This window comes from Chamaea fasciata, unplaced genomic scaffold (assembly GCF_029207755.1).
Source record: "Chamaea fasciata isolate MVZ Bird 193981 ecotype frontalis unplaced genomic scaffold, bChaFas1.0.hap1 SCAF_21, whole genome shotgun sequence".
Lineage (NCBI taxonomy): Eukaryota > Metazoa > Chordata > Aves > Passeriformes > Sylviidae > Chamaea > Chamaea fasciata.
In genome coordinates, this window is record NW_027094106.1 from 8,402,118 (window position 1) to 8,635,203 (window position 233,086).

Genomic DNA, 233,086 nt, shown 5'->3' on the forward strand with positions numbered 1-233,086 from the left:
TCACCAATCCATGAATTTCTGTCTCCAAGTGCCTTCCCAGATTAGCTGTTAGTCACCCTGCAACACATCTCCTTCATTTAATGTGGAGTTATGAATCCCAGCCTTCAATTGAAGGAGCTGGGCCAGCAGTCATCATTTGCTAGTAATGGACTCAAGCTGCAAAATTTGGCTTCAAAGCTCAGAGCTGCGTGGATTTAGGGTTTTAGCTTGCCTGTTATAGAAATGAGAAACAGATGGGATTTGCAGGCCTGGTTCGGACTCCTCGCTTCTCATCAGGTCAGTGTTGTTTAAGTCAAATCAGATTTTCAGCCCAATTCATTCCTGCCTCTGCCTGGTGCACTGATGGCACACAAACTGCCCCCAGGGCTGCAATCCTTAGAACACTGGGTGTGTTCTGGGTATCTTGGAAAAGAAATATTACCCCTGGTTCTGCAAGTGGTGTGGAATTAAAGGCAATTGGGAACATTTGTAGTCGGCGCCAGCCAGGTCCTCAACATGCATTTATATACCAAAGTTCTCATATTTTTAGAAGTTTCGAGCTGAGAACTATGCAATATTTCTTTTTCATCTAATGAGGGTTCAGTGAGACACATGGAGGGGCTGGGTTTGAGATATTCTTAGCCATTTAACACAAACAGAGCGTCTTGCTTCAATTTGTTGTAGACTCCGCTCCTCAGGGCAGAGCTGGCACGATGATTCCTCAGGGATGGTTTCCAAGGGAAATGGTGGCTTCCTCCTCCATCCAAACTGAGTCTGGGTATCTCCCCTTTGGAAGCATCACTTCAGCTGAACAAAGTATTAAATTTCGTCGTGAAAGGACAGGCTCAAAGTGCATTCTGCAGAATGTGATACGAGTATCTCACGGTCCTGTCTGGTTTTTAACCTAAGTACCATTGAAAACAGGCCTGTTCAGCTTCTCGGAGCTTGCGGCGGTGCGGAGCCGTCTGTGGTTTGCTCTTGTGTGCCACTCATCAGGAATTCCTTGGAAAAGAGGATTTCCTGAAAGGCTTTCGCTCCTTCCTGATGACTTGTGGAGATGGTTCTAGCTGGAAGAATGGATTTACAAAAGCGTGGTGCTAAAGACTTGCAGACAGGCCTTGCCTCAAATCACGCCGCGCACCCCAGAGATCGCCAGACTGCGGGCAAAATAAAGAGCTGCTGTTCCCCGGCTGCCTGCTGTTTTTGCCAGGGGTGCGCAGAAGCGGAGGATCTGATAAGAAAACACTTTCATGTTGGTTGGAGTTCAGCGCCAGCCCAGGGGAGGCAAGGGCAGCGCCGGGGGACAGGCAGCCGCGGTGCTGCGAGGGAGGGCGAACAGCTCGGTCTGTAAAGGCTTCCAGCCTAATGTAGGATTAGTGGAAGGAAAATGGACCGCACATTAAAATTCATGAAGGAGTATGATTTAAGATCCATGAATAACAGAGCCACAATTAGGCAGGGCCGGGGATTTGGGTTTGTTTTTGTTGTTTTTCCAGGGCTGGTGGAAGGGGTGAAGTCATTACCAGGACGTGTGTGGCTGCCGCGTGCTCTGCCCTCCTTGCTGGATGCTGTGGGCACGCTGAGCTGATGATACCGAAAGGACAAACACGGGGACAGGAGGAAATGGGAGAGGCTGTAGATTCCCAGATAAAATAGGAGGGGGATTTTGCGGTCTGACAGGCTGTGTCCTTGTCCCTGGGTCTCGAAGCTGTCTCTGGTAAGAAGTTTTAGTACTTTTTTAGATCCCTCAAGTCTGGGGGATGTGGCACTTGGGTATCTGTCACTCCGGACACCCTCTGTGACTCCTGAAGCCTTGGTCAACTCATTCGATCTCCTGGAGCTCAGCCCTCCCCTCCAAAACGAGCTGACCCAGAGGGGTGTAAGGGATGAGTTCATTCCTGGGAGGTGTGACAGCATGTGTGGTAAAGAGAGTTCAAACCTGCTTTTTTATCCTTAATTGAGCTGCATGAACTTCAGGTCCTTCCAAACAAGGCTGTGCAAGGAAATCCCAGGTGAGCCTGGGCCTACAGGACGTGGTGAGGACCATGGGAAGGGGAGGAAGGCAACCCCTCGCCTCATCAACCTCCAGTTTTTTGTTACCCAGTGCAGGAGAGATCAAGGAGATCTGGCGTTTCCTAATGACTTACCACGAGAAAAGCTCATGCCAGGGGTTAATTCTTCATCCTTCGTTCCCCTCCACGAGGACAGAGGCTGGAAGTCAGCTGCTGTTATTCCGTGGTCTTAATATAGAACAAAAGAGTAGTATTTTGTCCTAGATTTAACAGCTGGAGAAATAAAACTACTTTGGGTGGCAGGAGATGCTGTCATGTGCGAGAGGGCATTTCCAGGGTAGTTTAGGATATCTGCTCATTCTACTGTCACAGAAACATATTTAAATCACAGCCAGGGTGCACTCTAATGGGAACGTAGGGCCTAAGTGAATTATTGATTGTTTTGCACATTTTATAAGGAAGACAGAAGAGGAAGGATGTCTAATATCCAGAAATAGATTAGAAGCCTCCCATGGGTTGTAACAGAAGTGCAAGGGTGAGAAGGTCTTAAAATAGCCAACAGCTGTCACTGCTGCAGGTACAAAAGGCCTCGAATCAGTGGAGTACTTCAGGTGGGGATCCAGGGAGATGCATCTGCTCCATGCCTCCTGGATTTTTTTCCCTGCTTGCTCTCAGTGTATGTGCTAAGTGCCCATAAGCTGCCTTCCTCCATCTCTTTAGGTAAGCGTGGGAAGAAAATGTTCCAATTTAACACGAAAATCTCAGCCACCATTTAGAGATTTAGGTATTCTCCAATCTGCCCTACCCCAGTCTCCAGGGAGACTGTTCCCATGCCATTCTGCATTTATATTTCTGCACAGATAATTTCACTGATCCAAGGGCTGCTTGGAGGATTGCTGGGGGAGCTTTTTTTAAACCACAGACACGGTGTAGTGGCTTTGTACGCGCGTCACTGAATTGTTTCCAACATTCAGCTCCTCACCTGTCTGGATGGCGTGTGAGGGCTGACAGACAGATGGAGGGACAGCCCGTGCTCTGTGTGAGAATGCAAACAGCTGAGCCAAAGCTTAATCCTCCCCCCAGCCCCTGACCTTTTTATTCAGGCTTGCACCTGGCAGCAGCAGCAATCATTCATGGATGTGGCCTCGGAAACAGCTGCAGATCTGACACTGGAGTTAAATTTAAAAAGGGTGGTGCAGGCGTACGTGTGAGGGGGGTAAATCAACAAAATCACTTCCTAGAGCAACTTTAAAGAGAAAACGGGGCTTTAAGAATATCAGTCGAAGCCTGCAGTGAGTATGCCAGGTCTCTTCTGCTGAGTACAATGATGTTTGTGCAGAAACGCTTGCAGAACTGGGGCACGGAGACCTGAGTGTGTGGCTGTGACTCACTGCAGGTCCAGACCATGAGCAGACACGGCTCCAGAGCAGCTGGGAAGGGGAATGGGATCAGCTGGGAAGGGAATGGGATCAGCCTCAGGGTGAGCTGGGCAGGGTTGTGTGCCCAGCAAGGGGATGAGCAGCTGTTTGAGGCAGTTCTGTCACCCTTTGTCCCGTAGCTCGGTCAGACCTGGCCGAGGAGCTTCTCAGTTGAGATGGGCTCTCAGCAGAGAGCTGCAAATCCCTTTCCAGCACAAAAATATTTTATTCCACCAGAGCAATTCCCAGCTTGGATCTGGCTGGGCACTGCCCACCTGCAGAACAAACCAAGCTAAACCAGTGCAGATTGCTGCCAGTGCTGTATTTCCTGCAGCCTTTTTTTAGCAGAAACATGGGAGCGCCGTTAGGAACAACCTGGCTGTCCTGGCAGAAGGCTGCACCGTAGGAATTGTTGTTTTCCATGGAGCTAAACACAAGGCAAATATATTCATTGTAGGGGAGAAAGGCTAAATGTCTGATTCTGTCTTCAAAAAGAAGGCATTTTTAACAAGCGGAGCGAGATTTGCAATAAAGCTCGTCAATTTGTAAATGTTTGGTAGCAAGGCACTGTAAGACAGCAGATGGAGGTGTGAAAGGGGTTTGGGTTCTTTCCTGTCTAACACCTCCTTTCTCCAGCACTCTTCCTCTGTTTTAAGAATAACACTTCTTCAATAATGACTCACAGCCAGTCCCACAAAAATCCTGCCTGTCAGAAAAACTGCTGGGTGTCTGACAGGAGTGCAGCTTGCAGGGAACATTGGTTTCTTCTGTCTCTGCTGAAAACACAGCTCTCGGGGATTGTTCTTCTAGAAAGAGGCCCTACTTAGAGATTCCAGGCACAAGGCAATTACCTGGCTTTCCTTGCTGGATGTAATTAATTGATGTGGTTTTCTTCACAGGCACGTGGAATGGACCACACTGTCCAGAGCTAGGAGATGAAAATTCCCCAGGAAATCGGGCCTCTCTTCTGGGAAAGGTGGATAAACCCCACGGTGCAGCAGTAGGGAGTGGAATATTCCCCACATCCTGCTAGATCTCTGCTAATCAGAAAAGAGATCCTCAGCTCAGAAGGGAATAAAGACATCCTGAGGGATAATCCTGCAGAGGAAGCTGGCAGAGCCACAGCCCCCTAGCACCTCAGAGAATTTGCAGCTCTGTGGGGAGCTAAACCTCAGGAAAGGAGCAATTTCAGTCTTCCTGGATGGCCTGGAGGAAACAATGCTGCCCTGTGCAACACAGTTACTGCCAGAGCAGCTGCAGGGATAGGAACACGTTTCTCAGTTATTGGAGCAGGGAACTGTGCTAGGATTCCTGGGTTCTTCCCCCAGCTCTGCCTTTGATTTGTGGTGTGTGCAGACCCCTTAATTTGTTTCTGTTTTCCCCATCTGTGAAACTGAGATAAGATCACAGGGGAATTGTAAAGTGTGGTTCATTAATGTTTATTAGACTGAGGGAAATCCTTAAATGAATGGCACTGTATTCCAGGAGGACAAAGTTCAAGACTGCAAAGGGGTTGATTAAAACCGAGACTGCTATTCCCAGGCTGGGAGGAGAAAAAAAAAAGAAAAAAAAGAGAATTGAAAAACCTTACCTAGCCCTATGTCTGCCTAAAGAAGGATGTGATTTAAATCTGCAAGTGTGTGTGCATAAATGTGTGTCTATTGAAACCATGAAAAACTTCTTGGTAAATACACACCAAAAAGTGAAATGAGGGTGTGTTTGAGGTTTCAAATGTGTATATGATCACCATTAATTGTTATTTACCAGTGGTAACATGACTTAAGTAAATGGTGAGGCAATAAACATGATATTTTCCATAAAGGAGTGTACCAACATAGAATGTATTGGTACATTCCCCTATTTTTTTTTTTTGTCAGATTGTCTCAAACCAATTTATTGTGGGATTTTACAATGCCAGGTTGTTGACAGACTAAACAATTATTTGTAGGTTAGATGTAGCTGAAGGTGGCATCATTGGCCACTGATGGAATATCTTGCAAGCCTCAGAGTGCACATTCCTAGTCGGGAAATATTTCTCCCATTGTGCCAGAGGCAAAACCGGAGAGAATTTGGGATAACCAGACTCAGCGAGTGGCCTGAATTTGCCCCTGGTGTGACACCAAATTTACCGTGACACCAAATTTACTATTTATTTCACTGACAGAGCCTTACGGAGGGTGAAAGAACGGTGTGTGAGGAGAGCAAACACAGAGCTGCGGGCAAAATACACCCAAAAATCGCGTTTTGGGGCAAACGGGGGAGCTGGAGTGCGGCTGGGTTGCGTTCGGTGTTCAGAGCTTGCCACCTTCAGGCCTGCAGAGAATTCACAGACGGCAGAGCCGCGGCCAGCGCCTTCATTTGTTCATCCCGGGGAGTTTTGGGGTTATTCCAGCCCTGTGAAAATCAGATTTGTTACCCGGAGTGCGACAAGGCGATAACTGCACGTCCCGGAGAGAAATCGATTATTTCTTTCAGCCTTGCCAAGCCTGGGTGAATCTCACGGATCAGGCACCCCAGCTACCAAAACTTTTTACTATTTACACATTTTAGCAAACAAAGGAATCAGCGTTCATTTGCCACGAGTCACGTAGTCCACTTGTTAATTAGTATTCTGTATTCTACGGGTTAATGATTGGCTTCTGATGCTAATTAGTGCCACGCTGAGCCTTTCTCTTCTTTGGGGTCAGTGGGTTTCTTGGGTCGGTGGTGACAGAATTACCAGAATTACCTTTTACCCACTTGGAGCGGAGTTGGGTTTATCAGTTTCTTCTGTACCTTGGGATTTTTGCCCGGTGGCCCATAAATTCTGCATTTTTTGTGTCCACTACCAGAGGGTATCTTTGTTTTTCCCCACAGCTTTGTTAACCTGCCCCTGGGTCTGAGGTCACCGAAGCATGTCCAGCCCTAAAATTCTAAAATTCTAACGAGTAATTTGTTTTTTCTAAGAGATTGAACCTCGTCTCTTGTTGATTAGGCTTGAAAGTACAGAAAGATCCAACATCCAAGAACTTTTTCTCACTTAAGGAAGAGGTTTTGGTGAAGTGGGTTTGTGTATCAATATTTTATTATTTTCTAAACGGCTACAATTGTGTTTTGTTCAGTTTTGTGTAACAGCCTAATGTAACATCATATGACAGCTGACCTATGGAAAGGGAATATTACTCTGATTTATGACGGAATTCGAGATAGTTTCTTGTCCCTTAGATTTTAAAACGTGGCGAAATGTTTTCTTTCTAATCAGGGTTGGTCCACCAAGATATTAACGTGTGGACTCAAGGGTCAAGTTTTGTCACGAAATACATCTGAGCAGCCTGGTCTGGTGGGAGTTGCCCCCGCCCATTGATTCCGAGGTCTTTCCAACCCTTCGCACTTTGTAATTTCGTGATCTTTGTGATTTGTTTGGGGTCATCCGCGACTCTGAGGCGACGCCAGGGCCTGAGGGGAGAGAGGGGGCGTGGCCTGAGGGAGAGGCGGGAAGCGATTCGAGGGCGTGGCTTAATGAGGAGGCGGGGACTTTGTGAGGGGGCGTGACGCGCACGCGCCAGGCGCGCGCCGGCGGCGGGCCCGGGGCGCGCGCGCGGGGTTCCCGCGGGGCGCGCGCGGGTTTCTCCCGCCAGGTGTGCGCGGGTGGGCGGGGCCGCGGGTGGGCGGGGCCGCGGGGGAGGCAGGTGAGCCCCGGGAGGCGCCATGGACGGCCCCGACCTGCCCATCCGCCGCTCCCGCCGCCAGCTGGTGGAGGCCGTGCGGGAGCGGCCCTTCCTCATCGTCACCGGCGAGACGGGCAGCGGCAAAAGCACGCAGCTGCCCAAGTACCTCTACGAGGCAGGTAACGAAACTCCCCTCACTCCGCGGGCTGCGGATGTGGGACACAAGCACCGATAAACTCATATTGTAGTCCTCCTGTCCCTTTGCGGGTGACGCAGCTTCGGGCTGGGCTGTGCTGAGAGGAGGTGGCTTGATTAAAGCTTTTAAATAAAAGGAAATGAACTGGTCATGTGTACATTACATAGGTACGTGTTATAAAGTGACCTGGAGCGGCACAGCGCAGTGTCCCTGTTCGTCCCACAGTCACTGGGGGTGTTCAGCCTGCAGAAGGCTCCAGGGGTGATCTTGGAGCCCCTCCCAGTACCTGAAGGAGTCTGGAGTGACAGGACACAGGGAATGGCTTCCCGCTGCCAGGGAGCAGGGTTGGATGGGATTTTGGGAAGGAATTGTTCCCTATGAGGATGGGGGGGCCTGGTACAGGTTTCCCAGAGGATAACCCCATCCCTGGGCATGTCCAGGGTTGGACAAGACTTGGAGCAACCTGGGCTAGTGCAAGGTGTCCCAAGAGGGGGGTGGAACGAGATGATCATTAATGTCCCTCCCAACCCGACCCCTTGTGTGTCCCCCACAGGGCTGGCCAAGCACGGCGCCATCGGAGTGACCCAGCCCCGGCGTGTGGCCACCGTGTCGGTGGCGCAGAGGGTGGCCGAGGAGATGGGCTCTGAGCTGGGGGCTCTCGTGGGCTACCAGGTCCGCTTCGACGACTGCACCTCCGAGGTGGGGCCCTGGGCACTGCCCTGGGGGGGTGGCAGGGTCACTGGGGCTGTCTCAGAGCTTTGGCAAGTGTCTGTCCCAGCTGTTCGTGCCCTGTAACTCATTTTGAGGAAGTTTTTTTGGGCACCTTTCCGGGTGTGACGTCGCCGAGCGCCTGTGCTGCGGTGAGCGAGCTGCTGGGATGTCCTGGGCAAATGCGTGGTGTGTGTGGATGTGTTTGCTTTGAAACAAAAGGCCAGGCTGGCAGCTGAATGTCTGCTGGGACCTTGCAGGACACTGCCATCAGGTACATGACTGACGGGTGCCTCCTGAGGCAAATCCTGACCGACCCCCTCCTCAGCAAGTACAGCGTCATCGTTCTGGACGAAGCCCACGAGCGGAGCCTCAGCACCGTGAGTGTCACCTTAGATCTGGGTTCTGGGTCACTGTTTCTCCTTCTGTGTGCTCTGTTCCTACCTTCCTTTCACTTCAGCTCCATCCCCAGGGGTTTTGACTGACTTTCCACGGATGTGCTTTATCCTTCTGCTGTCCTAAGAGCGCAGAGCCGCTGCTTTGTTCGGTCCGTGCTGAAGAAGTTGACAATGAGATGTGGCCTCTTGTAGTGTTGGGCTTTTTGCAGTTGTTGCATTTAAATGCAGTTAAAACTTCACTCTCCCGAAATTTCCAGGAGTTTGAAGCCAGAACACAAACTTTCTAGAATGCTAATTAAAAAAACAAACCAACACAAAACACACAAATAAAAGCCAAAACACCTCTCTTGCCCTAAGGCCCAGTGTTTCTTAGGGTGTGTATGTGACTGTGCAAAGAGATTACGGCTTTTGGGTCCATGGAATCATCTAGACCTGAGTCCCAAAAGCTTTCAAAGGTCACCCTGACCCTTGTGCGGCCAGCAAAGGGGACATTGAAGTCACTGAGACCTCAGGAGATTGTGTGTTGTGCCAGACAACCTCCTGCTTCAGCAAACAGTCTCCCAGTCCAGCTGGGAAAAGGGAAAATGCTTTCCTGAATCCCCAGTTTGCCCTCAGGCATCTGAGGGTATTGCAAATAACTGAGCTGAAGTGGTGGAAGGAGCAGCTTTGTAATTCAGAGCACCACAGAGTGAAATAAACTTGCCGAGGTCATAGCAATAAATAAAAACAAGGAAAGGTGCACACACAGTCGGGGGAGCACAGGCTGGAAACTGGAATGAAAAATGGGTCTGAGGTAACTTCTCACAAATGACTCGAGCAAGAGAGTATAAAAATGAAGAACAAAGGAGTTTAAGTTACACTGGGGTTGTCTGTAGACACCAGCTCTGTGAGAAGAGCTGGTAAAAAAAAATCAATTAAACTCTAGAAACCGAAATGTCCGGGGTAAAAACACGTTTTCTTCAGCGTGCTTAGGCCTGGAATATGTGATTTTTCACTGTGTCAACGGGCTAAAATCATCAAACTTCCAAGTTTGTCAAGCTCTTCTAACAAAACCAGGGTATTAACATCAGCTGCTTCTGGTTTTCTGCTAGGATATTTTATTTGGTTTGCTGAAGAAGCTGTTCCTGCAGCAGAAGCCTGAAGGCAGGAGGACAGACATGAAGGTGGTGGTGATGTCAGCCACCCTGGAGGTGGAGAAGCTCTCGGAGTTCTTTGGGCACTGCTCAGTGCTGCACATTCCAGGGAGGAGTTACCCAGTCAAGGAGATATTCTGCAACCTGCTGAGCCCCAGGGATGTGGGCAGCTCTGCCTATGTCACAGAGGTCTGGCCTGCTTTGTTTTCTCTGTGGTTTGGGGGTCATTTTCATCTGGGAGAGGCCACAACAACGAGCTGCTGTGTGGTGTTCTCACCATCTCTGCAGGAAATAGGGGAGGATCAGTTGGTGTGATGAGTCCTGGAAAGAATTAAATGGGATTTCGGCTGATTTTGGCTTGTTTGTTGCTTGTTCCAGGCTGTGAAGGTCGCCCTGGATGTTCACTTAAATGAACCAGAAGGTGACATCCTGGTTTTCCTGACAGGTGAGAATTTCCCTGGGTACTCCAGGTGAATCATGGCACTGCCAGCAAAGCAGAAAAGCTTCCAAAGCCTGTCTGGTTTCTCCCAGAGCAGTGAGAAGGGAAAGGTGCGGGTTGATGCACGAAGTCCTGTGGAATGGTAGTTTTCAGAGCCTTTCAGGAGTAGCCGGGTTGACTCTGTGCTGTCTGCATGGTTTAGTTTGTTGTTAATTCAGGGAGGAAGAATTATTTGAGCTGTAAAATCCTACATCAATGCATGGGCCAGGCCCTTAGGTATCTTTTAAGGAAAATCCTTGGTGAGAGGCCCTGGGGAATGGCTGGATGTCGCCTTCTAAACCCCCTCCCATTAATTCCTTATTTTTCTCTCATTAATTCCTTATTTTTCTCTCATTAATTCCTTATTTTTATGATGTCAGCAGCTCTACTGACAGAACAACCTTATTTAAAGATGTTGCAAACCAGGAATGCAGAGCTGTGGCTAATTAGGTCACTTGAGTGCTGTTTTGTGTCCTTTTAGGCCAAAACGAGATAGAAAGAGCTTGTGATTTGCTTTTCAAGAAAGCAGAATCCATCGATTACCGGTACGAGGTGCACGACCGGGCTGTGGAGGGTCTGCTCATCCTGCCCCTGTATGGCTCCATGTCCACAGGTCAGAGCACAAAGTGTCACTTACTCACATCAGTCTTAACTGGAAGAGTTGTTGTAAGCATCATCCTCATCAGATTTTCTGTTTGGGTTGGGAAGAGGGTGTTAATTAACCTCTTTGTGGCACTTTGGGGTGGGTTTTTTTTTTTTTTTGTGGTCATCATAAATTCAATCAAACTTCAGCCTTCTCTGCTTGCACAGGAGCCTCAGATTTTTTCCTTTTCCCTTTCCATTTTAGATCAACAGAAAAGGATATTTCTGCCAGCTCCCAGAGGCATCAGGAAATGTGTGGTCTCCACGAACATTGCTGCAACATCTCTGACCATTGAAGGAGTCAGGTATTGATTCCTGTCCCTCATAAAAAGCTGTAGCAGAGGGAATAATGCAGAAAGGTCTGGGTTTGGAAAAACACATTTATTCTGCTGCTATTGCTTTTTTTTTTTTGGGGGGGGGGGGATGTAGTAAGAAAACCCTTGGTATTATTATACTCTTAGAGGTGACCAATATTTTTGAACCTAATTTGAAATCAAATCTACTAAATAACCAGGGTCTAGGTAGATCAAATGTGTTGTTTTTGATGAAATCCACGTTGCCTGCTGAGCCCTCTATTTTTTACCCCTCTGGATTGTGTTTGTTTGGTTTTTTTTCCAGGTATGTGGTGGACAGTGGCTTTGTGAAGCAGCTGAATCATAACCCCCGAGTTGGTCTGGACATCCTGGAGGTGGTTCCCATCTCAAAGTAAGTGAAAAATGTCACTCATTTGCTGTTTCTGGGAGCTGCTCTGGCAATAATGCTCTGTATTGATTGCTCTTTAAATGAAAGAAATAAGAAGATAGGCAGCGACCTCGAGGCCCCATGATTTAAAACCACTTCATTTAAAATAAAATAATGTTTATTTTAAATCAAAGATAAATTGAAGAGCCAAATAAAGAGTGGTTCAGGATATACAGCCTCCTAAAAGTTGCAGGTATTAAGGAGGAATTGGCATTGTCTGAGCTGAAAAAAAAAAAATCTTCCATGCGCAGAAATTCTCCTTTATTTCTCGCGCAGCTGGATTTCCTCACTTGCTGTGCAGGGATACCTCTTCCACCTACAAACAGAGAAATTCCTGTGCATCTTTGGGTGTGACCAGAAGGGATGAAGGGTTTGGATTTTGGGTATTTATTTTATTTTTTTGGGGGAGCAGGAGTGAAGCCAAGCAGCGAGCTGGCCGGGCCGGCCGGACGTCGGCGGGGAAAAGCTTTGGATTGTTCAGCAGGGAGTTCTGGGAGCAGTGCATGCCTGAGCACACCGTGCCAGAGATCAGGAGGACCAGCCTGACGTCCGTCATCCTCACCTTGAAGTGCCTTTCCGTGCATGATGTCATCAGGTGACCTCCCTGCACGGGGATTATCCCAATCCCGGAGCGTCGGAGGGGCAGGAGGCAGGATTACGTCCCCGGCCAACTGGGACACTTCAATCAGCTTTTCCTGCTGTTGCCCAGTGTAATTCCAGCTTGGATCCCAAACTGTAATCCAGATTGAAGCTCAGTCAAAACTCCCATTCCTCCCAAATTAAATGTGTTCGTTCATAGTGTTCCATGGAATCCTTAAAACACTGGGGTTTATACCTGGAAGTGCTTGGAATCCTTGAAATACTGGTTCTTCAGTGTAATTCCAACTTGGATCCCAAACTGGAGTCCAGATTGAAGCTCTGCCAAAACTCCCATCCCTCCCAAATTAAATGTGTTTGTTGTAGCATTCCTTGAAATCCTTAGAATCCTTAAAACACTGGTTTTTATACCTTGAAATGCTTAAAATCCTTAAAATACTGGGTTTTATACCTTGAAATACTTAAAATACTGGGTTTTATACCCGAAAAAGCTTCATCTCTCTGGAATTTTTTTAGTTCTAAGACCATCCATGTGTAGAAAATGCAGTTTAGTGTGGGATTTGTCATCAGGAATTCCTCAGCTGGGGGTTGTACGTTAACACACCCAGATGCTGGAGATGATTGTTACGATTATCTTAAATTTGGTCAGCAAACCTGCATTGAGAGGTTTAAAAATAATTTTTGTAGATATGAAAACTAACACATCTGCTTCACTTTTAACCACAGATTTCCCTATTTGGACCCCCCTGAAGAAAGACACATTTTGGAAGCTCTGAAGGAACTTTACCAGTGCAGTGCTATTGACAGGTAAAAACCAAAAGGGGGGTGGTCACTGCAAGAATTTCAAATTTAAAGTTTAAACTGGTGTTCTGTGTGGACTAAAGGACTTTTCCCCACCCTCCCCAGCAGCTGAGAGGGTTTCCTTGTTTAACTTCCAGGAAGTTTGCTGGGAGTTTAATAAACTGTCTACAAAAACAGGGGTAGAGCTGAGTTTGGGGCTTGGGAGATAGAGATCAGGTTCTCCACATTGTCCTGGAGTTCCTAAGTGACCTCAGCTCTGGAGTTCCTGAGGGCACATCCCAGACTGTTGTGGCTCAGGAGCTCAGGCTCTGGCTGGGAGGTCCATCCAAGAGCTCAGGACAGGAAATGAGATCTTATCCCAAGCTTCCAGGAATTCTTCTTGTAAATAATTAAGAAAAAAAAAAAAAAAAGCTGGCTGTGCCTGCCATGGAGCAGACACGAGCAAGCTGGAGAAATGTGGATTATTTTGTGGCTAATGACACTTCTCCATGTCCCCAGCACCAGTGGGGGCACTCACGGTCCAGAGGGAAGGGCTTCTTACCCAATTCACATTTAAACATAATTTCATTGAATCTGCTATTTATATATATTTTTTTTTTCCTGGTTTAAGGAGAGGCCACGTGACAAGACTGGGAGAATTCCTGGTGCAGTTTCCCCTCCCTCCCAACCTGTCCTGTGCTCTGATCAAAGCTGCTTCCCTGGACTGTGAGGATCTCCTGCTCCCCATTGCAGCCATGCTGTCCGTGGAGAACGTCTTCATCCGTCCAGGTGGGAAGCAGGAAAAAAAAAAAAGAAAATGAATGAAAAAAAAAAAAAGAAATTAAATTTCCCAGCTTTCCATGCTCTTGGAGTCAGGGCTCTGTGCGTGCCAGGAGCTGGACAGCAGCTGTTCCAGAGGCCTCAGAGCAGCAGGGATTGGGTTGTGTTTGTCCCAAGGCTGTTGAGCTGGAAAGCAGCATCTGCCTAAGCTGAGAGGTCACGAGGGGAAATCTCTGTGACAGAAGGGAAGAGGCGAAAATAAAGAGGAAAAAAAGGAAAAAAAAACCCCAAAACCCGCCAGAAAACCGAAATGTCCAGATGTGTTGCTGTTGGTCTGAGTGCAGACATGGGGCATCACCTCGGGATTGTCTTTTCTGTTCAATAACTGTTTAACCAAACATTATTAGGGTTCTGTGAGAGGCTTGGCTTGGCACTGCCTCTTTGCCAGTGGTTTTCTCAGTGGAAAATGTAATTCTGCTGTGCTCCCAGGGTAGTTTCAGGGGAGCACAGTTCCTCTAGAGCTGAGCTCAGACTCCCGCTAGTGCTGAACTTGAGTCTGTCCCATCCTCCTGTCCCCTCCTGCTGCCCACCCCCAGCTGTGGCACACATCTGCAGCCTTTTGGGGGTGACCTCTGTCCTGCCCAGTCCCTCCCTGGCCCTGCTCCAGGTCTCCCTGTCCTCCCTGAGCTGTTGGAGCAGCAGCCACAGGTCCTGCTGCCAGCCCTGATAAGCTGGATCCTGCCCTGGGCTCTTTCCCCACCCCACAACTGTCCCTTTGCCTTCCCATCCTCTGTGCCCTTGTTTTTCGCCTGTCACCCTGCGGCAGCCCCCGTGCATGGGGAAGCAGACACAGATCCCCATCCTCCAGGTGCTTTTACCGGATGCCACTCACTTTTTCCAGGTGCTTTTCGAACTTCTGCCACCCCCTACAACAGCAGCAGCAGTGCCAATGGCCTTTGCAGCCCTGCCTGCCTCTCCCAGGGGAGAAGGAGAAACCCTTTGGGTGTTTAAAACCTGAAATAACACTTTGCAAACGTTGCTTTGGCCCGGTGCATTTTGATGAAGGTGAATTCCCACTCAACTCACTGATCCACTGGTTTTTATCTTAATTTATTTATTTCAAGGTCTCTATTACTGTGGCAGCAGCACAGAGCTGAGTTCAGTAGATTAGAGGGGCTGTGGTGGGGTGGGTTCAACAGTCTTGTTTTTCCTCTCTCTTGATCCCTGTGAGCTCTTTGTTTATTCCTTTATCTTTCCATGTCAGCCTCTGGATGGGTTGTGAGTGAGAAATCCTTTCTAAAGGACTGGAATTCTTCATCCCTGGTGCTGGCTGATGAGATTAATCATAGATTTAATAGCATCTACTTGCTCTGGTTCAGCAGTGGTGGAAGGGGGAAGAACTGTAAATGCAGCTGGAGAAGGAGAGGGAAAACAATAAGTAACAGGAATGGGGAGCCAAGGCTGCCAAACACACACAAACAGAAAATCAGGCAGTGATAAAGAAAAATGACTTCAATATAACCCATTCCTCAGGTGATCCTCAGAAGCAAAAGGAGGCTGAGCTTCAGCACCAGGAACTTGCCTCACAAGTGGGAGGATGCAATGACTTTGCAACGCTCTTAAATATTTTTGAACAGTGCAAAGCAAGGTATGACATTCTCCCTCACAGTAAGTGGTTTTGCATTGCTCCCAACTCCCAGTTTTTAGATGTGCTGCAGATACACACCTGGGTGCTCATTCCCAATTTCGGGTTTATTCCTTTTTGTGAGCTGCAATTTCCATCCAGACACTTTTTATTTAACCCAGCAAAGTATCCGCCTGTGTAGGTTGTTGCCTTTGTGCGACCATAACAATAAAATAGAGGCAAATTTCTTTGCAAGCAGCTTACAAAGGGCTTCTTTATAATTCAAATATTCCTGTTCTCAGCAAGTCTCCTTCAGCCTGGTGCCAGAAATACTGGATCCATTGGAGAGCTGTGAAATCTGCTTTTAGTGTGGAAAGACAGCTGCGGGAAATAACCACTAAACTGAAACAGGTAAAAAAAAAATACAATTTCTGGATATGTTTGAGCTGTATAAACTTATATTTAAGAGGTGTAGTGGATGCTGAGCCTTTGCCAGGTGGCTGCTGCCTGTCTCCAGGAGAAACTAAAGCACTTGAATATTTTTGTAGAGCCCCCTTGCTGGTGTAACTCAGGTGCAGTGGTGGAAATGGGCAAGAAGGAGAGTTGTTCTCCTTTCCTCAGGGTTTCTGTACAGAGAGAAACCCAGAGTTTAAAACCCATGGGATGGAGGGGGTTTAACTGCTTTTTCTTGAAGAAAGATCCTGATTAATGTTGCTTTTTCTTTCCCCAGCTGCCAGACTTCCCTAAAGAGACTTTTGAAGGCTCCAGAACTGAAATACTGAGAAGATGCCTGTGTGCAGGGTACTTCATCAACGTTGCTAGGAGGTAAGGAGTGAAGTTTGGAGAGCTGAATGGAAAAGAAATGACACAAGTGACTTTAAAGTGTGTTTGTACGTTGGTAAAAGCAGCAAAGTAGTAACTGCAGGTGAAGGAGATGTTTCTGCAATGGGCTGGAACCTCTGCTTCGCTATTCCACGGATGTCAGCAGCTTCCCAGCAATGTCATTTTTCTGTCTGTGAAATCACCAGCTGGTGAGTGGTTCCAGATATTCAGCTGAAGGGCTTGGGAATCTCCAGTTGTCACAGCTTTCAAAGGCTGCCCTCCCAAACCCTGTTGTTGCTGTGGTCTTACACCTGCAGTGCTGCTGTGGCAAATGAGATTTATTGCATTTCACTTTTTAAATGGTTTTTTTTACAGTTTAACTCTGGAAGCACCTTCCTCTAGGTAGATATTTGAGAACTTTTTTTCTGTGCTGCTGCTGATTTGTTTAGTTCAGTGTTGCTGTCTGATTTGCTGTCTAATCACAGCAATGTGTGTTTTGTTGTTCTTTTTTTTTTTTTTAAATTTATTTTATTTCTTTTTTTTCAGATCTGCAGCCAGGACGTTCTGCACCATGGATGGACATGGCAGCATAGTCTACATCCACCCTTCATCCACAGTGAGTTCCCAAAGCCTGCTGATAGAGCAGAAAGGCATCTCTAAAAGGAGTAAGGGGCAGGTCCCTAAACTCTCCCTGGTGTTTGCTTTGTGCTCTGCTGCAGTGTTCATTTTGAGAGTGGGGAAGAGCCTCACTGTGGGCTTTTATATCTTCCTTTCTGTTAGAGCTGGGATTAAATGCTCCAGAGATGGATTTCGTGTTCATACTCAGATGTTTATTAATTCTTGTCTCTGTTACAGTCTCACAAGCTGTGAGTTCTAGCTAGCAAAATGGCTCTCTATCTTTTTCTAAGGTCTTTTAAGATCAAACTGTCTAATTATGAAATGACACCTAAATTTTTTTTTTACTTTTAACTTAATAACCAACCACCCATGGCCCGCAATGCAGATTTTTCTACCTAATTATAAGAAACCACCTAAACCCATGAAGAAGAAGGTGAAAAAGAAGGACTTAGGCTACACCCTAAATCTTCCATCTTGCTTTATATATGTTATTATATTCTAAAGCTTTAAACTTTTAAGTTTTCCACCATGTGATGTTACACACTTCTGTTTTAACTACACACCCATCATCTTAGTGCCATCAGTCGATTTTGGAAGCCTTTTCTAAGGCTTTAGGTCAAATACAGTGTTTTCTTAAGAGTCAGTACCTAAAATTCTCAGTACCCAAAGTTCCAACACCTCACTTCTTCAGACTTGGTGAAGGTTTGGTTTATGAAGTGAGGGTGACACAGGCTGGACTTTCCCTCAGGCTCTTTGGACCTCGTGGGCGATTTTCAATCTGAAAACTCAGCCTAACAGCCCCCTCACCTCTGAATCAGACACCCTGCTGGAGGTGGGGCTCTGAAAACCAGCCCAGCTGTGAGGAAACCTCTGGGTTTTTCAGCTCTACAACCAGGAGACCCTGCTGGAGTGGATCATCTTCCACGACGTGGCCGTGACCTCCAAGATCTACGTGCGCACTGTGTGCCCCGTGCGCTACGAGTGGGTCAGGGACCTGCTGCCCAGGCTGCACCAGGTGGATGCCTATGAGCTCAGCAGTGTGGCCAGGGAAGAGGTGACTGAGGAGGAAATAACCAAGTGGGAGCAGAGGGAGGAGCTGAAAAGGCAGTGTGGTAAGCACAGTGCTCATCCCCTCTCCCTGCGTGCTGTTTTCGTCGTCGTTTCGGACCCCCTCTGTGATTATTGTGTCACATTCTGGGCCAGAAAGCGTTAATTTGTTTGGTGTGTCAGGGGGGTTCTGGTTGTTTTGTTCTCCTCACAGCTCTGCAATCCTTATTTTCTGTCTCAGCAGTGTGAATTTGCTTGCTGCTTCTTGCCTGCTCCCCCCTTTTTGGTTTCTTAGAGCAGAGCTTGAACAGAGTTAAAGAAAAGCATTTTGAGGCTGGTTATTTAGGTTTGTAAAAGATATTTAGCCACTGATGCCCAAATAATGCTGCCCTGACTTCTCAGGGAGAAGTCCTGAGAGCTGTGGGGCGGAGGGAAGGGAAAAAAAAAAATCAAAAAACCTCACCCAGTAATAAACACAGGGGAAAAAAAATCTCACATTTTGGTGGATGTCTCATTCTGACAATGAATTTAATGCCATATGCTTAAATATTAAAAATTTGTCAGTTTCAATTAGGATTGGTGCCTGCTAACTGATTTGGCTGCTTGACATTCTTGGGATTCTCCTGTCAGCAGGTTCCTAAAGCAGCCAAGTATTCGGAGGGCCTCTTTACTCCTGACCCTTCCAAAACATCCATTTATTGTGCAGGAAATACAGATTCTCTTCCATCTCCTTTACAGAGGGAGAAATGCAGACTTGTGCTCACACCAGCCTCTCTTTCTGCCCTGCATCATTGTGGAAACCCACCATTTAAAACACAAATTTCATTTGCTCATAAATAATGCAGAGGAGCCTCATCAATTGCCAATTAATTGGAGTTTAATGCTGACCTTACAGATGTTGTGTTTCTGAGACCTTCATGAAAATAGGTGGCTGAATAGCTGACAAGACATAATAATTATAAATATTTTAACAATGGATGTTGATTAAAGCTCCTTCTTCCTATCCCAGAACCTGGTGCCCAGCCCCCAGGACCAGGCTGCAGGAGCTGCTTCACTCACACAGATTTTAGGCTCTCAGAGACTTTGATTATATATTTTTTTATTGTTATTTTAGGCTGAAAATATTTTCTGCTTCTCTTGCCTTCTGTGAGAAGCAGTCCCAAGGTCCCAGTGCTGTGGGGGATTGTGCATTTCTGATGGTGGCTGCTCTGCAATATTGACTTTTCCCACTCCCTTATCTGCAGGTTTTCCTCTCCCTTCCTCCTTCCTCCGGAAAGTTTTTAAAGATAGCTTGTCCTAATGTTTTTTCCTGTCCTGTCCTGCCTAAACCTGAGTTTGGGATGTGCAGTTCCAGAGGAGAAATGGGTGTGTAGAACACAGGCTGCATATTCTCTGCTACGATAAAAAGCAGGATTTGGGGATGAGATGAGCCCAGCTGCAAATATTGACATGGGAGCTAAGGCATGATTTTATTTTGAATTTTTTTTTTTCCCCTTTCCTGCTGTGGTGCAGTCTGTCCTCTCTGGAACTCATTCAAATGGCTGCCTGGGACTTGGAAGTGAAAAAAATAGAGATTTTGTCGGGGGGTTTTTTTTTGGTTGTTTTTTTTTTTTTTTTTGGTATTTAACAAATAGGAGGACTTGTAATGCTGGGGAGGGTTTTGGACACAGAGAGTTTATTTCTTTCTCTCCTCTCCCCCCAGAAGGAGGCACAGACAACTCTGCCAGGAAGATGGAGAGGAGGAATGATGAGCAATCCATCCAGGATGCCCGAGCTCGGTACCTGGAGAGGAAGCAGCAAAGAGCTCAGGGTGTGAGTGGCCCAGAGAAGGAAATGGGGTAACTCTGCTGCCAGCTCTGCTCCCACTGCCCAGGGGAGGGAATCGGTGCAGCTCTGGGGGAGTTTGCAAAATGCCAAACGACTGACAGGAGGGAAATTCTGCTTTGTGGTCAGTCTGAATGCCAAAGAGGACAAACACGACCTTCCCTCTGCTGCATCCAGCAGGAAGAACTCCCCAGGCTGAGTTGTGTTGCTGCAGGTCAGTGGCAACAATTAATTTCGTGGCCTCAGCTGTGGCTGAAGCCCTGATGCCAAGTGTGGTGCCAATTCTCTGGCATTTATTTGGCTTAAAGAGGTCTCAGTGCTGTCATAAATGAAGTTTTTCCTAAAGGTGGGTTGGGGTTTATTTTTGTAAGGAGGGGAACTGTAAGATTTTTACCCATTTTATTCTGTCTGATGGTGGTCACAGAGCTCCTCATGCCCAGGAAAATGTGCAGGAAGGGCTCTTTTAATGGAAGCAGCAGGATTCAATCCAAAGGGATATTTCCCAGCTGTACTGTCCTGCCCTGTGCTGTACCAAGTACACACCAGGAAATAAAAGTTTTTTTTTTTTCCTTGAGCATCTGAAAGAGCAAGGAGCTGTGCTGCTTTGTCATCATAAAGTTTGCTTCCCTCTCACCAAAGAAATCCTGTTTTATCACCACAATAATCCCAAAACGCTCCAGGGCTCGAGTGAGGAGTTTATGTAAGAATTTCCAAATAATTGGAAGAACTTGCTGTGATTTTTCCTGCCTCAGCTGTGTGCTCCGTGTCACCCTGGGCACTGGTTCAAGTGCTGTTGTAGCCTAAATAAAACATTCACCATTCCACCTCTGCCTCACCTCAAGCATTCCAGCACTGCCCGGGATCCCAAAGCCTCTAAAAACTTAGGATTTTTTTGGAATATTACAATATTATCGTTCATCAAGAAAGCGCTGGGTTTGGTAATTATTATTCTTCCTGTGATTGATGGCAAAGGCTTTTGTTCTTTCAGGCTCTGCTTTTGGAGGAGCAGCAGCACTTGGGTTTGACTCATCCCCTGCTCTGAATTTTGCTGTTTAATTGGATTTAGATCTGCAGTGTCACGGCCCCTCGTGAGTCAAATGCCATCTGCAGCACCCAGTGGGCCTGAAATGAGTACACAGACTGCCCGCTGTTCCTTGGGGCTATAAATCACTTGGCACATCCTAATGCTTTCTGATTTTCTAAAATTTTATATTTATTTTTTTTCACTTTTTTCATAGCAAGAAGTGAGGGATTCCCCCCCCCACACACACACATACTGTGTTCCAGGGCTTTGGAGATGGGGAATTTAAGGCAAAGTAAAAATTATCTGGGGGAAGTAAAGTAGGATTTTTCAGCCATGCCAAGTGTGACAGCACACACACAGCTCTGGGCAAAGTACCTGGAGTGCTGCAGAAAAAAAAAAAAAGTGAAGTTTTTACCTGTTTTACGTGCTGGAGTTAAAAGTGTGAGTTAATAAAACACAGGAGGAAACGTGGAGCTTCATTATTTCACTGTACTCATTAACAGAGGGCCTGGGAAGAGGCCGGGGGAGCATCCCCGGGGGGCGAGGGACAGGGACAGCGGTGACAGCGACAGCGGGGGGACAGGGATCCACCGGATCCCGGTGACAGGGACAGCTCCGGCTGGGGAATCCACCGGATCCCGGTGACAGGGACACCCTTGTCCCCTCGGTGTCACCTCCGAGGGCGTGACTCCATCGCATCCCCACGACACCACCCCGGGAGACAGGGTGGCATCCCGGTGACAGGGACATGTCCCCTCAGAGTCCCCAAGGCGGGGGGAGATCCCTCACAGGCCGGTGACAGGGACACCCGGCGGCGGTGGCGGCGTCCATCGCATCCCGGTGACGGGGAGACGACCGGGGCGGGGTTGTCCGGGGGCTCCCGCGGTGTGTCCCCTCAGTGTCCCCTCAGTGTCCCCCCTCAGTGTCACCTTGCCCGGCCGCCCCGCGCCGCCCCACGTGACCTCCCGCGCGCGCGCGGGGCGGAAGTGACGCCGCGGCCCCCCGGTCGCATGATGTGGCAAAAAAAAAAAAGGCCGGGGGAAAGGGAGGGAGGGAGTGATGCGTCCTCAAATAGTCCCTTCCGGCGGCGCATCACAGCCGCCGCTCCCATTGGCGCCGCTCGCCGGGATCCCTCCGCGCGGCCCGGCCCGACCGGCGGGCAGGTGCGGGTATCCTTCCGCGGCGGTATCCTTCCGCCGGCGGGGGCAGCTTCCGCACGGCCCCGCTCCGCCATCGCGGCTCCGCTCCGCCCGCACCGCTGAGCCCGGCCCGGCCCGGAGCGCCCCGCCGCCGCCATGGCCCAGATCCTGCCCATCCGCTTCCAGGAGCATCTCCAGGTGGGCGCGGGGGCGGGCGGGCTCCGCCGGCGGGAGCCGCCCGGGGACGGTGCCGGGGGGAGACGCGGCGGGCCTGCCCGCGGTGTGTCCGTGAGGGCCGGGGCTGTTCGCCGTGCCGGTGCGCGGCTCGGGGAGCGCCGGCCGAAGGGAAGGGCCGGGCCGGGCATGCCGCCCTTGGCCGTGGCCCGGCGGGGTGGGCGAGGCTGGCGCCGTGCCCGGGCGGTGCGGGCCGGGCCGGGCCGCCGGTTCCTCTGCGCTTTACCGGGGCAGCGCCGGGGGGAAAGCCCGGCCCGGCACTGGCCAGCCGGCCGAGCCGCGTCCGTGTGCGCCGCTTAATTTTTATTTATTTGAATGGTGTTCAAGGCTCTGTAGTTCTAAGGACAGACCTAAAGCGTTTTGCCGGTGTTCCCGCTCGGAATGTCATCTCGTGGAGGAACAAGCCCGTATTGCAGCGGGCTGTGGGAGCTGCTGCGGTCCCCGCAGTGCAGCTGTGGCAGTGCAGGTGCCCAGGTGCCGGCTCTGCCTGTCCGCCGGCCTCTCCCCGAGCCCAGCTCTCACTGCACCGCAACCCCGCGCTAATAGTTGATTTCCGAGCCGTTTAATTTCTCTGAGGTGACTTCCTGGAGGCGCTGGTGGCCCATCCCCGGTGGGCTGTGGTGCTGGAATGCGGGGTTACCTTCCCCGGGCGGTGTGTGCCTCCCTGGCCGTGGGTGAAGCTCTGGAGCACAGGGAGGGGTCCGGGATCCAGTTGTGCAATGGGCATTTCCTATCTGACAGGTCTGAAGGGCGAAGTGCCGCCAGCCACGCTCGGTTTCACTGCCGAGGAGCGTTTTTTGTTTTTGAGGAGAATTTGTCTAATAAAAGCTAAATTGGCACACCTGGCCGAGGTCTCCTGGCAGTCTGTGTTTAGTTTGTGTTCAGCTAACCGGGGCTGTGGTGGGCATTCATGTAGTGATGGATTTGCACGATTTACAGTGACTTTTTTTCCCCCCTAACTCAGATGGAAAGCAGTTCATTTCTAGGCACCTTGTTCAAAGAATCACTGCAGAATACTTGCTTGAAGGTTACAGCTGTTCACAGTGTCCAAATAAATGCTGCTTTGGTGGTGGTTTAGGTGGGCAGCTGGGCACTGAGTGATTTTACTCCAGTAGCAGTTTAAAGGCAGGCCAGAATCCAGGGCTCAGGTGTCCCTGCAGTGAGCAGCACTGACAGGAGGATGTCAGGAGTTGGCCACAGCTTCACCTCCAAGCCAGCTCCTTGTCCTGGTGGTGGCAAAGCCCAGCACCAGGTCCTGTGCACTCAGGTGAAACTCACCTCTGGGCAGCCCAGCTTTCACTGAAGCCTTGTGGCACCTCTGATACATTATTCAAACCCCAAACCTCGCCGGTGACCCACTGCCAGGTCTCTAATGACATGAGTCCTGTTACATAATGAAACTCATCTGCTTCACACCACAAGTGCTGGGAACTTTCAGGCCAGCACTAGGGTGGAACAGGACTGCTCTGCCTCCTGCCTGATTTATCTGTTTATTTGGGGTTGGATTTGCATTTTCTCTGCCTGTACCTATTGAGTGTGGAGCACTGGCTGAACCAGAATGTTTTCCAGCTGCACACAGGAGCTGCTGGCTGTGCTCCCCTCTGAGCCTTGGGTGCACGTGGCTCTTGCCCTTAATGCTGCTGAACTTCCTCCTTTCATTTCATTGAAAAAAAAAACTTCACAGGAATTTGGATTCTAGGAGTTCATTGCTTTTCTGCTGAAGTTCCTGACGTAGATGTTGAGAGCACAAGCGCTGGTATTGCCATGTTTTTGCCATCCAGGCTGCTCCTAGGAAATCCTCAGGGAGACTCAATAATACGATTTCTTGAACTGTACCTGACCCACATTGTCTAGGAAACTCGTTGTGCAGGTGTTGTGCAAGTTTGTAGTGATGCTTAATGAAAGGTGAGGTACCCAAGTGGAGCCTTAGCCATGAAAAGCAGGTGATGGGTTTGAATGAGAAAGTTCTTGCAGGCTATTACTGAAATCAATCCATGCACCCAGTGTGATCCTGGTTCTCCACAGATTCGCTATTAGAGGTTTTAAAAATAAAAACCTTGTCCTGGCATTCAGCTTCAAGCCAATCCGTGACCTGTTGCTGTTGGCAGCTTGGCTGTGTGATTTGGGGATGAAAAGGTAAAAGCTCCTGAATGCCTCATCTCTGGAGTGCTTTGTACCCCAAACTGGAGCTAAAGGTGTACTTTGGACCAGTGGTTAACTTGTTAGGGAGGGAGGGAGCTGTCTGGGGGGTGTGAAACCAAGAAGTGTTGTCAGGTTTCAGGGTTTGTTTGCCCTGGTCCCATCACGTGCCCTGCAGTCTGGGCAGCCCCAGGTGTGCAGGGTTATCTGTGTGGCGTCTGCTGTCCATCCCACCAAAGAACATCAACAACAGGCTCTGCAGAAACTTTCCTTGGGAATTTTCAGGGAGGAACCAGATTCCTGTGCTATCAGAACTCTTGTTATAAAACTTTATATAGCTACTTTTTTTTTTTTTTTTTCTTCCCCCAGAGCGATTAAGAGGAAACAATCCACTGTGAATGTAGTGGGAGATCAGAGTTCAGTGTGTGGGACGATTGCAAATCTGGTTGCTCCTATCCAGGCTTCAGGGATTCCTAAAATGTGCCTGCTTGTGTTTGGGGGTGAAAGTAAAACAGCTGCTTGCCGTGGTGGGTCAGTGGAGCTTTTCTAAGATGACAGGCTCTTGATGAATGAGGAGGAACCTGACTAATTAGAAGGTGATGAACTGTGATCGCCAGTTAATTTAACCACACTACCCTGAAATAAACACTGAACTTGGACCAGCCCCACTGCTGTACTGAGTTAAGGCATTAATAAATTCTCTCCTGAATCTAAATATTTCTGTAAGACAATGCAGAGGAAACTTCCAGCTGAGGCTGTGCACTTGATAGCAAGACAGAACTGCTTCTTTAACACTGGGAAAAGTGGGGTTTGTATCTATTGTTCATTGATGGAGCAAACCTGAATGGCAGCTGCGCTGTTCTGCTGTGGTGGTGCTTGCATGGCTCTTGGAATCACAGCTGTGCCAGAGAATAAAACAGGACAGCCAAGGCATCGTAGAATCAAACACAGAAATTCAATGCTTTGCTCTAAAAACGACAAACAGCAAAATTCTTCCCTGTATTGTGCTGACAGTGAGTTTAATACAGCCTAAAACGTGAAATCTCTGCTGTAACAGCATTAGTTTGGAGCAGTTACATCCTCTGTTGATAATACAGTCAGGAATTAGAGGGCTGCTGTGCCTAATGCTGTTTTGGTGGGATTCTAGCTCTCTGCTTCTTAGTGCATCCAAATTCCTAAAGCCGGTGAGTTTAGAGTATTCCTGCAGAGGGAAAATATGTAACAGAGAATTGAAATGTCTTGTGGAGAGAGAGAGAGCGAGAGAGATTGTGTGTGTGTGAACTAATTGGATAGGAGCAATTAGTTAAGCAGTTTATGAGCTGTTCTGGGCATGTCCCTGGCAGCAGGCACTGAGGTGCAGGGCCCTGCCTGCTTTGGTGGCCCTGCTGATTTATTTAGTGCTTCCTGCTGGGATTGGAGCCTCAGGCAAGGATAGGGAATGGGATCCAGTGGTTCTGAGCTCCACTTTCAGCAGGTCCAGCCTCAGTGGTGGGGCTGAAGCAGCCCCACAGCTCCTCTGTGCCTGCTGAGAGCGGGTGGTGCCTCGCCTGCTGAGGGTGAGGCAGAAAATAGGAAGCATATAGAAATAGGAGAGCTCTTGAAGGTTAGAGAGGTCCCTTATCTGTTGAGAACACGACTTCCTAGGCTGTCACAAGCTGTGACTCTTACCTTGCGCTGGTAAATGTGAAGTACTCTGCCATGGGCTGGCTGTGGGACTCTCAGAAGTGCAGGCGGTAACTAAGAGAGCATCACAAACACAAATGGTTTTGTGTGGCTTAAGTTTGCTTCCCTGGATTTTCATGTATGGAATTAAAAGAGCTGCTGAAGTGTAGCCTGGAGTCTGCCTTGGTCAGTCAGAGCCTAGGAAAGCCTGGCCTGGGATGGAGCTAAAATGACTCACTGCACACTGAAGTGCTTCTCAGAAAAGAAAAAAGGGAATTTTCCAGTTTAGTGGCGTTTTCCAGCTCTGTGATTTCTAGCAGCACGTAGATAAGGAGTCTCTGGGCAGGGGCTGAGCAGCTGCTCGTGGCCACAAGAGCAGTGGTTATATCCTGTTGAGTGTGAGAGTCGAGGTGAAATGTGTGCTCAGCACTTCTGTGCCCTTCCTGGTAGGCAAGGAGAAATGATGTGACAGCTAAGCAGACTGTCACAAGAAAGGGAACATTACAGGAAGGGGTCAACAAAGAGACTCCTGTCAGCACTTTTACCATTCAGCTTGATGTCCCACACATGTGACAACTTCTCTGGCTAAGTTACCAAGAATGCACTTGAATTATCTTCCAGTGAAAGAAATAATTCTGGTAATCAGCCATTGCCGTGCTCTGTTACAGTGACTCAGATAAATGCCATCCCAGGGCTCCATGGCTCAGCAGAGCGTGCAAGTGGCTCAATATCTGATCTTGGGCGAGATGAGTCCTTGGAGGCCACATCTCTGCTGAACACCAGAGTTGCTGCTGTCCCTGACAATCTGTTTCACGGTTCCACTCTGCTGGAGCAGCTCTTGCACAGAACACTTTATCCCTAGCAGGAGTCGGGTGTAACTGATCTTCCCAGCAAATGGTGGTGTAAAATAACTCCAACTGTAAATCAGTTGCCCAAGCCCAGTTAGCAAGTTCTGCTTTCAGATCTTCTTGAGAGCCAAGGAAGTGGGGTTTGTAGTAAAATGGAGCAATGTCTTAAATTCCTTGTTTTGTTTTGGTTTGGTTTGTTTTGGTTTTGTGTTTGGTTTGGGGTTTTTTTTTGTTTATGAATCAGTGAAATGTAGTGGACCTAGTGCAATATTAAATATTTGGAGGCTTTCCCCTTTGTAGTAAAGAGAAGAAGAGGTAGAAAATCTGCCCAAACCCCCTGTACTCCTTTAGTTGTAGTTCAACTCCTGAGTCTGTACATGGAATAGTATTGAAATGTTCAGAATAAAAACCTTCAAAGAAATATTTGCTGTCGTGTTTCCTAACGGTAATCTTCATCCCTGTTTGCTTTGCTCAGCTTTACAAACATGCCTGCCTCACTCACCTGAACTTCAGCCTGGCTGGTTGGGAAAACAACCTGTATTCCAGGGAATGATCTCTGCTCAGGAGCTCTGTGCAGCCAAGAAACTCACTGTTGGCTTTCCCAGCTGGGCAAGGAAGTGCCACTCCTGGCTGGTGCCAGTCTTGTGTAACCAAACACAGAGATTGTCACCCTCAGAGACAACTTCCTGAGCCTTGAGGCAGATGTGCTTCATACACTTGGGTTGCTGAAATGAAAGATGAAATGTTGGCAGAAGGAGATGGTGTACTTTGAGACCTTGCTGATGGTTGCACCTCCATCAGAATACTTCTCCAGAGCTCCCGTGCCAATCTTTTAAATCTCTGCAAAGAAATACCTTGCCTTTGGTAACAGAAATGTGAGAAGCCTCCCATCTCCCACCTGGGGTTAGTGCCTCAGAGCTGGCATTGGCAGATGGCAGTTTGCTGGTGATTAAGGTAAATCTGTCCTGCAATATCCAAGCACCTTTGATGTGGTTTTGTCTAGACCTCCCTGAGAGGTCCTGCCATCTGCTTGGACTTTCTGCTCTGATTTGTTCTGTGACAACCTTTGAGTGCAGTGCTGTGAGTTATTGCCAGGCAGAGTGCTCAGCTCTCTGCAGCTGCCCCCTCTACCAAATTAACGAGGAAATTCAGTGCTTGATAAATGATTTGGCACTTGCTAAGCCTGCAGCCCTAGCAAAAGGAAATGCCACGTCCCAGTAAGTCACTCCAGCTCTACCAGATCCAACTCCCACATCCTCAAACCTTCCCTCCCTGCAGGGGTGTGATTGGGTTGTGTCTAACCCTGCGTAGCTCCTGTGCAGTGCCGGAGTGCCAGGTCTAGAGGACACTGCCCAAAGTGTGAAAGGAGCTTTGGAGTTTGGATCTAAAATCTTCCAAGTGGCTGGAGAATGTGCGCTCAGGTTCTGGGATTCTGGACCTCAAATACTCACTTAAATCTGCGTAAAAGAGTTCTGACTTATCAAGGGGTTAGGATTGGATTTTTTTAAAATAGCTGTCAAATAGTGTCACCTGAAAGTTTCCTGCCTTTATGGTCAAAATAGTCTCCCTGTAATCTGGATCATCCATCCAAGTGACTTTGGTGAAGCCTGTTCTGTTAACTTGCTGTGCCATGGCTCAGATATTGTTCCTCACATGTGCTGTTGGAGAGCCTGGGCAAAGGGGACGTGGAGTAAAACCCTCTTTTATCAGGAACTGCAAACAGGCAGGAGCAGAGCAGCTGGGGCATGGCCTCCTTGGAGCTCTGCAGAGCACAGCTGATAAGAGCTGAGTGCACCAAACCAGCACAATCACCCTAAAATGTCTTTGAAGGTCTCGCCCTTCTTGGGACATCTTGGGCTTGAAGGTCCTCCAGAAAGAAAAATATCAGAATATTAGAGCTGACAGTTCTTCTAATAGTAGAAAACTGGAGTTCCTGAGGTGTGGACGAGCTGGATATCTGTGTGATATGACCATGAACTGCCCACGGCTGCATTTTCACTGTTAAAAATGCAACAAACCCAGTTCCCCTACTGACATCCTCCTCATACAGTAGCTTTGCAAAAGTGCTGTTAACTAAACTGTTCTGTTGCAAGCTGTACAAGAAATGCAATTTAAAGGTGGGTATTGAAAGGCTCGGGGTGAGCAGGCTGCAGGAAGGAAGCGGTTTATTGATAACTTCTGTGTTAAGCAGGGCCATGGCTGAGCCATTGCTGGTTTCAGTCCTGCCCAGCTCTGCCTCCTGCTGCGAGACAGGCCTGGGCTAATTGCTAGACAGGCAGCTTTTTTTAGCTCCACAAGGATAAAGATAAAGCTCAGACACCTCACGTGTGATGTTAAGCTTGAAATAGTGATCGCTGTCAAAACCCAGTGGATGAGTTCAGGGAGGAAAACTGAAGCTGCAAGGCCGGCATGGCGAGTTCAGTGTGCTTTAAACCGTGTGAGGGGGCTCAAAAATTGAGTTCTTAGTGGTTAAGTTGTAAATGGGCCTTGAAGACAAGATACCAAGTGCTTGAATGCTTCGCCAGGAAGCCTGCTGGGCTTAGTTGAAATTGTGCAACCCTGTTTGTGGGGCAGGTTTGGGGTAGCATGGCTGTTTTGTCACAAAAGAAAAGGCAAAGTGATATTTCCTGTGACATTCACAAAAGCTGTTTGTGCCTATACCAAGGTAATCACTTAATTTAAAACCTTTTTTTTTTTTTTATATCTCTTCCAGCTCCAAAATCTGGGCATCAACCCAGCAAACATTGGGTTCAGCACTCTGACAATGGAGTCTGACAAATTCATCTGCATCAGAGAGAAAGTGGGAGAACAGGCTCAAGTGGTGATCATTGACATGAATGACCCCAGCAACCCAATCCGGAGGCCAATTTCAGCTGACAGTGCTATCATGAACCCTGCCAGTAAAGTCATTGCATTAAAAGGTATGAAGGCCTGATAAAGGGCTGTTGGAAGTGGATGGAGAGCTTTCTGTAGAACTAGTTTATGACTGTCTGAGGTCTCCCAGGTGCTTTCATGTGGGAGGATCCTGTAGCAGTTTTCCACAGCTTAATGGGAGCTTAAGCTGAATGCATTTTTCAGTTCTTGTGGAGGCAGCTGGGCAGGGAGATTGAGCTGAGCCTTCCTGCCATTTTGCTGATCATTAGGATGAGGTTTTTTCCTTCAGTCCAAATGCTTGCAGGGAGAGCTGGAAGCCAAGTGTGGGCTTTAAGGAATCATGTTAGAGGGAAGTGAGACCTGATCTAAGAGTATAAAGTCTAAAACTCAACCTTTCCTTAGAGACAGGAAAACTAGGGCTGGGAAGGGGAGTCAAATATTCCTGAAGGCCTTAGTTTGGCCTTGCTGAGAGAGACCAGTGCATATTTATTGTATCAGTCAGTGATAAGAGGAGTAAAACTATGCAGGGAAGACTTGTGTGGTGAAGGAAGTACAAGGTCAGCCAGCTTGGTATCTCTGATGCTACAGAGAGCAAGCATTCCTCTGGAGTCTCCAGAAACGTCCATCTCTTCCCCCCAGAGGCCCAAAAAGCCTGGAGTGCAGTCATTCTAGAAATGCATGTATTGCTAATGGAAAGATTTGTATGTATCCAATGTTACCTGACTTTGACTTTAATACTGTGCTACTGTTTTGTCACAACTTTAATGCTTTCTTGTGTGTGCAGATGGTGAGTTACTTCAATTGACTGTACCTAGTACCTGTTGTGTCTTATGACAAGAAAAAGCAGAATAAAATGGCTCAGACTGATGGTGCACATGGCTGAACAGTGGTGTTTAAGCAACTGAAGGCCTAAAACTCAGAGGTTTTTCATGCTCTCCTAAACAAGGGGGTCTTTAAGATTCCAAAAATTAATCCACTCAAGAACCCAAAGTGTACTTAAATCATTGGGATCTTGATACTGAGCTTTTTATGGACAGGACTGGCCCTTTTGACTCGAGTCTAGATTTTGCCTTGTGATATACCCTGCCTAGCATGTAGGAATGTGTTACCTGAATGTCCTCTCCCTTGACCCTAAAGCTCCAGCTGCACTAGATGTGGAAACAAACTGCTGCCTGTAGCCTGAGTAACTCTGTAGTAGAGAGATTTCTCCAAGTTCTGGAGAAACTCCTGACTCAGCATCTTGCATCAATTGCTGAACTAATGGCTTTGAGCTAAACCAGTCCTTGGTGAGAGCAGGCACTTGCCCCTGTGGCACTGTGACTTCCTCAAGCTGGGCCACAGTTGGTAGCTGTGGCAGATATTGTGGCCTGCATTCAGTTTCATGGGATCTTTTCTATTCCTCCTGGGCTACACCTGTGTGTGCTTAAATCGTTCTCTCCTATGAGTAGTAGAACTGGGCAGAACCTTTCTTACCTTCTCAACAGCAAGAAATAATTTCTTAGGCCACTGTGTTATAAAAACTGGTGGAAGTGACTGCAGGTGGCTGTTCAGGATGTTTGTATGCACCATTCTGTGTGATTTGGAGAACTTTTCCTCTTGCCTTCTAGAGCTTGTGTTGGTCACTAGATTCCTTCCCTTGCACAGTTCCTGTCAGTCTGGTCTGCGGTCAGTAGCTGTGTATCCCATTAGTGCAACCCCAAGGTTTTGGTTAATTAGCCTGGATTACAAAAGCCCTCTGCCAACCTGACTGTTCCATGTTGTGCCCTTTTAATACTTGAAACAGATGTGGACGTTTTAAATGCCAGTGGGCATAGCTTCCCTCACAAGTCCAAAGAGCCTCAGCATGATTGTAACCTGGTTTTGATGTACGTGAAGTATCCTCCAACCCGTTTGTGTGGCTGAAGCTTTTGTCTCCTACCAACCCGCTCTCCACATCTGTTTGATTGCTCAGTAGTGGCAAATGGGTAAAATCAGCCCCAGGAGGGTGCTCTGGTTCTAAGGGAAAGCTGATCCCTGCAGGTCTGCCAGTGTAGAACAGCTTTTTCTTGAAGGAAGTCCCCAGGGTTTCGTGTCTCTCCTGCTCTGTCTCGTGGCTAACGACTCTGTGTCTTCTAGCTGGGAAAACGCTGCAAATCTTTAACATTGAAATGAAGAGCAAGATGAAGGCTCACACCATGACAGATGATGTCACCTTCTGGAAGTGGATCTCTCTGAACACTGTTGCCCTCGTGACGGATAACGCAGTTTACCACTGGAGCATGGAGGGGGAGTCCCAGCCCGTGAAGATGTTTGATCGCCACTCCAGCCTCGCTGGCTGCCAGATCATCAACTACAGGACTGATGCCAAGCAGAAATGGCTCTTGCTGACTGGAATATCTGCACAGGTACTTTACCTCCAGGGAGATGTGGGAAACCCCAGAGCTTTGTCTTTTTGTCCCCTTCTACAGGAGCAGCACTGATCTGCTTGTTTTATTAAATGTAATTGCTTGTCTCCATCTTCAAATAACAAACTTAAGTGTAACTGAAAATCTCACATTAATATAATTGGATTTGTAATGATACAGACACTAGTGCAAAGAGTCTGAAGTGATGCTGTTGTAAGAGGGAGCTTGAAGTGGCAGCATGTTGACCAATATGAAATGAAATTACTGTCACAGTGCCTGTTTTTCCTGACGCTTGTTCTTCTTTGTGTAGCAAAACCGTGTAGTGGGAGCAATGCAGCTGTACTCTGTGGACAGAAAAGTGTCCCAGCCCATCGAGGGACATGCAGCCAGCTTTGCACAGTTCAAGATGGAAGGGAATGCTGAAGAATCCACTCTCTTCTGTTTTGCAGTAAGAGGGCAAGCTGGGGGTAAGGTAAGGCTTGGTTCTAAAGATACTGTAGTCTTTAGTGACTCACCCTGGCTCTCTTTCCAGGAGAACAAGTGGTTTAATGCAAAAAGTTGCATTTCAGGAAGAAAGTGAAGGACTGTGTCAGTCTGGATATGACATATGGTGCATGCAGAGCTTGGACTACCTGGTGTAGCAAGAATCTGTGAGTGGAGAAGTTAAGTGGCATGTCATGACCAGCCTAATTAGCTGCTTGAAACATGTGACTCTCAGCTTCACAGGCTAAGCTTGAGGGAAAAGCTGTTGTAATCTTTCTTTGATGCTGATCCCTGGTATCAGACTCAACTAATTTCCAAATTCTTAGATTAATTTTTTTTTTTTAAATGAAGCAATAGTGTTGCAAAGCTAAATAGTGGTCCAATGCCAATGCTGGAATTATGTGAGTTGCAGCAAAACCAGAGTAAAACCAGAGCTAGATTCAGAGAAACATCTGCAGAAACTGTCTGTAGACTGTGAACCAAGTTAAAAGAGTGTATTTAAAGTAAATTAACTAAATCCTGAAACTTCCAAGTAATTAGGGGTAGATAAAGATCTTATTTAACTGTTTCCCTCACCTATGGTACATGAACACCAGGTGCCACACCTTTAGCCAGTGAAAATATTTAGGAAGATTAACTTAGTTTGTCTTTGCATAAACTTGGGATTAAGGCTGAGCAGCAAATTGCTGTAATTTCATTGTTGAATAAATCAGATGCAAGAATTAATCTTATCTCTTGCACAGCTCCATATCATTGAGGTTGGCACACCACCCACTGGGAATCAGCCCTTTCCAAAGAAAGCTGTGGATGTCTTCTTTCCTCCTGAAGCACAAAGTGACTTCCCTGTTGCTATGCAGGTATGGCAGCTGCAAACAGCTCTGCAGCTTCTCTTGGTGGATGTGACAGGAGCAGGGCGCTGGGAGAGCCAGCTGGTTAATGTGAACCTGGGGGTTGGCCTTAAACTGGTGTGACTGGTGTGGCTGCTGCTCCTGGCTCAGTAGTGTAAAGTAAAGTAAAGGTGGAGGCAGGCAGCATTCAAAAGCAGCATCTTCTTATTTATGGAAGAAATGTCCATTTATTTTAACTGCTTTTCAAGCTCTTCGAACACCATTCTGCTGTGATAGTACTCAAGTAAAAATAAAACAGCACTTCTGGCTGTCCTGAAATGGCCCAGCTGTTTGCTGAGTCTCAAAAGCACCAGCTCATTTCTCCAGTGCCAAATTTGAGTAATCTATTTCTGTTTTGCAGATCAGTGACAAGCACGATGTGGTGTTCCTCATAACGAAGTATGGCTACATCCACTTGTATGACCTGGAAACTGGCACCTGTATCTACATGAACAGGATCAGTGGAGAGACCATTTTTGTTACTGCACAGCACGAAGCAACAGCTGGAATTATTGGAGTCAACAGAAAGGGACAAGTAAGGAAACTTGGCCTGGAAGCCACTTCTTTAGCTAATCCCGCTGGCTCTTCATGATACACTGCAGGGTTCATATCTGTGTCTAAAAGTTCCCAGGAATGTTAACTTTGCTCAGAACATGTGAGGTCTGAGAGCGTTGTGAGCCCCAGTATTAATCTGCTGTTCTGTCTCCATACACAGCTAACTGAACTGCTTTAAACAAGTTACTAACATGGTACAGCCATGCCTTTAGCCCAGATTGGTTTTGTTTCCTTGGGGAATACAGAGCAGAAGACTTGTCCCTGGTATCCTCTAGGATTGATTGCTTAAGACACTGAGTAGGGGTTTGAGAAAGATCCCTGTATCCCTGAAAAATTCCTTGTACCCTGTGTTTCTACCTCTGCAAATACCTCAATGAAACTATTAATTGCCTGCTTGGATGCAGACAATGGATGACATTGGTGCTTTCTAACCAGAGGTCTCCTGAATAAAATGACAAGTAGGAGTTATCAAGGGATGAAAAAACTTCTCATGAACACCATACCTTCCCTCTTAGAGTTATCTTAGCCTTTGGCTCACTTTTGATGTTTGGACTAACTGTAGGTTTCCCCTGGTGGTTTATTCAGGTGCTGTCAGTGTGTGTGGAGGAGGAGAACATCATTCCCTACATCACAAACGTGCTGCAGAATCCAGACCTGGCTTTACGGATGGCTGTCCGCAACAACCTGGCGGGGGCCGAGGAGCTCTTTGCCAGGAAATTCAACGCACTCTTTGCACAAGGGAACTATTCAGAGGCAGCAAAAGTGGCAGCTAATGCCCCAAAGGTGAAGTGTTCAGAACAGCACTGAACTCTACTGGCTTCAGCTTCTTGCTTCAAGAAAGCTCAGTGAATTTTTTAAGTGGCAAGGGCACAAACTTATTGCTGCTCTTGTCCCAAGGTAGCACTTTGGTGCTTCACACGTATCCCGGGTGCTGGCACTGATTGCAAGCTGGATGATCTTAGAGTTTGTAGAGCCCACAGAGGAGGGGAGGAATGAATGATGAAGTAATGGCTATGATTTGTAATGTTTCTGGTACTTACCTTTACTTCTCCAATGATGCAAAAAAGTACCTGTGAGAAGACAACCTCTAGCTGAGGTTGCACCTGGAAACAGGATAAAAAACCCCAGGCTAAGACTAAATTCAGATGAGATGAACTTGCTTGCAAGCCCAAGGGTGTCCTAATTCTGAACTTAAATCCGCATTGCTACTGAAATAAATTTAATGGGCTATTGCAGCACATTTTCTGTCATAGCATCTCGGTGCCTGAGCTGATGATCAGCCATATTGCTCCTGACATTCTGGCCTGGCAAAACATAGAAATGCTTGTGACAGCTACAGTGACATTACCTCCAGCTTCCTGGAGAAACTCTTGCCAAGCCACAGCAGCAGAAAAGAAAACTGAAGTGGATTTTTCTCTCTCTCTGTCTGGCAGGGAATCCTGCGTACTCCAGACACCATACGCCGGTTCCAGAGTGTTCCAGCTCAGCCAGGGCAGACTTCCCCTCTCCTGCAGTATTTTGGCATTCTGCTGGACCAAGGGCAGCTGAACAAGTATGAGTCACTGGAGCTCTGCAGACCAGTGCTCCAGCAGGGCCGCAAGCAGCTCTTGGAAAAATGGTTAAAAGAGGATAAGGTGAGTTTGGGGTTGATGCCTTCAGAGCTGTGAGGGGGAAGGAGCAGCAATGCCTGACAACATCCCCCCTTCCCAGGAGAGCTCAGCAGTGACAGCAAATAGCTGCTCACTCTACCTGTCACTGTGACTCAAGTTACTGCGAGAGAATTGATCAAATTCTCACTCTCTGTACATTTAAAATCACAGCAGGATGTGCAGAGCGTGGAAAGCTCTGAGCTGCTGCTGGGCTTTGCCAAACCGCTCCTTTGGATACTGACTGCCAGGGCTTTGGGCTGTGGTTACATCTGTGTAATTAGTTGAAGAAACACGCTGATACCATGTGTCACCCACTTCTTTCTGGCTCTGAAATTTCCTTTGGCTGGGGTAGAACCGCATGAGGAGCTGAGCCCGCTAGGTCACTGCTGTGAGAATCAGCTCAGGCTATCAAGCTGGGCCTTAATTTTTTAAAGAGAAGTCCAGAAGGAAGATAAATGAGGAAGAGGGTGGCAGAGCATGGCACTGTCAGGGTGGGCTGACTGCATTTCTGTTTCTGAGCAGCTGGAGTGCTCGGAGGAGCTGGGAGACCTTGTGAAATCTGTGGATCCCACGCTAGCACTTAGTGTCTATCTGAGAGCCAACGTCCCAAACAAGGTCATCCAGTGTTTTGCTGAAACAGGACAAGTCCAGAAGATTGTTTTGTATGCTAAGAAGGTGAGAGAAAATGAAGTTGCTGTATCTGTCCTGTATTTAATAATAACTGGGGCTTGTTCCAAAGTAGCTAGAAGTAACTGTGGGGGAATTTGAGTGCCTGTATAGTATTTATTTTTATGAGTAGTTACTGCTAGACTTCATACATGGGTCTTTTCCTACTTCCCCATTTCCAAAAGAGGAAGTCCTGGCTGGGTTATGTAATCTCCTGACAGTAGCTTTTACTGAGCTCTGTATTTAACTAGGTGTGTGCTCTTGCTGAGTTCTCACTTTTCATCATCTTTTCAGGTTGGATATACTCCAGACTGGATTTTTTTGCTGAGGAATGTAATGAGAATCAGCCCTGATCAAGGCCAGCAGTTTGCACAAATGCTCGTTCAAGATGAAGAGCCTCTTGCAGATATAACACAGGTAAATAACTTAATTGCTATGAAGTGTTGACTGCAAAGCATTAAATTGGTAAGAGGAGCCCTACCTGAGCCATCAGAGCTATGAATTTGGATTAGGTTTGGAAGCTGTATTGATGCTTAAATATACTTGCAGTTCCTAATCAAAGACCTAAATGTCCTTCCTTCTTTTTTTTTTTTTTTTTTGCAGATTGTGGATGTCTTTATGGAATATAATTTAATCCAGCAATGTACAGCCTTTCTGCTGGATGCACTGAAGAATAATCGTCCCTCAGAAGGTCCCCTGCAAACACGTTTACTTGAGATGAACCTCATGCACGCGCCTCAGGTACGTGCTCAGAGTTCCTGGAGCTGGACGTGCCAAACACTGCTGGCAGTGCTCAGGAGCTGAGTGAAAACCTTCCGTGTTCCTTCTAGGTTGCAGATGCCATCCTGGGAAACCAAATGTTTACTCACTATGACCGGGCTCACATAGCTCAGCTGTGTGAGAAGGCTGGTTTGCTGCAGAGAGCACTCGAGCACTTCACAGACCTCTACGACATCAAGCGTGCGGTAGTTCACACTCACCTCCTCAATCCTGAGGTAAGCCATCAAACACCCTGCACCTACAAATCCAGCCTTTAATAACCGCTCTTCTGCTCAGCTCTAAAATGCCCTGTGTGTCTTTGCAGTGGTTAGTGAATTATTTTGGGTCCTTATCAGTAGAAGACTCTCTGGAGTGTCTGCGTGCGATGTTGTCCGCGAACATCCGTCAGAACCTGCAGATCTGTGTCCAGGTAGCTTCCAAATACCACGAACAGCTGTCAACGCAGTCACTCATTGAGCTCTTTGAGTCCTTCAAGAGCTTTGAAGGTAAGTCTGTACCTTCTGCAAGAGGAGCTGGTGCTCACCTCCTTACAGATGTGTGTATGAAGGACTGTCTGTCTGCTGAAATCTAGAGAGCCATGATGAACTTAAGTAGTTAGGCCTCAAACTGTCTTGAAACAGATCTAAACCTTAAACGTTTTCCCTGTTTAGGATGGATACCACTATTCAGTTGCATAATTTGTTTTTCTGAAATCCTGAAAGATGTTTGGAGCTGTAGAAAAACCTAGAATGCTGGCCTTTTGCCTTTGTCCAAAATGGGTGTCTTAAATTTCTGTAGCCTTTGGCATGTGTACTTTGAAATGAGACCAGCAAATAATGTGCTGACTGTTTCTCTCCAGGTCTGTTTTATTTCCTGGGCTCCATTGTAAACTTCAGCCAGGATCCAGATGTGCACTTCAAGTACATTCAAGCCGCATGCAAGACAGGACAAATTAAAGAAGTGGAAAGAATCTGCAGGGAAAGTAACTGCTATGATCCAGAACGTGTTAAAAACTTCCTCAAGGTAATGTTTGGGTAACACTGGACTGTCTGGGGCTGTTTGGGGTTCTGATAAAACATGATGTGTCGCTAGTGAAAAGAGGCAGCTCTGTGAAAATAGATGAGTTTCAACCTTTGCACTTAAGGATCCAAGTGTTCTCAAACCAGAGGTATCTGCCATGTTGGCACTGCCTCCTAATGAAGTCTGAGCCTGGAATATTGTCTGAAAAATGAGAATGTCAGGTCAGTTCCTCACTGCTCTTAGGTTAATCTGGCTTGAACTCTTAACCTGTAGTAAATGCACCAGCTTACCTAGACCTTGTTTAAAATGTCTGCTGTAAAATAGGAAACAGTTTACTTAATCTGAAAACACCCCTAGTGCCGAATGAGTTGATACCTTAATGCTTATTTACAGTGTGATCAACTCCAACTGAGCAACTACAGAAACAACAGATGAATAGAGTCAATTAATTCCATAAATGCTTTCAGGTTTAGGGCTGATCTGTCTTACTCCTACACACTGAAATTTCAACCAGGTGAGCCATGGTTTGGCTCTGCTGGAAATCCCAGTCAGTGGGAATATATCCAGAGCATTGCTGGAGAGTAGGAAAAGATGGTGTGCTCAAAGTTCAGATTCTGTAGTCTTAGTACTGAGTTTACTGACAAACACAACACTCTGAGGAACCGTGTGGGAGGGGAAAACTTTATCTGGGAACATTTCCTGCCTTCATGTTTGTTGGTTACATAGCATAGTCTTAGATTTTGCTGATCATATCTGAAGATGGCAAAACTCTTCCCCAAGAGAATTCTCTAAAACTAACCTGGTGTCACCGAGGTGTAAGGTATGTAATTTGATCAAGCCACCTAAGATATGTTATCAAGCTGTCAAATTCCTGATGAAAGTTATTGTTTTTTGTGCTGTTCCATGTCTGGAATGTGCAGGACATGTACCAGGTAAATCTCCCAGTACAGGCCTCCCTGTGTAAAGTCCTTAAGTGTAATTTATATGTAGGATTATATTCTGGGATGTGCATGTTGGAATAAGTGAAATATGCATCCGGAATACTGTCTGCCACATAGACTAAGCTTCTGTACTGTAACCATTGTAACCTTATGCTGAAAGTTGGAATGCTTTTAGATAATGAATCTGGTAAGCAATTGAAGTAGTATTGCTATGGAGCTTAATTCTTACTGTTCTCTAAATCCATAGTTAGGAGGTATCACAAGACACATGGCACTCAAAGTCAATTCTGTATATAAGTTTTCCATTATGAACCACAACTTAATCTAGTCTTGGTTAAATTTCTTTTGAAATCCCAGAGTGCTAATCCTGCACACCAAACACCAGTGGCAACTAAAAAAATTTTTTTTATAGCCTAGGCTTGTAATAGTGGTATTGTGTTGTAAAACTCTGTAGAGTCTGCCATGCAAAGGAGCAGGGTTAAACTCCAAAAAGCTTCTTGCTGCTCACGCCCTGCAGTGGGTGTGAGTGCTCCCACTTGCTACATATTGCAAACAATTAGCTGAACAAACCAGCTGTCATTATTTGGTTGACTGTTGAGTTTTGGCTTTCCAAATTCAGCTGCTTTGACAGTTTAAGTGACTGTATTATTTGTCTGCTTAAGTCCAAGAGCAAGACCAAATCACTAAAGCTCTTCTCTTTCTAGGAAGCTAAACTCACTGACCAGCTGCCTCTCATCATTGTGTGCGACCGCTTTGACTTTGTCCACGACTTGGTGCTGTATTTGTATAGAAATAATCTCCAAAAATATATTGAGATTTATGTACAGAAGGTAGGTGACAACTTGTCCCTTGGCTTCAGCGAGTCAAACTGATCGATCTTTACAGTATCACATACAGCTACAGGCTTCGTGTTTAAGTATTCTGCAAACAGCTCTGTACCTGAGACCGACGTTTAAGTGATTATTAGTGGCCTCCAGTAGATTAGCCCTGATGTGAGTCAGGTCTCATTCTTCAGTCAGGTCAAGCAGTAACTCCCACTCATGTGCCACTTGAAGGAGGAAGTCTTGGTAGAATAACTTTGGAGTTGTTGGGGTGATTTGAAGTCTCAACATTTTGGAGGGGGGAGGAGGGGAAGTTTTCCTTTTAACTTCCTGCGGGGACAAAGTGGATTGCTCAGGAGCTCTTCCTGTGGGAGCTAAGTGAGCCGCTGGGCTGGGATGGGAACACTTGTTGACTGAAGAATTGACTTTAAGCTTGTTCAGAACCTCAGGAGGCTGGGAATGAAGGCAGGAAGATGGGGTCAGTCTTGGCAAGTGGCCTTCATGTGGATTTCTGGGGATAAGTATTGCCTGCCCTTGCTCCCTGACAACAGCCTGACCTCTTTAACTGCTCCCGTGCAGGTGAATCCAAGCCGTCTGCCAGTTGTTATTGGGGGACTGCTTGATGTGGATTGCTCTGAAGATGTTATAAAGAACCTCATCCTTGTAGTGAGAGGTCAATTTTCAACTGATGAACTTGTTGCAGAGGTTGAGAAAAGAAACAGGTATTAAACTTCTATACGTCTCTTACCAATTCCCAGTCTGGCAGTGTTTGCTGCTCCTCCATCCGTGCATGTCCCACAGCTAGAGCTGGTACTGACACAAGCAGAAGCTGCCACTGGGTGAGAATGAGCTCTAATTCTTGGCTGATGTGGGGATCTATCCAGATAACTTTGGTGTGTTTTCTTCATAGTGTCAGGAAGTTACATCATTATAATAATGAATCAGAATGTAGGTTAAAACAGAGCACTGTAATTCTGGTTTAGTTCCTGACTCTATCCTGCACCAATACTGGCTTGCCAAGTGTAAAAATTATGCAACTGGATATCGACTTACTCAACCTCTAATGTGGAAATCACTTCCTTCTAGGCTGAAGCTGCTTCTGCCCTGGCTGGAAGCGAGAATTCACGAGGGCTGTGAGGAGCCTGCCACTCACAATGCACTGGCCAAGATATACATTGACAGCAACAACAACCCGGAGAGATTCCTGCGTGAGAATCCCTACTATGACAGTCGTGTTGTTGGCAAGTACTGTGAGAAGAGGGACCCTCACCTGGCCTGTGTGGCCTACGAGCGTGGACAGTGTGATCTGGAGCTGATCAATGTATGTATGCCCGGGTTGAGTTGTGATTGAGTTCTAACATCAGGGTCAGGGGGCACACAGAAAGCTTTATGACTAAAGCGTGTATTTCCTAAAATGTATTAAGCTGGGAAGTGCATGCTTCTAACACAGAGGAGGAGGTGGCTGTTTAACCTCCCTCATGAGAAGTGGGAAACTCTCCTGCCCATCCTAAAATGGGAGGTTAATGAAGTATCAAAGGCTGAGATTTCTAGTCTGCCCCTCAGTTCAGAGTTACAGGACAGTTGTCTGTAGGCCCCATAGCTGTGCCTTCCCTCTGAGCAAGTTCTGCCTTTCTCCAGGTGTGCAATGAGAACTCCCTCTTCAAGAGCCTCTCCCGCTACTTAGTTCGTCGTAAGGACCCCGAGCTCTGGGCCAGCGTGCTGCTGGAAAGCAACCCCTACAGGAGACCCCTGATTGACCAGGTACAGCTGGCGGGACATTCACAGCCTGGCCTGGCCTCTCTGGGTTTGCAGAACCTGACATCACTCATTTGTCCACGCCTTGGCTCTGCCTGCAGGTTGTCCAGACTGCGCTGTCAGAGACCCAGGACCCCGAGGAAGTGTCTGTCACTGTGAAGGCCTTCATGACTGCAGATCTTCCCAATGAGCTCATTGAACTGCTGGAGAAAATAGTTCTGGATAATTCAGTGTTCAGTGAGCACAGGTGCGTGAAATGAAAACTGAGCCACGGGAAACTTGGAGTTATTGCTGTAATGTGAAACAGCAAATAAACTAACACCCTCTCCAGAGGGGAGGGTGAATTTCTTGATCATTATTTGATAAGTGCTATTTCTTTCCCTCTTCAGGAATCTGCAGAACCTTCTCATCCTTACAGCTATCAAGGCTGACCGCACCCGTGTCATGGAGTACATCAATCGCCTGGATAACTACGATGCCCCTGACATAGCCAATATTGCTATCAGCAACGAGCTTTTTGAGGAGGCATTTGCTATCTTCAGGAAATTTGATGTCAACACATCAGCTGTACAGGTATCTTCAGTTCTCAGGCTGGAAAACTCCCTCTGCATCCCCACACGAGGACTTTGCTGGTGACTTCAGTGCTTAACACCAATTAGCAAGGTGCCCAAAGCTGCCCAGTGTCTTGTCTCACGAAGCAGAACAAATGTCGTTTATTGAAACTTTGTAAGCCTAAAATCACTCACCCTGTGTGGGTTGTACAGAGTTAGTCCTTTCTTTTAAAAGCTGTGGATCCATTGAGGAACTTACATAAACCACAGCTTAGTGTGGTGTACAAGTGACCTTTATGAGAGTGGCTGATGATGGTTGTCCTTTTCCCAGGTGTTGATAGAGCACATTGGGAACCTGGACCGCGCGTACGAATTCGCCGAGCGCTGCAATGAACCCGCAGTGTGGAGCCAGCTGGCCAAAGCACAGCTCCAGAAGGGGATGGTAAAGGAAGCAATTGACTCCTACATTAAAGCAGATGATCCTTCCTCATACATGGAAGTTGTTCAAGCTGCTAATGCCAGTGGTATGATTAAGTTTTATTTACATCTTGGCTGTTGATGTTGCTCAGCTCTTTTGCCTGGTCTGCTCAAACTGCAGTTCTGCCAGACCTGTATCTTGATGCAAGTAGAGGAATCTGGCCCTTCAAGGACTGCCCTAAATAAGAATGGGAAAAGGTAGCGTATTCCATCTGCAGATATTCAGTGGCCTGTAATTTCCTTCTTTAGCTAGCTGGAGACCTCTGTCGGAGTCTTTGTATGAAGTTAAATAAGATTCTAGTTAGGCCCATTCTAAGATGATTTGATTAATGCATAATGAGCAGTGTGAAGGTTATTGATTGTTGGGGAATAGCCTTAGAAATATGTCAAAATTAGGTTCAGCTGATTGTCTAAGTTAAGCCCAGTTGTCCCCAGTGGTGGGAAATAAACTTTCTGAACTCCTTCCCGTAGGAAACTGGGAAGAACTGGTGAAGTACCTGCAGATGGCACGCAAGAAGGCCCGGGAGTCGTACGTGGAAACAGAATTAATCTTTGCTCTTGCTAAAACAAACCGCCTGGCAGAGCTGGAGGAGTTCATCAATGGCCCCAACAATGCACACATCCAGCAGGTGAGTGAGGCTGACTTTGTTTGGCTGACTCACAGAGGGGTGTGGGAATTCTCTCTTTGGACACGCACGTGGATCTTGACCTTTAAATCCATTGTGACAAGGGCTTGAATGCCACGCATTCAGAGTAAGGCACAGGCTGAAAAGGCGCAGGAATAAGCTGTCTGTGCTGTGCCCCAGGTTGGTGACCGCTGTTACGATGAGAAGATGTACGAAGCAGCCAAGCTGTTGTACAACAATGTGTCCAACTTCGGCCGCTTGGCCTCCACCTTGGTGCACCTCGGCGAGTACCAGGCAGCCGTGGACGGTGCTCGGAAAGCCAACAGCACTCGCACGTGGAAAGAGGTGAATTTACTGGCTCTGAGGTCAAGGGCTTCAAAGCTGGGGCCTGCTCGGAAGCCTTGGTTATAAGCAGTAACACAACTCTCAATTCCCAGGTCTGCTTTGCTTGTGTGGATGGGAAAGAATTCCGCCTGGCTCAGATGTGTGGGCTCCATATTGTAGTGCATGCAGATGAGCTGGAAGAGCTGATCAACTATTACCAGGTAATTTAGCTGACTCCTGTTGTACAGTCAGTTCTGTCATGGCAACCCTGTCAAAATCGGGGATTCTGGATGGTTCCTGATGTGGAATGTCTCTGTCTGCGTCTCTAAGGATCGTGGTTACTTTGAAGAGCTGATCACTATGTTGGAAGCAGCGCTTGGGCTGGAGCGAGCACACATGGGGATGTTCACAGAGCTGGCAATTCTCTACTCCAAGTTCAAGCCACAGAAGATGAGGGAGCACTTGGAGCTGTTTTGGTCCAGAGTCAACATTCCCAAGGTGAATTTCTGAGGCTTTAAATCTAGCTGAAAACACACTTTTTTGGGCTGTCTGCACCCTGGCTTTTTGCACGAGCAGCTCCTGAGGTTATTAATGGCACTAAAGCCTGAGCACTGATGGAAATTGCAGTTAACAAATACTGCTAATTCTGCCTTTTGCTTAGGTTCTGAGAGCTGCAGAACAAGCCCATCTCTGGGCTGAACTGGTGTTCCTGTATGATAAGTATGAAGAGTATGATAACGCCATAATCACAATGATGAATCACCCAACAGATGCTTGGAAAGAAGGCCAGTTCAAAGATATCATCACTAAGGTATTGCTTTCTTAGTGAAGGGTATGTCTGGTTTTCATCTGGATTTCCCCAGAATCAAACATGCATCTGAACATGCATCTTTACTCCTCTCTAGGTGGCCAATGTGGAGCTCTACTACAAGGCAGTTCAGTTCTATTTGGAATTTAAGCCTCTGTTGCTCAATGATCTGCTGATGGTGTTGTCCCCTCGGCTTGACCACACTCGTGCTGTCACCTTCTTCACAAAGGTAATTTTCCTGCTACCCAGCTCAAAGCAAAAGCTGGGAGAGCACTGAGCTGCGGTAGCATTTTAAAATGCTTAGTTAGCTACTCCCCTGCCTGCCAGGGAAGATGCTAAGAGACTTCACAAAAACTGACCTAAACGTATCTCTGTGATTCCTTGAAGGTTAAACAGCTGCCCCTGGTTAAGCCTTACCTGCGCTCTGTTCAAAATCACAACAACAAATCAGTCAATGAGTCCCTCAACAACCTCTTCATTATTGAAGAAGATTATCAGGTATGTCTTGTCTTGAAGCACTTATTTCTGGATTTACCTCATATTCTCAGCCTTTCTTTAATGTGTAGAAACCCAGTTTTCTTTCTCATTCTCAGTAGGTTTTACCTGCTTGCTGTTAACTTTAATTCCTTAAGTGTATGTTCTCCAACACTTCAAACTGAATTAGTGGTGAGGAGCCAAGGATTCAGTGGAAAAGTGTTAGTGGCTTTCCGAGAGTATTTTGTGTCATTCCTATTGGGGGTAGAGTGGCTACTTTGCTATGAGTGTGACAGCCTTCATTTAAGGCAAACAAACAGTGGGTGCTGCGAAAAGGACTCACTGAAGAGGCAAACAGTTGTGATGTTTTCAGAGAACTGAAACACTCTAAACTCCATGTGTGTCAAACAGCAGCTTCTCGAATAGATCTCCACTGGAATACTCTCTCTCCTACAAGCAGGAATACAGAACTAACGGAAAACGTTTACATTTTGTGGGTGGAGTTGTACATCTGAGGTGTGCCTTTCTTTTTTTTTCCCCTGCTTCACTCAGGCTCTTAGGACTTCTATAGATGCTTATGACAACTTTGACAACATTTCTCTTGCCCAACGTTTGGAGAAGCACGAGCTAATAGAGTTCCGAAGAATCGCCGCTTATCTCTTCAAAGGCAACAACCGCTGGAAGCAGAGCGTGGAGCTCTGTAAGAAGGACAGGCTGTACAAGGTGAGGCAGCACCAGGCCAGCTTGAGCAGCTTTGCCTTGTTGGCTCTGAGGGGAGCTCAGTTAACAGTTAACAAACCACCCAGTGGGTTGTTGTGTCGCCCGAGGCTGAGGCTCTGTTCCGTTGCAGGATGCCATGCAGTACGCTTCTGAATCCAAAGATACCGAGCTGGCAGAAGAGCTGCTGCAGTGGTTCTTGCAGGAGAACAAGAGGGAATGCTTTGGTGCTTGTCTCTTCACCTGCTACGATCTCCTAAGGCCGGATGTCGTCTTGGAAACAGCGTGGAGGCACAACATTATGGACTTTGCCATGCCATATTTTATTCAGGTCATGAAGGAATACTTGACCAAGGTAAGAGCAGGTGCCTCTCCAACACCCAGAGCTTGTTAGTCACTGTGGTGAATGCCTTGAGATTGTCTGCTTGCTACTAACATTGATTTGGGCTTTGTCCGATGTCTGTCTGTCCATGTCCACACTTACTTTTCAGTCCATCTGGGGAGAGACTTCGCCCTCTAAGAGGCTGAAACACTTGCAGGCTCCACTCTCCACCAATGACAGAACCTACATCAGTAGTATTTGCCTGACCCTGGGCAGTGTCTAAAGCAGTTCCAGGCTCCGGGTGTTTCCTGTGCTGTGTCAGTCAGGAATCCCAGCTGGGATCAAGTTTTAACTGAATCCTAGGCTGTGTACTAAAGCAGCTTTATAGCTAGACCTGGAGATAACTTACTCTGCTATGCATTTAACTCTAAAATGTGGCTCTGACACTTAATGGCACTAATTATGATTCAACTCTTATTTGAAGTGACTCAGGATTGGGGAACTACTTGGTAATGCTCTGACAGACTTGAACAGACTTGAGTTAAATCCAACTGTCACTAGCAAGATTTTCCCAGTTGAAGCTTTTGGAGTATCTTCCAGTGAAATGGTGTAAACTCCTTAATGATTAAGACTTTTCCAAGCTTGAGTTCAGCTTTACTTTCGTGCAGTCAGTGAAGAGTAAGGTGCCTGTTTGTCCAGAAATGTGCTGGACCTTCTAAAGGCAGCACCGCCCTGTAGTCCTGTAGGCAGCCTGAAATGCTGTTTTGGGGGAGGTGGGGAGCTGGCTGAGCAATACAACTGTTTGTCAGAGATGCCTGCACCAAGCTAACACCGTGCCTTTGGTGGGAGTAGTAGATTCTTAAAGATAAAAATTTCCTGATCTGATAAAGGATTAGGATGTAGCTTTAGTGGAGCTAATGAAGTAAGAGCCAGCAAGAAGCAGAGCTGCCTTTCTAAAGCAGATACTTCTGGTGTACCTTTGTTTTTACTCGCCTGTACCTTAATTATTTCTTCCCTGACGCTTTTGTTTCTACCTTTTTATATGCTAAATATGGAATTTGATTTTTCTAAGCTGCACCTTCTGAATTCCTTTGCAGGTTGATGCAATAAAGGAAAAGGTGAAAGTTGATTCTTGTTTTCCATCTTTAAGTCTGGAGGACTAAGTCTAAGGATTCTGCATGAGTTTTTTTCTTTCCTATGTTTACTACACTGCTGCTACTGCTTTTTCCCCAAACAAAATACCACTAAAGCATTTGCAAATTGTTTAACTCTCACTAGCTAGTGCTGTAGGAGAAAAGTAGATTCATTTGCTACTAATAAGCTATTAGATCCTCAGGAAGGGCATACAGGTGATCAGTTGGATCACAGTCAGCCTGCTATTGAAACAACACACAAATACTTACACAAGTGCTATCATTTGACAGCCAAATCTGACTGGAAGAACCTCTTACAATAAGAAAATCAGTCTGTGAATCCCTAAATCAGTCTGGCATTTGCGAGTTGAAGGGCTGTGATCCAGTTCCTGATCTCTGGACCATGACTAATGCGTGCTGACCGTAGGCAGAGTAGATACTGGCTGCTTCCAGAGGGACTCTTCCTCACTCAGGTGTCAGTTCTCATGGTGCTGATCTAATCCACACAGTGCTCTAGTTCATGTAGCAACTTAAAACTTCAGCTGTTACACCAAGTCTGTGGTTCTCCTCCCTGTAGTAAATTTCTAGTAGTTGTCCAAAAAAAGACTGCCTTCCAAGCTCTTCAGCTTCACTAAACTTCTCTTGCTACCTCATTAAAAAAAAAAACTTTAAAAATGATAATGCTTATTGCTCTTCTGAGGCTACTCCAGGGCTTGCCTTTTGCTATGTAACTTTGACCTTCAGAAGGGCAATCCAAGGTTTTTCTGTCCATCTGCTTCCCTACAAATGCCACCGTGATCCTCCTTAGCCCAGGGGTCAGCCCTAGCAGGAGTTTTCCATTAATGTGGTTCAGCAAAGGGCAAACCAAAGCGACAGACAGCTTTGAAGATGGACTAAATGCAAAAAAAACCCCTGCTGGTTGTAAAGACACCACTGGAACTCAAGGCTAACCTAAGACACGTAGTGTAAGGTCCTTCAGCAGCTAGTAAGGAAAGTAGGAGAGCGTGTGTGTGAAAAAAGGTAATTGAACTGCAGTGTTTGCATAAACTACGCATGTGTAGCAGTCATTGCAATTACATCCCACTACTCCTGAAGCTCCAAGGCATTGCTGTGGGCTGCTGTGGTTTTCTGGGGGGAGCCTGTATGGCAGTCATCTTCAGACCTCACTCGTGCTTCAGTACTTTTGCCTCTTTTTCATGCACACATAACACGGTAACATTGAATGCATGTTACTTTTCCTCTGCAGCTTCTTGCAGTCCCTGTGGAAAAGCCTTTCAGTCAATCTTGCTCCAAGTGTGTAGGGCCCTGAAGCTGGTGATGCTCGAGCAAGTGGTGTAAGAGCCATCCTTGTGGGCTGGTTTCAAACTCGCGCTTGTTCTTGTCAGTATTTGTTCAGCTCTGAGGGGAGGCATCAAAACTGGGTCCAAAATGCATTGAATGTCCTGGGCTGGAGGCTTTCCAAGTGTGAGTAAGCCAAATGCCTCTGCTTAGTAGCAAACTCTGCACATTCTCCTTGGATTTGCATCTCTAAACTTGTGCTTCTGTGTTCAGTGTGTTGCTGTTTTGAGTTATAAAACGGTGCAGTTCCCAGCACGGTGTCTGGAAATGAGGCTTGGAGCACTGGATATGATCCCAAGCACTTTGGCAGCAGCAAGCCAGATACTGTGGGAGGCAAGCACCAGGCTGGCCATGGAAGCCCAGTCACTGAGGGAGCTCAAGCTCAGGACTTCCACCACTCCCTGGAGTTGTGCCTCAGCTTGAGGTTACAGAGGAGCAGGTTTATGGAGCACATGTTGTCACTCACAGCTGGAAGGAGGAGCTCACAGCTCTTGGAGCTGCCAGCAGATGTTTGCTCGTGTAGCACAGTTAAGCTCAAAACTCACTTGTGGATAGCACTGAGCCTGTGTAAGTGCAGGAAACCTTCAAACTCCTTTGTTAAGGATGTGAATGGAATGAAACGTTAATCTTGTGAGTTGTGTTATTGTCTTTCAAAGTAATTGGCATGATTATGTCTGACTTTGTTCTAAATCTTATCTCCCAGGTAAAATACCAATACCTCATTTTGTGGTTTGAGTTTCAGGGCCTGCCTTAGACTGTAGAAATGCTGAGTTCCCCTGGATCTGTCTTAGAAATGAGCAATATTTCACTACAGAAGAAGTTTCTTCTCTTCCCTTTCTGTAGGGGTGGGCAAACAGCACCACTGCAGTGAAGCTGGCCAGGCTTGTCTGTTACTGTGTGTAAAGCTGGAAGGATTGGAGTATCTGTGGGTTTAGGCTGACTGCCACACAGTTCTGGAGTGGAAAAAGCAAGTCTTATACACATGCATTCTCTGCATTTGAACTTAAATTGCATGAGTGAATGGGTTTGGAAAGTGAAATCTTGAGGCTCAAGTGACATGTCGGATGCTATTGCAGTCTGCTCTATCCAAATACAAACCAGATTACTTTGCCCCAATGTCACCTCCAGGGAAACTTCTCCAGGTCTGGGCATTATCTTGGCAATTGCTCCAATGCCAGAGGTCTCCAATTGAGACTGAACTCTAATCTGAGTGTGTCCAAAGACTGTCCAGCTCCAATCCGATACAGAACCTTTTGTACAAGGCTTCAGCCTGGAGTGAGCTTTCAAAGCAGTTGAAAATCCCTCAATGAGGGCTTTGTTCAGGAAACAGACAATCTTGACTGCACCAGTACCAACATTGCTACTTGAATTGATCTTAACTTGTAAATGGTCTCCTTTTCTTGATGGGTGTTGACATACCACTAAGGCTTTTCCACTTCTCTGCCACGAGTAAGTACCTGTTTTAGAGGAGATTTCTTTAATTGTTGGTCTCAATTCCAGGTGGATAAACTGGATGCATCAGAGTCTTTGAGAAAGGAAGAGGAGCAAGCTACAGAAACGCAACCTATTGTTTATGGTAATGCTTTGGTTTCTGTGTTATCAATAACATATTTCACTTTTAAAACAAGTCTTCCCTAATCTTGTTTCGTTCTTGAGGAAGTCCTGGGAAATGGGAACGTTCTCCATGCGAAATCAAGTCTTAAGGAATGTATTCCAAAATACTAGATAAGTGCCAGTCTGTTGCTGTGGCTGCTGAGGTGGGCTGTGGACTGCAGGATTTAAGGTTGTCCTGGCTCCTTAAGGAAAGCTCATTGTACGGGAGCTGTGCTATTCCAGACTTCCAGCAAGTGGTTATTTGGATCTTGTGCAATATGCTTTGTATCTGAAGCGTATTTATACCTACTTTAAATTGGGTATTTTCTTTATGCCTAGGTTGTTCTAGTAAGGTTATTTACGCTGTAGTGTTTTTAGCCACGCGTTGTATCCTGAGGTTTACTGGGAAAATACCCGTTCTGGCCCTGAAGAAGGCCAGCCCAGGTCAGCAGGGTGAAACACAGAAATACCTCCTGAAAATTCTGAGGCGTTTTGCTGAGCGCTTTCTGAGCTCAGGAGGAGTAAGGTGCCCGTTGTGTGTTGCAGGCCAGCCCCAGCTGATGCTGACAGCAGGACCCAGCGTGGCGGTTCCTCCACAGGCACCTTTCGGCTACGGCTACACGGCCCCTCCGTACGGGCAGCCACAGCCCGGCTTCGGCTACAGCATGTGAGATGCAGCACAAAGTCAGTCTGGAGCAGCGACTTTTCTTACTGAAACTCCACCGTCCCTCCCCGCTTTAACTCATAACAGGGAAAAGCAAAGAGTTCTGCCTCGTGTTCTTGTAACCTTTACTTCATGAAGGACTGGTTTTTCTAGCGCAAACGATTTGAATCACTTCTGTTAAATCTTTTTTCACATTCCATGTCATTTAGACTTTTACTTTCAGAAGGGGAATAGTTTAAACGACTTTGTTCAAGTGGGCTTTTGCAGGACTGCTTATTACCATTAAGTCTATTGTGAAGATTCTGATTTGCACTCTATAGTGTTACACTCTAATATTGAATCTTAAGTTCATTGTATGTGAGCAGCTTACGGTATGTACTGTCTATTCTAAATGCATTTAAATCTCACTGTATATTTGGAGAAAGCTAAAGCCAAGATACCTGTATTTGACCTTGCAAGACTGCTGACAAGAGACAACACTAATCAGCATATCCTCCCTGGGCTGGATTGCATAGCTCTAAAAGAATTTAAAATGCGTACAGACAACCTTGCCTGACTTAAAATGAGTAAAAGTTCTGGGTTTTGTTTTGGTTTTTTGGGTTTTTTTGTTTTTTTTTTTTTTTTCCCTTAACCTATGCAGGTTTTTCCAGTTATGCATATAGAAAATGCTAGTGTCTTTTTGCTCACTCCATATGTAACAAATGACCTTATGTTGTGCTGTATCCTGTGCTTTTGTGGGACATTCCATTCAGGAACAGAGCACCATGATTCCAATCTGTGTATTTACTAACCCTGCCCTGAGGTTTGTGTATGTTGGATATTGTGGTGTTTTAGATCACTGTTTTGAGTGTACAGAAGAGAGAATTCAAGCATATTGCTGTTCAGTTTTGTTTGTGCAATTTGAAATTACGCGATTTAAAAATAAATTACTGGACTGTGGACATGCTGCATAGTGGTAGCTTCACTTTACTGTCTTCAAAAAAAAAAAAAAAGGACCTGTGGACTCAAACCAAGTATTGCAGTGCTGGTAGTGGGGGGCAATGCAGGTGTGCACAGCCAGGGGTCTGAGGGGCCAGCAGCAGAGCAGCAATGGGGACCAGTAGTGGGGTCTTGCACTGAGGGGGCAATACAGGAAAATATGTAATGCTTTTTCTAGAGAAAGGTTATGCCAGAGAGAAGAAAATAGCACTTTGCACCAGCTGGCTGCACTGTGGTCAACTCCAGCATATTCGACCAGATGATACGTTAGGATTGTAGTAGGGTGTGCCAGTTCAACTGAGATCATGTTCTAGGTATGTAAATTGCCTTAAACATATTTAGCTTCAAATAAAATTGACTTAAATGTTTCTCAATGAATACTGTCATATTTGAGTGTAACGAGTCTGACAGCACTGGCCAGATCTCCCACAGCTCTAGAAGCTCCTGGCTCTTAACCAGGACCCACATCAGGATCCAGATCCCACAGCCTGGTCCGCCCGTGAGCTCCACAGCTGCGTGCTGTGATCCTGAGAGGTTGGCAAAGCTGCTCTCACAAACTGTACAAGCAGAATTCACTGGAAGCCCCAGGGTGCTCTGAACCGTGCAGTAATATCTGTAACAGGGTCCTTCCTTAAACCCAGGAGTGCCTGATAATCCCAAGAAAACCAGGACTTGTCTGTCCCTGACTGCCCAGTCGTTTATTTGGAGGGTAACTCCCCTCACCTTGGCTTAGCTGCACGTTTTTGCACGTGTAGGAGCTACACAGACCCCTCCAGAGAGAAGCTCAGCTCACAGCTGCTCCCCACAACTCTTCGCTGGTCTGGGCTGCAAATCCAGTTGAACTGGTCAGCCTGGCACCAGTTACCAGCAGTTGTTTGGGCAGGAAGTTGGCTACGGTTACCCCCAGCTCCAGTTCTTCACTGCTTCAGCAGCTGAGCCTTTCTGAATTAAAGAAGGTATTCTCTACAAAAAACAGGCACAAAGAGCAAACTCTTAAACTCTATCAACCAACGTGCAAAATCCTCAAGTTGTAAATTTACTGGGTTCCTTCTTGTGCCAGTTCTGCTTTCCTCATCTGCCCTGAGCCTAGAATTTTCTTTCCTCCTTTAGAACAGAAGCAAGAGAAACTCATGATTTACAAACTCAAATCTTACAAAACTTGCTTGTTTTATTAACGCTGAGGGAAGACATGGGAAAAAAAAAAAAAAAAAAACAAAACCCAACTTGGATTTTTATCCCTTCAGCACTGACGTACATGAACCCATCCAGGTCTTTTTGGTACCGGTTTAGAAGAGTTTAAGGTGACCGGAAACTTTATCTATGACATCAGCAGGTCCTGGTCCTATGCCAAGGACTGTCCTGGAGCCTGGAGCTATCTGAGTACGCCCAGCATCCTGGATCAAGCTCACAGTCAGCCCCAGGCGCTTGGCCTCAGCCAGCAGCTGCACCAGAGTCTCTTCATCGGGAGCTTTGAGGACCACTTTAGGTTGCCCACAATATTCCCACTGCTGCAGAAGCTCGGGGTTCCTTTTGTGAACCTGCTTGTAGGCAGAGACAGCAGCATGGGAGCACTGCGCCGCCACTTTGCCCTTGCCCATTTTCAGGTCGTTGCGGACGATCAGCACCAGTTTGAGCTCCCCGGACTCTCCCATGATGTCGGCCTCGCCCCCCAGGCTGTGGGAAGGCTCTGGCGTTGTTCCAGCTCCAGGTTTCCTGCGGAGCCTCCCCCGGATGCTCCAGCCCAGGCACACACCACACACCACTCCCATGATGACCTTCAGGAACTCGGGCTCCAAGACAGAAATCATGGTGGATTTTGGGGGCTGCCTCTGAAAGGGGAGAAAGACTGATTTTACTTGAGCGTTTCTCAGCTTCTGAGAGCGTTTCGTGTGCTCTCACCTAGTTTCCACTTAGTTGTTTGAAGACATTTGTTAGAAACATAAAAGATCAGTTCCCCAGACACAGCTTTCTGACTGCAAACACCTCACTGCCGATGGGCTTCGACTCAGCAAGCAGAGCTAAGGTAAAATGGCAAATTATCATAGAACGGGTTGTGTTGGAAAGGGCCTTAAAGTTCACCTGTTCCACCCTCTACCATGGGCAGGGACACTTTCCACTATCCCAGGTTGCTCCAGGCCTCATCCAGCCCGGCCTTGGACACTTCAGGGATCCAGGGGCAGCCACAGCTTCTCTGGACACCCTGTGCCAGGGCCTGCCCACCCTCACGGGGAAAGCTTTTTTTCCTAATATCCAATCTAACCCTGCTCTCTGCCAATCCGAACCCGTTCCCCCTTGTCCGGTCACCGCAGGCCTCTGTTAATAGTCTTGCCCCACCTCTCCTGTAAATTCCCTTCACGTACTGGAAGGCCACAATTAGGTCACCTCGCAGCTTCTCTTCTCCGGGTCGAACACTCCCAATTCTCTCAGCCTTTCCTCATGTCAAAATTACACCTAAAAACGGGGAGAGAAGCGGTGAAATGCTGGAGGTTTTAAGCCAGTACCCCAAATTCGGCTGAGGAGCGGGGCCGCCTCCAGCCGCACCGCGGGCTGCGGCACCAGCCACACCAGGCCCGGCCGGGCCGGAGCCCGAGCGGACACGGAGGGCGACCACCGAGCGGGGAGAGAACCGTGCGGGACCCCGCGGCCCTCGGGAGGGGACACGAGGGGGCCATAGAGGAGCATCCATCCCCCCCGCCGCTCACCTGCCGCTCCCGCCCGCCCGGAGGTGACGGGGCCGCGGCGCTCGGGAAGTGACGGAGCCCGGGGCGGGACGGGGCGTGCTGTGCCGGGCCCAGTTCCGCGTCGTGCCGGGCCCAGCGGAGCTGCTGGAGCGTGGTGAGTGCGGGGCCGGGCCCGGGGCTCGTCCCGGCGGGAGGGGATTCTCGTTACCGGCCCCTCAGCGGGACCCCTCAGCGCTGCCCATGGCTCCCCTCAGCGCTGCCCATGGCTCCCCTCAGCGCTGCCCATCCCTCAGCGCTGCCCATGGCTCCCCTCAGCGCTGCCCATGGCTCCCCTCAGCGCTGCCCATGGCTCCCCTCAGCGCTGCCCATGGCTCCCCTCAGCGCTGCCCATGGCTCCCCTCAGCGCTGCCCATGGCTCCCCTCAGCGCTGCCCATGGCTCCCCTCAGCGCTGCCCATGGCTCCCCTCAGCGCTGCCCATGGCTCCCCTCAGCGCTGCCCATGGCTCCCCTCAGCGCTGCCCATGGCTCCCCTCAGCGCTGCCCTCACGGCTCCTCCGGCTCTGAGGTGACGGCGGCAAGAGGGGACCCCCGGCCCGGGCGCTCCCCGGTGCTGGGCGGCCCGAGGGAGCCGTGAGGGAGCCGTGAGGGAGCCGGGGCATGGCCGGGAACGCCGTGGAGGGGCAAGGCGGGAGGGGAGGCTGCTGCTCGCCGGCGTTCAGGGCGAGAAATGAGCCGCTGCCATCTCACCCCGCTGGAGAGCGGCTCTGCGCTTCCAAAGAGTCAGATAGCGATGGCTTTTTTTCTTGGTTTTATTTTTTTCCACTGGAAATGTGCTGTGCTTTCCCGGCTGGGTGCTCCGTGCATCCCCATGGACTGCCCGGGGCTTGTGGGTGTGAGGCCCGAATCCACGGGAACATCTCTGCTGACTGGGGCTAAGCACCTCGTCTGGCTTTTATTTCTCTCGGCAGTGTCATCGGGTGCTTACAGGACATAACAAAGCAGCAAGATCCCCCTTTCATTCCAGTTTTGCCTCTCAGATGCTTGGCAGGTCATGTAGGTGGCCTGAGGGAAGGGGTGATAAGTGCGTTTGATAGCCGCTGTTTATCTATAAAGTGCCGTGAATCCAGGTTATCCCCTTTCAACTGCACCTATGGCATTTCTTGAGGGTTTTCTCGTGCCCTTGTTTTCTCTGCTCTGTGCTTACCAACAAGTGGGTATCCTGGTTTGGTTAATGGCGACAATGTGGCTCGAGGTGGAGAGAGTGTGGTGTTAGTCTTTGACGTGTTGTGTTTGGGCAGTGCATTTAGCTGCTCTTTTTGAGATTGTTTCACCTCAGTTCGGCGGGGTTTTTATGCTTCCTAACACCTTGTGATAACATACATCAGCTCTTCTTAATACATTAATTTTCCCACTGAAGCAGTCTTCGTTATGTCAGTCGTCCTTCTTCCAATCCATTATTTCTGCAGCATGGACTAGACTTTCCTTTATTCCTTAGGGGATAAGTGACAGTTGTAAGGATGGCTTCATCCCCGGTTTTCAGATGAGGGTTTCAAAAGCCGGTTTCCAGTTGTGCAATGGGAGGTGAGCTCTCTCTATTAGTCTGAGCTTTGTTTCGTGTCCTGCTGAGCTGCTGAAACCAAGGGTGTTTGTAATTGCTGTGGGGAAGGGTAGGAGGAGACTCAGGAGCTTTCAAGTGGGTGGTAGAAATGAGGAAGGTGAGTAGGCTGGAATAACTCTTTCCACCTTAAAGCTTTATTTCTAAGTTGTTTTGGAATTCCTTCTGAATGTCATGACTGCCTCTGACTGCGTCTCGTGAACAACTCTCCTTCGGGTGCTCTCTGCCATTTCTTAAAAACCTGGGTTTAAAATAAACAAAAAACCCCCTATAATTCCTGATGTGTTGTGGTGGGAGCCAGAGTTATCTGCAGGTTGGAACTTTAACTTCTCTTCCTTGTGGACAAGTGCGAGCTGGGTGGACTTTGCCGTTCCCTGAGGACAAAGGGCACAACCCTGAAGGTGTTGCAACACTCAGCTTTTTGTACCAGCTTCAAACACAGCCATGGGACAGCACCAGAAGCACCAAACCTCGCTGGTCTTGGTGCTGCTTGGACCAGAGGGAGCCAGGAGATGTTATTAGTGAGGGAGACAGTTGTTCAGGGTATTTCAGGCTTATTAAAAGAATATTTTTCTTTCTCGCAGGGCTCAGAATTGGCCTCTGTGAGCCTTGTCTGGGCAGTGTGTCCTCACTGCATGGCCAAGTGTGAAATCTGAATTGGCTCCATTCAGAGGCTGTTCCTGTGAAAAGCAGAATTTGTTATCTCAGGAGCTGCTTTCAGCCTCTCTGGGCTTTGTCAGGTCCTTGTGTTCATCCCTTTTCATCTGTGCTGTGCCTCCTCTGCATATCCTCTTTTCCCTGGATCTCACCTTTTCATCTATTTATTGCACAGCATCTCTACTGCTTTATTATAGCACCTGATTCTACTGCTGCATGTAATCAAATCTCATGTTTCACCAGGAAAAAAAAAAGTACACCAGAAAGATCAGTCTAATATATAGGTGGCTTTATTGGCAGGGAGAGAACTTTCAGGTAGCTCAAAAGAAATTGCATGGCATCCCTGAAGCTCCTGTTACAACAGCCTTTCCTAAAAGGCATCCCAAAGTCTTTAAAAAAAAAAAAAAAAGGAATTTTAACTCTGAATTCTAAGATGATTTATTTGGGTAGGAATTGGAAAATGGGTCTGGTGTACAGAGGCATAACCCACAAAATGGAAACCTGTGGTCTTTAACTGAATTACTTCTCCTTTGAGGAATTAAACTATTTTAGTAAGGAAAACATTTTTAGTGTGGGGAATAAACGCACTCATATCAAAATAACCCATTACCGCTAAATCTGTGGAGATTTGGAACATCTTTCAGACTTGGCCTCATTTATTTTAATTGAATGCTTCCCAGGAGTGCTGAAGGACTGGAAAAATAAATCGAGCAGTCGCTTTTTCTATTTAGTGTCATCTTCAGGAAAGTCATTAACCTCCGAGTGAGGGGCTGTGTCACTCCAGTGTCACATGGACCGTGTTCTCTTGCTCTGCAGGGGCAGCAGCTCTGCAGGAGGAGTCGCTTTGGGCTCGAGTGCTGCACAGCTGAGGACGTGGTTGGGCTCTTGCGCTGCCTTCAGACCCTGGAGAAGTGGTGGACAGGGAGTAACTGTGAGGAGCTGGAAGGGGTAGGTAATGTTTCACTTCCCAACTGATCCCATCCTTCACCTGAATGTGTTCCTGTGCCAGGCAGTCTTTGGCTTTCGAGGGAAAAGTGCTCTCCAGGCTGTTTCTTTGCCAGGGAATTGTTAACTTATTCTCTCAGGAGAGCATTTGAAGACTGAACATCAAACCCCCCTCTCAAAAATGTGCAGCACTGTCTACATTGCTGTAATTCTTCACCCACCTGGAAAGGCTGGGTTTTAATCCTTTTTTCCTCCTTGTTGCAACTGAAGAACAGGGACGTAGAAAAAGAAGGAATATCAGAAAAGTTGAGGAGAAAGAAGCAGCAGGATTGGAACATCTGGCTTTAAATGCGAGAAATGACTGGAAATGATGTGCTGCTGAGGTGGCTGGGGGAAACAACAGAGTGCTCTGACTCTGGTTCTGGGAGCTGTGTGAGCAGGAGCTGATGGAGATGAGAGTCAGGGCTCTTTCAGTAAGAAGTGCTAAGAATTAGTGATTCAAACAATGTCTGGGAGAGCAGTGAGATTATGAAAACAGCTTCCTTGTTGTTCCAGCACACTGGAAGGGAATCCTCCAGAAATCCTTAGTACAGAACACGAGTCCACATTCTGCTCCTCCAAATGAGAGTGCAGACACCCAACTGCCTTGTCCACGACTGGCTCCTTTTGCTCAAGTTCACCCAACGCTTGGGTGCTTCCACAGCCTCCCCAGAGCTTCAGAGAAGAGACTTTTGTCCTTTTCTCTGTCTGCAGGGAGCACATCCTGCTGTGCCCGATTTTGTTGTGTTCTCATGCCCTGATAGCTTGTTTTGCTGTGTCTCACTTATGCTGTGGAGTGCCAGTCACAGTCACCATAAACCCTTTTTGTTGACCAATTTGCATTTTTCACTAGCAATAATTGTCTTCTTATACTTCACGTTTTGGGTTGCACTAAAGCTCAATGGTGTATTGTGAGCTCTTTGTTCAGCCCTACAAAGCAGTTCTTGTGGGAGCTCAGCTCTAACAAGTGATCTAAGCCACCCTGATACAAAAACTGGCCACAGTTGTTTTCCTCGCTCTTTTAAATAGTTTATTTTTATGTTTGCTGCTAAGTACTCCGTGTAGCAGGCAAATTTATTTTTAGAGATGGGCTCTGTGTCTTTCCCAGCATCTGTCAGAAGTGAAGTTCTGTTCAGCAGATGGAATTTAATTTCCTGTGGTGAGCTCTCATGGATTGGGTGTAGACTGGAGAATATGGAGTGAGTTAATGAAGGATAACTCCATTTTGGGTCAGACTCCCACTCCAGCTAATCCCTGTGGGGAGGCATTAGTGCAGGACTAGTGGTTCCAGTGGGCATCCAGCAGCACAGCAGATCAGGGGTGCTGAGCTGAGGGGATGTGCATCCTCCAGTCCCTTTGTAAGATGCTTTAAGTATAATTAGACTTGGGTAAACCAGGGAGGTTCTTTTCTGGAGCCAGGAAGGGTTTGCAGCCCATTCAGCCCTGCCATGTGGTAGGTATCCCTTCTCCAAGTCACCTGTGTTTTTAAATAAGAATTTTCAGAGCTTTCCTGCAGAGTGGTTGAACTTTAAGACCTTCTTGACGAATATTTGTCCTCCAGAAGTGTGGAAGGGGATTATTTATCTGCTTCAGTGCAAACGTTGACTTGTGTACTTGAGGCGGTGTTATGCAAAGCTAATCCTGGATTAGTGCCTTTCCAAGCAGCCAGGGTAAAAGTGGCTCTGGGCAGTTGAGCTCCTGAAAAAAAAGAAAAAAAGCTGTCATGCCTTGGGAACAGCACACCTGAGACCCCCAGGGATGCAGGAGTTTTATGGACTGCACTGGAATTCAGCCCTGTGACAGCCTGGGATTTAGCATCAAACATGGAGAGCAGTTGGCATTGCACTAAATGAACCTCCTTGGGGTGTGATTAACCCGAGAGCAGAGACCAAACCAGGCGAGACTTTAATTTTGAAGGCCAGCTTTGCACACGTGAAAAAAAGATGGATTTCAGAATGAGGAACGTGTGGCTTCCACTGAAATTTGTGGCTTTTTTTTTTTTTTTTCCCTAATCTTTCCTATATTTAAGTCAACAAAATGTGACTGAAGTTCCCTAAGCCAGAACCCTTTTTTAGTGTTGCTGTGTGTGCTCAACAGCTCTGGATGGCTTTTGCTTCCTAAGCAGCTTTCTGTGAACATCAGCCTTGCTGTGTGTGTGGGTGTAATTTGAATATTGCCCTCTGCAATTTGAGCTCTGCGTGTGTGTGTGTGTCAATTCGTGTGGTGCATACATGGGTGTGTGTGTATATAAACTTACCTCCTAGATGTCCATAAATACTTAGTTAAATATATATAAAAATAAGCACAACTGAGTGCAGTCAGAAACAAACCACTCCACCGTCCCGGTGTGCTGATGGAATTAAGGGGTGGCTGAACATTTGATCCTGGTATTGCCACAGCAACTGGTCTGTTATCCTCAGCTGAGGGCTGGGGTAGCTCCAGAGTGTCAGGCTGCTCTAAACTCACCTGGGCAGAGGGAGAGGTTCACATTTCCCTGGGGTTTGAGCAATCCCTGGGCTGCAGGTGACTGCAGTGATGCTGTAGAGCTCCCACTGCAGCAGCTCAGGCCTCTTGTCCTTGGCTGACTCCAGAGTCCTTTCAGCGTTTTTCAGCTTTTTGCAAAGGTGTTTTGTTCTTTTTTTAGGTGCTTTGGGTGTTCTGGGTTTGGTGTTGCATTGAATAAAAGCTGTAACATGCATGAGATGAGTTTCTGCTGCCTTGTTCAACCAGATTTCTGTTTCTGCACTTTTTGTGTCAGGGGGAGATGTTGGAGAAAGGATTCCTTCCTGAGACCTCAGTGCTTTTGACTACTGGATTTTAACTAAACCCCTTAATAATTAGATTCTAGCTAATAATTTTATCTGTATTGCAAGTAATGCACAAGGCTTGTACCTGTTTAGAAAAACTCCTGTCTAAAACTGACTTGTGAGACGCTGGAAATGTCAATTACAGCATCTGAAATCTTTGAACATTTTCTTTTAAAAATTGACAAAATCAGTGCAGTCTGAATCCAAGGGGTGACCTCACTCCTGTTTACCAAACCTGAGTTGCTGCTTGGCTCTTAAGCTGAACATAAATCAATGGGGAAGTATTTTTTTTCTGTAGAACTTTAATTTCTTCCACTGGACAGTTTTATGTAACCTGTCATTTTAATATTGCATCACTTTTCTTTACAACAAAAGCAACATATCAAAAAGTGTAAATCAAGTGTGCTTACAGGGAGAAATACAATGCAAATAAAACTTTGTGGGACTCTCTTTTCCAAATAAAACTCCAGAAACTGTTTTAAGGTTCAGAAGAGGGTTTTTAAAATAAGAAGTCTGACTGATTATTCTCTTTGTGTTTGATTGCATAAGAATTGTCAGCTGTTCAGGTTGGGGTTTTTTTTAAAGAAAAAAAAAGACAGCTCTTGCAACACTCTGGTTTGTGCTGGCTCCCACTTCTTGCATTATTTACTCTCCTGGATAAGGAAAACCACATCTGCTCTTTTGGGGTTTTGTTTTAGGGCTGATCTCTCTAGAGAGAGGCCAAACCAGCAGAGAGTATGGACAGTGTCAGCGCAGTTTCCATCAGAAAGCTCTTGTCCTCTGAAGAGTTTGCCTCTTGTGCTTCAGAGATGCCAAAGCAGGAGGTGCAGCTCTGTCTCTTGGTTACCACACTGAGGGCTGATCTTTCAGTCAGGGAGGTTTTGGACACAGTAACAACCTGCAGAGCTTTAGTGCCAGGATGAGGAGCACACCTGAACCACCAGCCTCAGGATGGAAGTGAGGTTTGTATGAAGCTCTGCTGCACCTGGAGCCCAAACAGTGGGTTGGGTCGTGGAAGGGGTTTGTTTAATGAGCTTTTGTTCAGCTGTTAGAAGTGAGGGAGTTTTGTCATTTGAGTGAAAAATTTAGAATTATGTAGGTGGAAATGTTTTAATCTTTGTCACTGTGGGGATTGAATCACTCTCTCCTGTTTGATGGTGTAATGCGGGATGAGTGTGAGTTGGGTTTGAAGAGCTGCTGGGTGTTTGTCTCTATCCTCTGACTGTGGAATCCTCCTAACCAGAAACACACCTTGTCCTTTTTGGGTTTTTTTCTGCTCTTAGATCCCCACACGTGAGTGATCTATGAAATGGCAGAGAATGGCACAGACTGTGACCAGAGACGCATAAGAATGAGCAAAGAGCAGCACAATGGCAACTTCACAGGTAGGTGGAAAACCACTTTGTGTTCTCAGCTGGCCTCTTTTGGGGTGTAAAGCAGCTCAAGATTGAAAAGGGATTGATTTTGGTTTTCTGGTGAGGCCAAGCTGGATTGTGACCTGTGGCAGGGGGTGGAATGAGTTGAGCTTTAAGGCTCCTTCCAACCCAAACCATTCTGGGATTCTGTGACTTTGTGCCCACTTAATGCAAAGGGCCCCAATGCCTGAATCAGTCTTAGACACCTCAGTCAGCTCTAAACCTGGAAGGATTTAGGATTTCAAAGCCATGGAATAGATTCATGCTGTGTATTTCCATTCACATCTCTCTTACGTTCTTTTCCCCTCCCAAAGTTCTTGATCTTTGGTTCACATACATTTAAGGCCCACGAAGCTGACCTGGCTACCAACAGGGGCTACAACAACAACAACAACAACAACAACAAGCCCTAAAAAAATGAAACTCTGTTGACAAGTGTGTGGCTATGGAAATCAGGCTGTCCAACCCCACCCTTTGGCACTGAAGAGTTCTTGGTAATAAAAATCTGTTTTACTCTGGGGTAGATCCAGTTATTAGTCTCCCAATTTCTAGCTGTTCTGTTGAAATTCAGTGTCACTATAATTTATTGGTTTCAGTGATAAATTACCACCAAAACAGTTTTAACTACTTCACCTCCTGCCTCTCCTCTGTTTTTCCTCCTGATATGTCTGAAGTAGCCTGAGGTCAGTGCTTAGAACTCATGAAAAATAACCTGAGAACAGTTAATGACAATTGTTGTGTCACTGAATTATCCGTGCTGTGTAGTAAAGCATGGAAATTATAATCATCTTCGTCTGTTTCCTGTCAGCTTTGAATGTGCCAGTTCCATATTTAATTAAGTTTTGTAATCAAGTGATTTCTCAAGTTGTGTGCAGTCTTACACCATTGTCTTTTACGACCTTTTACTAAAAACAAGGTCATAAAAACAAGGTTGAAACTTTTTTATTACACATATTAAACGAAAAAGATTAACTGCATGCTTGTATGTATGGAACAAATTAAAGCCTTTTCCTTAAAGATTTAAATCATTCTGTAACTCTGGGGGAATGTGGCTGCTCTTCAGTATTTGCCAGGATTTCTCTTAGTTCATCCTAAGCAACTGATTTTACAGCTAAGGAATACAAAATTCAGTGGGCTGTGTGACTAATGAGATCTGCAATTTCTATGTAAATATCAGCATCTGATAAGGCAAAATGTTTCAGTTACTGGAGTAAGACTGAAATGATACATCTTGGGTTACAATATGCTGGAGATCAGATTAGATTAATATTTTAAATGCAACAGCTTTGTAAAAATCTAAAATTTATGAATATTATTACAGTGCAAAATAGAATGCATGTGTTGTGACATTTAAAGTGATGTTTAAACAAGTTTGTTGTCTGTTTGGATACAAGTGTATTTTTTCATTGTTTACTGCTGTTATTTTTTAAAATCTTATTCCAGAATTCCTTTTCTTTAAAAGTTTAAAAATTACAACTGCTCATTAACCTTTGAACAAGCCATTCTCCTCCAAAAAACCAGCTCGGGTTCGGGGTTTTATTCATCTTATTGTGAGCACAGAATGACACCTTGATTAGAAAAGCCCTTTTGTGAGCAGGGCCTGGGCTGGGTGTGAGCTCCATCCCAGGCAGGGCTGTGCTCCAAAAGCAGCTCCTTTCACAGGAGGGGTTTGGGAGAAGCTGCACAGGGAGGGCAGGTGCTCTTATCCAGTTACACCGTGCCTGAGGGGGATAAAGAGCACGTGTAATTCCATCTGCTGGAAGTGGGAGGCTGGGAATAGCTCTGCTGGGAAAGAAGCAGCTCAAAAGTTCAGAGGGAGATGTCCCTGCAGCAGTTGCTGAGGTCACATTTGACCTGGGGTGGTGGCTGCTTTCAGGCACTGCCCTGCAGAAAGGAGGTGCCAGGGGGAGCAAACCACTGCGTTCCCTGCATGTTACCTCATTCCTGAGGCAGCAAATGCTTTGGGATCAGGAGGAAAGAGAGCTCACATTAACTTCCTAACAAATTAAAAAAAAAAATACCAAACAATATATTTTTGGGTGGGATAGCACGTGACCTGCCAGCCTGTGCTTTTACATATTTTTTTTTTCCTGCTTTTCATTTGCAGATTCCTCAATGCTGAGCGAGAGGAAGCGAAGGGAGCGAGAGGAGAGGTTGAATATTGTACTGTGGAGAAAACCGCTTGTTACCTTGCAGTATTTTTGCCTGGAAACTCTAATAAACTTGAAGGAATGGACCATAAAGTAAAGATCATTTCTTTAACTTCTACTAAGAGTTCTGGGCAAACCCATGCTCTGATTCAGTAGGTCATTCTGACATCTCCCTTTCCCTGATGATTCACAACTTGAAAACTGGGGATTTTTTTCACAGAACATGTGTATTTTTGTCCCTTAGAGGTGGCTGCTGAACATCCCACACTTGTAGCCATGCTCTCAGACCTTCTGCCTAAATTACATGAGTGCAGCAAGGTGCTTGGGGGAGAAAATGGCAAGCTGCCTTTCTGAGGAGTTGAATATTCCAGTTTGAAAGAGTGGGACAGTGTTCAGGGATCCTTGAGGCAAAGGGATATTGTGCTTCTGGCTGCAGTGTTAAGCACTGACCTACTAGTGCAGGTGTTGGTGTCACTGAATAATCTTCAAACAGCTCAGCCAGGGCAGAGATCAGGGTTCTGTGGAGCTTGCAGTGATGTTTATGATGCTGTGAAGAGGACTTTGCTTTTCTGGGGGCCCCTTTACAGCAGGAAATGATTTATTAAAGCACTTTCCCTGAGTGTTATTTTCACACTGGATAAAACCAGCTTTTATTCCAGTGAGAGAATTCGTGAGGAGCAGTCCTGCCATTCCCTGCTAGTGCTGAAATGCAGAGTCAGTTCCTGAGGCACAAGGCCCAATGGTTTAGGCTGCCAAAACGCGAGTACAATTTGCAATGAAAATGCCAAGAGCAGCAGCCATCCAGTGCTTGTGTTGGTAACTCTGTTGTGCTCGAGACTGAGTTTTACAAAGCTTTTCCCAGTCAGGAGACAGGCTGTAATGTCACCTTGGGTGACTGCAGCTGCTGGGCTGCCCCTCTGCCGGCTGGGCTGAGCCTGGTGCTCAGGGTTGTGCTCACTGCTCCTCTGGGCTAGGCTGGAGGTGCTGGCAGTTCAGATTTACTGACAGAAACTTCTGCTTTCCGTGTTCTTTTGAAATGATTTGTGTGAGAAATACCAGGTTTCTGTAGTGTAGTCTTTATTCCTTTTTATACCCTACACCCCCCCACAAAAATCAACCCCCCGAAGCCTATTTATTTTTTTATGTGTGTTCTTTCAACTACCGTTAGGAATTGTCTCTGAGAACTGTTTTACTGGGTCTGACATCTGTAATTTCTGACAATCTCCAAGCATTTATTTAAACTAAGCAGAAATAACATTTGAGGATTTATTTTAAGACCTCAAATCTTGTTTGGCTTCCTAGACATCCAGTTCTGTTACAGATAGCACTTGTTTCCTCTGCTGAGCAGCATTCAGTTGTCTGGCACTCCCCTGACAGAATCTTTACAGAAAATAACCCTGACTATTACAACCTATTAAGTTGAGACCTCAGGTTGACTCTTAATGATCTCCTGTGTTCTGTTGCATAAATTGTGTTTTGAATGACAATCATTTGAAAATTCAATTGTCATACTAATGTAAGCAGCACTGACTTTCATTTTAAAATGTTGTGAGTGCTCTTTTCAGTTTGTCTAATATGAAAGATTGGTGACTGTTTTCCTGTATCATGCCTCACATTTCTCTCTTTCTGTCTAAATAGCTAAGTTATGTTTATAGTTTGTTATTATAATCTGGGAATTTTAAGTGATGTTACCACTTGCTTTTTTATATGTCATTAGGTGGCAATATAATAGTGTTTTCTGGGAAACAATGAATGTATTTGCTAATCTACTGTGTGTGGCCACATACACATCAAGCAGAAAAAAAAAACCCAGTAAAACTGAACATGCTCAAAAATTATTTGGTGACAGATTACTTTGGAAAACACTTTCCTCCCTTACTCACCTAATGTTACCTAAAATACATTTGTTAAATTTGGAGCTGTTACAAGATATTAATTTTAATAGATAAGGGAAAACAGAGTAATGTAAAGATTTGTTGCAGTGACTGTCACTGTGGTTCTGGCCAGCAGCACAGCTGGAAATCAGCACTTCTGAATTGCACCCAGCTCGTCCTTGCCCAGGGCCAGTGCAGGGCCTGCTTTGCTCTCTGCTTGGCCACAGCTGCTGCTCAGGGCCTGGGTCTGACTCTTGGCTCCAGAAGCTGAATTGTTTTCAGCTTGTGTTTGTTTTCAGACAGTTACTTTGTTTTTCTTTTGTTAAAAAACAAATAAAACATGCGTGGCCGAACTTTGATCTCGCTTGACAGCCACGCAGAGATTTTTCCCTAAGGAGTAAAGGCTCCCCTCATATTTTCTTGGGAGGTTTACACTGAACCATTGTCCCTGCTGGGCACAACCCGTCCCCAGGGGTAAGTGTGTTATTTGAAATGCATGCTTAATGCACTAATTAACCCTAATTTGCCGTTTGTCTTTAAGATTGTGGCGGCGGCGAGGGGTCCTGATGTGTGTGTTGCTGGCACTGGCAGTGCTCACAGCCCTCTACTACATCGAAGGAGCGCATCAACAGGTACCACCTCTGCCTCCCTGACTCACACTCCCTTCCCTGTGCTGGGAATTGAATGAGTTGTGCTGGGATCTCCATGAATTTATAATGCACCTTTCAAACTCCTTGCTAAGGTTTTTGTTTCTCGAGTCGTGACTGCTCTGCCGGGCGTGCATGAGCTGTGTGCCAGAGGTGGGGAGGGATGAGCTGTGCTGGTGGATCTCTTCTGGTGGATCTGGAGGTGTCTCATCTGTTCCCTGAGTAAAGCACACCTCGGGTGCTGCAGCACTCCTTCACCAAGCTTTTAATAGTGCTGGGAGCTCTTGAGGGGAAATGTTTCCCTCAGTCGTGGCAGAGCTTCGTGGTTTCCAAGAAATGATTCTTGTGTTTCTGTGGAAGGGTCTCCTGCCCAGCTGGGACAGGCACATACAGAGATAGAAGATGGTTTCATGGTTCACATTCTGGTTCTGGTTCTGTGATGCTGCTTTTTGTTTCCAAATGGTCGTTTAAAGGATTTGTGGAGCTTTGGTGGACACAAAGCCTGGTGCTTTTGCAGCACTGGAAGTGTAGGACATGGCTTAAGCTTAGTGATGGTGCTGTCTGCACCTTCCCCCTCCCCATTTCTCTTGGACTTTCAGATTTTCCTGGAGGACAGAAAGCCCTTTTAAAAACCAATTCCAGCTGATACCACAGCTCTGAAATGAGCAGGTTCCCAATTCCAGAGAACTTGCTTCCATCCCTCCTGCTGTGGTGTGGCACTGCCTGCCTGAGGGATCTGCAGTTCTGGAGCCCAAGTCCTGACTTCCCGGGTTTCCTTGAGCCTGCTGGGAAGAAACCTGATCCTCTGGGACTGCTGAGGGCAGTGTCACCCTCAGCTGGCAGCCAGTGCAGGAGCTCCCTGTTAAGGAGGGGTCAGCTGTGTACACTTGGCGTTTTCAGGATGTTTTTTGTGCCCTGGCGTGTTGTAGCCTGGATAAGAATGGTGTGAATTCACCTTGGTGCTCTTGGTCCATGGATGGTGTTAAAGAGTGTCCAGAACTTGCTGTGACTTTCCCATATCCCCTCATGGCTGGGTGCAGCACACAGCCAGCATTTAATGTTTTCTTAAAAGTAACAAACCTGCTACTCACTGCTCCAAGGTGCAACATCCATCAGACTCACTGGGAGTGCAGCTGATTTCATTCCTTTATTTAAACTGTTCTGACAGTTCCCTGAGCTGCCTGGGCTCTGCTTGACACTTTCTGGGGCTTGCTCCTCGTGGGCCTGTTCTGGATTTCAACCTCCTGCTATTGAACCTGAATTTCCATCTATCTTCTTGGAAATGTGCTGATTCCCAGATGTGGTGGTTTTTTTTCTTTTGAAAGTGCAATGTTGCCTCTACATGTCTGTGTTATTACTGTAATAAATTGGAAATAGAAATATTTAGGAGTCTATTTCAGCCATTACAATCCAGATAAATGTCTGTGTTAGCTTGTAGCTTAATTTTCTCCCTTGGAGATTTCATCATTTATATTTTTTTTTCTTTGTTTGTGACTTTTCCTTGCTCAGTATGTGCGGTACATGGAGAAGAAGTTCTTCTGGTGTGCCTACTGGGTAGGATTGGGCATCCTCTCCTCTGTTGGGCTTGGAACAGGTCTCCACACGTTTCTGCTCTACTTGGTAAGGATATTTCCACACCGTGTCCTTTCTGAATTGAGTACTTTCATTGTTGCATATTTTAAAAGAGGTAAGTAAATAATTTCCTGCAAATTCTAAACATTAAATGCATCCAAAGTTGGTGCTCTGGTGAATTCTGTCCATGTTCTACACTGCATCATCATGTTCTGTGTTTGCAAGCTCTGGGTATTTTGAACTGTGGGTATTGGCCTGCTGTTGGTTAATCCTCACTTTGAAACAATGAGCCAAATCTGCAAGCTGTAGCCTCTAATCTCCTCATTTAACTGAAGCCTGATCTACTGCGTGTAGCTCAAGTGTTTCCATTTAAATTTTTTCAGAGTATTTTTTTTAGTAGCTCTAAAATGCTCATCTTTCTAACTGAAGCCACCGAAACAGGCAGCTGGTTTAAAGTTCAGTCTGTATTAATTTTGCTTGAAAAATAATAGCAAGAACAATGTTTTTCTATGAAGATAAAATATGAAAATTTGCATGATGTTGTTTATCTCAACTTAGCTATGGAAGTCAGGGAAATGTTTGGGTGTGTTTTGCTTTTGGCCATTGGATTAGTTCCTGGGTTATGAAACCACCGTCCTGGATTCAAGAAAAGGATTCATGGCCACAAAATAATTAAAACCAGTTCATGCAACAAATGTCATCTTGTATTTTGGAACAATTACAGATGTTTACTTTCAGAGCTGCTTCAATCATTAACAATAACACAGAAGACACTACAAGAAACTCCTGCCTTTCCCCCCAGCAGGGCAGTGCCTGGGAGATGGAATGGCATGGGATGAGCAGCCTCACATTTACTCTGCCTGTGGCTTCTGTCCTAAAGGCTGTGGAAGGAATTCCTGCTGAACACAAAACCAAGTCAGTGCATTGAGCACTGTCAGACCCCAGGCCACTCCAAGATGATTTTGGCACATGAAATCTTCCTAAGACAGCACCACTTCTTTTCGTAAAGGAGGTGGAGCCTTTCTTTTACTCTGCATTTAAAAATCAAAGGTCTAAATTACTTCGGTGTAGAAAAATTAAATTCCATAATACATCACTTTGATTATCCTGTGGGATAAATGAACCTCGTGCAGGTACTTAGGCCGTGACCTGAGCTGACACTGAAATAATTTATAGAAAATACAACTCCTCAGTTGGTTTATCAGTATCTCTTATGGTGAGGGTTTGGGAAGTTAACAGCCTCCCAAAGATTACAGGGATGTGTCACCCAGGAAAAGAAATGGAGTTTAATATTGTTAGGGAAGGTATTTGTTTGGAACATAAAAGGGAAGGCTTCACAAAACTCTGTTAGGAGGAGGAAACAGACTGAATAGATTACACTGAGGAATTAGAAGGTGGTTATAGAGTAAAATGTAATAAAAATGCACCATCACCATCTAAAGTGTAATTCTACAGAAGTACTGATTTCCTTTAAACATACGAGGCAGATAAGCATATTCCTGTTTCACTGAGGGAATTCCGTGAAGGCAGTGAGTAGGAAGAATGATTTATTTTCTTTTTTTTTTTTTTTTTTTTTCCTGAGCAAGATTTAGTGAGTAGCATGGTCTGCTCAGGTCAGCTAACACTTCTGGGCACTGTCTGAGCACCTCGTGGTTTACACCTCGGTGGAAACCACGCGGTTGTTGCCACTAGATGGCAGAGGGAGTGTAAAAACAGCAGCTCCCGGCCCTCACAAGCCATGTTTGCGTTTTGAGTACCTGAGCTGCTCACGTTCTTATCACGGCAGCTGGAGCAGCAAGGTGTACATGGAATATGTTTTCACTGTAGTGAAACAGTGCTTGGTGTCTGCTCCCTGGGAGAGGGAGCAAGGAGTACTAACGTGAGGCTGCTGCTGCAGCATTTAGGGGTGAACTCTTTCAGAGTGGTGTTCCGGATTTAACCCGTCTGGAAATAATGCAATTAGAAGCTCCAGCTCTCAAAGGGAGGAGCTGTAACTACTTTGCTTTGTTATTTGTACAGCAGTTCCCTCTAAAAGTAGAAATATGAGACATGAAGTGAGGCTCTCAATATTAACTTCTGCATTACCATTGATCTGCTTTTCATGTTCCCTATACTTTAATTATATTTCTTCATAATGCTAAAACTTATTCTTCTGCTGACTCAAAGAAAGGAGAAGTTACAAAGCAAACCCTCCCCTGCTTTAGTGCCTGGATTTGCTGGCAATAGAGAATAGACCCAGTAAGTGCTTTCAAATTGCTTTTAATTAATTGCTCATTTTAAAGCTGTATGTACAGGGAGGTTGTTGGGAATGCAATTACATGCTGGGAGAACAATGCCCTTGGGCCCACCCATGTGGTGCTGAGCTCTGCTGGGACTTGCAGCATTGTCTGTGCCACTGAGGGCACGTGGAGGAATTGATGGCATGTAGGCACCTGCTCGGGCTCCTTCAGCTGTCACACAGGTGCATCTGAATTAAATACACTGCATAATCCATTTTCTGCATGTGGCCAAGCGCTGGGCAGGCCCTGGAAGGTGGTTATGCAATGGCTGCAGGGTATGAATGACTCTGATGTTTGCTCTCCCTGGCCTGCTTTTAGCTGTTTTTGCAGTGTTGAAAACTGTCATTTGTCTGGATCCTTCAGAGCATCTCTCACCAGCTGCCTTTTGGAGCTGCATTCCAGTGCCAGGAGAGATCCTGGGGTGAGCTGAGAAGAGAGCACTTGGAAACAGTTTGCTAAAAGTAGAATTCAAAGCAGCCTCAGTGTGGGAGGGGTGTTGCTGCCTCAGGATCATTTTGGTTCACGTCTGATTTGGGACTTTTTTGCTCACCAATCCTTGATGCAAGAGGTCGAGCGTGTCAGTTTGATTCCAGGCTTGTATTGGTGTTCCTGTGATTCGAGAGCTTTCTGTATGTTAGAAAGGGCCTGAACATTGTCTGATGTGTCAGTTCCTAGTTTAATGCTGCTTCCTTAGTTGCTGCCAGCACTGGATGTAAAATCTGACATGGCTTTTTGGGAAACAATTCTCCTGCTGCACTTGGCACCGAGCTGAGGGCTGGCACAGAGCAGATCTTCAACGCGGGAACAGGGAAGCAAGCCACTCTTCCAAGAATGCTTTCCATTCTGACACTTTCAAAACAAGTCCACTGGCTTATTTTCCTGAAGCCCATTAAAGGATTTTCACAATTCTTTAAAAACAGCCCTTAAAAATAGTAATCATGATGTGGTTCTGTAGGAAATAAAACTACTATGATTTATGACTCCAAATACTGGTTTTAGCAGTGCGTGGCTTTTTCCTCGGTCCTGAGATGTTTTCTCTTGGTGGTAAATTAAAATATGACCAGCATGAATCACCTCATTGCCAGCAGAGGATGGCCGAGGGTAACTCGTGAGGAATTTTTTGGTGTTTGTACATCTCTGAAAGATCTTTGCTGCCGAAAATGAAAATGAATGAATGAGGTGGCGGTGCCGGAGGGCTCCGGAGCAGGGGACAGTAGGTGGAGTGCTGGGTTGGGATCGCAGCCTGTGGCCATCCCCACCCAACTCTCTGCCTCGTGCTTTGGTTTCACTTCTAGCTCTGAAAAACGGATTGTCAAAGATGTGGCCCAAAAAAAAAAAAGAGCTTAAAACGAGTGGTTGAGGGCACGGTAACGTCCCCTCTCCCTGGGGATGTGAAATCCCTGAAAGGATGAATGGCACCGAATTCCTCACCGCTCAAAAGCTCAGGCCGAGCTCTGGCTGTTTGCTTTGTTGGTGTTTTTCGTTGCTTAAATGTGGATTTTATTTGCTGCTGCTGGAGCCGAGGGGGCGACTGCTGAGGGGGTTTGTGCTGGTGGCCGGGCGAGCACAAACAGGAAATGTGAGCTACAATAGCAATGGTTGTGCCGAGGTCCAGCCCGGATATTTCAGCCCTGGAATATCTGAGTTTGTCAGGAATTCTTATGGTGGAAGAGGGCACAGCAAAAAAAAAAAAAAATAACGAGCAGAAATGTGCCTTTGAAGAGAAAAAAAGTGAGTGAGAAAGGCAATGTCCTTATTTCTAGTGCTGCCCTGAGAGAGCAGGGCAGGGTTTGTCTGGCTTTGAGGGCTCGGCATCTCACTTTCATTCTGAATTGGTTCCCCTCACCCGGCGGTGACGTTCTGTCCTCCCCAAACAGTCCCAGTCTGCAGCTGAAATGAGCCCCTGTGTTGGCCCTACCCAAACTGGTTTAGGTTAGAACATGAAGATTTAAAAGCCAGACACTTGTGCAATAATGAGTCCATTATCTTGGGGGAAAAAAAAATAAATAAAAAAAAAAGAAAAAAAAAAAGAAAAAGATGTTGGTGTAAATAACTTAAAAAACCCACACAAATAAACCGTTTCCTGTCAGGACTACTGAAAGCTTTTTTTAAGTCAAACCTAATTCCTTTTAGTTCTCTTGTTCCAGGAGCTGAGCTTGTAAGAGGACTTGTGATAAAAATTACTTAAGTCCCTCTTAAAAGAGAAGCTCACAAAACAGGACTTACTCCGCTTTTATGAAGTAGACAGAACAATTTAGAAACCCACACGACTTATTCTGATTTTTTTTTCCCTCCACTTACTTCCTCGTGACTAACACAGGAGTATTTTCATAGTAATTATCAGCTTCCAGGAGAGGTTTTGCTCTTTCCACGCAGATCATTCAAAACTATTGTGAGTAACCCAGAGAATGATGGTCCTGTGTGTAAAGGAAAAAGTGAGAAACAAAGGCTGAGCTGCCTCAGCCAGGTGGGAGGTGCAGCAGTGCTCCCCTTCCCAGCGCTGAATTCTTTTTGTGAAGTGAGGTGTTCATTTCCAGCCCTCGCTGTTCTCCGATTCACATGTCAACTTTTGCAAGCCTAAAACAAAGGAAATAAGAAAAAAAGCGCTTTTGTCTAATACCTGTGCTCACATTACTGCCATTGAATTGCTGAGGTGGTTGAAAGAAAAATACGTGGAGGGTGCAGAAGGCAGAAATTAATTCTAAAATAAGTTGAAATGGAGCCTGTTTGTGTGAGGGTCGTTTTGGTCTCTTACTCTGTCATTTGTTTTTTTCCTGTCTCTAAACTACTTCCTCCAGCTGTCCTAAGCTTTCTACAATGAACTGAAATATCCTGGAATCCGTGAATCAACACGAAACTTTTTAAAACATCACTTTTGCAATGATCTCACCAGAAATTCCTGCTTACAGCACACCTGGGCTCTGTCCTGCTTGAAACGGCAGTACTGATACTAATAATGCACGGATGAACTGGGAGGGTGTGCTGAATTAACTGGACACTGCTGCTAAATCAGTTGTGCAATCTGGGTGTTCCTTAAAGCTTCTGGTGGCTCGCTTGCGTTTTAAAAATCGGAGCTGAAAAGTGATGTTTTCAAGGAGAAAAAACGGTCGATTTGAACTCTTGGTGCCTCTAAGTGCTCCTATTGTTGTGTCGGGTGCCTGTAGATACCTACAGAGAGTAAACCCAGCACTGCTGGCTTAGCTCAGACTGTGCAACAACAGTCCCGGGGTGATGGAGGAGTTAATGGGACCACGGCTGCACCCTTTTCTTCCTCCTGAAGGTTGATGGACTTTACCTTTTAGAAGCTGACGCCCCGTTTTCATTATCTGCTCTCCACTTCCTCAAGGTTTGTTCTGTCAGATCTCTGCCGGGAGGACACGTTGTGCTTTCTCCTCGTTTGTTCCCTTGGAGGTTTTACAGTTTTTTGGTTTTGTTGGTTATGGTTTTTGTTGTTTTTTTGTGTTTTTTTTTTTTTTTAATGCACAGCCTGAACTTTATACCTTTCACGTCCTGCTTCCTGGAGCAGGTTGAAAATAACGATGATTGTGCAGAACGATCTCTAATTGGAGATTTGAAAGCCAATCACCACTGCTGGTAGCAGTTTGAATAAACGCTGAGGTTTATTCTTCAGCAATGACTGGATGGCTAGGGAAGGGCAAGGAGAGAACACTTGACAGAGTATTTTATTGTTTTATTAATGATTTTTCTGTCAGCAGCAGGAGATAAACTTGAATTCTTGCAATTGTGCCTCCCCCTGACATGAGTCTATCTGTTCCTATAGAAAGTAATGTAGGCACAGCCTTAAAAAAAATCTGCTTTTCATGTTACTCCTTTAGAGCAGCACCGTGGCCCTTGACACAGGCAGTGGTGCCACGTGCTGCCCCCTCAGTGGCTCTTGTTTAGTCAAATTCAGAGTTTGTGGCCGATCATTTGGAATTTCCATCAGCTCTGCTCCTTGGGGCGAGGCGTGGCTGAAGTGGGAATAGAAACTGAGCCACAGCCACGTGAGTGTAAAATTAATATACAGCTTGAAATGCTGTGGAGGTCTTTAAAGCCAGCCCTGAGCACTGGATGGATGTTTGTGTCACTTGAGGATGCTCTAGGTACAGGATCCTCCGTCCCCAGCCCCGATTTCCAGCCAGCACCACATACCAGACGTTATAAAATCATGAGACGTTTTAATCTCAGAACACAGACAGACAGACAAACTGCACATATTTACCAGCCATCTCCAGACCAAGCTTCTCCCTCTTAATCACAGAGCAGTTCTCTCTGCGGGTAGTTGTCCACCGTTCTCAGAGATAAAAGAGGCTCTGTGACTGTGGTGTGACTTTCTGGAGAGGTGTAATGACTTCGTGGATAACTATGGGATGAGTCGTGGCCTGGGGCACCACTCAGAGGATGTTTCCCATGAGAAGCAAGCTTTTGTTTTTCCAATTTATCTCCATCAAATACATCATGACATGTTCTCCCCCTGTGCAAAGGCTGAGTCTTGAACCCGGTGTGAAGAGCAGAGTATCCATGGAGGAAAACAGATTTTTAGTGCATTAAGTTCAGGGTAATATTTTTCTTGCTGGCAGACATATCGCTTTTCTTTGAGAAATGTTTCTAAATTAAAGCCAGTCTAAAATTATATCTTCCCCCAAAATAAAAGGTTAAAATTAGTTGTGGTTGTTCTCGTATCACTTGAGCAGCCTGGCTGTTCTGTGAGGGGCCATGTGAGAAACCAACACTTGATACAGGATTTGTTTGGAGCTTTAATTGACTTCCCAGTCCAGGTGCTCAGAGTGATTAATAATGTGAAAATACAATTCATTTTTAATTGGATGTTCAGTCACTTTTCCTTATGGTGAAGACTTTCTGCTATAAGAATTACACAGATCAACATGGTTTTAAGGATTTTAACTCGTGATTTTTTTTACATGTGGCTGCTGTCTCTTTCTACTTCCACACATAAATTTCCAAGCACATATTATAGATAAAAAGATTTCTACTTTCTAGAAATTTCATAATACATCATTTTAAGTAACTTCTTTCTGTGCCATTCCAATTTGGGTGCCTTCAGTCACTGGAATAAAACTCCTTTGATGGCCTGTGAGTTCAAGAGTTCGAAGTTACCTTCTCTGAGACATTGGGGTTGTGCAGACAGGCATTTCCAAACTCCCCTGATCTGCTGTTGCTAAGAAATAGATTTATGTTGAGTTCATCTCGATGAGCAAATCTTGTCTTGTTTGATTTGCAAATCGTACAGATATTTCTAACACATCACATTCCGGCCTGACCACAGGCTCCTTCTGGTCGTCAGCAGTGGCAAGGAAATGTTTCTCACCCGAGTCAGCAGAATGCTTCTCAATTCCTCCTCTGCTGGCCTTTGTTAGTGCCTCCTGCAGCTTAAAAGGGGAAAAAAAAAATCATTGGAAGAGGGTGAGGGAAAGACAGTTGGTGTTTAGGATCTTACATGCCTTGAGTTTCAGTGATTTTTCCTGGGCTGGCCAGGGGCACATCCGAATCACCCGGGATTTAGTGTTGGAGTGATGGGGTTTGAAGCATTTGGTTCTTTTCAAAGGTAGAGCTACAGTCACAGTCCAAGGGGGACATCTGAGAGGACTGTTCTGAAGTATTGGAATAGTCTGCCTGGGGAGGTGGTGGATTCTCCAGCTCTGGATGCGTTTAAGAGAAGACTGGATGTGGCACTCGGTGCCATGGTTTAGTTGAGGTTAGGGTTGGGTTGGACTTGATGATCTTTGGAGGTCTCTTCCAACCTACCGATTCTGTGATTCTGTGACTTCCCCAAGTGTTGAAACAAACTGAACCATTGCAGGGAGGCAAAACACTCAGTGTTTCCTGCAGGCCCACACAGAGGAGGAGGAGGAGGAGGAGAGGGTGGAGGAGATGTTATTTGTGAAGAGGATTGAAAAACTGGATGAGAATGAATCCTCCTTGGTGTAGAGTCAGGGGTTTTCCAAAGCTGCCACCTCGAGCCTGTTTGAGGCTGGCTCCCTGCTCCATTCAGAGTTAAACCACCAGAGTTAAATAGAAATGAACCCCCCCATCCTCCTGCTCCTCCTCCCAGCCCTGGGCCTGTTCAGCCAAGCGTTGTTTGGAGGTGTTTGGTACCCAGGGCTTTGGGGAAGCCCCAAAATCAGGTGTTGGGGGTGTTGCTCCGAGCCTGCCAAGCCTGGGACAGTGTCCCTGTGACCCACAGGACACCCAGACACGGGAGGAGGACACAGGATTGCTCTGCTTGCCTTCAGCTCACTCCAGTTCCATCCCACACTTCATCACTCTGAACAAACCATTTGCATTTATTCCTCATTCCAGTTCAAATGTGGCTTCTGTGGCTTCCACCACTCCAACTTTTTTCCATTATAGAATTGTTTACATTGCTCTGGGAGAGTTTCTCTTCCCTTGGCCAGGCCTTCAGGTGGCCCTTCACAGCTGCTTTGTGAAATGCCTTGTTTTGTTTTTTCCATTGGCTACTCCCTGTGACATTTTTGCTTTTTGCAGACGTTTGTTGAGACTGGGAGGGCTCTCAGCAGGAGAGTTTGGAGGTTGTTCAGCCACTTGCAGGGTGGCAGCTCTGCTGGGAGAGGCTCCTGCAGCATCTCCAGTTGGGCATTTTGTCCTTGTGTGCTCCCCTGGGATTTTAGGACCTGCTTTATCCGCCTTGGGAGGAAACCTTGGGTGATGCTGTAGCCTTGCAAGGGCTGGGGGCTGCTTATCACTGCTGATAGTGGTGATTAAATTTGTCTTTTGCAATTCTAAATAAGCTGGCTGTTGTTCCTCTCTGCTATGGTGTGTATTCCAAATTTTGTGGAAGTGAAAGCCCCTCCTCTGGATTCCCACAGGGTCTCACTGCCTTGGCCAGGGCCTTGGGGGAATGGTCATTTACACCTCAAACCCGGGGGAGTTTCCTCCAGGCAAATCTGCCTTTCAGGAGAGTTTCACTGCAGATTTCTGCGGGTGAAAACCATTAATTTCAGGATGATGACTTGAGATCCTTTTTTTTTTATTATTTTTTTTTTGTCCCAAGGTATCTCTCAGACCTAGGGAGGGGCAAGCAGGGGATGGGATTAAACTCTCCAAGTTTCAGAGTGGAGAAAGAGGTTCCCAGGTTTGCCATAAATGTACTTTACAATTTTAGGGAAGTTTAAAATCTCTCTGCATCTGCCCTTGATGAGTGAAAGAGAGAGATGTTATTTATTTAGCTCTGAAGCTGCTGTGGAGATGATCTTGCTACAGGTACCAAGGAGTTTATTGCCAGTAGGGCCTACAGGAATATTAATAATATAAATTATTACTCATTGGTTCATTCTCCCAGTCTTTGTTCTCTCTTCCATATCAAAATCTCTCTTGTGTATCAATTTCTGGATCCCCTCTTTTTCAGTTTTATTTCACTGAACCTTTTTCCTCTCCCCAAGAGAGACCGTGCCTCGTTTATCATCTCACAGGCTTTGTATTTCTGCAATCCAAAATACACCCAAGCACTCGGAATGAGCCTCCTGTAAAGCAACAAGGAATAAAATAAAAGACTTTTCTTGCTATCAGAGCAGCTTGTCCTTTACCAGTTGCATGCCAGCAGAATGGGTTTATTTTGAATTGTTTGCTTATGACAGCAGTAGTTGCAGCTGCCATACAGAAAATATAACTGGGATTTTATTTCAACCTTCGTTCACTGTCACTGAAAAAATTCCAGCGTGGATGTCACTGCCTCAGTCCAGTGCTCTGAAACGTTGGTGAGTGAACGTCATGTTCCCAGCAAATCCAGGAGTGATGGAGCTTCCCCTTTTGTGGGGGGATTTCACCCTTTAATGTGCAAATGAAGCTTTTGGGGGGCTGGATGTGTCCCTGCCTCCCGCATTTCAAAGGGAGCTCTGGGAGCCCTGGGCAGGGCTCAGCTCTCTCACACTTTCCCTCTATTCTCTAATAAATCAAACTTTGATTTTTTTTTTTTTTTGGAGGGGTGGTATATCAAACTCCCTTATTGCTCTAATAAAATGAATGTAAATTAAGATTGCAGATCAAAACGTAGAAGAAAATTGCTGGCAGTACTTCCCAGCCCGATGTCAAAACCCATCAAATAATGAATAGCAAAAGTAAAGGTTTGTGTAATTTGTTCTGCACTTAATGAAACTTTTAGATTTATATAAATCTGTGGTTTTACATCAAGACCTCACTTCAATGCCGTAATTTTAATTTTTTCCCCCTCCCTCTTCCCTGGACAGTGTTTCCGTGACCTTTGTTAAGTGATTGTTTTGTAGCTACAATGTCTGGTGTTCAGATTGTTTGAATTGCTTCTCAATTCTTTTGTATTAAAAATAATGGCAATTCTTTCAGGTTTTTAAACTATGTAGCAATTAATTTCTTGAACAGATTTTTATGCTGGTTTTATTTAGAGGTCTGTCCAAAAAAAAATCTTTCAGTGTAAGACGGAGACTAAAATTAATTCAGTTAAATGGTATTTAAATAATGTTTAAGTTCTGAATTACATTTCAAACCATTTTTTTTTTTTTTTTTTAGCAAAAAGCAGTGAGGTCACTTTCATGTTTACACAGAAAAAAACAGACACAAACTAAACAACTGGCTGTTGGAGAAAAATACAGAAGTTAAGAAAGTCTGCTGCAAGATGTCATTAAACCCAGACATTTAAAAAAAATAATGTATCATTTAAATGCCTAATCCTCTAAAAGCAGGAGTAGGGAAAACACCTCCTCTAATAAAGCTGTAGGCCATAAATACCTTCAGGAGAACATTGTAAAATATTTGAAAATTCCTGTTTGTTTTTTTTTAAAATAAGGGTTCTTATTGCTCCTTGGCAACCTTCTAAGTGGCAGGGCAAAAGCTGAAAGGGCCCTAAACATTTTAGTGGCTCAAAAGCAAGGTTTAATTTTTTTAAAAGTACATTGCTAGCTCAACATTTCAATTCATATGGTCTTAAGAAATAAACTCCAACAAACAAGAATTTTACATAAATAACATTACCTATGGCCAAAGTGAGGAGCACTAAGTTTTAACCCAGAGACAAAAGGGAGGGGGGGGTAATTTTAATTTTTATTCTACCTCACATAAAATACAATTGAAATTTCTTTGTCGTTTTTATTTTCCAGGGTCCACACATAGCCTCAGTGACTCTTGCTGCCTATGAATGTAACTCTGTGAATTTCCCTGAGCCTCCTTACCCGGATCAAATCATATGCCCTGATGAGGAGACAGCTGAAGGCTCCATCTCCTTGTGGGCAATCATCTCAAAAGTCAGGCTGGAGGCCTGCATGTGGGTAAGGCTTGTTTAAAAAAAAAAAAAAAATTCTGCAATTTCTACTTGTGTATTTCATTTCTGCGGCCAGCAGCAGACAAAAAAATTCCTCCGTTAGCCAAATAATGATGGGTTACACTGCCCAAGGTAAAAGTGAGAAGTTGTCTTCCTGGTGAACCTTTTAGCCCTGGTCATTTTAATGCTTTTTAATAATATATTCCTGGGATGTTTTGATCAGCTGCAGTGCTGTTTGCTAAGTATCAGCAGAAAACTTGAAGGGTAATTGATGTAAAAAAGTAAATTTTGGGAAGGGTGTCCGCACCCCAGATGATCTGGCAGCTCTCAGGTCTAAGCAAGAAATACTTCCAAAAATTTGGGGCCTGTGACACGAGTGAAGCTGCAGGACCTCATCTCACAGCTTGTTCTGGGCTGCAGCAGTAAATTAGACTAAATTAAAATAATTCATTTTCCACATTTTTACATCTTTTATTTCTGTTGTTCTGCCTGTTTCCACTTTTCTCTTAAGAGCTGACCTGCTTTTCCTGTTTAAGTGAATCAGGGTCTTAGGAAACGCTGTCATTGGAACTTCCTTTCTGTTTTCCTCTTTTTTTCTCTTTTTTTTTTTTAATCTTCAGCTTCTTGTAGAAGTTTAATTTTTGGAGGATTTTGGTCAGCCAGGCTGGTTTTTTTTTTCATTACATGTAGATTATTTTGAATTGCAGTTTACACAGATGCTTCTGCTGTGAACTGCATGCCAAATTAACTTCATTTTGCTGCTGACTTCCTGTCCCGGCTGATGATTTAATTACTAAATTCTTGGTTGACCAGCTCCAATGCAGAGAAAGGAAGTTCTAAAAACAGTATCTGATGCCTGCCCTGGTGTTCTTTAATATATAAGGCAACTGGTCACTGCAATTTTTTAAATAGCAGCAGTTGTGTTAGTTACAGAAACTCCAGTCAGGTTGTGTGAGTTTAGAGACTGAAATCAAAATAGTAACAGAGAAAGTGGACTCAGAGCCTTGTCAAAAAGCAAAGTACAGCTTAAATTTCACTCCTAACGAAAGGCCAGAATTGCCTGAATGCTCAGTAAATGTATAAATACTTACAAGACTATAAATGCATAAAAAGATTTCTCTTTATTTTCTTCCTCTGCTGAAATCTGTTTAATAGAGACGAGCAATAAAAATGGCATTTACAGCTACGTTTCTAGGGTTGCAAAATAAAAATGCAGCTGAGGGTAAACATCTCTTGCTTCATCTGCAGCATGTAAAAACTGAGCTATGAGGAGAATTAAGTTTAGAAATGAGTGAACAAGAGTTGCAGCCTCTGGAATCTCGTGTCCTCCAGAGCAGCCATGAGGGAGAACGAGCAGTGCCTTCGTGGTCTTGAGTTCCTTGGATTAGATTAGGGAAAGGACAAGGGAACAGGAACATTTGTATCCCACTTTTTCACCCTTTCCTCCCCCTTCTTCCAATTCCCTGTCAGCTACCTTTGCTCTGAACTCTGTCTCCTCTGGATTTTCCCTGGGGAGCATCCTCTGTCTAGCAGTGGTGTCTCATGTCATGTTATGCTTTCTTGGAATGTTTCGTGAGTACATAAACATTGCTTGCTAATTTCCTGTAAGCCAAATCAAGTTGGCAATTGCTGCTGCTGCTTCCAGAGTGTTTCTTTTGTCCTAATTCCAGCTCCCTTCTTGTGGAAGCTGTGGAAGAGAGTTATTTTGGATTCTGTCACTCTTGAACTGAATGTCCACTTTAGCAAAGATAATGGTGACTTCCAGAAAGTGCAGAGGCTGATTTTTGCAAACTATCCCAGGGTGACTCTGCAGAGCTGTGGCTGTAAAGCTGCCCAGGCTGAGTGTCCTGTGGGCTGAAATGTGAGGATTTATCTGCACAAGGGTCACAAAACCACCAGCAGCCAAACTTCAACTGGAGATTCAAATCACTCCTAGTCCCCAGCACGTCAGTGATGGCCATTCCTGCTGATAATGAGTCTTACAAGGATTAAATATCCCTGTGCCCAAGGAATTATTAGGTGGGATGAAAATGATGCTTTTTTCAATCCCTGTAAAGGTTGGCTGCAGCAGCCCTGGCCTGCAGAAGGGCTCAGAAACAATCTCTTAGGTGAATGCCAGTTTTCACAGCCTCCCATCCCACAGGGACAAGGAATTCAATAGTGCCCTATATTTTTTAATGTGTTGCAACTTTTTTTGGTTTTTTTTACAAGAAATAAGGGGAAAGAATAAAAACGTTTAATTGCTCGGGATTAGCAGAACAGGCGGCCTGTGTCCTGAGCAGGATCAAATCTGCTTAAAAGACTCTTTCTAGTGGAGTCATTTCCCAGTTTCCTTTTCTGAATGTAAAAGAATTTTGATTAGCATTTGCCTTTCCAGTTTGTTGTGAGTCCAAGGAATCTCCATGTAAAACTGGCATTCAGAATTAAATGGTGAAATATCTAATGTTACAAAAAGCAGTTAAATAGTTACTGGTTTGGAGCCCTTAATTGCTGCTTTTTTCTTTCTTTTTTTTTTTTTTTTGCTTTTATGCACTTAAAGAACCTATCTCCAGCAGACATGAAATCATATGATTTTTGTTGCACTTCTGAAATGTTTTGTAATAATGAGCATGTGACTTAGCCAATTTAAAGAAAGTTCATGTCCAGTACACACATGCAAACCTCTTCCTCAGCTCACAGAACGAAGCCAAAGCAAATTGGCAGAGCCTGGAGGAGCAATGTGACTTTTTCTTCTTGCATCACCCTGAGAACATAACCTCAAGTTAATTTTTCTGAAGCGTTGTTGCTACTGTTTTCGGGCTTATCTTCCCCTTGTGCCAGAAATATGCAGATTAATGAAGTTCAGCTTGTTGCAGTCATCTCAAGTTTTTCTTCTGTGGAAAACAAGGGCATAAACATTTGAGGCCGTGCACTTTGGGTGCTTAAACTGAGAATTTAACAGCTCGGGTAACTTCGGTGGTATTTAAAACCACAACCTGTTGATTTGGAATATCCACAGCAGCTGGAATTCTTGCTTGCAGCTGTGTATAGAGCAGCAACAAAGGAAATTGAAAAGCTTTCACGTTGCTTCAAAGGAGGAGAAAAGCATTTGTTACTCACTGCTGACCCTGGGAGAGAAAAGCCATCTGCAGGGAGCACATTCCCGTGCAGTGCCCAGCCATTGTCTCTTACCTGCCCTAAATTTAAACCATCCTGAGTTAATTCAGAGTTCCTGTTCCATTAGCCTCTGTTTATCCATATGTTCAATCTTAGCTTGTCTCTCTCTTTTCCCTTGGTTAAGCTAAAGCTGCCTTTACCCACAAGACTGAAATGAGTCATTTGATGTCCTGAGAAAACAAATACAATTTTCCTGCGGTGAGAAAGCAGCCGTGCTTTCATCTGGAGTTGGCTCCAGCTATCCCAGCTGAAGGAGAGGGGAAAAACTCGAGCTCAGGCTTGGCTTAACCTTTTTTTCCCTTGCTGTAGTAAAACCTGAGCCTGTTTTCTAACAAACCCTTGCCCGGAGTCTCATGACCGAACAAGCAAACTCCGGGACAGCACCGGGGAGGAGCTCCAGGATTATTCTGGAGGCCCCTGGGGATCAAGGGCTGTCACATGCTGGGGAATGTGTCTGGCATCATGTGGTGGGGTGAGACACAGCAGTGCTGACTCAGGACGTGTGGGACAGCAGGGATGTGGGGGACAGCAGGGCCACCAGCTCCGGCCTCCCACGGCTCCGGCCATGCGCCGCTCCACGGGGCCCCAGGGATGCACAGGTTGTGTCTGCTTGACCCTGCAGCCCTCAGGCTTTCCCCTGCACAGGGAAAAGAATAGGGAAATAGGGATCCAAAAGGAACAGCATTCTGTTGGAAAGGATGGGAATTGTGACCTGGTGTGGATGAAAGCAAACCGCTCCAAACAGCTGGTCTCGTCGGCTCGGGGAAGGGCCACGGGATTTGTGCGCGTCACATGGTTTTGTGTTTGGGAATAAACAGGAAAATAAATCGGGATTGTTCTTTTTCCCAGGGTGCTGGTACGGCCATTGGAGAGCTGCCCCCCTATTTCATGGCGAGGGCAGCGAGGCTCTCGGGCGCTGAACCTGATGATGAGGAGTACCAGGAATTCGAGGAGATGCTGGAACACGCAGAGACTGCACAAGTAAGGACAGCCTGCAAAACAACAGAATTAATAAAACACAGAGCAACTGAGAGGGAGTAAATAACCGTTCCAATTAAACCAGAAGGGGCCAAAAAAAAAAAAAAATCAGTTGGTGTGAGTTCACAAGAGACTTCCCAGGGATGGGAAAAGAGCCTGCACTGGGTGATACCTGTGGTGATGGGAGGGCAAGAATGCAGCTTGTTGAAGCAGATAAAATAATGCAGCCAACTATTTGCCACAAGTACTGCAATTATTTAGAGTTCCAAGAACAGCACAATAAAGGTTGGGAGACACTGGGCTGGGAAAACGGGTGGATGAGCTGCTGTTCCATAATCCTGGTCGTTCTGGCTGCATTTAAAGCCTCCCTGGGCCAGAGATGATTTTCGGCCTCAGCTCATCCCTTTCAGATGACATTTGCCTGCCTTGTCACTGACACCCTCGGGGACCAGTGTGTGTGACCCATTCATCAGCCTGAGGAAATATTTTTCTTGATGTGGAAATGCAGCAAAAGTGCTCCAAGTCCCTTTATGATGCTCTTGTCATTTATTTTCTCCAGGGCTTAAATAGTGCAGAGTTTGCAATTGATGCTGCACATCAGTCAGGTACTGCTGTGGATAATTTTTCCTTCAGGTCAGGAGTTTGCATCCTGGCCACAAGTTCCTGATAGTGTTTTAGACAAAATTAAACATTTTTTCCTTGTACTGCTTGCCACCGAATTCTTCCCTCTGTATTTTTCCTTATCCTGTTTTGTCTGTCACTAAGTTGAAACAGGTCATGAGACTGCTCTTAAAAACCAGCAGATGCTATTTACCATGCACTGATGTCTTTAAACTCCTCTGCCAGGGTATTTTCTGGAGATAAATATATACTTTTTTTTTTTTTTTTTCCCCTCCTTCAAAAAATGGATGAAACTTTTCCATGAAAGTGGTTTGTCTGGAAATACTGAATGCAATCTAGTAATTCTAACAGTAAACCCTGTGTTTCCCAAGAGCCTCCCCCTACTAGAAGGTTCCAAAGGGTTTTTTCTGCTATTATAAATAGTAATTTCTTCTATTTTTTTAGAAGATGCAGCAGGGGGAAAAAAAGAATCTGCTTTGTTCTTTACTCTCCCATCAATCTTTGCTTTGCAAAGTAATCCCTTAACTGTACAAAAATCAAGTTGTGGTAAAAAAAACAACAAGGAAAGCAGTTCAATACATGACTTCAGTATCTGTGTTTACTGAAACTCTCCCAGCAAATTATATGTGTGTACAGTTGTGGGAGCAGCCAGAGATGGTTTCCAGAAGGCACAGTGAGATTCTTGGGAAGGAAATTTTTGCTAGAGAGCATTTTGTCAGGCCAGGCCAAACTATAGCTGTATTGACTGCCCGGAGTAAACAAATGGCCTTGTGGAATTAATGAAGAAAAAATGATGCTGTTATTTACCAGGACTTTTGATTTTATTTTCTTGGCAATTGAGTTGGGATTGAAGCGTGTTGTTTTGTGGATGGATGGCCAGGGAAAAAAAAAAAAAAAACCAACCCTTTCAAACTCCACTTGTGGTTTGGTTTCTATAAACTCTTTTAACATGAGGCTTTGACAATCCGATTAAATTGTATTGTGCTCATAAAACTGACAGTTCAGTTTTTTCCATTTGCTAATGTGACTTCCTTTTTGCTTTTGGCTTCAATCATGTTTTCTCTGGATGTCTGTGGGAGACAGGCCTGCCTTTCCTATGACCTCTGTAAATCCCAATCTCCAGCACAGCTTATCACTCTTTGCCCTGTAATTTGTATTCATGAGCAGCGGTGATGTCTATTTTTAAATTGCTCATTAACAATTGTTATTACCTCCATCAGCTTTCTCCCACTCTGCCTGAGTTTGAAGCCTCACACGGGGGCTGTGACAAGTGTCCTGTGCCTTTGGGATGCTGCAAATGCTTGATGTCAAGTGACAGGAGCATTTTTTTTCAGTCGAAAGGTCTCTCTGCATCCTACTTTTTTGGAAGGTTTGGGAATGGGTGTTGGATTTAGAAGAATAGCTGAGCTGCTCTTTGCCCAGGAGGCAGAGCCAGCTGCTCTGACGTTTTTTGCTGCCTGTGTGTGTTGTTCAGAGAGCTCGTTGCTGCTGTTTCTCAAAAACAATGGTAATTTGGAGAAACAGATGAGCATCTTCTCTGGTGAGAATAGATCGTGGCTACTGCATCCAGCCTGAACGATCTGGGAGGGGGAATGTGCTCCTGGCTGGCCACAGGATAAAAACCAGCCCAAAAAGGGACCTAAGAGGATTAAACAGCGTAAAGGTTTAGTGCTCCATTCAGAGTTACACAGAGTAAAATGCCATTTACTTTAAAGAGTCTATTGATGGATTTTTCTGTCTCGAATCTCGGATCTGAGTGACCTGTCTCCTTGTGCCGGCTTTTGAGAGAGCTCATTAACCTGCAGCCGATGTGTCTGTCCTGTACTTTCCATTAGCACAACTTGAGGAAAAGCCCCTCATTTTAAAGGAACACTCACTTCTCCTTCCTCTGTGTCCCTTTGTGAGCTCAGCAGTGAGCCCCAGCTCCGTGCAGGGAGTGTCAGAGCTGCCTCTGCAGAAGGGGGTGGCTTTTCTTTGTCCCCAGAGCTGCCACAAGGCACAGCCCAGCCGCAGCAGCTCGCTGGGATTTGTTCATACTTTAGGCAGTAAAACCCACCAACGTTTCAAACGGCGTCGCAGCTGCTGTTAACTCCCTTGCAGTGGAATTCCAGAGTGAAGGAGGGTTTTATCGGAGCTCCCCTTTTAGCCGCAGGCAGTATCTCCAAAGCAACCTCTCAATTAGGGGAAGTGAGCGCGCTGCTGGCTGCTGGGGCAGCGCTTTGGTAACGACGCAGTCACAGACACTCCGTGCAGCTCTGCGTCCCCGCACACATCAGCGCGGACTCTCTTTTGCCAGTCTAATAGCTGCTGCTCGGTAATTTTCCTCGCTTCTCTGTCATGCTGAAACGCTTGAAGCTGAGGAGTGAAAAAGCAGCTTTTGGTGCCAGCTTCCCTCAGGGTGCTGCAGTGACAGTGCGTGGGCCTTGCTGTATCCCGGTACTCCTGCCTATGAGGGGAAAGTACTGATATCTTTGCATATCTAATCCTTAATGGCTGGGAGTGTTTGGCTTCATTAAGTGGCATTTCTGTAAGAACTAATGATTTACGCATCGGGGCTTTGCTTCTGTGCAGCCTCGCCTCAGCCAAATTTCCATGTAAAAATATTTTCTAGTTGCCTGTGTTACTATCAGCCCCTGCTGTTTGTTTACTCTCCAAGCTGTGTCCTGCCTCGGGAAGAATACAGGCTCGGAGAAGGGTTAAATCCACAGAAATGCCGGGATGCAGCAGGACTGGTTTGGAAATGACTGAGTGCCATCTGCACACTGGCTGTCAGTTGTTGCTGGGACCTGTTTTTGCCTCCACTGAACCTTTACTGGTTGTGGTTTGTCTGGCCATCACATGACTTCTCTGAAAATTCCCCCTCCCCTCCATTTCCAGTAAACTGTTTGAACAGGAGTGACTCAGACTGAAACCAGCTTCCCTGTAACCACAGGGCTTGTTAAAGAATTTGTCAACGTGGACTCGAGAGGGTTTGTATTAAACTGAGCTGCAACCGCCTGCCTTTGGTTGCGTCAGGAGTTCCAGCGAGCTCCCTCCTGCTCCCCGAGGGCTGCCAGGGGTTAAATAAAGCCCCGGGTCCTGTCACAGCTTTCATGAAAACCCTGCCTTTGCTTTTCCACATCTGCACGTGGGCTGCAGGAGCGGAGCAAAGTCCGTGCCACGCCCGGGGAGAAGCTGTGTTCCGACACGACACTGACTTCACTCGCGGGGAATGATTAGGCACGACTAATGAGTGAAATCTCACTTAATTAGCAGCGTTTGAGATGGCCAAATTCAGAACGGATCTCTCTCTCTCTCCCTCCCGTGATTAAATTACCAGCTCCTATCTGATAAGTTCGTGCTTGGAAAGGCTGCTGGCTTGTTTAATCAACAGCGTTTGAGGGTACTTGGTGGAAGAAAAAAGAAGTTAAAGCAGACCACAAGCAGGTTTTTATAAAGCATTTATCATAAAAATGGAAGTGGAGGGGTCATGTAAAATAACTGGGAAACCTTGACTTCTTTTTTAGCCCTTTTTTTTTTTTTTTGCTTTCCCAGAAATCACTTCTTGAAACCGAACGGAACATCAAATTCCACTCATCCTTTCTCTTGCTCAGTCTTCCCTTTCCTCATCAGCTTCCTCTCTTTATTAATTGTGCTGCACAAGGAGTTTGCTGCTGTGGGTGGTCACCGGGAGGCTGCTCCTCACACCCTGCGTTCCTCAAGTTCGATGCCTGCGTTTGTTAATAGCTGTAGGGGAGGTTTCTTCCCTCTTTTATGGTGGCCCGTAATTAAATAGAAATTCAGAGCTGTTCCAACCTTGAAGCCGCGCTTTCGAAACTCCCCACGAGTGCTGGAGGTGCCAAAGTGACGGTGTGTTTTCACAGACAGTAGAGCAGGTGAGATACACCGAGTAACAGCTCAGGTTTGAACTGTTCTCCAAAACCACCGAGTTTAAAATGAGTTTTGGAATGAGTCAGTGACAGCTTTAAATAAGGGAACTTCATCTAGAGCGCTTCCTGAGAAAAGAGGTAGCAAAGAGTTAAAATAGGCAGGGGGAAGACAATGAGAGCTGTGAGTAAGGAATGTGTAAAGCACCTCCTGGTTGGATTTCTTTGGGCACTGGCAGGAGAACGTGCCCACATTGTTCTATTCATTTGCACACCTGCTCACAGATAAGGAAAAAACAGCACAGGGCATTGCACTAATTACTCATGGTGACTGGAGATGACTTTTTGAGTTCTGCTTTGAAGGGCTCTTTGCATCTGTTCCCTTAAAAAAAAAATGATTTTCATGTTCAGCGTGTCGGTACATAAATCAGAAATCACCCAGGCGGTGAGGAAACCCGGGTTACTTTACAACATTTTCACTCAGTGTTAGGGCAGGAGGATTTTCTCAGTGACAAATGTCTCAGTTTACGACAAAAATTAGAAATAATGTCACCAAGCGCCCTGGAAATGCTGGAAGCTGCATTTGCACGGGAGTTGTGCAGTAGCAGGTGGTTGAATTCTGTCATTGGATTTTCATGTTCTGTGTGTGTTGGGAACCCTCAACACAAGTTTGTAAGGAGAAAATTTGTCCCTAAATACTTGATATTTCACTCCTCAGTATTCTGAGAAAGACCAAGAAATAATCAAAAGCTGGGTCAGAAAAGCTGTTTTAAATATTTTTTAAGGACAACCTTCAATAACTGATAGAAATTCATTATAGTATCATAATCAAGAAAATGGCTGGGTTTTCTTGGTTTGTTTTTTTTTTTTTTTTTTTTTTTTCCCCCCGCTCCAGACACTGTTTAAATATCTGTGTTGTACAAGAGTCTGGTATGCAGACCACTTCTCTGAGCTGTCTGGGAACCTCTGTCCCTTCCAGGGAGAACGGGGGAGAGGTTGCACATCTGGGCTGAGAGGGAAGACGTGTGTGCTAAAGGCTTTGTCAGCTGTGTCAGAAGTTCCTCACTTCCATTCTGTTTTAATCCTTAACTTGTGTCTGAGTCCTGTGTGGAGAAACAGGGTGGTTTTTTTCTCAGTCCTGATGGCTTTGAGTTCTCAGGTTTACCAGAGGTTGAAAATGTCAGGTTTTGTGACTTGTTATCAAAAATTCCTTCTTCACAATGTCTGGATCTTAAACCACCTCAAAATAGGACCTGATTCTTCAGAATGGATTTTTAAAAATGAGCAATATTCTGGGATTGGCAGAGCTGTGACCACAGTAACTGACTGCAGTGGTATCTTTGAGATAAGTGAGCAGCTGCAGTGGGGTTTTTGGGAGTGCTGGGATGTTCTTTACTCCACTCATCCCCCTGCCTGTGGCTGTAATATCTCGTCATGGAATCTCAGAAAAATTCGCCTTGAGAGGGACCTGAGGCAGTTTCTAGTCCACCTTTATTTTATTTTTTTCAATTTCTAGTCCAGCTCAGGTTCCTCAGGGCATTGTCTGGGCTGGTCCTGGAGCCCTCCAGGGCTGGAGGCTGCACGACCTCCCTGGGAAATGTCCTCCAGTGCTGCTGACATTCCCACTGACAGCTCCCTTCCCTGAAAATGGGCTGCAGCATCTGCTCTGCCAGGTCTCCTGTGAGATGTGAATAGAAAGTGGTTGTTCAGCAAGGAAAGAAATCCATTTATTTCGTGGTTTTGCGCAGGGCTGGAAAGCTGCAGAGTGTCAGAGTGGACACGTTGCTGCTCTGAGGAGCAGAGGTGGCAGGGGATGTGGTCAAAGGGGCTGCAGCTCTGCAGGACAGATCTGATAAGGCTGAAAGGACATGCTCCTTCCTCTTCCTTTGGGCTGTTTCCTTTAATTGTGTCTCATTCTTTACAAAATTTCTTTATTCTTACGGTGTGTGAAGCAAAAGGACTTTTTATGTCGAAGTCTGAGGGTTTCAGTTGTAGCTGTGGAAAAAACTGGCAGTAAATTGCAGTTACAGAGCTCACTGAGCCCTGTAATCTGTGTTCCTTTTGGTATTTCCCTTCTGAACCTGAGTGTGGATTGTAACAGGCTGAAATCTTGAAGTTAAAGCTCCCGAGATGGAGCATGTTGTAAAGAAACTTTTGCTGGTTCTTCCCTCGAGAAGGGGGAGGGAGAAAGGAGGGAAAGAAAAAGTTCCTACCATGATCCAGGTGATTAATGAAATGAAGAAAATACCTGGAAGTTCCTGGTGGAACTAATGGACTGATGCAGAGCTGGTTGACTTCATTCCTGCTCCTGTTAATGGGGAGATCTTATTTACCATAAAATGGGCCCATAATTTAGAAGTTTCACACTTTTACTCCAAGACAGGCTACAATTAAATGACCAGGGAAAGCCAAGCCTGCTGGAGGAACTTCACTCTGTTGTCTCTGCTCCCACAGGGCTTGCAAAAAATTCAGCTCCTCACACAACTCTGTGGCTTCTTTTGTCTGTCTTTTCTAACATCACTTTGAAAATCTGGTAAGAGGACAATGGGTTTGATCGTGTTTTCTGTAGAAAAACTTGAAGTTTTCTGACCCTAGAACTAATTGTAGTTACTCATGTCTGAGTTTACCGAGTCCCAAAGATGAGCATCCTCCTGATTATCTCTGGGCTGCAGCATCACCCCTTAACCTTAACGTGCAGCCGACCTCAAGAGTTTGAAGACAAACAGATGTTGAAATAAATCTGTGTCCAGCGTTCTCACCCTCAGAATGGCCGGTAGAAGAATCCACCTGTAGATAGAATTTCTCGTTGACTTGGGATTTGTCTGTAATATCTACTGCGTGTTCTTCCTTGCCTACAAATATTCTGAATCATGAAGTTTTACCAGTTTGAAGCCCTCAGATCTCCAGCGCAGTCTGTTTAATGAGGCTTTGGGGGTGCTGCTCTCTGCTTTCCACAATTCTTTGGAAAAGCCAAGGCTGTTTTATTGCTGTTCGGTTGCCTTCATCTTGTTCTCTTTACAACTGTTTTCATGTTCAACATTTATGTCCTTTTCTCTTGCAACTTTTCCGTGGTTGCCCAAGTCCTTTTCCAGAATTTAATGTCTCAGAAAACCCAGACTTCTCATGAAGTGAAGCTTATTTAGAATCTGGAATGTCTGTCCTGTGCCTGCTGTGTATAAATTTTCTTCCATCACTTAGTGCTCGCTTAGTTCTGCCACCATCCCATCACTCCTTTCAGTAATCCTTGAAATTTTTTTCCAGCTTCCTCTTTTGGGGGTCTGATTTCCCAGACAGGACCTTTCTTTCCCAGATTTTTGGGTGATGAGGAAGTTTAAACCTTACCCCTCACACCCCCTGCTCTCCAGGCATCAAATGGAAATCTCCCCTTTTAGTTTGCCCCTTTGCATTTAACTGGAAGTATTTTGGAGAAAGATCCATGGGCTGCTATCACAATATTCCTGTTTGTAATTTACTCATGGGATTTGTTGCCTTTGGTATTCTGGGGAGGGCTGAGCAGTGGTTTTTGGCCGGTGAGTGCTGAACCATTTGCAGGGATGTGTTGTCACCTCCCAGCCTTTAGGTACCTCTCTGATTTCTTTGCAGCTGCTCCCCTGCAGTCAATGCTATATTCCAAGGAGTTAATAATTCCTCCCAGTCCTCTGAAATCCTGGAATCCATTGCCTGACCACAAATGGTCATTCTCCCATAAGTTGTGTTTGATTCCATTGTGTTGTAACAGAGAGCCAGAAGAAACAAAACACTGTGCAGCTCATTTTTAACATAACTGGGATTTTTACATAAAGAGGGGCACTGTCTTTGTAGGCAGCTCTTTAAATGTTAAGGACTCTGTAATTTTGGTGATCTAAATGGTAGCTTCATACTCAGTCTGCAGTCTGGGGGGGAAAAAAAATGTTCCCCACTTCAGATGATTATCTGGATAATTAAATTATAACAATAATAGAGATAATGCTCAGATGTTGAGGGATTGTCCACTCCATCACACACAAGGGACACCTCTGGCCTGGGGAATCTGCAGGAGGATGAACTTTTCTCTCTCCAGCTGCTCCAGAGTTCTCCTGGAGAGCCATCGAGGTGTGACACATTCAGAGCTCTCTCTGTGTCCTTTCATTTTTTTCCACTCGTGCTCCTGTTTTCTGTCAGAGTCACAAATCCTGTGTCCACAAATCCTTCTAAAAAACTCTTTTAACTTCTCCAGGCCACCATCTGCCAGGCGAGGAACATCCGTGGCATTAACACATCCCTGAGTTCCCCTGACCCCAGCCTAAGGCCCTGTGTGACACCATGAACACCGGCAACTTGGGATGGAACTTACTCCACCTTTGTGTTAAATCTGCCGGTTTTACCAATGTATTTGTACAGTGCTCGAGGTGTTCACAGCAGAAAAGAAACGAGTGAGAAGTTTTTTCCAGGCCTCAGATCCCTGGAATCTGGCTCTGGATGGTGTTTTTCAGAGACTGAGCTGGGATGTGATGGGAGCAGTTGGTTTCTCAGTTGCTCCTAAAATCTGATTGCAACTGTTCAGAAATGAGCTGTCACATTGCATAATCTGTGCAGGCTTCGGAGAGCAGAGCTGGGGAAGCGTTACAGGTTTTTTTTCTGTGGGATTCAGTCCAACTCTGATTTTTCAGGGCTCTTTGGATACCTCCAACTACTCCTGTGGATCAGTCAACCAGCTCTGCACTTGCAGAGTAAGAAAAAGGAGGCTTCACAATTTCAGTGGGAACAATTCATTGTGACTGTTCTGTTACAGAGGGAAAAGAGGAAAAAAATTATTAAAATCATTTTTTCTCCTCGAGTTTGTTAGTTAAATCTGGTGAGGTGCTTGTTCTTCCCTCACATTCAGAGAAGCTCACCAGCTTTACAGTGAGAGGAGAAAGAAGAGAGAGGTTAAATTATAAATGGAAACCAAAGAAAACAGAGGAATGGGGCAAAACTTTGTAATTTAGGCAAGGCTGTCCATTCCCTCTTTCAGGAAGGACTCCTCCAGGGATAAAAGGTCCATATTTGTACAAAGGAGCAACACTGTGGCAGAACATGTAAATTCTCTTTATCGTGCCTTTAGGTTTGGAAATCTGGGAGGGTTTTTTGTCCCATGGAGCCGCTGGGGTCAATCAAATGATGAAAAATTCCCTTTTTCCTGAGGCTGAGCCGATCCAGGACAATTCCCCCCACCCTGAGCTGCCAGCTGGGCCTGGGGAATCATCCCTGACCTTTCCATGCCTCTTGTTCCAGCCCAGTTCTTGGGATCTGATGATTAACCCAGTGAAGTCATGTTTAATCATTTAACCTTCCTCTGCCTGCACTGTGGCACTCACAGGAAATCTATTTCCAAACCCCCCCAAAAAATAAATCATCTTTGAAAGGGACACAGTGAGCTAAAGCATCCTGAAATGTTATAAAGAATGAATCACAATTAGCCGAGAGGCCAGTCCAGTCTAGAAACTTTAATTTGGGGGGAAAATGATTTGCCTGTAAGTAGCTGAACTTTTGTCTCTTTTCATATATATATATATATAAATAATACTGTTTTTTAAAAGCAATAAGTTATGAAAGTTATTTTCTTTTATTTCAAGTGCTTAAAAAATAGAGAAAATATTCTTCCCCGTGCAGGCTTTAGAAAAGAAAGAAAGAAAGAAAGAAAGAAAGAAAGAAAAACGAAGTTCTGTTGTGAAATAGGTAAAAGTTGTGAAACTGGGGATTGTGTTCTGGGAGAAATGAAACTTTTAAGGCTTTTTTATTGTTGCAGATGTCGCAAAGATTTGTCAAACGAAATTTAAGGAAGGAACCGAAGAGAAATAGTTCTGAACTTGTTTTCACAGAGTAAATGTTGAGGTTGGAATTCATGGTTTTGTTGCAGCCCTGGAAGGTTTATTACCTTGCAAATTATTCATGGCTGTGATTACATTAGATCATAGAAAATAGGTACAAAAAGTCTTTCATTTGTCTTGTGGCTTATTTAGAAAATCTGGAAAAAAAAAAAGACAAATGACATGTTCTTGAGTGAAATCTTTAGAATTTAAAATTTTGCTTTCCATGAAACACTTTGTGATGGACAATGTAAACCCAAAACTTAACAAAGAAACAAGCGGAGTAATAACTTTAAAAAATAAAGCTATGAATTAATAAGGTGAGAAAATTTGCTCCAACATTGGTTTTGGTTTGGGGTTTTTTGGGGGTTTTTTTTTGAGACAAACTTGTTAAACTTTTTTTAAAGACCTTCATTATTAGCTTTTTAATGTTTTATATGTTTGTAGCTGGAGGGGAAATATTTGTTTCAAGGCAGCCTTGAGTTTTGTAGTTGAGAAATGTGGGTGAGGAAAGCTGGGTCTTTTTAAGAAATTTGGTTTAAAATGGTGCACTGTGCTTTACCCTAGGTTAATACACTCAATTTATATATAATTATAATAATATATTTTATTAAAGCAGCTGTGCTGCAAGTATTAGTTTATAGGTCATTTGCTGGAGAGTTTATTTGCAATTCCAGCTTGTGAAAATGAATGCAACAGTGCATTAGCAACACAGTAAAAGATAATGGGGGAATAAATTAAAATCAGAATAGAAACAACTTCCATGCAAATAAATCATGGAGCCCTTTGAATAATTGTCTCGGAGTGTTTTATTTTAAAGATACTTTGCCATCAGATTTATGGGACTGCGAGGAAAAAATATTTATTGGCTTATAAAAGTGAAAATATTGCTCCAAGCCCGTGAGCTTTGGGAAATGGGGGAGAAAACAGGAGCTGAGAATGGCCTGGGCACACTGAGCTCTGCTCCAGAAATCCCTGAGGAGGGAGGGAACTCTTTCAGGACACCTTTCCCAAGGACAAAATCTGGTTTAGCACTTTCTGGTGTTACATTAATTAGGGAAGAAGTCCCAAAGACTGATTGTCACTCGTGGGTTTGCCTGGGGAATTGGGAGAGCTGTCGTTTTCCCTGGGGAAAATCCTGAGTGTTTTAATTCCCTCCATCCCTGTCAGCCCATCCCAAATCCTGAGGGTCCCACTGGAGCTGGGATCCCCTTTTTGGGATCCTCTTTTTGGGTTCTGTTTCCTTGGAAATCACCACGAGGGAATTGGGGTTGGAGCAGGAGCTGCCCTGGATGTCGCAAGAGTTTTGGGCTTGGCCGTCAGTAAATTGTCCTGTTTTGTTTGTAACCATTTGTGTCAAAATTCACTCTTTTAATTTAAAAAAAAAAAATAAAATTAACGATTTAGCTTTACTTTCCAGATTGTTTGCTATCAGAATAAACTCAAGGGTTTGGTGTCAGCCTCACTTGGAGCAGGTTTAATCCCTCGAGTCCTGTGGGGATCCTACGAGTTCAATGAGAAAATATCGGGGGAAATTTTCATTAAAAGAGTGAATATTTGATCTCTTCCATGTTGTAATCATGAGCCCAAGGTGGAATTCCTGGTCAAAGTGTGGAAATTCACCTTTACAGGATATTCTGGAGGGGTTTGTTATTCCCCTGTGGTTAAAAATGTCCCACTGAAAGATTTTAGGAAATCTCATTGCTTTGGCATTTTTCTTTCAGTTTTAATTTGAGTTATTTTTCCAGGCATTAAATAAAATAAATAGAATTATTCTGACTTGAGTAATAATTGTGGGGTTTTTTGTTTTGGTTTGTTTTGGTTTTTATTTTTAAATTGAGAATTTAACTGTTTGAAAGCACAGTAATGGAGAAAAGTTACTACTTGAAAAAAGGGGTGTGAAAAGAAGCAAATGGTCTCATCACAGATCTATTATTTTTTTATCTGCCGCAGAAAATTTTGTCAATTCTACAGCTCAAAATTTAAATAATATGCAGGAACGTTGTAAAATAATTGTGGTTTTCCCTCTTTGGTGTGTAAAATTTAAGGTTTCAACAGAACTGTAGCCAAGTTAAAATTGGATAAATGTAATTCTTCTGGATTACCCTGCAGTTCCTTTAATCAATAATTAATGATATTCGAAATTCTACCATTCAATAGTAAAGGGTGGGATTTAGAATATCATTAATTATTGATCGAAGTCATTTCCTTGTGTAATTTCTTGCATTGCTCCTGGAAAATCAGAATTGTATTGCTTATTTATAGGTTTTTTATAAAGGAATGGATAATTATTTTTTAATGTTTGCTATTCCCAAGGTTTCCCTGCTTTCTGGAACTGTTGTGGCCAAGCCTGAGCAGGGAGCACTGACCTTGCCTTTATTGTTTTGGACAGTTTTGCTTCCAAAGAATTTTATCTCCTGTAAATTCCCTTCTCACATTCAAAGAAACTGCTTGTGAGAACCTTTATTTTTGCTTTTGAAGGGGTTCCCTGGGTGTTTGGCAGATTTTGAGCCTCAGGAGTAAGGACTGATCACAAAATAAAAGGAGGCAGCTTTGTGCGGGCCAGCTCCAGCCACAGGGGCTGCACCTTCCCTGCTTTTAAAGTGATTTGGGCTCAGCTTTCTGGATTTTAATGAATTTTACGAGTCTGTTGTAGGCAGTGTCTGGAATTGGCTAGTTTGATTGAGATCCTGGGTTTGGGAGAGCAGATCTAGGGATATAATGGGATTATTGTGCTCTTTCTGTTCTCAGAGAGTTCCTTTTTACCACTGGAAGTGGCACTGCAGGAATTAATTCCCTCTGCTTGTTTAAGGAATAAGGTATAAGCAGCACTGGCATTCCAAAGATATGGAGAAATAAATACTGGAAAACCTGTTTCCATAGCAGTGGGAGCTTAGTGCCATTCTCAGGGTTTGGAAAAACAAAACTCGGTGCACGTGGGTGCTCACATTTCCACCCCAAGCACCACAATTGTCCCTCTAAACTCCGAGCTTCACACTGGCCTTTCTGGTTTCAAATTCCTCCCAATTCCTCGTTAGGAAATCCTGGAAATCACACAGGTTCTGAGCTCTGCTCAGGTGGGCTTTTCCTCGTGAGTAACTTTGTTTTCCTGTTTGCAGGACTTTGCTTCCCGGGCTAAACTGGCTGTGCAGAACCTGGTGCAGAAGGTTGGCTTCTTTGGGATCCTGGCCTGTGCCTCGGTGAGTTTTTCCCGGGAGCAGGGGGATTTGTGGGCACAAACTGCAGCTGGGGTGTCTTGCCGTGGAATTCTTTTTTTTGTCTGCAGCTTCTGTGATATCTGTGGTGCTCATGGGAAGGAATTGTGTTATGATTTCTTCAGGTGTGGATGTATTTGACGTTCTGGACATCCTCAGATCCAGAGGTGTGCACGGGTTGGAGGGTGGAAAACCACGAGCAGGAATCCTAGTTAGGGTGTTCATCCATTCCAATCCTCCCAAATCTGCTTTTTGGGTCATTAGGAACCACAGAGGGCAAAAAAAGGAAGCAAATTTCAGTTGCGTGCTACAAACTGCTCAGGGCTTTTTTAATGAAAGGAGCATCTCCAGCGATGCTATTTCAGTTTTTGAGTAGGATAATGCTCTTCTTTCAGAATTAAAAAAAAATACATACTGGAGGTTTAAATCTCTCTCTGGAACTGGTAGGAATGGCGTGCCTGTTCCTCATCCCACACACAAAACTGTGGGATGTGATGGCAGGGAAGGGGGGAAGTGTGGGACCCCCCCCAATCCCATTTTCCTGCAACAACCACAACATCACCCGGCTGCTGAGGCTTTCACCCCACGCTTGCCCAGCATCTCTTGGTTTCCTACACTGTAAAGATGACACAGCCAACTGCTTGCTCAAACCTGGGTAACCTGTGTTAGAATTAATCTGATTAGAGCTGCTGACATAAAGCTCCTGCTCACTAAATCCTTTGAAATGTTTAGAGTGAAGTCGTGGCCTAAAAGCTGCTCCTTAAATCCTCCCAGGCTCTGACTCAGGCCTGGGCCACGTCCCTGCCCCAGCTCTTCCCTGGCTTTGTCACCAGCACGGGTTGGAGGTGGCAGGGAGGAGTGACTGGGCATGGTGGAGGAATGGAGGGTGGGAGGAAGGAGTTGGTAAACACCAGAGGTGGCTGTAAACACCCCGCAGTTCCTGCTTAGTAATATTTAAACATTTGCTTAACTTCTTCCCCACTTCTGCTGCCTTGCTGGGGCCCTGAGCTGCAGCTGGGCTGGGGGAGGGATGAGGATGCACCAGGGCACACCTGGGGGTTTGTAAATTCTGCTCACACAACAACTGCAGGAGAAAGGGAGAGGTGGAAGGTTCCAGGGGCATTGGAAAAGCAGGAATGTAGAGGTGTGGCACCTGTGGGTGAGGAAGAGGAAGGACAGCAGCCCCCCACGTGTGCTCCTAGGGGCTTTGACTCAAGGTTTCTCTCTGCTCTACCAGGTGTCTCCCCTGCTTGCCTCCCTTGTAATTGGGATCTTCCTTGGGATTTTAGGCAAGAGTTTTATTTGATGTGTTTTGTATGAGTGCAGAACTTGCTGGTGAAGTGGTAAATGATCGTCCCAGCTGTGGGTCCTTGTCTCTCAAGTGGTGGCTTCTAAATGCTGCATGAAAACACCATCCAATGGCAATTAAACTTCTGCAAGTTTGTCCAGTGAAGTCAACTGACTGTCATGTTGTTTAGTGGCAATAAGGAAGTCAGGATTGTCTGCAGTTTATTTCTATATAAAGGCAGCTCTGGGGAAAGAACAAAGCAGGAATCAGCCCCGAAGTTCCTCACTGTGACTTGTGAGAATTTGCCCTCTTGTCTTTGTGAGCTTTTTTGGGGCAACTTCCAGTACCAAGCACAGAGAAAACCTTGCTGCCTGCTCAGACACCCTCCTGGGGACGTGCTGAGTAACTTCTGCCCGTGGTGTACACCCACAGCACCCCTGCTCCAAACTCACTGCAGGGATTAAAACATTCTGTGAACTGACAAAAAACCCCCAGAGCAACCAGCCAAGAAGAGCCTGGAGCAGCCTTGGCTCCCAGGAGCAGAACGTGGAGTCAATGATTGACCAGCCCCTGTGCCCAGAGCAGCTGGCCCAGCTGGGCAGGGAGCTGCTCGGGCACCGTTCCGGGCCGTGATTAGAGCCCCGTTCACATTTCTTCCTCTGCAGGTGCTCTGGTGGCTGCTCATAAATCTGAATTGCTGCTCTCCCAGCAGTCCAGTCCAGCCCTTTCTCACAGACTGGTGGCAGAGCGTCCTTTATTCCTTCCCAGTCTGCACTCTCCATTTCTCTCCTGAAGTCACAGAGCACCGGCAGTGCTGCAGTTTGTCACCCCAGTGCCACCCTGACCCTGCTCACACACTGCCCCTGTGCGCCAGGCTGAGAGGGAAAGCTTGGAATTCAGATCCTTCCTTGGTTTCATTTCAAAGGATATTTTACAGATACTATCACAATACCAAAAAGTCAGGCCAGCAGTTTAATAATAATAAAAAAAATTCTTTTAATTTTAAATGAAATGCATATGCTTAATAAAATCTAATCAGTGCTTTTAAACTGGATACATATGACTATAAATGCCAGGTTTTAATGTAGTTTCTCAGCTGGAAATCACTGGGGATCAGTTGAAACTCTGACTTCCACGACTGATGTGCTTGTCAGAGAGAAAATTTGATAAATCACTCAGAATGGCTTTGCTGTGGTTTCTGTGCATTTCACATGGAAAACTTTTCATTAGCTTTTCTCAGGATGCAGGGGTAAGGAGGGACCTTGAGAATGGAATTGTCTGGGACATTGTCTAGCTGAATCCCAGAGACTTAAGTTATGTGCTGCGACATCAACGTATTTGTAATTATTAAGACACAAGAGTTTTGGATCAGGCTGGAGAAGGGGAAACTGCTCATTTTTCACAGAGCCTGTCGTGTTCCTGTCCATCCAATGAGTGCTGCAATTCGTGAACCTCTTTTCCCTTGCACTCCACAGATCCCAAACCCCCTGTTTGACCTGGCTGGGATAACCTGTGGCCACTTTCTGGTTCCCTTCTGGACCTTCTTCGGTGCAACCTTGATTGGAAAAGCCGTGATTAAAATGCACATCCAGGCAAGTGCTGCCCCTCCCTCGGGGCTCAAACCTTTCATTCTTTCCCTGCCCTGTTCCACTGGGTTCCTTGGGAATGAATCCTGGAGTCTCCTTGCCCCGACCTGAAGTCATGGAAATTAATTTGGTGCGAGGGATTTACAAGAAAGGCGCTGCTGGGCTCCTCCAAACTGAGGCAAGTGAGTAATTTATAGCTGCTGACCCGCTCAGGAAATTGGTGGTTAGCCAAGGTATTTACCTATGGCCTTTACCAGACTGCCACTCGCAGCGAACTCGCCTTTTTGGTGGCAAACACTCGTTTGCACTTTGAAATGCCCTTTTTTAGCTGCGGGAGAAAAGCCCACTGAGCCCTGCGGGGGCCGGGCCAGCCCGGTTTTGTTTTGCCGCAGTTTTGGGGCCGGGGCAGCGATTTTTTGGGTGTCCCAGGTGGTTTGGGATGGGCCCGGGTTTGGCTTTTTCCTGCTCGCTCAGGGGCCATGCCAGATGTGCTGAGCTTGACAATCCAGTTGTTTTCACAAAATGTGGAGTTCTTGCTTGGAAATGCGTCACCCTGGTCCAAGGAGAGATGAAGTTTGGATTCCCTGGAGGGTTTTCTGGTGTGGTCAGGGCTGTAGCATGAGCTACGTCGCTGTGTTTGGGAGGTTTTCAGCTGAGTTTGGGTTTTTGCAGTGCCTTGTGCCTCTGTTGTTTGGAAATTTCTGCTGTGACTCCCACCAAAATAGCAGAAGCTTTTAGTACAAAATAATTCGTGTTACAGCCTCATCGAGCTGCTTTAAAATCTTTATTTTGCCCTAAACACCAGCTTTTTTTCTTCCTATGGTTATTTTGTTTTGCCCAGTGCTTAAACAGAAAACAATAAACAGATTTGGAAATTCTTCCCTTTCTTTTCTCCACACTTGTTTTTGTATTATCTGAGTTTTCTTCTGCTTTTAAATCCAGTGCGTTGCTAAAATGTCTTCTGGCAGCACAGAAAAGTGAAATAATATTAGATCAATATTCCTCTTATTATTTTAATTACCTTGTTCAGCTACCACAGTGTTTGCTGTGTAATTTATGGTGCTCCACACTCAGATCCCATGTAAGTGAAAAAACATTTCCCAGTGCCCTGTACAGTTGGTAAATCATCTGATTTTGTAATAGGCTCAGCTTTTAGAATTCTCTTTTTCAAGCACACCCTTGTGCAATAGCCTTGATTTTTTGGAGTGATCTGGCTGGACTTGGAATTTAGGAAATGTGAGAGTCATGGAAAAGGCTTTTAATGCAATGCTCAGACAGGAAGTGTGTGACTGGTGCAGGGACTCCTTTTATATGACCTCCTGACTAAAATTATGTCAATTTAATTTCATTTTTTCACCCTGATTTGCATAAGAGCAACAACTGGTGTTAGTGATTTTGCAGTTAGGAGGAAATTAGGAGGTTTTCTGTTTTGTAAAATTATATCAGACAAATCACGGACTTTTTTCTCGTAAGGTTGAAATTGTATTTGAAGTTTAATAAGTCTTTTAATAAGTTTAATAGCTGTTAATATGATTGAATATTACGTTTGGAATTACAGCTTCATGGGTACAGGTTTGATTTTTATTTAGGGGCAAAACTTGCTAGGTAGGATTTTCATATTTAATATTACTCCGATAAGTTGTTTTTATGAAGAGTTTTTGGATGCATTTTGGATTAGGGTTAGGGCTGTGATTATGAGGGACTGATTATTCTGTTTGATCACGGTCTCACAGGTGCCCAAAGGCTCTTTCTTTCCTCTTCACTGAGTATTTTTTCGTTGCTTCTGCCTGAACCAGGGGACTAAACCACATTGTTTTCCCCCTGTGTGATCTGGAAGGCCACTTTGTGCGAGGGGCTGTGAATTTTCTCTGGCTGGTTTTTCCATTCAAACATTGTTGTCGGAGTCAAGTGACCTTGAGCTGCTGGGAATGGGAGCTTGGGGAGGATGAGAATGGGCAGCACCAGGCTGCAAAAACACGGCAAGAAATGCAAACTGTGAGAAAACAGAGGCAGAAAGCGAGCAGCTTTTTTCCTCTTTTCGAGGAGAACGTTGAAAAATAAAGAGGAGAGGAGGGCAGACTAGGTAGGAACACCAAGTGTCCCCCTTGGTGCTTCCCCTGGCCTTTCTGTGACTGCTCTTTTTCCCTCCCACAGAAACTCTTCGTTATCATCACCTTCAGCAAACACATCGTGGAGCAGATGGTGGCCCTCATCGGGTGAGTAATTCCCCAGCTCAGTAATTAATACCTGCACCCATTAAGTGGAAAAATACTGGAGGAGGCAGCTCGGGTTGTGCTCAGGTTGCGCTTTGTTCCAGGCTTTGCCCCCACACGGGGTTTAGGTCTCACTTGCAGCTCCTTCCCCCAGTCCTTGGAGGGTTTTGCTGGCCCTGAGGCTCAGGGTTGTGGGATCAGCTCTGAACCTTCACCCCAAAGCAAGATGCAGCTCTTCCACTCCCACATCCCTGCATTTACAGCTGCACATGGGAGGTTTGCCCAGGGGTTTCTGCAGTGGTGTAGTGGGAGCCTGTGGCAAAAAAATGAGAGTGTTCATAGAAGATTATATTTATAGAAAAAAAAAAAATCATAGAATTCTGGGATTCCTTATTAAAGCCCTGAGGTTTTATGCAGTGTTCCAGCTTGACAATAAACATCCTCCGTAAGTGGAAGTACCTTACACATTTACAACATCAAACCACTCATAAAATATCAGAAATCTGGTGTGTGGAGCTTGAGCCCCATTCTGTTGAATTTGGCAGAAATGGATAAAGTGTCTTGATTTTGAGAAGGTTTGCTTTGGGGTTTTTTAAACTGAAATTAATGCAACCTAATATAAATCCATAAAATAAATTTTAAGGTGTTCCTGCTTTTCCAGGGTTTTCTTCTCTGGGGGAAATGGATAGTGGGCTGCCCAAAGTGTAATAACTATTTTCACATAAAAGCCACACTCCTCAAGAAAAGTTTCAGGGGAGGAATGTCTGGAAACAATTCCTTTTAAAACCAAACTCCCAGCAGTGATGCTGTGCGAAGAAAAGGAGTGTCAGAAGAACCTTGCAGGGCATTTCAGAGACGAAACAAATCCTGCCTTTATTATTCCTGATCTTCTGCTCGAGCATCTGCTCTGTACCAAAACTCAGAATTAATTTGTTGCTGTGAACATTATTTTAAGAAAAAAGAGAGGGAGAGAGAGAAATGTGGTTTCTTTTAAGCATCCTGAGTTTTTTCTCAGCATCAATCACTGCAGACAGTTTGATCTGCCCCTAGCTCAGGTACATTTCCAAGGATTTACTCTCCTGTGGATGCTTTGAGCCAAACCCAGTAGATTTTTCCTACTTCATCTGTCTTGGGGATAATTTTTTGCATTGAATTACTTCGAATGCACTCACAGGAGCTCTGCTGGGTTCGGGTTTTATTGGAGGGTTGATGTCAGAGTTAAAAAATGTTCCTGGGAGACAGTGAGATTTTTGGAATGTCCCGGTACCCTTGACTTTTCTCAAGCTGTCTCCAGCATTACCTCATCAATTTCTGCTAGAGGGGAGCCTCAAGCATGTTAAACAATACCTTGCCCTAAAAGCCCTGTTATTGAATTAAAACAGAGCTCTGTTTAATGGTCACTAACTTTATTTTCATCAAATTCTATCCACCACAATGACTTTTAGACTTTCTTTGTCTGGGCTGTTGCTCTTAAACAATAGGAAATATCTGAGCACAATAGCTGCAAATAATGGACATGCTGATATCCAGGACAAACGGGACCTAGACAGAAGATTAAGTTGTGAGATAAAGTCTGAGGATATCTGATTTTATAAGCCAGGCAGGTTTTCTCGATAAAATTTTGTGATTTTTAGTCAAAAAGCAAAACTGATTCATGTGCAGACCTTGTTCTTTCTTGTCACTGGATGCTGCTGGGTCCCTCACTGAGCCATAACCAGGCTGCCTTAATATCATTTGATTTGATTTTACAGTTTTGTCTAGGTCTCCATTACAAACAGATCATAAAATACTTTTTTCTATTCATTAAATAAAAAAAGGAAACGGAGAAGAAAACATGGCAGGAAATTTAGAAGCTGTTTGCAGAAAACTTTAAATTCTTGTAGAATCTTTTGGTGGGAGCTGGAGAACACAAACAGGACAGAGGGTGAGTGGTGGCAGCAAACCTTGCTGGGAGTGAGGGAGATAAGTGGGTTGGAGAAGTGGGGTTGGTGTGAGGTGGAAATCCAGGCTGAGGAGGATTTCCAGAGGTGCTGGAACTCACTGGGGCTGGGAATTACCAAATCCCAGCAGTTCCTGCTCTGAGCTGTTCTGTTTTGTTGGTGCCTCAGTGCTGGGAGAGGATCCTGCTCTCCCTGAGCTTTGGTGAGGGAAGATGCTCTGCAGGAGTTCTGTGTTCCATCACTTCAACAAGAGTTTAGTGCTGCTTCTGTTCAAGTATTTCATTCTTGTGTGTGCTGTGAGGGTTTTTGGCTCCTCGGTCTTTCCATTCCTGTTTTTTTTTTTTACATACAACTGCAGGGCTGGTTGTGAAGTCACACCGTGCTTCAGGGCAGGATGATGTTTTCCGGGAGGTGGCAGTTTTAAATGCGGATTAAGAATTCCCAGAAAACTACTGAAGAAGTAGTTCTCAAAGCACACAGCATCCACTGAACTGTGGCCATCCATTCTGGTGGGAAATGGTTAGAAAGAAATTTTTAAAAATGCACATTTTTGTAGGAGAACTCCCACCCTGCACAGATTTCCCTCTGGCTGTGGTTAATGATGAACTGGGCTGGAGTGTCTGGGATTGTTCCTGCTAGAGGTGCTCAGCTCCAGGGGTGGATCCTGCAGCAAAAGCAGTGAATTCCTGCCTCGAAATCAGAACCCCAGACTGGTTGGGGTTGGGAGGGATCCTAAAGCTCATCCAGCCCCATCCCACACCTTCCTGTGTCCCAGGCTGCTCCCAGCCCTGTCCAGGGACACCTCAGGGATGAGGCAGCCTTGTTACTCCTGAAAGACTCATCTCTTCAGTTAATGATGAGTTAATTCAGTTATTATTCAGTTAATTCAGTGAAGAAACTGACGTGGAGTTAAAACCGAAGTCAGTGAGATTTTGCTGCTTTGATTTTTAAGCCCCTTCTCGTGGGTGTTGCCTCTGAGAATCCAACAAACTCCGTGAAGTCCACCCAAAAATATCAGTGCTCCTGCAGTGTCCTGAACCCCGTGGTTTTTGTGGGACAGCTTTCCACCCTTCGCAGCTCTGCAGGGCAGTGTGAGTGATCGCACAGCTGAAAGGAAAAGCAGTTTTTTGGTCACAGGTACTGGAAGGGTTGCCTGGACAAACCAGTTTGCTGCTATTTCTTTGTGCCATAATTCTTTGCTTACAGCTTAATCTCAGTTGATGCTGGTAAAGGGAGCGTGGTGTTCCTTTCACCAAAAAAGCACAAATGAGATCATGGTGACTGAGGGAACTGGAAAGTTTGCTTAAAGATTGTTGGGGGGTGTTTTTTTTAAGTCAAAAATAACTTACAATCCAGGTTGAGGTTTTATTTCTTCAGAACACAAGGCAGGGAGCGATGAAGGGACAGACAGAAATCTTGTGCTGGGGTGGGAAGAGAGTGGCTCCACAACCTCCTGGCAGGAATTTTGGAAGGATGAACCAAATCCCTCTGCCATTGTTGGTTCAAAACTCACCAACCTTCCTGCCACAGGTACATCAGAAACCTGGGGAGTGTGTCCTGAGCACAACACAGCAGCTGCACACAAAAATGGCTTTAGTGCCCTGAAAGGGACACACATGTGGCTGAAATTTGAGGAGCTTTGGTGTTGAAAGCTTTCCAGTGGATCACAACAGAATTAGAAGAGTTTATTTGCAAAAGGCTTGAAGGATTTAACTCTGAATAAGCAAGGGCTTTTTCTCTAAATTGAGTTAAAAAAAAAAAAAAAAAGGAATCTTCAAAAAGCCAGCAGAAGTTTTGTTCCAAAGAGCAGCAGTGAGCAGAGCTAAGGACGGGCAGGTCAGAGATGTTGCAATTGCTAATTTTGAAAGCATTGATTGAACATAACAGAATGTCCCAAGGAAGAAAAGCCCTGGAGCCTCCTGGGCTGCCTGGCCATTGGAGCGTGGCTCAGGTGGAAGCCACGTCACACCTGGGCCCATTTCAGCTTCGTAGCCTCCACCAGGATCTCTCCTTTCCTCATCTCATGGAGCAAATGAAGCTGCCGAGGAGCCTTTTAACCCCCAAACCTTCCTGTTCATCCTGACCGTAACCCAGATTTATTTTCTACAACTTCAGAGCTCTGGGCTCAGAAAACAGCTCAGCTCCAGAGCTGTGCTGAGGCTGGGGCTGGTGGTGGGAGCTGGGGGCTCTGGTTTGGCTGGAAAGGGAGCTGGGTCCAGCTTTGGAAAGCCCCAGGATTCAGGATTCATGTTTTGGGATGTCTCAGTTCCCAGGATTCAGGTTTTGGGATGTCTCAGTTCCCAGGATTCAGGTTTTGGGATGTCTCAGTTCCCAGGATTCAGGTTTTGGGATGTCTCAGCTCCCAGGATTCATGTTTTGGGATGTCTCAGCCCCTAGGATTCATGTTTTGGGATGTCTCAGCCCCTAGGATTCATGTTTTGGGATGTCTCAGCCCCTAGGATTCATGTTTTGGGATGTCTCAGCTCCCAGGATTCATGTTTTGGGATGTCTCAGCTCCCAGGATTCAGGTTTTGGGATGTCTCAGCCCCTAGGATTCATGTTTTGGGATGTCTCAGCTCCCAGGATTCATGTTTTGGGATGTCTCAGCTCCCAGGATTCAGGTTTTGGGATGTCTCAGCCCCTAGGATTCATGTTTTGGGATGTCTCAGCTCCCAGGATTCATGTTTTGGGATGTCTCAGCTCCCAGGATTCATGTTTTGGGATGTCTCAGCTCCCAGGATTCAGGTTTTGAGCAACCCCAGATTTTCCTAAACTTAATCCAGGTTTTGGGCAGCCTCAGCTCCCAGGATTCAGATTTTGGGCAGCCCCAGGCCCAGGTTTCCCTAAGCCTAGCCCAGGTTTCCCTAAGCCTAGCCCAGGTTTTGGGCAGCCCCAGGTTTCCCTAAGCCTAGCCCAGGTTTCCCTAAGCCTAGCCCAGGTTTTGGGCAGCCCCAGGTTTCCCTAAGCCTAGCCCAGGTTTTGTGCAGCCCCAGGCCCAGGTTTCCCTAAGCCTAGCCCAGGTTTCCCTAAGCCTAGCCCAGGTTTTGGGCAGCCCCAGCTCCCGGCGCTGAGTCAGGCTCAGGCTGAGCCCCTCTGAGTCACTGCAGGGTCGTGCTGGTGGCGGTGGAGCCTCGGGGAAATGGATGGTTTAAATACTGTGAGAATCTTTATCAGCACAGGAAATGACAGCTCATTAAAATACTAACCGTTGAGCCAGTTTAGATCACTGTCTGGAAAAAAATTAACCATTGAAGGCTCCGAGGGCTCACAGGAAGAAGAGGTGCCCTGTTGAGACAAGGGACACGTTATGCAAATGAAGCAGCTTTGTTAATTGACCAGTGGCAGGAAAAAAAAAAATATTTCCACTGGAATCTATTTTTCAATGGTTTTTGAAAATACCTGACTTCCAAAGAAGTCGATACCAACGTGCTGGAGGGAAACTCCTGAGGGAGGGGTGGCTGAAATACCCTGAAAAGGTAAAACACCCAAATTCGGTGCCTGTTCCTGAATGTTTGATTGCTCTGGAGCTGCAGGGTGGATTTGTGTTCTCACAGGGGAACGGATAAACGGGAATCTCGTACAATCGCTGTTGGCGGGGGTTGTTTAATGACGTTTCCCATAAATGTTGGGAAGGTGAAAGCCTTTGCCTTCCCCCTCTGGCCCGGCTGTCAATAGTCCCATTGAAAGAAATGATTTCAAAAGAGCTGAAGGTCCTGGCAGGGAGGAGCCCATCCCAGCACGTTCCCTTTCTTTGTGGGATCCTTCAGTGCCATTCCCTCCCTTCTCTGCAGCGGGAGATAATCCCTGGCCTTGGGCACTGGCAAACCCACAGGGATTTGCTGCTCCTGTGTCAAAGCTCTTCCCTGCTGTCCTCACTCGGAATTGTGCTGCCATTTCCCAAAGGATGGGTTTTTTTCTCCGGCTGTTTCAGCCCCAAAACCTGCTGGTGTTTGGCCCGAGTGCGTGGAGTGTGAGGGAGAAGGGGTTTTCCAGGCTGAGGGCAGTGGATGTTGGAGGGATTATCCATAAAGTGGGGCCGTGACTCAATATTGCATCACCTTCCCCAGGTGTGTCCAGCCTTGTTTGCACCTTCTGCTCCCCCACGGGGCTCTGCTTTCCCTCCAGGTTAGGATTTCTGGGATAAAATCAAATGAAATTAAACAAACTCCCGTGTTTGTGACCTCCCCCCAGTGCTCCCAGTTTCCTGAGCATCCCACTGGGGATGGATCCCAGTTGTTCACAGGGCTCAGGGCGGGCTGCACTGAGGTTCTCATTGACATCTTTAATTCCATCAGGATCAGTTTAAGAACAGCTCGGGGTTTTTAATCAGCTGCTTCAGCATCGCTTGGTGTTCGAGGCCTCTAATAAATGGGAAACTTCCATAAACTTTCAGATTTTCATTCAGGAAAAATCATGGGTTTGTTCCCAAAACCTGAGTCTACAGTGGCAGCTTCTTTTTGTTTCGAAAAACAAAACATTTGTGAATTCTGACGTTTCTCTCTGGAAAAGTGAACAAATATCCAAGTGTGCTTTGATAAAATGGGAATTTTATTTCCTCACTTACGGTGTGACAGATTTTTTTGTGAGTTATTGGTGCAATGACCGTGAGGGGCAGCATTTGCTAGGGACCTGGACTTCAGGATTAAACAGAGTTGGAATTAATTCCCTGAGTGTTCCCGACCTCTCAAAGCACAGGCTGAGAGATTTCACTCACTCAAGAGCAAGCCATGCTCCTAAAGACTTTGCAAGATGAAATGATGCCTTTCAGAAGTGCAAACATAATAATTAAATAGTTGTAAATAAGTATTTTTAATATTAGTAAAACGCAGATGACTGGAATATCAAAAAACTTCCTACTTCTTGTAAGCTGGCCCAGGGAAAATACAGTTTTTTCTCCTCTGGGTTTGGTGCTTCATCCTGGTGCCTTTGGTAAAAATCCTCCTGTACTTCCATAGATTCTGGTAAAAAGATTTAAAGCTTCCCAAAAAAATCATTTTAACCACCAGTGAAAGGCATTTGAGGTGCAAATATTGACAGTTGTTCTTGGAAAAGCAAATTAATACATTTAAACTCAGATTTGCTGTAACCGGACTGGAAGTTTTTGGAGTCAGACTCTGCAGGGTCTTGGTGGAGTTTTTAAAATAATCCTCGAGGAACTTTGCTGAATCTCTGTCATGTGGTGCTTCAAACAGATGGGGAGTTTAGTTTTATTTATTGGAAAAAGAGCTTTAGAATTTGTCTTTCAGATAGAAATTGTAGCTCTGAGTTTAAAAAAAAAAAAATACAGTGCATCTGTTTAATTACAAATGGCAGGTAATTGTTCTGAAAACGGGCGCCAAGAGTGTTTTTCCACTGAGTCCAAATTTTTAATGGCTGTTTCTGTTGTAATATTAGAATGGAAATCGTGGTTTTGACTGAAATGTTACGATTTTAATGAATTTAGGATTACCAAAGGCTACTGCAGTTTTGGGGAGCTTGTTCTCAGTTTCAGTTCCCTGTAAAACATTAAAATTCGGCAGAGAACCGGAATGAATCCAAACAAAAATTAAATATTTAACATCAAGTGTTTCTAAAGCAACTTCTGAATCAAGATTTCCCCTTCCATATTCTCCATTTCAAAGACAATGGGTTTGATTCCCGAAGGAGCCCGCAGGGAATTGGGCTTGGATTATTCCGGGGTTATCTTCCAGCATCTCCCTTCTCCAGTCCTGTGAAATTTGCGGTTTTTTGGAGGTGCTGAGTGCAGGAATTGTGATGTAAATTTGGTAAATTTGGCCCCTCTGCCCGGTCCCACCCGGATCCCACAGAATTCATCCCCAATTTTCCTCCTCCTCGGGTCAGCACCGAGGGAGCTCTGAGGTTTGCAGGGACACACAACTCACTGAACTCTAATTACATTAAATCATTTTAAAGATTTTTTCTTGTTTTTAGATTTAAGGTTATGCCTTTGGATGTCAGGTGGCACGTAACTGGGTGATTGATTTAATGTTGTCCAGAAAAGCCCCAGTAACTAATACTGTGCTGCCCAGAAGGGATTTCAAGAATTTCATGTGGATTCCTGATTTTCTAGGTTTCTCTTTGCTTTTTTCAACTCCTTATTTAAATCTGGGCATGTTTTTTTTCAGAATTAAAACCTTTACAGATGTGCAAAAAATAGGACCTGAGGTCCTTCATTTAGGACCTCGAAATCGCTTTGACAAAATTAATCTTGTGCACTTAACCAATAGTCATGACCAGAAAAGGAAATAAAAAGTGAATTATTTAGCGAGAAAAATTTCGAAATATTGTTTTGATGCACCAGGAGCTCCTCAAAGCTCTGAACTTGAGTTTCATGTCTTTGTTCTGTGTTGAATTCAATTTGGGGCTTGACGGAGTTCAGCCTTCTGCGAGGAGCAGCGGAGTCATTCCAACACCACCCTGTTAATCATTGACCCCCTCACCATTTAAATATTCCTCATTTCATCATCGTGCAGAAAGTTCAAAAGTAAACCATTACCTTGCAGTCGCTCTTCAGGGCTCCCAAGAATTGTTTGAGAAAGAAAAGAGACCTCAGAAAGTCCCTGATGTTGGGAGCGTGACTGGTCCCAGGAACAGTCAGTGCCGAGACACCTCTGGAACACCGGCAGTGCTTTGGAACGTTGACACAAATCTTGTGTAAAATGGATAAAGGGACGTGCTTTGGGCTCCGCAGGTTGTTTTGTTGGTTTGGTTTTTGGTTTGGTTTTTTTTTTTTCTTTCCCAGAATTTTTACCAGTCCGGGCACAGAGTTTCCTCACCCGGTGGTGAATCACGGGGGAAGCGACCTTTTGCTGGGAAACGGGTTCAAAAAACCTCCTTTGCCCCTGGCCATGAAGGAAATAAATAGATTTACTGGAGGAGAATGAGACACTTTGTTTGGTGCTTTTCAGAAATTCCTAAAATTAGAAAGCTGTTATTTTTTAATTGGGCTTCGGCCTGGAAAAGGGAATTTGGTGTCGGAGCAGGAGGCTGAGGGGAATGGTGGGAGCCACTGGGAGAGAGGACAATTGTCCCAATTGTCCAGCTCCTTGGTGAACACCTGGTGCAGCTTGGCTCTGCAGGGTTCTGCTAAACCCTCCCTGGAGCAGCAGCAGGAGTAGTGGACTTAATAAACCCAAATAATTAACTTTGAGGTGAGCTTTTTAAAGTAGAAGAACACGGCGATTTCTTTAAAATGAAACCAAAATGAGAATCTCCCTTGTTTTTGCAATTCAAGTGGTCAGCAATGAGGAGTTAGGACGGGGTGGATCCAGCTCTGGGAATGTTCTCCCCACACAGCTCAGGACATGGGGCTGCTGCTGAGTCATTGAGAATTTAGATTTGAATTTGGGGAGGTTTATAATGTGGAAGAACGCGGTGATTTCCTTAAAATTAAACAAAAATCTCCTTCTCTTTGAAATTCAAGTGAGTAATGAGGATTTAAGATGGGGTGGATCCAACTCTGGGAATGTTCTCCCCACACAGCTCAGGACATGGGGCTGCTGCCGAATCATTGAGAATTTATATTTGAATTTGGAGAGTTTTATAATGTGGAAGAACACGGCGATTTCTTTAAAATGAAACCAAAATGAGAATCTCCCTTCTCTTTGCAATTCAAGTGGTCAGCAATGAGGAGTTAGGACGGGGTGGATCCAGCTCTGGGAAGTTCTCCCCACACAGCTCAGGACATGGGGCTGCTGCCGAATCATTTAGAATTTATATTTGAATTTGGGGACGTTTTGCAGGGCTGTGACATTTCTGACGGGGTTTTGTGTCTGTGCTGAGCAGGATTTCAGGAGGAGCTGCTGAGGGCCGCGTTCCCCAGTTCGCAGCTCTGGGAGGGAGATGTTCGGGGCTGGGGGCCGCTCCTTTGTTCCTTTGTTAATCCCGGCTCGGGGGAGGCGCTCCAGGATCGCTCCCGCATTCTTTTTGGGAAGGGATGACGCACGGCTTGTCCTAAAAAGGACTTGGCTGGGCAGAGGGGCCGGCTCCGTGCGGGAGAGGGGGCGAGGCTTGGGCAGTTTCTTTTTTAACCGAGGGATGACACAAGCCCCAGTCATTTCCTCATTAATCGGTTCAAACCAGTTCTTACAGGAACTGCCGCTGATAAATGTGGGACTTCTCCGAAGTCATTCATTGGGTTCTCGGCGCTGCTGCCTCCCAGGAAATGCTCCGGCTCCCTCCTCTCTTCCCAGCTTGCTCAGAAATGTTTTTCTTTTGAAGCGCTTTTTGAGGATCTGGGGAAGTGCATCCCTCCCGAAGTATCAGATCAAAAGATGAAATGTGGTTTATTTCTGTTTTCTCGAGTAGCTTCGAGTTCCCTGCTGAGCTGTGGCTCAGCCTGAACTTTGTTCTGATTAGGTGAAGTGGTAAGTTTAAAAAAAAATGTTTTTTGTTTTTTGTTTTTTTTTTTCTCCCCTATTTTGTCTTGTTCTCTGGGATGAACTTTCCATCAGTGCTATTCCGAGTATAGGTCCTTCTCTTCAGAAGCCATTTCAAGAATATTTGGAAGCTCAGAGGATAAAACTTCACCACAAATCCGACGGTGCTGTGCCACAGGTAAGACCCTCTGTGCCTCTCTCCCTCCCCGACTCACTTTTTTCTGTTCCCTGCCTGTCCTAGACTTGTAGTTCTTACAAACACAGCTTCCCGTTCTGCTTTTCAAAGATCTGCACCGAGCCAGGGAATAGATAAAAATCTCATTTTGAAAGCAACCTGGGGATTAAAAATATTAATTGTGTGCTTCTGGAGTTAAATCCTTTAGAGAATAAATGGAAGTACAAATCAAAACCGGTGGCTTGTCTTGCCTCTGCATGAGCTGCCTCTTTGGGAAGTTCAATTTTAGGAGAAAAGATTTGCTTTTCCATGTGAAATAGTGACAAACTGGGCAGCACCGATGCTTCAGAAGCCGGTGGGATCTATGGCTCAGTGGACAGTAAGAGAAATGAAATCCCTAAGCCTTTCCTCTTTGAAAGGAAAAGAAATTACAGTGTTTGGGGCAGCTACGAGGGGCAGAAGTGTCCTTTGATACAGAAAAAAAAGTATTTAAAAAGTATTTTTAAAAACTTACCCAGTATTTTCGGTGGGACAGAGCAAGCCTTTGATGTAAAATTCTTTAGGCTGCCGAGGCATTTTGAGATAAAACCCCTGAATCCAACTCACATTTCACGTGCAGCTGTTGGAAAAGTCCCTTTGCCCGGTTCTTACCACAAAAGAGCCGGAGTCAGGAAATGTGCAGTGATTTCTGGGCAGGGTTTGTGAGCAGAGCATTGCTGCCCTCCTTTGACAAAACCCACAACTTGAGAATCCCCAGCAAAACGCTGCGAGCGGCGCCGGAACTTCCCGGGACACCAAATGGGGAGATAACCCAGAAAAGTCGATTTAGGGGAAAAAACCCACATTGATAACCGATGACCTGGTTGTTTTCTCCGCGAGGAACGGGACAGGGAGTGACGGGCAGGGGCTGCTGATTCTGACCTCCACGAATTGCCAGCGAAGCCCAAACAATACTGGGAATAATAAATCACTTTGGGAGCACGCTGGGGATGATCAGGGATCCGTCATCTGCCCGCCAGTGCATTTGGCAGCCCCTCCTGCATTGTCCTTCAAAGGACTGAAGTCGGTTTTGCAGAGGGACCTGCAGGAATCCTGTCAGCTGGCTCTTGGTTCCTGGTTTTAATTCCATTATTGCAGAGTAAAGACACGGTCAGGCTTTCCCCTCTCACCCAGAACTCTCCCTTGTCCTCTCCACTGATCTTCATTCTCCTCCTCCTTCTGTTTTGTCTCTTCAGGGGGAAAACTGGCTATCCTGGATATTTGAAAAATTGGTCATTGCCATGGTTTGTTACTTTATCTTATCTATAATCAACTCCATGGCCCAGAGCTATGCCAAGCGACTGCAGCAGAAGATGTACTCGGAGGAAAAAACCAAATGAGCTTGGAAAAAACCCCTCAGGATGGGTTTTGGCAGACACGAGAAATAACACATCTTTTCAAATGTTTAAAAAACAGCATCATTCAAAAAGGGGGGAAAACATTTTAACATCAATTTTCAACTCTTAACAAGTTTTGGTTTTGTTTTTTTTTTTTCTTGATTTTGAAAGTAATTTGGATATTGGAGCAACGGTTTCATTGACAAACTTATAAATGTTACGGTAAGGTGTAAATGAGTCTGGGTTGTGTTTTACAGGGTGGGCAATGGGATGTCGAATGGAATTTAACACTAACGTTGTCCACACAAATTACTTCCAAAACTGATGATTTAATCCTCTCCATCTCCTGATTTAAGTTCAGACTGACCTGAGGGTAACGTTTTCTTTTGAAGGGTGGCTGGTTTGCTTTCTCCATAAGTTTCAAGACCATGAAAATGTAAATAACTGAGTACAGGTCAGGTACCAAGTGTTGCATGTCCCTCATGGTGAGGCTGTTCTGTCTGAATTCCCAGTGTCCCATTGCATTGCACGCTGGAAAAGCCACCCTCTCCATGATGTTAGCAGAGATGGTTGATGTCACAATGCTGAAGCCAACGTTTTTTATTCTGTATATTTAGAATGAAGTTAAGACAAAAAAAAAACCAAACTTTATAAAGTCATCTTATGATCATTCCAGAATTTCTTGTGTCAGTCTTTTTAAGCTGTTTCTTTTCCCTCTCTCACTTTTGGATGCTCTGTGCATGTTTGCTCATCCTTCCTGCACTAACGGTGCTCAAAACCCTTGTTCTTTTTTGTTTTGTTTTTTGTTCTTTTTTCTTCAGAACTTCTTGCTTAGCAAAGGGAGGAGGAAGGCCATGAAGCGCAGTCACTGCTTAAATAGGTTAGACAGAGAACAAGATTGGTTATCCTAAATTCTGCTCAGGTGTTGGCCCCTGAGCCCAGGACTGTGGGCAGTGGAGAAGAGAGGGGAAAAGAGTTCAGATTCCAGCTGAAAGCGGATTTTGTGCAGAGAGCTTTAGAGAACCTGTAACCTCATGCTTTCAAAGGCAGATTTGTTCTGATCAGCGTGTGCCAGCTCAGATGCACAGACCAGAACTGATTTTAAAGTGGCTCTTTTCCCTCCTGAGTGCATCCATCCCCACTGCTGCTGTCCCTGCCTTGCCCCGATCACTTGTGAACCATCGCTTTTTATTTTTATCCTAGGGGCGTAAGCACCAAGAATTAATTAATTTGCCTTTCTAATGAGCGTTCTCAGGAGGTGGCTGAGCTGCTGCTCGGCTTATCTTAGGCCGGGTTGGGCAGGGCTGCAGGCAGGCGTGTGCTGTGGGAGCCCGTTGTGTCAGCGTCGTGCCATGCCATGGCTGTACCATCCTGTCGGATAGCTTATCAGACTGATGTTGACTGTTGGATCTCATGGCAACAACAGTCGGTAGGCTGTCTGACATTTTGGTATCTCTCATCTGACCGTGCCTCATCCATCCCCAGCTGTTTCCATTGAGCATCAGCAGCACATCCGTGTCTGTGGTGGGGCTGGCAGTGAGCTGGCAGTGCAGAACAAAGCCCCTGTGTGCTCCCCCCGGGCGGGGCTGAGGTTTGTACCCGTTCTTTTGGCTTCACGGGGAACTGCGGGCAGTGCCGGGAGTGCCTGGGGAGGATTTGCAGGTTCAATTGAGTGTCTGGAAGTGCCAGCACAGGAGTTGGCACGGGGCAGGTTAAAGCACAAAGGCCCTTCAGCTGCTCCTGGTGATGTTTGAAAGGTGAGCAGTATTTACTAAATCTTACCATTAATACGACCTTTGACAATAATGTCACAAAGAGCTTGTTCTGGTGCAATTCCAAAGCCCACAGCTCTGTTTGGAACTTCACCTTTTCAGCCTACGAACCCTCAGTGTTGGGTTTTAAGGGATCAGAGCTCCATTTCCCCTCGGGACACTGGGCCAGTGACAGCCCTCGGCTGCTTTCCCCACTTGTGGTCCCCAAATCTGTCACCTGAGGGACACAGGTGTTTATTAACCTCTCACACCTCTGGGAGGGGACAGCATTGATGCCATGCTGGGGTCCCTGTGTCCCCCCAGGCTGGAATTAGGACACTGCAACAACAACAAAAAGAGGAAAAAAAACCCTTTTCCCTTGAGCCTGAGCCAATAAACTGCACATTTCTAAATGCTTTAGAGGTCTCCTTAAATTTCTGCCTCTTGCCTGCTGGAAACCCAGAAGGAAAACTGAAAGTTTTCTCCCACTTTTGGTTCAATATGTTTACATCTGTGTAGTGTGAAATATATATATATTGTTCTTCAGCTTGTGTTTCCATGTGTCCATTCCAATAAGCTCTGCTGTTATTTTGAAGCTTTCTAACACTATTTAAAGAAGGAAGTGATCATTCTACCTGGGAGATAAGACTTGGTAAAAAAAACCCCTAACGATAGAAACAAAAGTGACACAAACCTGATGAGATTTGCAATGGATAGTTTTATGTTTGCTTAAATAAAGAAATGACAGTTTCCCAGTGTTTATTTCAGCTGGATTGTTTCCATTCTCTGTATTGAACTCTCTTGGTAACACTGTGACATTTGCTGTCCCAAACATTCCCCAGTGTGAACACAGAAGATAATTCAGCTGCGTTTTGTGCCTTCAGAGAAAGACTGAGCCTTTAGCATTTGACCTGAAAACACGGATTTTGCTCCCTTTACCCCAAGTTCCCTTTTGTTGCACACATCTTCATTACACATTGGAAGCAGGCAGTCAGTTCAGTGCGTTGGGGACAAATCCAAAGGGAGCTCTTGTGGGAGGAACAATCTTGGCACAAATCCCTATTTTAGGGATCCCTAGCTGCTGTTTCTTGCAGTTAAGACACTAAATAAAGTCTCTTGCTTTCTTTTTCTGGGAATGACTGAAAATCACAGGGAAGTAAGAGTCCTGTCAGAACAACTGCTGACTTTGATGTGACAGAGGTGGGGCTTTTTTAGTCTCCTGCTTGTGAAACAAGGTCAGGTAGGGCTCTCCCTCTTTCTTCTGGGAGGGTTTTGCCTCCCCAGAGCTCCGAGGGCACTGAGGGGTGGCCGTGCCCCAGCAGGCTGGGATTGTTGGTGTAAGCGGAGCTCAGGTCACAGCGAGCCGGGTCAGGTCAGAGTGTCCAGTTCCTCCATCCATCAGGACAGGAAAGCTGCAGTCCTTCCCTCCCTGCCAGTGTCACGCCGTGTTTCTGTTCCAGCAGCTCCCTCCGAACTCCCCCAGCTGCCTGTTCCTGCCAACAGATACTTGTCACTAACACTTGACAGTGGCTTGATGCTGTTCCACAGAGTCCTTCCCTGCTGTGCTTTTGGCCTCCATTATTTAATTTGTGACAACCGGCCTCCCTCTCGCTGCAGGCACTGCTAAGTGCGAGCAAAAACACTCTGGATGTTTCCCTGATTACCAAGCAGAAATATAAATATTAGTGAACAGAAGCGATGGCAGGTGTAAAGATAAGTGGGCTGGGGTGTGTTCTATGAGGTAAAAATAATCGGTTTTCTTTGAAACACTAAGTTAAAAAATACTTTGTAATCGGCAGTTGAAGGGGTGAATGTAGGTATAGATAAGGTAATTAGCATGACTCCTCTGAGATTTAAAATTCTGCTTTTTTTTTTTTTTTTTTTTTTTTTTATATTCTGTAAATTTGGTTGGATTTTTGGAGGAGAAGGAGGAAGAGCAGTAAGAAAAGAGAACTTCACCCAGTTCTCTCCAGCCTGCAGCAGCTGGTGGAGTGTGGGAGTGGGAGGGGATCCTGCTGGGTCTCTGTACCCCCGGCAGAGCGGCGTGGGGCCATCCCCGTCCCTGGGAAACACCTCTGGTGCGTGCGGACAGGAGGGAGGTGTTCGCATTTGCTCTTGCGAAGTCATCTTTAGAAGGATTATGCTGAAAAACTCTCAGAGCCCGCTGTGACTTCGCTAATTCAAGTGCCCAGTGGAGGGCATTAAATGCTGGCAGGAATTTCCGTACACATTTCACTTGTTTATTGGTGCATCCCCTCGGCCTTCGTGAAAGGCAGCGGAACATCGCTGTGGCAGAGGGAGAGGCTGGAAGAACCCGGGTCAGTTGTCACCAGAGGGGAAGGAGCTCACACGAAAACTCAGCGCTGTTATGTCACCTCCCAGCAAACGGGGAGAGCCCTGCAAGCAGTGACTGCTTGGAATGTGTTAAGAATTCGGGGGGGGAAAAAAAGGTATTTTGGTCCAAAAAAGGTGATTATTTCCGTGCTTTAATTGAGGGAAGAGGGTGTTGAGGCCCCTCAGCCTGGTGGTGTCCAGGTGTGGTGAAACAAAGGTGCAAATGTGAACCTGTGGAATGGGCCCAGCTTGGGTTTCGTTTGCTTTAGCACTGCCCTTTGTTGTGCTGAGGAGGTTTTATTAATTTATTATTATTATTATCCCTGGAATGAGCCAAAGAGCAGTGACTCCATTGGCATTAAACCAAAGGTCGCCTTTCTCCGGAGCTCGTTTGAGGAGCTGCTGAGCTCGTGTGGAATCTTCCGTGTTCCAGGGCAGGAGCTCCCGGTTCATTGTTCGGCTGTTCCCAGAAGTTTCCCGGGGCTGCCCGGGCAGTGGCAATGAGGAAACTGGCGGCTCTTTCCTGCTGAAAGGCGACAGAGGAGGTGTCAGCTCGGGGTATTGTTCCTGCTTTGCTAACAGCCACACCCGGCTCCTGGAAACGCCTCTGCTGGCCTCCAGAACGGGGATTCTTGGGGACTCTGGTACCACCTGTAAGGAATTCCTAAGAGAGCCAATGCGTTTCCCAAAGTCTGTTGTATCCACAGGAAATGAGCTTCTGGTGCCCCTTTGCTCCTGTTGCTGTCAGGAAAGAACCTGGCAGTTCTCTTGCAGGAGCTGCTGCTGATTGAAACATCAGCTCCTTGTTCAAGGCTGGCACTTTGAGGGACTGTGGCTTTCCTCAGAAAGTTTATTAGGATTTTTCCATCCTTTGATGGGAAAACACAGATTTCCTGTGCTCAGCATTTCTTTGTCTCAGAGAGAAAACACACATTCAGATTTACAACGTCGTGCAAATCCCACCGTGGGCACAGAACCTCTCTGGGCTGGTTGGAAACCTCACTGCTCTCAGTGCCTGCTTTGCTGCAGCTGTGTTCTGGAGAGCTCTTAATATTTAGGATATTTTCATAACAACACATTTCATTTCTCAGATTCCTGGATTTGTAGGTCTCTCCTCAGCCCGGCTGACCTCTTGTGACACAGGCAGTGCATTCCTGGCTGTTGTGTAAGGCTCGAGGTGGGGAGCAGCAAGGAAGAAACTTCTAAGATGCCTGAAGCCGGTATTTACTCGACTTCCAACTAATGGATGCCAAAAAACCATTTTCAAAGCAACGTTTTGCTGCTGCAAGTGGTGATTTTAATTCTGTTGCCTCCTTTAACTTCCCAACAAAGTGTTTCTCCCGGTCCTGTGTGTGGCAAAGCCCGGAGCAGCCCCGGAGCAGGGGAGCCTCGTGGCAGCCCAGAGGAGCCAGGTGTTTGTGGGGGAAGTGAGGCAATCTCTGGCAACAGGTTCCACTTGTGGCTGAGAGATCCTTCCAGTTCAGGGGAGAAGGAAAAGGTTTAAGTGTTTTAGGGTTTCAGTCCCTCCCGTGGGCCTCGGAGCCTTCTCTGCCCTCGGTGTGGAGCCTTTTTTGGCCGAGTTCAAGTCTGTTCCCTGCAGTTTTGTTCAGCGTGAACAGGGCCCCAGTGCTGGTTTCCTTCCTCGTGTCACTGCAGAGTGAGCTCTCCTTTCACAGCTCCTGTCAGGTTTGTGTCTGTTTTATGTGAAAATACTGGGATTGAGGGGAAGCCTGGCTAAATCTTGATAGAGCAAAATAATGTGAAACCCTGAGCAGTGGCCGGTGGGGGGAATGGAAGCTTTCTTCTTGGGAGCAGAGTCTTTACTGGAATTTTTGGTCTTTCATTGCCAAATGTATGATTTTGGCTGTTTTGTCAGTTGCGTTTGGTTTCTTCACCAAAATTCAGCCTATAAAGGAAAGATTCCCAACTTCAAGTCACTCCATAAACACAACTGGTGACTTCAGTGACTCCCAGTCAGCTCACACAGGCTGCAGTTGCCCAAAGTGGGGTGGGGAGGAAACTTCCCGGTGCTTTCTTTGCAAGTGGCACAAGGACAGGGCAGGCAGCAGCAAAGCACTTCCATGGAAAGATGGATCCTTGAAGTCAGGATTGTCCCCGGCCATCAGGAAAGCAGCAGCTCTGACTGAGCGCCCAGCTCTCACCAGCCTCGCTGAGGAGATTGCAGGGAGCAGCCACAGCTGCCCTTGCCAGCCAAGTCCAGGCAGGATTTGATCCCACCTTCAGCCTGTGGGATGAGGCCACTTCCCACTTGGCTCCGTGGGCTCTGCTCTCCTGACGTGCTCCTGTAAACCATCCATTACGTCTTGGACAGGGCTGGGCACAAATTCAAACTCAGTCCTGCCGTCTGCCCACAATTACACCGTTCTCAGGCAACTGAAGCGTGTTTTTGTGAGCCTTAAGTAAACATGACATTGTCCGTGTAACCAAATATGTACAATAATCATTTTTTGCAGAATGCACCCACTTCAGTGCAAATCCAACTCGTTTCTCCTCACATACAACCAGTGAAACAAAAGCTCAGGCAATGGTTTTCTGTCTCTTTTTTGGTTTAACCGGTGGCTTATTTTAGTTCCTCCACTCAGTGCTTCTACCTTTAAAATAGCAATTTTGGCCTAGAGAACACCCTCAGTTTACTAATTTTTCTGCCTTACAGTGTAACATTTGGGATTTTTAAGTTCGGTTTTAAGACTAGAAGATTTCTAGCACCTAATTCACACACAGATAAGTGTGACTCTCTTAGGAGCCACTGTTTGCTATCTCTCAGGCTTGTATGAACACGTGGTTAAAATTTACATTTCTTCCATAATCTTTATCGTAGAGCACCTTTCCTCTAAAATTTGCCTTTATTTCCTACCGAGCAGCTCCCCCAGTCTCTCCTCCGGAGCGGTTTACACCTTTTCCCCGCGGCTGGCAGAACATTGAATCGTTGCGGCTCCTGGGAAGGGTTAAGCGGGGCTGTGGTGCCGCAGGGCGGGGGCCGAGTCCTGCCGCAGCCGGGCGGGGGAAGCGCCGGCTCTGCAGGGACGGGACCCCACCGTGCGAGCTCAGAAGGGACCATTGTGAGCCCCGGCTGGGCTGGAAGAGCCGGAAAAGCTCCGTGGGTCAAATCCAGGATTATCAGCTGCGCTTCCAGGCCGCTAAAGGCCGCCCGGGTGTCCGGGCTGTGCCGCTGGAGCGTGGGCAGCGGCTGGAGCAGGAAGCTCCGGGGGAATTCGCTGCCCACTGTCTGGGCTGCCCTTGAGGAGAGGCAGCGGCTCCGGTTCCTTTTGGAAGTTTTTTGTGTGTTGTAGCAGATCCGTGAATCGCTTTGCTGATTCCTCTTGGGCAGGTTTTAAAGTGGTGTACAGTAAAAAGCAGATTTCTTTCAAGTACACTCAGTCCTATTTCCTTCTGGATGTTTGGGCTCTCATTGAATAATATTTATCCATACTAAATTTGTTAGCAAATGCAGAGAGAAGTGAATTACTCATTCAAGGCCCTTTTGTACCTTAGTGTTTCTCAGTAGTGTTTCAACTGGCAATTTGAAGATAATTTCCTCTTTTAATTATTAAACCCTGGTTGTTGAGGGAACCACAGAATTTTTCTCTTACATATTTCCAGCCTTCCTGTGCTGGTACTGAGTCTGACCTTAAAAACACCAATATCTATTTATGCCCAAATAAATAAATTTTATCTGTAACTACACTGCCAAACCCTGTGTTTAAAACATTTTAGGTTATTAAAGGTTATTTTTGATTTTGGGGGTATCTTTTGCTTTGTTTGTGGGTTGTTTTTTTGGGGGATAGGGTTTGTTTTGGGGATTTTTGTTTTGTTTTGTTTTGTGGTCAAATAAATGTTCTCCTATTCATGAAATGTCTGCTATAGCTGGAGTTCTTGAATCAGCTTCCAAGTGAGCTGCACCTGTCCATTCCAACAAACAATAGTGAGGTTTGGAGCATTGTTCTGCGTTTATGGACATCCTGTGGGGACTTTGCCTACAACAAGCAAGGTCAAGGCCACTGATTCTGCTGTTCCTGTCTCTGAGCCATTGGCTTGTGCTGACCTTTGATCTGCCTCTTTAATTGTAATTGTTAATGAAATGAAGACCTTCTGCCAGGCTCTATTTACATAATTAATCAGTTTCATAGAGAATTACTCCTCCAGCTTTTAATGGAATTGGAGGTGATGACTATTTGATAGTGGCTGTTCACTTCCTGTCACTTTGACCCTCTCCACATCCTGGGGAAAAAATAAAGGAATCCCATCATAGATCAAAAAAATGAAGGCTCAGTTTGGGAAAGGGTGTGAGAATTTCAGGACTGGAAAACATTCACAGGAAGAAGCGTAGAGATGCCTAAAACAATTCCTGTCAGCCCCTGCTCCGGGGCAGGAAGGGATTGTAGCAGCTAAAATTCTAATTTTTGCTTTGGGGTTAGCCATCTTACCTGTGTGCTGTGTTTCCTTGACGTGGCACAAATTGTGCCATCAAACCAACACAAACGACCAAATATCCTGCTCCATTAGCCTGAGGTGCCATAAATAAATCATAAATATGGGTTTACATCGTTCATAGGTGCACTGAGCACCTGCTGTGTTTGCTTCATGCTCAGAATTCTGAATACAGAGAGATAACATGAGGTCATTTCTGCAATAAAGTTAGTTATTGCTACAGCACTACAGTGACCCATTGCTCTCTTCCTTGTTTCTCAGGGAACTTACCTGTCCTTAGCCCTTTGAAAAACCCTTTTACCTGTTCTGTGAAGTGAGAAGGAAAAGAATTCCTGGGACTTGGCCGTTTTTTCATGGAGTTACCTATTCTCATTTCTGATGCTGGAAATTCTGTTTGGGATCTGCTGAAAACACCAGGGGAATTTATTTCTGTGTTGCTGAACATCCTGTGCCTTTTGGAGGAGGGAGAAGCTCACCATGGTCTCCTTTCCTGACCCTTTGTTCCTGCAAACTCGAATTGCCTGTGCTGTTTGTCTGAACTTCTTGTGCAATCTTTCCTGCAGTTTCTTCTGTGAAAATACCCAAATTAGACAAGGGTTGAAAGTGGCAGAGACACAGCAGAAAATCCCTTCTGACCAGAGCAGGCCCCAGCTCTGAGCTGCCATCTTTGGAATGAAATGGCACTAAAACCTGAGGCTGCACTGTGAAGTTTGTCCTTTTGGCGAGGGAAAAGTCCTTGAGAGTGATTTTAACTCTTTTAAATTTTGGCCTGTGGGATTATTTCTGTTGGGGAACAGTGTGACATGGGTGGGGGAATGGCAAGAATTCCCAAAACTCTCCCTACCATTAATGAAGAGCTAACAGAGGCAGGACAGCTCGGTGTTACAAGGTAATCTTTAATTCTCTTGAACTCTTTTATTTTATTTTAATTCAGTGGGAGCCTTCCCAAGTCATTCCATCCCTTCTCCTGCCAGGAGGGAGCTGCAGCTTCCCAGGGCACCACCTTGTGGTCGTGGTAAAATTCGTGCAAAAAAAGAGTCAAGTCCTTAAACTGACTTTAGAAATGGTAAAATTATTATATCAAATTGTAAGTTCTTACATCTGCACTCTACCAGCCATCCTCACCGCAAATATGTTTAAATAATTAATAAGCTAATTAACTTATAACTTGGGGAAAACCAGGAGTTGTAGTTTTGCTTAGTGAAATGGTCAGAAGATTTAGCTACAGTATATAGCAAATGTATTGAAAAATAGGTATTTATTAGATATATTTAATAAGAATAATATGAAAATAGGAATATATTCAGTTCTTGCTATTCACACACACACACACACACACACTCTGCTCCTAAGGCTGAAAAATAACTCCAGTACAATAATTTACATACTTCAGGAAGCTGATGGATGGTTTTCCAGCTTGGTTCTTTCAGAAAGTCTCTGTTTCAGACCATTTTAACAAAGAAATGAATCACAGATTGGTGTAACTGGAGACAACTTGTTCCAGGGTTGTGAAGCAGTCCAGGAAATCTTCCTCTTGGATCCCAAACTTTGTGTACTGGTGAAGGTAAGCTCTGTGTGTTGAAGAATGGGTCAGACATTAGAAATCAGAGAAGATATTGGCAATAATTGGTGAAGTGCCAGCATAATGCTTTTCACTTACTTGGAAGCAAACATATTCCAAGCTTTTCCTACGATGCTGTCAAGAGGTTTCAGCAGGAACTGGCTGTTGCTGACCAAAGCAGCAGACTTTTCATACTTGTTAAAAGCTCTGGGTGTTTTCCATGCACTAAAAGCATCCTGAGGGTTTAGCCATGATGTGTATAATGAGGGATCTTGGAAACTTCCTGTAATAAAAACAGGACAGGCCTGTGGACAAACCCACCCTTGATCCCTGTGTGGCCTAATCAATGCTGTCAGATCAGTTCAGGGAAAAGATCTGCAGAGTGGGCAGCATGTGGAAAATACAACTTTTAAACAGATTCCTTAGGTTATTAGAAGCACACTGGTGTGGATAACCCAGCTGCCAGCAATGCTCGTCACTCCAGAAACAGCTAAATGTATTTTCAGACATTCTAGCAAGGAATTCCAGATCTACAGACCTGAGTCTCTTCCTCCTTCTGCCTCAGGAAACTCAGAAGTGAAATACAGCATCCCTGAGCAATTAGACAATGTGGCCTTGGACAGTAAAATGTTTCTAGAGGGAATATCAACCTTGGGAGTCCAGTGTGCGGTTTTGGGATCAGATCTGGTTGAAGAGACAGCAGAGAGATTTGAAAGCAAACCCCTGAGGGTCTGTGCCCCTCCCTCTTACCCAAGTCTACGTTGTGCACATCTTTTCCTCTCAGGATAACCAGGTTGGCAATGGAAGTGTTGAAGTGCAGGGGTTTGTTTGTGGAGGGGATGGAGGAGCCTGGCTGGGGTGGTCGTACTTGCCAATCAATACCTTTGGGATTTGGGAAAAAAGAGACAGAAAAGGAAGTTCATGTTTCGTGAAGGTGCAGATGGGAACTATCCCTGTGCCCCCAACTGAGACCACACCGCAGTTTGTAGCTGCTGCACATGAATGAAGCAGCAATCACACAACTCCCAGAGAAATCCACTGCTAATCCAGCAGGATTTGCCTGGCACTCACTCTGCCAGAGAAAATGGATACCTGTTTCTATACTTAGCAAGCCTCCAGCCCGTTCCTTGCAGAACTGGGAGCTGTAACTGAATTCTCCACGTAAATTACACGGGAGAGCTGAGCCTGATTTTTATGGGTAGAAGGTGTAAAAAGAAAAAGCAGAGCTCACCATCCAAGGAATGTTCCAAAGGAATGATGTAAATTAAGTGCACAGCCACAAACTGTCAGTTTGGTTTGTGTATTTTCAATAGTCATAATTAACTGAGAAGTCTGGAAGCAGAGCAGGAGCAATCTGGGAGCAGCTGAGGGAATGGTGAAAGGAGCAGCTGGTTTTGTGGGGGCAAATTCCTGCTGAGGGCAGCAGCTCCTTTCTGAGCCGTGAGCTCCACACAACATCCAGCTTTATTCCATCTGCACAAAGGAATGTTTCAAGGGTGATGGAGGTTGAAGGTGAGTTTCTTTACCTTCCTCCATGTGAGCCTTAGCAATGAGTATCTGCCTGAGGTGCTTGAGGAGGCCGGGCCAGCTGAAGGAGCTGAAGGCCAGGGAGCTCTGGGGCATCTGGGGGATGTTCCTCAGGCCCAGCAGCCGGAACTCGGGGTGAGGCACCAAGGGCTCCAGTAAATCTCCTGAAAGGAGAAATCAACAGCTGCTCATGTTTGACAAAGGTATTGCAACAGGGCAGCTCAAATGGGAGTTGTTCAAGAGATAATGGAGAGCAGATTCTTCTCCAAGGGGAGAAGAATGTTCAGATTTAGCAATGTCAAAGCCGTGCAAACTTGCTGTGTGTTACTGAGCTCTATACAGGGGGTTAGTAACTTTTATTTTACAGTTTAGATCAAAATCTCAAGGACTCTGCACTCCAAACAGATGTGGAAGTTTAATTTATATGCAACATGGGCACCCTTCTCTAATTCTTTCAAGGAACAAATGTCACTCTGCTGCATGTTGCTCCCCAGTTGTCTGCTCACCTCTTCTGCCTGAGCAAAACTCAAAACTCTTAGTTTGTTTGAGTTCATACAAACTCCTAACGCAAAGTGAAATGTGAAACTCAGCCCAAAATTACTGCCCTGTGCAAATTTCCTCTGAAATGTAAACAGGTACAAGGGTGTTTGTGATCACTTGAAAAAGGAGAAGAAACAAAGTTCTTTTGGTAAAGAATGAAACCAGAAGTTGGAGGATCTATTTTTGACTCTGCTACATCGGGATCAAACTTCTAAATTGGTCTGTTCCTGTCTTAAAACTTGGGATGTATCCAAATCCTTGACAAGGAGCCTGAAGAACCCCAATTCCCAGCAGAGCTGAGTGCAGGCGGGTGTGGGGATGTTGGGTTTGGTACCTAATGGGTTTCTGCTGTAGCCTGAGCCCCCTCCTGCTGTGTGAGTGGGCTGGAAAACGCTGCCCAGCTGGTGAGCAATGACTTGATTGACATCCCTGAAGGAAATCTGCTTGATGTTCATCAGCTGGGCACAGATCTTGTGGATGACATCGTTTTCATGGACAAGAAGGGCGTCTGACGAGTGGTACAGATGTGCCAGAGTCAAAACAGAGTTGTAGTTTTGAACAATGACCTGGAAGCAAACAAAAAAAAACCACACGTACGAAGAAGAGTCAAACAACTTAATCTCTTTTTAGTTTATAATCCTCTGGCTCCTGCTGTTTCCTCAGTTATGGTTTAGGAAGTGATTCATTTTCTTTGCCAGAGTGCGGAATGAGGTCAGAAGCTCAGAGGCTTTTCATGGAAAGAGGGCAAGACCTGTGAAAATCAGGTTATCCATGCTGGATAACATGCTGGAACCAGATCTACCTGGGAACTGATCACAATGCTGAGATAAGAGCAGATCAGGAGATTTCTAGTTATATAACAGAGCTTCTTGTGAATCTGCATCACTTCAGCACTTAAATGATCAAGGCTTTTTGGTGAGAATTCTTTACTTGTGACACTGAGTCACCTGAACTTCTTCAGTGTAAAATGCACCCATTTTCTAGTTTATTTCTGTCCTAGATATTTTGTTTAAAAGCAACCAGCGATCATAAACTTACAAATCCTCTATAAACTATAATTATTTACTAAAAGGCAATGTGACATTCACCTCCCCAGTGCCATAGGGCCAGATGACGTGGTTCAGCAGGAATGAGGTTGGAAAAGCATCTCTCAAACACTGGGTGACAAATGCTCCCAGGCCTGAGCCTGTGCCCCCAGCCATGCTCATGATGGTGAAAAATCCCCCCAGACGGTCACACTTCTCTGCTTCTCTCTGCACCAGCTCCATGATTGCTTCTTTGTGTCTGGGCCCGTGGACACAGTAACTGGGGGGCAACACGAAACAGCAACACAAAATAAAAGCAGAAAGGTGAAGTTATCCATTGAGCAAATTGTGCTTTAAGTCCCACAGCTGCTGCATTACCACTCCCAGGGAGTGTGAGCAGCTCACCAGCCTCCAGAATTCCCTCAGGGAAGCTGGAGGCAGCTGTTCCTACCCGTTGGCCCAGTTGTTCCCAGATCCCTGCTTCTGGCAGAAGTGGGAGTGGCTGTTGTATTTCCAGTGGCCAGACCTGGCAGCCATGGACAAGGTCTGGCCGATCACTTTGGGCTCCATGTCGACGAGCACGGCCCGGGCAGCAGGTACTGCAAGGAGGGAAAACAAAACTGGGGAAAATGTGGTAATTATTTGGGTGGGATGGATGCACCCAAGGCCCCAAGGTTATTCCTCCCACCCACTTCAGCCAAACTATTAATGGGACAACACAGAAAGGATCTGGCCATGCCCTGATTTCTGCCGAACTATTTATTGTGCCACAAACAAACCTGAGCTGCAGAGAGCACAGGTCTTTCATGAAATAAACCATTTGATGTTTCTGTGGGCTGAAATCAGACCCTGAGAGGGGAAAAAAGCCTTTTGAAGCTGTACCTCCAGATTCCTCCTCGCAGAAGAACCGTTCCTTGCAGGACTCCTGGTAGGATTCATTCTCCTCCTGGGAACACAGCCCGTGGGTGCCACGGATGTCACTGCAGACAGCACTGAACACCTCCTGCCCAATCTGGTTCCCACACTGCCCAAGCTGCACCGTCACAATTGACATCCTTATTCACTTGCTGTTTAAGCCTGGAAAAGAAAATTATTTGTTTTCTCGCTTTTGCTTGGTAAAGCAGGATGGAAACAGGTAATTATGACTCAAGAGTTACACGACTAAGATGCAAAACTGGAAATCTTAAGCCAGTTCAAAAACGTAGCTATTTTCCAGTTGTGAACTGCACCAGGCCTGATGCCAGAGCCTGCTGAGGTGACAAAAGGATTCCCTGGAGAATTTCCACCACACAGAGCAAAGTGTTTCACTCCATCCTGGTATGTTTTGACATTTTCCCCCACTCAGCATTTGACAGCAGCTCTGCTTTCTCACTTTTCTATTCTTTCACAGAAACGAGGTCAATTCTTTTAAAACCCTCCCGGTTATTGCGGGCTGCTGCTCCTCGCTCCCATCCCAGCCGTGCCGCAGCGCTCCGGTACCAGCATTCCCTGGATCTCTGCCCGTGCCTGTAACGCGTTCTGCAGGCAGGTACGAGCTCATCGCCTTTCCCAGGCCCGATTCCAGCCCGCGTCGGGCCAAGCCGGGTGTCACCAGGAGACCGAGTCACTCCTCACGCAGAAAATAAATAAATAAGTGAATTATTGTCAGGAAAGGCTCATGTCCGAAGCGTACCATACCGACCCTCCCGTGCCCGATCCTCTCCGCGGGGAGCCTCCCCCAGGGCCGGTCTCCCCCTGAGGGAACCCGCCGCGTATCCCGGCGCTGCCTGCCCTCGCCCCTCGGTCCCGAGCGCCGTCCCCGAGCCTTTCTCCTCCGCAGCCGGTACTGGCACGCCGATCTCGGTCTGAGGGCCGCTTTCCCCCCCTCAGGGCTCCCCCGCCTCACCCCCGCCGGCCCCGCTTCGAACGGCCCGCGCGGCGCATGCGCAGAGCGCGCTCCGGGCAGGCGGGCGCGGCGCTCCCGCCCACCGGCGGCTTCACAAGAGCCCGGTGCGCAGGCGCGCTCCGCGCGGCTTCACGGCGGGCTGTGCGCAGGCGCCGCTGCGGTGGACCGGGGCCGGGCGGGGGCGCGGCGCATGCGCGGCGGGGCGCGGGCGGGGCGGGGGCGCAGGCGCGCTGCGGCCGCGCAGCCGGTGATGGCGGCCGCGGCGGCGCTGCGGGGCGCGGGCCCATGAGGCGGCGCAGGCCCCGGGCACCCGGCGGAGCCAGCGAGGGGCGGCGGCGCCATGGCGGGAGTGTTCGACATCGACCTGGACCAGCCCGAGGAGGCGGGCTCGGACGAGGAGCTGGAGGAGGGGGTGAGAGCGGCGGCCGGGCCGGGCAGGGAGCGGGGGAGGCCGCGGGGCCTGAGGGAGGCGCGGCGGGGCCGGGCGGGGGCCGCGCTGAGGCGGCGGCGGTGGGAGCGCGGCCGGGCCGGGCAGAGCCCGAACCCCCCGCGCCGCCCGGCTCCAGGAGCGGCTCCTCGGGGCTCTTCGCCGCCCAACTTCGGCCTCGGGATCCCGGCACAAGCGCCGCAGCGGGGTGGGCTGCCCTTTTTTTTTTTTTTTTTTTTTTTTTTTTTAATTAATTATTTATTGTCACATGTCCGAACGTCAGTGCAGAATTGCCGATCCTTCTGGAGCCGTGTGAAGCCGCTTGCTCTCGCGCCAAAATTAAAAGCGGAGGTTTAAAACGCTGCGTGAGGCGGGTCGGCGGCTGTTCGCATCTCGTGCTTTCGTGGGCAGTGCACCTGATAATGGGCACTTTGCAGCTCGTCGTGGTCATCTAGATCGTGTCAAAGCTTTAGCGAGGTTCAATTGCATCATCCCTGTTTATATTCTTCTAGGTCTTCTGTGGTTCTTGATATTGTTTTGTATATTAACGGTTTGCTGTTGCTCAAACTGCGTTTACTTTCTGCTCTTTAAATACTAATGGCAGTCTTGGAGTCTTTGAGATCACGGAATTGTGGAACGGTTTGGGTTGGAATGGATCTTAAAGATCATCTTTAAGGGCAGGGACACCTTCCACTATCCCAGGTTGCTCCAAGCTCTGTCCTCGGAGACTTCCAGGGATGGAGCAACCACAGCTTCTCTGTGCCCAGGCTCTCCCCACCCTCCCAGGGCAGAATTTCCCCCAGATATCTAATCTAAACCTCTGTGCTCTTGTAAAAAAGTCCCTGTAGATTCCCTGCAGGTATTTCCCTCGGGAGATGAGCAGATATCCTGTTAGCCCCACTCCGTGTAACCTGTACAGACAGTGTTTGACAGCTGAGGGCTTGAGAGCTTCTCAGCCTGCAGGGAAAGCTGTGCTTGTCACCTCAATAATCAATAAAACACTCGGCTTTAGAGAAGGTCGCTTGCATCACTCTGTTCATGTTGCCAAGAACAGGTTCTGAGCAGAGGTGGAGAGAAAGTTGAGTTTGTTCTCCCTTGTGTTCCTGTAATTCGGTCTCGGGGAACAATTAAACTATTGTGGGTTTTCGGACCTTGCCGTGACTGACGTTTTTATGGACGTGGTTGGTCTCAGGTGCCTTTTGGCAAACAGATAAAGGAGGGTGAGAATGGGCTTGAGGTGAAAACAACCCAACAGCAGGAAAGGAACGAGGGGGAACGTCAGGAATGTGTAAGGGGAGCAGCATTCCAGTGGAAATTATCTCCACAGGGTGTGTGTCCTCCAAGGATGAGCCAGAGCAGTGGAGATGAAGGGATGAGCAAGGGGAGCACTCAGGAGTGTGCTGTCAAATTTCTGCTGTTGGTCTCTGGTAGCTCCCAAAAACTAAATCCAGGAGGAGCCCAGACAGCTCAGTCATAGGTTTGAGTAGGCACAGCCGTCCTGGAAAATCTGCGGAGTTGTTTAAAGGGACTTTCCTCAAAAGCCATGTGGTTGTTTGCACTAATTATTATGGTCAAAAAAGCCTCAGCCTTAATTTGGGTGTTTGTAATAAATGAAACAATGTATGGGCTGAAGGGCTGGTGGCGTCCCAGGGCCTTTCTTGGGGTTGTGAAATGAGAAGAAACCCTGAAAAAACACCAGCATGGTATCTGAAGTGAATTTTGGCTGAATGAATTCTGAGAATAAAACCCAAAGTTCACAGGAGCAAGAGCAGCACGCGTGAACTCTGCCAGAAGCATTGGGTAACAGGAGGAGTTGCTCTGGGAACTGAGGGGTGTTTATTCTCTGGGTTGAATTTTTTAAAACTCATTTGTTGGCACCGAAGAGTGGGGTCAAGGGCAGCTTTAGTGGCTTTTATTGTGAAACATGTCAATAAGCTGGATTTCTCTAATAAATGTCAACGGGAGGACATGAGCTGGCAGCTCTCTGAGCTGGAAACAAACCTGATCTTTTGGACTCCTTAACTGCCTGTGGTGTTAGTAGGTGGATCCAAGAGTTAAATTCCCCTTTAGATCACCCAAAATAAACCAGCCTCTGTAAACTTTAACGTTGAAATGGTCTGGAAACTGTTGAAAGATTTGAGTTTTCTTTGGTTAGTGTTTTCACTTGGGTAATATTTTAAAATGCACTCCTTGGCTTGGGCTGATTTTTGCAGATGTCAGTGGGTTTTCTTTTTCTTCTCTGAATTTCACTGGTCACTCAGTACATTTATATTTGGTCTGCAGGTCCCAGGCTGTTCACCACAAACTCCCAGTTGTTATTTTGTGTCCATATTTTTAAAAATAAGAATGTGACAGTCCAGTCTGAAGCTCACTAGAAGCTTGCCCGTGACATTCTATTTGTATTCATTCCAGCTGTCTGCCGCCTTTGCACTTCTTTTGCCATGCAGAGCCACAGATAGAGGGAAGGGATCAGGTTAAAAATTCTTTGAGGAAAAGATCTCTTCAGAATTAAACCACATGGTTGTGGTGCTGAAGTGCAGGAACTCCTTCAGTTCTGATTATTGGTCAGGAAATGTGTTTAACATCAGAGTAAAGCTGAATTCTTTCATCCCAATTGGGATTTGACTTACCAATCTGAAATAATAAAACCCTCTCAGCAGGTTGTTAGTTTCTAGTGCAGATGAGTCCCAGTTCCTCTGTTCACATAATCTTTATTATTGCTCTAATTTGCATAGTTCTGCCATAGGACTCAAAAAATTTCTGTGTAAGAGGAATTTTAAGGAAAATTGCAGTACCTTAACATTTTTCAAGTTCACTTGGGGGTGTGAAATTGAACCTGTAATATTTAAGTGGTTGAATAACAATGCAGGCAGGTAAGACAGTGGCTCCCTGTTTGAGACATGTGGCACTACTGCAAATCTTGCACAGAATTTAGTAGATTTTTTATCTTCTGCCGATAATTTTTTGTTCCTGACCGATTTAATTATATAAAGATTTTGCCTTTATAACTTAAAAAGTTGTTAACCACATCAGTGCATTTATTTTTAATGCATTCCTGTTTCTAATTCATCTTTTTTCTTCTCATCCCCAGGGTCAACTAAGTGAGAGCATGGACCATGGAGGAGTTGGCCAATATGACCTGTAAGTTGCTGCTAGAAAATATTTATTATTCATGCCAACCACGTATAACTTCTGATTTTGTTCTATTGTTAAGGTAAACAGAAAATTCTGTTCCATTTTGAGCCGTTTTTAGATGTTTCACTCTTTCCTCACATTAAAATTTGTCAATTGTACTTTGAAATAATAATAATAAAAAGAATTCTGGTGAAAGCTGCTCTTTGTCTTTTGATCCTTGTTTCTCCTAACAAATCTCTTGCCTTTGAATAATATTTGTGATATGAATATAACTATATAAAGAAATGTCTGAGTCAGTTTGAGGTTTTCATCCTCTAAACTTAATTCTGATGTATTACAGAGATTAAATTGAAGGGGGGTGAAGGAAATCTTGGTACTGTAAATCCCCAAAACCTGCAGGTAACCTTGTCAGTGCAAGGTGCAGCTTTGCACACCCCGAACAATAATTCCTGCTGCTGGGAGCTCTCCCCCAGACACTTTCCAGGGAGTCAGTGCTTTCATTTGCTCAGTCCCAGTTCTCACAGGCTGGTTGTGCTTTTCTGCAGTGGGATGGAGCATTGTGAGAAGTTTGAGATTTCAGAGACCAGCGTGAACAGAGGCCCCGAGAAGATCCGCCCCGAGTGCTTCGAGCTGCTGCGCGTGCTGGGCAAGGGCGGCTACGGCAAGGTCAGCTCCTGCAGCCCCACGTCCTGCACGCCCTCAGGCCTCCCTGCCTTTGCTATCATTTCCTTCTCTCTGAAAAGCCCCTTCTGCAAGGGGTGGAATGGGTAGAACCCACCCCAGCTGCCAAAATTGGTGTCATGGCACTGAGCTCCCTGGCAGCCTCACCCGCTGGACGCGGCAGGGAATGTCCCAAACTCATTGTCCATCCATCTCTGCCCCTTACCTTGTAGTTTGTGGCTGATCTCCCCTCTCTCTCTCTCTTGCACAGCTTTGCTTTTATAGCTCGTGGCAGTTCATGCAGCTGAAATATGTGATTTTCCCTTAATGCGTGTAGTTGCTCAGTCTTTTTTGATAATGCTTCAGTGGGAATATTTCTTTATCACAAAAATAGTAGGTTGAATATTTTGTTTTGGACTTCTGTCTGGGAGGTCAGGTTTGGGTACTCTCTCATGTTTTTCCTAGAAAGAGAACTAGACTATATCAAATTTAAAAGGTTGAAGTAAGTTACAGAAAGTGAAATCAAATCAATAATCTTCAGTACTTATGCTAATCTTTCCTGATCTTGCACAACTTTGCTTTTTAGTGTGTGGCAGTTGATGCAGCTGAAATATGTGATTGCCATTGTGTTGGTGTCGTTTAGGTGTTTCAAGTACGAAAAGTCACCGGAGCAAACACGGGGAAAATATTTGCCATGAAAGTTCTTAAAAAGGTAACCTGAATTTCACTGCTCCCTGAATCTAAAAGAAAACAAATTATCCCTCCATTTACCTTTTAGAATTATCTAATGATTTAATATACCTAAAAATAAGTTCTAGGATCTATACAGTTTTTACTCAGAGTTGGGATTAGAATTAAACTTCAATTTTTTCTGTCTGGATAATTCTCAGCTCATTTAAATAGGTCAGGAGGTCCTTTCCAACCTAAATTATTGTGTCATTCTATGAAATAAAGACTTAAACTTTCTGCAAGAAACCTCTTATGTAGATATCGTGGGGAAATTTAATTTTTTAATGCTGTTACTATCTCATACGTAGTGTTGTAATTTAATAAACTCAGGATTGAACTCAGTGTAAAAGTCTGCCTTGTTTAGCATGTTCTGTGCTCACATATCCTTGCTTTTTGCAGGCCATGATTGTAAGAAATGCCAAGGATACAGCTCACACGAAAGCAGAGAGGAATATACTGGAGGAAGTGAAACATCCCTTCATTGTAGACTTAATTTATGCCTTTCAGACTGGTGGAAAACTCTACCTCATCCTTGAGTATCTCAGTGGTCAGTATATGACATTCTTTTACCTCCTTCTTGGGCTCTTAGACAATCAAGAATTTGTGGTTCTTACCCTGCAAATAAAAGGCCAGTTAATGATGGCTTGGTGTCTTAAACTGAAACAGGTTTGTATTAAAAATACATAGAAGAACATGAATAAACTTTCTAATTCTGTACAATAAAGAGGAATGGAACATAAAATAGTTGTTTTTCATGACAGTACAGGAGAGAAGCCGTTTAATACGTTTCCTTGCACTGCATCTGTCATTTTTGTGTATTCTGTGCAATCCTACAGAGTTACCTGAAGGTTCAGTCCTTGCAGGGTCTTTGTGACAGAAGAAAGTGTTACCTTTATTTCATGGTGAGGGAAACAGACACAGGTTAGAAACAAGTTTTTCAAGCTGTAACAACAGAAAATAGGGACAGAAACGGTGGTGTTCTTTAAATGCTGATTTCTTCAGGTTGCTGGAATCCTGAGGGTAACAGAATAGCGGCTCAGTTGGTTTTTTTGTGAAACAGCCTGTTGTACAGCAGGCAAAAATACCTGTTGCTTATAGCTTTCCTAGAAAACAGACTTTTGACTGACTTGAAATGATACTTTTAATTGAGTACAATCTATTTTTTCTCATGACAGGAGGAGAACTATTTATGCAGTTAGAGAGAGAAGGGATATTTATGGAAGACACAGCTTGGTAAGCGAAGCTATTTTTGTAAATTAATAGTTTGGGTTCTTTTCCAAATGCTTAAACTATATTTAACTACTCATTCATTTTAGAGTGCAGTGAAAGAGCAGTTCAGTGGGTTTGGGGAGGGTGTACACGTGCTGTCCTCGCCAGTTTGTGCTGGTGGAACTCCAGTCTTACAACAGAGGCTTACAACTGCTGGCTGCTCACTGAGGCTCTGTCCATCGGGCTGTGGTCAAGGCTTGGGGGTTGAAAACTGTGAAAGACTTGCTTAAGATGCTCTGCAGGATTGAATATGTCTGGTTCTGTTTCCTTTCAGCTTTTACTTGGCAGAAATCTCAATGGCACTGGGGCACTTGCATCAAAAAGGAATCATCTACCGGGATCTGAAGCCAGAAAATATCATGCTCAATCATCAAGGTACAACTCTAATCATGAGCCAGGCTGCCACTCCTCTGAAAGCAATTCTCCCAAAGGTCACAGCACCTCAGTTTGAGTGGATTTCCTTAGGAGAGTGGCAGGGTTGTCAGCACTCCTGGGATAAGTGAAGAGCTGCCAGGGCTAATTGCTCTCAAACACTGCTTCCTTGGTTTAATAGGCAAGCTCAAGTTCCGTGGACCCAGGCGTGTTTTGAGTGGTTGATTTGCCTTTTCTGCGCCTCTGGATTTCTTTTTCTTCTGCTGGATCATTGTGAAGTAGAACCTGTGACATTTTAGTCAATGGGGACGGGTGATGGTAGGAAAGGCAGTTTGGGTAGGATGCCAGATCATCTGTGGCTGAAAGGACTTAGCCAGCAGCTGACACTTCCCACTGAAACTGAGCAGTTTCAGTTTCTGATTGCACTGTTCCAGTGACTGGGTGACACTGATTAGTCTGGCAGACTGTAGCACCCAGAATTTTCATGTTTTCTTAAACAACTTATTTACTTAGTCTGAGTCTTTGTACTGAATTATTCAGAGCGTTTTACAGTTGGTTGAAGATCGTTCTGTGGATTTTGAAGCAAGCAGTAAAATTCAGTAACCTACTTTTTAGCTAAATGATGCTCTTCAGGCTTTATGTTTAAATACATTTGTCTGTCTTTGAATGCATTTTGGTAGTTTGTCAAGTGGCAGCACTTGGTTTGCTCTGTAAGTGTGATTACCTTGTTCTCTTTTATGGCTGCATTGCTTTGTCAGACCATATGTGGAAGTAACTCAGAGTAACTACGTATCCATATTAAAAATTTGTGATTTTTTTCTCAGTGTTACTTCTACAAATGGCAGAATTCTGACAAGTCTGAAATTTGATCTGTTTCATTTCAGGTCACGTAAAACTGACTGACTTCGGGTTATGTAAAGAATCCATTCACGACGGAACGGTCACACACACATTCTGTGGAACAATTGAATACATGTGAGCTGCATGATGAAATACCAAAGTATTGCTCTGCTCTGGGGGTAATGGCTGTGTTTTGCCTTTTTTAACTGGTGGTTCGTGTGTTCAGTCACTCAGGACAGCTTTACTTGATAAATGGGGTTTTGTTTGAAAACTAGCAGTCACAGTTAGGATTAAGCTCATTAAAACTCTTCCATATTTTTGATTTTTCTGCTTATAGGGCCCCTGAAATCTTGATGAGGAGTGGGCATAACCGTGCTGTGGACTGGTGGAGTTTGGGGGCATTAATGTATGACATGCTGACTGGAGCAGTAGGTGCACAGTTATAATTGCATGTATTTCCCTTTGTAGCTTTTCTGCTTCCCTAACTCGGCTGCATGTATAAATACATATATTTTATATCTATATATCTATCTATATGAATAGATATACACACTGCGAGTAATACAGCTGTCAAGTTTACCTACAGACATGAGCTGCTTTTATCCAAACAGTGCCTGTTGGCAGTAATTTTGCCTGCTTTCTAAATGACTGAAGTGAGTTCTGTGTACACAAATTAAAGATCTGAACAAGTCCTCTTTTTCCTCCTGTTTCAATGGTGCTTTCTAGCCTCCTTTCACTGGGGAGAACAGAAAGAAAACAATTGACAAGATTCTCAAGTGTAAACTCAACTTGCCTCCCTACCTCACACAAGAAGCCAGAGATCTGCTTAAAAAGGTAGAATTTTGATGACTGTCAGTACTCCACATGTATGTAGAAAATAGAAATAAAATGATAGCACTGGTGGCTGTTCAGTTCAAGCTTGGATTATTACTGATTATTACTGATTAAGTCCCTTTTTTGCTGAGTGGTACAGAAAGTGATTTCCCTTGAAAACACAACTGTTTTCAAGTGAATGCAGATTTTTCTGATTGTTCTGTGTTCATTCTGCATGCTACTCATTGAAGTGATGATTCATGGCAGAACTAGTCTGCTTATAACAGCATAACTAATTCTGCTTTTTTGGATGTTATTTCTCATCAAGCTGCTAAAAAGAAATGCTGCCTCACGTCTAGGAGCTGGTCCTGGAGATGCTGGAGAAGTTCAGGTAACTTGAACTAAACTTGAGACTCCTTAAATGACCTCATTGAAAAGGAAACAGCTTTGAAGGCACCTCAGGGAAGAAGAGTGTCTGTCTTGAAGGGTAATGAGCAGGAAGGCAGCCACATGTGACACCTCATCAAAACCTGAAGTCCTTAAAGCTTAACAAAAGCAGCTGTCTACCTATTTGATAATTTGAGATTTGGAAAATAACTTCTATTCTTTAGCTCTGTCTTGCAGTAGATCTTTTCTAGTAGTTGCACAGTGCTAATTGTGCAGCCCTGGAAGGGTGAGGGTACTCTCAGCAGTCTGATGAAAACCTTGCCAACCTTGTGTTAGTTCAGCTAATTGAAGGGAAGGGTGTGTCATTCCAGCTGGACTTTGTTTTCATGGTGACATTGACAAGCATTAGAGAATCCTCCGTATTTCACAGTTCTGATCGCTTGTCGTTAATGCAGTGTTTTGTCTTGGTTTAACTTCTGAAGTTGGAAATGAGAGGTATTTTGCATGTAAACTGGCTTTTTCTGACACTTCCAAGGAAATGGGGACGTGTTGTCTGACTCGGAGGTGTGATCTCAATTCTCAGCTCTTCCAGCTACTCCGAGCTAGTGCTGCAGAATGTTCTACACTGAACCAAATGTGATTTTGGGAAGAAACACCCCAGAGGAAGGCTCTGGCGAGAACATGTGAATGGTGGAACTCTGGGGGCAGGTGCTGACTGTGCTCTTGTCCTCCCTGCAGGCTCACGCCTTCTTCAGACACATCAACTGGGATGAGCTGCTGGCGCGCAAGGTGGAACCTCCTTTTAAACCCTTATTGGTATGTACTGGGAACACTGGGAGAGAGACATTCCCTGTGTGCCTTTAGCAAAGCTCTTCCTAAAACTAAGAAACGTTCACTTGACAAACTGGAGTGCCACTGATTGCTGGTACTGGAGTTAGATCAACTCAGGGCTCAGATTCTCTCTCAATTAAAGCTGGCAGATCTGATCTAGCAGCTGATCTGCGTCAGTCTGAGTCCCTCCTGCTTCTGACCCGTAGGTTAAACAGACCTGCAAGTGCAGTTCACTCTGAGATCAGCTTCTAAACCCTCTACAGTAAGTCAGTACTTAGTTTTATCTCGATAGAGTTGTTAAGCAAAAGTAAATGAAATCACCTAATGAAGCGTATTTTCTGTGCTTATTAATCCTTACAATGCATCTTGTGCATTATAAGCACAAGACTCTAGAGTTTACCTCAAACCAGTGATGTGATGAACAAGTTTTTATTACCCCATCTTATATCTGGATGGTGTCTGTTTTTCCCTCTGGGTACAATCAGCTCCAGCAGCTGTGGGTATTGCCACCTCTGTAATTCCCAGCTGCTAAAATTCTCACTTGAAACTGCCTTAAGCATCACTAATGTCAAGCATTCTACAGCATGGGGACTCCAGACCTTTTTCCCCTCACCCTTTGGAATGAAATTCAGAAAGACTCAAGACTGATGCTTCCAAATATTTATCTGAAGGTGGTTTGGGGTTTTTCTGTTAATAGCGATTTTATGGAAGTTTCTTGTATAAACGAGATGGTTTTTCCACTTGTGCTTCCATGGTTGCATGAAGGCCTGCACAAATGAATGCCTGCTGCCTTTCCAGACACTCGTGGGAATTAAGGAGGGATTTTAGAATTACTGTTGTTCTTTGAGCAAATGAAACAGTATTCCTCATAATCACTTATTCCAGAGTTGTCCTCTATCCCTCAGACCATAAACACTTCTGTATCTGCAAAAATGGGACAGAACTATCTGGAGGGGCCTCCAAAAACTAAATAGTTGCAACTGTTCCATACTGGTTGTGACAAGGGCTGAACTTGCTAGAAACTGGCATTGTATTTCTAAAACTTTTTGTTTGTAATTTGAGAAAAATTTTTAAAGACATCTTTTTAATTTGTGTTCCTTTTTGATCCATGATTTTTGCCCCTCCCCCTTGCCTTTATTTCTCAGTGTCAGTGCCCATAGTGACCTCCCACTGGCAGCGACAGGATTCCGACACCACTCCAGGGTTTTCCTCCAGCAGAGCTCTGCCAAAAACCCATGGAATGAACTCCATCCAGAGGCTGCACTGCTCACCGCTGAGCCATTTGGTTGATATCTGTAATATAAACCCTTAATCATTTTGTTTTTGCAAAGCAATCTGAAGAGGATGTGAGCCAGTTTGATTCAAAGTTTACACGTCAGACACCTGTTGATAGCCCAGATGACTCAACTCTCAGTGAAAGTGCCAACCAGGTCTTTCTGGTGAGTGAGCCAGGGACAAGTGAGGAGTGGCTGTGGAGAGGGAGGTTTGCTACTGGAAAGTGGGGGCATTCCAGCTAAATTCATTCCTTTGACTCCTAACACCTTGAAGCAAACTCTCATAAACTAAACCCAAATCCTGTAACAGGCCTGAGACCTTTAAAGGCTGTGAAAATACTTTGCTTATTGCTGACGTTTTCTTTATACAGCAGCCAGCAAACTGTGCTGCCCCTGTGGAACGTCAGCACTCTGATTGAGAGTGGCACTGTGAGCCCTGCACATGGCACTGCTTTCACAGCCGTGCAGAGACAACAGTGGCCAGGCTGTAGAGCAAAATGAATGAAATTGAGTGTGCCTGTGGGAATCTGTGATCTGAGGAGCCATCAGGGGTGTAGCAACTCCCTCAAGTCCCACTGCTTGCTTCAAGGAGTGCGTAAGGGTTCCTCTGTCTACAATGACTCTTCTTTTCCTATAAATAATCTATAATTAATAAGCCTATAATGAAATGAATAACTGCAGAAGTGACCCTGAATGCAGACCTTGCCTGTGAGTTGCAGTTCCTTTTTCCTGTTTTGCAGGGTTTTACCTATGTGGCTCCATCTGTACTTGAAAGCGTAAAAGAGAAATTTTCTTTTGAACCAAAAATTCGATCACCTCGCAGATTCATAGGTAGCCCAAGGACACCAGTCAGGTACTTTATCTTCTTTTTCTTTGCTTTGTAATACACTTTTTTGACAAGCAGTTGAAGCACTAGAAATAAAAAATGCAGCCTTGCTTCTGAGTAAGCCCAGCACTTCCATTGGAAGTGATTCTGTTTTATAAACCACACTATTAAAGAGAAATCTGTGGTGTTGGGGCAGCACATGAAGTTCTAATTTGCTGCTTTTCAGTGCTGATACAGCCTCAGTGGTGACTTTGATACAGCTAAAATTGTTTCAGAACATCCTGAGCACTAAAGAATCGTGTTAGTACAGAAAAACCTTCCTGCAATCACCTCGAAACGAGAGAATTTTACAAGACACTCTGGTAGAGTGTCCAGACATGGAAATTTCTCAAACTCCTGGAAGTGGAAGGAAGAACTAGAATCGCTTCTCCATAGGCATTTGAGTGCAGTTCCCTGCAGAGTAAGGGATATATACCTTGGTGCTGTGTCTGTGTCCATCTCTGATTTTTGTATTTCTTGTTTTAAAGCCCTGTCAAGTTTTCCCCGGGGGAATTCTGGGCGAGAGGTGCTTCAGCCGGCGCATCCAACACCCAGGCACCTGTGGAATACCCCATGGAGACCAGTGGAATTGAACAGATGGATGTGACAGTGTGTGGGGAGGCTTCAGCACCACTTCCAATCCGGCAACCAAACTCTGGGCCCTACAAAAAACAGGCTTTTCCCATGATTTCCAAACGACCGGAGCACTTGCGCATGAATCTATGACAACACCATTTCTGTAAGCCTGGGAAGGTGGAAAAACCAAGGACGGACACGAACCCCCCCTTGAAGTTGAAATTTGAGGGCTTTGCTTGGTTTACTTTGAAAAAAAAGTGACAGTATCAAAGAATCGGTCATTGCACAGAGAGACTTGGAAAGCAAAGAAAAAAAAAACACGGATTTTTTTTTTCCTGTCAATCAATGGTGCATAAAAAAACAAAAAACAAACCACAAACAAACTTTAGCAAATGGTATTGCAGAACTCTAGGCACATCATCTTACTGATTCCAGTGACATCTTCTCACCTTATCAAGGATCTTTCAGCTCGAGAGCTCGAAACTGACAGTATTAAGGGGCAGGATGTTGCTTCAGAATCACTGGTGTAGTCGTGAATGTGTCGAGGAGGGTTGGCCCTTTCACTAGGCAGAGTTTGGAATGCCTGCAGGCTTGCAGCTGAGGGGTAATTAGCATGCAAGCTTCGTTAAGCGGTTTCCTACAATGGGGTGGAATCAAAGAGGAAAGCTAAACTTAATTGGTGTTTCACATTCAAAACATAATGAGGTTTTTTTATATATATATATATATAAAATATATATTTTTCAAATAGATTTTTTTGATTCAGCTCATTATGGAAAGTATCCCAAAATGAAAAAGGCAAACTTAATTGGTTGCTGTGAAGAAAGTTCAAGGCTCTAGTTCTGATTCTCCTCCTCATGAACCAACCAATCAATAAATGAATCACTCACTGACCAGCCTGGCAGTGTGGGGTGGGAGAGAACTGTTTCCCTGCTTCCCCAGCTGAAATCCCTGTTTGTTCCTGCAAAGACAAATGGATCTAATCAAACAGCAGTGCTGCTATGTTCTAGGCTTAACTGGAAGCCATGGGCTCACACACGTCCTGCTTATTTCATGCCTGTCCTCAGCAGACATTTCACTGGGAAACTTCACTTTTGTACACGCTGGTCCTCAGCTGGGCAGCTCAGATTCTTACCCACAGAGAGATCAACAGTGAGCAGAACACAAGGTCAGTAGAAATCTCTAGGAAGTACCACAGGAAACACAGACAAATCCTCCAGAGTATAAGGAAATAAATATTTTTGTAACCAGTGGGTAAGAATTTGAGGATTTTTTAAAATTATTATTATTATTAATAATAATGAAATCTTGCTTATGGTAGTTCCCTGCCATTATACATTTCTAAATTTATCAACTTTTTTTTTCTATGCTGGGGCAATAAATTTGCTGATTGTATGAGAAAAGTGTTCAATGGCCTTTCAGTGAATGTCTTCCACAGTGGGTCAGAACTTTAGCAAAACTTTAATTTAGCAAACATGTTCTTAAGGACACTATTTATGTTTTTAAAATTGTCACGATCTGTACAACTGACTTACAGGTACAAAGAATAAAATAAAGGTAAAAAACTTTACCTTACTTTAAATACTTCCTGCCTTAAAGAGAAAGCATTTCCATGAACATAGCTGGTGAAAGGGTTAATATCTGCAGAGCTTTACCCTAGAGTTAGAGTGTGGATGGTGTGTGCGTGTGTGTGGAGATGATCATGCAGCTGCATACAAGTCCTGTCACTTTTTGCCTGCCACACGTTGCATTATCTTTTTAGTCAAACTGTGCAAAGTCTACTTCTGGTGTTTCACAACAAGTAGGGACGTTTTTTTTTATTCTAGATTCTGCTTACTCTGTGGATACTGAATCTTTTTGAGCCATAGGATCCAAGCCATAAAACTCTCTGTAAGCATTGAATCCGATCCCAGTGCTCTTTGCTGAAATGGGCAAGGCAGAAGGATTCAGCGATACCTTTGACGCTAGCAAAGAACCAACACAAAAAAAATGGTTACGATTGAGCAAAAATTAGTTTTGGTTTGGTTTTGTTTTTAACTTCCTGATAAGCCTTTCGTTGAAAAATATCAATTTTTTTTTTTCTTTTAGTTTGAGCAGGAAAATCAAGTTACCTTACAGTGACATACGGGAAGATTGCCATTGTTCAGTTGGTGACGTGGCCACGGGTGATTTGTGGAACCAAAACCCAGGTGCTCAGGAGTGTTTGCACGGGGCCTGTCTGCAAACACACAGCACCTGCACTTGCCTGGCATTCACTGAGGATAAAGGAACTTGGTTCAAAACAACAAAAGAAGAAACTTTTTAGAGGCAGATCTCTCTTGGTCCTAGTTACAGCTAACAGTTGCTTTTTGCTTGGCTGGATAGAATTGTCCAGTGGAATTGGTTTAATGGCTGGCAAGAATGGCAAGAGTTGTTTGTCTGAGTTCACTGATCAATTTCAAACCCAACCCCATCGGTTTTTCCAAGGAAATTCCATGTACTGTCAAATGTTTCAGCCCGTAGATTGTAAGTTGGATTCCCTACCATAACTGTGAAACTTTGGGAGTGTGACTCAGACAGCAAGCACACACTATGCAATATGGTTTATCCTGTATTTATTTGTAAAAATATCAGACATAGATCCTCTATATATATATAATAGTGTCAAAATTACTAGTTGTGAACTAAGGGGAGTGGAGTTCTAGCTCCTGTCTGGCTATTTCAGATAAGTGCAGAATGCATTGAATATTGGAGAGCTTAACAAGTGCTTTCTTTTGTTCATTTAAAAATGTCTTAAATTTTTCATTAGAGTATAGAATCTTATTTTTTTTATTTTGTACAAGCTGCGCTTTTTTAATTATAATCACTGAAAAATTCACTATAATTTGATTTTATAGGATTTTTGTAGCATTACAAAAATATAGTAAAACTGAGGTTAATACCTGTTGTGGCTAACCATATAAAAGTATTAAATCTTAAACTTGAACAAAAGTCATATTTTTTTTTACTAGATGTTAAATAGGGAAATATTTTGTTCTGCAGGTCATTATCAGAAAAGGTTTCTAGGTCAGCTGTGTTACCAGCAGTTTTTCTTTTTCCCATTTGATGCAGAAACTATTCTGGTATAAGATATTCAGAATTCCATCATTTTTCTCTGTGGGAGTGATGCATACATTTGACGCCATTCGTGTACTAAATTGTAATTTTGGGAATGCTGGAATAATTCCTACCAAGACTGTCTTAATTGTGCCATCTGACATTTGAATGTCATCCTGGTATTAGCTCATAATAAAAGATGAAAATCAACGAGTCAATTGTTCTTTGGAATATCCCTTTTTTTTTTTTTTTCTGCCGTGCTGTTTAAAAGCTGAACTGCTGGAGAACATTTCATATTCGAGTTCACTCTCAGTGTACGCTTGAAGTTTATTTTGGGTCTGTTCTCTTTTCAGTCTTAACTCCCAACCTGCTCTCAGTGTTAATCAAAAAGTGCCTCAAACATTGAGGAGGCTGTTCTGGCTCTAGGGCAGATGTTTGGGGTTTGGTTGGTTTATTTCAATTCTGTCTCTACAGCAGGCTCGTTGCTGTTTCATTTTCCCAGTTCAGAGGGAAATCCTTTACCCAAAGGAGAAATCATTAAGAACAAGGCAAATTACTCGAATATTTTCCCTGCGGATCCTTGTGGGCAGGTCCCATGTATGAACTTCTCCAGTTGTTCTCTCCCAGACTAAATCCATCTGTAGCTGTCTGTGAGAACACCCTTGAGCTGCCTTAAACAAAGGTAATCCCTGTCCTGGTTTTCATCTCTCACAGTTTACTGCAACTAAATATCCTCCAGAGCTAAACGAGGTGGATGTGAATAGCAACTAAATGCAAATTTAAACATATGTTAATCCAAGTGACCTATTTGCTTTTATTTTTAGGAAGTAGGGAGGTTTTAAGTGTAACAGGAAATGTAAATCATTGTCTTTCCTGAGAGCTCTGATGGGAAATGGAGGAGGAATTCCCTCAGAACTTAAAAAGACCCAAGAGAGGTTCCTTCTGGTGCTTTTCCCCTGGGTTCCTGAGCTCTTAAAAAGTGGCTGTTGATTGTCTTTTGTGACCTCGTGTGTCCCTGCAGACTCAGAGCTGCTGGTGTCTGTGTGTGGCAGGGAGGGCAGTGGCCCTGGAGCAGGAGTTCCATGGATCAGAGGGGATGGCATTCCTGGCCAGGTACTCACTTTTTTCCCTGTCTGTAACTTAGATGAGAATGACTTGTTTGTTTTATGAAGTGTAAATCTAAACCAGCTGACCAAAATCTCTTTTTTATTCTTGGTTTTTTTTTTTTTTTAAATAAAACATATTTGTTAAAATTACTGGGTTGGGATAGAAAAATCAACAGAAAGAGAGAAGAGAAATTGTTCCCTGATCCCTGTTTTTCACCTATCTCCACACTTACTCAGTTGTTGCTACAATGTTGTAGACAAAGACCAAAGGACTGGAGTTGATTTAAAGCACTAACACTTTGTTGTGCTCCGTAAAATAATCTTGGTGAGCTTTACAGGCCAGATGTAATGATATTTCTTAACTTGAATCTTCCATCTCATTAGATTTTTATTCTAAATACTGGATTCTGCCCTTGGAGCTGCACCTTTAGGGTATTCAAGTAAGTGTTTCACTTTTGAATTGTTTTACCTGAATTTACAAGTTTTCTAAATGTCTTCAGGCAAGACAAGCTGAACTAAATGTAACTTTCCTGTAACAGAATCATTTGAGTGATGTTTTCAGTCTTACCTGAATAGCAAAGTGAAAAAAGAGAGGTTACACAGGAGTTAGTGCTAGAAATAACAAAAACTAATCAGGAATAAATTGTAACATTGAAAAGGTTTTTGTTTTCTTCAACAAGAAAAATGTACCTGGCAGTGAGCAGTTGTTCTGTGCTTACATGTGAGTTAATACCAAAACAATAAGAAATCTTTCTTTATTCAACATGCACCAAACAAATAGATTCAAATGCATTTATTCTCTCTGATTTTTATGCAAACTACAAATTGCAAATAGAGTATAAAATAGATTCTCCCCTGTAAGAAAATCTGGTTCCTGTTACGACAAAAATATACTATTAAAGATTTCTTTTAAAAAATACCAGCTTTATAAAATACTAAGTAAAAAACTAACATCAGTGGTTGGTTTAAAGCCAAAAGATTAAGCCAAGGATCCATTAGAAGCCTACAAGAACCTAAAGGGGAAATATCTTATTCTTGTGCTTATCTACAGGTGCAGTGAGAAACAGTTGCTGTTCCAGGTGCATTAATAAGCTCATTTCTCTCATTTACTGGGCAAGCATTAAAGGTCTTTAATGCCAAGAGTGACAAGCAGCTCTAAATTCTCACTGCAGACCAGAGTATAACATTTGCTCATAATCTTAATAAAATCAGTAGGCTGACCTTTTGGCTTGAGTCGTGTTAGAAAGAGAAATACAGTTTAGTACAGTCTGGAACCCTATTCAACTTTTAAAATAAAATGTGGATTAAGAAGTAATGCAGCACATTTCAAGGATGTGACTGTTTCCTATGAGAATCACAGGAGAAGCAATGCTGGCTTTTCTGCATGCATTCTGAAAACTTCAGTTTTCTCTACCTAGAAAAGGTCAAGTTGCCATTTTCTGCACTGTTTTAAATACATGGTATCCAGAATTTGGAAACTCCTTCCTTTGTGCCACCTACAATTTTAATCTGCAGTAAACTGAAAAAGCTTAGTGTGAACAAACAAACTGGAACCCAAGTTGTTTGACAAGCTTTAGAAAATCTGGAGATGCATAGATGTGGCTCCATCCTTCCACTTGTTAACATGGTCTGAAATAACAGTTCTGCAGAGTGGACAGGTTTTTTCTCTATTAAACCATAAAGAGATGCATTCTTCACAAAATGTGTGCTGGAATGAAAAGAATGACAACTTAGAGCTTCTAAGCTCTTCCATTTATATTATTTGTACAGTCTGATTTCTAGAAATAATCATCAAACATACACTCATCTAATTTTACGTTGCCTCGTGTAACAGTAGTTTAAAATATTTTTTAATTAAAAATTAAATGATTTGGATTTATGTGTATTACCTGACAGATCAGCAGAACAGGCTTCTGAAATTCAGCTTGGCAAATGGAACAAATATCATCAGATTCAGAGCACTGTCTCTTGCTGGCTGGCACCCCATAGTGCTGCAAAACAAAGGGTTTGCAGCAAATATTAATTGCGAGGGGAGTGAAAAAGCCAAACCCAAATACCAGGACAGAAAGGAATTTGGAGTAAGGGCTGCTATGCCAGGGAAACTTAAATCCCTCACGTAAAGAAACATTGCTGACTTTTTAAGCAGAAGCAGGACAAAAAGGATTGTTTCACATCCTTTTGTCTGAAGGGATGTGCAGATTTTTTTTTGTGGGTGATTTTGTTGTTGTTCAGGTGACAACACTATCATTCAGTCAGGGAACTCAAGACTGTGAAATGGGAGAATGAGTATACAGGGGTCAATTTAAAAATGCATTTGTTTATTGCTAAAACAATACAGAGGAATAGGAATGAGGAATTTCTAGAAGGATTTTCGTGTGAATTGGGGTTATGGGTTTGTCATAAGAGAATGCAGTACTCACTGGCTGTGTAAAAAATATCCTTAAGACCTGCCTGAAGTTTCTCCATTGTCCAAAAAAGCTCAAAAGCTGAAATGGGAAAGAAAACTTGAGTTATGTTCAGTATTTTTTCACTGTGAACTGAAGAGCTCCCAAGCCATCGATTCCAACACTGGAAGTCTCAGTGCAGGTTGGATGTTGGAAGTCACATAAGCACAGCAATAGTTCAGACTGATCCTATTTTAAATTTTTGAAATATAACCAAATGAAGAATTTAGGCTGAAGTTTCTCCTAGTTGGAATCTGTTTTTTTTTAAGCGTGTTGAGGTTCTGAAATGAAGCACTGGAGTGCAAATATATCAGCATTACTGTCATACTTGGAATGGTCTTTAGTCCTGGAATTAAGGTACCAGAGCATGATGAAGTGCTGGTCATGTTTAAAGTCAAACTGGTTACACTGAGGGCAGATGAGCTCTTTGGAGAAGCAGAGAGCCAGCAGGAAGATGGTTAACTCGTTTAGCATCACACAGGACACTCCAGCAGAGAAAATTTCATTTCCTGGGAAATGGTGACTCTTTTAGCTGTTGATTTGTCTTTATTTTTGCAGGTTCTGTGTCTGATGTGAGGGGACCTATGGTAGCTGTGTCCTTTGCTTTGCAATCCCAATCCATTGCTAGATAAAGATGATTTGGAGCCCTGAGCCAGCTTTCCTGGAAGGCTGCATCACTAAAACTGAAGCAATTCGGCAGTGAGTTCAGAGGGGAACTTTCAGAAACGCCTTATGTCTGTAACACCCTCCAGCCATTATTCCTGCAGAGCAATCCCTTGAGAATCTGCTGTAAGATTTGAGAAGAGTCTAAAGCTTTCCTACCTTGAGGATGAGGTAGAGGAGGCCCAGCAGAATGCCGAGGGTCCGTCCCAGGGCAGTGTCCAGCTCCCCATAGGCCATGAGGTAACGGAACCAAACTGGTATGGGGACAAACATACGGTAATACTGGCAGAGTTCTTCTAACAGCATGTACCAGTAGCCCTAAGCAAGACATGCAAAGGAATAGCTCAAGATTTCAAACTCTCCAAGGGTTTGCAAAATACACAGAAAAAAAAAAAAAAAAAAGAGTCGTTATTCTTGGGAGTAGCTTCTCCTGGTAATGAAACAATTAAATGCGAAGCATGGCAAAAAAGATCAGAGGATGAGTCTCACCACAACTGGCCAAGTAACAGTAGCAGAATTGATTGCTGGGCTGCAGAAAATCAAATTATAGGCTGAATTGGGATGGCTTGGCAGATGCCTACCCACTTAACAAGGCTGTCAGACTTGATTTCATAAGCATTAAAAAAAGTAAAGTGACATGAAAAAGGAGAATAACACAAATTTGGTCACAGAGATCAGCTTGTCATGAGCCAGAGTTGTGTCCTGCACTCAGGGTTCAAAAGTGAGAGTAAGGCCCATTCTTTTACTACTACTATTTATTAATTGTTAATAATGATAAATGACAAACTCTTTTCCTGTAAACAGTTTTTTGTCTGTCTAAGAAACTTGTTCATTATCTCCTGATAATAAATTTCTTTAAGGATGTGGTGATATAAGAAGTGGGGGGCCAGGAGCTGGACTGAACAGGTAACCAGAGTTCAGTAACACCCAAAAAATTAGTGAATAACCAAACACAAGTGTCCTGCACAGAACACTGCGTGTGTACATGTATAATCATAAATTTTTAGCTTAGCTTTTAAGGAAATAAAGTAAGTTTTTCTTAAAACTGTCTTTGTAACTCTTTCTATTATATACACTGGACGATGCCACAATTTGCCACTATTGACCAGATTCCTTCTTTAATGTAGCCATTGTTGGTGTAATGGAATTTTCAATAACTTTTTTGCATGTTACAGCATTAGCTATAGGAAAAAAAAATAGAGATCTTGATTATAAATCAGTATTTAGAGAAGTCAGTTGTATCTCAGAACTTGTTCTGGTACATTATAAGAGAGAAAAATGTCCCAAAACATCCTGTTCAAATGCTACCACATCAAACTCTACTTGCTAATTTTTTTTCCTGAACCAGCACTAGTAATTGCAATTTTAAGATAAAATGGAATTGGTTTTGCGTGCTCACCTTGGGAAGCAGATAAAAATACACCACCAATGAGTGTAAGCTTCTGGGAAAATTATTAAACCTCACTGATTTGAGAAATTAAGCTATGAATCAAATTCCTTGATCTGACACAAATATTCCTTAAGTTTATTAACAGCAAAGAAAATTCAGGATTATTTTTGAAGGGACAGAAAAAACCAGCTGTTTGCATGTGCAGATCCTAAAAATCCTGACAGTTCTTGTTGAGCGTGTGCAAGATTTGCTGTGCTCCAGCTGCTCCAGGCCAACTGCCCGTGTACACATTCCTACAGAGCAGAAAATGAAAGGTTTGCTTCAACCCCCAACCTGGAGACAGAAATAAACCCAATTATCCAATCATATAATACAAGCAATTGTTTCAGATCAGACTGAAAACCTTTCTCAGCACCAAGCAGAGAAGAACATGAAAGCCACAGGGTTTTCTTACACACGGTGTAGTGGTGGATTATATACAGACATTTAATTAAAGAGGTTTTTTCTCTGGGTAGGATTTAATAATTAGTTGCTTTTACCAAAAGGGAATCTTCACGAGGAATCAAAACTACAGCTTGTTTCCTTACCTTGGATTTAAAGGACATGATAAAAGAAGGCACCAGGAGAATAAAGCACTTCAAGCCCATGAAGAGGAATTTCAGAATGAAGTCTGTGACTCCCACAATCCAAAGCACTTCCCAAAAGTTCATAAAATCCACAGTGGGGCTTAAGAAGATTAAGCTACAAAAAGAAGTATCAGAAGTTACTGGAGCGCCCTATTTACAGGCAACTGTAACCTGAGATTATCACAGCAGGTTTAATTAAGAAAGGAAACCTGGTTTACAGCAAGGGAGAACCTTTACTAAGAAAATGAACTGCTCCTTGTAAATGGATCACTGAGGATCTCTGACAACTTTTCCATCTTGGAACCTTCTTTGTGTTGTATGTTCATCACAGCCGACATCCTCCAGAGCTCAGTTTGCTGTCTCAGTTTGGCATTTAGCCTTTGATTTCCAGCCGAGGGGGAAAAATCAGCTGGAGTCATAAACTGCACAGAGCCCCAGGATGCCACGTTTGGTATTCCCAAGGGTCAGAGCTGGGAATCAAAGCCAGGAATGTTCTCCGTGGTACAGCAGTGCCATTAAAAATCGAGTATGGAGGCTAGGAAATTCCAACATACTGTTTTTAAGGACAGCACCTGTTAAATTTGGCAGAAGGGGAGGAATGGAGATTAAAGTGAAAGAGAAACCAATGCCGCAATTAAAGAAAAACGGCAGATAAAGTGTCCCCAGTTAATGTCTGTGTAATTTATGGTGGGGTAGAGCTGTTTCTCTACTTACCTCTGATACAGGCACTGAGAGTGGAAGGTGTAATACAAGAGGAGAGATGATCCACTCAGGTAGAGTAGTAACCAAGTGCATTGCAACTTGGAGCACCGTTCCTGCAAGGGGATTGTAAAGACACGTTGCAGTCCTTGCCTCACAGTCAGTGCTGAAATACATCCCAAACACCCAGTCTGTTGCACCCAAGCAGTTACTACCAGAGGACTTTTGTCTGAGGGGGTTTAGAGGCCATAAAATAAAAATAGAGAACTCAATGGAAAGGTAAAGCAGGTATTTTAGTATTTTCAACTTATCAATTTCTGGGTGTACCGAGGTTTTTTCTAAAGATGAGCAAAGCCCACCCCACTCTGAAGAAACAACAGATTTCCCTTTGGGAGTGAACACAGCTGGAAATGTAACCTGTCAACTGCTATTTCATCCCACAAATATAGTTAACTATAACTTACAAAAAAGTGATTTCAATAGTCAAAGTCAGAGGGGAAAAAAAACACTCCCTTGAATTTTGCAAACCTTGTTATCTGAGAAGTTCCCCTGTACAGAAGCATAAAGACTTTACTTCCATCTCAATACCTAATATTATTAAGTAAATAAAACATCATCTCCATTCACATTTCTTTCAAAAATGGATCAATTTGTTTAAGCCTTGCTTAACTTAAGGAATTTTGTTGCATAGGGTGATACTTACTCTGAGAAAAACCTGATTTACTATGCTTTTGTTTGCATAGGCATAAGTTGTTAGCAGCCCAATTCCAAGAGAAATGCCTATTAGGAAAATAGGATCAGTTATAAACATGAAAAGGAAAAATAAATCACTGAACTGGGTTAAAAAGCAGCCACTTCTAATATGTCTTTGTAATTAGAATTAATAGCTTGAGACTCTCAAGCCAGGATAATTAAGCACATTGTACATATGCCAGCAAAGGAAACAGAAGCCACTGAAATGCAGTTTAGTAAATCTCTCTTTCTGATGAACAAAGCAAATAAAAATGAAGCTAAAAATAAATTGAATTACATTTCAGGCACGGTTATTAGTATATTTCTAACAGGGAGGAGGGTCTGTTCCCTCCGAGCTGACTTTGTTTCACTCTAACCGGTTATGTGCTGCATGAGGAGTTTGACACAGAGGATCAGGAGGTAGGGCAGGCTCTGGTGCAGCCACTGCAGGAGGTACCGCAGCTCGGACAGGGAGCTGCCGCCCTGCTCCTCGGGGTCCGCGCCGCCTTCCTCGGGCCCTCCTGCCTCCCCATGGGCGTGCCCGTGGGAGCGGCTCTGCGGGCCCGGCCTGGAGCCTCGGGAGGTCGGGTTTTCCCTGGAATCCCCCGCGCTGGAGCTCAGCTGGATGCGCACGTCGCCGCTGCTGTGCTGGCAGGAGCCCTCCCCCGACAGCCGCGCCGAGGAGGAAGAGTCATCGCGGCTCCCCTGGGTGCTGTGGAGATGCGAGCGCTCGGGTTGCATGGTGGGGTTTGCTCCTGGAGTTTTGTCTAATTTGTGTCTCCTAGAGCGGGATAGAAACAGGAACAGTTGGAGAAATAGTTCGGAAAAATAAAAATCCAATGGGTTGTACTGAGCGACTGCATGAAGGCAAGATTCTCTGAGATCCTTGCCTGAACTTGCGGTTCACACCCCATCTCCACGGGACAGCCTCCTGTGTCCCTTATCAAAATGATTTCCTTCCCTCCCTGTGCAGATTTCCCAGCCTGCAGTGACCTGGTTGCCCTAGGAACAGCTAAAAGTGCACATCAGAACAGCAAAAGCTGCTGGACAGGAGACCAGCACTGGCTTGCACACCAGAGATCTTGGAAGCGCTGCATAATTTCACAAAAATAGCAACAGCAGCGGGCCAGAGAAGGAGCAAACACTGATGGGAAGGAAGCGGGGAGTACATTTCCATGCATCCATTAATTGGTGAGCCCTGGTTCAGACACGTCCAGTCAAAAGCCAGTGCATGCTCAAAACTGAGCGCCATTATGGGATTAATGAGATTATCCTGTCTGGGGAAGGGAGCAGAACCAGGTTAGGCCATTTTCTAAGAAGTATTTAAAAGAGGGGAAAATGAAACGTAGCCAAATGAGGTCTGATTTATCTTTCCTTTGGCATCTTTTGGTTGTGTTCTGGGCAGTTTTTCACTCCTCTGTGAGTCTTTACTCGGGTCAAATAGAGTTAAATCAACTTCTCTGGACTGGTGTGACATCAGAGTAATGATTTTGGAGAATGCCTGGAAGCTGAATTTGACACAATACTTGTCACCGTGGAGTAATACTGAAACACTGAGAATTTTGTTATAATCCTCTTCCTATTTTTCAGACGCTTACAGATCCGTCTTTGAAATCATTTTTTTCACAGCTAGGTTCACTGGGGATACAAAAATAAAGCAAAATTGCTTTTGCATAACAAGAAGTTCTGGATACATTTGCACAAGCCTCCAAATCTTTAGCCTTTGAAAACGTATCATTAAAGAGTAGAACCACTTTAACACATGAATACGAGAACTTACTAATATTTACAAGTGCTGCTCCTACTACTATTATTTTGTCGGCCAAAGATGACATCATACTTCAAAACAACCAAAATTCTCATTCTGTATTTTTTCTTTTGCACACGAATAAAACCGATGAAGCGGAGATGGTACTGACGTGCGTGAACAGCGTTACTGAGGGATGTTTTTTACAGGAAGGACTAAAAAAGACACCTCGTTGGCACTGCAGTTGGTGTTTTGGGGCCGGGTTCCGCAAGAACTGACAGCTCGGTGCCGGAGGATCGCAGCCGCCCCTGGCACTGCGCCGGGCAAACTTTCAAATCACCGAGTTATTAAATGGGATTTCAGGGAAGACTCCCGCACGCACCAAGATTTTGTTCTCCCCCCCGACACCCCCCCCACACACACAAAAAAAAAAAAATCAGCTAAAATAAAGTTCTTGAGAAAGGCCCATTCGAACATTCCCCGTGTCTCCCGGGGCCGCCGCTCCCGGATCTGCTCCCGCAGCTCGCCGGGACCCCCCGGGAGGGTTTGAGCCGCCGGGAACTCCTCGGGAGGGTCTGTCCCGGGACCCCCTCGGCTGGGATTGTACCCGGGTGGGAAGGAAAGGGTGACCCCGGAGCCGCGTCCCCGTGTCCCCCTCCCTGCCCTGCGCTGTGAGGGGCCGCGGGCGGCGGCCCTTTTCCCTCCCCGGTACCTCATGGGGCGCCCGGCGCCTCCCGCCCGCCGCCAGCCGCCATCGCCGGGGCCCAGGGGGAGGAAGAGGAGGAGCCGTGAGGGGAGGAGGAGGAGGAGGAAGAAGAAGAGAAGCGAGGAGGAGGAGGAGGAAGGCTCCGAGCTGGGCGTTGCTCTGGCAACGTCGCGGCCTTCGCCCCGTCGTGGCCCGTGAGGGCGTGGGGGGGGCGCCTCCCCTCAGCCTCAACCCCGCCAAAACCCGGAGGGAGGTTCCTCTGGCTTTTTCTCGAAAGCTTCAATTAAAATTAATACTAAGGCCATAATAAGGAAGGAAATGAAGGGATATGTATAAAAATAAATGTGTACTGCGGTGCCGTTACTTATCGGCGGCGATTAAGGGAGTCCTGCTGTCTGGAAATTGGCTTTGCCTCCCAGGAAAGCTGAGGGAAGCGCTGCCCTAGTTAATGCTGCTGTAGCTCTTGGGAGAGGCTTGGAATGAAACAGATACAGGTTTTCTTTTGAAATATGCTCTTGAATAAATTAGTTTGCGTCCAGAAATGGCATCTGTTTTCCCTGGCTCGGATGTTTTTCTAGAAAAAGTGTTTAGGTATGCAGCTCACACAGAAAGTGGGACTAATATCGGAGCAGAAAATATGTTTGAAAATTGGTGCTGTGTTGAGTTAGAAGAGAAATGTTGGTGTAATTCCAAAGTTTAAATACACCAATACTGTGGGGTCAGGAGAGGGAAAGGATGGGCCCTTGTAGATTTTATGAAGTGAAAAACTAAGTGTTTGGAAGAGTTAAGTGGCCTGGCGTTCAGTGACACCATCTAACAACAAACCTTCCCTTTTATTTTCAAGGCAGAAGCTGAGAACACTGGCTGCATCTCTGTGTCTCTTGGAGGTAGGTTTTGAGGAGGCAGTCTGCCCTACTTTTATGATGTTTTTGGAAACTGTGCCTAGAATTTCCCGACTGGAAAGTTCAGGTCACAAATCCTCTGCGTTTCTCTCGGGCTGTGGCTGATGGGTTGGAAGAAACCTGGGCTGGTTATTACAGATGTACTTAAGCATTGAACATACCCACAGGCCTCCTGTTCCTGTAGGCCCTCTGAACTCAGAAGACCTTTCTCATTTGTGTAATTTTTTTCTATCTAATTATCCCAATCCTCCTCAGCAGCACCACCAATGCAGATTTCAGATGCCTGGCAAGGAAGCACTCAAAGAATTTCGTGGCCATGTCCCCATCCTTCCAAGGATAACACAAACCTGTTGTGTTTGGCTTCTGCTGTGCCATATTGTTCATTCTCCCACTCTTTGCTCAGTCAGTCACTCGCATCGTGTTTGGATTGTGAAGGACAATGTGGAAAAAAAAAAAATCTCAATTTGCTTCTCAAATCAGGGAAAGCAATTATAAATCTTTTATTTTTAAATAGTGTTTTATGGTTGGAAATTATGCGTGCCTTCTGTACATCGCTTGGAAGGGTATAAATATAAAAGATTTGTTCAGCTGTTTCTTTTTTGTAATTATAAAATGCATTAAAGTACAAATGTAGCTTTAAATCCACGTTGTTCTCAAACTGTTTCTCATTGCCACATGCACTGAAAATATGAAATTAATTCGTGGCAGCTTATTAATCAATGGTGTTTGCTCATGCAGGTCACTTGCTGATTTATCTCTAATTCACAGCTCATTAGAACGTGTGTAACCCTTCAGAGATGTTGTTATTTAACAGGTATGTTTTCCCAGTGCCATTAATGACCTCTGGATTTAGTAACTCCTGACACAAGAGAGATTTGGGAGATTATTCACAGAAAATTGGAAGTCTTTTCCCATGGCCATTGGACACATTAGGTCATATAATACCTGGTGATAAATTTACCAATCTGTGTTTGGATTCTACTCCCAGGATGCCAATAAATGTCATAGAGTGCCCAGGCACATTTTCAGGTGTTTATGCACTCAGAAGTACCCCAGACTTTCTCATCCTCCCAGGAGCAGGTGGTACCTCCGTAATTAGTGCAATCAGCACTTTCCCTCGGTGTGTACCTGCTTTTCCTGGGATTGTTCAGTGCATGGAAACATTGGGACAAACTCTGGTCCTTGTGGAACTCTGCCTGCGATGCCCTGGCAGCTCAGTATTTACCTCTGCAGCAACAGTTACTCTGTCCTAGAAGTTGCTGGGAGATTGTTTTACAGGCAGAAATATTAGAAGAACAGATTTTGTGTCCTGAAGGAGCTCTGCAGACACCTCAGCAGGTTAAGGGATTACAATATTCACCTTTTGTATCACTTTTTTTTTTTTTCATCAGAAGGAACCGGTGCTTTAAAATGAGGCGTGCAGCCTCATCTGTGGTGGGATTTAAAGGAGCTGATCTCAGATACAGGGAAAGCAGTTTTAGTTAATGATATGATAAAAAAATGGGCTTTTTGGTAAGAGTCTGTGGAATAGCAGAATGTCCTGAATATTCAAAGGCTTTATTGGTTTGTCTTCACTTTACCCAAAATGCTGCTTGAGTATGGAAGACTTCTGCGAAATTAAGAGGGTTTAGTTTAAACTCTTTGAAGGATTTGAAAGTCCTGCCAAGAGGCTCAAATAACCTTTAAAATTCGAATGTTTCCTGAGCTTTGAGTGCTCCATCTTTTAAAAACTGTCTCCTGCAACTCTACAAACTCTGACTTCGGTTTGTATTTCGAGCACAAGGGAACAGCTCCTGTGCTCCTGTGTCTGAGACAGTGAAGAATAGAGCCGAGTTCTGAAAACATCCCTGAGGTGTTGGCTGGTTTTCACTGCTGAACTCTGATCCTCTAAGCTTTGTCAAGGAGAACTCGCAAGGAATTCGAAGCAGATATTTTTGTGTTGCAATGACATCACCCCGCTCCCTGAGGTTTCCAGAAATCTTACGAGCCCTCTGTGTACGGCAGTTTGTTCATTCCTGTGAAGTCATCCTAAACTGAGAGTAATTCCACTGCAGTGGGGTAATGTAATTGTTCCAAAGCTGCTGAATTAGATCCCGGAGTGTTGTTAGTTTGGTGTTTTTTTAGGCAAAGATAAAGCCTTGAATGAGAATCAGCCAGCGGAGCCACAAAGGGCAGCTGTAGTTTTTGCTCCCTGCACAGGAGGGTGCTCAGCCTCTGTCTTTATCTGCAGGAAAGAGCAATTCCCGTGGTCATCAGAGCCGAGTGGAGAAGCTGTTTCCTGAACCGGGCTTTCCTTGTAGTGGCACTGGAGGATCTGTTAAGTGCAGTGACTCAAAAATTATTCGGCTGCTCAAGAATTTCGGGAGGTGTGTGTTAATTGCTGCTGTTAGACCATTACGGAGGTATTTAGGTCAGAGGATGTAATGATCGTGACGTTGGTATCCTCTAATGGGTGTCCTTAAAGGTGCCAGAATTTCAATAGGATCTTTGAAGTTTCTCAAAATTAGGGTTGTTTTTTTTTTTTTCTCCCCCATCTAATTTGTTCATCTGAACGTGTGAATGAATCCCTGTGTGGATCCTTCAGCTGAACAGTGAATTCTCCTGTGTGTAAACAGGAGTGGATTTACCAGGAAGGATTAGATGAGTTTGTTAATTTAAATTCCACTTGTAGTACCTGCTAGTAGTTATATCCTTAATTATTCTGTGTTTTCCTTGTTAAATCGTAGAATACCCTGAGCTGGAAGGGACCCACTCCTCGCCCTGCTCAGGACAGCCCTAGCAATCCCACATGTGTGTGACATACAGCAAGGTATTTTATGTTCCAAACCCAAATTAATCTTCTAACATAATTCATAAAATGGAATTTGACTTTCTGTTTACCTTTTTAGGGATCAAAGAGGGGTCTTGGATGTTGTTGTCTGGTCAGGTTTTAGTTAAGTGAGTTTTCTGTCTGAAAGCAGTATGTCAAACCTGTGTGTTGTACAATATTCCAGCCCTCTGGATGCACATCCAGTTTAGTCACTGAGGAAAGACAGTTTTGTTTTTAAAAAGCAGATGTCTGGAAAAGGAAATAATCTCCTGACAGACCTTTTGGAATAAAGACAAACCCAGAAATGTAGTAGTCAAAATCTTGTTTGCTGTGGTGAAGGGGATTCGTCCCCTTCACGTCAGCACATAAATATTTGCTTGATTTCAGTCAATATTTACCTCACAGGTCAATAAAACTTGTTTTGCACTTCACAGAGTTAATATTTACTTGCTGTTTTTAGCTTGGTGGCAATATTTAAAATTCTCTTAAGGGTATGGGGGGCTTTTCTACTTCTTTTCTAACAAAAGAGTTTGTTTTAACAGAGCTGTGTTAGTTTATTAGGAAGTGTTATCCATGAGTCAGACCATGTTTGTCATGTAATAAGATTATCCAGATTATGCCTATAACACTTTACAAGTATCAAAAGGATTTTTTTTTTTTTTTTTTTTTTTTACTTGAAAGGGTCAAGCGACTAAATGTCGTACCAAATTTGAACGTAATTGCTTGTGTCTGTAAAATCAGGCTGTAAAACTTAGGACACAGACACTAATTCAGAAGGTAAAGTGATATTAAAATACTCCTTACTCTGAAAATTGTTTTTGTTTTGGAAAGCAATCACTAACTTGACCATTCTTCCAGTTCAGTCAAAGCACAGTGGCCAGGCTTGTGTGCTTTAGGAGGAAATGCAGAGATGAACTTTAGATCCCTGTAGTGGACAAGACCACATTTGCCAATGTAAAAAGTTCATTTCCACGGAAGAACATCCCCCCTCTGCATTTCATATTTATATCCCAGCTGGCTGTGTGTTATTTCCAGGGGCTGGGGTTTATGAGGAGTGGATCCATGGCTCTCACCCTGCTGCAGCCTGTGCGTGAGGGCCAGGCCCAGCCCCTGTGTGTGCTCCAAGGAGATAACGGGATGCTTGTTAAGGCCCGTGTGTTATCTCCCTGCCGTGTTCCCTGCTCCTGCCTGCTGCACTTAACCCCAGCCCTCAGCACTCTGTTTACACTGCTGGCACAAGGCACAACCAAGCATCTCCACTCCTGCCCCTCAGAATGGTGATTTGGTGATTGGTACAATTAGGGATTGAGGGTATTTAATTGGAGTCTTCAGTTGAGCTGAAATCTCTGAACTAAATCACAGCACACCCATATCCTTCAAACTGTCAAACAAAACATCTGTTTATGATAATGATTATCTTAATTGAAGAGTTCTAGCTCATGCCATGCTTCTCTTCATTAATAGAAAGAATTAATGAAAGAGTACTTAGAAAAATACTTAACTATTTAACTAGGAGCTACTTCTGAAGTGAAACACTGCTGAAGGAATATTGGAATTCATCGTAGACTCCCATACAAACTTCCTCCTGGCGAACTTAACCAAGTTAACCATTTTTCAGCCTCCAATGCTGCAGTAAAAACGTGCTCCCTTAAATCTGGCTTTCTTGCAGACAGGATCTGACACAGTGAATTTAGTACAGCTGCAGAATTAACATTCAAAACTCCCATGCTGCACAGTTTCCCCACATGTTACATAAAATTTCTGTGCAGTTCCTCACTCCAAGGCTCCTCTCTTAGGGCTTTAGCTGCCTGTTTGCCTCCCCTTTGGTTACTGTTTTGTTTTATACACAATTCAATTTTACACACTCCCCTAAATTACTGTTCATTCTGAGATAAACACAGTAAATTGATAATTCTGCCCAGTATTGACTTAACATTCGAAGTGTAACAGCTTCAGAACATATTTTGAAGGTGTTTCAGGTGATGGGAGGAAATGTGAGTTTCTTTGAACACCTGTGATGGTTTGGATGTCGTTGAGTTTCAACATCCACACTTTGAGATTCATGTCTATCTTGTTTAGTCCTTCAAGGCAGGGAATGGCTTCGATTACATTCCCAAATTTTCAGGGTTTTTCATCCAGAGACTGAATTTCATTCAGGAAGATTTTTGGAAAAGTAACTAATTTGGTTTAGGGAGTAGATGGATTTTTAAGTCCCATGGTAGGTAAATACCATCAGGAATACCTCCTCCTCCATGGCTTTTCATGGCAAAAGTAGTTCTGTTAATTTTGTATTCTAAAGAAATATTTCCTAACCTTTATTTTACAAAGAGTCCTCTTTAGCAACCAGCTTAATTTATTTTTATCATTTTTTTCAGCCCAGGCTTGGAAATCATTCCTTCCCTCTTTATCCTAATGGTCCTTCCCCTGCAGGAAAATCTCAGCTTTGATTCCTATGGAGTCAGCAGTGAAGGATAGATTGGGAGCAGTGTGAAATTCTTGCTGGTGCTGCTGCATCTCCTGACACGAGAGCAGAGCCACAGAGGAGGGAAATAGCATCAACATCCTTCATAAAGCTGAGAAAATAGGTGCAGGCAAATACTTTAAATTGAACTCTAATGAAATTATTGTTTATGGCCCAGCTTCTCCCTTCCATCCAGAATCTGTCATTTAGGTGATTGGGCCAGCAGGTGCTAACATAATTGAATTCAGGGAAATAAATAAGGAGGGAGGCTGGGGATTGTTTGCTAAAGACATCTAGTTTGCTAATTAGGAGGATTTATAGGATGCTGCACTTAAAAATAGATTATTATTGATAGATCATCATAATCATGAGAGTTACTTTATAGGTTGAGTTTCTTCCAACAATAAGCAGGACCAACACCCCTTCTGCTCTGGACACTGTTCTTTGCAGCTGGAAATGTTCTGAAAGGCTGCACAGAAACAATGTTGTCAGTTTAGAGAGGAGGTAGCAAAAAATACGTGTTACATCTGTCTTGGAATTAGTTACACAGAGGAAAGAAGTTGGGATTGTTTTTAATTATAAGAGCATAAAAAGTTATAGGACTGTTGGAAACTAAGGTGGAAATTGCTTTTGATATTCTCACCTAAAGCTATTTTAAATGGAAATCAGAGGTAGGTATTAAACTAAAATATTTGTCTGTGGACACTGCTGAAGTGCAAGTTAAATATTTTTTAAATTTCATTTATTTTAAATGCAGTAGTGCTGATAACACTGGCACTTAGGTCAATATCATTTCTCATTAAAGTTCTTTTAACACTCACAGCTTTATCAGTTACCAGCAAGTTCATCACAGCAGCCAGGTATGAATTACACATTCCCCATGCCTTTCTCTAATTCATTTCTCCATCCTGCACTTCAATAATTTGAATCTGAAGTATATCAGGAGAACAGAGTTGTTTTCTTCTCTGTGGAGAACTCAAGCAGAACTATTCCTCACAAAGAGTAACAAACAGCCAGACTGAATCTCCATGGAGGATGTTGCAGCTGAGCTTGTAAATATTATTTGGAGAGACTTACATTTCCTTCTGAAAAGAAAGAGCATTAAGGAATATTTTGAAAATATAGAAAGGGAATAAAAGGGGGGAAAAAACCCCATCCAAAACCCATAAGATAAATTTGGCTCACCAGCCTTTTTGCCATTTCATGTCTAACATTCATTTCTGAGATGTATCAGCTACATCAAGCTGAGGCCAGTTTGGTTTTATGTGCCTGGTAAAATGGAGTGGATTCACAAGGATCTGGCCCATTCTCTTCTGTCACCTCATATTTCTGTTACTGTGCCTGTACATCCTTTTTTAACAGTTTGGAGAAAAAGAAATGAAATCTTCCAAGTAAATATTTTTACATTCGGTTGCTCCATAGAGCTTCTGTATTGTGTATTCCTCCAAGTAATTCATCATGATAAAAATGCAATGCTGAAGTAAAAGAGTTAATTAATATTTAGGTCGGAAATTGAAATACTAAATGAATCTGAACTGAGAGTTATGATTTCAGGTTTTCTTATGCCCAGCAACAAATAAATGAATATCCAAGGAGTGGGACAGCCAGGCACTCAGGGCTGGGGCAAACACTCAGCAGCAGCTATGGAATAAGAGGATCCTTTAATGCAGGACTCTGCATTTGGCTTTTGGCAGGGCTGTTCTGAGAAGGGGTTTATAATGCCCCAGGAGATTGGATTTTTCTGGATTTGGGAGGAGCCAGCAGGTCTAGAGGTGTGTGGATGTGTTTGCCATTCCTCAGTTGCCTCAGGAAGTGCAGAACTCTGCTCCTACAACTTCCCTCTGGCTGCAGACTGACGTGTGCCATGGACAATCCAAATTAAATCGGTTTGCTTCTGATTTAATTGCAAAATCATTCAGACTTTGTGTGTTTTCTCTGTGAGTAATCCAGATTTAGATTTCACTGTTGGTGCTACCTGGGTTGTTTTGTGTGTGTGTGTGTGTGTGTGTGTTTGTGTTTAATGCAGCTGAAAGTTATTATGTAAAATGGGTAAATTGGAGTCTTTAAAGGAGCTGCCAACTTGCATTTGCCTGAGTTACTTCAGCAGTGGAGAGGAGAGGAAGAATTCCAGACACGTCATCCTGATTTCACAAGTCTGCAGAGATCTCCAGAGTGGACTTACCCATCTGTGTGAGGTAGTAAATAGCTCTGTGCTTTTGTTCCTCACAAGTGCCTGCATATGTGTGCTCCAGCCGTGTAATCCATGTAATCCATGGCTCCTCCTCTGTCTAGACAAAGTGTTCGTCCCCTTGCTGGGCACAGCAGAGCCCTCAAGGTTGGCAGAAACGGGCAGTTGCACTCAGAGTCACCCTGCAGCCCCTGAGTGCGGTGCAGGTGCAGGACTTCCTCTCTGACCTTCCCCCGGAAGAGAAAAATGATGGACCTGAACATTCCTCCTTCACTGTTCAGGGACAATACTTGGCTCGTGTTGAAAGTGTTCCTCCCTAAAACTGACATTTTTGTGTGTTCACTCACCCTGAGGTGACAAAAGGAGAGGAAAATGGAAAGGGAGGCTCTACTGTCTCTAACCTTGACTTCCAGAACAACGCTGGAGGAAGCCACCCTTGTGTCTGGCCTTCCAAAGCAAGGCTCCAGCGTGGCCAGCTGGGGACAATCCCTGTGGTGGACGTTGTTCACAGCTCCCTGCTCTGACAGTGTTGGAGCCTTGTCGTTCAGTTTTGGCCATGGCAGGATGGGAGAGCGTTTCCCCTGCTCCAGAGTCCCTGAGGCATCTCCTCAGCACACACAAAAATTCACCTTTCAGCTGGGCCTACAAATCAAAGCCTCCTCACGGAGCAAAACCACATTCCCTTCATTGCTGCTTCACACTGTGTACCCATGAAGGGTCCTTCTGGACTCAGTTCTAAAGGGATAATTGTACTATTTAAATATTAAACATCGAAGTTCTCTTTTTTTATTGTTAAACCAATATTAAAGTAGGACAAAGCTGATTTACAGTTTATGGCAGCGCATTCCAGAGTCGCTGGCGTTGCAGCTGATGTCCTGTTCCAGCAATATTGGCACTGCCAGGAGGCACAGAAATGGAGTTTTTAATCAAAAAACTTTATTTGAGATCCACTTCAGTTAAATTATAAATTAATCTTGCCTCGTGAACTTCCAGGCTGTTAAAAAGGGCAAATGGCTGCAGTGTCCTCTGAAACAATTCAAACCCCATTTTTCATCAGGAGATGATTCCACTGCCCTGGAATTGAAAGTTGGGTGTCTTTTCCTCACAGATTGTTATTTAATCGCTATATATTAGCTTTCATTGCCCTTTTGATATATTTAGGCTCATAAACTTCTCATTGAGTCGATTGAATTTACCACGATGTTGTTACTTTTTATGAACAGAATGAATCAATAGCAGATCTGTTGGTTTGCACTGAGTTGTTTATTTTAAGGGATGTTTAAACTTTACTGAGAGAAAATGGAAGGGCTGATGCCCAGCCCCTCCTCTTTAATACTCATTATTTGGTAACACTCTGAGCCTGCCTCAACCAGCAAGTGCTGCACACTGATTCAGAGATCCAGGGCTAATAATATTTCCAACCATTCTTTGAAATGTTAAATATTTTGCAGTATTCCAAATTTCTGGCATTTAATACTTGCAAATTGCTCTGTTGTTGTAGTAGAAAGCTTTTGGTTCTGTACTAGGGAATATTCCAGAATAAGATTGCTTTTTTGCACTGAAAATAGTAACTCTGTCTTGAAAATGTCTGTCCAATATCTTCTTGTATATATATATTTATATATGAGGAAATAGTAATGTATTTTCCTGTTCTCCTCAAATAATCTGTGCAAACCAGTTGACTTCATATATGAATTTGAAGCACGGTATTAAGAAATATCACTGGGTTCATTTTATCATTGAATTTTAGGGATGTGACTTCTTGCTCTTTTTTTTCCTGTTTAATAATAATGAAAACCACCTATTAATCAAGTTCCACACAGACAAGCGCAAAAGTGTGCCTAGTGGAGCTAAAAACTTGGGAATTCTTACCTCAGTGTAATGAGGTGATAACTGCCCAGACTTTGTGCCTGCTGGAGGGATCTATTTGGATTCACTGTTGCCCCTATGGGCTTCCTCCCCTATTATTTATGCATCTTTATTATTGTATTAAGTGGTTAATTCAATCTGGTCAGGTTAACCTCTGTTGATGATTAGAAGTGGGCATCTCAGCCACTGGAAAGTGAATCATTTGGGGTGGAACATCTTGTTCTTGTTTGAATCATTATCTTTGTTTACATTCACACTGCATTCATGGCTTGAACCAGATTTTTTTTGGGGAAAGAGGGGGAGTGCCCAGAGTTGGTTTTCAAATGCTATGTACAGAAATTATAAAGGAGATACATTTCCCTTTCTTCTCCTCTGTGAGCAAAATGGTTTGAATTAATAATCCAGAATTCAAAGTATTCACAAAGAGCTGTAATTTGTTGTCAAATAAGTTTTAAAAGCCAAACCTCCAGGCTGACCAGCTGAACTCAGTCCTCTTTCCTCAGTGAGAATTCTTCAGCAGTAGCATTCCAATATTTTCCTGGTGGAGTATTTGTCATTCTTTTCCAATTATTACTGTTATTGTTTTATAACTCTATTTGTCTGTGCTCTGTTCTTTTTTTGAGTGCTAGTGAAAGCCTCTTGTCATTTTCCCTATCTTTCCCCTTGGTTTGGTGTTTTCTGCCCACTCCTCTGCCCTAAAGCCTTTTTTCCTCCCCTTTTTCTCCATGCAATGGGATCTTACCTCCATGAAACCATTGCCTTTATTGCTCATGGAGGAGCGAATGCATCCCAGACAAATTCTCCAAGACATGTGGTGGCTTCCGTCATCAAGGTGGGGAAGACCAGAAGGAGAGATGGCAAAGTGACCTCCTGGCAGAATTTCTGATTCTTCCTTGGAGGAGCTGAACAGCTCAGTCAAAAGATGTTCATTCTGAAGATTATTTTATTTTGATCACGAAATTTTGTTTATCAACTGTTGCTTCTCAGGAACCAAATTATGGGATCATAAGGGATCTGTAATCTCAGCATGGTCCAGGAAGTGGGATAGTAGGAAATTAGGGAAGAAATAGAGTGAAAACACAAAAGATTTCTTGCTATCACTATAAACCCATCATATATCTGTGTGAATACTCTCTGCTTCAAAAAGGAGATGTTAAAACGGCGAAAGCTGTAGAGAAGGGGAAAAAAATGCAATCAAAGATATGGCAGATGTGGAGAACATGAACTGTGTTCCCGTGGTCCTGCTACAGAAGGCCTCCAAGTCATTTAAAGATGTGACTTTCTTCTATGCAATTCCTTTTCTGATTAAAATGGTCTTCTGTAAGTGATTTCATGATACATATAAATATTATGGTTATCAGTCTTCACAGTTAAAATAAGGCTTTTTTCTTTGGCAGGAGGAAGGCTATACATGCAAATTCAGATTCCTGATGCATTCCCAGTAACTCTGCCCTTCTGTTCTGGCAGAATTAAGAAAAACTGTGGGGTTTGTATTTTCTTTTATTTGTTTCTTTATGTATCGTGTGCTCTCTGATTCTCACTTATTTCTCATTTCATTATCTTTCCTGTGCTTTTTCTTTTTTGTGGCTATGTTTGTGGCTGCATTTTTTCTTTCATTTGTTTACTTTGCCTTGAACTTTCTCCTAAATCCTTCTTTTCTTTTTAGCCAGACCTGAATAAATGCATTGAAACATCGTTTCTCTCTCCTTCCATTTCCACCTCCCTTCCTCTTCTACTTCCATATCTTTTCCCCTTTCCCCCATAATATTATCATTTTCTCCTCAGCATTTGTTGATGTTTTTCTTTCCCATGAATTTTCCTGTACTTTTTTTGGCATTTTGTACTTTACCTCAGGGGAGACTCAACAAGGATTTGGGTCTCTTTTCCTTAATGGTGCCAAACTGGGTAGAAACCACCTTAAAAATGTTTGGGACAAACCCTGTCCTGACTGTCCTGTGGCATGAGGATGGTTGGGAGCAAATAAATTCCTGTTTAGCAAATTTAACTTCTCCTAAAAATTCAGGCTCCACATCCTTCCAGCTGGAAACTGGATCATATAATGGGTTATTACAAGCTGTTAAAATTTGAGACCGAGGAGGGGGAATAGGCTGAAGTTATTCCATGGATTGTTCTGCTCTTTGTGGGAGGCTGTTAAAATAAAGCAACAGTATAAAAGATGAATTATATACAATTTAATGTAAAGCTGTTGGAAGCCATTAGGATATTTCTTCCTTGATTGTGGAACATTTGTGTACTTTTCCAAAGTTTCGCATTTTTTGGTTCTTTCCGAACATTATGAAAATTGTACTGAGAGGAGTAAATTCATCTGCATAAAATTGACTGCGAAGAGCAATTAGTCCTTCATTAATATGCAAATTTGGTCCAGTGCAGATTCATCTATATATGAGGCTTAAATATGCAAGTCAGTCTTGCTGTGCGAGAAGCCCAGATGCTTTTATTTACTTTGAAATTGAGGGATTTGGTTAATGATGTTGTTGACAGGAAAACTTGAATAAATTTGATGATCACCATCTTTCATATTAGACGAGGCCCATGGAAAAAAAATTACCAAGTAAAATACCAATTTTATTTGGTAATTTCCTATTACCAATCTCGTAATAAAATGTAAGATAGAAAGTAATAGAGTTAGATTTCCTAATGTACTTATCCTGAGACTTAAACTGTTCCCCAAAGATGGAGCCATTTTTCTTAAACTTTGTTTTTCCAGAGGGTAAAGACATCTCCATAAGCTGTATGAATAACACACTGCCTGGAGATTTAATATTGGAAAGTTGGTTCTGTGACTTGCTTCAGTTGGTGAGAGGATATAAGCCCGGGAATGAAAAAGCAGGAGCTTTGGAAATGGCTCTTTGTCATCTTCCATGATTTATCTGTAGGCTCTTTTCAAGAATTAGTGTTGAGGCCTTTGCCCTGAACCTGTGGAACCACCCTGGAATCTGTCTGAACACACAGCCAATTCTATTTGGATCACCTAAGCTCCTGAGGAAACATTTTCCTAAATATCTTTAAATCTTTACAGCCCTTGGTAATGATGCTTTCTTCCTGCTGGCACCCACTGTGGGCTGGCTCAGAGAAGCAGGGTTTTTCCTCACCAATAAATCCAAGCTGTGGTGTGTCTTGCCTCTCTCCTCTTTTCCTGCCCCACGGATCCTTTGGCACATCCAGGATTCCCCCGGTTTTCTCCAGCATCCATCACTCAGGTATGGGAACAGCTCCTTTGCGTCATCTGTCTTGATTCACCTGCAAGATCCCACAAGTTGTTCCTCCTCGTGGTTCTTCCTTTTTTCTTTCTCTGCAATTCCCTCAGGCCTAAATTTAGTTTTGACTTAAGCAAAACTGGTCTTTGATTTCAGTCATGCCCGTTTTTTCGTGGACCAAACCTGGCCTTCTGTCTTGCCTGAGTGAGGCATTGGCCCTTCCAAAATAACAGAGAAATGTGGTTTAAATGAACTGAACTGTGTGGTAATTTATAAAGCTCTAGTTGTAACTACCTGAGGACGAGTTAATAGATGAGACCATTTGATTCCTCTGACTTCCTGGCACAGCTGTTTGGGATATAAATCCTCACAACTGTTGGTTTCCAAATCCTTAATGTGCTGCACGAGGCAAAAAGTTTCTACAACCACGTTCAGGAGAGAAAAAAAAATTCAGTGAGACATCAAAATTGTTCATGTGGTCTTGCAGGTGAATCCAAAAGCAGGAAAATAAAGATGGAATTGAGTATTTGGGGGGAACAGAGGAGAGATCTGATAGTCTTGTAAAGGCTCTGGTTATCCTACAAGGGAATCTGTGGTTTTCACCATCAGAATGAGGCACTGACAGTGTCAGAAGGGAGTTTATTTGCAGTACTTAATAGTTTAGGAGGTGATAAATTGATTAAAAGGTGAAACCTTAAAACCACACCATCTGCTGAGACTTAAATAGCCTTTGCCTTGGAGAACACAGATTTGCTGGGCAGTTTCTGGTATTTTTCAGCACCATCCACAGCAATCTTGGCTCTCTGATCCTGCTCCTGAAAGGAGGAAAATATTAATTTTGAAGTGTATAAACAACAGGCATCTCAGCACAACCTGAGGTTGTCTCCTATCAACTATGTAATCTTTATATTCTAGATTAATAAACACTTCAGCCTTGGAGTTTATTAGTCCAAAATATATTTATTACCTCATAAATTCAAACCCCCTCCAGTTACCATCTAATTAAACTGCAGCGCTGTGCATGCTATCTTTGGGGATGTATTAATAATGGAATTATCTTGTGAAACAGTAATTACATACTTTGTGCATTCTTTGCCACACTCTTTCTTCAGTGTCTGTGTGATGAGTGGGGCACACAGTGCTCCATTGTTTGGAGCTCCTCCAAACTCTCTGTGTATCCAAAGAGAAGCAGATTTTTTTTTTTCCCCCGCTTAGTAGAAGAGAGAGAAAAGTTTGTGCATTTTTTGTACTCAGGAAGGACCAATACCACCAGACTAGGAACAGTTATGAAACATGATTGTGCAAGTGATCTTAGCTCATGCTTTCTCCTCACTCTTTGAGGAGATTACCCTCAGGAGTAAAACCTCCTTGCAGGATATGTTTTGTTCTTACTGCAGCTGCCAAAAGGTGAAGACAACCACTTTATCTGCAAGAGAATATTCATTTATGGGACTTCACTGGTGACATAGGTTTAAAAAAAGGAAAATAGGCTTAAAGCCTTCCTCAGGAGAGAGATTTACTCACAGTTTTCTCCAGTGGTAAGTGTACCTGCTGTATTCTAATTTATAAATGTATTGACTCTGTCTGTGCTTTTGCTTTATAAGGTTGTCCCCCATCTTCTACCCTGGATAATTTGTATTGACAGGAATCCTTTTGCTCGTTTTTCCTCACTTACTGCAGAATTAGGTGTCTGAATCCTGCCTGGTGTTCCCTTCCCTGCATGGAAAGAGGCACAGGAGGCAACACCTTTTGCACATAACTTCCCTGGAGTTTTGAAGTGCCTTATCTCTAGTTCAAGTACATCTGTTGAGCAACAGTGGGAGCGTGTGATTCTTGTTGACACAGGCTCTGCTCTACCTGACAGGAGGGGGGTTTATTCTCTCTTGTGCTCCCAGCAGTTTGTGGGTTTAGGATCCATATGTTGTGTTCTCTTGCCATTTATTTGTTCACTGCCGTTGCTGGGGCTGTGCAGTGTCTGCAGGGAGAGGAAGGGCACTTCCCACCAGTTTCCTCCCTGAATCTTTCAGATCTTTCCAGCATAAGTTTTTCCTTCTCCCTGGTTTTCTGCTCCGCAGGTTCTGAAGTCTGATGCCAAAACCAAAATGGAGTAGTGGTCACTCACTTCCTACAAAGGGGTCTGGTTGAACTTGCAGCTGGAACTCCATCCCCACTCCTATACTGTGATTGCAACTTAATGTTTTACTTGCATTTTGCAATCATTCAGGGCCCAAGTTTTCAAGTCTTCCAGATTTGGACTTGATTTGATTTCACTGCAAAAAACCCTGCAAGAATTCTGCCAGCAGCAAGGCCAATGTGTTTGAAAGCAGATGGCATTCCCAGTACCTAAAGCCTGGTCAGGTGTGAGTATCTCAGTAGTAAGAGTGACTCAGACTTGTAGCTTTGATTTCTAATAAGACACTATTTGCTTTATCCAGTAATTTTCATCTGCCAGCACTCACAGTGATTTAAATCAGACTGTTTTCATGGATGAGTGTTATTCTTTGGAAATAAAGAATGCCTGACAAGCTTCTGTAGTTTCATGAATAGATTTTTGTAAACCACAAAATGAAATGTAATTATTGTATGATATATATTTTACAGAAGCTCAAATGGCTTTATCAGCCCAATGTCTAGAAATTCACCTTCTGAGACTGAACATCTTGTGCTTGTCTTAATAAAAATGGTGTCTGATACCACTTGGCCACAGTGTAGAATGGAACAGTTTCCATTGTAATGAATAGCAGACATCTGCAAAGAATAATTATATTTATGACATATTGCTCAAACACACATTATGTATTATTACAGCTCAGGATTAATTTCTGGTTTGTCAAAACCTGCTGATCCCAAAACTTTTGGTTGTCTAATATTTCCTGTGGCTGCTGATGAAAAGATGCTCTGTGTGTCCCCAGGATGGTTCCAGGTTGTGTCTTGCCTGTTCTGTCACTCTGGTTTTTTGTCCCTGGTGTCTGATTTGGAAACTTTCAAACTAGACACCTTTCTGATGTGTTTTTCCTGATGTGAATAAATTCACTGCAGAGTAGTTGCAGAGCAAGAGATGTTTGTTGCCAAGCAATTATATCAGATGAAACATACAGAAGGGTAATCTTTTAGTCTGACTTTTTTTTTTTTTTTTTTTTTTTTTGCTACAGGCATGAATCTAAAGATGAATTCTAGGAATTTAGGGAAGAAAAAAAGACAGAGCTTTTATTTCTTTTTTTTTTTTTTTTCCCCTTGTCTTCTGTATTTTGCAGTGATTGCTTTGAGTCTGTAAGGTCATCATGGTTGAAGGCATGAAGATGAGGACATCAAAGCCTTTGCCCACTTATGACAACTACTCTGGAGACAAACACAGCTCAGAAGACAAATGTTCTGAGCTTCCCGTGAGTTCTGGTTCACAAAACAGATGAGAATCCAGAGATACTTCTGAACTTGGAAATGAAATTTATTCTCAAGGTAATGGTTGAGCTCATTATCTGCTGCTCTTTCTAAATGTAAAGTAAAGGAGAGCAATGCCCATGTATTCTGTCTATAACAGCTGACATGTTTTCTGCATTCCTGTGTTTGCCTAAGAAGTCATGGATAATCAATTTGATGTGCAAAATATACTGCATGGATGAGTTCTGATCCATATCACTTGCCATGGCTGTGCTGTTAGGAGAGGCAAAAAACTTCCAGGAAGGAAACAGCAAGGAAAAAATCTGCCTGATAATTTTCTCATCAGTTTTTTCTCCAAGGACATATCTGTAGGTGGATTCTATAGACAGTGTTTGGGTTTTTTTCCCCCACCTTGAGTGGCTGGTTCTGTGTGTGTCAGTTATTTTCTCTTGCTGTATTAGAAATCAAAGCTACCTCATCACTTCAGGATAAATTCATCTATGTTTATATCTCTATATCTATCTCCTATAATCCTAACTAGGAAAAACTAACCTGAAACATTTCATTTTCCGCCTTTGTTATTATTTAAATGTATATTTTAAATTATTTTTTCAATTCCCTACATGTATTACAGATAACTTCCCATCTGACTGGGAGGCAGAATAGGCAGGAACCAGCAGCAGACAGATGTGATTATAAAAGATGTTCTGTTTGTTTTAATGAGACTTATGGTTTTAATAAACTTTTAGAATGTTTTTAACACAACCAAATTAAATAAGTTTAAAATCTGATTTTCTAGCTCTAACCCTAACAGATCACTTTTTGCCTTATTTATGAGGACAACCCCCCAAATTTTTCTTATCTTTAGAGAATTTCACACAGAATAGAATATCTCCAGTTCCAGCAGAAAAAAAAGGGAAATTTGTGTGGATAAAAAGCATGAGTGACAATCCTGATCATGTGGAAAAAATCAATCTGTGAGCTTAGACATAGTTTCCCATTAGTCCCCTCCTTTCTTGGAAATCCATATTTTCACCCGAATATCCAGCAGCATTACGTAGAACCCCTCAAAATTTGCTCATAATATTTCATGTCCTTTCTGCTGGAAAGCAACAGCTGGATATTTTGTGCCATGATGTGACCAATCCACCTCTGTTGTTGTCATTTTAATTGCTGGGGCTGTATTTTTAAGTCCTCCACAGAAGGTCTTTGTAGTGACAAGCGAACGGTTCACGCTTCGTAAGCAAACATAAAGAATGCTGCTGCTAATTGGAGAGGGAGTAATGCAGTTATGATTCCATCAACATTTAAGTTACATTGGGGAAAGGACATGTTGTTTTTTTTGTTGTTGTCCTTGTGTTGCCACAGAAATTTTCACTCGGGGTGGATTTGGTGGGGAAGGTTTTAGGACAGATTAATCCTGGAATTACGGGGATGGGAGAGATGGAAGTGAAATTGTTCTAAGCTACGTCTACAGTATAGAAATCAGCATTTTATTGCTCTTTCTTTGGAATTAGAGTTATTAATTGCTGGCTTGTGTAAGAGCTTGTCTGTGAAAACGGAAAGAATGGAAAGACAGCCTCAAAAAACTCCCTTTCCCCTGCCCTGAAGAACTGCAGCCACAGTGTTTCACGTGGAGGAGAACTCCTCAAAAATCACCAGTTTCCCAAAGGAAGGAGGTTCTTATTCAGTAATTTTGGATGTTTTCCCCTTGATATTCTCTGCCTGTTGCACCTACAGACCTCTCAATTTCTAAAAGTCTGCTGGACTTTGTGTTAAACCTTGGCATTTTCTTTTCCCTGAACTCCATTTCCATGGAATACTTGACTGTGGATTAACAGTTGTACAATTATGTACCAAAAGTTCTTTCCCCTTCATGCTGATTTAATTTTTTCTTTATACTCACATCTCTCTTCTCAAGTGGAGCCTCATCTCGAGTAGCCTTGGGAGGGCCAAAGGTGCGTCCTTTTCCAGTTCACTGCCTGGATTTTAGAAGATGCCATGTTTTAGCATCTAAACAAGGAAAATCACAGCTATTTCCATGGGAAGAATCACAGAGATGACAGGGCTTCCCCCCAAAACACTGCCTGTGTAATTGCTGAAGACATTCCAAGCCAGTCTAACGAAGTGCTGTCTGCCAGTCATTATGTTCTCCTTGGAGGACCATCTGTTGCACTTCAAATATGTAAAGGTCTCTATCATTTATTGCTCCAAACAAATCCAGGCCTTTGTCTGACGTGCTGAAGCTCCTGAATGGATTCTAAAGGTGGTTTCAGTCACAAAGGGCAGGGTATTCCCTTTGGTTGTACTCCTTCAGCTCAAATTTCAGAGCACAAATAACACTGATTAAATCAATATCTGAGTATTTTCAATTTATTTAGAAATGAATTGTGAACAGCAACAACTAAAAATATCTGAAATGTGTTTTCTTTTCATTCGGCCAGGAGGACGTTGGAAGATATTTGCTTCTGGTGAACAAATCTTTCCATTGTGGTGATATCCAGATTTGATATACGCTGAGATTGGAATGAAAATTACCTTATTTTAACTAAATTCTTTAATTTGCTTATTTGCATCTGAAACGAATAATTCAAAGGAATAGTAAAAAATAGAGTCGGCAGCTTAAAATGCTCAAACCTTCCTTAGCACATGTCCTTTACAAGGATGTAATACTTGGTTGTACAATCATTATTTATAGGTTAATTAGGATCCTTTCCATGAGTAAAATGAGCAAGATCAGGCATTAAAATATGCTGGGTTTTGTTTTTCCTTCTGCAGATTTTGAAGAGCTGTACAGTCAGATTGGAGAACACGAGCCTTGCGTTTTCACAGCGGAAAAGTTCTGTTCAGAGATTTCCAGCCAGAGAAATCCATAACAATTTCTGTCTGATTAGGGAGTGGTCCTATCTTTTTCCCTTTCTCCTCTTCCCCTTCTCCTTCCTGCACAGCAGCTAATGTTCTGGTCAGAAGTAATAATATGTTAGATCTTGAATGTCAGTAGCCCCAGAGATTCTGACAAGACTATTCATGTGCATTCATACGTCTTAACCAAAGCTGACACTAAAGAGAGCAAGAATTCTCATATTCCTCTTTTTATTGCCATGCATTAAACTCAAATCTTCTCTTGGAGACCCCTGCTAGAAATGACACATTCCCCATTTGAAAAAGGCATTTTAGCAAGGTCTAAACAAAGCAGCTGGACATCAATCTGGCACGGGGCAGAGGCTCCTGTGAGAGCTCACAGTGCAGAGCTGAACTCTGCTTTGCACCGTACAAATGTTGTGAGCTAAATACTAATGGGAAATAACCATTCCTCCTAGTCTTTCCAAATTTCAATTAAAAATTAAGTGATTTTAATTTTTTTTTTTTTTTATCTATAGGACATGTCCTCATAGGGATATTTGGATTCTGAAAACTCAAGGTTGTTTTCTGAGAAACACACACTGAGTGAATATTCTGCTCTACCTTTTACTCTGGACATATTTTACACACACTTGTAGGATGGTGCACAGCACGTGTTTGGGTAATTTTGCAGGGATCTGATTAAGTCGTTAAAGCCAGGTAGGTAATTTTGCCAGCAATGATATTTTTAATCTTCTTTTTTAAAATGGTTTGGTAGTAGTGACTAAGGCAGACTAGGTGGCTCTGGGCAGCTCGCCATTTTTAGGTAGTTTAATTTGTTAAAAATTATCCTTCTTCCCACCCAAATCCCCTTGAAACCATTTGGAGAAGAGAACTGTTGAACAGTTGCCAGTAATAAGTCCTGCTGAGACCTCTGTATCCTCCTGACAGAAATGTTGGTGCCAACTGGAGACTGACTGGCACGAGTTTGAACTCTACACTACTTGATATATTTACTTCACATGCACCAATTACAATAATTACCACCTCTGTAGCTGAAGTTTAAGCACTCAGTCTGCACTCCATACCTCAGGTGGTTGGCAGTATGTTCAATCCTATAATCTCAATTTTCTTGGAATAATTAAGGAGAAAATAAATACTTCCAAAAAATTAGGAGAGGGTCTGAATGGAAATCAGAGGCTGAATAATAGAGTTGTTTGTCATGTTGCTATTGTTAGGCTTCGTTTATTTCTATTTAATCTTTATTTCTAAAAGGCAGCATCTTCTTTTGCCTGCAGAGATTCACCAGGAGATGCTGTAGTCCATTGACTTTTATGTTCAGCAGTGGAGTATCTCTTGATGTCAATGAAAAAGCAACACGAACTCCTACTTTCTTTAGAAGTTTTAAAAATATAAATATTCCTTTCAGAATAAATCCTTTTGACTAGAAGGGGGAAATCACCCATCCCTTACTCCTTTTGGCTGGACGTTTCCATGTGAGATTGTAGGGATTTAATACCAGGACCGGCTTTAACTACCCAGCTCCTGACAATTCCATGGGTTTAAGTCTGATGCAATGGGGACAATCTCTCCCCCACCCCTGTTGTCTTTCCAAGAGACTGGTTAATTTTTAAATTGGATCGGCAACATTTTTAAAGAAAAAAAGGTGAAGTTTCTATTACACAAAGATAAACAGACTGAGCACAAACTGACTTGCCTGTAGCTTTCCTAATATGATTGCACTACGTAGAGTAGATACTAAAATTTATATTAAAATTTCTTCATGCAGGTTCCCTCTAGGGAGAGGAAGAGGGAAGGAAAAAGCTTCATGTGACAGATGCTAATTATGCAGCTTAATGCACTTCTGGAAGTTGCAGAGATGAGAACTCTATAAGAACCTATCTACAAAACAAAGCACATTTTCAACAGCATCCTTTCCTCCATTCTGTTTTAATCTGCCTCCTCTGTTTTCCAGGAGGCTTTATTTCCCAAAGAGTACAAAGGGCAAGCAGTGTCTCAGGTGCAGAATTCACCAGACGTGGATGTGATTGTTCTCCCTTGTGTCGTACTGTTCTGAGGTGCTGTACATGGAACTGGGAAAGCTTTGAGGTTCTGAGTCAGGAGGAGTTGGAGTTCAAAATTCCCTCATTGATGTGTTGGGTTTTTTTCCTCCTTTGTGGATATTTTATCAGTTCCTTATCCTGTGTTTTTGGTTTACTGGACAAATGATGTTCTGCACTTGTGCTGGGATCTTATAGATGGATTTATTGTGACGAATGTGTCAGGATCCCAAAAGGCATTATATGGAGAAGTGGGCTGAGACACACTGAACTGAGTTCCTCAAAACTGGGAGGTGCAGCCACACCAAACCCAGTGTTAGACACTAATCCTCTCTTCCAGGCATTGAGCTGTGCTCTTTGAGGGAAAAGAAATGGGAAAAATTGGTGTTATCCTGAAATCAATTCAGACTTGCCAGAACCATCATCCCGGATATCCAAATCTACCAAACCCCTTTGACCAAATGATTGTTTTTCCTCTTAGCGATAAATCCACACCAGCTCTTGTGTACTTAACGCCGAATGCCCCTTTCCCTGATTTCCTTGCCATCCTTGGATTTCTCCGTGGGGAGGAGTGACTTGAGAACCTCTCCCGCAGGGACATCACGGTGGCGCTGGCACTTCCGAGGGGCTGGGGCTGGCCCTGGGCACCCAGGAATGCTCCTCACAGCCCTCGGCTGCAGCCAGCCCAGGGAAAACCATCTGTTCCCCTTGGAAAGGGGTTTGCTTCCCCCCGGAGCCCTCCCCCCGCATCCCGGCTCCGGCCCCAGCTGCCGTGTTTCGATGAGCACTGAGGGAATGAATCCTCCTGAGTTTAAAAATACTCTGCTTCTATTTAGATGAAAAGAAGAATCTTGCTTGCCTACACTGGCATACAAAAATAGGCTCAGTGTGAGTAAATCTTCAAAGTTTCTCTTGGTGAATATATATCTAGCCTCACTTCTTTTCTTTTTTTTTTAACTTATCATATAAGTTTATTTATAGAGTGTCCTTCTTTCCTCCTACTCTATCAAGACATTTGCAGAAGGTTGTTGCTCGTCTTGTTCAGGAGTCCTGAAATAATTTGCAGGGCCTTTGAAACATCATCGTGTTGCATAGTTGTGATCAACGTGCTGCTGTTGCATGAACATATCATATTTTAATGTGAATGTCAGGTTAGCTGAGACATTCAGGCCTTTCTTTTCCTTTAGGTGCTTTACACTGGTTTGTGTTTTCACTTGAACACTGCAGTAAAAATTCTGCATATAGTAACTTGAAATTTTCCATTCTACATGCAAGGCATTGCCTAGAAAATTAATGTGTAATATGAGAGGATTAGTAAGATGCATACACTTTCCAAACATCTCTTAAAAATAGCTTTCACTGTCACCGTAGCATCTAAATTCTGAATAATCTCACAGTCCTTCTGCAAATCTGTGCACGTAGTAACAGAGAAGCCACCTACTTCATCCTCTTGAACTGCACAATATGGATCTGGGCATGGAAAAAACTGGGTTTTGGAGTAAGGCTCTGCTTTGGCAGAGAGGCTGTCTGTGAGACTAGTGAGAGCATTAACGCTTGCATTAAATATTAAAGTCAGCTTTCACAATCCTTGCCTATCTTTTCAAAAAAGGCTCCGAGATCCTCAGTTTGGAATTTGCTCCGCAGCGCAAATATCGGGAATCCTCTGCCAAGAGGTGGAAGCTGTGGCAGGGGAGCCAAGGCGAGTGTTCTCTGTGCTGGGGGACACTCTGTGCCCGGACTTTGGCCCCAGGCTGACCGGAGGTGCCCTGGGGTGGCCACAGAATCCTGGGATATCCACAAGGACCACTGAGTCCAACCCTTACGGCCCTTACAGGGATCAGCCCCGGGAAGGGACTGAATTCATGGTCCGTGAATGGACACGGAGCCCCGGCAGGGAAAAGGGAAGGGTGAGCCCGTGTGTAAATATCTAAATGGGAGTGCCAAAAGATGCGCCAGGCTCTGCTCCGTGCTGCCAGCCACCAGGACATGGTGCAAGGGGCAGGAATTGATGCCCAGGTGGTTCCACCTGAACATGCGGAAGAACTTGCCCAAGGAGCGCTGGAGCAGATTACCCAGAGAGCTTGCGGAGCCTCTCCCATGGCACTATCCCAGACACGATCCTGTGCTCCGGGCTGACCCTGCCCGGCCGCCCCACCGCTGTCCTCCCACCCTGACCCATGCCACCATCCCGGTAACCGCGGGCCGGGCGGCGCCGGGACTCGAACCCGCGGCCCCGCCGCCGCCGCGGGGCGCCGCCGCTAGATGGCGCCCCCCCAACGAGCAAGGCGGGGGCTCCGCAGCGCCCCGGACGCCCCTGGCGGCCGCGCGCCGCCACCGCACCCGCCTTCCCCCAGCGGCGCCGGCGGCCATGGCGGTGCGCGCCCACGTGACGGCGCGGCGGCCAATGGGAGCGCGGCAGGGGGGCCCCGACCGCCGTCCCTGTGGCCGCCATTAAAGAAAAAGGGTCTCGGAATTACCCGGGAGCCGGATCCGCTCCCGCTCCGGCCATGGGGGACCCGCGCTGAGGCTCCCGCCGCCACAGGATGCCGCGGCCGGGCAGCCGACGACAGAGGCACCGCTGAGGGGAGGCGACGCGCCGGCGGGGGGCTTCGCGGCACCGACTCCGCCAGCGGCAGCAGCGGCGGCGGCCGCCGCGTCCCTGTGTGTCGGCGGCGCCGGGAATTGCGGGGCTCCGACCCCTTCGGGCTGAGCAGAGCCCGGGGCTCGGCCGCCGCCTCCCCGCCGTGCCCAGGAGCCTCGGGGAGGGGGCCCTCCGCCCACCGCCCCCGCGGGGACCCGCACCTGAGGAGAGCGAGCGGTCTCGGGGCTCCCCCGCCCCCCCAGGACACACCGCTCCGGCCGAAGACGATCGTTTTTTATATTCCTTTCCCCCCCCCTCCCCCCGCGCCTTTTTTTTTTTTCCCCTCTGTTTTGTTGGGGATTTTTTTTTGTCCCCCCCCCCTTTATTTTTAAAGGACCGGGCTCGCAGCTGAGCGGGTCGGTCCCCGCCTCGCCGCCCCCCCCGCGCCCAGGGGTCGCGTCCCCCTCCCCGCGGTGACTCGGCGGGGCCCGCGCTCCCCCGGAGAGACTTTGCGGGGTTCCCGCGGCCCCCGAGGACAGCTGGGGGGCACCAGGCTCCCCGAAGACACTCTGCGATTTACCGCCTCCTCCTCCCCCGAAAAAGGCTGGCGATCGGCCTCCCGGAGACTCCTCCATCCTTCCCCGAAGAGACTTCGAGGGTCACCCGCAATTTCCTCCTTCCACCCCTTCTCCCCCTCCCTCCTTTCCCCACGGAAGGAATTTTTTTTTTTTTAAATTTTTTTTTTTTTTTTTTTTTTTTGTACCCGACGGAGGATATTTTGGTTTCGCCCTCGCTGCGAAGAGTATTTCGTTTTGGGGAGGGGGGTTTTCCACACGGGAATTTAATCCCCCGCTGGGCTGCTGAGGAGACTTTTGCGGCCTTTCTCTCTCAAGGAATACCTTCCCCCCTCCCCTGCCCCCGCAGATGTTTTTTTTTTTTGGGGGGGGTACACCCCAGGGAATTTTTTCTTGCTCTGCCTTTACGATTTCTTCAGACTGGCCTTGCTTCTGGCCCCTGAAGTTTGTTTTTATGAATTGAAATTTTAATTTATTTGGAATATTTTTGGAGCAAGGGGAGAAGAATCTGACCCCCCCACACCCTGTTGCCCTCGGACTCCGAAGAGACGAGCCTGGATTTTTCTCTCTCCCACGGCCAATCCTTCCCAGTCATTCCACAATTTGCCCCTTTCTCATCTGATGACTAAAGGAACAGGAGGAAGAGGAGGGGGGGTTCTGGATTAATTGCCCCCGCTGGATTATTTATTTTTTTTTCCTGCTTCTCTTGCTTGGCATCTGAGAAGAGAGGAAGGAGGGATGTCAACTGATTTTTACCCCTAGCCCCCTGGATTAATTACCCCATTTTTATTCTCTTGTTGGATCAATTACCCCTTCACCTTACCTCCTCTCCCTCCCCTCCTTATGCGAACGAGAAGACAAGAGGAACGGGGAGGATTTTGATCTTAATCTCCCGTCGTTGGATTACTTACCACCTCCCTCTTTCTGTTCTCCCCTTCCACGGCGGCTTTACACCCCCGATTGAGCTCCAGAAGACGAGAAAACGTTCTGAGTTCCTCTTCAATTTTTATTTTTTTTTTGAAAATTTTTTTTTTTTTTAATATATATATTTTTTTACCCCCCTCTCCCATACCTCTCTGTCTCTCCTGGCGGGTTATTCCCCCTGCCACTATTTCGCGTGCCGTGTGCGTGTGTCTGTAAATCCCTTATTTAATTGTATTATTATTTGTGCGTGTGCAGAGCCCCCCTCCCCCTTTCCCTCTCGCTGTCTGTCTCTCCCTCTCTCCCTCTCCCTCTCTCTCTCTCTCTCTCTCTGTCTGTCTCTTTCTTTCTTGTCGGAGGCTGTGGGATAATGGCGTGTGGGTTGTGGCTGTGAGGATGAGTTCCTGCTTCGTGCCGAACGGGGCCAGCCTGGAGGATTGCCATTCCAACCTCTTCTGCCTGGTGAGTGTCGGCCCCCGGCTCGCACACGGCCCGGGGCCACCGAGGGAAGGGCTGGGAGCTCCGGGGGAGGGGGAAGGGGCAGTGTGGAAAGCAAAGCAGCCATTTTTAGCGGAGCTTTCTGCTGGATGAGCCCTCGGAGTAGGCCCTGCCTGGAGCAGCCAACTCTCCCATGCCCCTCTGGTTCCCCTCCATCGCTGTCTGTCTCGCCTCGCCCCTCCCTCCCGCTTTCTTCCTGGGTAGTAGCCTCTCCCCGCCAGTCGCCTTTTCCTTCCCTTAACGTGCCTTCCAACTTTTCCTCTTTTCTCCCCTCTCCCTGCCTTCAGCCTGGTGTTTCTCGCTGCTGCTGCCGGCCCCACATCTCGGGGAACTTTCTGTTTTCCCTCCCCACTCGTGGCATCCCGAGGCGAAACCTCCCTTCTTCCTCGCTTTTAAACGGATCCCTTGCCCTGCTTGTTTTTATTCTGGAGGGCCGCTTTTGGTGATGCCCTCCCTGTCTTGTGTTTTGATGTGCACCATTTTGTAGCCTCTTTATTTTTTATTATTATTTTTTTTTTAACCCAAATATCAAATCGTTCACGGTGTTGAATTTTGGTAGCTCCGAAAGTAAATTCTATATAACTGGACTGCGATGCAAATTTTTTTTTTTTTTTTTGGTGTTTGTGCTGAGCTGTTTCATCGGCTTTTAATGCAAATGAGCTAATCTTAGCTGCCTGCCTGATATTTATGATTCTAGAGATTGTTACAACGATCCTGTGCCAAGCTGTGGCACTCATATTTTTGGATGGAGGGGAATCTGGGCAGCCCGGCTGTGTCTGCAGCCTGCATCAGGCCTGCAGCTCCAGATTAATAGTGCAATTTTCAATCTGAAAGTCTTTCTGAAGTAGCAACTGTTGCAGGCAGCCTTTCATCTAAATTGCTCTCCTGCTGAAGGTGGGGAGGCTGCCATGTTAGGTTTAAATGTTGCAGTAATCTTTTGTGTGTTGTCATATTGGGAAGACAAAAAATAGTAACTTCTTGGCAAATGCCAGCCTGCCTTGCTCTGCCTTCCCAAAGAGAACCCGGGGCAATGCCTCCCCTACCTGCCTCCAGGTGCCTGTGCTCCAGTGAAAAAACTGAGTGCTAAAACTTGGTGTTGTGGTGTAGATAATCCAGGAATCGCCTGCTTCCCATTACACGGAGTAGTAACTCTTCCCCTGTGTGAAGCCAAATTAATTTTTGCCTAGGAAGGGGTTTAGTGGATCATTATCAACGTGGTTGTGGGTCTAACATAGAATGGGATGATAAAACGAGGATGTAAATTCTTGAAATGTGGTGTGAGGAATGAAAAGCACGATAGCTCTTGGTAAAATCAGTGAACACGAGAGGCTTCCTGGGGCAGAGACGGAGAATTTTTTACAGTGGAGAAACTTGTGAAATTTTCCCGAGCGGTAGATGGCTGGAAGGATATGTGGTTTACTGTATCACCTATTTCCATGCAGTAATCTGGGATGGAAAAGGCAGTGTGTGCACAAGCAAGCAAATAGAAAGATGTTCTTCGCTAAGGCGAGCGTTCAGGAGGTTGGACACTTGCAGTCTGTGAATGATAACATCACTCACTCTTTCACTCTTAGACTTTAAATCAAGTCTGACTTTTCCCTGTGTCACCTCAAAGCTGCAGTGAAAGCTTTGCTTTGCCGCAGTTATTTGATGAGCTGTTAAACCAGGGTGCCTGATTGTTCCTGAGGCACACACAACTCTCCAACGTGCTTCCCACCAAACTCCGGGCGATCGCTCCTCCCTTTCCCCCCGCGCCATCACCTTGTAGCAGGATGTGTTTGCTGCGGGTGCGTGTGACCTGACTGCTGTTTTGTGTCCCCCAGGCTGATCTGACTGGCATTAAATGGAAGCGTTACGTGTGGCAGGGCCCAACGTCTGCCCCCATCCTGTTCCCGGTGACGGAGGAGGATCCCATCCTGAGCAGCTTCAGCCGCTGCCTCAAGGCCGACGTGCTCAGCGTGTGGCGCCGCGACCAGCGCCCGGGCCGCAGGGAGCTCTGGATCTTCTGGTGGGGGGATGACCCCAACTTTGCTGACCTCATCCATCATGATCTCTCAGGTGAGGAGCTTGCTCACACCTCCCTTTGGTCACTGAAAGGATGCTGCTACTCCTGAGCTGGCTTCTGACACCTCTAGCAGATGTACCCTTGTCTCTAGCGTTGTCTTATTTCTGTAACCCTCACCAAACTCTTCCGGCGATGGTCTGTGTTCAGCTCACCTTGGGCTGCTGGGTTTTCAAGGAACGAGGGGTTTGTTCCCCGCTTGTTCCCTTGAAAAAAAAAACAAAACAACCAAACACAAGCCTATGAGTTTTGGCAGCTTCCTCAGGAGAAAGCTGTGCTGAAAGCTGTGCCTGTGATTCACGAGTGATGTCTTAAACATGTTTTGATAAGATCCCTTTTGTTGGGCAATTAGAATTTTCAAACTCAAATAGTAAAGCTCGTTTTTGTTATGTCATGGGAAGGGTAGAGATCTGGGCAGCTCTTGAGCTGTTTGGAGTTGTGGTGGAATTCACACCGTCAGTGAGAAGCCCTCAGAAGGAGGCACCTGGAGCTAACCAGCTGTTCCCATGTAAAAATCTGTAAACCTTCAGTCTTTCATGGTTCCTCTCCCCCCTTTTTTGCAGTGCTCTGGGGGGAGCAAACCCAGACTCTGGGTTTTCAAACCCAGCCTTTTGAAAGACTGACAATGTTTGTATTTCTCAGTAATGCTGTACTTCAAATTTGGCACCTTCCTTTGGAAATGTTTGCTTGTTGAGTTCAATTCCCCACGTAGATGGTTTCCAGCTGCTTATCAGCAAGTGACGAAGTTAGATATTGAAATTGGGTGAGTCTAAAGGTGACACTGAACTAATTCGAGGGGGAAAAAAAAAAAATCCCAACAAACACATCACTCTAATTTCCTTTCAAATAATGCACAGTATTCAGATTACTGAAGTGTAAAATGAGACCCAGGTTTGGTGACCTGGTAACCAGAAATTGTTCATGCTGCCTGTGTGTGTGTGTGTGTGTGTGTGTGTGTGTGGATAAGCTGGAGAACAAACAGGAGTTTAAAGTGCCACTGAGGAAGTTGACTTTGAGACAATTTAATAACGCGTGGAATTTTCATACAGAAATACTGTGATCTGACAAAACAATTGACGCACTGAAATGATGTTTATTTCTTTGAATAGTCGACTTCAAAGGTTGGGCTGTTGCTCCTATTCCTGTCTGTCCTGGAACTACAAACTTGGCATTTTAAATGGCACTTACACTGGAGTTTGCTTGGTATTTTAGTGCATTTAAGATTTCCTTATTATGACCTATAAATAAGCTCAGTTTTGACCTGCAGGGAACATCCTTTGTGTGGCTGGGATGTAACTTAGACCCAGTGCTGGGTGGTTTTGGCCTGGGCCTGCCCTGAGCCAAGACCAGCACTTGTGTGGAAGGACCTGTGTGAATTCTGTGTGCTCCTGGCTGTGGGATTAAATCAAGACAAATACATTTTAAGTGGGAAATCCAATGACATTTAAGCCGTTTGGAAAGCCAAATTTTATGTCACCTGACCACTAAAATTATTTGTTTGAGCAGCTTTCTTTGCCACCTTGAATCTGCCTGCTGGTGATTTATCACAGAGGGACGTTTGAAAACAGCAGCAGTGGTTTGTAGCTGGAGTTTTAGATCAGCACCTTGTTTGTGCTTGTCCAGAATTACCCTTTTGCACAGGTAGATAAGCAGGTATCATCCCAGGGACTTACCAACTCTTAACCTCTCTTAGGGTATAAGGGAGAGATAGTGGAGGATTACAGTCTCCCAGCCATGTCTTTGGGTATTTTCTTTGTTCAGGTCACCTGTGGGTGCCTGTGCTTCCCCAGAGCTGCTGCACACGTGTTCTGTGTGATGCTGGCGCTCCTGAGCCTGTCACCTGTGTCTGACACTTTGGGCTCTGTGGTTTTGTCCTCTAGGAATGGAAAAGAGAATCTGTGAGTGTGTGTGTGTGTGTGTGTGAGGCTCAGGTGCTCAGGAGTTGGTACAGATCCTCCTCAGCTGGATTGGTGCCTGAGGGGTGCCCACACCTGCACTTTTTTCTCTTTGCTGTTACACAAAATCTTCACGTGGATCTCATAGGAGGGAGAATTATGGCTGAACCCAAACAATGTTATCTGACCTTGGTCTTGGCCTAATGGATTTTTTCATCGGTGGACAATTCCTCCTGGTAATTCACACTGCCTTGTTCTCCCAATGACTGCTTGTTACATTTTCAATGGGAATGACAAATGACTTCTTAGCACGGGCTTGTTACCTGCAAAATTGATTGGAAATTGTTTGCTGCTGGAGGTTGAGGTGCTGCCTCATTTAGAAGTTTGCTGCTGGAGAGGTGGAGGATTGGGACAGGGAGGAACCTGGGAGCAGTTTGTCCCTCAGTGCCTTTGGACAGAGTTCTCCTGGGGGAGAAATCTGCCAGAGCCACGTTAATAACTCCTGATTCTGGCTCCCTTTGGTCTGAAGCTCTGCCTGTTAAGGAGAGCTCGGGATTTTGACAGTTTCTGACTTTTTGGGTGATGTGTAGTTTCAGACAACAATGGGTGTTCAGTGACTGGAACACATCTTGGTTATCAGCCCTGGGGGATTTGAGATGTGTCAGCCTTCCAGAACCCTTTTGTCCCCTTCCCAAGATCCCCTCAGCAGGGGCTGTGCAGCCTGGTGAATGTACATTTATGCATATCAGATGGAAGAAGTAAATGCTGTCTCTGTGTTTAGCTGTACATTCTAGAAGTTCACTCCGTGCCCTGGAGTCACGTTTGGATCCTGCTCGTGGCTGTGATGGAGTTCTCATTCCAAGCCTTGGCTAAGTGTCTTGTTGATGGTCAGGGATTGTTGTTGCCTGGAGGCATGTCAAAAGGAGACTTGTTCAGAGATGCTGATTGATCAGGAATATTGACTTCACTCAATCATTTATTTTTTTCCCCTTCCCTAGGAACCTACTTACTGTACACACAGCCAAAAAACCCGAGGTCTGCTTCTAACCCAACGTAGCTAGAGGCAGACAGAAGTTAGTGAAATGTTATTTTAGCCTCTAACAACCTCAAAGGTTATGTTTTTGTTCTGACAGTGAGGCTTGATTATAGTAATTCTTGCAACTGAAACCCTAAAGTAGGACATCTCTCCCAATTTCAGCAGGCAGTGGTCTCTCACGGCACTGATCAGCAGTTATTTTATTAGAAAGATTCTTTCTCATTTTCATGTGGCTGCTTCTACACTTGGATTGTATTTTTTTAAATTGGCAGTAGATGATTTTAAACCTGAGAACAGTCGGGTATGAATTATGTACAAGACCTAGTCCCAAGGAAATGGTTACAATTTGATTAATGCTGGGATAGGGGAATGCTGCTGTATGGCTTTGACCTTCAAATTGCATCTTTCAAACGGTGAGCTGCAAGATGCATCTTTTTTCATTCTGGTGTCTATTAAATTTGGTTAATTTACTTTAAAAATTAAAGAGTTGTCTGTCATATATCAAGATAATCAGTTTTTGTTTGCTGAGCAATCTTGCTCATGCTTCTGTGAGGGGGGAAACGTATAAAAATGATGCTGGTTGGAGGAGAGCAAGGAAGAATCCTGTTGTTTGTGTGGTAAAAACAGTCATGGCAGCAAAGACTGCTAAGTGTTGTGGAGCTGTTGATGCATGTGCATTGTAGATCAAATCCCTGTCCCCAAAAATCCAGTGAGATTGTGCTGAAGTCAGCACCGAGTGTCTCATTACTCCAGGACAATGGAAACCAGAGGGTGAGCCAGTTATCATTCCAAGGGGCTGCAAACCCTGCCAGTTGCAAGGAGTTGGCAAAGGCAGCTTGGAAGAGAGTTCAGCCAGTGATGCTTCTTTAAAATAACAATTGCTTCCTAAGATCATTTAATTTCTACATTTAAAAAAACCCCAAATCCTACCCCCCCTTAAAAAAAAAAGGAAAGGTTGCTTTTTAAAGCGTTTTGCACCTGATGTGAGCAGGGTGAGCTGCAGCCCCTTGTCTGGGAAGGATCTGTGTGTTCTGTGGCAGGCAGGAGAGGCATTCCAAGTGTTCTTGCTGCATTGATGCTTCAGCATTTCTTCAGTCCTCCATGTTAGAGATGTAGCCACTTAAGCAAAACTGCTGGTAAGCATTATGCAAAAATTCCTGGAGCAGTTTTATCAAACTTCTGGGACTTGCTGCGAGCTCAAAGGTGACAAAGATTTCACTTTCTCCCCCCCCACCCCCTTTTTTCCTTGACCAACGTGCACGTGAAGTATCTGTGGAGTCAGGTGAAAAATGCTTTGTCACAGGCACTGAGGGTTTGGCATGTTGGTTGTATGGACAATGCCACATGCAGAATGACCTGGATAAATCAGAACAATTAATTATTTTACTTTACACTGTTACTTCTACCTGCGTAGGGGATCACTCACTGAAGGAGGAGGAGATTGGATCGTTGAAGCTGGGAAGTTTTTCAGCTTTTCTTGTGGCTTTGTAGCCAAACTTAGAGCCAAGAAATGGTGAAGGAGAGCAGTTGCCTTGTTGTCTTTATAAACTGCCGTGGCTACACTCTTACAGAAAGGTTCTGCTTTGAAATTGTCAGGATTTAGAAAAGATTCTGCAGGGTGGAGAGCAGAAAACCTCAGTGCGTGACGCTGGCAAAGGCCAGGCAGCACAAACACTAACCTGGGATGGTGCTGAGTGTCTTCACTGTGGTGTTTTGGACAGTTTGGATACCCAGAGTCCTGGATTCAGGTTCTGTTCAGTGAGTGCAGATCACAGATACCACTCCAACAGGAACAAACTTCTGTTGTCTTACTCAGATTCTTACACTGATATTTTTAAATGTGTTGTTTTCCTTTTTTCCTGCAAAATCTGTTGCTTCTCACTGGTTTCATAAGGGATGCAGGCCCTCAAAGCAGTATTTCAGTAGCTTTGCTGGGTAATTCTCACTTTGAGCAGTTTAAAGTATTTTAATTCAAAACTCGGAGCTTTGAAATAGAAAACTTCCACTCAAAAGTATTTCTGTGGTATCATTGCAACATTGTATGTCTCACATGACTTTGCTTATTTACTTCCCTCGGAGTCTGAGGTTTATATAGGAAGTTTGTTGTATAAATCAGGTTTGTGGCAGTGTTTTTATAACTGGCACAGTCATATAAAGGCAAGAAGGGAGCCTGTGAGGTAAGAAATGCTTCCAACACACAGTCTCCATCCTGATATGAAAGGATGGGTTTTCCCCCCGTGTAACTGAAGTAACTGGGGGGAATTGTTGTCCAAAGTGGAGGCTTTGTTTCCTTGCGCAGTTTATTTTAGAGGTTCACTGTGCATTGGGAAGATGTTTTTAATGGTGTGGGAAACACTCAGCCTGTGCAAGAGCTGGTGTTTGCTGGTGTCCTGTGTGTTAAAGGAAGGAGGGAAATCCATGTTCTTAAGCCTTGTTAAAAATGATATTTTCAAGGCTGTGTATATCTGTTGCAATGTGGATTTGTCTATATATATATATATATAATGTGTATTCCTTCTTAGAAATCCTTGATTAATGAATTAGGCTAAAGATCTGTGAAGAACAATAGGCTTAAAAAAACCTGACATGAATTAAATTATAAGGTTTAAAGACAGTCCTTTTTTCAGAATTCACTAAAAATGGCAAGAGTTTTGTATTCTGAGGGTGCTCCAAATTTTTTTCTTTACTTCTCCAAGAGCACCACACAGACAGAAGGGCACAATCAGCAAAAATGAACTTTACTGGTTCTGATGAAGTGTAGGAAGAATGGAATGGGGAACATAAAAGTTCTGAGGAAAAGTGGCCTCCAATAAAATTGGTAATACTGAGAAGGTGCTGACTGAAACAGTTTATTTATGTGTAGTATGCAAATTGCTTTTTCCTGGCCATTGTCTCCACGAATTCTTCATTTCCTGGTTATTTTGCTCTTCATTTGAGGAAAACTCTGTCTAATAGATGATGTAAAGAGAGAGGGAGCGGTGGGATACGAGTGTAAATTGTTTAATGGATTGACGTAAAAATAAGTGTGCTGGGGAAGGGTTGAGTGCTTTGGACAGCTGAGAGAACTCATCAGAAATGAAGTACTTGTAACCTTCAGGTTGCCAGAGCACTTCTGTGGATAACACTTGTCCAAAGTGAAATTGTGGCTTTAGCACCTTTTGAAAAATGAGTCAGCAACTTCTTTTGGTTTGTTAGCGTTATCAGATTGAACATTTGAATTTATTGTTTAAGGAAGATTAGAGGACAAAAGCGCCTCTTCCTCTCCCCCTCTTTTCATCAATGGTTTGCTGTGTACAATTTTCTATTAAGTGGGAGGGGTTTTCTCATGTTGAGAAACAACAATTTGAATTAAGAAGAAAAATAGTTGGCAGATGTGAGCAGATGTCATGTTTGCTTCTCTCCACCGCCAAAACTGGGGGGAGGGGAATGACTAAATAGACTTCAGAAAGTCAGAGAACACTTACTGCTGGGTTTTGGGTTTCTTTGCATGAATTTGAATAATGTTCTGAAATGAGGGTTTCTTGAGCTGACGGCTTCTTTTACCTTCCCTTTCTGGGGCAAGGTGCACTTTATTCAGAGGAGGTGGTCTGGTGAGCAAAAATCGGAGTTTTGGTGGTGATTTCCATCTCGAGCCTCGCGCTTTCTCCATGTAACACACTCAGCTAAGAGCTCTCTGCTTCTGCAGTAATCCGAGGGAGGAGAGCTTCCAGGAATTACATCTTGAGGCAAGTTCATGGAAACTTGCTCATAACTTGGTGGTCAGCACAGCTGGTCCTGGCTGAAGCTTCACCCAACCTAAATGAAGCCCCTGACTGCAGAGAATGGAAACTTCTCCTCCGTGTCCACAGGATTTGTGTCACGTCTGTGTCCCTGCAGTTTCAGCACCTTCCGTGGCATTGCTGCAATAATCCACCAAAACCAAATTAGGCATAAAACCCCTGGAATTAGCTCCTTCCATTCCATTCCGTCCTCTGGAAGGTCCTGGATGCAGGGGATGTGCTTGGAACGATTCCTTGAAGTGACAGGAGCCGTGCACAAACCGATTGTGTAACCTTTGTAATGGTGAGGAGTTTATTGTGCAGCTAAAGTCCAACGTGAGCGAGCCGGGGAGTTAATGTTTGCTCTGCTGAGCTGCTTTTTGGTCCCTGGGGCTGCAGAGCTGCTGCCCCCGGGGCAGGGCTGTGCCTGGGCATCCACCGGAGCTGGGGAGCAACCTCTGCGCTTGGCACGGCCACTTCACACCCTTTGACTTTGGACTTTTGTCGCTTTTTTGTTACAAGAGCGGCGTGTGATGTTTCTTCAGCGAGTTACTGTGTCATTCTTGTAGCTTTGCAGGTTTTCTAAACCAGGTTTTGCTCCGCTCCCCGGCTGGAGTAGGGTGGTGGTGGGGTGGGAAAACTGGTGGTGAGTGAGGTCTCTGCTTTGGGAACAGCTGCTCCTTGTTTTTCCTTGTCTTTCCCAGAAAATTATTTCGTGGAATGATTCATCTGTAATGATGCACACCTCCTCTTTTAGAAATGATGGGGCAGGTCTGTTTACTCTTACTCTGTCCCTCAGAGTTACTGGGAATAAGTTTCTTTTACTCACAGTACTGGCCTTGTGTGGAAATGTACTTTTCCCTGTGGGGAATGTAGCAAAAGACAAAAAAAAGTGTGGAATACAGCAAAATACAAACATGGTCACCATGTTCTGGTTCCAGTAGTATTGGAATTCCCTTCTCTCTCATCTGCATCTTAAATATTGTTTATTGTAATAACCTGTAAGGGTTTTTTTCTTAACTAAAAGTTTTAGGTGTCTGGTTTTCTAGATGCTCTCTAATTTAAGGATATCAAGACTTTAGTTAATAATATTGCAACCTCTTAAGCCTGTAAGTGGCTTCCAGGGAAAGGTGAAGGGACTTATTTCCAGGGGGGATTTAAAATGCAAGGACTTGGCCGTGCTGCTGAGGTTTTCTGACCAGGGAGCGAAGCAGTGGAACCAAAATGCTCCGTGAGGGAGAGGGGAGCAGGCAGGGCACTGCTGTCACACCTGGACTGCAGCCCCAGCCCCTGGAGGTGTGCAGGGACAGGGGATGTGACAGACGAGCAACCTGTTCTCACCTGGGGCTCCTCAACGGCCTCCACAGGTCCCCTCCGACCTAAATTATTCCATGGCTGTCCAGAGACTGGAGTAAAAATATGTCTCCTTATCTATGTCAGACAAACTTCTCGTCTCTGCTGCTGTCTGGAGCACAAAAGCAATGGCATTTGAAGAGTAGCTCTGCTAGGTTAGTCCAAGGAGACCAGGAGCAGATCCTGAGGGATAGATGTAAACCGCAAAATACGAGGAATTAGAGCCATAAAGGTAAGATCTGATTGCCAGTGATTTAAAGGACGCTATCTCCAGCTTTATGATGTTGTTATTATCCTCCTATTGGTGTTGCTGGGCTTGGATGATATCAGATCTATCCTGGGAGACACCCCAGGAACTTTCGGGTGTCTCTTGTTTTACCCGGGTAAGGGAATTCCAGTGCCAGTGCAGCTCTTTGAGGGCCTGAGCAGGAGCCAGCGTGGTGCAAGAAGCTGCAGTTTCTTGTCATCAATCTCTCTTTTCCATTTGGCAAATCAGCCTGGCATGTGCAAGTTGGATTCCGTGCCTGTGTTTGATCTGTGGGGCACAGAAGATGTCAGTGTTTGACTTCAGAATCCCTTCGGTAGGAGCTGGACATTGTCTTGCTGATTTTTCCCTTCGGTGTATGCATCAGAAAGCAGAGCTAAATGTCTTCATTTTTAATGTTGAATTAAAAAGAAAAATGACAGGTTTGAGTCTTCTGGGGAGAATCAGGTTGCTCTTACCAATATTCTGAGTATTTTTCATCTTCTCTAGCAAATTGTTGATCATTGAGGGGCAGCTGATTGCTGGCTTTTGCTCCTGGCTTTCTTCACTCAATGCTACTCAAAGACACCAGGATATATTAAATCTGGCTGTGGTAAATTTATTTTTCAGCTTGATTGTCACTAATTCTGCGGGATGAGTAACCCAGACTCCCCAAAACACGAGCCACAGATCGCAGACAGATCACGCAGTGCTGGAATCCGTGACGTGCTGCTGCTGCTTGGTTCCTTTTGTGTACAAATAACTGTTGAATCTTCTTTCCTTGTGGGGGACGAGATATTTTATGCTAGAACTGCTAAAAGTGATCAGCTATAAAAATCAGTAGAGTTATCTGAACGTTCCAGGCTGGTTTTGGTTGCGCGTTACGCTGTGAATATCTCGGGGGGGAAAAAAAAAGCTTGTGGGAGAGAAAAGGGTCTTGTGCTGTGTCTGAAAGAAGAGGATGGAAGCCAGAGGTGATTTGTGTTTGCCCTGTGCCTTGCAGAGGAGGAAGATGGGGTGTGGGAGAACGGGCTGTCCTACGAGTGCCGCACTCTGCTGTTCAAAGCCGTTCACAACCTGCTGGAGAGGTGCCTCATGAACAGGAACTTCGTGCGCATCGGGAAGTGGTTCGTGAAGCCCTACGAGAAGGATGAGAAACCCATCAACAAGAGGTAGGAGCCTTTATTTGCCTGTATTTGCCTTTATTGGAGAAGTTGGAGGGTTTATTCTCTGTGCCAGAAGGGAGGTTTGATGAAGAGACTCCTGTGTATGATTTATTCTGGAGCCCGGCTCTCCGCTCTTTCTTATTTTTCTGCTTTTTTTGGAGTTCTTCAAAACTTTCTGATGGTGTGGTAAACAAATTCTTGTGTGCTGGTACCCATGTCCAGACCACGGATCATGGGTGTTGGGAAAGAAGGTAGAGTCTTCCAGGAAGGAAGAAAAAGAATGAAGAGACACCTGCCCTGGAACTAATTCTGCTTGCAAGCACCAAGAAAAATTCATGGTAGAGAGCTCCTTGCAGGTCCCACCTGAGCTTTGGGTAAATTGCATCCCATGGGAGATGCTGAGAGTTTGGGATGTCAGCTCCTGGTCAGAGGAAGGCTGGTGTGTGGGAATGCTGGTGTTAAAAGGATCCATGTGGCCTCCATGCTGGGGGGGAGGAGGGCAAGGAGAGAATTTTTGATCTAAATTGGAAGGACTTCTTCTCATGGTTCTAACGTGGTTTGACACGGTCTATGTTGCCTAGCAATAAATAATGAAATGAATAAAAACTAGGTTAGCTGGAACAAGTTTAATCGTTGTTCCCAAATCAGCTCCTAAAATCCAAAGCAATTTAAAGCTTAGATGATGGGTTTTTTTTTTTCTGTGGCTTTTTTTTTTGTGTGTGTGTGTGTGTCTATGTATGTGTTAAGTCTTGCATGCAGGAAATTTTGAGATCAGTGGCTTTGCCTTTTGGGTGTGGAGTTGGCCATTGTTGGCATCTTCTGCAATAAATTTCAACTTGAAAGAAATTTAGAAGCTGTTTTGGAGCAGAAGAAGCAGAAGCACATGTTTGTGTGTGTTTCTATTAGTAGTTGTGAACTGCTGCTTTTAATTTATGTATAAACTTGTCCTTTAGTGCCAGGCATTTCTCTCTCCACCCTGGTCAGGGCAAATATTTCCTCTCTGGGGTGTCCTTGTCCATCCATTTCTTTTCTGCTATAAATCAAGAGTAAAGAGTTTACTTTTAACTATTTTGGCCAATATGGTATTTGGCACAGTCTGGGCTTTCCTCCTTTGAGGAACTGGTTGACCAAATTGCCGTTTTAAACTAGCATTAGTTAAGTCCTGGTTTCTCTTAGAGTAATTCTATAAAGCTCTCTAGAGCAGCTGGAAAAGCTGATGAAATCTTTTAGGATAAAATAGCAGTGTTTGTTTAATTTGGAGGCTCTGATTCTTTCTCGAAGAAGGTCAGAATGTCAGCATGCTTGATGGAAATAACTGCAGGAATTGTGTGCTTACTCACACAATTTCATCATATGTAACCCAGAACTACTGGAAAAATATGTAAAAAGCTTTGACAGATCTGTGTGAGATATTTTATTGTTGAGAAATTTCAGTATTTCCTACCAGATAGCTCGATGCCATGTGATGCTCTGAGTACTGGCTTTTATGGAATGAAGTGGGGGAGTGGTGAACAGATGTGTGTTCTCGTGGCAAATTTGGCTCATCCCTCCTAGGAATCTCTAGAATTGGGATAATTTCTGCTCTCTGGAAGTTGGGCTGTGCAGAGGGGTCAGTTCAGGCTCGTGGGAGGAAACCAAACACTGCCATGGGTGCTCTGTGATGCTGCCTCTGGAGCTGCAAAGTGTGGAACACTCTTGTAGTAAAAGGAACGTTTCTCTCGTGGCAGAAGTGAAATGTGACATGCAGCAAACCCCACATAAAGGGGCCTGCAGCCAGCACTGAATGCTGCATCTGGGGTGCTGGTTTTTCCTACCAGACAGCTGCTCTAAAACTAACAAAAACTAAACCTTAATACAACTTCTGCATATTTTTCATTCCTTAGGATCCATTTAATCAGCCAAATCTATACAAAGTTTGTAGGTTTTTTTTGTAGATGTGGCTGACTTAATTAAAACCCAGACTAAATCCCCAACAGCCCCTCTCGTGTTTGTGAGTATTGCTGCACAGATCTTAAGAATCACTTTTGAAGCTGTATTTTTGTCTTTCATCCCACGTTACTCTGCTGTCTTTGGGGCTGTTCTTTGCATTAAGGTTCAGAAACTCTGGGAAGGAATTCCTGTGCCTGTGTAATTTGAGGTAATTTGGTATCCTGGGGATGTGAAGTTTGCTACCAGGGTGCTTTGGATCATCATTTATCTCACCCTGCACTTTGGGGCTTGGCCAGCCGCTCCAGAGACTCGTTCTCTGTGTTTTACAGCTGCAGATTTCAATCAGCTTGGCTCTTCTTGCTGGGAATCTTCAGTTTCAAGGAATTTGGCTGGGAATGGAGCAGTCAGTGCCCTTGGTGTGGAGGTGACTCCTTCCCCTGGGCTTTGTGGGACTGTGGCTGAGCTGCAGGACCTCAGCCCTGCTCTGTCCCTCTCTGTCCCTTTGAAGGATGTGCAAATAGAGCTGTTTCTTTCATGTGAAGCTGATCCCATCTGGATTTTTCCCAGTTCGGTTTGAAAGCATGTGCTTCCAGAAGGGGAGATTCTCTGTGCTCTGCTCTCCCAACAATAGCCGGCGGTGGTGGCGCAGCAGCCAGGGGGGAGGCTGTGATTTCTGAGAGGTGTTGGGCTGTGATAACAGCTCCTCCAGCAGCCCTGCCTTCCTGCCTCTTGCTCTGGTGGGGTTTTTTTTCCTGCTTGCATAAGGCTACATTAAAATAAAAAGTCCGTGTCGTTGTACGTTTTAATTTTAACAGGAATTTAAGAGTCCCGAATGTTTGTAATTGACGTTGGTGTGGCACGCGAGCAGATGACCAGGGAAGTCAGAATGAGATAGTTTTGAGTGTTCACTCTTTAATGATGTGACTCCTACACAAATAAACTTATTAAACTAACCTCTATTATATGAGATCTCTTAAATTTTTTTGCAGTGGGAGCAGTGACCCCTGAGCTGTTGGTATTGTGCAGTCACGTGTGCGAGGTAACCACCGTGACCTGCTCTTCCCTCCTCCCTGCCCTGCTGCTCCCCAGGAAAAACCAGCGCTGGGCAAAGGGAGGCACTGGTGGATGGGCTGAAATGTGATCTCTGAGAACAACTCACCATTTCCCTGCCTGGGGAAACTCTCTGAGGTTTTTAAGTCTGCATGTTCCACTCCTGTTTGTAGATAGGGCAGCTCCCTGAAGTGGGGGTGGGGTGGTGTGTGATGTGGTCTTGTTGCCCGTTTTTAAGTAGATAATTTCAGTTTTCCAGATGAATAAAAAAAACACAGAGAGGATTTTGCTGGAGGTCTTTGCTCCAACCAAACAACAGAAAAAAAAAAAATCATTGTCTCTGTATTTGTCACAACCTGTTTCGGTCACTCGGAGACTACAGAAGCTCAATAACGTGGTTTAAATGACTACACATTAAATTAAAATTTGACAAATAGGAATGTAGTTATCTTTTCTCCTTTCCAACCAGTTGTTTTGTTGCTGCTTTCAGGAACAGGGTTGTGTATGTTTTATTTCCAAAATCCCCTCATGAATGTGAGCAGGAGACTGTGTTCTGCTCCACCCCACTGTTGGATTTCTTCAGTGACTGCCTTTGGATGAGACTGTTCCTCTTACTCATTGCTGGGGTATACCTGGAATAAATATGATTAGGAAACCTGTCAGATTAAATACTGTTTTAGACACAATTTAAACAGATCAAATATGACACTCCTAATGAAGCACAAGTACCGAGTGTTTACATGAGGGGCATCTCTTGGAGTTTTTGGGAGTAATTACAACTTGCTAAACTTTAACACAATTGAAATAGCAGTAAGCAAACAATTGAGTAATCCTGAATTTGTGGGTGGATCTGCTAGACAACTGAAAGTCTAGAATGCTAAAAGCTGCTAGATTACTTGTATGGTTGCTTTTTTTCTTCCCCCTTGTAATTGGGAAATAATGCAGCCAGTTGCAGTGGGTGGCAAAGCAGAACTTGTGTCTGACGAGTTCACTTAAAAACGGTGAAAAAACACCACACCCCCCAAACAAAAAGCACAAAACCCACCCCACAAGCCACTTGGAAATTCAGAAGTGATAAGGTTATCATAACTTGCTGCACAGGTTTCAGGGTAATTCTGTTTACCACAAGTCTGGGTTCAGGATTTTACAACGCCAGGCCACCGTTCTCTTTTATTTCTTTTCCCCCCTCATGGAAATAGAAAATACTAAGTGTATAACTTCGTGGGAAGTGACTGCTGCAAAGGATTCTAGATACCAATTTGGCTTTATTTTAAACCTTTGTACATGTAGTTATCTTGTTTTGAAGGTGTGCTTATCGTAGCTCTGGAGAGGGATTTGTTTTTTTTTCTCTACCTCATCTTGCCATGAGGAAGAGGTGGAACTGTGGGTGTGATTCCTGAACTTGGTGCAGGCCAGGTGGGAGCCCTGCAGTCTGGAATTGGGGTGGCCGTGGCTGCAGTGTGTTTTTTGGGGGGTATTTTATTCAATTTGGGCGCTGGGAGTGGTCCTGCAGTGCCATCAGAAGTGTCTGTGTTGGTATTGAACACCACGGAGGGGATCAGCTCCTGTCTGTCTGCTCCTCACTGCCCTGAAGACAAAGGGAGTGCTGCTTTTGGTCTGTTCTAACCCACATCTCTGCCCTGTTTGCCTCCCTTTTCCCAGTTCCCATGGTCTTTCCACAGGAACGGGGAATTTTACTTCCTGATCCCCTGGGATGATGTTGGGAATTATTATTCTTAAGGAACGGAACAAGATTTCCGGGTGCTAAAGCTCAAAAATTCCTTCATCCTTGAGAGAGTTAACTACCAAAACAAGGTTCACCCCCAGGTTTGGGGTTTATTTCTGTCTATGTAGTCTGAAACCCAGTGACTCTTCCCTGATAGTGCTGCAATATTTTCTATTAAGGCTGCTCAACTCTTTGCAGTGTAAATTTCCTCCCTATGTTAATCTTTAAATCAAACAATGTCAACATTTTTTTTTTTACAGCAGCTCTAATGAGGCTGTTCTGGCATCATGTCCCGGCAGGAGAGCAGGTGATGTTTTTCCTTTTGCTGTAGACAGCTGGAATTGAGAGCTGCTGTAAGTAGGACAGTGCAGGATAAACAGCAGGAGCTGAGAGCATTGATCACATGATTGTCTCTTTGGAATATTGGGTTGCTACAGAGACTACAAGCAGACAAATTTAGCACTTTACATCACAAAGCAGTTTTCTCTTATTTAGCTTAAATTACACTGGTAGTTGGTTCATCAGGAAAAAGGGGGGAGAAAAATGGTGTGACTCTTGGTTTTTAGCTTTCAAGCATAAATCTGCTCTTTTTGTTTGCTGAACAATAAAATAATACAAAAGCCGTAGAGATACTGCAGATTTTGTTAAGTGACAATTTTATCATGCATTTCCATTTTGAACTTAGGAAAAAAATCTGGCTTCACAAGATGTTTGTAAATGTTTCAGGATGGGAAGGAGCAATAGAGGGAAAGCTGTTCCCCTGGCTTTGGAACACGGGGATGTTTAGAGTCATTATCCTCTTCCCAAGTATATTCTGGATCTTTATTCTTCATAGCACACGTAGATTTCCCTGTGAAAGCTCAAGTTCAGATAATTGAGATTTGCAGCCTCAAATTAAAGGATGCCAAAGTTCAAGGTGGCAGGTTTATGAGTCTCATTTAAGTTCTGAAATACAGGAACGTGAGCAAACTCTGTGTAGTATTGTTTGTAATTGTAGCTGGAAAAAAGATATACCTTTGTGTGTGTATACACATATAAACTTCTTGCTGCCTCCTGGAAAAAAAAAATCACTTTGCTTCCTTTTAAAATGCCATGCTGGAGTTCTACTGTGTATAAAAATAAAATTGGTTTTGTTGGGAGGAAGCTAAGCCCGTTAATAATGAAGTTAATTTAAAATGTGGCAGTCTAAGGCAACCGTGGCTCATGCTGGAATACAGATTGCTTGCTCCATTTATGTTTGTTTTAGTGCACATAACTCAGTTATGGAATAAATAAATATTTTTAACTCTCAGGTCTAAGTCAAATCAAAACATCCTCAGCCACGAAGAATGCTTTGGAGAGCCTTTTGACAGGAGTCATTAATGATGTGCTTTGAACTGGAAGGGTTTTTTTCTACTTTGCTATTAGCTGTGTTTTTCTGCTTTGTGTTATCATCAAAAATCAGCTTTCTGCTGTATTTCCCTGCCTGGCCATGGGGAGTTACTCAGGGATGCTTGGAAGAACATCTCTGCTTTGCCCAGAGTGAATTCCAGCCCTGGATCCTTCATTCCTGACACAGAACGTGCAGCTCCCCAGAAAACGTAGCTGTGCCTTTGCTGAGGTGCTTTGCACTGCTTTTACCGCTTTACTTATTGCTTTTTTTGCTGATCACAGCACAGGCACGCTGAATTCCCGGCTCCTTTGTAGTCAGAATTGAGCTTGGGGGGGTTTGGCAGTTCAGGATTGTGGATGCTGAGTGGGAATTGAGGATGTTTGACATGGGATGGGCTTTTGGAGCAGCCAGGGTGGGAGGGAGGTGGAGAAGAAACTTCTCCTCAGTACCTTTGGTGTTCCAGCTGCACTTGGAAGTGTGAGTAGTCCCAGAGAATTGTTCTGTTGGATCCCAGCTTGGTTAAAAGGAAAATAAAATAAAAACAAAACAGGAAGGGAAAAATTAGAGCTTCATGGGAGGGGTGTGTGTCACCCTAAACCTTTTTTCCTTACAGATTTTTATTTCCAAAAGAACCTGTTTAATTGTAAGACTGTGTTCTCCATCCCAGGAATTTATTATAGAGGGGAACTGTCACACTTTCACAAGGAGGTTCTTTGATGCTTTGAATTCATTGAAGTGGCACCCAGAACTCGTCTGTGGTGAAGGACGACTCTCAGGGAGATGTTTCCCTTTGGTGGCTGAGGGTTGGGAACTCTCAATTCTTGTCAGCCGGTCCTGGTGTTGATTCTTGGGGAACCACTGGCCAAGAAGGCCCAAATTTTGGCAATCATTTGATAATAATGGTGCAAAGGAATGAATGAATGAATGAGAGCCTTGCCTCAGCTGATGTGTTTGTGCTCCTGAGCAGCGGTTCTGCCCTGCTGGAAGGGACGTGGTGGGATCAGGAGTGAGCCAGGCGCCAGTGGTGGGGCAGAATCTGCGCTCTGCAGGGTTATTTCCCTGCGCACGGAGTGGCAGGCACACTGTGGAAGGATTCAGTAAATATTTTGGTTGGGTTCTCAGTGCTTTGGCAGCATAAGGTGCTCCCACTTCAACTCCGAAGTAATTCACACAGACAAGCGAGGAAAACAGGAGATAGTAATTACATAAAACAAACATTTTCTCTTTCAGCTGAAACATTTGGATTTTTTATTTTTTTCCCCTTTAATTTACTATTAAAATGTGCTTTTAGTCGGAGCCTTCCTTATGCTGCTGCTGTCATGAGGTGATTTGAGCGTGGATTAGTGGGGTCCTAATGCAGCCAAGGTTTGGGAAGCACTTTGAAGATCTAAAGCTCTACACAAGGCCTAATGTGGAGACAAAGCCAGACCTAATTACCTTTTTATCAAGGAGATATTTTCAGATTTGCTAATGGAAACCTCCTGTTGATATGGATTTTAGTGTGGTTTCCCCTCCTACCCTTCAGTTATTCTTAAAAAGGCAGAAGTAGAGATTGTATTGGATTTATCCACAGCAGCTTCTGTTTTTTTTCCCCCCATAAAATCATAATCCTTTGTCTCTGAAAGGAAAACATCTTTGTTTTGTGTGATTAGAGTGAAGAGGGAGCATGGGGGGGATCGAATGGTTTTACACAAATGTATTTAATGGAGTGTAGATGAGGACTGAAGGTTGCTTCAAATAGCATTGTTCCCAAGGAGTCTCTTCTTTTATTTTTATTTGTTTTTCAAGTTGCTTTCAGGATTGGAGCTCAATCTAACTGAATTCAGATCAAAAGTCATAAAGAATCCTTGTTCTGATGGCACTTCATATCCCTGCTCAGAGATCAGCTGGGAACTGGATTATTGATACCTGAATTCTGTGACTGGGACTTTAATGAAATTAATTACAAATATTAACGGAGCAACCTGATGTTCAGGATAAGACAAAAAGAGGTTTTTTTGAGAATTTGGATTTTGTTTTCAGAATTTTCTGAATTAAAATACATTCAGCAATACATGATGGTGGTGGTAAAAGTACTGAAAAGAGAGGTTATCAGTGCTGACTGCAACATCAGATTTTTTTTGTCTATATCTGACCTTAAGGATGTCACTGATTCTCTCTTCGTGCAGAATAAAATTTCAAAGTGTTGAGGTGTTGAGATTTTTTTTTCATATATATATATATATTTCAGTGGTGAGCTGCTCTGCACAAATTACCAGTGATCTTCTGAGCTACCTAAAATAGTCTGCAAATAAAAATAGGATGAACTCTCCGTTAGCAGGCAGGAAACCACCAGGCTGATTCTGTTACTGTGTCCTTGACTGAATTGCAAAGATAATTTGCCTATTTACCCCAAAGTGATACGTGGTAGATTTTTTTTTTTTTGCTTGATTAGGATTTTTGGCTGTGAGGTGAGTTATTGAGAAGATTAGAGGAGGACTTAGAGAAATGGTGGGGGGAAAAATGATATATAGAGACTTTTTTTTTCCTAATTAGATTATAATAAAGTTTGGAATATTCCTCCTAAGCTGAGGTTGGGCACTGGCAGCCAGGCTCCAGAAACTTAAAGAATTGGAGGATGTTCAAATGTATTAATTTAAACAAAACAATAATAAAAATGATGCATGTTTGTAGAGTTTCTTGCAAAGCCCATAAAATAATTTGTGTGGGGCATCCAGTACTGCAGAGCTCTGGTTCTTCATGTTCCTTCCTCCTTTTCTCTAATTCCTCCACAGAGCTTCCCTGTGGTTTTTTAACTTTTTTTTGTTGTTGTTGCTTTAATTAGGATTCTTTATTTGTATTTCTTGTGATTATTTCCACATGCATTGATATTTCTGAAGTTCTGTAACCTGCAATAATTTAAATGTGAGGAAGCAGTCTCAGAGCTTTACTGGCTCAGAAGAAAAACTGGACCGGAGTCCATGAAGTGTTAATTTTCCCTTTCAGGTCAAACCTTTGTTTTAAAGCCAAGGGGATACTTTGTGTCCCGGGTGGGATCTGTTTCCCTTATCCCGACTTTCCAGACTCCCTTTTTTTACTGTGTATTTCTCCTGTGAAACTTATTATCCTGCTGGCCAGAAAGTGACTCTGCTGCACCTCCAAAGAAACCCCCTCAGTGCTGTGCGTGGTTCTGCAGTTTAACACTTAATTTCTGACCAGGGTTAGTGGAAATTCGGTGATATTTGGGATTTCCAGGATGAGTTGTAGCAGTGGGTGCTCTCTCCATGCCATGGAGGCAGAGCTGGAGCAATGGCTCTGGGAATTATTTTATTGGAAACCTCTCCTCTGCTGAGCTGGGGGAGAAAAGAGATCTGATTTGGGGTTGGTGGGGTGTTTTGGTTTTTTTTTTTTTTTGTATTTTTGGAGTTGGCTTTTGCATGGTGACCTTGAGTTTTCCTTGCTCCTCCTTAGGACTGGTTTTGCAGTGTGCTGAATTGAAATGCTTCTGTTATCATGCTGATGCCTCCCTTTGTCTTGGTTTATCAGAATTCCATCAGATTATGCCGTGATTGTTTGCCCTTTATCTGGCTAACAATGGGGTGTTTACAAGAGGTGAAGCTTAATTGCATTTCAAGTGTATATGGGGAATATGTGCTTTTATTTTTAAATTTTATCTTGCTGATACTGAGCTTCTGAATTGTGTCTGTCACTGGGAACCAAGGCACTCCTTCAGCCTAAAACATCCAAGATGGTTTGGAAAATCAAATTCAGCTTGAAAAATCAGTCTTCCACCATTTGCATAAGGATTAAAATTTAATCAGATTTCCATACTGGAATTTAGTGGTGTGTCCTGGCCACGTGACTTGTGTTACACTTGAAGGCACCAACAAGATGCTCAGCTCCATCCTCACTGCATTTTGGAAGTGGAACATTCCCGGGATTCCTGAGCACTGTGGCCTTTCAGCTGTCGTGAAGCGGTTTATAATTCATCCAGATCTTGCCTTTTTTTGCCCCTAAAACACAATTAAAGCTGAACAGCAGATGAGCAAAGCTGGAGAGCTGTTCTCCCTCAGAGCAGCCCCTCAGTGGGGTCACTGCAGCTCCTGCTTTAAGGTGCTGGGATAAAAATGTGCTGTTCTTCCTGCTCCTGCGTGAGCACTCTGAGGATTCTCTCTTCCTTTTGGGATGGTTTTGGTCCTCAATTTTGTGGTTTTGTCGCTGTTCCACCTTTCTCCTCCCTGACTTTGAGGCTTGGGGGTGAGAGTGAACCAACCCATAAACATTCCTATGGATTGAATGTGCTGTGCCAGTTCCAGAAACTTTTCTTTCCCCTTGCTGTTCCCCGTCTCCCTCTGGGAAAGAAACATCTTGGGAATGGCACAAAAAAACGTTCCCAGTACCTGCAGCTGTGGAGGTTGTGCTTTAATGGGGTTCTTCTGGTGCCTGGTGGTTCTCCCTGCCCTGGAGCTGTTGGTGTCTTTCCCAGGAATGCCAAACTGGCTTTTAGGCTAAGGGACACCCATGGCCCAGAGCCTTCGTGCCATGCTGGGCTCTGGGTGCTGGGATCAGGTGCTGGTTTTGGGACACAGAGGTGTTGCATTCATTTTTAGGCTGCAGTAGTTCATGGAGTGTCTTTTCCATTGGATCATGCAAAAACCCATTCCAGTGTCTGCTGTTTTGACTGATTAAAATCAGCGTTTCCTGTGACTTGATCCCTTTTCTTTGACTGACTAAAATCAGCGTTTCCTGTGACTTGATCCCTTTTTTCCCTGCCCCTGAGCAGGATTTTGCTGCTCCCTCCTTACAAAGGAAGATTTCATTTCTCACCAGCACTTTATGAAGCTCTTCTCAGGTTCTCCTTGACCGTGGCCCACCTCTGGCCATGATGTTGGACCTAATTTCATGTCCAAATGAGCAGCATCTTCTGCTTGCATGTGCACTGCACTGGGAAACAGCATTGAAATCAGAGTTGTAGGGAGGAGAAATGTTCATTGTTGGGGAGTTTTTTGCTGTTCAAGCCTGTTGGGTTTTGTTTTCCCCTAAAACTCTGGACCATGAGAGATGCTGTCAGTGAAGCATCTGCTATTAAACATTGACACTTGCCTTAATGACTTTAATTAAGAATGTCTTGAGCTTCGTTTTTTTTTTAATTGATTGTATCTTCCCTTTTGTGTGTAGGTATGGGATTTCATTTTTAGTTACTTGATTGGCTTCAAGAACATGAAGATAAGATTCAATTTAAATAACAAAACAAAGCCACTTCTCAAAGCTGTTGCCATTCTTCTTGCTCTTAAAGAAGTGACTTGCTGGCTGATATTAAATTCTGCTTAGTGGAGCTGTGACAGGACAACCTCGATATGACCTCATTAAAAATAAAATACCTTCAGAAATATTCCTAGAGATCTTAAATAAATGCATAAGGTATAAAAATATTAAATTACAGGGTTTTGTCTTGTAAAAAATTACGGTTTAAATTTCTTCAAGACAGCAAAATATAAAGTGTCAGACTGAAGAAACTGAAAACTCAGTGCCTGTTGTTTTCTAACTGATTTTGCTCTGGGTTTCTAAAGGGAACATGTGTTTAGCATTTTCTTGTTATTTACATAGAATGGTGTTTCGTTGACTTCCATTAATGAATATATTGTGAGGAAATGCCTTCAAAACTACTGAAAAAGAGACCCACTTGTTGACATCCTGCACTTGAGACTGACTTTCTGCTGTTGCCTTTGCAGTGAGCACTTGTCCTGCTCCTTCACCTTCTTCCTGCACGGGGACAGCAACGTGTGCACCAGCGTGGAGATCAGCCAGCACCAGCCCGTGTACCTGCTCAGTGAGGAGCACCTCACCCTGGCCCAGCAGTCCAACAGCCCCTTCCAAGGTGGGATTGCTGCCTCTGGCACCTGCAGTCACCCTCTGCTGCTCCCTGAGGCCTTGGGGCAGGCTGGCACTGGGGGCAGAGCGTGTCCTGCTGTCCCCAGCTGTGCCCTGTCCTCACACACTCAGGTGCTGTGTCCTGGCCCTTGTGCAGGTGGAGCATTTGCACATTCCTCTCTTGGCATGTAATTGAATGATTTGTCCTCATGACACCGTTTCCTAGTACTGTCCTGTTGGTGACTTAAATATTTTTGCTGTTTCAACCTTATCACCGAGGCTGTCTCAGAAATCCGTTTCTGGCTCAGTGTATTTAACCTGTTCACACCCCTTCCCCTTTTCACGTGGCTCTTCCTTGCCTGTAAATCCCTGTGGTTCCCCCAGCAGATGCAGGTTGTGCTCTGGAAGACAGAGGAGTGCTGGGGCCTGAGACTGGTCAGTGAGGCTGTGTGATCCCTCCCTGCAGAAATCACCTCTCCTGCATGGCCACACACCTTCAGTAATGCTCAGTGTCCAAACTTGCTGGTTTTTTCTGAATGCAACTTAACAGCAGCTGTGCTTCCCCACTCTGGACAAGACTAAACATGAACCAGATGATTCCTTATGTATTCCCTGTTGTTGTAACCAGCTGAGTGAAAAAGGATGAGCAAACACCTAAACTCTGCCAGGATTTGGAAGTGTTTCTTTATCCCACCTGTATCTGAGAGTCCTTGCAAGCCAAGATGAAAACTTGCCTGTTGCTTGTTTGAATGGATTAATTTGCAGTTGTTACTGTGGTTCCTCAATTCTTACAGCACCTAGAGATTTAACAAATTGTGAACTTACTGCCAAAAACCCAAGTAGTGTAAATCATGATTAGGCTGCATTTTAACTTACCAAGGGTAAGTTGTTTATTTGGTGTGGCTGAAATAAGAGTGCTGCTATTGCAGAGGAGAAGGAGGAATTTGGCGTGGATATCATCTCCAATGGATTTTTATTTCTGTTCTAGTTATCCTGAGCCCCTTTGGGTTGAATGGCACACTCACAGGGCAGTCCTTCAAGCTTTCTGATTCGTCCACAAAAAAGCTGATTGGGGAGTGGAAGCAATTCTACCCCGTCACATCCAACTTGAAGGAGGGGTCTGAGGAAAAACAAGAAGAAATGGATTGGGAGGATGATTCTTTAGCTGCTGTTGAAGTCCTTGTTGGTGAGCCTGATTACCTTTAATTACTGAAATAAACTGGCTGATTAAACCTGTAAATTCTGAATGCTGAAGTGACCCCATTTGATTCCTGTACAACAATGGTTGTTGGGTTTTGGTTTCCTGTTTGATGCTCAGGACTATCTACAATGTGTTGCTGCTCAAAGTGGATTTTTCAGACCCATTAGTAGGAGGTCTTTTTCTTATGTGCCCTAAAAGGCAAGATTTAAAAAAAAATGAATAACTAAGAGAGTAAAAAAAACCCTTGGATGATCACTGTTGACATCTGAGCTGCACAAAAAGCAGGTTGTGCTGTTTGAGTCTGTGCAAATTCAAACAGAACAGACTTACCTTTTAGGGATGTCTTCAAAACCACAGTCCTGGAGAACCTGATGTATTCAGGCCCTGCCTTTATCGGCTGTTTGTCCCAAAATCCCAGCCCCTGGATGCAGTGGTTTGTCCTGCTGTGGGCTGGTGACCTTTGGTTTACCAGCAAATGCAATCCCCTCTCTGCGAGGAGCTCACAGTGCAGTGATGGCTGCAGACCCTCGTGCTGCTGGGGGTGGTGGTGGTGTTATGTGATATCAAACAGGATTCTTGCAGCCTTTATAAAACAGAATGACAGAAGCAGGTAGCAGCACGTGGATGTCTCTGCCTGTGCACACAAAGCCCTTTTTATTCATTCTGGATAAAGCAAACCAAGTAATGACGGAGGTGACAACAGAGGGGTTTTGTCCAAGGAGATGCTTCAGTGGGCAGGAAAGGGTGTGCCAGCTTAGGAGTGAGTGCTGGAATGCTCCATGTGATGACTTGGAGCGTAAAGCTTAGGAGTGAGTGCTGGAATGCTCCCTCTGATGACTTGCAGTGTAACTAACCAGGCAATGCTCTCTCCTGGCAGCTGGTGTGAGGATGGTGTACCCGGCGTGCTTCGTGCTGGTCCCTCAGACAGACATCCCTGCTCCCAGCTCCGTGGGGGCTCCCCACTGCTCCACTGCCTGCCTGGGGGTCCACCAAGTGCCTGCTTCCACCAGGGACCCTGCCATGTCCTCCGTCACCCTGACTCCACCCACGTCCCCGGAGGAGGTTCAGACAGGTGGGGAGGAATTGCCTTCTGCAGGAGGGAATGGTTTCCATGGCTTCTCCTTCACACACAGCAGTGTTTGCAGGGGCTTCAGGTGCTCTGCGTGCAGCTGGCTGGGGAGGAAAAATCACATTTCTTTAGTTTGTTGCTAAAGTAACTACTTTACCAAGTTACTGCTTTGTTGGAGTAAAACTAATGTCACCAGTTGTGGGCAGAATGAACTCAAACTCTTCTGTAAGCTGCTGAAATTAAAGTTGCTATTGTCCTTGGTGTTGTTAGCAGTACTTTAGGTTGCTCTGGGGAGGTTTTTGGGGGTTTTTTCCCCTCTGTGAACATGCCTGTGTCCTGGCACAGCTCCATAACCCCCCCTGTGCCCTCGGTCAGTAGTGGAAGGTGTTGTGTTCTCCCAGTCCAGGAAGACTGGCTGTAGTTGAGTTTCCAGTAAGGCTGTGTGCCCTCTGCCCTGGGTGTGGGCAGTGGTTATGGGGAGCTGATTTAGGCCACAGCAGCTGAGACTCACTGATTGTTTCAGATGACTTACATAAGTTTTAGTGTGCAGAAGAGTGGTTTTTTTTCTTTTTTTTCTTTTTTCCTTCCATGATCATCTGTTACTCAAGCTTGACCCTTTTTAAAATCATAATGTTGCCTTTGCTCGAGTTGTTTTCTATTTCAGATCACTTTCATCAAAGATAAAGAATATCCAGCCCACTTACAACATAAACATACATGGTGCTTTTTTAAATCTCCTGTAATAATCTGCTACTATTCCTAAATTTTCTGTGTGTTTTTATTTCCCAACACTGAGTCAAGAAGATCCTTTTCTCCCTGTGGTGATTGAATTGGAGTGATGGACACTGCATTGTCTCACTGCCTGAACCTGTTTCCTCTGGTGCTGCTTTTCAGTTGATGCTCAGTCTGCCCAGAAATGGGTGAAGTTTTCCTCGGTGTCAGATGGATTTATCTCGGACAGTACCAGCCATCACGGTGGCAAAATCCCCAGAAAACTGGCCAACCAAGTGGTGGACAGAGTCTGGCAAGAGTGCAACATGAACAGAGCACAGAACAAGTATGTACTCATCCTCTGAAGCCAAAACTGCCAATATTTTGCGTGCTCCTTGTAGCAATTAGTTCTGTTAGAGATGCTGTGACTGCTGGTGGAATGTGCTTTACTCCTCTAATAAACCATTTCTAAAGAAGTTCATTTTTTCCCCCCTAACTATTTAGGAATGATTTACTTAGTTCTCAGTTTAACATGTCAGGAAAAGGCTATTTATCCTCTCTTTGCTGAATCCCTTGTCACCAAACTGCTCTTGAGCTTTGCCAGAAGATAAGAGAAGAACATATGTTGCTCCCAAATAACTCTCCTGGTGTTGAATCCTAGGAGGAAGTATTCTGCTACATCAAATGGCTTGTGTGAGGAGGAGACAGCTGACAAGGTGGCATCCTGGGATTTTGTTGAAGCCACGCAGAGGACAAATTGCAATTGTTCAAGGTACAGCACTTGGCAGAGGCACAGCCCAGCCATGTTCAGCGGGGCTCAAGTGCTCAGGAGAGGCTCCTGATCACTCCTGCAGGAGTAATTAAGCAGTAGCTGCTTGGAGGAAAGCTGGAACAAAATTTGTATCTCCTTTCCTAAATGTCATTGGAGGTCTTGAAATTGCGCCCAAGAAGTGAATGCAGAGGTTGGAGTGGAGTGAATCAGCTGAGGGGACCTGCTGCCAGTGCAGGGACAGTCCTGGGTCCTGGGCTGGAGTTCCACATGGATATGGGCAGTAACCATCTCATGGGCAACTTTCTCAGGAAATGCCATTTATTTAGGATTTAAGCACCTCTTCTAGAGGGCTGTGGCATTAGCCTTGAGGGGAGAAAGCTGTTAATCATGAGCTTGGTGAACAGGAATAAAACCCCCAGAGCTGCTCTCTGGGAAGGGTGGCATTCCATGGGTGGCTGTGTGGAAAACTGCTCCTCTGGGAGTGGATACCAGTGTGTGGTTTTTATATTAGCTGGGGAAAAAAAAAGGGATCAAAACAAAGGGCAAAAAGTCTGAATTAAAAAAAAAACCAAAAACATAAAACAGCCTTTTTTGAGGCTGCAATGCCACAGTCTGTTAATACAGGTATTTAAAATAAATGGAAACATTAATTTCATTGAATTCTCAATTTCTGTACTTATGGGAGAATATTAATCTTTAGGTGACTGAAGTGTTGCAATAGGTTTAAACACTTTCTCTGATTTAAATGTTACACTGATTACCTTGCAGTGAATATTGGTATCTTAGGAGAAAATTGCTGTCTGGAGGATGGAGCATTTTGAGAGAAATGCATTTCTTTAACTCCCTTATTGAAATGGTTGGTTAAAGTTCTGTGGAAATACTGGTGTCCTGAGAAGAGCTGGGATGTGGAGGAGGATTAAATGTTCTTTTCAAGGAGAATTTAGCTATGATAGCACTAGTTAAGAGCAAACCAATCAATTAACTATGTGAGGTGTGTATTAGAAATATGCGATCGCCTAAAGAGAAATTGCCAAGACCTAAACCCCTGTATTATTCCATGTGTTTTGAATTCTAAGTGGAGAAAAACATGTGGATGTGTGTGAGAGTTTAAAGTAAAAATAGATTTTGATACCTCTTACCTTTTATCCCTGCCTAATCCTGTTTTTTCAATACAAGTGCTTCTTAACTTGGCTAATGGAAGAGTGGCAAAGAACTCCCAGGCACTGAGGCTGTACCTGCAGTTCAATGACTTAATCATAAACATTTCATTCTACACTTCAGTATTTCATGTGCCTCATTCTGTCAGATGATCCTGAAAGTTGGCATCTTGAACTTGCAGATGAAATGTTTAAGCTCAAGTGCATTTACACTGAACAGCCCCAACTGGATTAATGCAGTTAAGACACTGCATTTTTCTTTTTCCCACACTTGCTAAATTTGTAAGTAAGCAGCTACAAAAGCCTTGTAATAGCTTGGAAATAGCTGTTGTAGGAGTGAGCTTGGCTTCTTGGTTCTTGATGTTAATTTTCCAGTCCTTAACCCAGTGAGGCTTGGGCAGCTCTCTTGGCTGATGGCAGTGTTTGAATTCCAGAAGCCATTCACTAATTCTTACGTTGTTCTACTGATTCATCAGCGCTGGCACGAGTTAAAAGCGATGAGGTGTTCATGTGACGATCTATTTCTGCTAAAACAGTTATAAAATACTGTCTTCATTCTGAGCATTATTTGTGTGTTAGGCTCACAGGGCAGATGTAACAGTTTTTAAAATGGTTTTCTAAAATCATACAGTGCTGCTCAAGTCACTGAAATTTTGGTCAGAAAGAAGAGGCAGCCTCACTTCGTGACGGTTTCAGCTCCAGACGTCTCTCATGAGCTGTTTAATGGCCTAGAAGCAGGTTCTTATCTAGTGAAAAAGAACACCATAGACATATTTGAAAGATTAATGTGGAGTCTTTTCCCCTGTATTAATTCTGCAGGCACAAAAATCTCAAACCAAGAAATTCAGGTCAACAGGGGCAGGCCCCACCTGTGGGCCCCCAGCAGCCGGCGGCTCCGAAGCACAAGACAAATGAGAAGCAAGACAAAGGGGATAAGCCACAGAAACGCCCTTTGACTCCTTTTCATCATCGTGTATCTATCAGTGATGATGTTGCCATGGAGGCAGATTCAGCGAGTCAGAGGCTTGTGATGACTGCACCAGACAGCCAAGTGAGGTTTGCCAATATCCGAACTACCGACGGAGCCAAGCCCCCTCAGCTGCACGGGGCCGAGCTGGCAAACTCGCCGCAGCCGCCGCCGCTCAGCCCCCACCCCTGCGACGGCGCCGACGAGGGGGTGCCCAAAGCTCCCTCCACGCCCCAGAGTCAACATTTCTACCAGATGCCAACTCCAGACCCCTTGGTGCCCACAAAAGCAATGGAGGACAGGCTGGATGGTTTGTCGCAGCCTTTCCCGGCTGCCTTCCCCGAGGTTATCGAGCCCACCGTGTACGTCGGCGCTGCCGTGAATTTGGAGGAGGATGAAGCTGACACGACTTGGAAGTATTATAAAGTTCCAAAGAAAAAGGATGTGGAGTTCTTGCCGCCCCAGCTTCCAAATGATAAGTTGAGAGATGATCCAGTAATACCTGCTGGACAGGAAAACGTAACATCAGTTACAGAGTAAGTGGTGCTTGATCCTGGGGTAACCACACGAGGAGCGAGGGAAGAGGAAGGCAGGATTTTCTCAGTATGAGGAGCGGTAATGCTGAGGGTGTGAGCACGACTCTGGGCACAAGAAGTTAATCCTTGTGGAATGGGAGCACAAAGCACAGTCAGATCTGTAGCAGGACTTTCCAGCTTTTTCTCATTTTAGCTCTGATTTAGCTGACAGCAATGATATTTATTTTAATACTATAAAACTCATCTGCGGCCAAACGATGCTTATTTGGGACTTAAGTCCCTTCCTTCCCACCCCCCCAAAAAAACTCCAGAAATAACCTTTTCACTTTAGTATTTGCTTTCTTTGTTATTTGGAGAAAATATGGATGGTCTCAGCTGCAGAGATCCTGGTAAAGTTTCTTCTCTCATTTCTGCTCGTCTTCGCTTAGAAGAGCTGATGTTACAAGCCCCAGCTTGTAAAACATTCTGCTCTGCTGCTCGTTTCTATTGGGATAAAGGAACTGGGCACTTCAGATACTGTTTTAAGCTTTAATAAATTCTGGAGCTTAGGGCCACTGGAGGAAATAAAACTCTGGTGGTTTTAGTGTTAAAACTTAGGTTTGAGCTCCGTTTCACTGCAGAATGAGCCAAGACGAATTCGCTTTACAGATTAGAGTAAAAACAAACCCCCCAAGAAAGAAAGATCACCCCCAAATCCCCAAACCACAGGAACAAAACCCTGCACCAGAACCCCTTGGCCCTGTGTCCCTGTGCTGCTGGAGCGAGTAGGAATTGTTCCTGTCATCCCTGTTTCACAACACTTCCCTGTGAGGACACGGCCCTGGGAAGCAACAGGTGCTGACAGGGCTGTTAATTGCAGGCAGAGCTTAACAGGATTGGGACGTGCACGCAGAGGTGACAAACTTGGGCTCAGGGCTGTGATCGAGGAATTAAGGGCTGCACTCTGTTCATGCACTGCTGTTGATTATTTTTGGTCCAAGTTTTCTTATTCCTGTTCAGGTGAAAAGGAGACTCTTACTGTGATCAGTATCAAATTATTGACAGCTTGGGGTTTTATTTTAGGAGCTGGGGTGCTGAATTTGGGGTGGAAGAGCAGCTGCTCACAAGGCAGAAGCTTGGAGGTGGTTTTTGTCCCGTTGCTGGCAGTGGGAAGCCACTGGTGGCAGCACTGGAATGGCTGGGTGGGAAAGCTGGGAGGGGGAGTAAATGTGGTGTAGCTGTTGCTCTGTGCTTACACACAGTTTTAGACATTCTTTGTGGTCACTGTTTAGGAGACTCTTTCAACTTGTGCATTTATAGGATTTTTTAGTGCTTTTTATTTCTTTGCCTTGAATTCACTTCAGCCAAGTAGATCAGGAAAGATGTTTCCCTTTTTTTCTTCAAGACATGGTCTTTCCTAGTTTGATTTGACAACTTACAAAAAACCCTGGGATATCTGGCTGTTAACTTCTCTTCCTCTGTGCTGGTCAAAATTACAGCAGAGGCGTTTAATTCCCCATTCGTAGAAAGTAGTTTCCATCTTTTTTTTTTCTTTCCTTTTTTTCTTTTTTTTTTTTTTTTTTTCCTTTCCTGATGGCAGTTTTTGCAGGATTTAGAAAACTGATTTATTGAGCATGGAAGAGCAGCATGGCTGGATTTGCACTTGTTGTTGGCTGTGAGATGTTTTTTGGGACAGTTTGTTTGTAGGAAGTGTTTTAGACAAAGTCAAACTGTTTCTATAGTTGAGAGGAATGTGCAGGAACTTCCCATCATGTTTGAGGGAGCACCTTCCTCATGTGGTGCCTTTTGGGGTGCAGAAAATAAAACTGGCTCAGGGGCACATCTACAGCTCATTATCTGAACAGTTTTCTCCTTGCCAGTGTCTTTCTTTTCCTGGCGCAATGTTACATTTGTGAAACCAATACTCCTGAGAGAAAACCTTAATTTCTGTGTACTTACCAGCTCCAGCTTTGGCTCAGAACGTTAACAAAAGAAAAATGCTGATAAAGGCAAATGTAGTTTGATTTTTCTCATTAGTAAATTAGTTACTGGTGAGCTGCAAGCTTCATTTGTATTGATCTGAGTGATAGAAATGGCTCCTGAGCACAGTGGCATTTGTGTGCTTTACTTGTGATTATTGCTTGGGCTTTTTCTGAGTAATTCTTTAGCCTGGTGAGTTTCTTTTAGTGGATGTGGAGACTTGAATCCATTTGTGCTTTATAATAAATGACAGCCATGACCTGGGATAAATTACTAATCTTTATGTGAATTGACAGTGCTTGAGGAGAGAGGGGCAGGATGAATCACAGGGCTGGATCTGATGTGTGGAAGGAGGTGATATTAAATGAGTAATGATTTAATCTTCATCCCCAAAAGTTTGCTTTTGAAAAGAAGCTGGGGTGTGAAGGAAGGAAGTGGGAAGATGAGGCTGTGTGATAGCAGAAATAATTCCACGGAATAAATGCGAAATAAATGATTTTGTGATTTTTGTTTTCCTTCTGTTCAGATTAATGGTGCAATGTAGGAAACCTTTGAAGGTTTCAGATGAACTGGTGCAACAGTATCAGAGTAAAAACCAATATTTAACGGCGGTAGCAACGGAAGCTGACCAGGAACCTGAAATCGATCCTTATGCCTTTGTGGATGGAGATGTGGAATTCCTATTTCCTGACAGTAAAAAGGACAGGCAGAACATTGAGAGGGAAGTGGGGAAGAAACACAAGGTGAGTAAAGCAGTGAGGCTACAAATCAGTGATGAGATTAAAACAAATTGCCTTAGGCACCGGATAGAATTTAAATCCTTCTTCGTGTATTTAGAAGCAAATAAAAAACCAAATTATATTCTAGCAGAAATGATCAATGAAATGAAGCAGCATGTCTCGAACAGCACCTAAAGGTTTTTTTGGCACACTGGTGCTGCCGCTGCATCAGGGTTTATGAGGAAAAAGCAGCTGGATCAGTCTGGCTCAGTGGCTACTCTGTGGAAATAGGTGCTGGCAGGTGCCTGGGGAGAGAGGAAGAACAAGGCCAGTGCTTTGTTCGTGAGTGGAAAGGTCTGGGGGTAGGTGAGGTGAGCCCTGACTTGTTCCCTGGCCAGTGAATTGCAATTTTTATCTGTTTTTTGTGCTTTAGCGCAGCTATGTGAGACTTGTACTTAAAGCAAAAGGGCACCTACAGAAAAGGAGAAAACAGAACTGCACTGGGGGCTTGTCTAGGAAATAAATTAGCTTGTTAGAATTAGTTATGTGTGGATGCATTCCATTCAGGAACTGGTACAGGTAATGTGTAGCATCTGATAACAAGGGGGTTTTCCTTAAGCTGTTATAGCGAGAATCCACAGCTTGCTTTGTAAATTTATCCCCCAGACAACCCCTGTGTTGGCAGGCCAAGCTCTGCTCCCCCTGAGCTCTACCCCAGCCTGCCCCTGCTGAGCTCACAGGGTAATGAGAACCTGATCCTTCTCCAGGGGCATCAAACACCTCCCACCTCACCCATTAATTTAAGCCAACTTTTCTCTCCTTTTTTAATAGGCTGAGGATGGGACATCCAGCGTTACAGTTCTGTCCCATGAAGGAGAGGATGCAATGTCTCTGTTTAGTCCTTCTGTCAAGCAAGGTAAAGAGGCTTTCTCTTCCTCTCCATCTGAATTGTGTTATATTCATGGTGTCTTGCACAGTCAGGAGGTTCTAACAGGCTGCTAAGTCTTGTGTTTTATGGTTGGTATTTCTCTTCAGTCTGCTTGGAACATTTCTTTGTTGCACCTTGCAAACAAATGTTGGCTGTAAAATCCCAGTGCTCTCAAAGGGAAGGGCCCTCTCCTCTGTGTAAGATGGATGAGTGGAACCAAGGACACCTCTCGCCCTTGGTCTCCTTTCCCCCCAGCTGTGGGAAGAGCTCTTTACTGAAGTTGTTAGTGAAGGTGCAGTGGCAGCGCTGTGATGTTGGTGTCTCCCCACAGATGCCCAACGCTTGGCTGCCCACGCGCGCACTGCCTCGACCAGCCTGTTCCACGAGACAGACCTGGTGGTGTCCTACACTGACCTGGACAATCTCTTCAATTCTGATGAAGATGAACTCACAGTAAGTGATGTGCAAAAGCTCCTGGCAGGTGCCAGCCAAGAAACCAGCAAGGAACAACTCTTGTCTTTTCTGTGGTTTGGGTTTGATTTTTTTTTTTTTTTCTGGAGTTTGTAGGAGAGGTTACAAAACATTCACTCAAACAAGAGCTGTGGCAAACGGACTGTTCTGGTTGACTCATGCAGGCAGATTTTTGATGCAAACAACCTTTTGATCTAACTTCCTTACAATCCCCACAGTGTGTGCTGCATGAACATACCTTTAGTTTGAGTTGTACAGATTCAGCAGGTCCTGGTGTGTTCTCTTCCTGTGGTCTGGGCTCTGGTTAACTGCTTCCTCAAGGTAATACTGAAACAAAGCAGCAACTTCTGAAAGAGAAAAGGCATTTAAACACTGGACATTCTGCCAAATAAGCTGCTTCTCTGCAGCAGCTATTATCTTAAAACAGTTTCTCTTGCAGTCCGTGATGGCTCTGAATCCATTATCTTTCTAGTTTCTATTTCAATACTGTTTGTATTCAGTTGTCTTTTCTGAACTGTGTTTTGCTCCATGCTTAATTCTAAATCCCCTTACCCAGACAAAATGCCCATCAACTCTAATGGGAGCTGAGTAAGGGCTGAAGGGCCTTAACAGCCGTCAAAGGTCATCAGCATGTAAAGGAAGTGAGTTTGCTCTTAAACATGGACACTTACATTCTGTAGACATCAGAACTGTGTAAAGATGGTGAAATACCTCTTATTCTTTTACTTTTGACAGTTTTTCTTTCCTGTATTTCTTGTTGCAGGATTTGTGTTTGTCTTTTCTGTTCCTGTGGTAACACCAGTGATGTTAGTGTGGCTCTGGGAGTGTTATGGTTTGTTCTGGTAGACTGTGGGCAGCCCTAATTTAGCTTCTTTTACCGTCTGCTCACAGGCTGAGGGTTATTTTGTAACTGGTTTTTCCCTTCAATAACATTGTGACCTGTTGGGAGAGATTCTCTGGGTTCCAAGAATTAAGAACAAGTGTAAGCCCAACCTTGGGCTTCTGAGCTATTTTAATTTTTCTAAACATTATACAATGTCTCAGCTTTGTATGTGCAAGTGAGATTTCCTGGTAGCAGGAAACATGAACATGTGTTTATGTCTGAAGTGATTTTATGACAATACTTCTCTCTTAGCCTGGATCTAAACGAACAGTGAACGGCACTGATGACAAATCCAACTGCAAAGAGGCAAAAACAGGAAATCTAGACCCACTGTCATGCATAAGTAAGATTTATTTGTGTTTTCTTTTTGCCTAAAGAGTATACTAGCTCTAAACATTTGACTCTTAATACGTTGTGGCAATTTGGAAATGTACCATTCATTTGCCTTTGCGAAATTTTGAGACTCAGGAAACACTTGAGGAAGTTTTCATGCTCTAAAGTCTGCTTCTGATCTGAAATTAGGCACTGCAGATCTCCATAAAATGTATCCAACTCCCCCTTCACTGGAACAACATATTATGGGGTTTTCTCCAATGAACATGAACAATAAGGAGTATGGCAGCATGGACACTACACTTGGAGGAACAGTGCTGGAAGGGAACAGCTCTACTGTGGGAGCTCAGTTCAGAATCGAAGTGGATGAGGGTTTCTGCAGCCCCAAACCTGCTGAAATCAAGGTAGGCAGTGCTGACAGCCCTGATCAATGCTTGTCGTGATTATTGATCCGTTTATTACTTAAATCTGAATGGGAATGGGGGGAGATTAAGTACCATTTGTAACTTGTCCTGCATTATCTGGGGGGGAGGTAATACACTTTGTAGTAAGTGTGTAATGTTTTGCCACCTAAACTTAAGAGATAATGGTAGCTGAGTAGCCATTAGTGAGCTGCAGAAATGCCTTTCAGTCATTGCAGTTCACTGAGGTTTGTGAAAATGGTGTGTACACATCTCAGCTTTCTCTTGCAGCTGTGTCAGGATTTTGGGTTAAAGAGCTGCTGCTTGAACTCAGTCCTGTTTTTTGGGGAAGCACTTCATTGCTGCAGTGCTCTGATTTACACACTAATGCTTTCCCATGTCTGACTTCCAGGACTATTCTTATGTTTATAAACCTGAGAACTGTCAAGCTTTAGTGGGATGTTCCATGTTTGCACCACTGAAGACTCTTCCCAGCCAGTGTCTTCCTCCCATCAAACTGCCTGAGGAATGCATTTACCGCCAGAGCTGGACTGTGGGCAAGCTGGATCTGCTTCCTCCAGGCCCTGCCATGCCTTTCATCAAAGATGGGTACGACCCTGGGGGGTTCAGCTTTGTGAGGTGCTCACTTTGCCACCCCAAAATATTTATTTGCTACCCTGAAATACGGTTTTGTCAATCAGTAATGGGAATATTTGTAGATAGTCTGTGTTTATACAACTGACAAGAGCCTTTAAAAGTGTCCTTCAGGCTAAACCTACTGCAGGAGGCTCTTCTCAAAGAGCTTCTTAACTGTACATACATTTTATTTGTTGTCTCCTTTAAAGGTTTCTTGGGGAAGCTTAATGGTGCAAGTCCAGGTTTAATAAGTAATGAAGATGGTAACAATCAAGATAAATGTAAACTTGGGACTTTGTTTTTGCCGTGGTGTAGTCAGTGCTGGAAGGGCTTAGTAGGTGGTGCTGCTGTTTCTTAAATTATTTTCTTAAGTAGCAGTAAACTCAGCTGTGCTGGGAGTAGGAGAACATTTCCCGTGCTGTGTGACAGGGCCTGGTCACAGCAGAACTGCAGGGGACGTTTCTGTGCCCTGCATTTGGTAGGGATGGCCTTGCTGCCAGCTCTTTTGGAGGAAAGGATTTCTTTCCCTCTTCTGCATTAGCAGCTGGTATAAACGAATTAGGCAGCATGGAGGTGTTACATATTTCTTGATAAAATTATATGAATGTTAAATCTTGGATTTAAATACTGATGTTGCTTCTGTTACTCATTAGCAACACGTCTCCAGGTCTCATTAGCCTCACAAGTCTTTGGAGATACTCAGGTGCTTAGGAAAGAAAACGTTAGACCTTTCCAGGTGCTACTTTCCTCGTGGATTCAGCTGAATCTGCTGTCAATAGACCTGGTCTATTTTCTTAGTATGTGTCAACACAACATGTAAATAAAACATGAACAAAAAAGGTGTCCTTTAGACTCCACACAACCACAGAATTTATAATTTATTCTGACCACACTTGTTTCCTGGGAGCTTTGTGCAAGGGAAAAGACGAAAGGAGGCAGGGAGAGATTCTTTAACGGTGCTGTCAGTGGGAGTCCTGCAAAGTCATTTAGAACAAATGCTCTTGAAGTTCCTTAGGGAACGAAAATCTTGCTGTGGATTATGAAAGACTAGCTTAAAAAAAGCAAATATTAATTAGGAAGGTCCTTCTTTAGCAGAGTCTGAGTGTTAAACTTCAACCCCAGTATGCCGTGTACTTAAAGCCTTTCCTTCTCTTGCGGCCGCCGGCAGCGATGGGAGCGCCATGGATCAGGAGTACGGCCCTGCCTACACCCCCCAGACCCACACTCCGTTTGGGATGCCCCCGAGCAGCGCCCCTCCCAGCAACAGCGGGGCTGGAATCCTCCCTTCTCCTTCCACCCCTCGCTTCCCAACTCCCCGGACGCCCAGGACTCCGCGGACGCCGCGCGGGGCCGGCGGGCCCGCCAGCGCGCAGGGCTCGGTCAAGTACGAGAACTCGGATCTGTACTCGCCGGCCTCCACGCCCTCCACCTGCCGGCCCCTGAACTCGGTGGAGCCGGCCACGGTGCCTTCCATCCCCGAGGCACACAGCCTGTACGTCAATCTCATCCTCTCCGAGTCCGTCATGAACCTCTTCAAAGACTGCAACTTCGACAGCTGCTGCATTTGCGTTTGCAATATGAACATCAAAGGTGCTGATGTTGGAGTTTACATTCCCGACCCGACGCAAGAGGCCCAGTATAGGTGTACCTGTGGTTTCAGTGCTGTCATGAATAGGAAATTTGGCAACAGTTCCGGGCTGTTTCTCGAAGATGAGTTGGATATTCTGGGGCGAAACACGGAGTGCGGCAAAGAGGCAGAAAAACGCTTTGAAGCTCTCAGAGCTACTTCCATTGAGCACGGCAGTGGAGGGCTGAAAGAACCCGAGAAACTGCCCGATGACTTGATACTGTTGCTGCAGGATCAATGCACCAACCTGTTCTCACCCTTTGGAGCTGCAGACCAAGACTCCATCGCCAAAGTTGGTGCCATCAGCAACCTGGTACGTGTAGAAGAAAGGGATTGTTGCAATGACTGCTACTTAGCCTTGGAACATGGACGGCAGTTCATGGACAATATGTCAGGAGGGAAAGTTGATGAAGCACTTGTGAAAACTACTTGCTTGCACCACTGGTCAAAAAGAAATGGTAAATATTGAAAACGGCTTATTTTCTACTCGTCCACCTGTTTGGGGTTTTGTTTTGGAAGGGTCTTTTTTTTTTGTGGTTTTCCTTTGTGGATTTTGAATGCTGTTTTTGCCAGCTCTGTGCTCGTACAGACTTCTGGTAGATGGTGTTGAGAATAACCAACCCTTCTGTGTCCTGTGCTGATCGCCAAGCAGAGTAAGGCCTTGGCTGCCCTCAGTTGTAAATTCCCGATATATTTCTGAAGTGTAACATGAGACCACTGTCAGTGTCCACAACACTTCACCGGGTTTATCCTTTAAAGAGCTTTTGGTGAGTGGCTCTACAGAGGCTCTGCAATGATTGATGCCTGTAGGAAGTGCAGGGGGTTCGAGTGGTGACCGTATTGTCAAGGCCACTGTGGCAGAATTAAACAACAGCGCTCATTCAGTTGGCTTCCCCCCTTCTTTAGGGAGGAGAGGGGGGCAGTAGGTTAATGGCACATGTGGCAAAAAAAGCATTATTGTAGCCTTCACTGTGCGTTGGGTCTGCCAGAAATCCTTGGATTTTTTTCTTTGAGGGCCTGACTAATGATGCAGTGTCTTCTGGAATACCCTTCATTGTGTATATTTGCTTGCTGTCTTCTAATAGAATTTTCAAGTGGCAACTCTTAACAGAGTTAGGGTGAAAGATAAAGTTACGAATCACAGGTAGCTGCAGTTATGGTTGTAAGTGAAGATGAGGAGGAATCCTGGGAGAACACAGCCAGGTTCCTGTGCCTTGCTGGGGGATTTACTTGGAAAGCCCAGACTGTAAATAATTTGATGTTTTCAGGCACATGGGAGAAGACTCCGTGTTACTGTGACTCTGGAGTTTGGGATAAAAAGATGCAAAGATACTTTAAAACAGAAGACTTGGAAATTGTAGCCATGCCAAATTTTGTGTCAGCTTTTCATCCTAAAGGCCTGTACCTGAAATGGCCCAGTGGTGGCTCTGGATGAATTGGGCTGAGTCTGCTCGAGGCTTCCCTCGACTTCTCTGAAATGAGCACTGGGTGGCAGCCTGCAAATCCGCCTTTGTTGGGAGGAATTTCAGGCTTCTACAACTTGTTTGGGGGGGGGGGGGGGGGTTGGGGGTTTGTTTCTGTTTGTTTTGTTTTTATTTCAGGGTGTTTTCCCTTAGTTTAACTCCCAATGGGAAAAATTCTAGAGGAAAAAAACAAAATGAAGGAAAAAAATCCATCCGTGTATTTTGTCAGGGGAAGAGAGAGAACCGTAAATCCGTGTATGCTCAACTTTATATATCCCAACCTTTGGGTGGCCTGCAGGTGTTTTTCAGCAGAGAAATGTTTACAGTGGAGGTGGTTTGGGGCCGTTGTGCAGTTGCCCTGAGCACGTTTGTGTCCCCGCAGTGGTGGATGTGAGCATGCAGTGTTCCCAGGACATCCTGCGCATGCTGCTCTCGCTCCAGCCCGTGCTGCAGGACGCCATCCAGAAGAAGCGAACGGTCCGGTCCTGGGGCGTGCAGGGACCCCTCACGTGGCAGCAGTTCCACAAGATGGCTGGGAGAGGCTCCTACGGTAACAGCTCCATGGAATCCTGCTCCGTGCAATCTCCTTCCTCTGCTCCTTCCACCCAAACTCCCTGCCTGGTGCTGCTCAGCCTGTTGGAATTCTGAGCGGCACTTGACCTTTCTTTAAACTAACGAGACGTTATTAGACAGAGGAGAATTCTCCTCTTTAGAAAAACAGAAAATATTTATGTTCCTTAAAATAGGCGATGAATTAAAGATGTGCATTTAAAATTTACAACTTCAGTTGCACTGTTTGTATACACCTGACGCTTCAGGCCAGTGAGGGACTGAAATTGCAAAGATGGGTTTAGTGTTAAAAACAGGGTAACTGCTCAGGTTTTTATATTCAGAATTTTCCATTCACCCCATTTTAATCACTCTAAAGACAGGGAGTTAAAACTACTGATTTTGAAATGCTTGAGACAGTGTGCTTTATTGCTCAGTGCCGTGTTCAAGATCTAGGGTTACTCAGTGGCTTGTCTCTGATAAATGTTTGGAGTGGCCAACACGTGATGCATTTACAGATAGAAGGTGAATTTTGTGCACTCACGATTTAATGACTTCATTAGCATATGAGATTGATTTACCACCGTGTTACAAGAGTGACCTTTCACCAGCAGATCTTCCGTAGCTATATTTAGAACATGGCAATTATACATTTACATGTTCTTAAGTTTGTTTCCTTCTCTGGCCCTTTACCCATCTGCTTAGAATATTTACATTTTTCCCCTTGTCTCTGGCTCTGTGGGAAAAGGCTTCCTGGGCAGTGCAGATCTGTTCCTGATTGCCTGATAGAAATATAAAACACTGTGGAACTTCTTGCTGAGGCCCTGAGATAATTCAAATTAAAACAATCAGCTGATGGGTTTTTTGCAGAGGGTTGGAGCTTACACTTTGGACCTGTAAAATGAGAACTATTCCATTGATAGCCAGTGCTCCTTCCTGTGAGATGCTGGGAACACCAGAGGCTGTTCTATTCATGTTTCCTTGAAGTTCATTTTAAGCTTTCTGCTTAAAAACACGCCTTGCTTTTCCAGGAACTGATGAGTCTCCAGAACCACTGCCAATCCCAACGTTTTTGTTGGGATACGATTACGATTTCCTGGTGCTGTCTCCATTTGCATTGCCCTACTGGGAGAGGCTGATGCTGGAACCTTACGGATCCCAGCGAGACGTGGCTTACGTTGTGGTGTGCCCGGAGAACGAGGCTCTGCTCAACGGAGCCAAAAGCTTCTTTAGGGATCTGACTGCAATATACGAGGTACGGGATTTGTGGCAGTTTGCAGTGAAATGGATTTGGGGAAAGGCTGTTTCTAATACGTGCTCATAAGGACTTATCAGGCTTGTCGGAGCTGATAGCGACGCCTGCTCAGAATGCTATCTGGGAAAGCTGCTCGGAGGGATTTTAGGAATGGGCACTTGGAAGATAAGGGCTGTTGGTGCCGCTGCTTCTCCCCGTTCCTTTCAGCATTGGCCGTTCCCATCCGATAAACGCCACCCGGTGGCAAAGCTCTGCATTGCCACGTTAATTGTGTTACCGCCACTTAATTAATTAATTACATGCTTGTATTGCTTGGATTGAATGAAGATTAGAGCTGATTATTATCAACCTGGTTTTCTTGCGTTCAGGAAAACGCTGACAATAACCCCTAAAATCCCTATTCAACATTTCCTACTGGTGGAATTCTAGAGTTAAAATGTTACTTTGGAATACTGTAAATAAAACTGAGATTTCTCTGCCTTTCTGTGCCATATCCTTTGTGTGATATTTAACAGCTTTTAAGGCTTTTTTTTTTTTTTTTTAACCTTCTTTGCAGTCCTGCAGGCTTGGTCAGCACAGACCTATCTGTAAGTTACTGCCTGATGGGATCATGAGGGTTGGACCTACAGCCTCCAAGAAGCTCTCGGAGAAGTTGGTCACGGAGTGGTTCTCACAGACAGCCAACGCCAACAACGATGCGTTCTCCAAACTCAAACTCTACGCTCAAGTGTGCAGATATGAGCTGGGTATGACCTTTTTTTAATGTTCCTTATTTCATACCGTTGCCACTTGCTCCTTTGCAATAGAGAAGAAGGAATCGTGGCTTATTGGCTTATTGATTAGGGCAGTTTTCTGGTTTTAAACTGTATTTGAGTGTGTGCTAAAATGGCCTTTTACCATCCAGCGTGGCTGCCTGACAGGAACTATGGTTTTCTTCTTGTACTGGTGACTTGGATTCTGAAGCAGTGATTTCCAGCAATTCAACTTATCTGGCAAAAAGTTCTTTTTAAAACAGATTTCTTGATATTTCTGAAAGGCTCTTATGAAAATGTTAGAATTTGAAAATTTAATACAGGTATTTAAATTTGAGAGGTAAAATGTCTGCTCAAGGTGTGCTTTGTTTTGTTACAACCGTAGACTTCTGTAGGTGATCTAAGCATCAAAACAGCTGCAATATAAAATTTATTGTTTGGTTTTTTTTTTTTTTTCCCCTCCTGGTTTTAGGTCCTTATCTTGCTTCTCAGCCTTTGGACAATTCTCTACTTTCCCAAACAAACCTGGTCCCTCCCTCCAGCCAGGCAGCCTCTGCTCTGCCCCCAGTGACAGCCCCTGCTGCCAATCCCAACACTCCATCCTCAGCTCCCACAGCTCCCACCAGCAGCACCATCACAGTGACCTCCAGCAGTGCCATGTCCTCTGCAGCCACTACAGCCAACTCCACTCTGACCACCACTGCCCCGTCCTCCTCCTCTGCCGGCCTGCCCAGTGGCATTCCAACGAGCAAGCCTTCCTCATTCCCACCTTTCAGCAATATGAACAACACCACTCCTGCCTCCCTGCCCGCCCAGCCTGCGCCGGTCCCAAATGGGCAAACTGGGGGGCAGCAGCAACAGCCAACACTGCAAACAGCAGGGATGTCTGGAGACACGGCTGCAGCACCTGCACAGCCCCATCCAGAGGTTTCTGAAAGGTAGGGAACTGCAGTCACACCTTCAGCTGAAAAATCAGCTCAGCCAACGTGGACTTATGATTGCACTCTCATCCCTTCCATAAAAATCCTCTATTTATTTTCACCAAGCTGTTTTTAAGGGAGAATGAGAGTTCAGTTGTGCTGGAGCTGAACCTTTGGGTTCCAGTTGTAGCTGCAGTTCTAATTTCATCTCAATGTCTGCTCTGGTACAGAAATAAACTTCCTTTTTTTCCTTCTCTCTCTAAAGAGAGAAAATTCACCAAACTACTCACTTCAATATTTTAAGGGACTGGGGACGGAGGGGGAGATAGATAATTGGCACCATCTTAGAGTTCTGTTTTCTGTAATCAAAGTTAGTGTGGTGAAGACAGCTCTTGCTGTAGATATTCTTGTTCCCCAGTTAAGCAATAGTTGAGCTACTGTAATAAAAAAGGCTAAAGGAAAGAAAAGGGACTCAGAGTTACTGATAAGCTCCTATACAAAAATGACATTAAAAAGACTGTTTCTTACACCACAGTTGACTCAAAGATCTTTCAGATGAATAATTGACAATTGGATCTAGTTTTGAAGTAAACCCAAATCTTTATAAAACTCAGCTGTTTGTAACTGGTTTCAAAATTTCATTTCCAGCACTATGGATCGTGATAAAGTCGGAGTCCCCACAGATGGAGATTCACATGCTATCACCTATCCACCTGCAATTGTAGTTTACATAATTGATCCTTTCACATATGAAAAAAAGGATGAGAACAGCAGCTCATCCAGTTTGTGGACACTTGGACTTCTGCGCTGCTTTCTGGAGATGGTTCAGGTTCTTCCTCCCAACATCAAGAACATCATTTCTGTGCAGGTGAGCCAACAGAAACAGAGTTCCTTGCCTTTGGCTGTGCTTTGGGGGCAGTAACACCCTCAAGGTAGAAGTTTCATTTCCTTCATGAACATCACTTACAGTTCTCCAGCTGTCAAATCGTTAGGTTAAAGCCTTTAGAGCAGTTTGGGTGCTATTAACCAAAGCTGAATCCGGTTGTACGTTCCAGACTTACCAGTTTTATCTCAGAGGAAATGTAGTGCCCACTCCAGTGATGAAGTGTGGGAGAACTGCTGGTCCTGTACTGCAATTGCAGCCTGACCCTGCTGGGCTGTAGGCAGAGCTCCTTCCAGCAGCAGCTGCAGGAGCACTTAACAGAGGGCAGCTTTTTAGGGGAATCATTAGGATTCTCTTCTAAACAAATGATTTTTTCCTCTGAAGAAAATTTCAATGAGGATAATTTCTTGAAGCCCCACAGGGCTTTAGAAGAAGTGGAAGAAATTTGACTGTAATGTAAAATTAAAAAAGCAATGTACCAAGTCCTGTATCAAAAGCCATTGAATCTGTTGATGAAACTGATTTCCTTTTTTTCTCCTCTCCTCTGCCGTAGATTGTCCCATGTCAGTACCTGCTCCAGCCTGTGAAACACGAGGACCGGCAGATTTACACTCAGCATTTAAAATCTTTGGCATTTTCAGCTTTCACTCAGTGTCGGAGACCTCTCCCAACTTCCACCAACGTGAAAACCTTAACTGGCTTTGGCCCAGGTTTAGCCATGGAAACTGCTCTCAGGAGCCCTGATGTGAGTATTAATGAGATTGTGGAATTATCTAGATCAACCAACCATCTTTTATGTTAGGAATAATGTTTTTCCCAAACTTCATTGTCTGTTCTGTCATCTTTCTAGAGACCCGAGTGTATTCGACTCTACACCCCTCCTTTTATACTGGCTCCAGTAAAGGACAAGCAAACAGAGCTGGGAGAAACTTTTGGAGAAGCTGGCCAGAAGTATAATGTGCTTTTTGTGGGCTACTGTTTGTCTCATGATCAGAGGTGGCTGCTTGCATCCTGTACAGACCTCTATGGAGAGCAGTTAGAAACTTGCATAATTAATATTGATGTACCAAACAGGTAAGAACCAGACTTGAACTCATTTTTAGCAAATCTATTTTCTTTCATTCCCCTGAAGAGTTACATTGGGTTTGGTGCTGTAAGAATAACTGATTTTTGTAGACTGGCTGTGTTGCAAAAATGGCTAAAGCAGATGAACATTTTCCCTATTATGTGCATATTGTTCTGAGTTAAATTTCTAGAAGAGCATAGTTTAGTTTCATGTGATTCTTGAGCATTACTCTATGTATGTTCATACTTCCCCATGTCACTTACTGGCTGTTAATGTCAGTTTTAGAATGTGATTAATTCAAAAAACCCAAACCCCCTGAAGCTGCAGCTGATGGACTGTGAATGTTCAGCTTAATACAAAAAAATTCTAAATGTGGCACTAAAAACATGTTGCTGGTGGGTTTTAGCTTTGTTTTCCTTTCTTTCTTACCTCTAGAGCTCGCAGGAAAAAGGGTTCTGCCCGCAGACTTGGTCTCCAGAAACTCTGGGAATGGTGCTTGGGACTTGTGCAGATGAGCTCTTTGCCATGGAGAGTTGTCATAGGCCGCTTAGGAAGAATAGGACATGGGGAATTAAAAGGTAACAGCAGCACATCTTTTTTAGAGTCTAAAGCTTGATTTGAAGCTTTAATTTTCCAGCAATATCAAGTGTGTCCATCCCTGTTTCTGGAAGAAAACCTCACTAAAGAGATTTCCTTCCTCAGACTGGAGCTGTTTGCTGAGCCGCCGGAACCTGCAGTCCCTGAGCAAGAGGCTGAAGGACATGTGCAGGATGTGTGGGATCTCCGCCGCAGACTCCCCCAGCATTCTCAGTGCTTGCTTGGTGGCCATGGAACCCCAGGGATCCTTCATTATTATGCCAGGTACTTGGGAAACTCTCTCTCTCTTTTTGGCACGAGGACTATGAGTCGAGGCTTTGCAAAACTGAGGTGATGTTTGATTCCTCTCGCGCAGATTCTGTGTCCACGGGCTCCGTGTTCGGGCGCAGCACCACTCTGAACATGCAGACGTCTCAGCTGAACACGCCCCAGGACACGTCCTGCACTCACATCCTGGTGTTCCCCACCTCTGCATCTGTGCAAGTGGCATCATCCACTTACACCACTGAGAACCTGGATCTGGCCTTTAACACAAACAATGGTTTGTACTTGGGATTCGTTCTTGCCTTCTAAAATCCCCTCGGCGCTCCCCCGTCATTCATTCTAAGGAACCATTTCCATTTCTATGGAAAATCACTTCTTTCTGAATGTATTGTCATATCCTGCACATAGTGAAATTGTAGGAATTCACTGGTCTTGTTCTTTTTCAAGATGGAGCAGATGGAATGGGAATCTTTGACTTGTTAGACACTGGAGATGATCTTGATCCTGATATTATAAATATTCTTCCTGCATCTCCTGGTGGATCCCCTGTGCATTCTCCAGGGTCCCACTACCCCCACGGAAGTGATATGGGCAAGGTAACTATGGGAGTAAATACAGTTTTGTGTGTGTGTGTGTGTGTTTTGTCTGTTTTTTCTCCATCTGTTTATTTCCTTTTGTGGAATGAAAGGCTTTAGATCACCTGGGTATTGGATTGTCATGTCATGCTTGGATATTTCAAAATGCTTCGTGTTTGAGTAGCTACAGATAATTTCTATTAAATTTGTGCTCTCCTGTTCTGAAACCTTTGCCTGTTGTGTTCCAGGGTCAAGGCACAGATCGATTGCTTTCCACAGAATCTCATGATGAAGTAACAAATATACTGCAGCAGCCACTGGCCCTCGGTTATTTTGTGTCAACTGCCAAAGCAGGTCCATTGCCTGACTGGTTTTGGTCAGCGTGTCCTCAAGCACAAAATCAGTGTCCCTTGTTTCTTAAGGTACTGTCCTGGCAGAGACTTGTGCAGCCTGAGGGATCTGGGGGTGAAACTGCTCTGGTTAAACCAGAGTCAGTGCATGTCTCTGGGGAGAGCTCTGCTTTTGAGATTGGGCTGTTTGGAAGGCTCTGCCTTGCTCATGGTTTCTTCCTGGCAGTCTGGACTCTTTTTTTTCCTGGCTTTATGCTCCAGGATTTTGTAAGAACAAGTTGACAGAGCTCTGGCTAGGGCTGGACTCCTGCGGGGACTGGTGGTAGAGAGGGAGGTGCACAAGTACAGTGTAATAACACAGTTACCCTGGGTGAAATAAGGAATAAATGAATCTCTCTCTGTATTGCACAAAGCATAAAAGCTGGTTTTTTCCACGTTGGCTTTGCCAAGTTATAGCCGTGGTATCGTCTGTCTGGGTGTTGTCTGAGCCCTTATCTCCTTATGGCACAACCAAGACACACTTGGCACATTAAAGGCCGTACACTGGTTTACAGAGAAACTTTCTGCATTAACAAATCAGCATCTCTAATACTGTGCTTTGTTTTCTGATGATCCAGAGATATCTTCTGCAGCCATGTTTGTGTCTGGATTAGCAGTTCCTCTTGGCCTGAGCTCAGCTGTGCCTTTGGCATAGGGTGTTATTTTGAAGAGAGGATTTATTATTTACACTGAGTAGTTCTATATATGAAATATAAATAGACCAGGCCTATAGAAACCAGCTGAACTTCCAAATGTTATTAGACATCTTGGGCCACTTGAGTTGCTTTTTTAATAATCACTTAATGTAGAAAAGGGATTTAAAAAACCCCTAATATATATTTCACTCCTAGCACTGTGCTTTTAGCAGAGGTCTGTGTGAGAGAATATAAATATTCTGATAAGTCCTGAACTTGTTGATGGCCTAAGGATAAGATTTGTTTTGGCTAGTGTGTCAGACAGAGAAGGTGACTGCAAGCTACAACAATATGGGGGGAGGAAATGTGGTGTAGTTGATCAGGCAGTAACTTCTGGCTCTCTCCTTCCTTCCTCAGGCCTCTTTGCACCTCCACGTGCCTTCAGTGCAATCAGACGAGCTACTCCACAGTAAACACTCCCATCCACTTGATTCTAATCAAACTTCTGATGTGCTCAGGTATTTATCATTGATCACTTGCAAAAATGTTGTGCATTTAATTTTTAATGCTTCTGCAGTGAAGCTGCATGTTTGTTTTTCCTGCTGTTAGTTTTCTTTTTCTTTGTGCAGCTGATATCCTTAGCGCAGATAAATTGCTGTGCTTCAAGTGATAGTCACAGAACAGTGGAATTAAAACCAAACATCCCTAAGCCCTTCTTTAACATTCAGCCTTTGAAAACCTTTGAAAAACAACTAATTCCTCAAACTAGAAGGGAGTTTGAGGTCTAGCAGAAAAGACAGAAATATTTAAGCCAGAATATTGCACAGCACTCGTGTGGAAAATCTGAAGTGCTGAAGGACAGGAGCCCAGACCTACGTAAACATGGGATGCTAATTGAGAAAACATCAGATTCTTTTTCCTTTTGTTGTTGTTGTTGTTTCTGTATGTTGGCAAAACTGTTTCATGTTTTTGATGCCAAAGAAGCTGGATTATAGTAAATCAGGGCTGTAAAATTCTGGTGAGAAAATGTGTTGGCCTGACAGAAGGCTGTTTGTTTTTCAGGTTTGTTCTGGAACAGTACAATGCACTCTCCTGGCTAACCTGTGATCCTGCAACCCAGGACAGACGCTCATGTCTCCCAATTCATTTTGTGGTGCTGAATCAGTTGTATAACTTTATCATGAATATGCTGTGATCTTCATCTGAATTTTGCAAGACAAAAATGAGGAAAAGGGATATTTCACTGCAGGACTAAGTTATAATTCTTCTCAGTGCAAGTTGTTTGTGATGGGGTATGAATCTTGTTACTTCCAGCAAATATTGTTCTGACTTGTGAGAGGGGCACCCGTCGCCCGGCTGTCTTTGAGTCACTGACTATGGGGGACGCTTCAGAATGATGATCAGAAAGTGTATTATAACATTTTTAGTAGCAAAATTAACCATTTCTCCCCAGCCACAGTATTTGTGAAGAGTAATGAGCCATAGTACCCAGTCATGGTTAATGAATTTTAAAAGCATGGAGATGAGAAGAAACGTGAGGAACAATTAAGTTTCAACCTATGGCTTCAGAACATCAAGATGTTCTTGTATTGGATTATAGTACTTAGTATTCAAAAATGCCTGCATCTCTTATTTATTGTAAGTTTTTAAATGTATAAATTGTCTTATATTTCTTAACCTCTTTTATAAAAATTTTCCTAGAAGGTTTATACTGCCTTCTTGCTTTAAAGCAATTGGTCTAAAATATATGTAATCGTCTTAATTAAAAGTTGCAGTAGGTTGCTTTTAGAGTATTATTTTTTTGTAAGGGGTGGGGTGGGGACAGTAAATTTGTATTGTCTTGATGTACAGTTTAAAGGGGATAGAGGGGTTAATGTCCATACCATTGTGTGTGGGGGATTTACAGCTAAGCTGTAGTTGCAGAGTACATGTACAGTAATGAAGTTCACTGTGTTTATATAAATTGAAAAGGTACCGGGTCTTACAGCATTTTATATCACACCTTTACAGAGTAACAATGGCAATATATAAGTGATATTGTAGGTGGTTTAACTTGTAGTGAGAATAACATGAATAAACTCTTCAGTTGAAGTTTGTGTTATGGTTCAGGGCTGTGGCTAGATTCTCAGATCCACTTCCAGGACACAAGTTTTAACATCACAAGAACATCTCTTGTGCATTGTTGCTCCCTGGATATTCTTGGCACCGTGCTCGCTGCATTGTTTGCTTCCACTTTTGTGATAAAATGCCAATCTGAGGCGGAACACACAGAAAACTCTGACCTTATCCAAAGCCTCCTGCCAGGCTGAAATTTAGCCCAGCTCTAGCCATTATACAAATGCAAAAATAGTCAATCTTGACTTGAAGATTGGTGTGTGTTTAACTAAAATGTGGTGTATATAGATTCTCAGTGAATTCTGGTATTCAGATTTTATTCCACTAGTAAAAAAAAAAAAAAACAGCACGAAACCCTGAACATTTTCCTTTTCCATGTAATTTTTGGCACTGTGGTGAAGGTCCCAAGTATCAGTGTGTGGCCTTCCCCATATCCCGTTTTCAGGCTCTGGCTGGGGCATGTGCCAAGGAGGCTTTGCCCTCCCCAAGGAAGGGACTGACAAACCACAAGGCTTTCCTGAATGTCTCCCTCTATCTACAGTCACCATTTTTTTCTCAGTAGTTTCCTTCCTTTTCCCTAGCACATGCCAAATGTCTGGTGCTGCTCTAAAATAGCCCCTACGGGTGCTGAAGAGCAGCTGCAGATGCTTTTTCTGGGTTCCTTATCTGACTGCCAGATGAAAAACTGAACTCCTGCAGCGCTCCCGGGAGCCTGTCACCATAACCCAAGTCCTGGGTCTTAGTATTGTCTGTTTCTCTGGTTTAAACCTGTAAAGGAGCAAGTTTTAAGATCCATTTGTGCACCTGCTGTTAACCCTCTACAAGGAAGAATTTGCTTGCATTTACCAAAACTTACTGTGCTCATGAAAATCTCGTTTCGTAAATGCGAAAGACCTGCCTGAGGTGATTTTTTTTTTTTTCGTATGAACAGTCTCACTGAATCGTGTAAATACAATATTAGCAACTTTTTTGGTTTTGTATAAAGAAGTTGTACAATTGGTGATGAGAATTTTCAGTCATTTCTTCAGAACAACATGAGTGCAATCAGAAGTTAGCATATTTTGATAAATAGAGTTAAAAACTGGGTCTGTCCATGACTTTATCTCGGTAACGCACCGCAGATTAAACGGCACATTATTGTCTTACAGAAGGTTTTTCTCATTTGGTTGGCATTTTAGAAGTGGAAAAGTGCTCCTACAACTGGAATTTTCAAAGTGTATGTCCTTTTTTTTTTTTTTTCCTGAGCTTTGTCGCTAAGTGGTCATTTCTAACCCTGGCTCAGTTAACCAAGTTCCAAGGGCTGGGTTTTGGTGTGGCTTTGTTTTGTGTTCAATCTGACTTGTATTCCTAAAGGTAAGTGAATCAGCTGCCTGAACGTTGGTGTCACTGTGTTCTGTTACCTGGACCAGCCTTCCCTGTGAAACTCCTACTGTGAGAGCTGCCAGTTTCCCACTCCTCCCCTCCATCAAATACAATTAAATTATAATATTATAACCACTATAAAAGATTAGAAGGGCCATTTCTGGAGTGATAGTCACAGCCGGCAATGTACATATCAAACCTGCCAGCACCATGGAGCCAACTACTATATTGGGCTTACTTTTTTTTTTTGTTAGCTGCTTTCATTTAACTATTTTAAGTGCACATAATAGCTGGTTTATAAATAAAATTGTCACAATCCGATCAGTCGAGGTTGTTTAGCAAGTACAAGCTTAAATAGCTGAAAATTTCAGCTACAGCTTTTCAAGATGGCCTTGCAAGAAAATGTTGTTCCTGTCAGTGCTTTAGGTAACTGTGGAGGTTTATCTCTTCCAATGAAAGAAGCTGAGATCCTTCCAGTCCAATTAAAAATACATCTTTTAACCCAGATATTACTGTATTTAAGCCTTTTAGTCACCCTTGACTCACTACTGTTTGAATTAGGTTTCTGAAAACCCAGTTGCTAAGACCAGCAAGGGCCACCAGCTGTACTTGTAACAACCCTCACATTTTAAAAGTAGCTGTAACATTTAGATCTTTCTAACATTCTCTGAAATAATTAAAGATAAATGGATTTATATTTAAATCCTCAGCTATGTTCTTACTTAGCTGTCAGTTATGGCGCAGATTATTGTATTTCTATATTTACCTCTGATGGTAATTTTAACTTTGTGTGTTGCTATGAAGACTTGCCGATGTCTTTAATCAAGCACTATTTGTTAATACTGTAATATCAACATATTATGTTGCATTATTTTAAAGCTTTCAAGAATAAGAGTAAAACATTAAAAAAAAATGCTATTGCACCATATAATTTGCTGCACAACAGTATGGCACCGCATATCAGTCTGTTGGGAGAGTAATACTGCATCAACCTTGTTTTGATCTGGGTTTCTTTGGAGAATTCATTAATGGGGTGACATTGTACAACATTATTGTCTTGCAACCTCCGGATGGGAAGGTGGTTTTGTTTAGGGTCTTTTTTGTTTTGTTTTGTTGTTTTGTTTTTGGGTTTTTTTTAAGTAAAGGGCCCAGGACTATGCTTCATACTTAAAGGGTTTTTTAATTATTATTTGTGGGTGTACTTTTTATTTTCAGTGGAGTAAAGCTTAATTTACAGTAAAACTGGATTTGGGACCTACCACAATCCTCAGGGTCACTTTTTCAGGATGCTACTCATCGAGCTTTAGGTTTTTCCGAGTCAACTGGATGTGGAGGACCTTGCCGAGCGCTGTGGCCTCGTGACTGGACATGGCACCCCTGGGGCACGGCTGGGCACACCGTGGAGCTGCTCCAACACCTCCATGGCACAACTGGGCACACCGTGGAGCTACTCCAACGCCCCGAAGGCACAGCTGGACACACCATGGAGCTGCTCCAACACCTCCATGGCACAGCTGGACACACCATGGAGCCGCTCCAACACCTCCATGGCACAGCTGGACACACCGTGGAGCCGCTCCAACACCTCCATGGCACAGCTGGACACACCGTGGAGCCGCTCCAACACCTCCATGGCACAGCTGGACACACCGTGGAGCCGCTCCAACACCTCCATGGCACAGCTGGACACACCATGGAGCCGCTCCAACACCTCGATGGCACAGCTGGACACACCGTGGAGCTGCTCCACACCCATCTGCCATGGCTGGACACACCGTGGAGCTGCTCCAACGCCCTGAAGGCATGGCTGGACGCACTGGGAAGCCATTCCAACACCCCAGCTGGACACACCA

General features: G+C 44.6%; 8 protein-coding genes and 1 long non-coding RNA gene across 20 annotated transcripts; 6 read left to right on the plus strand and 3 right to left on the minus strand.

Moving 5' to 3' along the window:
• Window positions 1-7,054: 7,054 nt before the first annotated feature.
• DHX40 (DEAH-box helicase 40) lies at window positions 7,055-20,935 on the plus strand. Of its 2 annotated transcripts, none has more exons than XM_066201843.1 (17): window positions 7,055-7,235; window positions 7,806-7,951; window positions 8,221-8,340; window positions 9,450-9,680; window positions 9,870-9,936; window positions 10,451-10,582; window positions 10,817-10,916; window positions 11,230-11,316; window positions 11,765-11,947; window positions 12,676-12,756; window positions 13,361-13,518; window positions 15,043-15,157; window positions 15,436-15,544; window positions 15,864-15,958; window positions 16,502-16,571; window positions 17,457-17,685; window positions 19,326-20,935. In XM_066201843.1, the coding sequence occupies exons 1-17, from the start codon at window positions 7,097-7,099 to the stop codon at window positions 19,460-19,462; spliced, it is 2,199 nt and encodes a 732-aa protein (XP_066057940.1). In that variant the 5' UTR covers window positions 7,055-7,096; the 3' UTR covers window positions 19,463-20,935. The 2 variants fall into 2 exon arrangements, with proteins under 2 accessions (XP_066057940.1, XP_066057939.1); XM_066201842.1 differs by having other exon boundaries at window positions 7,057-7,235; window positions 19,323-20,935.
• A 713-nt stretch (window positions 20,936-21,648) lies between these two features.
• On the plus strand, window positions 21,649-51,252 carry CLTC (clathrin heavy chain). 2 transcript variants are annotated; one of them, XM_066202214.1, is made up of 33 exons: window positions 21,649-21,805; window positions 29,204-29,411; window positions 31,480-31,748; window positions 32,059-32,220; window positions 32,975-33,088; window positions 33,480-33,653; window positions 34,259-34,456; window positions 35,107-35,307; window positions 35,845-35,997; window positions 36,283-36,405; window positions 36,592-36,729; window positions 36,819-36,983; window positions 37,073-37,253; window positions 37,607-37,770; window positions 39,413-39,538; window positions 40,109-40,251; window positions 40,616-40,850; window positions 41,168-41,290; window positions 41,386-41,531; window positions 41,674-41,857; window positions 42,167-42,359; window positions 42,784-42,941; window positions 43,119-43,283; window positions 43,376-43,483; window positions 43,593-43,760; window positions 43,924-44,073; window positions 44,168-44,299; window positions 44,458-44,568; window positions 45,097-45,267; window positions 45,395-45,616; window positions 46,681-46,701; window positions 49,555-49,630; window positions 50,194-51,252. In XM_066202214.1, exons 1-33 carry the CDS (start codon window positions 21,764-21,766, stop codon window positions 50,316-50,318), a joined length of 5,049 nt encoding a protein of 1,682 aa, XP_066058311.1. In that variant the 5' UTR covers window positions 21,649-21,763; the 3' UTR covers window positions 50,319-51,252. The 2 variants fall into 2 exon arrangements, with proteins under 2 accessions (XP_066058311.1, XP_066058312.1); XM_066202215.1 differs by lacking the exon at window positions 46,681-46,701 and having other exon boundaries at window positions 21,651-21,805.
• Window positions 51,253-52,437: 1,185 nt separating this feature from the next.
• PTRH2 (peptidyl-tRNA hydrolase 2) lies at window positions 52,438-54,029 on the minus strand. Of its 4 annotated transcripts, none has more exons than XM_066201663.1 (3): window positions 53,992-54,029; window positions 53,672-53,740; window positions 52,438-53,118 (listed from the first exon to the last, which is right to left on the minus strand). In XM_066201663.1, exon 3 carries the CDS (start codon window positions 53,095-53,097, stop codon window positions 52,576-52,578), a length of 522 nt encoding a protein of 173 aa, XP_066057760.1. In that variant the 5' UTR covers window positions 53,098-53,118; window positions 53,672-53,740; window positions 53,992-54,029; the 3' UTR covers window positions 52,438-52,575. The 4 variants fall into 4 exon arrangements, 3 of the variants coding, with proteins under 3 accessions (XP_066057760.1, XP_066057758.1, XP_066057759.1); XM_066201661.1 differs by having other exon boundaries at window positions 53,650-53,740; XM_066201662.1 differs by having other exon boundaries at window positions 53,624-53,740.
• Window positions 54,030-54,034: 5 nt separating this feature from the next.
• VMP1 (vacuole membrane protein 1) lies at window positions 54,035-114,504 on the plus strand. 3 transcript variants are annotated; one of them, XM_066201657.1, is made up of 13 exons: window positions 54,035-54,124; window positions 57,059-57,190; window positions 61,317-61,418; window positions 63,556-63,691; window positions 66,014-66,104; window positions 67,629-67,739; window positions 79,078-79,245; window positions 83,244-83,375; window positions 96,807-96,887; window positions 99,666-99,782; window positions 101,931-101,992; window positions 112,383-112,485; window positions 113,718-114,504. In XM_066201657.1, the coding sequence occupies exons 3-13, from the start codon at window positions 61,343-61,345 to the stop codon at window positions 113,859-113,861; spliced, it is 1,221 nt and encodes a 406-aa protein (XP_066057754.1). In that variant the 5' UTR covers window positions 54,035-54,124; window positions 57,059-57,190; window positions 61,317-61,342; the 3' UTR covers window positions 113,862-114,504. The 3 variants fall into 3 exon arrangements, with proteins under 3 accessions (XP_066057754.1, XP_066057755.1, XP_066057756.1); XM_066201658.1 differs by lacking the exon at window positions 57,059-57,190 and having other exon boundaries at window positions 54,105-54,124; XM_066201659.1 differs by lacking the exons at window positions 54,035-54,124; window positions 57,059-57,190 and adding an exon at window positions 60,978-60,995.
• Window positions 114,505-123,311: 8,807 nt separating this feature from the next.
• On the minus strand, window positions 123,312-128,900 carry TUBD1 (tubulin delta 1). Of its 3 annotated transcripts, none has more exons than XM_066202119.1 (9): window positions 128,727-128,900; window positions 127,928-128,122; window positions 127,497-127,644; window positions 127,109-127,325; window positions 126,355-126,586; window positions 125,480-125,644; window positions 124,704-124,835; window positions 124,053-124,236; window positions 123,312-123,963 (listed from the first exon to the last, which is right to left on the minus strand). In XM_066202119.1, exons 2-9 carry the CDS (start codon window positions 128,097-128,099, stop codon window positions 123,861-123,863), a joined length of 1,353 nt encoding a protein of 450 aa, XP_066058216.1. In that variant the 5' UTR covers window positions 128,100-128,122; window positions 128,727-128,900; the 3' UTR covers window positions 123,312-123,860. The 3 variants fall into 3 exon arrangements, with proteins under 3 accessions (XP_066058216.1, XP_066058215.1, XP_066058214.1); XM_066202118.1 differs by having other exon boundaries at window positions 128,723-128,900; XM_066202117.1 differs by having other exon boundaries at window positions 128,718-128,900.
• A 277-nt stretch (window positions 128,901-129,177) lies between these two features.
• RPS6KB1 (ribosomal protein S6 kinase B1) lies at window positions 129,178-144,393 on the plus strand. The gene is made up of 15 exons (XM_066202216.1): window positions 129,178-129,342; window positions 132,449-132,498; window positions 133,038-133,158; window positions 133,796-133,864; window positions 134,281-134,428; window positions 135,057-135,114; window positions 135,425-135,525; window positions 136,407-136,497; window positions 136,700-136,790; window positions 137,089-137,196; window positions 137,504-137,566; window positions 138,301-138,378; window positions 139,725-139,832; window positions 140,408-140,520; window positions 141,021-144,393. Exons 1-15 carry the CDS (start codon window positions 129,271-129,273, stop codon window positions 141,256-141,258), a joined length of 1,509 nt encoding a protein of 502 aa, XP_066058313.1. The 5' UTR covers window positions 129,178-129,270; the 3' UTR covers window positions 141,259-144,393.
• Window positions 144,394-144,400: 7 nt separating this feature from the next.
• Window positions 144,401-154,348, minus strand: RNFT1 (ring finger protein, transmembrane 1). The gene is made up of 9 exons (XM_066202217.1): window positions 154,303-154,348; window positions 152,221-152,624; window positions 151,815-151,891; window positions 151,127-151,227; window positions 150,374-150,527; window positions 148,556-148,714; window positions 147,710-147,775; window positions 147,179-147,280; window positions 144,401-146,997 (listed from the first exon to the last, which is right to left on the minus strand). The coding sequence occupies exons 1-9, from the start codon at window positions 154,305-154,307 to the stop codon at window positions 146,863-146,865; spliced, it is 1,203 nt and encodes a 400-aa protein (XP_066058314.1). The 5' UTR covers window positions 154,308-154,348; the 3' UTR covers window positions 144,401-146,862.
• Window positions 154,349-154,603: 255 nt separating this feature from the next.
• On the plus strand, window positions 154,604-155,793 carry LOC136300083 (uncharacterized). 2 transcript variants are annotated; one of them, XR_010723619.1, is made up of 3 exons: window positions 154,604-154,887; window positions 155,141-155,183; window positions 155,454-155,793. It is a non-coding gene; the product is annotated as an uncharacterized lncRNA (long non-coding RNA). The 2 variants fall into 2 exon arrangements; XR_010723620.1 differs by having other exon boundaries at window positions 155,457-155,793.
• Window positions 155,794-180,326: 24,533 nt separating this feature from the next.
• MED13 (mediator complex subunit 13) lies at window positions 180,327-230,869 on the plus strand. 2 transcript variants are annotated; one of them, XM_066201862.1, is made up of 30 exons: window positions 180,327-180,561; window positions 182,421-182,655; window positions 191,949-192,117; window positions 203,900-204,045; window positions 205,027-205,224; window positions 206,117-206,311; window positions 207,203-207,365; window positions 207,681-207,791; window positions 209,768-210,451; window positions 212,937-213,153; window positions 213,961-214,045; window positions 214,389-214,510; window positions 215,664-215,754; window positions 215,934-216,148; window positions 216,558-216,754; window positions 217,950-218,866; window positions 220,254-220,421; window positions 221,452-221,675; window positions 222,232-222,421; window positions 222,900-223,365; window positions 223,996-224,215; window positions 224,784-224,975; window positions 225,081-225,304; window positions 225,732-225,874; window positions 225,999-226,157; window positions 226,249-226,434; window positions 226,605-226,753; window positions 226,981-227,154; window positions 228,174-228,274; window positions 228,819-230,869. In XM_066201862.1, the coding sequence occupies exons 1-30, from the start codon at window positions 180,496-180,498 to the stop codon at window positions 228,949-228,951; spliced, it is 6,540 nt and encodes a 2,179-aa protein (XP_066057959.1). In that variant the 5' UTR covers window positions 180,327-180,495; the 3' UTR covers window positions 228,952-230,869. The 2 variants fall into 2 exon arrangements, with proteins under 2 accessions (XP_066057959.1, XP_066057961.1); XM_066201864.1 differs by lacking the exons at window positions 180,327-180,561; window positions 182,421-182,655; window positions 191,949-192,117; window positions 203,900-204,045 and adding an exon at window positions 204,787-204,919.
• Window positions 230,870-233,086: the final 2,217 nt, after the last annotated feature.

What these genes read in the sequence shown, in the direction of transcription:
- DHX40 (XM_066201842.1), top strand. Translation starts at nt 7,097, where the DNA reads ATGGACGGCCCCGACCTGCCCATCCGCCGCTCCCGCCGCCAGCTGGTG. An exon ending in CTGACCATTGAAGGAGTCAG is followed by an intron (nt 10,917 to 11,229) that starts GTATTGATTCCT and finishes TTTTTTTTCCAG; the next exon opens with GTATGTGGTGGACAGTGGCT. An exon ending in TCCGTGCATGATGTCATCAG is followed by an intron (nt 11,948 to 12,675) that starts GTGACCTCCCTG and finishes TTTTAACCACAG; the next exon opens with ATTTCCCTATTTGGACCCCC.
- CLTC (XM_066202214.1), top strand. Translation starts at nt 21,764, where the DNA reads ATGGCCCAGATCCTGCCCATCCGCTTCCAGGAGCATCTCCAG. An exon ending in TTGTTTTGTATGCTAAGAAG is followed by an intron (nt 35,998 to 36,282) that starts GTGAGAGAAAAT and finishes TCATCTTTTCAG; the next exon opens with GTTGGATATACTCCAGACTG. An exon ending in GTGTTAAAAACTTCCTCAAG is followed by an intron (nt 37,771 to 39,412) that starts GTAATGTTTGGG and finishes TTCTCTTTCTAG; the next exon opens with GAAGCTAAACTCACTGACCA.
- PTRH2 (XM_066201663.1), bottom strand. Translation starts at nt 53,097, where the DNA reads ATGATTTCTGTCTTGGAGCCCGAGTTCCTGAAGGTCATCATGGGAGTG.
- VMP1 (XM_066201657.1), top strand. Translation starts at nt 61,343, where the DNA reads ATGGCAGAGAATGGCACAGACTGTGACCAGAGACGCATAAGAATGAGC. An exon ending in TCGAAGGAGCGCATCAACAG is followed by an intron (nt 66,105 to 67,628) that starts GTACCACCTCTG and finishes TTCCTTGCTCAG; the next exon opens with TATGTGCGGTACATGGAGAA. An exon ending in CCGACGGTGCTGTGCCACAG is followed by an intron (nt 112,486 to 113,717) that starts GTAAGACCCTCT and finishes TTGTCTCTTCAG; the next exon opens with GGGGAAAACTGGCTATCCTG.
- TUBD1 (XM_066202119.1), bottom strand. Translation starts at nt 128,099, where the DNA reads ATGTCAATTGTGACGGTGCAGCTTGGGCAGTGTGGGAACCAGATTGGG. An exon ending in TAAGGCTCACATGGAGGAAG is followed by an intron (nt 124,836 to 125,479) that starts GTAAAGAAACTC and finishes CAAATCCCAAAG; the next exon opens with GTATTGATTGGCAAGTACGA. An exon ending in TGTGCACAACGTAGACTTGG is followed by an intron (nt 124,237 to 124,703) that starts GTAAGAGGGAGG and finishes TTTTTATTACAG; the next exon opens with GAAGTTTCCAAGATCCCTCA.
- RPS6KB1 (XM_066202216.1), top strand. Translation starts at nt 129,271, where the DNA reads ATGGCGGGAGTGTTCGACATCGACCTGGACCAGCCCGAGGAGGCGGGC. An exon ending in TTTATGGAAGACACAGCTTG is followed by an intron (nt 135,115 to 135,424) that starts GTAAGCGAAGCT and finishes GTTTCCTTTCAG; the next exon opens with CTTTTACTTGGCAGAAATCT. An exon ending in CCAGAGATCTGCTTAAAAAG is followed by an intron (nt 137,197 to 137,503) that starts GTAGAATTTTGA and finishes TTTCTCATCAAG; the next exon opens with CTGCTAAAAAGAAATGCTGC.
- RNFT1 (XM_066202217.1), bottom strand. An exon ending in CCTCATGCAGCACATAACCG is followed by an intron (nt 151,892 to 152,220) that starts GTTAGAGTGAAA and finishes TTTTCCTAATAG; the next exon opens with GCATTTCTCTTGGAATTGGG. An exon ending in TCCTCTACCTCATCCTCAAG is followed by an intron (nt 147,776 to 148,555) that starts GTAGGAAAGCTT and finishes TTCCCATTTCAG; the next exon opens with CTTTTGAGCTTTTTTGGACA.
- MED13 (XM_066201862.1), top strand. Translation starts at nt 180,496, where the DNA reads ATGAGTTCCTGCTTCGTGCCGAACGGGGCCAGCCTGGAGGATTGCCAT. An exon ending in GAGAAACCCATCAACAAGAG is followed by an intron (nt 192,118 to 203,899) that starts GTAGGAGCCTTT and finishes TTGCCTTTGCAG; the next exon opens with TGAGCACTTGTCCTGCTCCT. An exon ending in CATCCAGAGGTTTCTGAAAG is followed by an intron (nt 223,366 to 223,995) that starts GTAGGGAACTGC and finishes TTTCATTTCCAG; the next exon opens with CACTATGGATCGTGATAAAG.